The sequence below is a fragment of the Dreissena polymorpha genome, chromosome 4 (assembly GCF_020536995.1).
Source record: "Dreissena polymorpha isolate Duluth1 chromosome 4, UMN_Dpol_1.0, whole genome shotgun sequence".
Lineage (NCBI taxonomy): Eukaryota > Metazoa > Mollusca > Bivalvia > Myida > Dreissenidae > Dreissena > Dreissena polymorpha.
The window spans coordinates 81452547-81740904 of NC_068358.1; the positions used below are offsets into that span (position 1 = coordinate 81452547).

Consider the following 288358-nt stretch of genomic DNA (forward strand, 5'->3'; position numbering starts at 1 on the left):
CTGACTACGCTGCCGCTTTATATTTTCCAATTCCTCATGAATAAAGAATTTTAATTGACTGAATGCGATTGGATTTGTTGAACGAGTGAGGTCTTATATTGGATGTTTCCAATAATGACAAATGTCTATAAATCTGACAGTATAAATTGTTTTAAACAGCCAGACATGAGTTAACTAAGTATAACGAGATAATTGTTAGTGAGTCTCTTCTACGATCTAGATAGCGATATGGGATAACGGTTATGTTGTATTAACGATGCATGGAATATAAACATGTAATACAATTTAGTATGTGCTAAAGCCATTCTTAAGTTCTACGGCAAAATTAATTACTAGTATTGTCGAGATTTATTGTCTAACAACGTGTTACGTGCAATATTCGTTTGGAATTAACATATAATACAATAGGATTAAACGCCTGCTACAATCAAGAATGACGTACAGTTAGGATTACGGACTTCACAAAGTTGCATTTGTTCAACAGTGTTTCAACAAAAGACTAATGATAGTGACCTTAAGTATCATGTAGGACGGTACCCTGACCTCTAGAGACGCAATGTCGCAGGTGATGGTCGTGAAAGGTGAGCTTGACATTTTCTGGAACATTTGCTGCATTTTAGCAGTTTTAAGTTTGTTATTCCAATATTGTTACGTTAAGCTACTCAAACGTTCTAGATTTTACTTCAGTAATTATTGATGGATGTAAGTATCTGAGAAACTAGTGTGCAATGTAGACAAAAACAATAGTTTTGTGTTGCTGAGTTTAACTGGGTGTCTAAGATAGTATATCCGTAAAAAATTGTCCGCATCATTTCAGAGATTGATATGCCAAACATTATTAACTTTTATTATCAAATTCAACATATATTGGCATATCTTTATTTAATGGATCAATCTTTAATTTTGCAAGCTTTAAGTTCACACCCCAACTACCAAAATTAGAACAGTCACTCAATCTTTAATATTTAAAAAAAGGGTAGATGCTAACATTACATGTATAAAACTATATATTTTATTAAATTTGTAGTATTATGTATTTCATGATCTACAAAATGATTACTTTCATGGATACGATAGTTTGGCCTTTTTCCCACAATTCAAATCTGGGAGTCAAAACATTGAAGAGCAGTTAAAATAATGACTTATTTTGTGAATATGAACCGATGTAAAGAGTGTTACGCCTGTGTTTGTCCCAGCAATCTGCTACTAAATTTATACAACATCATGGTGGTTTGAAATATTTATATTTAATCTGTCCTCATTAATTTGTCACGCGTTTTCAAAAATTACATTGTTAATTATATAATATAGTTCGGAATTACTAATGCCTATACCCGTATTTCGTTTCTGTTGAACTAAGTATTGTAAAATTAATAATGATACATTTGAGACTTTTACAAAAAGACAATTTTGAGGAAAAATGACTACAGAAAGATCAAGATAAGGGTAATTCATTATCAAAAAGTTTGTTTTTTGTTACCTTTTTTTATATAGATCTAGTCATATCTAATTATTAAAACACACGCATTGGCGATCTTAGTTTTCGTAAAATAAGTTTTATAAAGGAACATTATACACCGTTGTGAAGCACGTTGTATATTGAATTTGCGCGCATTTTGACGTCGTACACAATCGCAGAATACATACCAAAATATGTATTTGACAACATTTGAAAAATTAAAATCTGTATATGTGCGCTTAATTCCTAATAAAGAAGAGGTTATGAAAAAAGTCATATGCATTACCACAGGTTTCGTACATTAATTTCGGTTTAAGGGTTAGCCAAAACTTACTCTTATCCCATTCTATACATAAATGGTGACGTCACTACGTTATTGTCACCTCTATACTTAGACGCATCACGCACCTCCATTTGGAGGCATTTATGACTACGACACAAAGAAGTCCGCGGATGAATGAAGAATTTGCTTTATAAGTAAACTTTCATGTTATGATTTAAAAGTTAAGTATAATTTTGTTCAGTCTTACGGTCTTATGTTAGAAGCAATTAAAATTTTCGTAAGTTTTCAACAATTTCGCTCTTTATTCATTTTTATAAACTGTACTTTCACTTTCGGTTGTATAACAACATGTGTCCTTTATTGACGAAAGTTTGCAATAAAATAGCGTTTTCAAAACCGCTTAAAAAGTTTCAGAAGGTGTATCTGATGCGTGTTATGAATAGACACAATGTCATAGCTATATTGCCGACTAGTATGGGAACAATTTGGTATTTCAAGTGGCTCCATTTGCATTGCAAGAGAAGTTCAAATTGACTTGTTCAGTTTGTAAAATCGAGGGTTTAACGGAAAACTGCAGTATCTCCTTCTTTATTTAATATGAGTTACAACAGTCTTCCGTTCACCCCTCGAAATTTTGACACCCTAATTATATATTTTTTTAAAAGTGCCTGAGATATTTTTTTCTTTAAATAAACGAGATCAATGAAAATTTTAGTAAAAGCACAGCATTGATGTTCTATGATGGTCATTTTTTAGTGGAATAGTATGTTACAATAAAACAATTATAACTATTGTATTAATGAATTTAGATTAGGTGTCATCTTTAAATGGGGTAGTTATTCATTATATGAGATTAGCACATTATATAGTTGAAAAATAAATAACACTTTAATGACTTACCATATTAAAATAAAGTAGCATAGAATATGTTGCAGGTCATAAAATGTAAAACTGAAATTGAAGAAGCTTTACAAATATTTTACACTGACAACACTGTTGGTTTTCCAAAAAAAATCCTTCCTATCTACCTGCCCTAGTTTTTTGGGGCAAATTTAAATATTATTAATATCATTGAATTAAATTATTAAAATATCAATATGTTTTGATTACATTAGCTTATTTTATTATTAATAATAAATACTTTGCAAGGAAAGTCCAATTCTGTTTTAATTAGTCTTAATTAGGAACTAGTAAAATTGAAAATATCAGTGACATCCAACACTTGGCTTATATGCGTATGAATGCATATTTTCTTTGACAGTTACATAGTACCCTATGTAATTGGATTAAAAACAACAAATAACTATAGTTCCACAACCCAGCCCATGTTGACTCAAGCTGAATTAATTCATCAATTGATCCTATTTTATTATATAAAAAACAACATGTGTAAGATTTTGAGAATATCCCATGTATTCCCCTAGTAATAGTATTCCTCTAGTACACCAACATGCAGGTCTTACTAATGATTTACATGCACTCCTTAAACAGTTTAACAAAAATAATGATTGATTAATCCAAAGAAAACAACAAACAAGCTGCTTCATATAAAAATATTACATAAGCAAAATAATCATTTTATAATAAATCAAGATTATACCTCAACCAAACCATTATAAATTTATTGTGGGGTGGGGGTGGGGGGTAATGTAAGCACTAAAACTAAAATAGGGGAAATGTCTGGGGAGGGAACATCTTAGGGGGGCGTCCGGAATTCCTGCTAAGGGCTACAGTGTTGTTAATGTGTCTTTAGAAGAAATAACTGAAGGAAAGTACTCATTGGTGTATGCCCATCCAGAAGCATTTCTGAGCATATCAATTGGAACAGCAATATTGAGTGCATTTGAAAGAGATATAACTGTTTCATGCATTGCTTTTGGTGAAGCCCACAAGTCATGGTCCTTTAATGGTAGCTTTCTTATTAGGGAATTTTATACTTATTTTTTACTCTACAATCTAGCTCTTTTGTCATAAAATGAGAAGTTTTATTATCCAACAGGTTTTGTGTTTGAACCTCACAAATTTTATAATACCAAAGTCCCATCATATAATCATCATCACAATCAGCAGCAGCATTATCATATCATCATCATCATCGTTAGCAGCAGCATCATTGTGTTGTATTATCAGAATTAAATACAAATACAAACACAGCCATTACAACTCTTACTACTACTGCTACTAATTAATTAATTATCTACTACTACAACAAGAACAGCAACTACTACTACTGATCTTACTTCTACTACCACTAGTCTACTACTACTACTACTACTACTACTACTACTACTACTACAACTGCTACTACTTCTACTGCTACTACTACTACCACCACCACCACCACAACCACCACCACTACTACTACTACTACTACTACTACTTGGTACACCAGAACGTGTTGTCCATGGAGACGATAATGAGAACTTCCAGAGTATTGATCGAACCCACGCCCAGCGGACATCATTCTCTACACCATAGCGACCATGAATTAATATTTGACGCCATGTACAACATAATTCACCTTATTACAAAAAACATGGAATTCACAAAATGACTTAAAATGCTTTAAAATAAATGCAAATTTGAAATTTGAAACAAAACAACCTAAGCAATACATAATAAGAAACACTACATTATTGAAACACTGATACCATGAACATTTTAGGGTGTAACACCTTATGTACATGTACCAGACCTTTTATGTACTACCGGTACTTTGAAACTTTATGTACCACCTACATAAAATATAGGTGTTATTGTTCATTTATTCATAGCAGTCCTAATGAATTAAGGTCATTCTCTACACATGATTAAAGTCTTAAGAAGGAAATAATTTGATTTTTTTACAGTTTGAACATTATGGTCATTCTCTCTACTCTTCAAAGTATCACATTTCAATTATACAATATAATACAAACATTTTAGACTTTATAATCCTTAGTCAGGATAAGATAAGAGACAAATGAATTTTTATAATTTACTTCAATTTCAGGTAAGACTAATAAATCATTTATTAAGTACTACATGTACTTGGGCTAATAAATTAAACTTAGACACTAAGTGACACTTAGACAATCTGACAAAATATAAAATCTATGGCCAATATATAAGTCTTAATTCATAAATACTATCACACAAAATACATTTCATCAATAACACACATTCATATTAAATTAGTTATCTCTTTATATTATAAATATGGTACATAAAGTGTCAGATAGTGGTACATAAAGTGTCGGTACATAAACGGACTGGTACGTAATGTGTGACATTCAACATTTTAAAAATCAGTTAACAATATATGGACTTCATTGTTTTGCATATACGCAATCAAAGCATATTTATTAAAAATTAAAACACACTGTTCATGGCTGTATCTTTTTATTTATACATGCATAAACTATTCTGGTTATTAATACATTTTTAAAATTATATATAAACAAGAGCACCATATTATGGGTGCCAAGCTAGGCTGCGGTGCAGTTTTGAATAAATGAAATTTATTAAAAGAATTTTTAGAGGTTAGTGACCTTGACCTTTGACCGAGTGACCCCAAAATGGGTGTGGTGTGTAGAAATCATCACGGTGCATATACATGTGAGGTTTCAATGTTATAGGTGGAAGCACTTTGATTTTAGAGCCGATGTAAAGATTTTAGCACGACGCGGACATCTGACGACGAGCAATGACAATACCTAGGGTTTTCCCCGAAAACAGCCGAGCTAAAATTGAGCGCCATTAGTCCAAATTTTTGACGCTCTTAAATATTAAGCTACTTTTTATATGGGTAATATTTGGAGCAAAGAATTTAGCCCATATAAAAAGTATCTCTAAATTCTTTGCGCGTCTTATAAATAAGACTAGAGCGCCATATAAATTAAATGGAAAACATACAACATTATGTCAAGAAGAATAAAGCTGTAAAAATCTCACCTGCTCGTCTTTGATGTTGCAATTAGCACATTCAGCATTTTCAGTATCTACTAAATAAATATATGAAAGTGCCAAATGTCCAAGATACTATGACGTCCTCCTCAAAATGTTAGATCCTTTGAACTCCATTTATTTTATCCCTGATTAATCCTCTCACACATGAGGCCTAGATCTACATGTACGATTCCTTGTAATGTTCACAGCGTTTATTTTAAATCGTTTACGTTCTCAAATTTCAGCAGGTATTTAATTATAAATATTTATTAATGATTTTGATTTATTTACTATTTCGAAGATACAGTCTTGCAACGTGTTTAGTTAGTCTAAGTTACGTGTTTAGTGATTCTTACAAACAATAGACTGACATGAAAAGTGGCTCCTTTTGAAGCATAAACTGCATCCATGTATATATTACAGCTGGCCCGGTTTGATGGGGCCTGTTTTTGATAATAATTAATTACCATTTTTCACTTCCGTGTTTATTATGTTTACCAACGCCATGATGGAAAAAAGTCCGTTTCCCACAATGCTTAGCGCGCATTCACACAGGTCAGTAAGACCGGTGTGACACAATGACTCTTATCCCATAAATGATTACAATCAAACGCGCCTAAAAGTTCTCAATCGATTGAACCTATGCAGACAGAAGATGAAACATGAAAGTAAAATCATGCCGCGTGACTCGAATAACACGCACATAATGTCAGTTTCCTAGTGTCGTAAGTATAGGAACATCTCACTAATTGTATTTATTCTGAACTTTGGGTCTTATTGTATGTATTGTGAACATATGGTCGTGTTCCACAAGAAGCCAGTTTCAAGCATGTATGATACAAAGCCAAGTAATTTATGTTAAGGGACAAACAGGGAAATTTTAGCAAAATATAAAATGCTTCTACATGTGCGTATTCGTGTTAGTTTAAATTAATAAATAGTCCGAAATTTCCCAAGCTATGGTGTTCATGTTAAAATTGTTAGACCATGTTTTAAATGGATTGACATTTCTCTTCCTGGAAATCTTGTTGATATTAACATGTTCAAACAGTGAGACAATTCTACGTAGTTATGTTGTTGATATTATTCTACGTAGTTATGTTGTTGATATTCACATGTTTAAACAGTGAGGCATTTTAACTAGCTATGCTGTTGATATGTACATGTGTAAACAGTGATACATTTCTACCAAGCTATGTTTTTGATTTTGAACAGAACAGAACAGAACATTTTATTTAAGACTTGTACATGTACATCGTCTTCGATACATAAACATGTATAATACATAAAACAACATGGCATAGCATTAAATGAAAGAGTTATACGAACTTACATGTATTTGCTAAACAATACATACTCGACAACTTATTCGGAGATGAACTGTGTTTTAGTTATTTACAAAATTAAGTGCATTTCTGTTGTTTAGAGCTTCCTTAACAAACTTACAAAGATTATTTTATCTGTCTTATTACATTAGGTCAAAAGTTGTGTAAATTTAAATACAGAAGATTTAGCATAGTAATATTGTTTAATATACTTCTTTCTAATTACAGTATAACAAATGCATATAATGACAAAATGGTACTCGTCCTCTATATCTCTAGAGTTGCAAAAGGTACAATATCTTTCTTTTATAGGAATGTGTTTATAACGGCCTATTTGTGTATTTAGAGGAAGTCCGTTTAATCTAAGTTTGCTCATAAAAAAAGAATACTTTTGGACAAAATATCTAGATAAGGTTCATAGTAATGTGATTGTTTACAATACTTATACAGATTTAACATAGAGTTATTTTCTATTTATCCCCACGCTTTTCGGAGAAAAAGTGGGGATATTGTGGTGATGTCCGTCTGTCCGTCCGTCCGTCCTGGCCACCTGCTCCTCCTACTCTATTAGCACTAGAACCTTGAAACTTACAAACGTGGTAGCTATGAGCATATGTGCGACGGTGACAGTGACGGAATTTTGATCTGACCCCTGGGTCAAAAGTTATGGGGGTTTGGGCGGGGCCGGGTCAGAGATTTTCCTGCGACCGCGATTCGAAAAAGGCTCATAACTACTGTGTCCCTCCAGATATTGCTTTCATATTTGGTATGCATGTGCATCTAGACAACATCTATCGATGCGCACAAAAAGTTTGACCCATGTGACCTTGACCTTGAACTTGGGGTCAGTTTTCAGGTTTCGAAATCTGCGACTGCGATTCGAAAAAGGCTCATAACTACTGTGTCCCTTCAGATATTGCTTTCATATTTGGTATGCATGTGTATCTAGACAACACCTATCCATGTGCATACAAATTTTGACCCCTGTGACCTTGACCTTGAACGTTGGGTCAGTTTTAGGTTTCGAAATCAGCGACCGCGATTTGAAAAAGGCTCATAACTACTGTGTCCCTTCAGATATTGCTTTCATATTTGGTATGCATGTGTATCTGGACAACACCTTTCCATGCGCATAATAGTTTTGACCCCTGTGACCTTCACCTTGAACTTGAGCTCAGCGTTCAGGTTTCAACATCTGCGACCGCGATTCAAAAAAGGCTCATAACTGCTGTGTCCCTTCAGATATTGCTTTCATATTTGGTATGCATGTGTATCTGGACAACACCTTTCCATGCGCATACAATTTTTTACCCCTGTGACATTGACCTTGAACTTGGGGTCAGTTTTCAGATTTCAAAATCTGCGACCGCGATTCGAAAAAAGGCTCATAACTACTGTGCCCCTTCAGATATTGCTTTCATATATGGTATGCATGTGTATCCATACAACACCTATCCATGCGCTCACAATTGTTTACCCTTATGACTTTGACCTTGAACTTGTGGTCAGTTTTCAGGTTTTAAAATCTGCGACCGCCATTTGAAAAAAGGCTAATATCTACTGTGTTCCTTCAGATATTGCTTTCATATTTGGTATGCATGTATATCTGGACAACACTCTATGGGCATAAAACTTTTTACCTCTGTGACCTTGAACCTGTGGCCAGATTTCAGGTTTTGAAATCTGCGACCGCGATTCGAAAAAGGCTCATAACTTCTGTGTCCTTTCAGATATTGCTTTCATATTTGGTATGCATGTGTATCTGGACAACTCCTTTCCATGCGCATAAAATGTTTGACCCCTGTGACATTGACCTTGAACTTAAGGTCAGCGTTCAGGTTTTGAAATTTGCGACTGCGATTCGAAAAAGCCTTATACCTGCTGTGTCCCTTCAGATATTGCTTTCAATTTGTATCCTTTTGCAAAAACAACTCCAAATCTTCAACAAAGATAGAAAACAAAAGAGGTGACAATACCTCACCTTGACGTAATCCAACTGCGTATTCAAAGTAATCGGAACAATTAGAACAAAATTTAACTCGAGATTTTTTTTTATATATATTCACACGCTTAAAAAGTGAGGCATTCTACATAGTACTTTTGTTGATACGACATGCTTAAACAGTGAGGCATTTCTACATAGTACTGTTGTTGATATGACATGCTTAAACAGGGAGGCATTTCAACATAGTACTTTTGTTGATATGACATGCTTACACATTTAGGCATTTCTACATAGTACTTTTGTTGATATGACATGCTTACACATTGAGGATTTTCTACCAAGGTATGATGTTGATATCAACATGCATAAAAGAGACAGTTTATGATGAATCAATAAAATATGTCATGTTTTACTGCAGCACTTATGTAATTATTGAACATGCAGTAGATTTGTCAAACATTTTAGCCGCTACTTTTCTAAAACTCTATTTAAAGCGGAGCAATAAAATGCTCTGTACATCTAAATTTATTACATTGGTCCGTTTCCGATTTCGTGATTAATAATAAACATTCATATAAAAATATGAATTATTTAAATTTCAGTCCCAAATGTACGTCGATTAATGCATTCACTGGTTTAAGTGTTCGAATAGTCAACCATGTATTTCAGTAAAAAAGAATTCGTTGAAACAAGTCAAAACATATCGTCTCATGTGAATTAACTTGAATGTAAACAAGTATTTTGAACAGCGCATAATGGTTTAATTAAAATTAGGATTTAAATAAAATACAACTGAAAATAAACATATATATATATATATATATATATATATATATATATATATATATATATATATATATATATATATATATATATATATATCAGCAGGTTCTGCTTCAGCGTAGCCATTCTCAACAGTAGAACACAATTCAATTGTTAATGACTTAAGTAACCAATGTTCACAAGCTGGCACATATATAACTTTCTACATGGTTTTACACAAGCGGGCATAACAAATGTTTGTAAGTACGACATTGCAGTAAACTGTTACTGTGACTGCTGTGCAAACTCCGTGATGAGGGTTTACTGGCTCCGATCATTCCGAGCTTTCTAGTTTCATTTTTTAGCTATACACGTGTATATATCATGAACCATGATGAAGACGAGTGTGATGATTTGCAGATTTGAATAAAACTAGGAAGAGGTTGAAAATGTATCATTCTTCCAGAGCAGGATTTTGCTTTATATTGCGATGGCGCACGGTCCGCATAAAAAATTAACCTTAAAAAAATAACTCAACATTCTCTTGTGCCAGTTTTCGCAATAACATTCTTAAAATAACGACAATAATAACCCGATGGAAAACACACTTTCTCGAATAACTCAGATATTAGATTAATAGATCACTAGTGAAATGTCAATGAAATCAACATTAGCAAATAATTATTTAGTCATCGCCTGTGAATACAATAAGAAATGAACGGTGTCCTGGGAAAACATCACTTTGGAAAAGAATATTCTGATATCTTTGAATAAGAAGGTCTAAGAGATAAAAAGGTTCTAAAAACGATGCAACGCACAAGATTGCGCTAACGACTTAAAGCACAAGATGGCATCAACGACTTAAAGCAATAGATGGCACCAACAAAGCACTGACATGCCACAAACCACTAAAAAACACAGGAATGTCGCAAACTATTTAAAAGCACTGAAATGAACAAAACGGCTTAAAAACAATTAAATGTTACGATCAACAAAATAAAGCGATAGAATGGCGAAAACTACAAAAAGGTATGTTTTGTTAGGCACAAACAACATAAAAGCACCAGAAAGGCCCAAACGACAAAAGGCAATAAGATAGTAAAAACAATTGAACGAAAGTGTTGTGTAACAAAAGACTTTAAGGCACTAGAATGGCACAAAAAAGAGAAAAAAGCAAAAGGCACAAACGGCTAAAAAGCGTTTCAATAAGACATTTAACAAAAAAGCACCCCAACAGCGAACATGACAAAAAAATATTTTTAATGGCATGAACGAATAAAATATACTAGAATGTAAACAAGACTATTAACCATTTGAATGTCAAAAATTCAAAAGCACACGAATGACACACACGAATTAAATACTCTGGAATGTCCCAGCAGACTATAAATCTGTACAATGGAGTGCAAACAACTAAAGGTAATAGAATAACACTAATGACTTATCAGAATTAGATTGGTTCTAACGTCTAAACAGTAATATAATGAAGCAAACGGCAAAATGCACTAGAATTGCGCTAACAACTAATATAACTGCAATTGACGCTAACAACTAACAGCACTGAAATGGCGCAAACAACTAAAATCAATGGAATGGCGCTAACAACTAAAAGCACTTTAATATTCACTCGAATATTGCAACAGACTTTACAACGCGAGAATGTTGCAAACGACTAAACACTTCTAATAACCTGCAAAAATGCACTAGAAAGACGTAAGCGACTGAAAGAAAAAGAACAGCGAAAAAGTTGAAACAGTTCTATAACGTAATAAACAACTAAACAGCACGACAATTGACGCCGCTAGCATGGCGAAAACGACGAAACAACATTAGACTGGCACAAACATCTTTAAAATCGCTTTCCAAATAATCACGAATCCTTTATCGTTGAAGTTAATGGGATCATAATCTGGTCCTTAATGGTTTGTAACTTCACGATTACCCATGAAAATTAAGTCTGACAAGTCCATAACATGCCATATAACGTTGCAACAGATAATGCCAGCAAAATGCCCTTCGGAGGTAGTGCAAACCAGCAGACTTGTTTGCAATAATGAATGAGCGAGTCTTATAATTTATATTTGCATCAAAGCAGTCAGATTCCAGATTCTAGACAATGATGCAAACACAGGCCTTGGAAAGTACCGTTATCATATGTAACTTTAAAACTTGAATTCCCAAAGCTTCATTCGGAATTTAAGAATAAGCTTCAGATTCAGCTCAAATGAGAAATTCATGCTGAGAAAAGCCATATAGTACAGTTGATATTCTTTTTTTACTTGATTCTAATTAAGGGGGTATTCTCACAGATTTAGGCATTTATTGAAGTTTGTTTTGTATTGATAAATGTAAACACTGGATCTAAAAAGCTGCAGTAAAAAAAATCAAGAATAAAATTTAAACAAAAAAGTAACCCTCAACAGGGCTCGAACCACTGACCCCTAGAGTCCTGGAGTAAAAAAATGTACAATTGAGACCACTCGGCCATCCGTGCTCATAGAATGGAGGATGTATTTTATACTTTGTAGTTTCACAAAATATAACGATAAAAACAGAACTCATAAAATTCACGTTGCAACGCTTTATAAATTCAGGTTTTTAGATCCTCAAAAGATGCATATAATGGATATTTTAGAGAATAGTAAATGTTCAGTATTACTGTTTCCTCACACATATCATAACTAAAAACGAAAATTTGCGAATCTAAAACAACATTTTTTTTCAATTTTGTCAATTTACCAATACGTGAAAAGGTCCCTTTAAGAGAAAAACGTTGTACATTACTTATTGGAACAAAAGTGATGTTATGGTCAAAAAATGGATTAACGTTAATAAATCGGTCACCATATATGGTGCATTCTTCCGGCGTCCAATGTCACCTATAACTTGTAATCCTCATAAAACATTTAACCATTGTGAACGCGTGACCAGATGTCCGTATAAGTGTGAATCTGTAGGGTCGTTGTACATATGTTGTAAATGCCGAAAGGTAGATGAGCAGCCAATGATCAACTGCCATGCTAATGAGATATTTATTACCTCTTATGTAAACAATTGCCTCTATTCGCTCATATAAACTAATTTGTGACTGGTCAGTCTTGTTGTAAATTATTAATTTTAACAACCGATAAACAAGGTGTGTAAGTGAAAATTGAAACCTGAAACAATTGAACAGTTGATAATTGTACATCAAGCAGAGCTAACGATAATCAAAAATGAATGTTTATTTCAGTGGAAAATAAATAAGTGGTTAAATAATCCCATCTATTTACTTTAAATCCTCGGACAAATAAGATTGATAAATCAGACAACGGGTTCGATCTTGTTCCTATTACAGTAATATAGTAAGTACAGCAATCAGATATCTGTTAACCAACATTGCGAATTGATAGATCTCTGCTGTAACTAGTCTTCTAGGACGTCCTCAATCAAATAAAACGCAACCGTAAAACCGACAGACTGCTATGAAACATAAGTATACTCTGGAAATACGACGTTCATAGTGTCTTTCCGCGCCTGAGGCAGCATGGTGTTGTGAAGTGGAGTGCGTTCCAGCGCTTCTATCCTATTAACTTACTAGATGCAGGGCCTGGACGCGCCAGCTCTCCGCATGCAATATTCGGACTTCTTAAACTTTTTCTCAACATGATAATAATCTACAGACAACGTACACAATTATTTTTGTAAAAAGACCAATAGGAAATAAATAAGTCTCGGTTGACAACTAATCATCGGAAAATAGCGAAAACGCTGTTTGTCTTATTCAAGTTAAAATAAATATGTAAGATGAAAAATATAAGCATTATCATTTAGTGTGTTGACCAATGAACAACTGTATATATTTCGAAGTAAGCTGAATCCTTTCCGAAGCATCAAACCTCCAACTTATCTTGGCAAAATCGATCAAGACTGGTTGATCTTTGTGTAAGCCAATAAACAGTGTTCATCGGGTACATACTGAATAATGTATATAGTATAAACTGCGAACAACCGTTATATCACAAGTACTCCTTGATCATCACAATACGAAATGCTAATTATATTATATCGTCAATCAACAGCCCCCCCCCCCCCTCAAAAATGTTTCGAAAGCTACTGCGTGAAAGGTCCGAAAGATAACTATCACTTTACGTGCAACCAAATGAATACCCATCAACGCCAGACATATGAGGAGGCTTTGATAGAGAGTGTCTGGTGTTTTTATGTTCATTTTCTCAGATAGATTTAGTACGGCAATATAGATTGAATACGGATTGACCGCTTATACGCATTTGGTTTCAACAAACATATAAACATGTCCATAAAACTTGAGTGTTTGCCAATCGCCATCACCTGTGAAGATTATAAATACATCTGTCAATAAGCAAACAGTAGCTAAGGTGTAACCAAGTTCAAATGAGCAATTATTGTGAAAGAGTAGTTAAATTAACAATTTGCAAACACAAAGAGCATGTGCAATAAATGGGCCGTGCACTGTGAAAGGGGTATTAATTAATGTGCGTAAAGTGTCGTCCCAGACTGCACAGGCTAGTCAGGAACGACACTACGCCTAAACAAGATTTTTGCTAAGAAGATACTTTCTTAAAACGAAAAATATCATAACAGCGAAAGTGTCGTCCATGATCAGCCTATGCGCACTTTACGCACATGTAGTATACCCCCTATACACGGATCACGTCCCAAATTAATAATGCTAATATGTATAGCTCCCATGCAACATGATTACTCTGATTTCAAAATCAGTATGATTTATTTTTGGTAGGTAATATATTATTTAACCATTGCACGTGTGTTCCGAACGAGCTGCATAATGTACTTTACTATACTTGCCTCATGCATAATTTGCATGTTTTAGGTTGCATTGATCATTAATTCCACAGTAGTACCGTAGTTAACATAACTTTCCATGTCATGCAAGAAAGTTTTTAGTTTGTGACCATGTTTTACTGTATGTGCAACTGTTATTTCACTTGCAATTACATGATGTGTTTTTTTCGATTTACATTACCATGTTCGTAGGTTAACAGTTTATGCGGTACATACTATAATATAATAACTGTCACAAAATTGCTATTTTTGGAGTGGCGACATGATTATTTTGATTTATACCCAACGAGATATCTCTTTTGATAAAAAAGTTCCTTTGCAAACGAATTTGCTGTACCTATAAATATTGTACAATACATAGATATTCTCTTAGTGGAATTTAATTTTAACACTTCATGCTCTTTTGTTTACTTGAAATCAGTTATGCCATAATCAATACGTTGACTACATAAGATTGAAGAAAAACGCCACAAAACCATAAACAAAAGTGTATGATACGGTTAAAAGCCCGCCGCTTTGGACCGTTTATAGGTATCATTTTTAGCCTTCCTTTAGTCATGCATTTGCAACTCGATTTTTTTGCCAATAGTCGTCTATTTTATTTTCGCGTCCATATTTCGTTCAATTTAAAGTGATATTAAAATAATAAAACAAATGATATCCCGAATATATTTGTAGTTGACTTTATTGTGTTGAAGTTAATTTGTTTTCCTTTATAAATGCATTGTCGTCAATTTGGAGCATTTCCGGTATATGTTTCCGGGTCTGAAACACGCTCTATTGTTTAAAAAAAGTATGGAATAAGGTACAACGATTAAAGTAAGAGACTGGTTTTAAACACACTGGCTAGTGGCTAACGCACGTCTTCTGAGTAAATGAATTCGTCTACATCTAAACATGGATGCGTAACGTCACGAAACTTAAAAACCAAATGGAGGTGATCAATTAAAACTTACTTTCTGTTCCATGTTACTATTGCTGAAAATGAATAATATAGATTTTCAATAAAGATGCATTAGCAAGTAAATATACAATTCAATTATTGCATTTGGTCACATAAAATATCAATATATTGATAAAGAATGGCTTTCAACAGAACAACTGTTTCCGTCACCAAGCAACTGTTCGTCGCTTTTAAATTTAATGTTTAATATGTTAAGTTCAAGTTAAAGGTTTGAGTTATTCCGTAAAACTAATTAAAGAGAAGCTAACCTGTTTTATTACTTACCTTTTTGTAATATTGCGATAGTTAATTCTACATTTGTACAAAACATGATAATTAGTATTGCGTATTTTCAGATAGGAACCAATTTGCAACGAATTGTGGTTTATTTACGTGCCAAATTGTCACAGAATGTTAAATCAAAAACTGGGCATAAATAAATATTGGATAGTGACTAAAACTGTATTATTTATATATTTTATGTTATTGCATGGTTTATAAAGCTCTTATATCAAGCGCTTTTCACCAAGCTGAGCAAAAGTTACTGAATTCTGCCAGCCATTAACACCAACTAACCGAGATATTAAGAGACTATCGAAGTTTGCAATGATTGAAATTATTTTAAAATAGTGATATTTTTCGAAAAAAAACAACAACACCATAAATATTATTAAGAATGAATATCTGTCTGCCTTTGAGCAAAACGCTGTTACTTCATGACAGATTAGATATGTGCAGACACTGTAAACGGATCTGTTCAAAGAGTAGTCAAATTAACCAATTGAACACAATAAACATATTTTGAAACTTATTTATATGAATACTTATGTTTCACAGTAATACACAATTGTTTGTATTTCAAGCTTTGGCTGCGAATAAATATCTTATTTATCTATACAAAGCATGCCACATGGAAGAAAGCGCATTCTGGCTGTCCGGCCTGCGCCGTGGTTGGAACACTCGCTCCTTATCTCACATAAGCGACCCGGGTTCAATTCCCGTTCCCGGCAGCATGTGAGTAAGGTTGGTTGTCACCATACCAGATAGGTGGGATTTCCTCCGAATACTCCGCATCTCTTTGCCCCCCCCCCCCCCCCCCTACACACACACAACACAAGACAAAATATTAATGGAAGTCTTTTATTAACAACGAAATTGCAGGAAATTGCAGTTATAATACAAAATTCGTCCCAACTTTCGTGAGTTGCTGGAGCATTCTCCGGTTCCACACATAATGTAGCTTTTGGCTCGGAAAGGACCTCATTAACTTCGAAATACACACAGATAGCGCTTTCTGTTTATGGATAACTGTGTGATGATAAATAGGAGTGAAAGATCCAAGATTTTCCTATATTTCTTATTTTGTTAAATGCCGTAGTGTTTTTCTCATATGAAAGAGATTGTTTTAATTCCATTAAAATATGTTTTAAAGGAAAATCAAACTTGACAGTGGCGTAGCCAGACCCAAATTTTAGCCGAGGCAGTAACTTAGGTCATTCTAGAGGCATCCGGGGGCATGCCCCCCCCCCCCCCCGTAAATTTATTTATACCTAGAACGTCTCTGGAGCGTTTTAAAGGCCATTTAAACTACGTTTTATACCTAAATTATCGGAGTCGTTGACGCTACATTTGACCGTTTAGTATCAATAAAGTTAACAAAAAAATCTGCTACAAGTTTATTGTAAATTTTAGATTCTGTTACCATAAACGGTGTGTGAAGTGACACTGATGTAACAACCTTAACTACAGAAAAATGGTCATAATTATAATTCATTTGAAGTCAGATAGAAAAAGAAAAACATGAGACGCAGCTCTCTCATACAAGCCATAATATGTATATGGATAATATAATGTGCTTTACATATTTATTATTGAAATACTAAAATAATATAGATCTACCTTATAATATGAAGAAAACAGATCTATCAAACATTTTAGCAAATAATGTTTCATGAATTGTAAAAAAACTTTTCACTGTCTTAAATGCTTTATTATTCTTTCAAGTTTTGAATATCAATCTTATTGAACGCTAGCTTAACTCTCCTGTCTCCAGTCGAATCCCATATTTGAATAATTTTTTTTCGATCAACTGGAATATGTTTATGCACAAACATTAAAACGATTCCATTAAGCTATTAAAATTTATTTTTGAGTTCACATCAAATCAACTTCCACAAACTGGCTGTTGTAGTTCAGACAAGTTCACCGTGAAAAAAAATCATGGACGATTGTTTTCCATTTAGAGCTTGAAAGCACCATAGGGCTCTTTAAAAAAATGTTTAAATGCATTAAATCAAAAGCGTTTTCCATCATAAGCACATATAAAAAGGATCATTGATGGAAATTATTTGGAAAAAAAAACGGACCTACTGGGGTTCGAACCAACGCAGTGACAATATAATAGTGGTCAATGGATCCAGAGTCTGACGCGGAAAGAATTGCGTCACGAGACATATTGATTATCATGAGGAGAACACATGTTTAACTTTAATCAGTTAAGTTTCTGGCCATTTTTTATCAATTTTCTTGTGCAAAATATTGTTTTCGCACTGCGTCATCATTTTTTGTCAGTTCTATCATCAACTACATTGACTATTAAAAAAGAAAAGACTTGAACTTCTTTATATTAAACGAGTTTAATAAGCGAAATATCATAATTTGAAAATTCTAATGTAAACAAAGATTCTTACCACCTGAAACGGTCCCGATTTAACTCGACGCCGTCCATAAAGAGGGGAATACAAATAATTCTAAAAACGCAAACCACCAGAAGTGTGTCTAGGTCCAAAATAGACCCAGACCTGGCCGTAAAACACCCGATTCTAGCTCGGTACGTTCCGATGTCCACCATGAGTTTAAGTGGACATTTCGATGCTTTGTTTAATCTACGGATTTCCCAAACCATTTTGCTGAGCCATTTTAGCAGCAATTGAAGTTATTTAATTGAAATAATAATCTGCCTCAACATGAACCACTTGTACTCAGTGATAATATAGGTTTGTGAATATCATAGTGCTTAAAATTTATTAAATTGCCTCAATTTCTTATATAGATTTTATTCTTTTACATAAATTTTCCTTTTTTCCTCGTAATCTCCATCTTGCCCGGCAAATTTTAGCCGAGGCAACTGCGTCGGTGTGCCTCAGCGTGGCTACGACGCTGCTTGATGTTGAATATTTTTCAAACGGGACTATGGATTGCCATTACTAATAGTTACCTCGTGTATCAACTTAATTGTTCTTGATAAATCAGGCCCGTACCCAGGCCATGGGCCCAGGGGCCCGGGCCCCCCCAGCTGGCTGTCGAACTATGATTTTTTTTTTATAATCGGCCCACTGCAATTTTTTCTCTCGTGCAAGGGCCCACAGTATACTTTCCCTCAAAACAAAAGAGCAGCTATGTTTTATTGTCATGATAAACAAGGGGATTAAAGCTCGCCAATCGAGATAAGCCTCTATGCAATGTTTTCTTATCACCTTGTACACACATCCCCGATCAGTCCCCCATTGTTATCATGAATGCTTCATCTATCGATGGTTGATGTAACATGTATTTTGATACGTGCAGCGAATGGAAGCAACTGCTACAGGAGTTCGTAGACTATGGTCTGATAATTGCCGTCGCATTTTTTCTTCTTTGAGAAGGCCCTAGATGTATTTTTCCCTTCTAAAAGTTTTTTTAAACCTTTTATTGGGAATTTTTAGGTCACAATATATACTTTTTGCATTGAGAATAGGGCCCAGAATTTGAACCGGAACAAAAACACTGACAAAGGTACTAAAACTGAGTATTTATAATTTTTGAATTTTGAAAGGAAATCACTGAAAAAGACTACGATGAGATAGTTAACACGTTTGTTTAAAAGAAAAACAGATTAATAAATTTGCCGAGCAACAGATAAGAATTTGGCAGAATTCAGTATTTAAAATAATTGAGTACCGAGAATTGAGTAATATCAACCTATTTATGGCTCATTGGTAAAAAAATGAAAATTGAATCAACAAATCGATCTCATTTTATAATTTAACGTGATCCAGTGTAGAAAAATATTGTATAATTAAATTATCTATTTCCTTGAATTTGTTTGAAAACAGTAAAATATGTTAAATTGATTATTTAAGACTTTCATTATTTCCCCCAAAAATTAGGCGTTTCGCGCATTTTTTTTCCTAAAAAATGACAAGGTCTTTCCCAAAAAATCAGATTTAAAAAAACCTGTGACGTTATTGATTTGTGAAAAAAATGGTGGAAGCAAGACGAGAGTTGATGTGGATAATCGTCAGTTTAAACCTGTAAGTTTAGGAAATCTAAAGCTTTTAATATTGTTGTGAATTCACACCAATGTTTAAAGTTTAAGACTTCCGAAATGTGCTGATTTACTTGTTATATTCCATTAATTCATATCACAAAATACGTTTTTTTTATAAGCATTAAAATTCACCTTGCAAAGTGCCAAATTAAAAAAAGTATATATATAGGGAGGGGAGACCCCTCCCAAACCCTCCACGGTTGGGCCCCCCCCCCCAGTAAAAAAATCCTGGGTACGGCCCTGTAAATGCATCTACAGATTAATTCCATTGTAGTGTTTCGCTCACTAACATATGTTCATTTAGAGCATGTACATGCTTTACAATATCTTGTGAGGACGTTTATAACCAAAGTTACCTTTTCAGCTATCTTATACGTGTTTGGGTGTTTTTCCGTAAACTAGGTTGATTCACGGACTCTAGATGACAATATACGCTCCTTGTTGATTATAGATCTAACATTTTGTAAGATGTAAAACCAAGAATCAAATACCAATTAATTGTTTTGCTTAATAATGTGTTTTAAGCAAAGCATACCATATATGGCTATCAAATGAGCTTCTTCCGATAAATACGGGAACACTTATTATTATTATACAATATACGTGTGGTCATTAATGTAACCCAATGCTGTCTCGTGCATTAGGTTACACTAGGCTAATGAATATCCAATTGATGTGACGTCACAAACATGGCCGCGCTCTGTGTCAACATTGATTGTTTCTCGAGATATTTTGGAGTTTTTAAATAAGTTTAATAACTATGAGTCGAAACAAAATGAAACACATTGTTCAAGAAAGGATATAGATTATGAATATGTCTTTGTTGTGTATTTGCGGTAAGTATTGTGTTAACCATTTCGGATAACATTTCAAACGGGAAAATCAATTTTCCCACTATCTCAGTATCTGTCAGAATCACGCGAACTGGATTTATGACAAAGCTTTATTTCTGCAGTTGCGTAAGTTTGATTGACTAATTAAACATACTTATTGATTTATTCTGAAACGAGCTGTAAACAGATGAAAGACTTGTCGATGAATAACTAACACGGTTTTAAAAGTCAACATTTTCATTTTATTTAGAACCATTTCAATGACATTTTGCACTAAGTTCGTGTTACAATGCAGACTTTCCCACAGGGCATAAATTTCCTAATCTGGGGTATACATGTGCTAAAGTTTCCAAGTATGGGGTTATCATGTGACTTAAATTTCAAAACATTATCATCATGTTCTTGCATTATCCTAAGGTCTAAAGTTTTGTAGAAATAATTATAGGACACTTAAAAAAGAATCAACACTTGAAAAAGTATTGTTTTTCCAACTGAAACTTGAAACTTCAAGCAATTGTTTTGGGGTCATTGTGTGAAATTTTTAATTTTGTAAAGATCAACCTGCAACGTCTTTATTTCACTGTTTCTCCTACAGTTATTCAATTGAAACTTGATATATCGTACATGTCCCTTATATCTAGCATAACCTAATTTTGATCACTTGTTTGCATTACGAACTCGGCTCTCATGGTGACATCACACGAAAGCGCTCTTTAGTATTTTGTTTCGCTAAAATTACTATGCTTGAAAATAAATACAGACAGGCTAAAAATGGGGAAAAATAAGTTTACTTGCATTTCAAAATCTTATTTCAACTGAAATAATCCAAATTTATCCCTATTCCATTCAATTGTTTCGGTCCTCTTAATTAGGCTTAGGAGAAACAAAAAGACAAAAGGCATAAGAATTAAGATATGGTTTAGTTGTAAGGATTTTTAATTTCGCCAATGGGACCTGGGTTGCTTTCAGCAGTAGGCAGGAGGTAGTTCACAGCAACATCAGGTGCACCCCAGTCTCCAGCAGACTCATTTCCATCAGAATTTAAGTGAGAACATTACCATAATCTAGGTCTATGCACCAAAAGTTGACAATGAAGCTGAGGAGATTGAACATTTCTATGAAGAATAAGAGGGCATCATAGGCAAGGTCCTAAAGAAAGCCATCCTCATTGTCCAATGTGAATAGAATGCCAAGGTTGGACCAGATGCCTACCAAGACTAGTCAGTGACAGTATAGGTTGATTTGGAAGAGGGTTGAGAGTTCTTGAGTTTGCCAGAAGCCACTAACTCTTCCTTGCCAACACACTGCACCCACACAAAAGGACCAGAACAAAAGCCTAGCATGCTTCAAACAGGTAAATTCAACCAGATCAATTTTATATTGGCACAGCAACGGTTCAAGTCCAGCATCAGCAAGGCTAACACAAGAACTTTTCCTGGCGCAGACATCAGCAGTGACCATATGACTTAGTGCTCACCAGCCTCACCACCATAAAGCTGAAGTAATAGAGCAAGGGTATCACCAGGAACCCTCACATCATATTTGACTTGGATAAGCTGAAAGATCCAGAGATAGCAGAGGCATTTCAATCACAGATAGATGGAAAGTTTGCAGCCTTGAACATCTTTGAAACTGATACTAACACAAGAACAGACTACATCAAGGAGGTCCTGTCATTGGCCGAAGAAGTGCTTGGGAGAGAGAGAAAGAAGAACAAGCCATGGTTGATAACCAAAAAAATGGACTCCTGTGACAAAAAAAGTGAGCTGAACCATGAGTAGTACACCAGCTTGGACTCAAGGGCAGAGTACCAGAAAGCAAAGAGGGAGTGAGAAAGGAGATGAAAGAGACCATGAAGGAGTTGAATGAGGAGCAATGTTTAAACATTGACAAAGAGATGACCAAAGGCAGCAGTAAGAAGGCCTAAAGCTCCCTCAAGACCCTCACAAAGACCAATCAGCCTAAGGCCAGTGTTATAGCAGATGTTGGGGGGAATCACCTGAGATTTCCACAGGCCGACTAAATACTGCAGCGACCTCTTCAACCAGAAATTGAGAACAATACCAGACCTGAATCGGACGACAAAGTCTGTCCATACTTAATGCAGAAGTGGAGGAGGCAGTGCATAGTCTTATAAAAACTATGTTAGCGTTTCCGATCGCCAAAATCGCCAAAGGCGATTGAATCTTTCAGCTGGCGATTAAAGTTTAAAATGTGAATGAAAATGGCGATTGCAAAAAACCCTGATATTTCTCTATAAGTATATAATATTCCCTACTTTTAAAGAGAACTCGGTACCGATTTCCACATGTAATCGCCATAAAAGCTCCAGTAGCCAATTGTATAAATTTGGATAAATCTTATCTAGCGGATAACTTGTGGTTATCTTCAATATTATGATATCTTTTTTGAAGATAACCAAAAGTTATCCGCCGTATAAGAGATATCCAGATTTATACAATGGGCTACAGAGGTGGTAATAGATAGTCCACTGATAAGAGATAACCGGATGCCCGTATCGTATATTCAAGCCACTTAATACAGTCATGTATGCCTACAGATCTATGCATCACGGGAAATTTTCGGGTAACTTTCCAGACGCCAAACTGTGATATTTAACGTCCAATCGGTTACGAGAATGCTTATGGAGGCGGGGTTATATAGCGATTATTATTTTTGATTGACGTCGGTCACAGAGTTTATTAACAATGAATCACAGTTGTAGCATTAATACGTGATATAAAACCGGTAAATAAAGCAGTACATTAAAGGCGGTTTCGGGCATCATCATCACACCTATTTACCATACTGTAAACAATCATTAATTATGAGAAGTTAATTGCAATTGGTGAGCAGTGTATAATTACTTACGGCGAGTAAGTTGTGAAAAACAAAACCTGTTAATAATTTGATACAGTAACAAATTAAATCAAGTGCATGTATATTTTATCATGTCTATTTGAAGAACTGATTTACACCGTTTTTCTACAGCCACCTGATAATAACTATTCTCTATGCATTAATACCGGTATGACATGTAAAACCCGTGTTATAAGAAAGAGTGCGAAATTATTGCTGTCGTCTGCAATGCCAAGTTCTACGCATGCAAAGCATGCTTTTTTTAAAACAGACGATGTGTAACTAAATTTTAAATATAGTCTAGCCGCTCAGTACATGCAGTATTTAAGACTTACAAATTTACCGGTACGTTTGAATAAATTATATATTGCAACTATGGAAAAATATGTCAATTCAAGAAAACATTGCAGTAAATGTATTTTTCAAGAATCAAGAAGCACCAGACTACGGCAAAAATTATTGGGAAAAGGGGGGGGGGTGGCGAATAGGAGTTACGCAAGACCCACCCAATCAAAGACCGGGGCATATCTGACAGTTCTAACATTGTATACCGTTTATGCCAGTGCATGAAAATAAATATAAATGAAAAATAAAAAAAGCATGAAATTATTTGATTTCAGGTAACAAATAATTTATTTAAATGTGACTTGATTGATAATTTAATACAGTCATTGTTGATACCTATAAATTCGTGATAATGATTATGTCGTTCATTGAGCAAATAAGGTTATAATGTGGGTCGTCATCGTAGTGCTGAAACTTGGCTACTAATATTTTTTCCTAAGCGCCAACCTAGTTAAAAGCAGAAAATCTCTCGGACTGGACAACTTCCCCTTAGAGCTTATTAAGTACAGAGGAGAGGCAATGACTGCAGCAATAATAGCACTATGCCAAAAGATCTGTGGCCAAAGTGGCCAAAAGAGTGGATCCAGTCTCTGGTCATCCCCCTACCAAAAAAGGGCAACCTTAAGCTTTGCCATAATTACCACATCTTCATGCCTCATCAGTCATGCTGGAAAAGTTATGCTACCTATCATCCTCAATCAGTTGAAAAGCAAGGCCAAGAAACTACTGGTTGAAAAGCAGGCTGGATTCTGAGCTTGCGTGAGCACAGTGGAACAGATCTTCAACTGCAAAGTCATAATTGAAAAACATTTAACAACAACTTGACTTCCACAACTTAATTGACTTTAAGAAAGCTTTCGACTGCATGTGACATGATGGGCTGTGGCATGTCATGAGAGGATTCAACATTGACGAAGGGTTGGTTCTAGTCATCCAAGAACTCTACGAAAGAGCCAGCAGGGCAGTACTTCTTAACGAACAGAAAAGGGCTTTGCGTCTGTCAGGAATGTCTGCTGATCATGTCCTGTTAAACCTTTTCCTTGAAAAGATATGGCAGGAGTTTCTTCAAGTCCAGAACACCTCTATCCCCATTTTCAACTTGAGATTGATAATGACATTGGCCTCATGGGTGGCACCAGCAGTGAACTTTAAGATCTCATCAACAGACTTGTAGTCTCCATCCTAAATTCCTAATGTACGTCTGTGAGACCTTGACGCTTTAGGCAGACACAGAATGCAGTATTCAGGCCTTTGAACATAAGTGTCTCCAAAGACTGCTATGCATCTCCTATATGGAGCACAAGACCAAAGAGTATATTTGGAATATGAATACAATACTTGTTTGCTCACGAGAGCCGCTACTGGAGAACGTCAAACGACAAAAGCTGGCTTGGTTTTGCACACGACACTACTCTGTGTGCAGGACTTTGCTTCAGGGTATGCTAGAGGGGGGGTCGCCATCAATGCCGTTAGAAGAAAAGCTGGATGGACTATGTGAAAGAGTGGATATCATAACTCTTACCTGCAATGTGACATATGTATGACCCTTTTTGTAAATTTGTATTAACAATATCTAAGCAATTTTCAAAACTGGGTCATGTTGGATCAACAAACTAGGTCGCTTAATAGATTACAGAAAAAGCTTGTGAACACAAAAGCCAAATTCATAGTAAAATCTTTTTGAAACTTGCCTAGAACATTTGTTGTTATGATTTATTAAATGAGTGAGAGATATGGTTTCTGCCCATTGACATGGCTACAATCAGATCGCAAAGTTTAGCTTAGAGCATATTGATTTTGGGAAAAAATAACTTACATGTAAACAGCTCATTTGGGAAATAAAGCTGGTGTAAGTTTTAATGGTAGGGGAAACTACACTTTTTTATAGGAAAACCCTTATTTGGACACTCTCACATCACAGCTCATGAAATGTTGGGGACATTTTCTATACTTTTTAGACACAAACTAATAAACTTAAAATTTGTGTTTTAAGTTTTGATGGTAAATAAAGATATATCCTTGGTTACTATAAATTTGCCATCCAAACAATTTTCTGCTGCAGACAAAATAAAGCCAATTCTCTTCAATATGGAGAAATATCTAAAAATGTAACACATTATTTTATCCATTTGCTACAATGTATGATGGAAACGCCATATTTGATTCAATCTATTAGAAAGCAGATCTGAAACAGAAGTTTGATTTGTACTCCATAACTAAGGGAAATACAATAATTGTCCCGATTTTTCCGAATTAATGCGATTTGTCTCAAGAATTATGTTTCCAACATAAATTGCGAAAAAAAAGCAATAAAAATGCAATTATGCAGGCAATGTAAGAATAATCTGTTAAAATTGAATGACACTCACATTTTTAATGTGATATTAATTAGAGAAAACAAAAAACAAATTATCTGAAAGTATTGTCCAAAGTATGTGCACTTATATTTTCAAAGAAAATTTAATTAGGTGTAATTAAGTGTGTTGCTTGTGTTCAAATTCAGTTAAATATTGAAGTATTTTATATTGTATAAGTTTTCATTTAGCATTTTAAGTTTTATTTCATCAATCTTTAAACATTTATCATCAGAATTAGAAAGCATGCAATTGCAAATTTATACGAAAGTTATATCAAATTGACATTAAAACAAAGCAGAATGAATGTACAAATTGGAGATGTGAAGGTCTCATCCACACATTGATACCCTCTAGGCATGCTTTAGATCACTTAAATTCATGTAGATGATGAAGGAATTAAGAAGATGTAGATCTATGTGTTTTTCCACTCAGAAGCAAAGTAAAAATGGCTTGTGCAACCAGCATAAAACCAGAACAGCCTGCTAGTAGCTCTCATTTTGTTCAGGTTGTATGCTATTTGCTGCTCATCAGTATCTAAGGGTTGGGAATGAAGCCATTAAAACTTGAATCTAGTAAGAAAGGTTTTTAATTAAACTACTTTCAAAGGGACTGCAAACATGGCAAAATACTTATCTAAGTGGTTAAGGGTTAAGACATGTAGGTCAATGTGTTAATGATTTATGGTATGATTTTTACTGGATAAGGTTTATAACTGGGGGTGGGGGGATTAATGTTGTTAATGAGTTTTATTCCTTTGGTTCTCAGATGGGCACAATTGGGCCTTTAGTCTTTTTGATTGGTATTTGCTTTAAATGTGGATGTGCAATTCAAAACACAATAAAACCATATTTTGTAACTTTTTGAAGCATTTATTCTCTTTGACATACGTAACTGACAAATGTATGCATACCTTTGGACAGGATATATTATTAGGGCATAGGATTAAAGATTGTCCATTGATTCATTTGTCTTTATAATTAATTTCTTCATGCTTCAGAGCTTTATTTCAATGCCAACCAGATGTTATCTGCACCCGATTGTATAAACAGTTAAACCGGCGGTTAACCACATACTGGCGGTTTAAAGTCGGTAACATGTTGGTTACTGGTCGGTAAGCGTTTGTATAAAATTTGGTTAGTTATACCGATCGGTTAAAACCCAGTTAAAACATACCCTGCTTCCCTAGGTGGGTAAGTACAAGTAACCATGTGGTAACTTACACAAAATGGCCACGGCGCGCAACATTATAAAAGCTAACCATCGACGATCTTCACAATTTCGACGAGTAAACAACAAATTGCAGCGACTGACACTTTATTTGACTTAATTTACAGGGCAATACGATTTCCGACTTTGGACGCCGAATTTAAGGACGCACAAACGTGTTTCTTATATTCTGTTATGGGTATGCCGTGTGTGATCCGATGCATCAATGGCGTCCATGTTAAAATCATTTCTCCGAGAACAGGGAACAACAAAAGTACAAACAAAAAACAAAACACGTTCGAACTAGTATCTTACCTTTAATAATCCTTTAAAATCCATAAATAATCAATTTAATTTCGCACAGGCTAATCAGGGACGACACTCTCCGCTTTTATGAATTTTTTGTTAAAATGAAGTTCCTTCTTAGCAAAATCAATTTTTGGCGGAAAGTGTCGTCCCTGATTAGCCTGTGCGAACTTAACAAGCTAATCTGGGACGACACTTTACGCACATGCATTATGCCCAGCAAATCCCGACATCATTATCAATTTGTCCCTGGTCATTTTGATAAACGCATAGTTAAAATTTACACTTTATTTTATTGTGAATTCATTTGTAAACGAATTTGATAAAAAAAATACATGTCGCTGTTTATAAGCGTGACACTTCGCGCAAAAATTACGTCATTAGAAAATGCATTGTGGGAATGTTTTGTTTAAAGTTACCGGAGGTTAAATTCCACTATGCACATTTAGGTTACTTTGCGGTATATCGTGTTTATACAATCGAGTTACCTTAAAGGTTACTATACCTGAATAACTGCAAACTTACCAAGGTTTGAATGTTACCGAGCGGTAACTTTAACCAGCTTTTATACAATCGGGTGCTGGAAGTTAATGCACATGGTTACCCATGTACTAGATCATGGCCCTGAGGCAAGGTTTGACATGTACATGAACTTACATGTTCGACTTCCAAACCTTGATACAAAAACATTTTTATTAAATATTAATGAAACACAAATAAAACAAAGCAGTTATTTATTTTTAAAATGATTTACAAATGCAAGTATTTTTAGTGAAAAAATGCACAAACATCTCTTTTTCATCTGGTGTCTTACATGTTAGTAGTCATCTCAAGTCAAACATTTGTTTACTATTGTACATGTACAGTACAGACACCGTGTACTTAAACAAACGCCACTCGTCGTGTTGTTCATCTCACTGTGTTCGCTTACCAATATGAACCCCGCGATGGGTGTTCAGATCAAATGACGCGGGGGACGTTTGCCATAAGGCGAACACAGCGAATCATAATATCTACCGCGGTGTTCATCGTGTTCTCTATAAATAAAATAATTGAACATTAACGTATTGTATTGATCCCTTATTTGTTTAAATACTGTGACTAATAAACAGAATGCACAGGCTTATCGGGGAGGACATTTTCCACTTTTATGACATTTTTCGTTTAAATGAAATCTCTTCTTAGCAAAAATCCAATTTAGGCGGAAAGTGTCGTCCCAGTTTAGCCTGTGCAAACTGCACTTTACGCACATGCATTATGCCCAGTTTTCTCAGAACACGACTCATATATAATGCATTCAGGATAAAGCTTTGATCTACAATGGTTTGATTTGAATGTTTTTCATATATTTCAGTCAAGAAAGCCAAATTGGTGGGGAACACAGGTGAGTGTACTTGTTGTCTTCATCTATCTGCATACCTTTAAAGTCTGTTGGTAATTGCAACTTACTCGATCAATTGTTGGCTTTTTTTCCATTCCTGCATTATTGGTGTTTTCTATTTCTAATGCTGTACTGAGGAGATATCTTGTTTCCTCATGTTAGTCATCATGTATTGTATGTGCAGTTTATTTGTCATACACTGTGTGATAGTGAGGTGCAGTCTTTAGGTATTGTATGGTGATTGGCGTATATTGGTACAGCTTTGTTCCTTATTGCTCACTAGTGCTGCTCCACTCAGTGTATACCCTTGTATAAATATATGACATTCACATGTACTTCAAGAACGAAAACAATATATGTAGTTTTCGTAAATTTTAACGACCTTTTGCAATCAGACATCAGCTTTACAATTTGTCTCTCTTTAAAGTGCTTGGTACTCCATGACCAACAGCATAATTGGATTTTTTTTTAATAGGGCAAGTAAATACAATTTTAATGTCAACATTTTATTCTCGCAATATTAAAACAATTACATGAATATGAATGAGGAATGTAAATAAAATAAATGAATTATCTTATAACAGTACCATTTATCAGGAGTATTTTATTTCTATGAAATTCAAAACCAGCAAGTTTACTCTAATACAGGCACATTTACTGTGTACATGTATGTCCTAGACCCAGCACTGTATCTGTGTCACATGTAACAAATCCGCTCAGAATAGAGAGGATTTTCCAATAATGTTGAGGATTTCTATAGCTTTTAAAAACCAGGAGTCAAATGACCTACTGCTTGACATTGTAAGGGTGTCTTATGAAACTTTCAGGGGTCAAAATACTGAAGTCTAGACAAAAACTAGGTCACTAGGTCAAATAATAAAAAAACCTTGTGTAGACAATAGAGGTCTCAGTTTTCATCAGATCTTTACGAAATTTGGTCAGAATATTTATCTTGATGAACTCTGGATTGGGATTGTATTTGGGTCATCTGGGGTCAAAAACTAGGTCACTATGTAAAATAATAGAAAAACCTTGTTTATACAAAAGAGGTCACAGTTTTCATCCTATCTTTATGAAATTTGGTCAGAATGTTTATCTTGATCGAATCTGGATTGAGATTGTATTTGGGTCATCTGGGGTCAGAAACTAGGTCACTAGGTCAAATCATAGAAAAACCTTGTGTAGACAATAGAGGTCACAGTTTTCATCAGATCTTAATGAAATGTGGTCAGAATGTTTGTCTTGTTAAAATCTGGTATGGGATCGAATTTGGGTCATCTAGGCCATCCTTAAAAATTCTTTAGTTTGGCATAACCCGACCGACCCACTAAAATCTTTCTAGAATAGCAATGAACAAAACGCGTACCGGTATTTATTTGAGTCGCCTATTTGTTTGACATATGCATATGCGATTAATAAGACTTTGAATACAATTAAACCGCTCCTGTTTTTCTCGTATCCCTTTAATTAAAATCCGCTGCTGTCGTTCGGGATGGTTTGGGAGTAAAAAAACAAATTAATTAATTATCACCGTTCAATTCAATTCGGCAATCGGCAGAGATGTGTAATAGTATAGTCATATAACTAATTATTTAATTATCACTCTTTAATTCAGATCGGTAAATATTCGGTAGAAAGATAAAAAGTGGTCAGCTTAGAAATATTTATTGACGGGTATTGTCACGTTTTTGTTTCATTTGCTTATCTCTTTATAAGACTTTCCGACCGGTCGCTATTTTGGAGGCAGACAGCGATATTAAATGTGTATTCAAATTAAACAACATCTGCGCATGATTGACCCAATATTATCCGATAGCTCCACCCGTCCTCACGTTTCATTGGACAACGTCATGTCATGTGTAAGCGAGCTCAATGCTGATTGGCCTGCTACCATTTGCACTTCATTAACAATAAGGTCAAGCAATGTCTAATCGGGTACAGACCAGGTTTCGTTAACTGTTCGAATTGCGAACACTTTCATTGAAACAAAGAGACAAATATAGAAAACCAGTCCGGATTTAAATGCCGGATGTTTTCAACGAAATTTAACTAGATTTTCGCAATTTAGATTTTTCTTGTGCCAAATTTTCAATATTTTCGCAAATGACTCAAATGGCGAACGACAGCGTGAGCATTGCGAACGTGTTATTATTGGAATAAATGCTCACTATGACAGGGCTCGCGCTGTCGTTCGCCATTTGCGAAAGTATAGCGAATTTGGCTCAAGAAAAATATAATTTGCGAATATGCTTAAATCTCGTTAAATTTTATTGAAAACATCCGCCATTTTAATCCGGAGTGTTTTTTAAAACTATTTTTCTGTTTGTTTCCATGAACAATTTGAAGCGCGTATGGTAGCTGGCCAATCAACATTGAGTTCGCTATCGGGTAATATTGGGTCATTTATGCGCATATAATTGAATACACAGTTGATATTGTCATCTGCCTACAATATAATGGCTGATGGCAAAAGTCGTATAAAAAATAAGCAAATGAAAAGAAGCGTAACACTCAATAAATTATTTTTAAGCTGATCACTTTACAACTTTCTACCGTCTATCAACCTGAATTAAAGGATGATAATTAAATAATTAGTTACATGTCGAAGATGTTGCACCTTTCTGTTCTTGATTGAAATTTAAATGTTATAATTACTTTGTTGTTTTTTTACTCACAAACTATGCTATTGTAAAGTAATATGTCAACCAAATAGTATATTAATTACGTATTTGCTAGGTTACTTGTTTTCATTTTCTGTAGTCAAACGATATGCACATTTTATTTCATGTGCAAAATGCGTACAATTTTTCGGACTGTCGTTTTCAGAAAAAGTATTTTTCGTCGATTATATTATATTTTGGAAGTTCTTTATAGAAAAAATAGACTTACAAATACAAGTGCGGTGATACGGACGGTGCAGAAAAATCTTTACCAGAGGCAGAAGACTTTATTTGATAATTATCTTTCAGTTACCTACCTACCCACCAAAATTTACCTGGGTCGGGTGATGCCAAACAAACAATTTTTTAAGGATGGCCCGATGGTCAAAAACAAGGTCACTAGGTCAAAGTTAAAAGAAAACTTGTGTAGACAGTAGAGGTTACAGTTTTCATCCAATCTTAATAAGTTGGCCAGAATGTTAATCTTGATGAAATCTGGGTTGGGATTGTATTTGGGTCATCTTGGGTCAAAAACTATGTCACTAGGTCAAATCATAGAAAAACCTTGTGTAGACAATAGAGGTCACAGTTTCCTTCAGATATTTATGAAATTTTGTCAGAATGTTTATCTTAATGAAATCTGGATTGGGATTGAATTTGGGTCATCTGGGGTCAGAAACTAGGTCACTAGGTCAAATCATAAAATAACCTTGTTTAGACAATAGAGGTCATAGTTTTCATCTGATTGTAATGAGTCAGGTGAGCGATTCAGGGCCATCATGGCCCTCTTGATTTATTTAGCAGCGTTTTTTTGTGTAAAGAAATCACTAAGATTGTATTTACTAGCTTAAAGAATAAGTAATCATTAAAAATATATTTTTGAAAAGAATGGTTGGTTTAAGGCAGTCATTATTCCAATGGTTTGAGTTGGAATTTCTTTATGATGTACTTGGACACGCCATTCAAAGTTAAAAGTGTTGATTGTTTGTATTTTTATATTTTATTTTTAGTGTTTAATTAAGACTGACACAAAGGCTCTCAACCTAGTTGTGTCTCGCCATCTCAGTACACCAAAAGTCATCTTCATTATCATAGAGTGCCCTTTAGATTGGCCCCTCACGGGGATACATTTATTCTAATGTTATAAATACTAGCAGAATGACGTTCAGACTGTCACAGTTGTGTTAAATTTTAAAAACATTTCCGATTGGAACAGACCAATATTTAAATTAAAAAATATGGCCTCTGATTAACTGTTACTGTGCCTTGCATTAGTTTAAGACAACGCTTGCTTCCAGTCATGGGATGTGCATAGGTCAGCACAATTTAATTAAATTTCTAAATATTGCTTTGGCTACACATCGTTCCCCCCTCCCCTCTCGGAGTTTATCATTAAACATTAAAGTTGTCTGTCTGTCTGTACTTCTGAAAGTTTTTGGTCTGGACTTCTCTTTAAGTACTGGGTGTTTCTTGGTCAAGCATTCACAGTTAAATGATGTTCATGTGTAGATCATTGGAATAAACAGATTTTATTGCTGCAATAATTTTTGGCCTGTTGTCTGTTTTTTCATTGTACAAAAATAAAATGTCAGAGGGGGTAATCGCATCCATGTCGACAGGTATTTTTCTCCATTTTATACCCTTATTACTTTACTCGCCATCTTGACTACAACTTGATAACCCCCTCTGAATGTGTAGTCTTAAATTTTGTGTTTTCAATCCTTTTTAACTTCTAAGTGGTTCTTGGTAAAACTTGCCTTGTTGAACGACCTTGATTTGCAGAGGATTGTACTGAAAAAAATTTGGCAGTGACAAGTTTTGGCAGAATTAGGCCAGAATTTTTTAATTAAATGATTTTCGGATTTTTTTTCTAAAAGTGTCGGGTAGGAGGACAGAAAAAAGAAAGAACAAAGATGGGTGACCAAATATGCACTCATTTTAAAAATGTTATGGTATGAAGTTCTTTTTAATAAGCAACAACACTGATTGTTTTCAAACATGTTGATGTGCAAAATGATCATAATCAGACTGTAAGTCTTGATGTGCAGTTTTTAAATAAGTTTGAATTTTAAAAATATCTTAACTTGTTCAAAAGGTATGCAATTTTTTCACTTGTCCATAATAAACTTTTTGGTGATTTTTTTTGCTGAGCATTTTGGTCATAGTACCCGTGCGTTTTGCGGATTTCGTGCGTGGAACTGGCCCCCAAAAAGTTGTCGCCACTTTATCGCAGTGTGAAAACCGCAGGTAATTCCAACTTTATTAATAAGAACAATCATTAAAGGAACCTTACGACATTAATGAATAATGGCATTGACTATATTTTTATTACTTTGAGAAGTTATAATGTTTATACATAAATAACAATAAGTACCTTCATAAGTCTTAATAAGCTTTATTTTTATATACATTATTTTTCACATCTATTTCTTGACAGAAAGGCCCAGGATAATTGCCACCATCCATTCTTGTTGTCTGAAATAACACAAAACATATTTTTACAAACTATATACAACAAATCAACACATAAATATCACTATCTTTATATGTCCGAATTTTAACATATCCGAAATATAGTACATAGAAGGAAAGGGTCTTTTGATTTCAGAAATAGTTGGTATCTTAACTAAAATACATCGTTCCCAGAACATTATAATAATGGAACTGTTAAACATAAATGCTCACAAATGCCTGTTGAAACAAGTTAACATGTGTTTTTGTCATGGTATTGATTAAAGAAATAGCGTCCCTAATAATCGTTATAATTATTGATCTTCATGAAAGTTTATCCCAGGATAACATAATTGATAGTTCAATGTCATAAAATTTAATGAGCCGTTAATCCAATAATAACCCCTTATAAACTTGACTATTTTATTTGGGCATTCATGGCTTGAAATCGTTTTAAAAACTGTTGATTTTGCGATTTTTGAACTTTTGGTATGAACCAGTTCGGAACAAAACCGAAGTTTCGTACCCATTTCGTACCCATTGAAAATAACAAAAAAACACATATTATATGCACAAATTCTTCACTACAACTGCATTAAACAACACATAAAATTGTATTCTCTAAAATATTACCGTATTTGTGCGTAAAATATGGAAGGTTTAAAGTTGATAGGCGTAAATGGGTTACGCACTTCGAGCACCTGTTAAATTAAAATCGTTCTTTTCTTATTGCTTTCATAATAATTTTTAGTCATTTGAATACTATCAATTTTATAAAATTGTAAAGAAATAATAAAATATTTACTAACAAATCGATTCCATTCAGGATTTCATTTGACGGTAGCATAATTATTGGGAAATTAGCAGACTTTGCTGATGAAAGCGTTGTACATAGCGTTCTTGAACAAACAATGATGGCGTAGCTTTTGGTAAATTCCAGCACATGCACATGATGAAGGATGTTCACGTATTAATGTGGGTATTTAAAACTGGGTTTATTATGATGATTTATAACTCATTTGAACTTTTTCTAAAACCCGGAAAGCGTTTCGTGTTTAAAAGCCACCTTTTGGCATCCGAAAAAAATCGAGATTAAAAAAAAAAAATTTAGGTTTCGTCAAAAATTGGAGTCGGCGGGTCTGAAAATCATTTCATTAAAAAATACTGGCCTTATTGCCCTTCGTGTTTTTCTACTATGAAATAAATAGTTCAGAAATTGTGTGTGTTCAAGTACTTTAACTGCTTGGCATGTTTTGCTCAAACTTGTACAGCTGAATGTGTAGATGATCATTTGAGAATGTATATTGACTGCAACCAGTTTTGGCCCTTTGTCTTTTTGTCCGCTGTAGAATGTATAATCAATTTGTCAGTGGCCAAACAAACAAATATCTATACATATCTTTTGTATAAAACCCTGAAGAATATTGCATGTTTTCTTTATAAAATGTTTCTTTTACATAAATAAAATTCAACAAAAGCTTTACAATGCCTGAACTACATGCTTGCAACTGAGACTGTCACGGCTTTAGCTCACTGCAGAATTAATTATAACAACCTGATTTCAGCTCAGTTCATCCAATATTCATTCATTTGCTGTGACTCTCTTTAAACTGGCAGCGTGGTTCTGTTTCATCCAGTTTGTTCTTGTTATACAATTCACAATCAGAGCAGAAGAATCTGAACATTAAGGTGTACAATGAATTATTGACTAAGATTGAGTTTTGAAAAACTAATTAAATTTCCATTGTGTTACTATTCAGAACTGTGAAATTCCCAATTGTTAAATTAAAATTAGGACAGAAAAATAAAGAATAAAGGGAAAACATCATTATTATGTAATGCATTTAGATTTTTCATGTATGGATTTTTGACTTGTAACTCAGTTTTTAAAGGTGCATTGGTTTATCTTAAAAGATTTACCTTTTCAATATATACAATTTTTTTGTAAGATGTGTCATAGGTCCCACTTGGTGTATATGTTGATCCGTGTAATGCACTTTCATACTGAGTGTACTGATCTAATGTGCAGATCCTTGGTACAGATTCAATGTCACTGTATATACATGTATGTATTTAATGGTACTCACTTACTGTACTGATCTCATTTCATGGTAATGATCTTCTGTACAGAGTCGGTGACAGTAAACCCTGCTACATCAGACGGATTTGATATTCACATAATAACCAGTGTCAAAAATACAGTATCAGAGTACTTCATTGTACAGATACATAGTTAGTATTTTTACCCTATATATGAGTCCAGTGTTATTGGACAGATCTGGTGAACAGATGGATTGTTCTGTTTTGTGTCTATGTACTGATCCAATGTCCAATGTCTTTTCCACTGTACCAAACTTGTGTACCAGTACCTGTTGTGCTACTGAATGCGTGTTTAATTCTCTCCCCAAGGCTCTGTCACAGGAAGTGAGACCGGTTCCCTACCACATTCCCAGTCAGTTGGGAACCAGCTTGCTTCCATCACAGGTAATATCCCTTTGAGACCAGTTTCTGGTTACCTCCCTTCGCCTTTTGCCTATCGTCACAAGTAACCTTCGTTGTCTGTTTCTGCACAAGGCGCAAAGTGGCATGTGCACAATTGCTGTATAAAGTTCACTTCTCTTGAGTTTCAGTATGTTGATGTACGTTTATTTGCTGTTAAATCGCATTCTTTGTTTCATGTCTTTAATAATTTTAATTTTATTTCAAAGAAATTGCTATGTGCTTATTAGCTCATCTATTTTTTGAAAAAAAATTATGAGCTATTGTCATCACCTTGGCGTCGGCGTTGGCGTTGGCGTTGGCGTTGGCGTTGGCGTTGGCGTCGGCGTCCGGTTAAGTTTTGCGTTTAGGTCCACTTTTCTCAGAAAGTATCAATGCTATTGCATTCAAACTTGGTACACTTACTTACTATCATGAGGGGACTAGGCAGGCAAAGTTAGATAACTCTGGCGTGCATTTTGACAGAATTATGTGCCCTTTTTGTACTTAAAAAATTGCAAATTTTGGTTAAGTTTTGCGTTTAGTTCCACTTTTCTCAGTAAGTATCAATGCTATTGCATTCAAACTTGGTACACTTACTTACTATCATGAGGGGACTGGGCAGGCAAAGTTAGATAACTCTGGCATGCATTTTGACAGAATTATGTGCCCTTTTTATACTTAGAAAATTGACAATTTTGGTTAAGTTTTGTGTTTAGGTCCATTTTATTCCTTAAGCATCAAAGCTATTGCTTTCATACTTGCAACACTTACTAACTATCATAAGGGGACTGTGCAGGCAAAGTAATGTAACTCTGACTGGCATTTTGACAGAATTATGTGCCCTTTTTATACTTAGAAAATTGAAAATTTGATTAAGTTTTGTGTTTAGGTCCACTTTATTCCTACAGTATCAAAGCTATTGCTTTCATACTTGCAAGATTTATGAACTATCATAAGGGGACGGTGCAGGCAAAGTTATGTAACTCTGACTGGCATTTGGACGGAATTATGGGCCCTTTATACTTAGAAAATTGAAAATTTGGTTAAGATTTATGTTTTGGTCACTTTACCCCTAAAGTATCATAGATATTGCTTTCATACTTGGAACACTCACAAACTATCATAAGGGTACAGTAAAAGGACAAGTTGCATAACTCTGGTTGTCATTGTTACGGAATTATGGCCCTTTTTTGACTTAGTAACTTTTAATATATGGTTAAATTTTGTGTTTCGATCCACTCGAAGTATCAAGGCTATTGCTTTCAAACTTCAAATACTTACATGCTATCATGAGGTTACTGTACCTGGCAACTTGAATTTTACTTTGACCTTTGAATGACCTTGACTCTCAAGGTCAAATTATTAAATTTTGCTAAAATTGCCATAACTTCTTTATTTATGATTAGATTTGATTGATACTTTGATGAAACTACTCTTACCTGACATACCACAATAGACTTCACCCAAACCATCCCCCGTGCCCTCCCCCCCCCTCCCCCCCCTCCCCCCCCCCCCTAATTTTTTTTTTTTTTTTTTTTTTTAGCTCATCTATTTTTTGAAAAAAAATTATGAGCTATTGTCATCACCTCGGCGTCGGCGTTGGCGTTGGCGTTGGCGTTGGCGTTGGCGTTGGCGTCGGCGTCCGGTTAAGTTTTGCGTTTAGGTCCACTTTTCTCAGAAAGTATCAATGCTATTGCATTCAAACTTGGTACACTTACTTACTATCATGAGGGGACTGGGCAGGCAAAGTTAGATAACTCTGGCGTGCATTTTGACAGAATTATGTGCCCTTTTTATACTTAAAAAATTGAAAATTTTGGTTAAGTTTTGCGTTTAGTTCCACTTTTCTCAGTAAGTATCAATGCTATTGCATTCAAACTTGGTACACTTACTTACTATCATGAGGGGACTGGGCAGGCAAATTTAGATAACTCTGGCATGCATTTTGACAGAATTATGTGCCCTTTTTATACTTAGAAAATTGACAATTTTGGTTAAGTTTTGTGTTTAGGTCCATTTTATTCCTTAAGCATTAAAGCTATTGCTTTCATACTTGCAACACTTACTAACTATCATAAGGGGACTGTGCAGGCAAAGTAATGTAACTCTGACTGGCATTTTGACAGAATTATGTGCCCTTTTTATACTTAGAAAATTGAAAATTTGATTAAGTTTTGTGTTTAGGTCCACTTTATTCCTACAGTATCAAAGCTATTGCTTTCATACTTGCAAGATTTATGAACTATCATAAGGGGACCGTGCAGGCAAAGTTATGTAACTCTGACTGGCATTTGAACGGAATTATGGGCCCTTTATACTTAGAAAATTGAAAATTTGGTTAAGATTTATGTTTTGGTCCACTTTACCCCTAAAGTATCATAGATATTGCTTTCATACTTGGAACACTCACAAACTATCATAAGGGTACAGTAAAAGGACAAGTTGCATAACTCTGGTTGTCATTGTTACGGAATTATGGCCCTTTTTTGACTTAGTAACTTTTAATATATGGTTAAATTTTGTGTTTCGATCCACTTTACTTCTTAAGTATCAAGGCTATTGCTTTCAAACTTCAAATACTTACATGCTATCATGAGGTTACTGTACCTGGCAACTTTAATTTTACTTTGACCTTTGAATGACCTTGACTCTCAAGGTCAAATTATTAAATTTTGCTAAAATTGCCATAACTTCTTTATTTATGATTAGATTTGATTGATACTTTGATGAAACTACTCTTACCTGACATACCACAATAGACTCCACCCAAACCATCCCCCGTGCCGTCCCCTCCCCCCTCCCCCCTCCCCCCCCTCCCCCCCCCCCTATTTTTTTTTTTTTTTTTTTTTTTTTTTAAGATCATCTCACAAATGACCACCACACCCTCACACTATACCCCCCCCCCCCCCACCCCACCCCCCCCCCCCTAATTTTTTTTTGTTTTTTTTTTTTTTTTTTTTTTTTAAGATCATCTCACAAATTACCACCACACCCTCACACTATACCCCCCCCCCATTTTTTTTTTAAAAATGGTTATGTTTGAAATACCGTCCAACCATCGCACCCAAACCCCCCCCCCCATCGCCCCCCCCCAACCCCACCCCCCCCCCCCCCCCCCCCGGATTTTTTTTTTTTTTTTTTTTTTTTTTTCGCTTTTTTGGAAGATAATGTAATAAATGTCCACAACCCCACACTATACCACCCCTCTTCACTCCACTCCTCCCTCCTTTGTGATTGAAAATGAGAGTCCCTTCACCTTTAAAAAGAAAATAGATGAGCGGTCTGCAACCGCAAGGCGGTGCTCTTGTTATAAGATCATCTCACAAATGACCACCACACCCTCACACTATACCCCACACCCCACCCCCCACCACCCCCCCCCCAAATTTTTTTTTTTGATTTTTTTTTTTTTTTTTTTTTTTTTTTTAAGATCATCTCACAAATTATCACCACACCCTCACACTATACCCCCCCCCCCCCCCGATTTTTTTTTTTTTTTTTTTTTTCGCTTTTTTGGAAGATAATGTAATAAATGTCCACAACCCCACACTATACACCCCTCTTCACTCCACTCCTCCCTCCTTTGTGATTGAAAATGAGAGTCCCTTCACCTTTAAAAAGAAAATAGATGAGCGGTCTGCACCCGCAAGGCGGTGCTCTTGTTATTATATTTGTATTATTTGTATTCATACTAAATATACTAAAATTATTTGAGTCCATTTTGTGTGATATTAACAAATGTTAGTTTGATAAGATAAATTGCTGGTGTTTCTGAATAATCTTGATTAAAAAGTTATTATTATTAAACCAAATTTCACACAGTAACACTGTTCTGTATAGTTTATTAATTATAATTATATTTTTATCTCATGTGAGCACATACATGTAGTGTTTATGTTGAACTTATAGGATACATTAATTATTGCCCACTAGTGTTTTGGTGCATCTGGAAATAATATTACTTCTCCTCCTGAAATACTCAGCGGATTTAACAGAAATTATCCCGTTTTAAATCGTTCTGGTCTGTTGCATAATTATGTAGGTCGAAGGAGCTTACATATATTTTAAAAATAACAAACTTCAAAATTCTTTTTCTCTGAAACCACAAGGGTCAAGGGTTTAATATTTGGTGGTTCACTTCAATCTAGTGGTCCTCTTCTTATTTTGTTCTGAACATTACCCTGGGATCAAAGCTGGAAATTGTCTAGGGGTCCCACAATTTATATAAACTCACATAGAAAATATCTTACAAATCTTCTTCTATGAGGGTCTTTAGCTCTCTAGCTACCTGAATCCAAAGATATTCATGACCATTTTGCGATGGGTGGGTTTTTGGCATCTTACAGGTTGTGGTGTCTGTTGTAAAAATTTGCATTAAACAATATCTTTTTTTATTTAATTGAAAATTTAGAAGATTGTTTATTGTTTTTTTTAAAGTTTTTTTCAAATTATGCTCTTGAGATTAAAACTTATATTTAATGTAGACTGTTATCATTTGTACTAGAAGATCTGAAATCCTATGATAAATAGTGATCTCATCTCCCAGACAATCAAATCTCACTCCAATACCAGACTCTCAACTAGTCATCTTTTTTCAGGATACTTCAAATACAAACAAATTACGAACCAAAAGTAATGTTCTTCAGTAAAAACTAAATAGCTGGAAATTGCAGCTATAAATAAATAAGTTCCAACTTGTGTGAGTCTAGTTAGTTAATGAAGTTTGCATTTCTGGGAGACTTACTTGGCCTTCATATAATGCAGCCGCAAGCATTTAGTAAGAAACACTAACAGAACAAATAACATTGGTTTATTGGCAGCTAATGGTTCCTACTTCAGGGTTCTTTTTAACTTTAACATTTAGTCATCCTTATTTTGCTGTCTTGAACTTTACTTTTAAACTGCATTATTCTGTGTTACACCATCATTTGTAATTGGTGATATACATGTATTATATAAATTTCACTTTGTTTAACAAAAACTATCATACATATAGTGCAATGCTACAAGCCAATGCATGCTTTATTGGCCTATTCATGTCAGTACTTTGTATTTTATTTTTCATTTTATGTGACTTGGTAGTTGTAAATAATCATTTTTGTTAGCTCACCTGTGCACAACATGCCCATGTTGAGCTTTTTTAGTCGCCCATATTCCGTTGTTGGTTGTGAGAGTTGCTGGTTCGGTCCATTGAAAAACATGCCAATTTTCTTTTTACGGCTATTCTGCCATGTTATCTCTCTAGGAGTCATATTTTATGTCAAATCTTCATGAAACTTCTGCAGAATTTTTTTTAATAATATCTTTGCCAAGATCAAAAATGGTTCCAGTGCATTGTGCATTGAAATACATGGATGCTAGGGTGCAGTTAGTTTTCCTTTTGTGGCTGTATTGAAGCCTTCTGAAGAATCTACAGGCCAAACTTATTGTCTAATCTTCATAAAACAAATTATCAGTAGATTTGACCAAATGATTTCTATAGTTACGACGGAGTCATGTGACTTAAAAAAAACTAGAGACCCAAGTCAACATTTTTAAAAAGCTTGTAAAAAGACAGCACATTTATCATGAAACTTAGTAACAACATTTCGTTCTAATGAAAGGTATCTTGGCAGAGTTTGAAGATGGTTCTGGCCCCGTGATCACAAAACGATTTTGCAATCGAAAATTGATTTTTTACTGACATCGATTTTCATTTGTGCCTATCAACTACAATGGAGATTTATTTTCAATGACAAGCAAAATTGATTTTTCAATTGCAAAAAAAGCTTTGTGAATACGGGGCCCATTCTCCTAGCAGAGTTGTAGTTCTAGCCTCAACATACATGTGAATGTAATGAACCGCGCATTGTAAGAGAGTGCAAGGGGCCTGGTCTGCTAATGAAATGTGGCCACCAGGGAGGAGGCAGTTAACCTTAAATAGCATTAGTGAAACCGTGTTAATACTTCAAGGTATTATAAGAGCTTTTACTAGTTTGAATTTGACGTCATACAATTTTCAATGTCAGTGTAACAAAAGCTTCTTCTTCGTCTAAAATCTGACGTCATAATATTTTTTAATGTCAGTGTATTAATAGCTTTGTCTTCTTTGAATTTTGACATCATAATATGTTCAATGTCAGTGTAATCAGCGCTTTCTCTTATTTTGAATTTTTGTTCAATGTCTGTGTAATAAGAGCCTTTTCTTATTGTGCATTTTGTCGTCATTATATGCTCAATGTCAGAATAATAAGATCATTTTCTTGTTTGAATTGTGACGTCATTATATGGTTAATGTCAGAGTAATAAAAGCTTCTTATTAGTCTAAAATCATAATATGCTTAATGTCAGTGTAAAAAGAGTTTTTTTCTTGTTAGAAATTGTACGTCATACAATGTCCAATGTCAGTGTAATCAGAGCTCTCTCTTGTTTAAATTTCGACGTCATAATATGTTCAATGTCAGTGTAATGAAAGCATTTTGCGTGTTTTCAATTTTAACGTCATAATATGTTCAATGTCTGTAATAAGAGTCATAATATGTTTAATGTCAGTGTAATAAGATCTTTTTTGTTTTAATTTTTACGTCATAATATGTTCAATGTCAGTGTAATTAGAGCTTTCTCTTGTTTTGAATTTTTGACGTCATAACTATTTTGTTAATGTCAGTGTAATTAGAGCTTTCCCTTGTTTTTATTTTTGACATCATAAAATGTTCAATGTCAGTGTAATTAGAGATTTTTTTTCTCCATAACAGGTAGAGTGGTTCGGTTTAAAAAGACACCACTATTATTTTTGCTTATGTAAAATCCTGGTACTTGCCTACCAAACCTTCTTTCTTATGTTAGATTTTTTTCTTTTTCGATCCATATTACTTCCGTTCTGTACTAAAGTATGTTATTGTTTTTATAGTAGTATTGCAAACAATAAATTTTTGTCTCCTTTTTTAGCTCATCTATTTTTTGAAAAAAATTATGAGCTATTGTCATCACCTTGGCGTCGGCGTCCAGTTAAGTTTTGCGTTTAGGTCCACTTTTCTCAGAAAGTATCAATGCTATTGCATTCAAACTTGGTACACTTACTTACTATCATGAGGGGACTGGGCAGGCAAAGTTAGATAACTCTGGCGTTCATTTTTACTGAATTATGTGCCCTTTTTATACTTAGAAAATTGAAAATTTTGGTTAAGTTTTGCGTTTAGGTCCACTTTTTTCAGAAAGTATCAATGCTATTGCATTCAAACTTGGTACACTTACTAACTATCATGAGGGGACTGGGCAGGCAAAGTAAGATAACTCTGGCCTACATTTTGACAGAATTATGTGCCCTTTTTATACTTAGAAAATTGAAAATTTTGGTTAAGTTTTGTGTTTAGGTCCATTTTATTTCTTAAGTATCAAAGCTATTGCTTTCATACTTGCAACACTTACTAACTATCATAAGGGGACTGTGCAGGCAAAGTAATGTAACTCTGACTGGCATTTTGACAGAATTATGTGCCCTTTTTATACTTAGAAAATTGAAAATTTGGTTAAGTTTTGTGTTTAGGTCCACTTTATTCCTACAGTATCAAAGCTATTGCTTTCATACTTGCAACACTTATAAACTATCATAAGAGGACTGTGCAGGCAAAGTTATGTAACTCTGACTGGCATTTGGACGGAATTATGGGCCATTTATACTTAGAAAATTGAAAATTTGGTTAAGTTTTGTGTTTTGGTCCACTTTACCCCTAAAGTATCATAGATATTGCTTTCATACTTGGAACACTCGCAAACTATCATAAGGGTACAGTAAAAGGACAAGTTGCATAACTCTGGATGTCATTTTTACGGAATTATGGCCCTTTTTTGAGTTAGTAACTTTGAATATATGGTTAAATTTTGTGTTTCGATCCACTTTACTTCTTAAGTATCAAGGCTATTGCTTTCAAACTTCAAATACTTTCATGCTATCATGAGGTTACTGTACCTGGCAAGTTGAATTTTACCTTGACCTTTGAATGACCTTGACTCTCAAGGTAAAATTATTAAATTTTGCTAAAATTGCCATAACTTCTTTATTTATGATTAGATTTGATTGATACTTTGACAAAACTACTCTTACCTGACATACCACAATAGACTCCACTCAAACCATCCCCCGCGCCCCCTACCCCCCCACCTCCGCCCAAATCCCCCCACCTATTTTTTTTTTTTTTTTTTTTTTTTTTTTAAGATCATCTCACAAATGACCACCACACCCTCACACTATACCCCCCCCAACCCAACCACCCCCCCCAAATTATTTTTTTAAACGGTTAAAAACACAACTATTTATTTTTATTATTTTATCTTTGAAATACCGTCCAACCATCGCACCCAAGAATCCCCCCCACCCCCCCCTCACCACACCCTCACACTATACCCCCCCCCCCCACCTCACCCACACAAATTTTTTTTGAAACGGTTAAAAACACAACTATTTATTTTTATTATTTTATCTTTGAAATACCGTCCAACCATCGCACCCAAGAATCCCCCCCACCCCCCCCTCACCACACCCTCACACTATACCCCCCCCCCCCCCACCTCACCCACACAAATTTTTTTTGAAACGGTTAAAAAACACAAATATTTATTTTTATTATTTTATGTTTGAAATACCGTCCAACCATCACACCCAAGAATCCCCCCACCCCACCCCCACCCCCCCCCACCCCCGAAATTATTTTTTTCGCATTTTTGGAAGATAATTTTTGGTGATAAATGTTCACACCCCCACACTATACACCCCTCTTCACTCCACCCCTCCCTCCTTTGTGATTGAAAATGAGACCTTCACCTTTAAAAAAAAATAGATGAGCGGTCTGCACCCGCAAGGCGGTGCTCTTGTTTTAAATTGCTTTGGAAGTGTTTTTGCATTTTTGGTTTTGAATCTTTATAGCTACAGGTATAAGACTTTGTTGTCAGTGTTGTAACTTGTATAACATTGAAAGTCATTTTACTCAACAATAAATAAAATAAGTGTGAACAATTTGAAGGGTTGTCTTTGTGTGAGACACATTGGATTTTTGGAAGGGCTGTATTTGTAAAAGTTCCATTGGAAGGGTTGTCTTTGTGAAAGTACCATTGGAAGGGTTGTCTTTGCGAAAGTCCCAACTCTACAACCTCCGATTAAGTCTGGATATAATTTATTTATAAGCCATACTTCTCCTGGTGAGCAAACTCAACACAATAATATAATATAAGTGAATATTTCCTATTCCAAGAGGAAAGTCCTGACTTTGTCAAAAGCCTGGCCCTGGCGAGCTTAAAGAAGACTGCCCACTCCCAAAGGCTACTTTACCAGTTCTTCCATTTATTAACAGACCCATGGCATAATTGTGTGGGTCAGTATTTGGCAGGAGTGGCGGGGGAGCTGTCTGAAATCAAGTCTATTCCCCTGGCCCTTGTTTCATGATGTTTGTTTCATCATGTATTGATTGCTTGCTAAAGAGATTTGATATACCTTATATGTACAGGCATTTCCCATTTTTCGGATGTCGTGCTGATAAAAACTATATATGCTTACAGGGGAATTGTTTATGTCATCAATGTTTTTCTCATTCTCCTATTAAACTATTAACAATACTTCATAATTTAATTTTTACACTCTGGTTAATGACCTGCATGTTAGAAGGTATCAATCCATCTTGCTTGTTTGACATGTTTCAGTACCATAGTGTTGATGAGAATTTCAGTTTTATGTTGCTTCATACATGTATCTTAATACATCTTTGCAAGAAATTAATTCCTAGGCTAGTGAGGCAAAGGAAAATATCACTCATTTAATTTTTCATTGGCATTAATTTTGGTCTTGGCAGTAAATTTACAGAAGTGATCTTTATTTGGAGCAAAATCAATTTGCTTCATGGAATGTGTCCATTATTTTAGAAATCTGTTTGTGCACTAATATCACACTTGACTGGATTTGGGAAGCACTCCTGAAATATCTCATTCGCTTTTATTGTCATTGATTAATGAGTAAATACTTAGTGGGATCTGAGATTATTCAATATGTCACTGTGTAAAGAATGAAGCAGGGGTTGTCTAAAGGCAGTGATTGTGTGGGAAGACTGGCCAGATTTTATATTGAAGTCCTCAGTGTAAGTTTAAATTTAGTTTAACCCTTTGCATGCTGGGAAATTTGTCGTCTGCTAAAATGTCGTCTGCTGAATTCCTAAAATTAGCATTTTCTTCGATTTTTTTTCAAAGAATACTATCAAAATAGCAAACTGTTTGGATCCTGATGAGACGCCACGTTCAGTGGCGTCTCATCTGGATCCAAACTGTTTGCAAAGGCCTTCAAAATTCGGTTCCAGCACTGAAAGAGTTAAAGCCATTGATTTTAGCTGGCGTGTGTGGAAAGCATGGGGCTTTTCAACCGATTCCTGCTTAGTTCCTGGGTAGAGCCCACAGAAAGCTTACCAAGTATGGTGTGAATTTGTGATCCCTGAGCAATTGCTTGTTATTAAATTCTTATTTCATTTTTTCTAATTAAACAACAAAAATTTGACTGTAGATAAAGTAATTTAAAACTGACAAATAAGTGGTAGCGATTATTGAAATTTTCTTTCAGCCAGACTTTTGAATCAGTTTAAAATTTAAAATTAATAGTTTGAAATAGTACTGTAAATTTTTTTAAACCTTCAATTCCTGGCTCTTCATGCTTATTCCAAATATTAGCTTCTGAAATGTTCATCTAATGTTCATAAAAAAATGAATAATTGACCAATTAGCTGGTGTATTATTGTCTGTGTTTGACATTTAAAGCGCACATTATGGGGAGTGGATAATTGAATGGGATTTGCCTCATTTATCGCCATATATCTTACACAGATGCTCTTGTCAGCTATGACAGTCAATGTGGGGAGACGGTAGATGTAGGAAAATAGAGTATAATAAAGAGAAATAAAGAAAACAGAATTGATGGTCTAGTACTTAAATATTTATGCAATTGTGATGTTTCCATTCTCACTTGAACTGGCACTTGTCAATTACCATTGAAATTACATAATGTTTCTATACTTTTGTATGTAGCTGTTTATTGGAGGTTTATACATGGTAAATTGGGATCTATGTCAAGAGCTTCATTAAAATATTGTGTGTTTCCCTTCTCCTACTCATGCTTATGAGCTATATATTAGAAGGTTGGACAATCATAACATTTTGTCACACTTTTAGAAAACCTTAATACATGTGCATAAAGTGTTGTCTGAGAGTAGCCTGTGTAGTCTGCATTGGCTTACCTGAGGCAGCACCTTCCTATTAAACTGGATTGTTATTTAGAAAAGACATCATTCATACGATTTTTCCGTAAAAGCGGAAAGTGTCGTCCCTGATTAGCCTGTGCAAACTTTGAAGGCTTATCTCGGACAACACTTTATTCACTTAAACACAGATTTTCCCAGAGACTGTCTCATGACTTTAGCTCACCTGAGCGTTATAAAATTCTCAATGGTGAGCTATAGTGGTCATTTCATGGCCCTTATCTTCCTGTCAGTAACAGTTTGCTTTAAAAAGAAATGGCCGCTGAAACCCCTTGCAAAAGTTAACACATATATATATATATATATATATATATATATATATATATATATATATATATATATATATATATATATATATATATATATATATATATATATATATATATATATATATATACATGTATATATATATATATATATTTATATTATTTTCTTGGTTAGTTAAAATGTTGAGTGGTGCCCATTTGGTTTGTAATGCTAATGGGAGGATAAAAAACTATTCTTTGTACATGTATCTTGTTCAATAGCAAACAAGAAACATGTTTGTAAGAAGAGAAATTGAAATGCAATCTTGTGGGATGTAATTTAGACATGTTTAATAATCTTCATTAAATGTATTTCTACAGTAACTTAGATTGACAAACCAAAAATTATTGTAAGAAATTGGTTGAAGGTCAGTGAGATGACTTAATTATTCCAGCCAAATATTGCAACTAGCCTTACATTTAAGGAGGGACCACCCGCACTAACATAATTATTTTCTTACAAAAGCAAGCTGATGAAAGTGCCATATATGACATTATCAGGGCGGTTTCTAGTCACTTATTGAATAAGAGCTGATGAAATGTAGAGAAAAGCGAGTTGACAGTCCACTCATTGGCACTATCTGTCTGATAAAAGAAAATTGGTTTGCGCTTGAAGCGGAAACTGCATGGGTACCAAATTGAGGATATAAAGCCATATTTTGGTTTTTAAGAATGTTTAAGTTATCTTTTAACAACTTTATTAGTCAACTAGCGGGTGAAACTTTAAGTTTACTCCTGGTGTGTCCATCTGTCTGTCTGTCTGTCTGTCTGTCTGTCCGAATCTGGATCCTTCCATGACACAAAAATATTTAAACATATTTGATGAAACTTGGTATGTTGACAGAGAGCCATTTAATTGGGAAATATGCAACTTATTTCAGATTTTGTGCATGACAAAAATGTGTTCACAAAAGTTAAGATGGATATAAAGACTGTCCACAAAGTCTGGATCCTGCTGAAAACTGAAAAATTGCTCATTCGTGGTAGATAAAACTCAGCATGTCGATAGAGGGTCATATTGGGAATATGTACATGATTTTGTGGTTGCTATGGTTACAGAAATAGTGAAAACTGTCAGAAAAATCTGGACAAAGCTCTTGGTAACCCATGATACATGTATTTGCAATACAGTTTTAATTGTATTGCCCTGAAGCTATTAAAAATAATATAATGAAAACAAATTTGATTCCTTCAATGTTACGTTCAAACATGAAGCAAAACCATTTGTCAATTAACAGCAATCAGGGGTGTCAATTATCCAGATTATTACAGAAATCCGGATTTGAGTCGTCCAGGATTTTGAGATGAATGTAAATGCGATGAAGTTATGTAAGGGTGGTTGGGGGTAGGGACAAATTCTTTGACTGCTCGATCTTTTGGGAACGAATATTGTTATAGCCTTGTCGGCATTCCGGACAATATATGCATATTTTATATCATGTGCGTATCTCCACATGTTTTCAGATAGTTGTTTTCGGGTATGGTATGGTTCGTCGTTTTTAATTCATTTTCGACGTTCTTTATAACATTTTTATAGAATGACGAATACACATGCGATGTTACGGATGGTCTGGTTGATAATATTACACACTGTACTCACCAGAAACTGCACCTAGAAAGACTACACAAAATAACAATAAGCTAGGGCTCGGGGGGCTCTGCCCTCTAATCCACTATCCTACGGCTCAGACTCTCCGCTTAATTTTCTGGATTTCAAATTTGGGACGATTGACACTCCAGAACAATATTAACTCTGTAATAATTAGATCGATCCATCCAAAGGTGAACATGAAAAGCTTCAAGACTTCCTTAGCTTACGCTTTGTCCAAGGCGTTGTCTGCCAACTTGAATGGGTTTAAGTTTTGATCAAAAGGTATTGTTTTCCCAGAACTGTAAGTAATATGTATTTATACTCTAAAGGTGTAATCAATCTTTATTTCTATTGATTGAAAAATAAATAGGATAACCTCATATATGTATACAGGTGTATTGCATGTGTTTGACTGAATTAAGACTAAAGATAAAAAAGTGTAAAACATATGTCAATTCCATTATTTACTGATTGTTGTTTACGCCTAATTTCATTATTTACATTTAGTTGTATATGTCACATGTCATTATTTACTGGTTGTTTGTTGCAACAGATGTTTGGAATAGCTGCAGTCTTTTTTGCTTTACATGCATACATATACACTAGCCTCAAGCCATTTTTGTTTAGTCCTTTGATTATCCAACTTCATATTCTTTTCACATTGTCTTTTAGTATAAAAAGATCTGTGGTTCATAGAAAGGTGAGTTTCAAAACAAAAGTATTTAATAGAAATATCAAATTGTTACAATCAATTGTACTGTATGCGCAAAAATCCATATTTTGTGTAAATTTTGTTCAAACATACAGTGTACCTGGATATATGAGACAGAAGTGGAATACTGGGTCATCATTATACTACAGATACATTTCTAGTTGAATCCTTTGATGTTTGGTTTTCAAATGGTGGGATATTGACTAGGATTCTACATCATTGGAGCCTGTGAGATATGATAACCCTGATCCATTTGAAATAGTGAAACAAACATTGGAGGATTGTTTAATAGCCATTCTATTCTATGTTTGGCACTTAAATTATGTAAAGGTTTCAATGACTCAGTTTCCCAGAAATCATCATTCTGTTTGTAATTTGGTCTCTAATCAATGCAATTGGGAAACTTTGGTAAATATTAGTGCCATAAATGTGTTAAATAGTAAAGCCATTATAAGTATAAATTGGTATCGATTCTGTGTAAACTCTTTCCTGGTTATACTGTGAAACCATTATTTTCGACAGCACAAAATTTCGTCATTTTTATAAAAATGACGATTTCGTCAGCACTTAAATTCGCCGATTTCTGATTTTGAATTTTAAAAAAATGCGTCAGTCAATATCCGATTTGTGTGTAATACATATTCGCGATCAATTGCAGTTGCGAAAAATCGTGGTAAGAATGCGGGAACACACTTGAGAATCACTGCAGGAGGTGGGGCCTGTTTGTCACATGCCAATTAACTAGTCTTTTGTTATCAAGGGACAGTAATGGACCCTCTTAATGTATGCCATTCACACGTTCATTTTTATGATCAGCGGACAAGTGGGATCGAATAACCGTTAACGAGTGTTTTTAACAACGAAGCCAATTGCCAATAAGTCTTATTTTATTATTATCATTGCCATACTGATATCAATCGTACCTTTATCGGCACCAATTAGGGAAGGTGCGAACAATATGGGTATTAACTAGTGTTAGGAAATTATTTTGTCACTTTTCAATAAAGTTTCAAGCGTACAATTTTGATAATTTTAAGAACAGTAATTGGTCTCAAATGTCACTTTTTATCCTGATATCAACATTAAAATTATAAACTCCATGTGTGTGTTTGTTCTTAAAAAGTAAACTACCGGTATATAAATCAATAATGTCAATAATTTAAAAATAAATAAATTGATACATATAAAATAGTAATAAGTGTGGTTAAACGCAAACAATCAAACAGCAATTAAAATATTCTTTATTAATTTGTGATAAATACGCATGTTGATCACACATCGTCATCTTTTCATTTGGTTTATTGTCTTTCATCGGCATTCGCTGTGTGATGGCTAATATGCAACACCCCTGAAAAACACAATGCACCTAATGGGTAATAAAGTTATAAACAATTAGCGCTAATTCATTACCATTCTACATAAACGAAGTCAACGCATTCGATACAGCTGTACTGCACACGCGTTTTAAAGCAGTGTAACGTGTCAGTTAAGTACCTTGTGTAATCTACATCCCTTTGTGTCAAAACCGGATTAATCTTGATTACGAAACAGCAGTGAATGTGTGCATGGATTATGTTGGAATTTAATGCCTCATGTCTACGGTAAATTTTTTAAATATTGTTCAACTTAGTGTTTTTTTTTGTTCAAACATAGAGCATGATTGTTCGTTAGGATCTTAAATTCGCCGATCGGTCGACTGACGAAATTTTTGAAAATTAATGCCTGACAATTAATAATGGTTTCACAGTAGTCAGTTATGGCAAATTATAGTAAATGTTTCTGTTTCTTGTAGGATACATATCGGATAATGTCAGAGATTACTGATTGTAATTTTATCAGTCTGGATTTAATTATGACCGTATTTCTTCTTATTGGTTATTATCCTCGGCCATAGGCGGAGGGATATTGTTATGGCGTTGTCCGTCCGTCCTTCCGTCCGTCTTTTGTCCGTCTGTCTGGCACTTTTGTGTCCGGAGCCATATCTTGGAAGTGCTTTAGCGGATTTCTATGAAACTTAGTATGAGTATATCTATGGATAAGAGAATGATGCACGCCTAATGGCATGGTACACATAACATAATTTCTTCATTTCTACACCGATTCACTTCAAATTGATACTGAACCTCTTTTATGACAATATGGTCAATCTCATCTATGCATGGCGCCATTACCAACCCTGGGGTGCCCCGCTCACCGAAAATTGCCTTTTACTATAATTTCTTCATTTCTACACCGATTTACTTCAAATTAATACTGAATATCTCGTATGACAATACAGTCAATCTCAACTATGCATGGCGCCATTACCAACCCTGGGGCGCCCCGTCCACAATAGGCCACACCCACCCAAAATTGTCTTTTACTATAATTTCTTAATTTCTACACCGATTTACTTCAAATTGATACTGAACATCTCTTATGACAATAAGGTCAATCTCAACTATGTATAGCCCCTTTACCAACCTTGGGGCGCCCCGCCCATAATAGGCCACACCCACCCAAGATTGTCTTTTACTATAATTTCTTCATTTTTACACCGATTCACTTCTAATTGATACTGAACTTCTCTTATGACAATACGGTCAATCTCAACTATGCATGGACCCATTACCAACCATGGGGCGCCCCTGGGTCAAACATGCGACATGGGGATACGCGTCAGCCTCTGCCGCACCATTTCTAGTTATGTTATTGTGGCACATCAATCACTTGTTTGTGTATGTTGTTTTTATGTTATTGGTGACACATATATACAATGTTTGTTAGGCCTTTTTGCATGATGTCACACTTTTTTCTTTGTTAATGTGCTTGCAGACACGCTTGTTGTTTGATATTGTAGTAACACATGAGCATGTTAAAATAGTTTTCAGCAGTTGAAAATATAATAAAATTCTGACTTTGCTATGTATGACATAATGTTAATTATACCCCCAAAAACGAAGTTTAGGGGGGTATATAGGAGTGAGCTTGTCTGTTTGTCTGTCGGTCTGTCCGTCGGTCCGTATTCAGTGTCCGCTCTCTATTTCAAGTAGTTTTCATCCGATCTTCACCAAACTTGGTCAGAAGTTGTATCTAGATGATCTTAAGGCCATGTTCCAACATGGGCCTTGCCGGGTCAAAAACTAGGTCACGGGTTCACTTAGTGCGTTTTAAACATTCAGCATGTTGTTGGCTCTCTAATTCAAGTAGTTTTCATCCGATCTTCACCAGACTTTGTCAGAAGTTTTATCTAGATGATCTTAAGGCCAAGTTCGAACATGGGCCTTGCCGGGTCAAAAACTAGGTCACGGGGTCACTTAGTACGTTTTACACATTGAGCATGGTGTCCGCTCACTATTTCAAGAAGTTTAAATCCGATCTTCACCTCACTTGGGCAGAAGTTGTAACTAGATGATGTGTAGGTCAAGTTCGAACATGGGCCATGCATTGTCAAAAACTAGGTCACGGAGTCACTTAGTGTGTTTTAAACCTCACCATGTTGTCCGCTCTCTAATTCAAGTAGTTTTTATCCAATCTTCAACAAAATTGGTCAGAAGTTGTATCTTGATAATGTCTAGACCAAGTTTGAATATGGGTCATGCTGGGTCAAAAACAAGGTCACGGGGTCACTAAGGGCGTTTTAAACATCACAATGTTGTCCGCTCTCTAATTCAAGTAGTTTTCATCCAATCTTCAGCAAACTGGGTCAGAAGTTGTATCTAGATGATGTCTAGGTCAAGTTTGAATATGGGTCATTCCGGGTAAAAAACTAGGTCACGGGGTATGTTAGTGCATTTTAAACCTCACCATGTTGTCCGCTCTCTAATTCAAGTAGTTTTCATCCAATCCTCACCAAACTTGGTCACAAGTTTTATCTAAATGATCTCTAGGACAAGTTTGAACATGGGCCATTCCGGGCCTAAAGCTAGGTCACGGGGTCACTTAGTGCGTTTTTTAACATTCAGCATGGTGTCCGCTCTCTGATTCAAGTAGTTTACATCCGATCTTCACCAAACTTGGTCAGAAGTTTTATGGAGATGATCTTAAGGCCAAGTTAGAACATGGGCCTTTCTGGGTCAAAAAATAGGTCACGGGGTCACTTAGTGCGTTTTAAAAATTGAGCATGGTGTCTGCTGATTTTTGTGAAGACCACGTGCAAATATTATGTGTCAATGCGGCATGTGGGGGTATTCATCACGTCTGTGACAAGGCTCTAGTTATGTTTTGTTATTGAACATGTTTGAAAAAAATAACTTAAGTATAAGTATTTATAGGAATGTATAATGGTTTAGGTAAGTTACATAAACAAAGGTCGATTTTGTTGCCTTAATTTGCAGAAAGTCTTTGTTACCCAAACAGATGGTTTCTGGTCTATAACTTAATTTTTTCCTGACCAATCTAATTATTAGATTGAGGAATGGCACACAGTTGTTCAGCGGGCAGGCTCTGTCTAAGAGATTGCTTGCAGTTAATTACATAAGTCTGCATGGAAACCTAGCTTGGGATTATAATTGGGGCTAGTCCCATTAAGGTCTGGTAACTCTAAATAAAAATTCTTCTGCTTATTAACTTGACTTTGGATGGTGTATTGCTTTGTGTAGGTACAAATATAGCTTGCATGAAGACCTAGCTTGGCATTGCATTTAACCCTTTGCATGCTGGGTAATTTTGTCTTCTGCTAAAATGTGGTCTGCTGAATTTCTGAAATTAGCATTTTCTTCGATTTTTTTCAAAGAATACTATCAGAATAGCAAACAGTTTGGATCCTGATGAGACGCCACGTTCTGTGGCATCTCATCAGGATCCAAACTGTTTGCAAAGGCCTTCACAATTCGGTTCCTGCACTGAAAGCGTTAAAGCTCTGTGGATCATAGTCATAGCAACAAAAATTGAAAAAAAACAACAGCAAACAAATGGTTTCTGGCCAATAACTTTTGTCTGCATGCACAGATCTTAATTTAACTGTGGATATTGCAAGCTTACTTTAACCCTTCCCACTCAGAGGCAAAGTGAAAATTGCTATGTGCAAACAGCATAAAACCAGAACAGCCTGCGAGTAACTCGCAGTATGTTCAGGTTGTATGCTGTTTGCTGCTCATCAGTATCTAAGGTTTGGAGATGAAGCCTTTAAATCTTGAATCTAGTAAGAAAGGTCTTCAATTAATTATAACTTTCTAAGGGACTACAAACCCATCAAAATAAATGTGTAAGTGGTAGAGGGTTGAAACCTAGCTTGTGATGGTATTTGGACTTTGGTCAATTCAAGGTCAAGGTTACTTAATAAAAAACAAACTAAGCTTTGGATTACCCAACTACATGTATTTAAATTGAATTCATAACTAAACTGTTGTGAAGTTGGTTTTGTAGGATTCTAAGCTTACTTGTCAACTCAACTTGGAATTATTATTAATAAATTAATAACCAAAATGTTGAGGATGTGGTTTAGTGGCCTTGTCAGGTTTCTTGTTTAACTTTAATGTTGTATTTTCATCAAACGTATGCATCAGTAAGACAATCTTGAACATGACTTAGGTTAACAAATGCAGAAATAAGATTTTATTTGTGAATTTAATGTGTACTTTAGAATGGGTGTACATTTATTGCTTGATATTACTTTTTGTGGATGGCAATTTCATTGGTGTAGTATTTCCTTTTGTTTTTTCTTTAAATAAGTTAGATTTTGTTTAATCTGTACATGTTTCCAATGCAACTTTAAGAACCTGATATACACCTTATAATGACAGCCTTCATTATTCTATCACATTCAGAATGAACAGAAAATAACTTGACCTTAACTTTATTAAAAGTCATGAAAAGGTTGTTAACAACTTTGTTTGTGGTTATTGAAGTATTCTTATTATCAATTTATATTGTCTATTGAATTGCAGAGCGTTTTAATACCTACGTAGTACTGAAACTCCAGAATGTCAAATCAACAACGATCCTTGTCAAGGGAAACAACCCATGTTGGGAACAGGACTTTATGTTGTAAGTATTTCTATTTACATACAGTTGTACACTCAGTTTGTCCAGCAAGATGCTAACCTGGATGACTTCATTGTTATCTTAGATTATATGTAAGTAATTATTGTATTATAATATATGTGTACTAGTTTGTAATCCCCTGCTGCAAAGCAGTAGGAGGGAGCTTTATATGCATGCCTGTCAGTTCATCTTGGGTCAGTCCATCAGTTTGTCTGTAATCGTCTTGTTTCCACTCCATATTTCCTATACACTTAAATGGAACTTTCCTTAAATGTTGAGGGCATTGACACCATTAAGAGAAGGCCTTAGGTCAAGATCTTCTTTAAGGTTAAAGCCTTGAGCCTTCTTTTGGTCTGCCCTATAAGTCTTCTTTTAAAACAGGATTTTTCGTGAAAGTTTGCTAAAATGTTTAGGTCATTGATACCATGTGACTTCCTTGTCTCAGTCCTTTTTCTGCCAAAACCTTAAAGTACAAGATGCTTCCACAAAATATCAATGATAGTTAAGTAAATCAGCAATATTATCCAGTTATCTCATTTGGAAATTATGTGTTTAGTGGTTAGTTTACGTTTTGAGACTAATGGTAAAAAATCAGTAATGTTAGCTGATGACAGGTGTAAAATCGACATGGAGAATTACCTGGACCTATCTATTGAAAAATTTGCCTCCTACATGTGTTACTGTATGAGAAATGTTTTTGGCAAAAAGGCCCTACCATTGTGTGCTATAAAGTTATGCTAGGTTTCACAGTCTCAGGTAGCTTCGTTTGCACAAAATTGCTTAAAAACATTTTTGCTGGGAATACTTTTTCACACAAATGTCTAGTTTCTTTTTAATGAACCATATATGTATGTGAAAGCCCCAGGGAATTGAAATGATAGTGTGATAAGTTTCCAACACGTCTCCATAAACATTCATATTCTATAAAAAGAACCAATGTGTGGTAGGTCCTGCAAAAGGTCAGATTTTCTGTTGCCTGGTATTGTACATGTAACTGAAGTCTGCCTTTAATATTCATAGTTCTTATAATCCAAAGTTAATGACTGGGTCATAAACTGGTCAGCTGCAAAAGACATATCAATACTGACTGCCATGCTTGTATAAGCAGTCTTAGGGGACATGTCGCCACCAGACTTGCTCTTTGTAACAACTGGCTGTAGTTTGCCTGGAAGCAATCTGGCATTTTATTGTGCCTTCATAGAGTCTAAACTTATCTTGAAGAAAATGGTCTTACATGATTCATTTCCATATTGATGTTTTAATGTGTCTACCCTGTGATGCATAATCATCCCATTTTGATCTTTCCATAGATATTGTAAACAGAGCCCTTCCTTAGTATGCATTTATATTAAGTCTGCGTCTTAGACTCTTTTATTTGTGAATTGATCTGACCGTTTATGAAGACAAACAATACGAAATCCATGGCGTGATAAGTCATGTTAACAAAAAATGTTATTATTGATGTATTTTGTTACTGGAAATAACTGTACATAACTGGAAATAACTTACGTCCCATTACATATATAAGGTGTACATGTATATGTGGCTCTTCGGCATTCAACAGAAATTTACTTTAAGGCAGGATTTTTCGGGCAATAAAATAATATTTATTATGATGTGTTACATTGGTCAAATGTGTTTATATGTTTTTTGTCTTTTTCAGTCATGTGATAAATAAAGTATTTTCTGTTTTACAGGACTGTTAATATGGTTAACAAGTTTATTGTCTTCAAAACATGTCAAATAGCCATTATGTAGACCAATTTAGGGGAATGAGACACATCATTATCTACAGATGTTTATCATTTATTTCAAAGGTTTTCATACTTACATGCTCAATTATGTATTTGATATGTATTTTTGTTAAGTGAACCAAATGTTCATGTTAGTTACGTTTTTCACTGGCCAATAAAAAATAAATAACACTGGTGCAGACCTTGTTTTTTTGTTTGGTTTTTAATTGAACATAAAATGGCTGTTCTAAAAAATTAGCTCCAGAAAACTACCAATGATCATAAAATTTTGAATGTAAACAAAAATCACTAAAAAAGTTAGGCATTTAAAGTTATTTTCATACAACTTTACAAAATGAGTTACATGTACTTATTCCATTTATAGTTTATTATACCCCCTACAAACGAAGTTTAGCCCCCTAAACTTCGTTTGTATATAGGAGTGAACTTGTCGGTCGGTCTTTCTGTCTGTCCGTCTGTATTAAGTTTCCGCTTTCTAATTTAAGTAGTTTTTATCCGATCTTCACCAAACTTGGTCAGAAGTTGTATCTAGATGATGTCTAGGCCAAGTTCGAACATGGGCCTTGCCGGGTCAAAAACTATGTCACGGGGTCACTTAGTGCGTTTTAAACATTCAGCATGTTGTCCGCTCTCTAATTCAAGTAGTTTTAATCCGATCTTCACCAAACTTGGTCAGAAGTTGTATCTAGATGATGTCTAGGCCAAGTTCGAACATGGGCCTTGCCGGGTCAAAAACTAGGTCACGGGGTCACTTAGTGCGTTTTAAACATTGAGCATGTTGTCCGCTCTCTAATTCAAGTAGTTCTCATCAGAGCTTCACCAAACTTGGTCAGAAGTTGTATCTAGATGATGTCTAGGCCAAGTTCGAACATGGGTCATGGCAGGTCAAAAACTAGGTCACGGGGTCACTTAGTGCGTTTTAAACATTGAGCATGCTGTTCACTCTCTAATTCAAGTAGTTTTCATCCGATCTTCACCAAACTTGGTCAGAAGTTATATCTAGATGATGTCTAGGTCAAGTTCGAATATGGGTCATGCCTGGTCAAAAACTAGGTCACTGGGTCACTTAGTACGTTTTACACATTCAGTATGGTGTCTGCTCTCTAATTCAAGTAATTTTCATCCGATATTCACCACACTTGATCAAAAGTTGTATCGAGATGATGTGTAGGTCAAGTTCGAACATGGTTCATGGCAGGTCAAAAACTAGGTCACTTAGTGCGTTTCAAACATTGAGCATGGTGTCCGTTGTTTTTTGTGAAGACAACATGCAAAATATTCTGTGTCAATGCGGCATGTGGGGGTATTCGTCACATCTGTGACAAAGCTCTAGTTATGATTGATCCTATCTTGAATGCTGTCATTTTAGTTAGAGTGTCAATCAATGTAATCAGTTGATGTCCTTATTTCTTATTGAAACATGACTTTGTGAAGTACCGTTTTTCCTCATGCACCCATTTAATTGCCACAGTATTTTATCTGCGTGGCACAATTTCGTTATAAATAATGTAATCTGCAACATGCAAATGAATTTACAGGGCTACAATAGCATCAATAGTTCTTTTAGTCTGGTATTAATCATTGTAATATGGAATAGCAGCAAGCCAGAATTATCAGGTTGTTGGATCTTTTGCATTGATTTGATTGAAAACTGAAACTTTAAAGGAGTGTTGTTTATACTTTGTAAAATAAAAGATTTTGCCAAATGTTTAGATTAATTATACTAATACCCAAGTTTTGCTCTTGCTAGAAGTGAGCCATTGCGGAGGTATTTGTCATTTTCAATGACTGTTCTAGTTTAATGTTCTAGTGTATTATTATATAGTATACCAATAATAACTCTACTAATATGCTTAAACCAGTGTCTGACAAATCCATTGCCCGGAGCCCGGGGGCTACCGAAATTTTTCATCGGGCTACTGAAATTTTCCAGCTGACGCCCGCCGGGCTACTATAAATCTATAAGAGCGGTAGCCCGGTTTATTGACAGACATACGTAGAATAAACACGCTGACCATGTGTTTGTACACTGTGTATTGCTTATAATCCGATAACAAAGTGCAATCAATTATCTAATCAGTCATCGATCACTTGCGGTAATGTCTTAAACAGTAACAGTGTATTTTAATCATCCAATCAGAATCAACATTTGTCGTCTTCTAATAATATAATGAGAGCCGGTTGGATAGTTGGCGCACATGATGCAACATCATTTCGCAGTTTGGAATTCTTTGTTTACCGCAACAATGAGTAATAGCGACAACGTTTTTGATGTCGTTAAATATCGAAGGACGCCAAACATGAAATAAATCAAAACAATAGCGGATTCTTCAAAACGGTAACGAAACCGAAAATGAATATTAATGACAACTTTGTGAACGCGGTTAACACCTGCTAATTAGTTTGCATTGTCAATTAATAATTGGATTAATCGACTGTTTATCAATAATCCCATATATACCCGATTTATATTTTTAAAACCAAATTATGGGTGGGTAATATAGACAATAAGAGTCATAAACACAAACGTTTGAAATTGTCTAAAGTGTCAAATGAATTTCGGCATATGGTTCTATTTAAAGATATGATGAAATAAGCTCCCAATCAGGACCGTTGTATTGCAACATGCATAAATAACCTGCCACGGTTTGCACGCGTTGTGTACAGCTATTTTAGGTTACAAAATTCTACATTTAAGAAATGAATTTCTTTGTCCTGGTAAAAAGCGTGCGAAAAATTGGCGTGGGTGTATATATTTGTAAATAAAAAATTTCGTAGCGGGTACAACATTGAGATCATTTAATTTCCGTTAAAAGTTTCGTTGTGAATTTTAACTAAAGTACCGGAATATATCGCGAATTATTTGGCATTGTCATTTTCTCTTAAAGGGGCCTTTTCACAGATTTTGGCATTTTTTAACTTATTCATTAAATGCTTTATATCGATAAATGTAAACATTGGATCGTAAAAGCTCCAGTAAAAAATCAAGAATAAAATTAAAAAAAAGGAAAAGAACATTGCCCGGACCAGGTTTCGAACCAGTGACCCCTGGAGTCCTGCCAGAGTCCTGAAGTAAAAACGCTCTAGCCTACTGAGCTATTCAGCCGAGTACATATACTTGAAGTATTTTATACATTATATAAGCAATCTTCGTAGTTTCACAAAATTTAACGACAAAAACAGAACTCTCCAAATTATTCAATCGTTTCGCGTTGCAACGCTTTATAATTTATAGGTTTTAAAATCGTCAAAAGATGCATATAATGGCTATATTAGACCATGGTAAATGTTCAGTATTACTGTTTCCTCACAAATATCATAACTAAAACGAAAATTTGCGAATCTGAAACAACTTTTTTCAATTTTGTCAATTTACCAAAGCGTGAAAAGATCCCTTTAATAAAATATCATGTTAACACGAGTTCCTTTATTATTGAAACAATTATTGTATTGTATACTGACTGCACACAAGTGTCGTAACATACGGATGCAATACGTAAATTCGGACAGTACTTAAAGTCGGCCACAAGTAAATAAATGCTTTAATACTCTTGATTTCTTGAAACTCGGTATTTGTTGTTAAAAAAGGCAATTGAATTGATTAACACCATACGAGTCAATCGTTTTGATCATCTAAACGCTTTATTTACGTTTACGACTTAACGTGCTGTCCGAATTTAAGTACACATACATGTGCACATACATGTAATATCTACATGTAGTATATGATTTTCTTTGGTACATTTACATGTAAGTACACGGTGCCTGTACTGTAACATTAATTTACGATATTGACTACATGTACATCAGACTACTTGCTGTTTTATGTATATGTATGTATACATATTATGTATATGTAAATGAAGAAATAAAATAAAGTTGAAAACCTGCCTCTTATCATTTTGTAGGAAAATTTTATGGGCTACCAAATATTTTTATTGGTAGCCCAGTGGGCTACCTGAAAAATAAGAAATTTGTCGGACACTGCTTAAACTGTGTATTTCCTGTGCAAAGTTGATGTATAAAGCCTGCGTGTACAATATGGTCAGAACTCAGAAGTTTATCTACCCCATATATTGACATAATTTTGTAGCCACAGAATTCTTGTTCCCTAATTGTTTTCAATAACGTAATGGACCCTTGATTGAGTTGATGAGGTAGTATATATATAAGAACCTTAAACTTCGAAGGGCATTGCTTCACTAATACATATTGTATGAGCCCTATGTGTAAATGTTATTACCCATACAGAAGCTTAAATCTTGAAGAAACTGGGAGAGTATCACAAATTGTATACCAAAAGTCTTGTAGTATGTAAATGTTATTATCCCAGTGCTGCTTCCATATTTCTGCTGTGGCTATCTCTCACTGTGGCAATCAATAAGCGAGACAATGATTACGAGACAATAGAGCTGTTTTAGTTGCCTAATGGGAAACGGGGAGCTTCCGTGTTTGTATTGAAATAGCCATTATCAGTAGTGCTGCTTTCCCAGTAGTGACACATTGCGGGTGACATTGCTGGCCGCAGATTTTTGCTTTTATCATGAATGCCTACTTAAGAAAATTTATGGACTTTGTGTAGTCGTCTAGACAGATATATATGAATATAAATCAGGCTTTTTACAGGGTTATTATTGTTCTTATTTATGTTTTACTGCTTTTAAGTGAACTTCTGTTTGGTTCAGATTTAATGATATTAAATGTGTGTATTATATCATAAAATCTCTCTAGTATAGGGCATGTCAAGTGATATGTCCATGTGGAAAAGTAGAATTTTGCAATCAGCTTTTCTGTGTGCAAGTGAATATTTAAATATTTTCACTTCCTCGATAAGACAAAAATTAGTTTAATAACTTAGTACCATACTGAAGTTATATTTCAAAAACTAAGTTTGATCACAAACTAAACATTTGAAGCTCTTTGCCAGAAAAGTGAAGTTCAACCAAAAATAATCTTAAACCTTGATACATGTTTGACCCAAAATCATAGTTTGCAATTGTTTAGTCAATATGGTGTCCAACAAAGGACCATATCAAGAGTTCCTAATGCATGCTTGTTGCTCTATGAGTTTCATTATGATATTTCTAGACACCTAGAGCTAGTTCTTCTAGGAAACAGACTGGACATTGTCTCCATCAGCCTATGGCATTTGATGCAATCAAACTTAAATAAATTGGTTTAGACTAAAATAACTCTTAAATCATGAACTACCCTTTTCAGCGCTATATTGGACTTGTTGCATTGTAGTGAGACAGACCGACTGGACACGGGCATGATAGTGGAGGTGTGGAACAAGGGGATGCTCTGGGACAAGCTGATAGGCCTGCACTGGCTTCCTCTGCGCACTGTCCACTTCTCAAACCAGGTAGGGTGTATATGGAGATCAGGCTTTTGTAGAAACAAAATCACAAACTTTATAATTAAGCAGTCAATATATATCATGATTTGTGAAAATACTAAATTTAATGGTAAATATAGTATAAACAAAACATACATCATACCTAATTTAATTTTTGTAAACTTACATTTTGCACACTATATGTGCCCTATGAAAATAACTTCAAGTAGAGGTAATCATTAATCTCAGTGCTTTAGTATGTTTTACAACTCATAGGCAAATAAAGTGTTGTATAGATATTGTAAATTTCTTTGTAATGCCCATTAAGGTAAACCTGCACTGCCTCCATATTACTGATTCTACTAACGGTATTGTATTGGAACTTCACAATTGTACTCAGGGTCATTGTTTGGGGTCATTGACAAATTTCCATAACTCTCTAAAATTATGTCCTGTTTTATGCCCCTCTTCAAAGAAGGCTGCATATTGCAGTTGCACTGTCCAACTGTACATCCTGGAGATGATTCCTGTCTTAGCCATAACTTTGCCATATATTTAAGGATTTTGAAATAACATGGCACAAATGTATGGCCATTATAGACAACATGTCGCATGTAATACCTGTCCCCCTATTTCAAAGATCAAGGTCACACTGAGGGGGAAAGGTCATATTTGGCCACAACACACCTTTTCTTGACTTGGTCATTTATCATGCTCTATCCACAAATGAGGAAACAGCATTTTGCACACAAAAAACTCAAAAAAAGTTAAGATCACAATTAGGGCTCAAAGGTCGAACTTGGCTATAAAACAGCTTGTACTGACTGTAACATTGACATTCATCATGCAATTTAATAATGTTATGACCACAAATGACTACTGTGAAATGACTGAGTTTTGCATACATGATACGAGAGAGGTGATATAATATATCACCGGTCTCAAATTACCTCAAAGATGAAGTTCACACTCAGAGCTCAACAGCTTGTTTTTATGCCCCCGGATCAAATGATCGGGGGTATATTGTTTTTGGCCTGTCTGTCTGTCTGTCTGTCATTCTGTCTGTCTGTCATTCTGTCCCAAAACTTTAACCTTGGTTAAAGTCAAGGTTAAAGTTTTGCAATAACTTTTGCAATATTGAAGATAGCAACTTGATATTTGGCATGCATGTGTATCTAACGGAGCTGCACATTTTGAGTGGTGAAAGGTCAAGGTCATCCTTCAAGGTCAAAGGTCAAATACATGGCTTCAAAGCTGCGTCTAAACTTTAACCTTGGTCATAACTTTTGCAATATTGAAGATAGCAACTTTATATTTGGCATGCATGTGTATCTCATGGAGCTGCACATTTTGAGTGGTGAAAGGTCACAAACATCTTTCAAGGTCAAAGGTCAAATTTATTGCTTCAAAGCGGCGCAAGAGGGGGCATTGTGTTTCTGACAAACTCATCTTGTTGACATTAGAGTTTTTAGGCAAAAGTTAAATGTGTTGGCAATCTTGCAGATTGGACATTTGTTCCACAGGATTTTTGTTGATGCCCCAGGGCCATAAGGGTTGGATGAGGGAGGTATGCCCACTCTTTACATTATTGTCTCCTACCGGTTTCACCGGAGAGGACTTATGGTTTGCGCTCTGTGTGTGTGTTGCTATGGCAACTAATATATATAAAAAATCTGACAATGGTGGAGCCGGTAGGGGACATATATTGCTTGGCAATAGTCTTGTTTTGTTTGTTTATATTTATCGTGGAAAATGAGGTTATTTTTGTGTTATGACTGTTAAAGAAAACAGTAATTAACTTTGTCTGTTGCTATCCATTACCTGATAATCCTGGATAATTACGACTTCGCTTTTTTTAAGCAAATACTGGTAAATATTGACGATAAAAGTGCTCAATTTCATAAACACAAACATGCTAAACATTAGGGCTGCAACGAATCCAAAAAAATTGTTCGGATCCGAATCCGAATCCAAATATGGTTTCTTGCAATTTTTCTGATCCGGATCCCTCAGATAAGAGAAAATTAGAATTTTCTGTCTAAATTAAAGTAATCAATGTTTTAGAAGTATAATTTGACTAGAAAACATTAAACATTTATTAACAAAAAACATACCACATTTCTCGTTTAACATTGTAGCGATGTCCAAATAAAACAAAACCTTAACACTTATTCACTTAATAGTTTGCTCGTTAAAATACACTTTTCACTGTTCATAAGTTTGATGTTTGTTTTCACAAAAATTAACATATCAACATTGCCCGGGTCCAGGCAAGCCCTATGAGCACTGACAGGGTCTCGGGCTGTGGAGAAGATTCTCTCACTGGGATCACCTTGCATCACAAGATAGCATTTAAACTTAGTATATGACGAAATATGCTTTCAAGGCAATACATTATGCAGGAACACAATTCGACAGGTCGCGAAATTATGCAAAATTTACCTGAATCACCTTCTAGCCGCACTGGATCCACTACCGTTGTTTTTAATACAACTCAGAAAGACAATAAGGATTGAAAACTTACTTATTGCCATCAGGAATTGCATTTGTAATTTGTAGATCCTCCATGATTTCGAATTAGTTTTGCTTTTGGGGCTCATTATGGAATGTCCAATGACAATAAAAGCCTAAGGATCTCGAATGATCTGCTATTTGACTGTCACTCATCAATAAATATTGACTATTACATGTATGATTTATCTTTTGAACAGAACCAGTCTGTATAAAAAACAATACTTGTGAAAACAGCGCTAGGTTACATACAACTATGAAAATAAATATCCGGAACCGAAATTTTCAGGGGTGGATCCGTACCCACGAATCTGAAGTTGGATCCGATATCATTGGATATTTCGGGTACCCGTTGCAGCCCTACTAAACATGTTTCTATTAAAAGGTTTGATGAAATAAACCTCCAAGGGGGACAGCTAAAGTTTGCTTGCAAAGTTATTTAAATGCACCTAAATGAATTGGTACACATTTGGAAATCTAATGCCTGAGCATCATGGTCACTTAATCTTGTTTAATTTAATTTAATCTTTTACTTGACAAATACTTTATAAATATTACAAGTATTGAATTTCAAATATGTCTTTGTGGTAATAATATCAGGTGAATTACTGGCAATGTACATTCTACTATCATAGCAAAAGAATAGTTGACGGTGCTTTCTTGGAATAGCTTTTAATAAATGGAAAATGAGTATGCATTTAAATTGGAAAAATGTTTAAGTTGGAGTCTATTCCATTGAAATTGTCCCCAATGTTAAAAAAAAATTAAAGTGGAAAAAAATAATTCAATTAGCAATAAAAAACATGTGGCGGAAACATATTTTCTGGCAAACAAATGATACAAGCAACCGGAAACAATTGCCTGTAGCACAATTTATTACTGGGCGCTATTTACATAAGTCACAAATCAACTCAAAAGAGATGCCAATTTATGGCAGTGATACCAACTGGAGCATACAAATGTATTGAGCTAGTGCAAACATGCTGCATTGTTTGTTAGAACGTCACTCTATAGCCCATTGTTGCAGATAAAAGGGGTTGATGTTCAATTGAAAGCATCAGTTTTATTCTCCGTTAGGCACAAGCTCGCTCAATTGAAAACTAAATTTCAAAGCATATGTTGATTTGGAATCTTCTAATTATTTTATTTATGTAATGATGTGAAAGCAACAGGTAAAGTTGCCCCCCTCCCTCCCTAAGTATAAAAGAGCACCATGGGATACGTGGCTTACTTTAATTTCAAAACTAGGCTTACCTTTGGACTGTTAGAAGATAATAATGGAAAGACAGTTGTAATATAAAATATACAGATCTTAATTTGTGGCAGGATTAGGAAATCTGCAAGGAAAGAGCTTTTTTTATATTATTGTCTGTCATTTTTGCGACACCTAAAGAATAATGATTTATGTTGACAACAATGCACATTATTTAATGTATTGAATTTAAGTACATGTAACATTATACATAGTATAGTTCGCACATTTAAGAACTTAAATGATAATTCAATTCATATAAATTATATATATGCTTTTGAATAGTTACATTTTCATTTACCCTAGTAAATTTACTATTCATTGTGTCCAATTAGAATCTGTAATTTTCAAGAAAAGGGAGACACCTTTTTTGAGCTTCAGTAAATATAATATGGAGGGATCTTTGCTATAATGTTTTGAATGCTTTTCATTTTCAGTTCATGGATTATCTTTGATTTATTATCTTCAACTCTACCTGTCCGTTTATTACTATTAAACCATTATTATGTGATAATAACAGAACTGTTTAGTCAGTAAGATTATTTGGACAGCTTTTTAAGCACCGCTACAATTGAATGTTATGAGTCTAGCTGTCGCCAACTTTCTAGGAATTGTTCTGTCAGATTAATAATAAAGCATTATTAATCTCATTTTGTGATAATCAATGCTGAAGACGGCAGAAAAACTCTTTAGGGAAAAAAATCTTTCTTGATATCTATCTTTGTTTGTCTTGTATTCCAGGTTATTTTGTATAAATTAATTAACATTTCAACTTATCTATCTCTGAGAGAATTTCTTTCTGCGTAGGGAAAATATCTACACTCTGTATTGAATTGGCCAAACGCTTAATATGGCGTCAATAAATATAAGATTCGAGATGACAACCACTCTTATAATGTACAATAAAGAACTAAATAAGATTTACCGAAAATGAGTTAGTTGTTTAATATTGCCATTTGCACAATTGCATGCGTTTCCCACTTGTATATAAACAAAATAATGTGTCCCCAGCATTTAAATTATATAAAGTGATTGTCTTGTCCACTTCTATTAACCAGAGAGAATCATTTTATCTAGTAATAAACCTCTAACTACTTGGGGATCCTTCTTGTTGCTAAGGACCATGCTACATTGAAATGAACCACACTCTTATAAAACCTGGTTTAGTGCATGTAAGTTTGGTCCCAAAGTAGGCTGTGCAGTCTACACACACTAATTAAGAGACAAACTTTCGTCTTCTGCTGTATTTTTTGTTTAAAGGAAGTCTCTTCTTAGCGAAAACCAATTAAAGCGGAAAATGTCGTCCCCTGTAAGCCTTTGCGAACTGTACACGCCTATGTGTGATGCCATGTTAGGCCTATGTTCGATGCCATGTTAGGCCTATGTGTGATGCCATGTTAGGCCTATGTGTGATGCCATGTTAGGCCTATGTGTGATGCCATGTTAGGCACATGCATTAAACCACATTGTCCCAGGGCAAGGCTCATCAAATATACCACCCAACATTATCTTGACCTTGTCCTTATTTACCCGACATAATTGTGTGTGCAGTGATTTACAAAGAGTCTCCAGGTGAAACCATACTTGTAAATTGGCTCTAGAAATCCAGTATGTGATATTAGCAGTCTTTGCACATATGTGTGTTTATGACACAGTCTTCTTTTACTGTGAAGACATTTTGACATTTTAGTTGCAACTTTGAATGTCATGTGGGTGGTTGAGTCCTTATTGGACAATAATTTAAAGTCATTTTTCCTTCTAATTCATGCCATGTCTGTCAGAAGTCAGCAAAATCAATATGGTGAGAACAGAAACCATAGTAATGTGCACAAGAAGTTATCCCATGCGTCCAGGCAATTAAAGAATTGTATATAATTATTCAGTATGGATGTCATTTAGCATTTGAAAGCAAAAATGTTTCAAAGAAACCGATATACATTGATTCTTCCTATTTAATATATAATTCTCTTCTGCCTTTAAATGAGTGATCCATGAAAAGACAATATTAAGTCTTGAGCTAGTGAACTAATGACAAGTAAAGCATTGCATGTGTTAAGTTATTGCATAACCATTGTCAGTCATTTCTACAACCAAAGTATGTCTGCTTTTCCCTGTGATCTTGTGAAAGCAGTATCCGGACAAAAGCTCACTCCCTACAGTACAGCCAAAGCGGAACAAACGTATTTCGCGATCCGCGGCGGCAAGGCGAAACGAGTCGATGCCGCGGCAGTCGTTGAAGCCGCGTCAGTATGCGGCGGCAAGTCGCATTTCGCCGCGAAACTTCGCATCTGTCCGCCGAGGCATGCCGCGGTCCGCGACATGATGCCGAGTCGATGCGATCATTTAATTATTAGTTACATGTTGTTAACAAATTTTGAAAGAACAATTATAATAATAATTAAAATCATAATAAATTTATTGTGCGCGGATTGTATTAGCATATACATGCAAGCATAGTTAATGTGTCTGGCCAATTATTAAGTTTGTTTCCCGCCCGTAGCGTATGTATTTCACACATAAACAAGGTCACGTAATTATGTTTTCGCACATACAAGTGGTCAAGGCTCCAGCATATGGTGGATTTATAAATTAATTGCATGTTGATTCCGCTATTATATTTTAGCTGAGAAAATTAGCAGTTTGAACCCACATCAATAATCAAGACGGTGACGACGTATTTGTAGTTTTGTTAATTATCAGCTTATTATAACTATTGTTTGAATATGCGTATATAAACACGTTTTATTTTGTTCATATTATACAGTTAATATCGCTACTAATTACCCGATAATCCCGTATATTCCAGTTTTAAAGCAAATGCTGGTAAATATTTACGATACACAAACATTCTCGATATTTCCTTATGTATCAAATACATTTTGGCATTTGTTACTATTTATAGAGATGATGAAATAACGTCTAATCGGGGCGTGTTTTTTTTCCACTGAACACGCGATTTACGCCTGACGTGATGTTCATGTATTTATACAACACAAAATACACCCAAACTTTCCAAACGACGTTCTACATGTCTGCATAATTTTCGCGCGCTTTTTATGAAACAAAGGATATTTTAGCACTGTTTATTTGACGCTAGAATTTGCCAAAGGACGCGTTAGCATTAAAATTCGGAAGTGTGTTTCGGATTACAAATTTAATAATGATAATCGAACGAATCATAAACAGTTGCGCGTAATTAATTCTACGCTACACATACATGTATGTACATGTAGGTGGATATCTTTTCACTCGATCCGCCGCGTACGTATGCGGCGGATTTACTCCGCGAAAGTACGCGTGGTTAATACAGACTCGGCGTCATTGCGCGGATCGATGCCGAGTGCCACGGCGATACGCCGCGTGAACACACGATTCGGCCGCCGCGGACTAATAATCTGGCCGTGGCGTAGCTGCGGATTATGTTTGTGCCGCTTTGGCTGTACTGTATTTTACTACCCTGAACAAAAGCTCACTCTTATTTTGCAAAAAACTCACCTGTCTGTTTTGAAGCCTGGGTTGTGTGAAACCAGTGTCATTTTGAAATTATAAATAAAATGTTCCCAACCCCAAAATGAAATGTTTGAATTGAAATCATTTTATTTGTGTATAGTGCAGTGACACTGTAATAGTGAAATGTATTTCAACTGTTTGTCTGTATATGAGTTCAACTCCATGGTAGCCAAGTGTTTGTGTTTTAGGAAGGTGACGGCAAATGGATGACACTGGACAGTGAGCTTATCATGCAGAATGGAGAGATCAAGGGAACACGCTTCCCGACCGGCCACAGTGTGCTCATAGACGCCCGCTTTGAGATTCCATATGGTGAGTGATGCTTTAAGATCCCATACAGGGAGTGTATAGAAATCCCATATAGTGAGTGGTGCTTGAGATGCAATATTGTGAGTGGTGCTTTGAGATTCCATATGATGAGTGGTGAGATCCCATATGGTGAGTGGTGCTTGAGATGCAATATGGTAAGTGGTGCTTTGAGATTCCATATGATGAGTGGTGAGATTCTATATGGTGAGTGGTGCTTGGATTTTTTATATAATGGTGAATGGTGCTTTGAGATTCCATAAAGTGAGTGATGCTTTGAGATTCATATGGTGAGTGGTGCTTTGAGATCCAATGTGGTCAGTGGCATTTTGAGATCCAATATAGTGAGTGGTTCTTTGAGATCAAATATGGGGAGTTATGCTTTGAGATCCAATATGGTGAGTGGTGCTTTGAGATCCATGTTTTGAGATCCCATATAGTGAGTGGTGCTTTGAGATCTAATATATTGAGTGGTGCTTTGGGATCCAATATGGTGAGTGGTGCTTTGAGATCCAATATGGTGAGTGGTGCTTTGGGATCCAATATGGTGAGTGGTGTTTTGAGATCCAATATAGTGAGTGGTGCTTTGAGATCCAAAATGGACAGTGGTGTTTTGAGATCCAATATGGTGAGTGGTGCTTTGAGATCCATTATGGACAGTGGTGTTTTGAGATCCAATATTGTGAGTGATGCTATGGGATCCAATATAGTGAGTGGTGTTTTGAGATCCAATATGGACAGTGAAGTTTTGAGATCCAATATGGTGAGTGGTGCTTTGAGATCCAGTGGTGTTTTGAGATCCAATATGGTGAGTGGTGCTTTGAGATCCCAGATAGGGAGTTATGAGTTGAGATCCCATATGGTGAGTGGTGCTTGATATCCCATATGGAGAGAGAGAGAGATGTTACAGTGCAACTTCTTGGTTTTTCTTTTTAGTAGCTATTAAATTGAACATACATGACATATTTTACATTTAAATTTACAGAATGTTAGGCTTAACCTTGCGGCCATTAAGTTATTGTTTTAATAGAGCATTCTCCTCTGTCTAGTATTTGTTAGTTTAACAATGGCAGACGTTTTCTTTTAACGTCAGTAGTTGCCACTGTGGGAATAGAGAGGCAGATTTACAGTTGCTAAAAGCACATTTATAAATCTTTGCTGGAAATTCAATCACATGTGAGCGATTGCATACGTTAATATGCCATTATTCGGACAGACTGGAGGGAGAAAAAGAAACAAGGAAAAAGCTCATATTAAATTTACAAGAATATTTTGTGTGCTTCAACTGCTTGGAAGGAAATGTGTAGTATACAAATGTTCACAATTTGATTATGATATTTTGTTGTATGTATGTGTAAAGTACATCGGCTGAAGGCTGCCTGCAAGCTTTGATTCAACATTGAGAGGCTTATAGAACGTGGTATGACAGAGTTCAGAGCTTTCAGCCACAAATTCAATTTCGGCTACTATATTGATGTACTTTGGCTCTTAATTTCTACTATAGCCTGTCTTTCGCAAACTTGATATAATTACAGTGTTTCCGAATAAGGATATTGAATTTTGTTTGCAGTGATTGCTTTGTTGTTTTTTGTGAGAACTCTTCTCACTTAGGATACAGAGATAGAATCTGTTACCTATCGTTTCTGGCTGCTCACAAGCTGTTGAATAATATGCTTCATGGTTGAAGTCTGGCTAAGAATTACCATGTCTACTTTGAAGTTAATTAAGACTTAGTGGTCTCTTTAGCAGGTGGGTTAGCCCCTGTTCAGTCTGATCAGAAGCAGTGCTGGCCGCAAATTGTGTTAGACCAATTTTCGCACAATGTTGCTCAAAAAAGAAAAGCCAAACTTGTGTGATTCAGTGTCAAATGCAAGTCTGCTGGAGTGTTACTAAAGCCAGTGCATCTTGCAAAACATTGCAAAGTAATATGTACACATTGCTAGAGCACAGCAGCTATTTGAAGGGTGACAGTGAAACTGTTGACTGGGATATTGAAACTTTAATGAGATACCACAGTGTTTCCTTCAATACTTGGTATTTCATTATAAACTTGCTCTGCAATTAAGCTACATTTTATTGTGTGCCATGAATCATCTAACATCGGAGGTTTATTTGTTCAACTTAAGAATGCTGGAAACAGATACGGCAATGACATGTTTGCTGCGTGGCTCACTACAATGGGAGCTTATATTTCACAACCCATTGACTGAAGTATAATTAATTTAGTAGATTAGCAAACTTATTGTGCGTTTGCAAGTAGAATCTCTATTATTAACAAGTTTGTGTATACAAGAAACTTGCAATTGTATGGTTAATTTCTAATTCAGATTGTTTTTATTAACAGTTTTTGATATAAAAATAATGGTTTCAAAAGTATTCTGTATTCCAACAGTATACAAATTAGAAGAAAAATGGTGGTAATGTTAACATTTATATGACTTGTTTGTGATCTCTTCCTCTCAGAGGTAGTTGCTGATGTAGTGCTGATGTAGTTGTTGATTATTGACCATAACATTACATGGAAATTAAATATTTGTTTTACAATGTCTTGTTAATCTTATGTTTGTTAACTTTGTTAAGTGGACAGAGGCGGTGATGACATGTGTTGTTAATCAAATGTCTGTTAAACTGGTTTGAGTATCAATTGTTTGTGATCATCCTGATAAAGAGTCAGTGATGAAATGACTTGTTCATCCTATATGGATTATGACTTGTCAATCAATTGTTACATGTCTTACCTTACAGAGGCGGTGGCTGATCTTCCAGAACACGAGGCAATCAAGTTGAAGGAAAAACTAGAGGAACTCAACAACATGGATGCAGAGGTACAACACTGACCATGGTGTCAGAGGGACTCTGAGTAGAGCCTGTTGTCATACAACTTCTGAGGGAAAACTTAAGTTCGTAAAAGTAGAAATGTCTCTTGCAAATATGAGATGTATAAAAGTTTGTTACAAGTAAATTATGCCTCTGTATTTCACCTTTGGTTATCAAAAATATTTGGATTTGACACAGGAAAAAATGTATATACTTTCTATAGCTAAAAAAGGGCAAAAAATAAAGGCTTGGTGGACTGGTTGTCTTAACAGGTCTTAATTTATTCAGACAATTTGTCAGACACATGTGCTTTCTGCAATTGAAATCATATAACTGTTGTCAGATATTGCTCTTTTTTTAACCAGGTTTTCCGAAGGAAAAAACTGGTTATTAGATTGGCGAATGCGGGCGGGCTGGCTGGCTGGCTGGCTGGCGGGCTGGCTGGCTGGCTGGCTGGCGGGCTGGCTGGCGGGCTGGCGGAATAAGCTTGTCCGGGCCATAACTATGTCGTTCATTGTCAGATTTTAAAATCATTTGGCACATTTGTTCACCATCATTGGACGGTGTGTCGCGCGAAATAATTACGTCGATATCTCCAAGGTCAAGGTCACACTTTGAGTTCAAAGGTCAAAAATGGCCATAAATGAGCTTGTCCGAGCCATAACTATGTCGTTCATCGTCAGATTTTAAAATCATTTGGCACATTTGTTCACCATCATTGGACGGTGTGTCGCGCGAAATAATTACGTCGATATCTCCAAGGTCAAGGTCACACTTTGAGTTCAAAGGTCAAAAATGGCCATAAATGAGCTTGTCCTGGCCATAACTATGTCATTCATTGTGAGATTTTAAAATCATTTGGCACATTTGTTCACCATCATGGGACGGTGTGTCCCACGAAAGAATCACGTCAATATCTCCAATGTCAAGGTCACACTTTGAGTTCAAAGGTCAAAAATGGCCATAAATGAGCTTGTCCTGGCCATAACTATGTCATTCATTGTGAGATTTTAAAATCATTTGGCACATTTGTTCACCATCATGGGACGGTGTGTCCCACGAAAGAATCACGTCAATATCTCCAATGTCAAGGTCGCCACGACTAAAAATAGATTTAAAAAAAAAAAAAAACTTACAAAGGGGGTTAATTTTTTTTGGTCATTTCAAAAGTTCAGTTTGAGTTTTCTCCCTTTATCAGATTTTTTTTTCACAATGAAAACCTGGTTTTGTGACAATTTTGTCCCTTGTTTTTCTATCAAATCACAAATAGTGCAATTATGACATTTATGTGATACCCTTCCAGGTTTGGTCATGTCTGCTATGTCAATGGATGTCTGGAGTAATTGAGTTTATAATACTATACTTTTTGAAAGAATTACACGAAATTGGCCTCAAACGTTAAGGAGATTAATAGATTGATGGTAGAGAAGGCATGAGTGAGTCACGCCAAGTCAAAGTCAATGGTATACTTCAAGGTCAAAGGTTTGAGCCTCCAGTTTTGTTTACCCTCAATATTGTCTTTGTCCTTTGAAGCATTCTATTGAAACTTTACTAAAAATTTTAAGGCCATATTTATGAAAAATGCTGAGGTCGTTAAGAAATTAAGTCATGCCTGAGTCATTCCTGCTCAAGGTCAAGGTTACTCATCAAGAACAAAAGTTTGAGCCTCTATTTTTGTGTCCAGTCTTCTACACCAAGAGGAGGATGTTCATGAAACTTTACTTAAATGTAAAGGTGATTGAAACGATATGCAGAAGATATGAGTAAGCATGCCTGCTCAAGGTAAAGGTTGTTAAAGGTTTAAGCCCCAATTTTCATGTCAACTTTATATCTCCTACACATACCCTTTAAAGGATTTCCATTATAATGTCCAAAATGTTAAGGTCATTCTGACTATGTGCCGAAGGCTCAAGTTGTCATACCTGCGAAGGGTCAAAATTTTTATTCAAGGTCATTGTTTGAGCCTTTATTTATGTGTGCGGTCCATATCTCTAATACTCATGGAAGGATTTTCATAAACTTTTTGACAATTTTAAGTTCATCGAGACGATTTGCAGGAGGCATTTGTCAGTCAATCCTGTTCAAGCTCAAGGTCAGATGCTTCAGGGTAAAAAATTTGAGCAGTTTTATGTGTTTGATCCATATCTCCTTAACCCATTAAAGGATTTTCACCAAACTTGACAATAATACTTAGGTCATTTGGATGTTGTGCTGAAGGATTGAGTAAGTCACACACAAAATCATGGTCACTTTTCAAGGTTAAACAAAACTGTGGGAGGGTTTTTGTTGTACTGACTTGTTATCGATATAAATGTTAATATTTTACATAGTATGAATGCAGATCAGCGTGACCAATATAATTAGCAACCAGATAAGTTGTATTTGAGCCGTCCTCTGTGAAAAAAGGGGTTTAACCCTTTGCATGCTGGGAAATTTGTCGTCTGCTAAAATGTTGTCTGCTGAATTTCTAAAATTAGCATTTTCTTCGATTTGTTTTCAACGAATACGATCAGAATAGCAAACAGTTTGGATCCTGATGAGACGCCACGTTCTGTGGCATCTCATCTGGATCCAAACTGTTTGCAAAGGCCTTTAAAATTCGGTTCCCGCACTGAAAGGGTTAATGCATGTGCGTACAGTGTTGTTCCATATTAGCCTGTGCAGTCCGTACAGGCTAATCAGGGACTACACATCACTTTTATGATATTTTTCGTTTGCAGAAAGTCTCTTCGTAGCAAAAATCCAGTTAAGGCAAAAAGTGTCGTCCCTGATAAGCCTGTGTGGACTGCAGATGCTTACCTGGGATGACACTTAATGCACATGTATTAAACCCCCTTTTCACAGAGCACGGCTCATTTTCATTCCAACCACTGGCGGCTGCATTAACTTGTCAGCTTTTATGATTGGTAATCATGGCCCTCAAATAATTTATTATGGTCAATGGATCAGGAACATAATTCTAGGCACCAGCTTGTTCCGTGGTCACTAAAGAAAACACTTCAAACCCTAGATTAATTAAAACTAATCTAACCCAGAATTGATTTTACATCATATCAGATTATTAGAATAAAGGACGGTTTATCACCCTATGCTTTTAATATAAGAAACCTAAATATTTGCTTTAACAAACTTGAAAATTTACATGTTTATTTTAAATAATATGATATACTTACAATACCAATCCATATACCGTATATTTGCTATGCAGATAAACAAAAGTTATTTATGTCATATTACAAGACTTCTTTTACAAAGTTTATTTGATGTTATGGAAAGATGTTAAACATTATAGATTGACAGCTAGATAAACTGGAGAAGTTGATTAAATGCACACTTATAAATAATGTGTCATTAAATGCAACCACAATTCAAATATGAATTAAATGGGACACTAAAATATATAATAATGTAATTTCAACAATTATGAGACACTATTAAAAGTAAGCTTGAACGCGAGCCCAAAGGCTTTATTGTGTTGAGTGAATTTGAGCTAAGTTATTGCTATTTATTGAGCGCTTTTGTAAGCTTAATAAAATAGTAACTCAATTATGCAAATGAAAATACTATTCTGTTCATGCCACGCAGTGAGCCAAAGTGTTCATTATGATTTTCAGTTCTTGTTATTTGTCAAAACTGTATTCATAACTTCCTTTTATAATCATATGTAAATTATCATGTAAATTTTAATCCCTAACAATGATTGGTGGATATTGAAACTTTGAATGATTTTGCATTCCCTAAAATAAAACAAATGTGTGCAATTTCATAGGGTATTGAAATCACCAGCTGCATAATCCTTGGTCAAAAGTTATCTTTATCAGCAACTCTGAAAAAAAAGATACTGCAAATATTTGCTCACTTCTTTGCCGTTGTTGTCATTCCATAGAAATTGTTTTTCTGTTTCTAATTATCTGTTTGTCTTGCAATTAAAACAAGATGTTAACCAGAAATCCCTCGGCTCTATTTTACTGCTGTTATGAAGAAACCTTTGCATAGAGCGAGGCTAAACTGCTTTGGTAAAAAAGAATTATGTATTGGGTATAACAAGAGTTCACTGGTCAGACAGGCTGTAGAATAAAACTCAGCAATTGAAAGATCAGCAAAAAACAGTCATGTGATATGAAAGCTTGTTTTCTGTTATAGATTATTTAGCTTACAGTAAATTGAGACACTGGTTTATTGGTGTGATTGTCTTTGGGATTATAAATCATCAGCTTCCGTAAGGGTCTCGTTGGTGATTACTTGTTTATGATCATGATTCGCTTCTTTTCATTTGGATGTAATTGTGATTTGCTTTGTTTCACTAGGATATGATTGTGATTTGCTTCATTTCCTTATGATATGATTTGCTTCGTTTCACAATGATACTACATGTATTGTGATTTTGCTTCATTTCACTAGGATATTATTGTGATTTGCTTTGTTTCACTTAGATTGTGATTTGCTTTGTTTTACTAGGATATTATTGTGATTTGCTTTGTTTTACTGGGATATGATTGTGATTTGCTTCATTTCACTATGATGCAATTGTGATTTGTTTTGTTTCACTAGAATATGATTGTGATTTGCTTGGTTTCACTAGTCTATAATTGTGATTTGCCTTGTTTTACTGAGATATGTTTGTGATTTGCTTTATTTCATTAGGATTTGATGTGATTCGCTTCTTTTCAGATTCTACAGAGCAAAGAATTGTCCAAGAGACAGAGCTACTCACAGTGTAAGTGCCAGTACCGACCGGGGTTGGTGGACAAGGGATGCCGACGGGGGAAATCCAACATCGGAGTTCTTGTTCTATTATGATATTGGAAATCACACTGCAGTGGTTCTGTGTGCATAGTTTCTTATATCGGCCTGTGTGTATCATCAATATAGTGAGGCGATTTGTACGCTATTTTGCAGCAGAAGATCAATTAAATAAGAGCAATTTCCTGCAGTTATTATGGAGATTAAATGGGGGAAGTTAAGGAATTCTTTCTTATCTGCATTCTTGGCATGATGATTATACTTAATTTTTTCACATTGATTTGAAAAATGGTAATAAAAAGATTTCTGATGTTATTATGAAAAAAATGGTTGCAATAATTAATATTTTGATATGCACTAAATTAAATTTTCAAGTGGCAACAATTTTGCCAACGTTTAATCGACCAGCTTGATTGTGTTTTGTTAGACCAATTGTGGGGTCCACAATCAACTTTTGTCATTTCAAACTGCAAAGTGGCTACTTGCTGGGGAAAATACATGGAGCTTATCAGCTTAGCAATAATATGAATATGTTAATGTGTGTAATAAAATAGTTGTTTGAAAGGAACAACATTGAATGATCTTAATACATAATCATAAACTATGGCAGAAAGCATAATTCTGCTTGGAGAAACGTTTTCTAATAAAGTCTTGGTTTTAGCCTCATGTTGCTTCATATCCTAGCTTGCTTTTTTTATAGAAACATTTCACAGTCTTTACAGTAATATTTTGATGGAATAAGTCCATCTTGGGGAGTGGTTTAGGGAAGAATTTGACTTCCACATGCCCAGAGGGTAAATAACTTTGAATGTCTACTTACCGCAGGTAAAAATGGGTTCCAAAAGAAATTTCAATGCTTCCATTACAAGATACAAGATGCAATCCCTTAATACAAGAACATGTATCAATTTAAATTGCTTTAAGAATTGTACAGATATAAAGCAGAAATTAACTATTTTGATGCCCCCCTTCGAAGAAGAGGGGGTATATTGTTTTGCTCATGTCGGTCCGTCCGTATGTCCATCCACCAGATGGTTTCCGGATGATAACTCATAAAGCTTATGCTTAGGATCATGAAACTTCATAGGTACATTGATCATGACTGGCAGATGACCCCTATTGATTTTGAGCTCACTAGGTGAAAGGTCAAGGTCATGGTGACCTGAAATAGTAAAATGGTTTCCGGATGATAACTCAAGAACGCTTATGCCTAGGATCATGAAACTTGATAGGTAGATTGATCATGACTCGCAGATGACCCCTATTGACTTTCAGGTCACTAGGTCAAAGGTCAAGGTCACGGTGACCCGAAATAGTATATTGGTTTCCGGATGATAACTCAAGAACGCTTATGCCTAGGATCATGAAACTTCATAGGTACATTGATCATGACTCGCAGATGACCCCTATTGATTTTCAGGTCACTAGGTCAAAGGTCATGGTCACGGTGACCCGAAATAGTATAATGGTTTCCGGATGATAACTCAAGAACGCTTATGCCTAGGATCATGAAACTTGATAGGTTGATTGATCATGACTCACAGATGACCCCTATTGATTTTCAGGTCACTAGGTAAAAGGTCAAGGTCACGATGACCTGAAATAGTAAAATGGTTTCCGGATGATAACTCAAGAACGCTTATGCCTAGGATCATGAAACTTCATAGGTAAATTGATCATGACTCGCAGACGACCCTATTGATTTTCAGGTCACTAGGTCAAAGGTCAAGGTGACCCAAAATAGTAAAATGGTTTCCGGATGATAACTCGAGAACGCTTATGCCTAGGATCATGAAACGTCATAGGTAAATTGATCATGGCTGGCAGTGGACCCCTATTGATTTTCAGGTCACTAGGTCAAAGGTCAAGGTGACCCAAAATAGTAAAATGGTTTCCGGATGATAACTGAAGAATGCTTATGCCTAGGATCATGAAACTAATAGGTAGATTGATCATGACTCGCAGATGACCCCTATTGATTTTCAGGTCACTAGGTCAAAGGTCAAGGTCAGGGTGACCTGAAATAGTAAAATGGTTTCTGGATGATAACTCAAGAACGCTTATGCCTAGGATCATGAAACTTCATAGGTACATTGATCATGACTGGCAGATGACCCCTATTGATTTTCAGGTCACTAGGTCAAAGATCAAGGTCACGGTGACCCGAAATAGTAAAATGGTTTTCCGATGATAACTCAAGAACGCTTATGCCTTAGCAGCATGAAACTTGATAGGAAGATTGATCATGACTCGTAGATGACCCCTAATGATTTTCAGGTCACTAGGTCAAAGGTCAAGGTCACGGTGACTCAAAATAGTAAAATGGTTTCCAGATGATAACTCAAGAATGCTTATGGCTAGGATCATAAAACTTAATAGGTACATTGATCATGACTGGCAGATGACCCCTATTGATTTTCAGGTCACTAGGTCAAAGGTCAAGGTCACAGTGACAAAAAACATATTCACACCATGGCTGTCACTACAACTGAGAGCCCATATGGGGGGCATGCATGTGTTACAAACAGCCCTTGTTTCAGATGATTAGTTCTAATTCTTGTAATTAATTACGTGATAAACTCCAAGGAAAAAAAGATACCATCTTTAGTGCACTGTAATGATGGACTTGCAGTAAGACATTTTTGAAAATCATTTGCCCCCAGGAATTATAACCTGAAACAGGCAATTGGCTTCCTCCGCAGTAAATCCCAGATCTGGGCAAATATCATACACATTGAACTTGGCCAAATGCATGCAAACTTGTTCAAAGTAGGAAAAGACAACCTTGGGACTACCTGAAGAGATCATGACATTGTGATGTTATTCCTGTAACATGTTGATATATTTCATGGATGGAAGATCATGTAGTGATGTTAATAAAACATCTAGAACATTGTGGTTTTTTAAATTATTTTTTTTTTTAAATATTTTGCTTGTTTTAAATTAATCAGGTACTGGCCCTTTCAAGCAGTCAGATCACACTTATAGCTAGTCAGAATAAACTTTTTCTTTCCTTCTGCTTTTGGCAGGTGGGTTGTTGCTAAGACTATGTTATTCAAGCATGTTATGTGTAATGTTATTGTTATAATTTAACATTAAAACCAATGTCTTTGGAATAATCTTGTTAATTGAACTTGGAATGTTGTTTGTATATTTGTGCAATTCATTTTGCATAATTACTTGAATGAATAATCAAGTTATAAACATTAGCCAAAAAATATTATTACCAAAGGAATATAATTTCATTCCACATGAAGAATTAAATCTTGATATCTCAACTCTGATTACATGCGTCTTATGAAAGATAATATTTACATGTTCCAGGTTCGTAAACAAGTATGTGCAAATTTAATGCAGCAGAGTTCATAAGTATAATAAGAAAATAAAATGTTGCATGACTGAAATTCATCATGTACAGATTTGTGAATTTTATTAAAAGTTGTATTCAATTGACAGCATCTTTAAGCTTTTATCTTATTTCATTGACAGCTGGCATGTCTGAGGACAGTGACTACACAAGTGACATCAACTACCCACTGCCCCACCAGCACAATAGCTCCGCCCACCAGTTCCGGGGAGAGCCTAACTTTCCCCTGAACCGCGACCGCATGTATGGTAGGGAGTCCCCTCCCTATAACTCTTACAATCGAGACCAGTATGAACGAGCAGGCTCGTTTGAGCGGATAGATCAGTATGAACAACGGGGGTCTTACGAACATGTGGATTCTTTTGACCAGCGGTCATTTGAAAGGGACTATATGGAGTCAGAGAGGGGGGATTCGTTTGAACGGACTGAGTCTTTTGAGCGGGACTATGACAGAGAGTCTGATCACTATGCTTATGAACCCTCGGACCCAGAGTACGAGCGATCGCTCCGTGATGACAGGTATGAGCCGAATGAGTTTGACCCGAGGGTCAGGGATTATGACCTGCGCTCACAACATAGCTCAAATAGGGATTACGATGGTGAATATGATCAGGAATCCATGTATTCCCAGGATGAGTATGAGAACACTTTAACAAACGAAAACAGTCTAAGAGGTGAACAAAATAAATATCGGCACCGCCACACTGACTCTAGTGAGCTTAGGCAAAGTGATACACGATTGGACCGGTCAGGGCGGTTTGATTCTCAGGACCGCCTTGGCGAAGTGAGCCAGTCTTCACGAGGGTCCCAGCTGGGCATGCATGAACCCAGCAGTCCGTTTCTCGCTCACGGTCGCAGTGACACGGACTCGGAGTTTGGACTGTCTTACAACAGCCGACCCAACCCTCGTCAGACCAAGGCTTCATTACCTGCCTCTCACAGGCCAGGCTTTGGGTAGGCAGTGTGTTGTGTGCATGTAGAAATAAATAGTGATATAATTTGTCCAATGAAAGCAAAAAGGTTAGATTAGGCCACAACAAATTGATCAGATGTTTGTTGGATATGCCGCCCCTAAAAATCTTCAATTGTAAGAAAGCACATGTCCATTTAACCCTTCATCAGTACTTGTAAAAAGAAAGTTGTACTTTTTTTATTCATTTTGGTTATGTCTGTATAGGATATGACAAAGACTGTAAGTTTATGTTTCTTACAAACAATTTTCAGTCACGGATTAACACTGGACAGAGTGTATCAAAAGGAAATTATTTGCAATGTATAAAGCCATTGGCTGAAATGTGGGATACATACATGTATAGCCAAAATATTTTTGTACTTTTTGCTTTGCACTCACCTATGATTATATTGAAATACAATAACATATTTTTAACATTAAAAAAAAAATTATGGCTTTTTTGATCCCTCCATTTTTAGGGAGCCAAAGTCTCTCAATAAACTGATATATTTGTTGTGGCAATAGGATGATTATAGGCAGAACATAATGCTAAACTCTTGTGGCTATCAATATTGCAATACATTGTAGAACAATCTTTATAGAATCTGAATTGAATATAACCTTTAAATGAATGAACATTTCCATAAATCTATTTACTGGTACCTCTCAAATCAAAATGAAGTTTTCATTTTAAGTCCTGGATTTTTGTTGGAGTGATTTCAAATCTGTCCAAAACTGTTTATCAAAAACAAAAAATTATTTTGGCTTTTTTTCCCCCTTTTTTTTATTATTTGAAGAAAAATTAAGTGTAACTTTCAAGTATTCGACAACAAAAGGCATAGAAATATAGAAATGGTTGGAATTCATTCCATCTGTGCATGTGCTTGTGTTCATCCATCACATAATCTTCTGGATGCCACTCCTACATTTTGCATGTAATTTTCATCAACCATTTACAAAATGATTATTTCCAAGTGCTACAACCCGTTTTGCCTAGGTTTCACAATTGCAAAATGTTTAAGTAGTAAGTTTCCTTTGTTTAAACTTACGTAATGCCAATTTCTTAACCATTTAAACAAACAGGTCATTATATCTTTGTATATCTCTATGTTATGGGTACCAGGTATGTCTTATTAAGAAAATCTCAAAGTCATTTTCAAACTGTAACTTTAAGGTAATACTATGCAGCTGTATTCTGATTGGTGTTCCAGGAGTCCCCACGGCAGCCAGGTGAGCCATGGCAGTCGTATATCATCAGTCACCCAGCACAGTACTCAAGATTTCAGGTATTATATATCAGTCATTACTAAGAGGAATATTTTATGTAGATTAAATAATGGTTGAAGAAGATATAACACTATAACTCCAATATAACGCAGATGACGGGATCCAAGTCACAAGACAGCATTATAAATGGATTCATGTTATTATATAATTATTCTGAGCACATTCATTCATTCATAAAATATTGCAAGGTTGTGTTGTCATTCGCAAATACATAAATATAAACCCTACTGTATCATGAACTGTATATGTCATGCTTTTCTTATGTGCATATACATTGTACATCTGCTTATCCTTTATAATTACTACAGCAATTAAAAAAAAGTCGACATTTATGCCAATAAATGTGTTAAAGAATTTCATAAACACAAACATACGCCATTTTTTAGAAGTGTACAATTAACAGTGTATTATGGGGCACTGTCATCAGCGTTATATTAGAGGTACAGTGTACGTTTATTCTATCAGTCAAGGTACACTTGTGCTTCAAGATACAAAATGCTTGTTTTTATTTTTATGTCCCCCACTATAGTAGTGGGGGACATATTGTTTTTGCCCTGTCTGTTGGTCTGTACGTTGGTCTGTTGGTCTGTACGTTGGTCTGTTTGCGCCAACTTTAACATTTTGCAATAACTTTTGCTATATTGAAGATAGCAACTTCATATTTGGCATGCATGTGTATCTCATGAAGCTGCACATTTTGAGTGGTGAAAGGTCAAGGTCAAGGTCATTCTTCAAGGTCAGAGGTCAAATATATGTGGCCAAAATCGCTCATTTTATGAATACTTTTGCAATATTGAAGATAGCAACTTGATATTTGGCATGCATGTGTATCTCATGGAGCTGCACATTTTGAGTGGTAAAAGGTCAAGGTCAAGGTCATCCTTCAAGGTCAGAGGTCAAATATATAGGTGGTCCAAATCGCTTATTTTATAAATACTTTTGCAATATTGAAGATATCAACTTGATATTTGGCATGCATGTGCATCTCATGGAGCTGCACATTTTGAGTGGTGAAAGGTCAAGGTCATCCTTCAAGGTCAGAGGTCAAATATATGTGGCCCAAACAGCTTATTTTATGAATACTTTTGCAGTATTGAAGATAGCAACTTGATATTTGGCATGCATGTGTATCTCATGGAGCTGCACATTTTGAGTGGTGAAAGGTCAAGGTCAAGGTCATCCTTCACAAGGTCAAGGTCATCCTACAAGGTCAAACATCATATAGGGGGACATTGTGTTTCACAAACACATCTTGTTGTGTGGACCACTTTATTCTATCTTAATTTCCCACAACGATATCTATTCATGCAACACACAAACACTAACTTGGTACATGAACATGTGTTGAATATATTGTTCCGCATAAAAACAAAAAAGAGCATTTTGTATCTTGTTTAATCAATGTTACCATACAATCTCTAGGTTTGAAATTTTTGCTATTGCTATAAAGAACATTGATTTTTGATGTGTTATTTTTATGTCCCCCAAGTCTATACTGGGGGGTATATTGTTTTTGCCCTGTCTGTTTGTTGGTTTGTTTGTTGGTTTGTTGTTTTGTTTGCATCAAACTTTAATATTGGCCATAGCTTTTGCATTATTAAAGATAGCAACTTGATATTTGGCATGCATGTGTATCTCATAGAGCTGCACATTTTGAGTGGTGAATGGTCATGGTCATCCTTCAAGGTCAAATATATGGGGGGACAAAGTGTTTCACACACACATCTTGTTATTTTTTCTAATTTTGTATGAAATATTAGTTGATCTTGAGGGTTAATGGGCCTTTAAGACAGTTAATAGTTAGAGCATTTCTGCTTGCAGCTTCCAAGCTTTTTGATTCTTGTCAAGCTGTGTTGTTTGTAAACAAAATGGGATATGTCGAGTATTACAGTATTACATCAATTAAAAAAATTGCTTGTATTATTAAGTTATCCAGACAGCTGTTGTTACTTGTTTTGATTGTCAAATTTCATAAAATGGTTGAGTGTTGCATTTCCATGGTTATCATGTGTCAAATTGCCTTTCATAAGCTTCAATTATATTACAACATTACTGATGTTGCAATATATATATCATAGGCTATAATTGATTAGTATTGTCATTATTATATTATTATTATATATACAGTGCTCTAGCTAGAATTTGAAAAGGGGAAGGGTGCTAATTATGAAAAGGACACTTAAATAGTACCTGAACACATTATTTCTGTGGCATATTTTAAAAGTAGCATGTTGGATTAATGTATATATTTCATATATGATGTATGTTTTTTTAACATTTAACAAATTAAACAAAATTTTAGTTTTTTTTAGTGAGTATTTTATTCCCTGAGCATTATAATTTATCTTTTGGCTATTTCATGGTCAGTGTACTTTTTCATTTGTTTTATTAAGGGAAGCAACCCCTACAAAACTCTGTCAGGAATGTGAAAAGTGTATATTGTGAATCATTTAGGAATATACACTAAGAGGTCAATTTCTGATGGCAATCAATTGTGACCAAAGCCTATAATTTTCCATCAAACTGAATTTATATTAATTTTATCAAATGTATGGTTTTATATTATTATCCCCCACTAAAGGACAGATATAGAATTGGTGTTGTCCGTCTGACTGTCTGTCTGTCTGTCTGTCTGTCACAATAATTCTTTTTGGAAGGGGGTTTCAATTCAACGAATTTAGTTGCTGTTTATATGTTAATGTATGTGTACATTCGAAGAAAATAAAATACTTTTCATGTCCCCCACTATAGAAGTGGGGGACATATTGTTTTTGCCCTGTCTGTTGGTCTGTTGGTTGGTTTGCGCCAACTTTAACATTTTGCAATAACTTTTGCTATATTGAATATAGCAACTTGACATTTGGCATGCATGTGTATCTCATGGAGCTGCACATTTTGAGTGGTGAAAGGTCAAGGTGAAAGTCATCCTTCAAGGTCAGAGGTCAAATATATGTGGCCAAAATTGCTCATTTTATGAATACTTTTGCAATATTGAAGATAGCAACTTGATATTTGGCATGCATGTGTATCTCACGGAGCTGCACATTTTGAGTGGTGAAAGGTCAAGGTCATCCTTCAAGGTCAGAGGTCAAATATATGTGGTCTAAATCGCTTATTTTATGAATACTTTTGCAATATTGAAGATAGCAACTTGATATTTGGCATGCATGTGTAACTTATGGAGCTGCACATTTTGAGTGGTGAAAGGTCAAGGTCATCCTTCAAGGTCAGAGGTCAAATATATGGGGCCCAAATCGCTTATTTTATGAATACTTTTGCAATATTGAAGATAGCAACTTGATATTTGGCATGCATGTGTATCTCATGGAGCTGCACATTTTGAGTGGTGAAAGGTCAAGGTCATCCTTCTAGGTCAAATATATGGGTCAAAATTTCTCAAAATTTCTCATGTAATGTAACTTCTGCAATATTGAAGCTAGCAATTTTATATTGGACATGCATGTGTATCTAATGGAGCTGCACATTTTGAGTGGTGAAGGGTCAAGGTCAAGGTCATCCTTCAAGGTCAAACGTCATAAAGGGGGACATTGTGTTTCACAAACACATCTTGTTAACTTGTGTTAATTAAATATTAATTTTGCTACAGTCCATTGAACAGTAGGTCTTCCACGAGTCGCCAGAGCAACAGTGACGGGGAGCTGTCGTTCTCTCATCATGTCAACCACCTGATGCCCTCCCCAGCACGTGCACGCTGGATAGATGCCTTCAACAAAGTCTGTGCTCAATTCAATGCTGTAAGTAGCAAAGCTGTGGCATCTTATTTGTAGATGTCAAACAGATACCACAGTGTTGCACTAAACCTTTGCTCTCTGAGACTTTTAAATGCAAAGGTGGTCTTCCTTGTTGTTCTTTTCTTGCTGTTCCAGTGTGTGTAACTTATGATGCTCAGAGCTGGTGATTCTGCTACATAGTTTGATTATATGTATAAATGCATATGGCTAAAAATTACCAAATTTGGCTAAAGAAAATTCTATGTTGCTACAACATGTTCATCATAAAAGACCTCCTAAAACAGCCACAGTGAGATCATTGACTATGTTTAAAAACTAATTTGCCTCAAGAAAGTTTATAGCCAAAGTAGCCCTCAAAGTTACTATTCCTTATTCTAATCAATTCAGACTCAAACAAGCTGGAAGTGTTTTATCATGAGTGAAAATTAAGATGTCTTGATATTATTTATGTCTTATTCAATTGAACTAGTGACCTTAAAGACTAAGAACAAGACAACGGAAATCGTTGCACTATTGAAATCTTTCTGCATCAAAATTGCAAAAGTTACCTGTTTAAGCATTGTTAAACTGACTTAGCTGATCAGCTCACTATGATTCATAGCAGATGTCAGTTTTGTGTGTTACATAGACTGCAAGCTGTGGGACATATGTCACCATGCAATCAATACCACTATCTGCCCAGTCAATCTCAAATCATCCCTTCTGTTTATGGTTATATATATGGCATTCATACTTACATTAACAGGGGATCAGGGCCATAATGTGAGGTGCTGTAGATAGTTTTGTACAAAGAAGAGCTGCTTGGAAGGCATCTAGTTTGAAAATTCTCTGGCAAATTATGTATTAAATGAAAAATAATGATGTAGAATAAAGTTTACTTAAATAGAACACATTGAAAAAATTTACCAAATGAAGGAAATAAGGAAGTTCTAAATACAGTCATGATCATTGGAGACTGGAGCATGGATTTTAATGTTGAAATGAAAATTCATGTAAACATGGTTTCTTAAATGAAATAAGAAAAGTTTTTTTTTATAAATTGTGTATTATGCATGAAAAACTATTAACCATGAGGTGAAGAGCTATAGAATCTGACATGCATGGTGATTACTGGACATCGTTTTAGTTAAACATGCATAAAAATGCATAAACAATTATAACTTCTTATGCAATACAGGTTTACATAGTGATTTCATGGGCTTCTTAGAACTAATCTTATGTTGTGTACATGAATCATTGAAAGGCCAACAATGACTGTGGTGACATTCACAACACAGCTCCACAACTTGTCATGTGACCAGTGATATTTGTTGTAGTCACTCTTACAAAAGGCTAATTTACTGCTTGCTGCATTAATTGTTGCTGTAACATGTTTTAGCAGCTTTGCATTGACTATTTAACAACATGGCTAACCGCTAAGTTTTGATGTAATTATCTTGGCATTTACAATACATACCAAGTATTGGTGTTCTTTTCCAGTTAAATATTCTTTTGTGGAAAACTTTCATGAACAGAATATGAAGTGTTTGGTATTTTTCTGTATAAATTAATGTGGTTCATTGAGAAATCGTGAGCAGTCAATTGCCTTCGTACAAAACAACATGCCAGAGTGGTAATAGATGCCAGAGTATGGTAATCAGACGTTACGGGAATTTAAGTGTTAATGTGTGACTGAAATCAAACAATCAGAAAATGGTCTGACAGAAAATTTGAATTTCTAATGATGTATTTATTCAAACAAGAAATGAAATGTCAACATTGAGATCTCTGGAAATTGAGTGAGTGATTAAATCATTGTTGCGCGTCTCTGTTGTGCTGTAACATGTGCATGGCTTACAGTTATCTTGTTACCCAAATGGATTACTCTCCGATAGGGATGCACTTGTGGATATTCCCACTGGCTCAGTAGGCTCTCTTTTCTCCAGGATTTTGGTGGAAGAGTGACAGTTGAAGAAAGTACAATTTCTTCTGTTTTATTTTTTTGCGTAAAACATTAGGAGATTGAAAATATATTTTTGCATTCATTTTAGAAAAAAAAACACTATTTTTTGTTTCAATTATTTAATTTAACAAAACTCAGACAAGCAATTATAATACCTATACACTATGTATTTATTTTTTTCAATGTTATATAGTATAGCATTTATTAGAAAAGACATGAGCTTTTTTCTTGATTATTCTTATCACATGTTTTACATACACAATAGTTTTGCAGTCTGTTTCTGCAACATTGTGTGATGTACCCCTGTATGCTCTTGCAATAGGATAATAGTGCCCTTTTTCATGCTGCTTTCTTTTCTGTTTTTTAATTTGCATTAATTTTAAATCTGTTAGTTATAAAGTTTGTGAGTTGGTCCACACTATTTGCCCAAGATCTTTGGAGCATCAATTCTTTAATTCTCACATGTTTGTATGTGTACAAAATGTATGAAATCTCTTTAGTAAAGTCACATTAATTTACAGTTTTATGTTGTTGTGATAAAATATCTTGATCTTTATGTAGTTCATACACCTTAATGTGATTAAAGATGAGTGAAACATTGAGACATAGATTTTTAATGAGTCAGAGGATATTGAAAGTAAAAGCCATTGTCTTTCCTAATTTAGATAGAGATACAACATGTGGTCAGTTTAAGTTATAAACTTTCTACTCTTATAGCTGATTAAAATATGTACTTTTCAAAATCTACAAACTGTTTTCTTGTTCATTTTTTTTTCTACTCTTATAGCTGATTAAAATATGTACTTTTCGAAGTCTACAAACTGTTTTCTTTTTCAATTTTTTTTTTTAATGTGTGCTAAATACAACCGTGAATAAGTAACCACAAGACTAGACAGAGATGGGTGGGGTACTGAGCATGTTTTGGGCAAGTGAGCCAGACAACTTCACGGGACTGAGCCAGGAAGAGGTACGGGAGGTCCAGGCAGGGATCCGCAAGGAATATGGGAAACCAGCCTGGAGCAAGGAGCTCCATAGGACCAACAAGAGGAAGAAGGCTGGTGAGATCTATGGGGATTATGATGGGGAAGGTGATCCAGATGATATGGGTTCAAGTGCCCTGAACAAGGAGATGGTGGTGGTAGGGGTGGATGGTGAAGTGGTTGATAGGGAGACACTTCAGAGGGTCATACAGGACTGGGAGTCATTGGACAGCGACACTGGGGACCTGGCAGCAAGTATTGAGGAGCAAGACAATGTGAGGAACACTCTAGATGAGCTGCAAGCAATGGAAATGCCACCAGAGATGGCCAAGGTAACAGAGGAAGAAGCCCCACAGGGGGCAGAGGGTGAGGATGAGAATACAGAGGAAGCTCACCAAAGTTCTGAGGCTACTGAGATGGAGGCTCAGACTGTGGAAGTACGCAGGGTGGCAGATAGGAGTGCAGAGAGCTCTGATTTGGTGGATACCGTCACTGAATGTGCTTTTATGTCTACTGGATGTGAAGGGGCTGTCTGCAGTGAGAACTACCTGCAGGAAGCTCAGGAACAAATTGAAATCCTTGCAGCAAACATGGAGATGGATGTAAGTCAGTCTTGTATAGCATGTACTAACTCCTGGACATTGGGGCACTTTTTTTCTTAAATTATTTATTTGCTGTGTTGTTTAAAGGGCCACAGGTGAGGCTCTTGCAAAACTTGCCTTGGCTATAAATTTTCTTAAGTGAAATCTGTTGGCTTTAGCAGTTTTTCTCAATTTTGTTTAAGAGGTTATTTTGAATGAAAATGTTGTATTGATGTGCAATTTATTTTAGCCATTTGGTAAGTTTATAGCCATTGGTTCTTTTGAAAATAGGTAGATTAAGCCCTGTCTTGTGATCTTAACTTGGCATTGTGGTGAGTACTATTTTATGTTGTATATGCAAGTTGAACAATCACTGTATTTGATTCACTAGGTGCCAATTGACCTTTGGAACAGGGTAAGGCTGCAATGTCCTCAAAGTCAGTATAAGTGACTGTTCATCATTCATCTGGTGGAGGAATACTTTGTGTCTGTTTTTTGTGCATTGTGAAATTAACACCTTTATAATATGCCAAAACCTTACAAAAAGCCATCAAAACATTTCGTTGGTTTTCTGCTAATTTTTAGGACAGTTTATGTGAGCCTTTGTAAGTTTAATTAATTATTAAAAATAAATAGTATTTTGGTATGTTGTATGTAAGTAAATTTATGACACATTAGTCATGTAATCATAGGAATAATGTATACATTAAATTGATAATACTGGTTTGTTGTTTAGTTATAAATGTATGCAATACTAGTCCTTGAATCATTTTTAATAATTAATACAATATAACACTTTTTCTTTTTCAAAGTTAATTAAACCATTAACTAGTTAAGTTTCCTTGGAATAGGTACTACTAATTGGCAGTGTATTATTTTGTTAATATTTTTGGGAAGAATCCGGATTTTGTTCCATCCTAATAGCTAGGCATATTCTGTTGGCATACATGGTTGGTATTTTTAGCTCGGCTGTTTTCGGAGAAAATCTCAGGTATTGTCATAGCCAGTTCGTCGTCCGGTGTCTTGCTAATACCTTTACATTTTGTTAATCTTTTCAACATTGCCTCTGAAATCAAAGTGCTTCCGTCTTCAACTTTGAAACTTCATATGTAGATGCACCTTGATGAGTCCTACAAGCTATACCCATTTTTGGGTCACTAGGTCAAAGGTCAAGGTCACTGTGAACTCTAAACAAAAAATCCAACAAGCTTTCATTTATTCAAAACTGCTACCGCAGCCGAGTTGGCACCCGTTGTGCGGTGCTCTTGTTTAGTTAAAGTTAGTTAGAAAATTTGAAATGACTTTACAAACCATTACTTTGACATTTGTATGCTCTGAATTTCATGAGGTTGTCGATTCTTCTTAAAAGGATCTTATAAGAGTCATGCAATTGGGAAATCTGGGCATTATGCATATGTGTGAAATGTTGTTCCTGGTAAGTTTGTTATGTTGAAATAGGCTCTCTCAACAACACTTTCCACTTTTATGACATTTCCTACTTCATGCAAGTCTCTTTTAACCATACTCTTCTGTGTAGGTAAAAATTGCTTTTCAATTGGATGGTAACTTTAAATATGATATCATTAGCAAAAAAGGAGAAACATTTAGAACTGATTTTGGGATGCCTGGATTGAAACTAGTTTGAAAAGATGTATTGATGTAATTACATATTATGTATTGTTTATGTACTCATCAATATCCAGTGTGTTGTAATCAAAAGTTAACATGTGTAGTACATTTTACTGCTGCTGCTGTGAGATCCCATATGTTAAAGTAAAATTTGTTTTGTAAATCATTTTTCCTTAAAAATAAAAAAAAGTATTTTGATTTTGCAGCATGGCAAATATAGAAAAAACAACATAAATTATGTTTTTAACCAAGCATGCACGTATAGAAAAAAAAACAAAATAAAATTAAGTTTTTAACCAAGCATGCACTTCTAAAAAGCTTTGTTTGCTTTTGAAGTTTTTATAAACATTTTTATACTTTATCTTTTTTTATTTCTCTATAAGGGACATTGGGTCATTCTGAAACTGATATAATGTTTGTGGGCATAATATCTTGGCCTAGTTGGATAACCAGTTGGATCATAGGAAGCACTTCTGAATTATTGCCCTTGATTTAAAACCAAATAGTCACATAAATCTTGCCAGCCCTCTTTAAGTCTTACGCAATCACATTAAACCAGATCATCACAAAACATGTTGATAATGATTATAGTTATGCTGATCTGAAACTGGTTCTTACAATATATGTGAATCTAGTTTTGTTCTTATGCTAAAGTTCCTACTGCCAGTATGGACTTCCAGTCTGTTCAGGTTTAATACTGTTTGCTGCTCATCAGTACCTTGTCAAAGTGCAGTAAAGGGTTTAAACATAAAAGACTTCACAAAAATATGGTATATACAGAACACAAAAGGCGTTAACATAAGAACAAAACTGACATCACAGTGGAGAGCCCAAGTGTGTACCTAGGTGCCAGTGGACTGTGCAGGCCTCTTCATGTTTCAGACTGGTACTCTGGTGGATGGCAACACTAGCGTAGTGCATGGACACATCAACGACTCAAGATCCTGGATGAACCACTCTGGAGTGTAAGTAGATGATATCTGCAGTGTAATCATATACTGTAAGTACATTTAATATCGTCTACATGAAAATATGTGGGTTTGTAAAATTAGAAACTATCGTTTGGGTCTTATATTTGTGGTTTGTTACATAATATCTGATGTAAGACTTTGGAGGTGAACATGAAAATGGATGAAAGTAAGTGTAACAAAAACATATTGGTTTCACATGACCAAATCAGGAGAAAACAAACGATAACCACACTTAGAGTGTAAGCAGATGAGATATCAAACCCCTATAATAATTTCTGTCCCAGATTAAACCCAGGATTTTTCAAATCTATGATTGGTCAAATCCAGAACAGATCAAATCTGTGATTGGTCAAATCTTTGATAGGTCAAATCCAGAACTGATTGAATCTGTGACTGGTCAATTCTATTATAGGTCAAATCCAGAACTGATCGAATCTATGATAGGTCAATTCTATAATAGGTCAAATCCAGAACTGATCAAATCTGTGATTGGTCAAATCCATAATTGGTCAAAACCATGGCTGGTCACAGCTATGATTGATAGACTGTATCTACAGGTCAGTCCATTGTCAGGGCACTGTGGTGTAAAGACTGTATCTACAGGTCAGTCCATTGTCAGGGCACTGTGGTGTAAAGACTGTATCTACAGGTCAGTCCATTGTCAGGGCACTGTGGTGTAAAGACTGTATCTACAGGTCAGTCCATTGTCAGGGCACTGTGGTGTAAAGACTGTATCTACAGGTCAGTCCATTGTCAGGGCACTGTGGTGTAAAGACTGTATCTACAGGTCAGTCCATTGTCAGGGCACTGTGGTGTAAAGACTGTATCTACAGGTCAGTCCATTGTCAGGGCACTGTGGTGTAAAGACTGTATCTACAGGTCAGTCCATTGTCAGGGCACTGTGGTGTAATGGAAATGTTGTCTGTTAGTGAAAAGGAGGTCCAGGATTTCATTCCCAATCTGGAATAGATCTACTATTAAGACACCAAATAGTTATACTAAGAAAATTGACTCAAGATTGTCTCTATATGTCAATGTATTTTTATGTCCCCCACCACTATAGTGGAGGACATATTGTTTTTGCCCTGTCTGTTGGTCTGTCTGTCTGTTGGTTTGGTCAAACTTTAACATTTGCCATAACTTTTGCAATATTGAAGATTGCAACTTCATATTTGGCATGCATGTGTATCTCATGGAGCTGCACATTTTGAGTGGTGGAAGGTCAAGGTCATCCTACAAGGTCAAAGGTCAAAAAAATAAAGTCAAAGCGGCGCAGAAGGTGACATAGTGTTTCTGACAAACACATTTCTTGTTTCAATAAAGCCTTCTATTCCAGAAAATGTATAATAGTTACCGGTATAACTCTCATTTGCTTGCTTTTCAGTTTTCCTGGTCATAACGACATCTACACTTCCATCGACAGCATGCCTGAGATCAAGCCTCCCTCACGTAAATCAGTGATCCTCGTCAGCGACTTGGTAAGCATTCACTAAATGTAAGGGTTACCTTACACTTAATCAGGGAAAATTTGTGCTAAACTTGTAACACTAATTCTCATTAAGCTGACAGATGTTATGATTTGAATAACAGTTTGTGTGTGTGTGTTTATGTTTATGCCACATGATATTTGTTTGGCGTACAAACAAAGCAGCCTCTGGAAAACCAATGCATTTGCCCCAGTATTGTCTCAGATTAACCTGTGTAGTCTCACAAGCTTATAAGGGACTACATGTTCTACTTTTATGGAATATTTTGTTTAAATGAAGCCTCTTCTTAACAAAAATCCAGTCTAAGCAGTCTAGTGTCATCCCTGATAAGCCTGTGTAGATGGTGTATGCTCATCTGGAGCATTCAGCCAAGTTTTAGCAGATATCCACTCAAATGTTTATGACTGCTCATTGTAGTTTTATAACTGTAACAATTATTCCCAAAGGTAAAAAAATTAAAAAAATTACATTATAAAATTTATTATACATATTCAATACATATAAATTTATTTTAATTAGTGGGTAATTAATTTAGGGTCAAGGCAAAATTACACCCAATGCTTTTAATTCAATAAATTGTAGATTCATGTAAATAAAACAACATACCTGACAAATACCATATATCAGCAAACAATAGACACTGTGACTACTTATTTCTGTACAGCTGTTGACTGACTGCAAAAACTTTTGACAAAATGAAATAAATTAAGATTTATATAATATCAATAAAGATTGTTAATTTAACTCATGGCCAGATTAAGGTAGATTCCATTAATATTAACTATAGAAATATATTTAGTATTTAGCCAGACATCTCTGAATGCCCTAGACATTGGTAAACCCCATTAATCTCTTGGTACAACATTTGTCCATTTTATATTAATTAGATCCAAATAACAAATGTTGATAGTTATACTACATTTATTTATAAAGGATAACAAATGTGTCAGTGCTGTTTGTATCAGTAAATTTATTATCCAATCAGTGTAACTTGTTTAAAAATGTTAAGGATTAACACAGTTAAGAGTACCAAACACAGGGAAACATTTATTTTAAAAGATTACTTCACACAATTGTTTACCAGAACTTTTGGTCAACAAAATAATAAATATGTATGTTAGTAACAGCCTATGTTGACTAAGTTTAGGCGTAATTGGTTGTTTATAGTTGAGCCTCCGGGTGGTAAATGCTTTAATATCTAGCAAACAACATACTCAAGCTTTTATGTTTAACCAGAATTTTGTATTTACGAATATATAGATTATGAGCCACAACATGCAAAAATGGGTCTTATGCCACATGCGGCCATCATGACTCCAGACAAACCTGCCTAGATGCATTGTTTAGGGAAAAGCTACATTGTCAGCTTATGAGACCAAGAAAACGTGTGTGTCTATATCGTACAGGGTAGCTCCTTAATAGACTGTTCTTTTCTGGAGCAAGGCTGGCAACATATTGCTTAAGACACATTATGGCATGACACTGCATATATTTAAGCATGGTTAACTCATTTAAACAAAAGGTTTAAAATCATGTCACTTCATTAAAACTGCTGTATGTTTAATGTCTTTGTAGCAAGTGGTAATAAATACAGGGTTTTATTGAAGCAAGTCTGCCATAAGTACAAGGCATATAAACAGGCAATTAATTTGCAATCTGTTGCAGAGGCTGAACCAGTCATTTCTTTCGAATATTGAATATATATTGTACATAGTTCTTTCATAATGACATCTTGACTTAGTGGATATGGTGTCTGACTAGCAACTGGGAGGTCACAGGTTCAAACCACACTATGGGGGCGTTCTTTAGATCTCCACCATAGACACCAAGTACTGGTTCTACCCAGGAAACTGACTTAAGAGCATTTCAATAAGCCTCAGGCTTTAAATGCAATAGAGCAAAAATAAATAGGTTTAAACTTATCCTAATTTAATATATCATATTGTAATGTTATCTGTAAAAAATGAATATATATAATGCTATTTGTCAAATATCGATTATATTGTATATAATGCTTTCAGTCAAATATTGAATAAATCATATACAATGCGACACTGCTCGTACTTATGACTCTTTGAAGGTTTAACAATGATGATCTTGCTTATGCTGAAAATTCTCCCTGGATAATGGTTTTATAAAACAAGAAAATCAAGATTTCTGGCCGTTATATTTTCTTCATAGTCTGGGAAGTCATGGTTTTAGAGACTAAACTTAATGTTATGCCATTGATACAAAACTTATTGTCATTTAAAGTCAGACATTTAAAACTTTATTAGCAGAAAACTGGGTCCAAATCTTCATGAATGAAATAGCTTTGATACTTTATTTCAAAGACAGTTTATAAAGAAAGGAACAAGCTACACACTCTGTTTTTGTGCCTGTTTATTGACCTCTGTGCCAATATTTTGTTTATTCATTGACAATTCTTATAACTGACCTTTAGTTAATGTACTTGATGGTTTATTCATGAAATGAGATTTCCTATATTGCTTTGTCACACTATCAACAATTAAATATACAGTATTGAATGCATTGAAATAGAAACAAAAATGTGGTAATGGTGTATAATTAATCGCTGTTCACCTCAAATCATATTATTTGTATTGACACTGTAGGTAAGCGTCCTAGCGGTAACTGCTTTTTGTGAGCCTCATCCCCATGTATTGTTGAATTTGCAGCTTTCCTTGTATGACTGTTATATGCTTGCTGAGCATTACGACCTGCTTACCGACAGAGTTGTGTTCCCTGCGTCATGATGAACATATTCTTGTACAGGTTCCATGTCCATGCCTGTGATTATGACCAATTTGAAACAATTATTATTATTTAACACATTTGCAAAAGCATAACTGTATTTGATATGGGTCTTTCCAGTCATGTAATCATTGAATTTTCAGGTTGCTTTTGGAATATTTATAAATAATATACAGCAAAATCGGTCTGATCTGCTGTTTAGCAGATTATGCCCCTCTGTTGCTTGTTAACTTTCTCTTCAATGCAATTATTAATTGAAAGTGTTATTTGAAGTCACTCGATAATGCCTTACTTTTTTTAGAAGCAGTTTGATGTCATTTTACAAAACTATTACATAGGCTGTACATTTTTCACATTTATGGGGTGACCTTCAAGTATGCCTGCCTTGCAATATAATTGCAGTTATGAATTAACATTAAGTGTATTTTGTGAAACTGCATGGTGTTATGAAACCAATAAAGCAGTTCTACTTCATTTTAATCCCAAGCAGTTTTCAACATCTTTACAAATGTCAATCATAAATGGATGATCATTGTCTGTATTTAAGCAAGCGATGCAAAGTTCAATGTCATATTATCATAATATATTCTTAACAAATAGTTTCTCTCAAATTCTTGTAATCTTGGACTAGTCCTTTATTTCATTGATTACTTGTTTTGTCTCTGATCTCAAGATCTTATTATAGTAAATGTTGGGCAAAGTTGACAAAAATCACTTATATGAAGATGTATAGCATAAAATCCCTCTTTAGGCTAAGAAAGTGTTCTATGGTTGTAATATGCTTTAGGATATTGCTACTATAAGTAAAAACTTACTGGTTGACAAAGGGGTTTGTCTTTTAGAAATATCACTTACATTTAATTAATTAAGCCATTGATACATATATACTAAACAGACACATTGTGAATGCATAATATTTATACCAGTGACATTTGCAATTGCAGAATTGTATTACTGGATGGTTATAGTGAAGGTTTGGTATTGTTTAACTTGTCAATCGTATTGTGCTGTTTTGCTTATTCATGTCATCTCAGCTAAAGCACACCACTGTTACATTAACCATCATTCTTTTTCTCTTCAGGTTATGAAGGTATACACTCCAACAGTTTAATATGTTTGAGTTCTAAATGTTGTAGCAATGGCTTGTCACCATCTTTGTAGGCACTACAGAAGTAAATATTATAGAATATTGCAAAATTTTAATGTCCTTACCATTGCCAGGCAGTAGAACACAATCATTCACTGTGTCCACTCTCTGTCAGTTGTTGTGGTTTCTTCCCCAAAAACTTGGAATTGTTTTAGGGAATAATAAATAGATCTTGTTCAGCCATGTCCTTCATAATTGTAAAGGTATATCCTGTGATTTATACGTTTCCCTTTTTGCTCACATGAGCACAAAGTGCTGATAAGGATCTTATAGGATACCATGATGTCAGTCATACGCGTGCATAAGTAGTAGCATGCAGAAACGTTTCCTTCTAATGACTTCTCCTTCTGAAACCTTTGACAGAATGAAATGAAATTTTATAGCAGTGATCCATGGGTGACCCTTTTTCAAAGTTGTTCAAATGGTTCTGGTCTGTTGCATATAAAGGAAAAACTTGGCCCTATCCGCAGGTTACTTGTTACACATATAATTCATACAATTTGAAAACTTTTTAAAAAGCTCTTGCTGGATCCAAACTAATTTTGTTCAAAATTTATGCATATGGTCACAATTGGCCATGCCGTAGGTTTACTTGATTTTCTTATTTGTATATATTGAAAACTTAACATTTTTCTCTGAAACTACATTGTCCGGAGGTTTGGTATTAGGCATGTTCCAGTCTTCTACTGACTACAAGTCCTTTTTAGAGATAATTGTTTGTCCAGGAAACATTATGCATTCGAATTGCCCTTTATCAAATTTCAAGTAACTGTCATGATTTTGGAAAGATGGTGCTGAAAGATGATTCATTAAAATACACATCATATTGGTTTGTCATTCCCCAGTTTAATACCTACATTTCTCAGGTGAAGAACCTAGGACATATAGGACCTTTTGTTTGTCAAAAACTTTGTATTTAAGGTAGGTTTTTACAACATCTGACTTTCATCAAATATGTCTTCTAATACCCTTTAGGGGCCATTTAAAGAGTTTACAAATGGCTCTTGTTTCCTTACTTTGAGTAGGTTCTAACTGTAGTTAAAACGCAAGCTTCTGTAGTGTGACTGCCTGTTTTTCCGCCTGTCTGCCTATTGGTTTGTTCAGTTGTTTTTCATTCAAATCAGTTATGCCACAAAAGATGATTGGCAAACTCTGATGTTTGTCATCAATTCTAAAACTAAATGTTATTATGTAAACAAGCAAAATAAGACACCTGACTTACATAATACTGGTATTGGAAATATCATTCCATTTATGGAGATTGCAATTAAATTGGATAAAATATAAAAGCTTTAAACAATTAGCAAAAAAGTATAAGGACTGGTTTGCTTAGTGGAAAGTGTTTTCTATTGCTTTCAAAGGACCAGAGTTCAAATAAAAAAGGCACTTGTTAATTTCAGCTATATTTATTCATTTTACATTATTTAAAATAAAGTAACTTTTGAATAAGATGCAATTGATGATGTTAAAAAACAACAAAAACAATTTGTGAACAAAGTTGTTTACACTGCCTGAGACCTACTTTTTTTCGTTAAGAAGTGACACTATATTACTTGAAGCACTTTTAATTGCATCACCTGAGCTTTTGTGATTGCCTTTTGTCCGTCAGAACATTTGTCTTATTGATATCTAGCTTAAAAATGGGTCGCATCAGGTCAATAACTAGTTCAAATTTGAAGAAAAAATTGCTAAAAACTCTTAAAGTTGCATTTTTGGTCTTATCTTCCTGAAAATTGATGAGAACATTTCTGCTAATGATATCTCAACTGCTGCAGAGTGTGAATATGGTTATGTCCTGTTGAAAAAAATTGTTGTGAGGGGATGCAGAAGTTTTCCTTGTATGGCCTTGTGAGGCCTTGTTTACAATCTGGAACTCACATTTTCAGTCCAATCTTCATGAAACTTGGTCTTAACATTTTATGCTATTGATATCTTGGCCGAGTTTGAAACTGAGTCATGTGAGGTAAAAACCGAGTTCATTTTGTCAAATTAAAGAAAAAGCTTGTTCATACACTTATAGTCACAAATTTAAGTTAAATCTTCCTGAAACTTGGTACACTTATAGTCACATTTTAAGTTAAATCTTCCTGAAACTTGGTACACTTATAGTCACATTTAAGTTAAATCTTCCTGAAACTTGGTCAAAGAATCGGTTCTTATGATATGTCAGCTGATTTTAAATGAAAAATGTGCCTTGAAATTAAATGTGCATGTTTCATCAAGTACTTTAACTATTCTAAACTCCTACCCATGTGCAAGTTTAATTCCTAGAGTCTCAGGTGAGCACTTTTGGGCCCATGGTCCTCTTGTACAGTTTAAAGGACATAAAGAAAGTAATAATGCTTTGCAATGCTATGCACTAACTTAATGCAATGCAAACACTTTTACATGCATTTTAATGAACAGCTTCATTTTCTTGTAATCAACTTGTTTCAAGGTTCTGCAAGTTCTTTGGTGGCAATTTTCACTGTATGGCCTCTTGTACTTTGAGTATCATGAAGTCATCTAGTAACCTTAGTCAATGTTTAGTTCATAGCAGGTTTTGTTAATTTATGATGTTATTATTACTATTATTCATGTCATAAGAAGTTCTGTTAAAGTTATTTAATAGTATATGACTAAATAGGTGTACATGCACTTAACTATATATCTGATTAGTATATAGTTTATCTTGCACACATGTGGGATTTTTGGAACTTAGCTTTTCTTCACTTGAAACTATGGGGGTTTACATTTTAATACCTTCAAACATCATTTCAATTGTGTTAACAAAGAATGAATGGTCATGATGAAGATGCCAAATTAATCATGTTCATTTAAAATCAGCGCAGAATAGGAAAAAATGTGCAATGTGAGTGGTGTAAAAATGGCTTGTATTAAGTCCGGTTACAATTTAATCAGGATGTTTCTTGCATTTAGTCTTGGTAATGATACATCAACAAAAGGAAAAATGGGAAAGGTATTATTAATTATAAGGAAAATGTGTCGGTGTTTGGTAGATTTTCTATTTTATTCACTCTTGATATGATCACTGAAAAGATATTTTGGGTTTCAAAGGCTTTAAAAGTAAGTTCTTTTTGAATTCACATGTTTTACAATTATGTGAACTTTGAATATTTTTATTTAATGTTTGGTAGTAATGTTTTGTTGAGGCATTTATTGTGATAGATTGCAGGTAATAATTATTCATAGCAATAGTAAAATATGAGCCAGTCGGTGGGAAATCAAGGCTTAATGCATGTCCACAAAAGACGTTCCAAGATGATATATTTTCCAACAAAACTGGATTTTCATTTAGTAGAGACTATCCCAACACGAAAAATTCTATAGAAGTCACTTATACATGACGATACTTATGCACATGCATTAAGTCTGGTTTTCCCTGAGCTGGGCTCATATTTTTTGATTTCATGTGAAGAACTTTGTTTTTTTCAGTCTTCATATTGATATTTAATTTGAGTGTCAATTAATTTATTGATGCCAGTTTACTGCACTTTGCATGGCAATTTTTTCTGCACCTGTTGAATGCATGACACATTTATTTTGCATATGAAATTTCATAAATGAATTCTTAAAAGTTTCAAATAACAACAATTGCAATAGATTTAGATACTTTTTAATGTAATTATTGTATAGTACAAGAATTCAGTAGATACAGGAAGTGTTTGTGGTTGAAAATTATGTGTTGTGAAAATTAACCTGTATGATATAACAATATAATTTTTGAAAATGCTGTCAAAATGTTAAAAATGTAAGGCACCATCTCATCATAGTAAATAATTATTGAAAACATGGTTTCCAAGCTTAGCTTAGTTTTACGTAATCTGATGAGTATGCAGTCTCTTTTTATATATTTTATACATACATGTATTTAGTTTTAATATCACATTATTACCTATTGAAATAAACTTGTGTAATGGTGCATTTATTTTAATGAAATAATCTCCCTCCCCCCATCCTTGAAAAATACACTTTATAAACCCCTCTATATATATATATATATATATATATATATATATATATATATATATATATATATATATATATATATATATATATATATATATATATATGCAAATGAATGTATGTTATTTACAATTACCCTTATTTTTTTGCTATTTGATACATTACTTTTTGGAAAACAGGGTATTGAGGTTTAATTATTAACAAGTTGTACAATATAAACCCTTAAAATGTATGTCCCTCAAGTTCTACTGTTGACATTACAAGTTTTTTCATTTTATGTTCTAGACGATGCAAGCCACCAAGAGGAATGCAGTCCCTTCAGCAATGGTTGCACGCCAATCATTGAATGATGAGGAGCTGGTGCGTATAGTTGTTTTCTTTCAGCGGATTATAGAATTTAATGGGTGATATATTGTGATATATATATTAAGTTAAAATATTAAATTAAATGTTTTTGAGTTAAGTGAAAATTTACACAAAACAAACAATATTTTTCCTGCAAAACATTGATGTACCATGCATGAATTTACTTTCTTTGACAAATGTAAAGGTGTGTACAATATTCACAAAATAGTTTTTTTTTAGTCATATCACTGCAGTCAGTTAGCAACACTTCATGGGTTTGCTGGCTTATAAAGCGCACGAGTGGCATGTATCCTTTACTGTTTTCACTAGCTTTAGCCTTTCCCACTCAAGTAAGCAGCCAACTTAAAACCAGAACAGTAAATCACATGCTGTTCAGGTCTTATGCTGTTTGCTTGAATCTATTTAAAAAGGTATTTAATTACCCCTGCCAAAGGGAAAGGGATATAGAATTGGTGTTGTCCGTCCATCCGTCACAAAATTTCTTTTTTTGCGGGGATATCAATTCAAGGAATTTGCTTGTTTGATTTTCAAAAGGACTACAAACGGGTTAAAATGCGTTTCTGATGGGTAAAAGATTAAATGTGTGTTTGTTTTCTATTGCTAGAAAATGCACGTGTACAAGAAGACACTCCAGGCACTGATCTACCCGATCTCCAGTACTACGCCCCACAACTTCTACGTATGGACGGCCACCTCTCCCACATACTGCTTCGAGTGCGAGGGCCTACTGTGGGGCATAGCGAGACAGGGTGTACGCTGCACCGAGTGTGGGGTCAAGTGCCATGAGAAATGCAAGGACCTTCTCAATGCTGACTGCTTGCAGAGTGAGTGGTTTGTAAAATTATCACTTAGTATTTTATCACACCCCGTGATAGAAGATTGACAGGGGCATATTAGACTCGTTCTGTTGATGGGTCGGCAATCCGCATGATTTTAAAATTTGTGAAGCATAATTTTATGTTTCAAGGGATTTAATTCAAATATGTCATCATCATGAAGTGTTTCATGTCCAATAATTCATGCATGCCTGAATTATTTGTCACGAAGCAGTTGTATTTATAAAGTCATATCTGTGACAAAACTCTGATTATGTAAGATGGTAATATTTTACTTACAGTAAAATAGTATATTCCAGACAGAACTCATATATATTTTTTTTTTCCATAAAATTGAATCCTTATTCCATTATATGCACATTCAAACCTTGTTCAGTTTCATACCATAATAATCATGCTGTTCCTAATTGCTATATGTAGTAACTGTATCTTAACATAGGATGCTTAACATTGTTCTTAAAAGAAACATTTTAGGCTTGATTGGTCGATTCATGATATAGTTGTTTTGCAAATGTATGTATAATTTCATCTTCAAGTAAAAGCATGCATAGTTTGATATTTGTTTTTCAACTGCTCAAAGAAAGCCTTTGTGCATGTATGCAGCTTATTGATGCTAATAAATTAATGTGGCCATCATTGCATGTATATGCTTGCTTTTGTACAACAGAAGCTAATAATCCACCAATCTAAGCATCAGAATGTGTATGACTTTAATTTCTGCTTTTGTTCCATAACTAATGTTAGAGCTTTCTTTATTATTTTTTTTTTTATCACACATGTTTATACTGTTGTGTTTGACCTTTGTTTGCTTTAAGTTCTTGGTCGTAAGCGGATAAAGTACAGTAAGTAGTTATCCCCCTGAGCAAAGCATAGTTGTTTTCATTTGTGCAGTTTGTGATGCCTATTTCCTTTCCAAACCTTGATTGAATGTTGGTACGGAATGAGCACTGAAACTCATGAAACATATAAATATTCTAATCTTATTTCTGTAGGTCAGTCAAGAAGCATAAAGTATTGGGAGAACGTGGCATCTAATTTAAACAGCTTTTAAATAAACTGTAAATCTCTCTATTATAGTAGCAGAATTGTCACCTCTTGTTCATCAGGTGAGGGCATTACAGTGAATGCATTCAAGGTATCATGCAGCTGCTTGTCTTATTCCATGAAAGAAAACAAATGCAATTCTGTTAGTTATATGAGATATGAGACATTCCCTGTCATTTATAAGAGCAGTCTGCTCTGTCTAATCAGGGACAACACTTTTTTACCTATACTGGATATTTGTTTAACCCTTACAGTGCTGGAACCGAATTTTGAAGGCCTTTGCAAACAGTTTAGATCCAGATGAGACGCCACAGCACGTGGCGTCTCATCTGGATCCAAACTGTTTGCTATTCTGATAGTATTCTTTAAAAAAAAATTGGAAGAAAATGCTAATTTTATAAATTCAGCAGACGACATTTTAGCAGACGACAAATTTCCCAGCATGCAAAGGGTTAAGACTAAGCATTTCTCCAGAGCATGGCTCATATGTATTTGGAAAGGTTGCAATAGCCATATACCAATGTGCATTGTGTACATAACCATATACCAATGTGCATTGTGTACATAACCATATACCAATGTGCATTGTGTACTGACACAAAGGTTGCAATAACCATATGCCAATGTGCATTGTGTACTGACACAAAGGTTGCAATAACCATATACCAATGTGCATTGTGTACTGACACAAAGGTTGCAATAACCATATACCAATGTGCATTGTGTACTGACACAAAGGTTGCAATAACCATATGCCAATGTGCATTGTGTACTGACACAAAGGTTGCAATAACCATATACCAATGTGCATTGTGTACTGACACAAAGGTTGCAATAACCATATACCAATGTGCATTGTGTACTGACACAAAGGTTGCAATAACCATAGAAATGTGCATTGTGTACTGACACAAAGGTTGCAATAACCATATACCAATGTGCATTGTGTACTGACACTTTGCAATAACCATATACCAATGTGCATTGTGTACTGACACTTAAGTGACCTAAATAATTTTTCATGGATTATTTCAAACAGAAAGTGACAATAATGAACTGCAATGATCCTATATCAAACCTAAATTCGTTACCTTATTTCAATAAAGAGATTTTCACTTTGTTTGAATGCTGTACATGTACCACTGATTAATTACTTGCAAGAAGCATGTATTTATCTAGTGGCTATACGCTTGCTTGTGATTACCTTTCAGTTTTGTTGGGAATAGGCTTGCATGATAAAATGTGTCCACCAATACCATAAAATATTGTGGGTTTTGGTAAAACGGACATACTGTAAAAACTCTTTCATAAGTCGACCCGCTCTTAAGTCGGCGTATAAAGAAGTCTGAACATTTTCCATTTTGTGCATGTTTACTATAAACGTCAGGTTAAAATTCAATAACACAGAAAAGAAAAATCCGAGTAGGTAACATTGCAACCACTTCAATTTGTTGTCTGATTCTTTGAAACATATTTTCAAATAATTATATTTGATTTAATAATCCAGATAGAACTTAAAAATATAATTACCTTGCAAGTTAAAACTAGTAAAAAAGCGACATAAAACTCTTGCAGATATTGACGATAAAAATGTTTAAGAATTGTGTAAACACATATGTACGTCATTTTCGGCAATGTATAGGAACTTAATCAACCGAAACTAATCAGCATTTCTCAAAATAGCAAAGGAAAACTAGCATGGCTTTTAAAAGACAGGTAGAGTAATAATGATAACCAATCAAAATGTATCATACTTGGATCACTTATTCTAATTATGTGTATAGGGTAACATGCTTAATAGTTTCAGTAAAATAAATAAATTGTCCGATTTTATGACAAAAATTATCGTAATCAACATTAAAATAATATTAAAAAATCCAGATCTAAGAGTTTTATATAATTACCTTGCAATGTTATAGCTTAAGTAATAATCTTACAGAACACAGTTGTTGCCATTTTTGGCAATAAATGTGTTTTAGAATTTCTTAAAGACAAACGTCACTATTGTTTGAAACTGTACAGGAAGTTGGTAAGTTGGAACGACTCGACCTTTCTAGAAAAAGCCGAGATAAATATATTCATGTTTTCAAAGCTTAGGCCAAGTAATTATTACTGTCAATTTGGACTTGCCTTGTGTATATCACATGTTCAATTAAATGTTGAAATCCACCTTCATTGTCTGTAAAAGATTCCTGAGGATGAGCTATGCATGTACTGTTATATAATTTGAGCATTGGTGATGAGTAACCAACACATTATTGGTTTTGTTTGTTTATCGCTAGACAAAGGAAGCCAATTTTATCGGCCAGAAAGGTGTTGTTTCATGGCTTCATTACAAGAAGCGGCTTTCTTTTGATAAACTGTCGAATCACAGTGAGTGCAAATTTGTATGAGACTTTTATTAATGCTATTGACTCTTTGTTAACATTTTTTAATTAAAAAAAACACTTGCTAATATAAAATTTGGGATTAAACTGTTAAAAAAAAAAAAAAAAATGAAGTTTCAAAAAGTGATAATTATAATTTTTGTCAGTTTAAAGATGAGGTTTTCAGTTGTAAATCAACAAGTTTTCTCTACAACAACAACTATTACCATGAGGCCACCTGAAATCTTCCTGAAAATTTATAAAAAGGTTTCATGAACATTACCTCATAAGTCAAGACTGTAATTATCCCCCGCCATAGGCGGAGGGATATTGTTTTGGCGTTGTCCGTCCGTCCGTCTGTCCGGCACTCAATGAAACTTGGTATGAGTATATATGTGGATAAGAGGATGATGCACGCCAAATGGCACTGTACACCATCTGTTAATAACTGAGTTATGGCCCTTTGTATCTTAAAAAAAATGCTTTTTAATATAAGCTCAGAGCTTTATCTCCATTAACACATGAGCCAGAGCCATGAAACTTGCCATAGTTGTCCTCAATCATCTGGGGATGCTTCACGTTCAACACCTATAATCCTAGAGGCTAAGGTCATGGCCCTTTGTATCTTGAAAAAACGCTTTTTAATATAAGCTTAGAGCTTTATCTCCATAAACACATTTAAATCATTATGTCAAATATAATGTGCAATAAATAATACAGATCAATAACAGGATGGCCTTTTTGAAAAATGTTCAAAGAAGGCTTTAAATTTGTCAATTCTTGCCAATTAGTGTCCATGATCATAGAATATTCTCTAAAGTTGTTAATAGAACTTTATACAGTGACCCCCAGATACTAAATAGCCATAAGCGGGGAAAAAAAACATTTACAAAATTCAATTAGCAACCTGTAAACTGAGAATCTTAATATAATATGCATAAAATGTTTGCGATTCAGACAGCAATTTGTCAGTAATTTTAGAAAAAATTGTAGAACATTTGAATGTTTGGGTTACCTTATTAAATACTACACAACAAAACATGTAATAAATTAGAAGAGTTTTACAACAGTTTGTTCAATCACATTGATTGCAAGGTTGGAAGAGCATAATATGTATAGAGTGCAGTGAATTGAGGTTCTATTGTTTAGTTACCATAGGTTTATACAAATATGAATAACACAACTGAACAAACTATGTTGTATGTTATTGTGACATAATTAAAATATAGTTACAATAATACTATCCTAGACACTAATATCTCATTCTTTATATAGACTGTTAAAGTTGTCAGTAGAGTTTTCTAATTGTCACTTCTCTTTACTGTGAGTATTTCTTTTTGCAAGTATTGGATCCCACTGTTAGTGATGTGCCAACTGTACCAAACACCACAAATGGCCATTTGTAAGGGATCATGATTTCAAAACTATACACATGCTTACTGTATATTAGCAAAAAATATGGAAGTATCAAATAATGTTTTAAGTCTCATGGGTTATATTTAATTCATTTTGGTATAAAAAAAAGTTTTTATAGTTTCAAGTTACCTGATATAATATAAAAAAAAGTCCCTGACCCAGTAGAACACTTTATGTTAGTTAATCAGACCATAGACCAAGTTCAAATAAGGCATATGTGTCCAAAACCTAGGTCTATAGGTCAAATCTTAGAAAACCCGTGTTATCACTCAAGAAGCCACAATTATGAGTCCATCTTGATGACAAAATATTTATTTTAACAATATCCAGGCAGAGTTTCAAACTTTGAAAATTGCATCTTAAATATGGTCACAATGTCAACTCTAAGAAAAACTCTTTTACCACTCTTAAGGCTGCATTATTACTCAAACTAGATGAACATTGTGATAATGTAAATATTTACAATATGTAGGCAAAGTTTAAATCATGGTCATGTGAGTTAAACAATTAAGTGACCAATCTTAACCTTCCACTCTAGATGCCACATTTATAAATCAATCTTTATCAAACTGGATCAGTTGGTACATTTTTACATCTTGTCCAAGTTTGAATCTGGATTATGTGAAACGAAAAACTAGGTCATCAGGACTTAAGTCTTAGACATCAAGTTTTAGAAAAACCTTCTTTCTACTGTAAAAGCTAAATATATACAATGGTTATCTTTAGAATATCTAGGCCATGTTTAAATCTGTGTTAGGTAGGGTAGAAAACAAGGTACTCAGGTGAAGTCTTTAACCTTTGGGTAAAGTGAAATCTTGTTAGCAATTCAGGCCATCAATGCTGCTTGTTAATTTTATCTTTAGAATATCTAGGCCATGTTTAAATCTGTGTAAGGTAGGGGCTAAAACTAGGTACCCAGGTGAAGTCTTTAATAATTGATGAAACTTGAAATCTATTTAGCAATTCAGGCCATCAATGCTCGCTTGTTAATTTTGTATTATGTCTGTGAACAGAATTTCTGTGCTTATACTGTTTATGGAGGATTCATTATTCCTATATCCTAAAATCAAAGTGTACATGCTCATTGTGTATGCCTTAGATGAGACCTTTGCTATGTGTTACACAGGCTTGTGTGACCTTGACTATGTGTTACACAGCCTGGTCTGCTACCTTTACTATGTGTTACACAGCCTAGTCTGCTACCTTTACTATGTGTAACACAGGTTTTTGTGACCTTGACTATGTGTTACACAGCCTAGTCTGCTACCTTTACTATGTGTTACACAGGCTTGTGTGACCTTGACTATGTGTTACACAGCCTAGTCTGCTACCTGTACTATGTGTTACACAGGCTTGTGTGACCTTTACTATGTGTTACACAGCCTAGTCTGCTACCTTTACTATGTGTTACACAGGCTTGTGTGACCTTGACTATGTGTTACACAGCCTAGTCTGCTACCTTTACTATGTGTTACACAGGCTTGTGTGACCTTGACTATGTGTTACACAGCCTGGTCTGCTACCTTTACTATGTGTTACACAGCCTGGTCTGCTATATTTACTATGTGTTACACAGGCTTGTGTGACCTTGACTATGTGTTACACACCCTGGTCTGCTACCTTTACTATGTGTTACACAGCCTGGTCTGCTACCCTTACTATGTGTTACACAGCCAGGTTTGCTTTGTGGGATCATCCTTCAAATGTCTGCTTGTAGGAGGATTTGGCTGTCATAATAACCTGCGCCTGCTGTTGTTTGCAACGTTGTTCCTTTACCCCGTGTCATTAGTATAGTTGTACACATCTATGTCCTTAATATAGTTTTACACACCAAAATCGCATCATTAAGTATATTAAAATAATCATAACCAGTAACATGTTTTAAATGGCTATTTTGCATCAGTCATTTATCTATTAAGAATCACTCATTATACCCTCACAAACAAAGTTTAGGGGGGTATATAGGAGTGAGCTTGTCTGTTGGTCGGTCGGTCTGTTAAACGGTCTGTCAGTCAGTATTTAGTGTCCGCTCTCTATTTTAAGTTATTTTCATCCGATCTTCACCAAACTTGGTCAGATGTTGTATCTAGATGATGTCTAGGTCAAGTTCGAATATGGGTCATGCCGGGTCAAAAACTAGGTCACAGGGTCACTTAGTGCGTTTTAAACATTGAGCATGGTGTCCGCTCTCTAATTCAAGTAGTTTTCATCCGAGCTTTACCAAACTTGGACAGAAGTTGTATCTAGATGATGTTTAGGCCAAGTTCAAACATGGGTCATGGCAGGTCAAAAACTAGGTCACAGGGTCACTTAGTGCATTTTAAACATTGAGCATTGTGTCCGCTCTCTACTTCAAGTAGTTTTCATCCGATCTTCACCACACTTGGTCAGAAGTTGTATGTAGATGATGTGTAGGTCAAGTTCGAACATGGGCCATGCCGGGTCAAAAACTAGGTCACGGGGTCACTATGTGCTTTTTAAAAATTGAGCATGGTGTCCGCTGTTTTTTGTGAAGACAACATGCAAAATATTCTGTGTCAATGCGGAATGTGGGGGTATTAGTCACGTCTGTGACAAAGCTCTAGTTTATTTACTGTGCCAGGTCAGAGAGAAGAAAATTGAACAAATACATCTTTCAGAGCATTATTCATTTTCCCATCATTGACCAAGCTACACACCTAAACAAACTAATTTGGAATATGGCAAACATTATTGGCTTAATGCCATCAATCTGCTGTCAAGTGATGTCTTTGTATCATTATTGTTAAATTAATTGAACAAATTTTCTTGAAAGAATGATTACAGACTGGATTTAGGTGTTAAGACATGAAATTCTATAAAACATGGCCATAACCTGATTTTACTGAAGTGCTATGCATCAGGTAATAACCACAAGGAGGTGGTCATTTTAAACATACCTCCAATTACATGATGTATGTCCATTCTCACGTGCACTCATGTGTCTCGCCTCTAGGAGCTGCGGAGAAGAGCTCCAAGCATGGCGCTGAGGACAAGACTAACAACATCATCAAGGCCATGAGGGACCGCATGAAGCTACGGGAGAGGAACAAGCCTGACATATTTGACCAAATCAGGTTAAATGCCTATAATGAAATTAGCGCTGGGACAACAGAGTTTTATGCATGTGCGTATAGAGTTGTTCCTAATTGGCTTGTGCCGTCTGCTCAGGCTAATCAAGGACAACACTTTTGGCTTTTATGTACTTTTCAAGGAAGTCTCTTGTTTGAAAAGATCTAGCTTAGGCGGAAAGTTTGTCCCTGATAAGCCTGTGGAGACTACACAAGCTATTCCCTGACAACTTTTTATGCGCATGCATTAACTCTATCAGTGCTGGAACCAAATTTTGAAAGCCTTTGCAAACAGTTTGGATCCAGATGAGACGCAACAAAACGTGGCGTCTCATCAGGATCCAAACTGTTTGCTATGCTGATAGTATTCTTTGAAAAAAATCGAAGAAAATGGTAATTTTTGAAATTAAGCAGACGACATTTTAGCAGAAGACAAATTTCCCAGCATGCAAAGGGTTACACCACGTTTTCCCAGAATAAGGCTGATATCTATTAATCACTAATGTATGAATTGAGGTTGGACATGGAGTTAATGAGGCTGATATCTATTAATCACTAATGTATGAATTGAGGTTGGACATGGAGTTAATGAGGCTGATATCTATTAATCACTAATGTATGAATTGAGGTTGGACATGGAGTTAATGAGGCTGATATCTATTAATCACTAATGTATGAATTGAGGTTGGACATGGAGTTAATGAGGCTGATATCTATTAATCACTAATGTATGAATTGAGGTTGGACATGGAGTTGATGAGGCTGACATCTATTAATCACTAATGTATGAATTGAGGTTGGACATGGAGTTGATGAGGCTGATATCTATTAATCACTAATGTATGAATTGAGGTTGGACATGGAGTTGATGAGGCTGATATCTATTAATCACAAATGTATGAATTAAGGTTGGACATGGAGTTGTTTCAGAGTAAATGTCGTGAACTTTGAATGGCTAAGAGACAAGTCAGTTGAATTTCCAAGGTAACATGAGATCATGAATAGTACACAGCTTTCATTTTTTGAGGTTTGTCAGATTTGCTGTTTACTTGTTTTCCTAATACTCTATGATATACATGTACTAATTCAAATTAAAACTTTTAGTGCTCTAAATTAATTTTGATTCTTTGAACTAATGATTTGAAAGTCACAAGTATTGTGAAAATTAGCCCCAAATGTAGACCTTTGTATATCAATTTCTTCAAATGTTTACTCAGATATGTGGTATTGTTGATATGTAATTGTATTTTATCATATTTTTCAAACATCTTGTCGAATATCTCAATGTGTATATTTATCTGTGTCGATTTTATCACCTCTACTTTCTGTTGCAGTCAAGTATTCAATGTAGACAAGAAATCACACTCAGGCCACATGAAGGCAGTCAAACAGAGTGTGCTTGATGGAACTTCCAAATGGTCAGCCAAAATTGCAATAACAGGTTAGAAACACACGTCTTTGTGTGGAGTTTGAAGAAATGCATTAAGGACCTAACTTATGCCTTAAGATCTTTGCAAACCCAAGCCTTTAACTCTTAAAACTTGGGGAAATATGTAAAACAAACCAACTGCAAAAATCTGCTTATTTGAAAGTTTTCGCTAAATATCAGTTTTATTGATAATTTTATATGACAATAATCCAGACAATATGATAATACATGTAGTGCAAAGCCATGCACTGTAATTTCTTGTATATATATATATAATCAAGTCCCTTATGAAGATCCAGGTCTAGTATTACTAACAAACATGCATTGTGTTGCTCATAGCATATCTATGGTGACAGCCATTTAAACAAATCTTTTGTGTGTGCTTTGCAGTGATTTGTGCGCAAGGTTTGATTGGTAAGGACAAGACGGGAACCAGTGACCCCTATGTTACAGTGCAAGTGGGGAAAGTTAAGAAACGCACCAAGACTGTGCCACAGGATCTCAACCCAGAGTGGCATGAAAAGTTCTACTTGTAAGTCTACTTGTTATTTTAGCACCAGAACAATTAAATAAATTATAAGTTTGGCTCTAGAACATGCATTGGGAATGTAGCACTACATCATATTATTGTAATTGAGCACTAGACGATGCAATCAATTGTAAATTAAGCACTAGATGTTCATGTGGTACATGTAAGTTTTGCACTAGAACATCCAAATGAAAGTTAACCACTATCACAGTAAATGATAAGTTAAGCACTAGAACGTCTCAATTTGTAAGTGTAGTACTAGAACAGCCAGTTTAATGGCCCTATTCCACTACGAAAACAAGCCCACGATTCACTACGATTTATCACATTTATTGAATTGGGAAGACTCGTGACTGTCTACGATTCAGTTACGACACTGGTAAGATTGAGATACGACAAATCGTGGGGTTTGGTTGAAGTCTTGCAAATAGGGTCGCGACTTCAATGCGATGTTTAAGAATCAACTGCGACTGTACTACAAACCATGCAGATCGGTCCCGACTAAGCTAGGACCTCACCGAACGCACCCATGAATGAGGCGCCAATATCTATTGATATTGATCATTCTTTACAATGTGACCATCATTCTTCTGTGTACATGTGTAAGAAGGCATCCGTTCCTTTTTTTGGCGCCAAATCAAAAATGGAAGTTCGACGAAGAGCAGCTGTAGTATTTGCACTAGAGCTTGAACATCAACACCACGTGTTGATGGCACGAGGAACAATGCTTTCTTCTTCGATTGTATTCTTACTTACCTCCCCCCTGCCCTTCACTTTTCTTGCCATTTTTGATTATAAACAAATTACCTGTTATTCATACAAAGCCCTAACAACTGAATGACTGAAAAAAATGAGAAGCTCTGTTTATATACCACACCCATTCTCCGAAAATCGTAACTGATTCATAACTAAAGCGCGAGAATCTTAGCAGGCTCGCAACTCACTCGGGGTGAACTCGTGAGAGTCTTGACAAAGTCGTAGCTGATTCCTAGACAGATCACATGATCACCGATTTCCCGATTGAGTCACGAATTACCTACGATTCCATTACGACGCCCAAGAACGCACTATGATGCTGTTACGAGTCAACTGCGATTAAATTCAGTCTTGGAGGTCCTGGACAAATTTTAAACACGTTTAAAATCTGGCCAGGATTTTTCGGGGCTCATGAGTTGCAGGAATCACCTACAACCGGCCCACGTCTAGCCACGAATGAGTTAGGACCTTCGCCAATGAGCTACCAATGTCCCCAACCTCAAAATATTGGAAATCGGGACAAATCGTGGGGAATCCGGTCCTAGTGGTATAAGTTGAGCACTGAAATAAACAAAGCACTAAACCACTGAATAAAATTTAAACCATAAAACATCCAGTTGTTCACTGGCACATCCAGTTGTAAGTTCAGCATTTGATTTTAAGGTTTAGAAAATGCATTTTTGGGCTTAAGAGGGTACAACATACTGTCAATGTTCCTTGAAAAGGGGATACACTGAATGTTGGGTAATTTTGTGTGTAAGGAGGCCTCATTAGTCATTTTCTAGAAATATACTTGATATGATAATAATAATATCAAAGCAGAAGGCATAATAATATTCTGTAAAAAATATCCTGGACAACCATTGGTGAAAGCAATGTAACCCCAAACCTGTGTATAGTTTAGTCTAACACAAGTTGAGGCAGGAACTTCATGTATATTTTACCCTGAACAGATAACAAAAGTATCAATTGCATTTTGTAAAACGAAAGGGATTTCTTTGATTTACCAATCTTTATGAACTTTGGTCAGAATATTTGGTCCAATGAAAATGCTTCCAAGTTAAAAACTAGTCATTTGGGGTAAACAAACTAGGTCACTAAGACACATTTAAGCAAAAGCTAGAAGTCAATTTTTTGCCAATGTTTCATCAAACTTGTTCAGCACTCATGATGTATTGACTGGTTTCAAAATGGTTAGGATCCAATAAATACCATCAGGGGGCTGCATGGCAGTTTTCCTTCTAATAATGACTTTAATAAAACCTTGCAAATGCAGTCATTTATTTGCCGATGACCATAAAAATGCTCAGACCTTTTTAAAAACATGTCAGTTAAGTTCACATAGTTCCAGTTTGCCAAGTGGCAGGCAGTGTTCTTTTGCTTTTGCTTTCGTTTGATATTAGTTAAACTTTTTGATCTCTCTAGATTTAACATTTATTGCCTCAACATGCTCCCAATATGTGCTCCAATGATATCCAAGTTTGCATATTTTTCTGGTTCGTAAAAAACATCACAGCTGGAGGAGGCTGTTTTAGTCAAAGCTTTAGTCAAGTCTTAACTACTAATCTGAACAGTTAAGTCCATGTATGTATGGGTTTTATGTTACCTTTTTGCACTCTTGTTTAGATTAAATAGTTGTTAACTTAGCAAGAAAACATCATGAATACTTTAATGAATATTTATACATTCAAATAAATTATTTCTTGTTCTCTTTCAGTGAATGCCATAACTCATCAGACAGAATCAAAGTCAGAGTTTGGTAAGTTCTTTATTTATGTTTCTAATAAATAATAACTAGGTCTAATATTTATAAGAAAAAGGCCTGATTCTGTTAAACGATTATAATGTTGATATTAAAACAAAATGTGTAATGTTAACACGGGTCTGACAGATAAACAAGAGATTTTCAAGACTCTAAATAAATAACTGAAAATGTGTAGGGCAGGAAACTTGGGAAAAGTACACTGAAGATTTAACTTCTGTCTAATTATGAAGGACAACATTTACTGTTCAAAGTTAACTTCTGTCTAATTATGAAGGACAACATTTACTGTTCAAAGTTTAAAAACTAATGTATTAAACTTAGACTTTTTTAGAAACTTCACAAAGAAGTTTGAATTGTAACTGTGAAATGTGTTTTCTGAGGTGTCTGCATTATTGTTTTAACCAGCTAGTAAAGTGGTCAAAATTAGCACACAGCTTATGGTTTAGTTCCTTTCATTCTGAATTATTTTCCCCAATCTTAGTGTCTAATTGATTCTTGAATAAAAATCCATTTTGCATTTGAAAATACTTCATTTTTACATGGACTTAATTAAAGATATTAGATTGTCATGTAATAAGGGTCACTACTGTAGCAATACCACTCTCTATATAATGCATCGTTTTAGCTTCTTCATTATTGATACAAAAATACTGAGTTATTTTCTTGACCTCATGCTGCATAACACAGGGATGAAGACAATGACCTTAAATCAAAGTTGCGACAAAAACTGACACGAGAGTCAGATGACTTTCTGGGTCAGACTATAATTGAAGTGCGCACGCTCAGTGGCGAAATGGACGTGTGGTACAATCTGGGTAAGACTGTGTGTCCGTTTGGTCGGTACGGTGGCTCTTTGTCAGGGTAATGCACCTATCAATATTTAAACTCGGGATGTGTGTGTTGGAGGGATGGAGAGATAGGCATTTACAGTCTCCAGCTGTCCAGAATTTTAAATTCTGAACAATTCTGAAACCCTGCAGGGAGATAGATGTTGTTAAATTTTGGCCTTGGTAAAAAAGACCTATTGGCAATATGATACACACTGAGAAAAATATAGCATTTTCTAATTAGGGGATTAAAACGAATATATTTCGGTCTTCTGTAGGGAATAAGATGCAAAATTGTAGCATTCATCTAATTTCCATGGGTTAGACTGCTCTTCCTCCTTTCCACACCTGAGAGGAGTATGTTGATAGGTACATACATGCTTCTGTGGGGTTTGGACCCACAGGACTGGGCCAGCCTGGTTCAATGCAGTGGTGATGTGTGTCTGGATGTTGTACTCTGATGTTAGTAATGCTGCTAGTGGCCTGAAACTTTACAATATGTTAACCAGCAAAGTCACTTGCGACCTCTGTGATATTTTGGTTCAAATTTCTCTGACATAAGTGAGTTTCAGACAATAGTAGAATGTGTGAGCATCCTTGCTATGAACACATTTCTAGTTTGCTTTCTATATTATTTTTATTTAGGGGATTCTCGTGCAATCAACACATTTCTAGTTTGCTTTCTATATTATTTTTTTATTTTCGCAATATTTGGTGCATGCACATGGTCCCTGATTTGGTTGTGTCTGATATAACATTCAGAAAGGAGGAAGTTTTGTTCACATTTCAGATCAGTGGAAAACAGTGTTAATAGTTCAATGGGATTAATTGTAATGATGTTTATCAAAACAATAACTTATGTTCTTTTAATTGAGTTTTCTACTAATCATGTGAAATTGTTCATAGGTGTAGTACATGTATAATAAATCAACACAGGTTTTTATTAGCACTCATTTGCACATGTCCAAACAATTGTTCTCAATCTTTTCTCTGTCTAGGTGAATGTACAATATAAGCTCTTTTGTTTCTATTTTTCAATACTTTAGGTAGACTATCAGTTTTGTGTATTTTGGACATATTTAGGGACCAGTTGCATTAAGGATTACAGATGTTTAAATATGTTGGAAAAATAATAATAAATTCTCAGTCAAAATTAATTTCACAATTTAATGGTTTTTCATATAAGATCTATCATGGCAAAATATAATGTTTGTTCTCGGATAAGATATATAAAAAAAAGAACTATTTATGTACAAACTAGCATGTCATTTACCCAGTTTTTAAAATAATTTGTTCAATCTTATATTGGTAAAAATTTCTTTTGCCTGTTTACATATAAAGAAGTATAAATGTGTTATGCAGATGTTGTGTAGCTGTTGTAAGTGAAGTGACATAGGTTTTGTAACCTGTTCTGATGGATATAGATTGTATGGCTTAATAAATTGAGCATCATCATGCAACAATAGGTCTTATGCCAGCTTCCATCTAAGCTCTAGACAAGCGTGTGTAACTGCTCAGTTTGGTATGGTGCTAGACTGTCTGCAGTAAAGTCATACAAGGATACCGGGTCTCAGTAGCTGACAGGGTAGCTAAGCAGCAGAGTGCTAAGATGTGCAGGCCAGACTGGAGCCAAGGTTGCCAGATAAAGTGTAAGACCCATGTCCACTTGATGCGGCTCAATTATAGATCTATGAAGAAACTGGGTTTCGTAAACCTTTCCCTTAGTATCTGTCCGTGTAAATCTGTATTTTACAGTCTGTGCACTGTGTTGCTTCCACAACCACGGCAATCCCTTGCGAGGGAAAGTAACCGTATCTCACACTCTGTGATATCATTTGAAGGGATGAATAGAATGACATTAAATCTGTGCACTGTGCTGCTATGGCCTAGCAGGCAGGTAACAGTATCTCTCACATTCTCTCAGTATGTGAGATATTTTTAAGGTATGACAGATCTGGCGCCATCTCTCAAATCTGTGATCCTCTTAAGAGATGAAGATCATGATAATAGGCCTGTGCCCTGTGTTACCATGCAGGCATATAACAGTATCTCACCTGTCTCAGAAATCTGTGTGATCAATTCAAGGGATGAAGACAATGATTTTAAGTCCCGCATTCGCAAGGCGTTCACCCCAGAGCCAGATGAGTTTCTAGGCCAGACCATAATTGAGGTTGCTCAACTCTGTGGCGAGATGACAGTGTGGTATAACCTAGGTAACACCAGGCATGGTTACAATAAACTAACAGAATGCAGAGTGCTAGTTTTTACAACTAATATGGAGCATCGATTTTAGTCTTTTATGACTTTTTATTGCTAGATGTTTCGGTGTTGGGGTTTACTCATATTGCTGTAGAAATTCTTGTTGTAGCTGTCTTTTTAGGTAATATACTACACAATTTGTATATTGATACGTTGTATCAACATTATTTCAAAAAACATTATTCCTCATTATTATATAAGCATTTTTTGCGGTTCACATTTTTCCCTTCTTTATTTAATTATACATTTAATTCGAAGTCTGCTTTTTTCCAATTAACAATATTTATAATCGTTTCCATTAGTCTACAGTACACTCCACGCGTTTTCCCCAATTTCCCTCCATACTCCGCGGGTTTCGACCTGGAGGGAGATTAAGAAAATCCCGCTATACGCGGCGTTTGCATGATTTTGGACGCGGCGGTTAACGATCGGCAAAACTGATAAGCCGACGCGGCGGCCCTCGGCGTTGGCAACGCGGGGGAAACTCCGCGTTTTACGAGATAACGATCAATTAAATTTTGTTTGACTTCCTGATTTTCAAATAAAATTACATTTATTACAAGTACATGCATGTACATGTAGTATAATATTTACCATTAAAAAAAACAACCAAGATAGATCGATCCCGACGTGGTTGTAGAAGTAGTTGTTGTATAGAAAACTCGTTGATTTACGACACACAAAACGTCGTCCTTTAACTAATACTTACCAATTAATATAAACACAGTTTGCAACATTGTTTTTATTTTGATAATTTAATCCAAAGTTTTTATGTTAGCAGGTGATTTTCTATACTGAACATGTATACAAAAGTCCAAGGACCCTAAAAATCTCGCAAATCTGTGTGAATTGACAGTTTGACGTAATCAAAGAAAAGCCGCTTCCTGTCTACAGGCATAACTTACTCAAGTAAACACGTTCAACGAATGCATAAGGAATGGTTTTAATTGTCGGAACAAAGTCAATTCTCTGCTCGCTAATGCATTGATTTTCTCTTTGTTTGTAGGTTATTCCATTGATTGCTAAAAGGTGGTAACTATTGAGTTGATAATTGCATTTAATATTCACAGTTGTATTTTTGTTGCGTCGACATTCTAAACAATGTTTACCAGTAATTATGGACCAAATCGGCAGAGTGACATTCACACATGTTAAATCCTTTTGTCAAAACACCGCAGACAGCAGTCTACACAATAGGTCAGTAGACAAGCTTTGCGTGTTTTCATAACGTCAAACACTTAAAATCCAGTTCCGCCCAGATGTCTTCTTTAATCAGTTTACTATACAATTAGTGTTTAGAGGAAATATCAACTTATTCGCGAAATAATTTCGTTAATAAATACCAAAGAAAATTTTTACCGAAATCAACAAAATTCAATGTTCTCTGCGTTACAAAGTTTGTATCAAAAAAATCAATACACCACGGAATACACGCACGCTTTGCAGGGGTATACATTGTACCTTGACCTGGTACATTGCAGCATAATTTTCGCGCGCTTTTGTCGGGAAATATACATGACTGTATATTGGAAGCATTTGTAAACGTCGTGTTAACAATTAAAAATCGTAGTGTGTTTCGGATTACTAATTATTATTCTCATTTGGAAATTTTACAGAACATTTATTCTTGTGTCATATGTGTTATGATTTAAATATTAATTTGTCAAATGTATTATATTAGACTAATTCATATTGTAGACGTACCTGTGAATTAAAAACATAATTTTTATACGTATTAATTTCTATACAATTATCTTTTTTTATACATGTACTACAGTATTTAAACAATTTATTATAACAATGTTTTTATTTTTTGGCATGCCCAGTAGCACACTGCTAACGCGGCGTTGCGCGGCGATCACTGATAAGAACGGAAAGTGTCTGCATTTACCGACTAGCCTAAAGTAATACACGCCGCGGGAATTAGCGAACGCGGCGTAACGCCGAGCGTTTTATCGAGTTCACCTCGCTCTTCCAACGCCGCGTGAACACTCGCTCGCAGAAAAAACCCGCGGAGGGAGCGCGTTTTTTGGGGAAAACGCGTGGAGTGTACTGTAGTTCCATCTCAAGTTTGTATTCTTAATTTCAATTGATATTTTAAAGTCGAGAGTCTTTCTTTAACTCAAATTATTGTATTTGAAAGTATTTTACTTGGTCGTGTTAACCTGAAAAAATATGACTTTCAACTGCATTTTTATTTCTCTGCATGCATTTTCTAGAACTTTACAGTAGAACTGACTAATAGCTTTACCGCTGGCCTTTCCACAAGACTTTGAGTACATCTGTACCCTGCGCCTGAAGTATCAAAACAAGGCTTGCTCTTTGCCATATTTTCAAAATATAACTTTTTGTGCAGGTTTTAGGTATTAAATGAAGTAGTCATTAACATGGGACACAGAGCATACAATTAATAAAAAAACGAACCCCTTTCCAATGGCATGTCTTTGTCACTGTGTCTGATCAAAATCCTGGGGAAAGGCCTGTGATCTGTGTTTTAGACATGGACATTGTATGAGCCAGTAATTTTTTGTTTTCATGTTCTTTTAAAAATACTTAATAAGATTACTAATTGGAATAGTGGATAATTTGAATTCTTAAAAAATGTAATTTCTTTATATCTTATTAATGAATGTAGATGTTCATGTCACAGTCATTTCTATTGCTTAAAAATAATTTTGCAAAAGTTTCAAGACGTCATGCTGCTTAAAAAAAATCTCTTAAATGTGAAATAGGCTTTATGTGTAGCAACGATTATTGGTTGGCATATACATGCTGTATAAAACTGAGCACATAGTGTGTGCTAAAAAACACTCCTTTTTTTCGTGTGAAATATAGGCATGTTATACGTGTCTTTCGGATGTATTTCTCGTTTAATTAGTAATTTCTACAGGCTTATTCGATAGCCGATCTTGGAATTATATTTCTATCATTATCATACAAACAGCGTATGTCAATTTATTGTATGCCCTTGTACTGATGCATGTTGTTTGGGGAAATGGTGATGGTACTTTGTGGTTGTTTTTGTCAGCGGTTGCACACTTACTTTTTTTATTGCACTCCAAATGAGAAGTTGTTATATAAATGAAGAATTGATTTGTTGTCAAAACAAAAAAATGTGGTAAAAAACATAAAAGAAAGGTTAAATTGACTGATGTAAAGCAGAGATAGTTAATGAAAAAAGTAGCATCACTTTTAGTCAGCTGTGCATTATAACTTTTATTTAATGTGTACATCGAGAGTCAAAGCAGGGGAGATTACCGTAAGTTACCGTGTAAAAGGAACAGTTTTTTACCAATCTCCACGCAGAGTTGTCGTTCCTTGCTCTCACAACTCTGCGAAATGCTCAGCTTGCCATTTTGCCTATAAAATAGGTAAAATCGAACAAACGCATTCAATGTATATTTGATTCGATATTTAAGATCGCATGCATTAAATTAAGAAATATGACTTTTAAATGTACGATAAATTGTGCAAAAACTTACGAGTTTTACTGCAACTCTTTTGAACTATTTTATTGCCCATTTACGCAGATGGAATCATTCCACGCACTTCACAAATGTAAACAATTGAACATAATTTTTATTAAGTGACGTAAGGAATTACTTCGACGTGTGTATGTATGTTGGTTTCTGAACATCAAAAAAACATATCAATTTTATAATAATGAATTAAGACTGATATAAGATATCATGGTATGATATGGTTTTCTTTAATGCAATGAATGCAATGTAACCTTCGTGCAAGTGATTGTTTAGTATACTGTAACCTCAATGATGAACGCTTTGAATTATCATGATATGAATGAGACGCTTTCATAACAATAGTCCGTTCTGAGCCCAACACAGGGGTGAATGTAATGTAACCGTCGTGCAAGAGATTGAGTTTTTTACCTTAAAATTTCAAATATATTTTTATAATGAAATGTACGATTCACATAAACCCAGGATCCTTGACCATTCATACATTTAAAGTTTGTTCACTTGTTTACTGGTTTACTTCATGAACATGTATATGTACTATCATTAACACATCTTCAAGTTAAAGGATTGCAGGCTCAATCCCTGGCCATTCCTTACATATTATGCGGGGATCAGTCTGGAAACTGCAACTGTACTTGTTGTGGCACCAGCTATTGGAAAATGTTATTAAAATAATCTATATTTGTATGCCCCTTCGAAGAAGAGGGGGTATATTGTTTGGCACATGTCGGTCCGTTCGTATGTCCGTCCGTCCGTATGTCCGTCCGTCCGTCCACCAGATGGTTTCCGGATGATAACTCAAGAACGCTTACGCCTAGGATCATGAAACTTCATAGGTACATTGATCATGACTCGCAGATGACCCCTATTGACTTTCAGGTCACTAGGTCAAAGGTCAAGGTCACAGTGACTTGACACAGTAAAATGGTTTCCGGATGATAACTCAAGAAAGCTTACGCCTAGGATCATGAAACTTCATAGGTACATTGATCATGACTCGCAGATGACCCCTATTGATTTTCAGGTCACTAGGTCAAAGGTCAAGGTCACGGTGACCTGAAATAGTAAAATTGTGTCCGGATGATAACTCAAGAACGCTTATGCCTAGGATCATGAAACTTCATAGGTACATTGATCATGACTCGCAGATGACCCCTATTGATTTTCAGGTCACTAGGTCAAAGGTCAAGGTCACGGTGACCCGAAATAGTAAAATGGTTTGCGGATGATAACTCAAGAACGCTTATGCCTAGGATCATGAAACTTCAAAGGTACATTGATCATGACTCGCAGGTGACCCCTATTGATTTTCAGGTCACAAGGTCAAAGGTCAAGGTCACGGTGACCCGAAATAGTAAAATGGTTTCCGGATGATTACTTAAGAACGCTTATGCCTAGGATCATGAAACTTCATAGGTACATTGATCATGACTCGCAGATGACCCCTAATGACTTTCAGGTCACTAGGTCAAAGGTCAAGGTCACGATGACTTGACACAGTTAAATGGTTTCCGGATGATAACTCAAGAAAGCTTATGCCTAGGATCATTAAACTTCATAGGTACATTGATCATGACTCGCAGATGACCCCTATTGATTTTCAGGTCACTAGGTCAAAGGTCAAGGTCACTGTGCCAAAAAACATATTCACACAATGGCTGCCACTACAATTGACAGCCCATATGGGGGGCATGCATGTTTTACAAACAGCCCTTGTTATGCTTGTGTTATTTGAGTTTTCTTTCAGATTTATTGTATAATTTGAATTAATTTCATATTATTACAGGATGGTAATGTCAAATTTAATTTAAAAAAAAGGTTAATTTATGTTTCCGTCATATGCGTATCATCTTGCATGGCTTTCTTATCTGACTGAGAGCAGTGTTCTCCGGAAGCACCGGCAGGCAGCGATTTAACCGGTTTAATCTAGATGCCGGTTACTTTTCCCCAAAATATCAATTGAAATGGTGCAAATACACCCGTTTTATTGCTTTATAGTCGCCGGCTACTTTGAAAATATATCTGACCACTCAATTTTTCCTGGAGAACACTGTGAAAGTTGTGCATTTTGATGTTTGGTTGTTTGTGTTTGAATGCCTTTACATTGTTACTACCTGGACTGTTTTGTGTAATGATATATTAATAAATTGCTTAAACCTATTTGAAAAAAACTTCATCTTTCAACATTTCTTTAATAGATTTAAAAAAACAGGTGTTAGTTATGCATTTACTTTTACTAAGATGGGACCAGTACTTTGGCAGAAATTAAAATAAATGGAGTTGCATTTATTAGGTATTTATATGAGAATGTCTAGCTTTGATTTAATGACAGTTGTGTTGTCTGCCTCAAATGCATAGTAGTCATTGTACGAGTCAAAAGTTATGCCCCTTTTTTAATTTCAACATTTTATAACATCATGCTACAAATTACAACATGTGGCGTGGGATGGGGGAGTATTATTTGTTACTTAAGTTATGAATTTAAGTTAGTCTTGCTCAGACTCTTAGATTATATAGGTGGGCTTGTAGCATTATTGTTAATTTAAAAGTGAGGACATGGTGGGCAAAGCTACTAACTTTGATTATGGGTCACGTCATGACATTGAAACTGCATTTCAGAGAAGCGCACAGACAAGTCTGCAGTGTCAGGCGCCATACGTCTGCACATTAGTGTGGAGATCAAAGGGGAGGAGAAAGTGGCCCCGTATCACGTACAGTACACTTGCCTGCACGAGGTAGGACATTTCATATGGACATATATGGTTGTTGTGTATAAAAAAATTCAGTGTTTGTCCCATTTGCAAAGTTAATGGGATAATTCTTGAACATTGTCATAGTAAACTGATAAAAGGAAATATAAGCAGCCTTCACCTCTGCTCCATTGTTATTTGTAGCTAATAACATTTTTAAACATCCCAAATAATGTTCAACGTAAGTAAGAAATTAGGATTTATTGTCACTGTAAAGTGCTCTGACTAGATTGGTTAAAATCTGGTTGAAATCCCATACTTGATTTGGGATTGTTCATGAAATTATTTTTATGGCTACACACCTCTTACCTCAGATTCATGGAGAGCAGTTGTCTATTACTGGCACAAGTAGGTGCACTAAGTTTTAGCCACTGCTTAGGCTTAAACAGTAAAAGTATTTGGTTAGCTTACAGAAGTTATAATAATGAAATAGCATTAAAAAAATCAACCAACAAAAACTAACAATTGTTTTATATCTGCATTTTAGAACCTATTCCATTTCCTGTGCGAGCTGACAGGCGGGACTGTGAAGCTTCCAGAGTCCTCGGGGGTAAAACAAAAATTAGTATGTATGCATGGCACCTTCCTTACATTGCTTTCTTTGTTTCCTTGTAGACATGTGTTGCAAGGAAAAATTTGTCAAATAAATGCTGGCTTTTTATTGGTTGTTAAAAAAGTATTTGAGCCACGCTCTGTGAAAAGGCGTTTTAATGTATGTACGTAAAGTGTCGTCCCAGATTGGTCTGTGAAGTCCACATAGGCTAATCAGGAACGACATTTTACGCTTAAACTGGAATTTTGCTAAGAAAAAACTTTCTTTCATAAAAAAAATATGAAAAAGGTTAAAAGTGTTGTCTGGCTAATCTGGTACGACGCTTTACGCACATGCATTTAACCCCCTTTCCACAGAACGCAGCTTTTTTTTTTTTACAGGTGGTTGAAGCCAGGCTTCATGCTTTACATTTGTTGGTAAAGTCAGATTTGATTTATGGATTGCTTTGTATGATTATTATTATTATGTCAACAACCCGTGGTGGCAAACAGTTGACGTCCAGGGAAATGATGTAACAGTAAAGTGTAAATTGGATCATCATGAAACTTGGTGCTAATGCCCTCTAAGATCTTAGGGAGATTATTACGATGAGAAACTATGTAATGGAAGTAACTTAAAGCGGAAACTGTAAACATTTACCTCTGAAATTAGTAAAATGATCATTTCATGTTTTATTTTTCTAACAGTCTTATTAGATTTTTTTCAACACATATTGGCAATTGATAAACAACTTTTCTATCAGCTGAGCTCAGATGTCATAGCATAGGGGATCTGGTAATGGGTTTATTTTGTAGACTAAATAACTTTTTCTTCCCAATTATTTAGGTATTGATAAAGATGTTTATTTTTATTAAATAAGATTGATATGTTAAACATTTAACACCTGGTTTCATGGCATTGTTATTATTCTTTTTGTATCTACTATTTTATGTGCCATGATTTGAACAACAAATTAATACATTCTTCACAGACCAATTTAACCTAGACCTTTAATCAGGCGCACTTTGCGACAAGTTGGTACTCTTGTTTGGATTGTTGTCCCCTACCGGTGAAACCGGAGGGAACTTATGGTTTGCACTCCGTCTTTCTGTCAGTCTGTCTGTTAGTCTGTCTGTCAGTAAGTCCGTCACACTTTTCTGGATCCTGCGATAACTTTAAAAGTTCGTCATATTTTTTCATGAAACTTGAAACATGATGGCCATATGGAGATTATGCACATCATTTCATTTTGTTTGTACGTCAAAAATTCTGGTTGCTATGGCAACAAATATATAAAAAATACAAAAAAATACTGACTGGTGGAGTTTCACCGGTAGGGGACCATATTGCTTGGCAATCTCTTGTTAATTTGAAGAACTTTGTCAAGATTTGTGTATGTTGTTTTATTGTTATTGAAGAAGTTGGTTATAGGTAGGTTATTGTTAAACAATTTATTTTTGGCAAATTTTTTAAGTTATGCTTATTTACAAATTAAGTTTTGACATTGCTTTTTGTGTTTTTTTGTTTATTAGTGCTTTTTATAAAATTAAAACAGATAGCTTTTCACATATTGGCAATTTGTCTTGAATTTAATAAATCAAAGAAACATTTTACCAAAAACACTTACAAACATTTAATCTTATTGGACTTTTTTATCTGAAGATAAAAGGTTTTAGTCTGTATGGACGCACAGTTGCTTTTGTTTATGTTGTAATTAAAAAAAATAATACTAAAGATGTTTTTGCTCACCTGAGCATTATGTGCTGATGGTTAGTTTTTGTGATTGGTTTTTGTCCATAGTTTATCATGTGTCACCCAGTGTGCATTGTGTTTCATTAACAGTTTCCCTATGAACACTCATGAGACCACATTTATTGCATAATTATACCCCCATAAATGAAGTTTAGGATGGTATATAGGAGTGAGCTTGTCTGTCTGTCGGTTGGTCTGTCGGTCGGTCTCTTGGTCGGTCCGTATTAAGTGTCCACTCTTTAATTCAAGTTGTTTTCATCCGATCTTTACCAAACTTGGTCAAATGTTGTATCTAGATGATGTCTAGGTCAAGTTCAAATATGGGTCATGCCTGATCAAAAACTAGGTCTTGGGGTCACTTAGTGCGTTTTAAACATTGAGCATTGTGTTGGCTCTCTTATTCAAGTAGTTTCCATCAGAGCTTCACCAAACTTGGTCAGAAGTTGTATCTAGATGAATCTAGGCCAAGTTGGAACATGGGTCATGGCAGGTAAAAAACTAGGTCACAGGGTCACTTAGTGCGTTTAAAACAATTAAGCATGGTGTCCGCTCTCTTATTCAAGTAGTTTTCATCCAATCTTCACCAAACTTGGTCAGAAGTTGTATCTCGATGATGTTTAAGGTCAAATTTGAATATGGGTCATGCCGGGTCAAGAACTAGGTCACGAGGTCACTTCGTGTGTTTAAAACATTCAGCGTGTTGTCTGCTCTCTTATTCAAGTAGTTTTCATCCGATCTTCACCAAACTTGGTCAGAAGTTTTATCTAGATGATCTTAAGGCCAAGTTTGAACATTGGCCATGCCAGATCAAAAACTAGGTCACTGGGTCACTTAGTACGTTTTACACATTCAGCATAGTGTCCGCTCTCAAATTCAAGTAGTTTTCATCTGATCTTCACCACACTTGGTCAGAAGTTGTATCTAGATGATGTGTAGGTCAGGTTTGAACATGGGCCATGCCGGGTCAAAAACTAGGTCACGGAGTCACTTAGTGCATTTTAAACATTCAGCATGGCGTCTGCTGTTTTTGGTGAAGAGAACATGCAAAATATTCTGTGTCAATGTGGCATGTGGGGGTATTCGTCACGTCTGTGACAAAGCTCTAGTTTTATTGACACTTGTTCAATATATTAGTCTCAATGATATCTGGACTATGTTCAAAACTTTGAATCAAAAACTAAGCCATAGCTCCAATTGAAGAAAAGGCTTGTGAACAATCTAGATTCCACATCTATTCATTATTTTAATGAAAATTTGTAAAAACATTTGGCGAAGTTCCAAACTGGTTCATGTGGATTAAAAAAACTATTTCAAGTTGGTTAAATTTGGTCAAGATAAAAATATTATGATCACTCTTAAGTCATATGTGTTTGCGCTGTGTACTTAAAACTTGCTCACAACATTTTTTTTCTCAGAGTGCAATATGGTTCCTGTCTATTAAAAGAACATGGCGGCCATGAGGCAAAGAAGTTTTCTTTGATATGGTCAACCCATTTGAACACTCCTGAAGTCACATTTTTTACCCACTGATCTTTAAACTTGCTCATAACAGTACAAAATTAAAAGTATGTATTGTAATATTTGGGCTGAGTTTGAAAATGATTGTGGTCTGTTCAAAATCATGGCTGCAAGGTGTTGGGGCAACTTGTCTTATAAGTGAATTGTGAAACAAGTTAAGTTCCTTTTCGTCTCAGGTGAGTGACAATAGGGCCTTTGGCTGTCTTTGACCACAAGTATATTGGCCAATCTTTAAACAAGTTCTTTTAAAAATTGGTAGGCAAAACACACCACATAATTGATCAAATGCATTTTCATAGGTTTTGTCTATATTTGTTTAAAAAAAAAGTTATTAACTTTTTACATAGAAAGAAGATGCAAAAGACGTAAGTTTGTGTGCAAAATGAAGCCCTGGTATCATGTCTGAATTCAAAACCTCAACATCCAATATCTATGTACTAGTGTCTCTTGAAATTTGAAATATAATGATTTTGTTGTCGACCATGCATGCATATTGTTTCTGACTTAAACCTTAGTTTATGTATTCAAAATTGTGTGTATATTTTGTTGCTTTTTCATGAATTTTAACAAAAATACAATTAATGTAAGAAAAAGGTCTTGTTGAACACATTAAAATATATAATTTATTGTATCTGTCTATTGCACTGTTTTTGTCAGATAGTAAATTATCGAGTTGCTGATCTGCTGCAAATGCTGGTGATGAACAGAACTGTAACTACCAGAATTGATGAGGTTGAAAATTATGCACCACACCCCATTAAGATAATAATCATATCCTTATACAATGTATGCTGCCTCATATATGAACTACACCCATGGCCTCTAACACTGAGACTAGCATATGGCATAATTGTTGGTTTTTGCTTAGTTTTTGTGCCCTCACAGTGTGTGAGGCATTTCGAATTGCGCTTCTTCCATCAGTACGTATGTCCCCAAGCTTGTTTTGTGTAACTTCTCTGTAACTACTGGGCAGATCTCCCTAAAACTATTTAAAGTTGAATTACCAAAGGTGTTAATTTTCCCTAAGGCTGAAACCAGTTTAAGCAGAATCATGGCCCTTGTCTATTTTTATGCCCCCGGATCGAAAGATCGGGGGCATATTGTTTTTTTGCCTGTCTGTCTGTCATTCATTAAATCATTGTGTGTGTCCCAAAACTTTAACCTTGGTTAAAGTTTTGCAATAACTTTTGCATTATTGAAGATAGCAACTTGATATTTGGTATGCATGTGTATCTCATGGACCTGCACATTTTGAGTGGTGAAAGGTCATGGTCAAGGTCATCCTTTAAGGTCAAAGGTCAAATATATGGCTTCAAAGTGGCGCAATAGGGGGCATTGTGTTTCTGACAAACACATCTCTTGTTCCTATATAGAATGTGTTTCCCAAAATGTTGTGTTTTCAACTGCTCTTTACATAACTTTCTTTCTCACCCCTTAACCATGTAACCTACTTTTTGGGGATGTAAATTATAGAATAATGCATGTTTGCCAATCATACATATGAAAAAACCTTTCTTTCTCACACATTGACCATGCTTCCTACTTTTTGGGGATGTGAATTATGTGATGCGTAAACTGTCTGTACTTTGGAATATAATTGGGTCAAAGGAGGGTTTTGCAATATTCTTTTTGCACCAGAGCTATATACCAAACACTTGACACCATTATAAAAAGTGTATGTAATACTATATGCATATCAGCTTTTATTAACCAGGTTTTCTGAAGGATAAAACTGGTTATTAGATTGGCGAATGTCGGCGGGCTGGCAGGCGGAACAAGCTTGTCCGGGCCATAACTTTGTCGTTCATTGTGAGATTTTAAAATCATTTTGCACATCTGTTAACCATCATTAGGCGGTGTGTCGCGCGAAAGAATTTTGTCGATATCTCCAAGGTCAAGGTCACAACGACTAAAAATAGAATATTTTGCAACAAGGGGGGTAACTTTGAACAATCAGTTTAGTTTGAGTTGTCTCCCTTTATCAGACTTTTTTTTTCAAATTGAAAACCTGGTTTTATGACAATTGTGTCCCTTGTTTGGAATGTATGGAAATTTTTTATACAAAAAAAATATATTGTTGGTATTTCTTCAGTGACTTTAAGATAAATTTAAAAATGAGATGTTCTGTAGATTCACTAAATTTGGTTAAAATGAAATTTTGTGAATGTGGAAAATCATGCCTATTAATTGGATCTTAATTGCCTTTGAATTTTGATGCGTAAACTGTCTGTACTTTGGAATATAATTGGGCCAAAGGAAGGCTTTTGCAATATTCTTTTTGCACCAGAGCTCTATACCGAAAACTTGTCACCATTATTAAAAGTGTATGTAATGCCATATGCATATCAGTTTTTTTTTGCTATTTGCTACGTAAGAAATCAATATTTGTCGATGCGTATAATCCTCCCCATTAATTGGATCCTAAATTCTTACTTTTTTTTAAATGTCTGATATAACAATTAGTTTATAAAGTTTAATTGCTCTTTTGATTTTGTGGCTAAGCTGCCCCTCACAAATCCTCAAATGTTAGTGTCTGACAATTAATATTGGTTCCTCATTACAATTTGCCATTGCTGTTATAATGCTATTTATTTGATGGGAATGATAATCTATGCAAAAGGTTGCATGTTGTCATGTTGAAATAATTTATTTGTCCAAAATGACTGACATGTCTCTATGTTGGTTAGTATTGTAAATATTGTATATTTTAAAAAGTATTGAACAACTTTCTTTAGTTTTATTTAGTGTTTCCCTTGCATGTGAAACATGTGTATGTTAATATGGTGTTATAAAAAAGATGTCAAGGGAACTAGGAATTATTTCTTCACAGTGTCTGCCTCAACAAATCTCTTTCATTCACTTAATCATTTCATTTAGTTAATAATTGTCTGCATGCGGATATGTGATCAAACGGCTGTCAGTTATGAATACCCCTGTTTCATACTGAGGACACTATATGCATTTTAACCCCAGGCTGTAAAACTAAGGAAGCTATAACTGGTATGTAACCAAAGGTTTGAAAGTAAACTTACTCAGTTTTATGGTAGGGACATGTTTGCTTACATCTAACCCACAATGTGAATTTTACCTCATGGTTTAACACTAGGAGCTCTTGCTTACAACTGACCCTATGTGAATTTTAACCCATGGTTTTAACTTGGTACACTTTTACTAATACTTGACCCACAGTGTACATTTCCCTCTATGATTAAGAGCAATTTTTGAACAACTGACCTATTGTGCATATTTCACTCTCAGCTTTTACACTAAGAATTTTACCCTACAGTTTTACACTGGGAGGCGATTGTCTGGCACCTTGTTCATTGGGAATTTAATTCCTTTCAGAACCACTTGCAGTATCCCTCGACATGAATTATCACACCATGATTATGCTCAGTATCTTGGAATCTTTTCTATTATCTGACCCAATATTTGAATGTTTACTCTAGGATGAGGCGTGGAAGACATATTTTGATGAACCTGCTCAAGAAATCGTGGATGAGTTTGCAATGCGCTATGGGATAGAGTCAATCTACCAGGCCATGACGTAAGTGTTGTAGTCTAGTTGCCATTTTAACATGAATTCGTAATTATTTTTGTAAAATAAAATTACTTTAAATTTAAATATATCAAAAGTGTTAACATTAATATTTTTCATTATTACATTTGAAGTGTGTATAAAATAAATTAAGCCAATTAATCATGTTGGTCTGACCAATGGTCTGTGAATGTTTCTCCTTCTTACTCATTTCTGAATTCTGAATACCAATCCAATAATACTAACTGCAAAATCTGATTAAAATTGATGAGTGTTGTATAACTTTAAAGTTGAGATCGGTATGTTATTTTACTCATCAGGTACAAGTTTTCTTCAAATGACACATCAGTATTTGTTAAAGGAAGTCCATTGATTCAAAAATATATCCAGAAATAGTTGAATAATATCAAGTGATTTCTAAAGTATATCAAGTGATAGTTGAATCTTATTGAGTGCTTGCTAAAGCATATCAAGTGATAGTCAAAGAATTGCGAGTGATTGCTAAAGAATATCAAGTGATAGTTGAAGCCCATTGAGGAATTTCTTAAGAATATCAAGTGATTGCTAAAGCAAATCAAGTAATTTGATTTACAATTAAAGCATAATATGCATTGATAGTTGAGGCATACCAAGTGATTGCTTAGGCATATCCAGCGATAGTTGAGGCATATCAAGTGTTTATTTAAGCTTGAACAAAAACATTTAGTTTACACATGAAACCTAAGTTATTCAAGTGCCCAGATATTTCTCATGCATGTTAAGCATGTTCATTTCAGTCACTTCTCGTGCCTGTCCACCAAGTACATGTGCCCAGGGGTCCCTGCTGTGATGAGCACTCTGCTTGCAAACATCAACGCCTTCTATGCACACACCACAGCCACCACTGCTGCTGTCTCAGCCAGCGACAGATTTGCTGCCTCAAACTTTGGGGTAAGGCGAGCTTCATGCATTGTTTCTGCTATAATAGTATACATTGCCTCGAGTATCTGTTTGTTGCTTACTCACATATGAAACATTATAACACTTATCAATCAGGGGGGCCGTTTCATAAACGATTGTACAACAATTTTAACTTACGTGGGAATTTTGTAATCGAAATAAGTAGACTAACTCGCCATGCTCATCAAAAGTATATGTCGTTAGAGATGCCAATGAAAATTAATAAAGTAATGAAAATTTATAAACATATTATATGGACTTAAGCAATTAGTCATCTTTGAAAAATGCAGTGTATCGTAAATGTGTACTATAATATTAATTGAAATGGTCCACTGTGTTTTATCAAAATTGCCATAACCACCTTGAGAGTTTAAGAAGGATAGTGTGGTATCATTAAATGCTTGTTAATTATTCCAGAAAGAGAAATTTGTCAAACTGCTGGATCAGCTTCACAATTCCCTAAGGATTGACCTCTCCGTTTACAGGGTAAGTGATAAGGATGGGAAAGGAAAGATTAAAGGGATTGATAGTGAACAAACTGGAAACGTAAGTTATAAGTCATGATAATGAATGACAAACAAGCCACGATAAGGACATTACTTAGATGGTTTCTCAAAAAAGAATGTTAAAATATCAATGCATTTTTGTTGTTACATGTATTTAGCTTTCAAGTTTTTGTAATGTTGGCACTGTTTGTAGGCCGTCAGACTGAAAGGCTATACAATAGATTTACACTTAATATCTACAATATTTATGATTGCAGAACAATTTCCCAGCCTCTGACCCCACCCGGCTCCAAGACCTGAAGTCCACAGTGGATCTGCTCACCAGTATAACATTCTTCAGAATGAAGGTACTTCCTTTATCTGTGTGTTCATGTTTTCCATATGAGCCTCGTTCTTGCAAAACCGGGTATAAACCATGTGTGTAAAATGTAGTCTCAAATTAGCCTGTGCAGTCAGCATTGGCTAATCATGGATGACTCTTTCCGCGTAGACAAGATTATTGTGTAGGAGAGACCTCCTTCAAATGTAAAATTCCTTTAAAGCGGATAGGGTCGTCCCTGATTAGCTGTGCTCACTTCACAGGCTAATCTGGGGCAACAGGTCGTAGAAGAAGGCCCATAAGCACTTCATGCCTGTTCTTCTTTATTAGTCCCCTACCAGTGTTAACGGTTGTGACTATATGTTAACTCTTGGTCAGTCCTTGTACCCATTTGTGTGTCCAAATATAGATTCAGTGATAACTAAGAAAGTAATAATGCTAAATTGATTCAATCAGGTCTGTGGATAGAGGACTCTTTGTGGAATATGCAGATAATTTCATTTTTTCGTCAGACAAAGATTGTGGTTGCTATGGTAACAGAAATACTTGAAAACTTTAATTGGGATTTTCAGATTACTAAAAATATATTTAACCCTTTCCCACTCAGAAGCAAAGTGAAAATGGCTATGTGCAAACAGCATAAAACCAGAACATCCTGCGAGTAATTTTCAGTCTGTTAAGGTTTTACACTGTTTGCTACTCATCCATATCTAAGGGTTGGAAATGAAGCCTTTAAAATTTTAATCTTGTAGGAAAGGTCTACATTTAAATTTAACTTTTTGAGGGACTACAAATGCATCAAAATATGTATCTAAGTAGTAAAGCTAGGTTGATAAAAATTGGTATGTGGATAGAGTGCCATTTTGGGAATATGGGTTTCATTTTAGTTATATCAATTGATCTGTCCAGCCTGAAAATCTGGATCCTGCAATAACACAAAAGTACTTCAGCTAGGTTAAAAGAAATCAGATTTTTTTTTAGAACTGCATATTTGGAATATTCACGTACTTCCAGAGTTTTTGTCAGACAAACAGCAGTTGCTATAGTTACACAGTTACAAATATCAAACAGTACTTAAACTAGGTTTATGAAACAAGGTATGTGGATAGAGAGACATATAGGCAATATGCATGTTATTTGTAAGTGTTTTCATCAAAATTGCGAGTACTGTGGTTACATAAATAATTTAAAACTAAATCTGGAACCTGCCATTACTAAAAAGTACTTAACCTAGGTTAATTTAACTTGTGAAGTTCCTGTCATTACTCAGACAACATTAACCTGGTAGGGGACTGTTGTTTTGTCTGTGACAAAGTTCTTAATACAATTTTAGTCTTTCTCTTTAACCCTTTCCCACTTAGAAGCAAAGTAAAAATGGCTATGTGCAAACAGCATAAAACCAAAACTCGCAGTCTGTTCAGGTTTTTATGCAGTTTGATGCTCATCAGTATCAAAGTTTGGAGATGAAGCCTTTAAAACTTGAATCTAGTAAGAAAGGTCTTTAATTAATTTTTATGCCCCCGGTAGGGTGGCATATAGCAGTTGAACTGTCTGTCCGTCAGTCATTATGTCAGTATGTCAGTCAGTCTGTCTGTCTGTCCAAAAAAAACTTTAACATTGGCCATAACTTTTTCACTATTGAAGATAGCAACGTAATATTTGGCATGCATGTGTATCTCATGGAGCTGAACATTTTGAGTGGTGAAAGGTCAAGGTCAAGGTCATCCTCTAAGGTCAAATGTCAAATATATGGCGTCTGTCCGTCCGAAAACTTTAACATTGGCCATAACTTTTTCAATATTGAAGATAGCAACTTGATATTTGGCGTGCATGTGCATCTCACGAAGCTGCACATTTTGAGTGGTGAAAGGTGAAGGTGAAGGTCATCCTTCAAGGTCAAATGTCAAATATATGGCGTCTGTCAATCCGTCCAAAAACTTTAACATTGGCCATAACTTTTTCACTATTGAAGATAGCAACTTGATATTTGGCATGCATGTGTATCTCATGGAGCTGAACATTTTGAGTGGTGAAAGGTCAAGGTCATCCTTCAAAGTCAAACATCAAATATATGGCGTCTGTCAATCCGTCCAAAAACTTTAACATTGGTCATAACTTTTTCAATATTGAAGATAGCAACTTGATATTTGGCATGCATGTGTATCTCATGAAGCTGCACATTTTGAGTGGTGGAAGTGCAAGGTCAAGGTCATCCTTCAAGGTCAAAGGTCAAGAAAAAAAATAATTCAAAGCGGCATTCTCATGAAGCTGCACATTTTGAGTGGTGGAAGTTCAAGGTCAAGGTCATCCTTCAAGGTCATAGGTCAAAAAAAAAAAAAATTCAAAGCGGCGCAATAGGGGGCATTGTGTTTCTGACGAACTTATCTCTTGTTACTTTCTAAGGGACTACAAATGGGTCAAAATACGTATCTAAGTGGGAAAGGGTTTATGTCCCTTCATTATATCACATGTCAGCCTGTTTACCTTGTTTATGAAAAAAACAGTAAAAATTTTCACACACCAAATATAACTTTACAAACAGAGAAAAAGCCTGTTGACAGTTTAATGGTACAGTGCTTCAGACCTAAAGATCAGCAAAATAAGAAATCGTATAAATAAACCTGGATCCTGAGATTTCTCTCAAGGTATTAATCTACATAAATGAAACTTGGTATGTGGACAGAGAGCCATGTGGTTTATGTATGTTCTATCTTTTTTTGCATCAATTGTTACAGAAATAATTGTAAACAAAAGCCTGCATCCTGCAATAACTTAAAAGTACTTAACCTAGGCTAATCAAACTTTTGGAGATCCTGTTTTGCTCCAACAAGATAAACCTGGTAAGGGACAGCTGTTTCATCTGCAAAAAAGCTCTTTTTTTAATTTCAATGACCTCCCAACTCTTTAATTTTGATTCATCATATAATGTCAGCCAGATCAACGTAAAAGTTTTCCTAACCAAATATACCTCTACGAAAAGAGAAAAAAAAGCCTGTTGACAGTTAAACTGTACAATGCTTCAGTCTTATAAGTCCTCATGAACACTAGACATCACATAAAATAGTAAACTGGTACACATCTTAGCGCACTTGAAAAGTCAGTTCCAACACTGACAAACACTCTCCACTATTTTTTCAGGTACAAGACTTGACCAGTCCACCCCGCGCCAGTGCCGTCGTGAAGGACTGTGTGATAGCCTGCATGAAATCTACCTATCAGTTCCTCTTTGACAACTGCTGTGACCTGTACCGACGGGAGTTCCAGGTGGAAAACAATACAGAGAACGAGAATCCAGAGCAAGAGGGCCCGAGCGCAAAGAACCTTGGGTTCTGGCACAAGCTGATAGCTCTGATAGTGTCGGTGATTGAGGAGGACCGTAACAGCTACACACCTGTGCTCAACCAGTTCCCACAGGACCTGAATGTGGGGCAGGTCAGCGCTGCTATCATGTGGGACCAGTTTTCTCAGGACCTCAACTATGCCTTGCAAGGTGCGCTCTTGTGGGGTGAATGTATAGGAGCTCAACCACTTTAAACCTATTTATCGTCCCCTACAGATGAAACTGGAGGGGACTTATGGTTTGCGCTCTGTGTGTCCGTCACTCCGTCAGTCTGTCACACTTTTCTGGATTCTGCGATAACTTTAAAAGTTCTTAATATTTTTTCATGAAACTTGAAACATGGATAGATGGCAATAAGGACATTATGCATGTCATTTCATTTTGTTCCTACATAAAAAATTCTGGTTGCTATGGCAACAAATAAAAAAAATATATTTCTGACAATGGTGGAGCCGGAAGGGGATATATTTTGCTTGGCAAAAGTCTTGTTTTATTTTGACTGCATCAAAAGCCAGATGCTTTTAGTCCATTTCCTAAGTAAAACAAGAACTTGATGTCTTTAAGCTCACTTAGCTCCTTGATTACAAAATTTTATGACATACATCAAAGTCATGTCGGGGGGGGGGGGGGGTCCTTCAAACCTGACCCCATTGTTACAAAATTTTAAGTGAAGATGCAAATTTAATGTCAACCATTCAGACAATGGAAATCAGAGCTGGTTGTTAACATGAATTATAATCGGAGATGATTAATAGACATCAGTTTGAGGTTTAAAATTGTCAGTCATTGAGCAAGATGAAGGAAATGATTTAAACAACGCAAAAATGCACACACAACAACTCAAAGACTGTCAATTATTTAATAAAATTAATACAGATATTTGTATGAGCATGACACACTCTTGATAAGCCATCTCTTTCCAACACTGACTTAATTGAAATATATTTATCGTGAACATTATGAAAGTATTGGGCTCATAAAAAATCTGTAAAAGCCATCATTTTTGAAATTCTAATTGTTTCCTAATGTCATTATTGTATCTTTTTTGCATCTAATAAACAAGGAAACATAATACTGCTACACTTGCATGTAATACACTGTTAATATCCCCTGCCAAAGGTGGGGGATATAGAATTGGCGTTGTTTGTCCATCCATCATTCTGTCTGCCCATTCGAATGTCAGTCACACAATTTTAAAATTGGCAGGGGATACCAATTCAACAGATTTGCTTGTTTAGTATAATCAATCCATATTCGTGTTTCCATTGAATGTGGGGTGTTATTTACAGAACATGAGAAGAGCAAGACCTGCAAGAGCACTGACTACATGAACCTGCACTTCAAGGTCAAGTGGCTGTACAGCAAGTACATTGCAGAGATTCCACAGTACAAGAACAATGTGCCAGAATACCCTGCGTGAGTACATGATTCTCTGGGGCTTCTTTTCAGTGTAAGAGGCCTATCTGGCTGTACTGTTGTCTTTTATTTACTAAAATAATTAAATTTGTATTTTTATATACTTGTAATAATGAAACAAAACGTAATGAATGCATGGCTGTATGCTACTGAGGATAATACTAGATCGAGCTTTATCATTATTATGATCACCATATTTGGCATTCCTGTTGGAGACAATTGACATAATAATACCAAAACGCCATATTTCAGTAATTTGCTATTTCACTATTACACCAACGCACTGCATTCTAGTCTATTTGAGTCATATGACATTACACTGATACACTGCTATACATTCCAGTCTGTTTTAACAATTTAACATTACATTGATAAACTGCTGTACATTCCAGTCTGTTTGAACCATTTAACATTTCACTGACACAATGCTATTCATTCTAGTCTGTTTGAACCATTTAACATTACACTGACACGCTGCTATATATTCCAGTCTGTTTGAACCATTTAACATTACATTGACACAATGCTGTACATTCCAGTCTGCATGAACCATTTTATATTACACTGACACACTGCTATACATTCCAGTCTCTTTGAACCATTTAACATTACACTGACACAATGCTATACATGCCAGTCTGTTTGAACCATTTAACATTACACTGACACGCTGCTATATATTCCAGTCTGTTTGAACCAATTATCATTACACTCACACACTGCTATACATGCCAGTATTTTTGAACCATTTAACATTACATTCACACAATGCTGTACATTCCAGTCTGTTTGAACCATTTAATATGACATTGACACACTGCTATACATTCCAGTCTGTTTGAACCATTTAACATTACATTGATACAATGCTGTACATTCCAGTCTGCATGAACCATTTAATATTACACTGACACACTGCTGTACTTTCCAGTCTGTTTGAACCATTTAACATTACACTGACACAATGCTATACATGCCAGTCTGTTTGAACCATTTAACATTACACTGACACGCTGCTATATATTCCAGTCTGTTTGAACCATTTAACATTACATTGACACAATGCTGTACATTCCAGTCTGCATGAACCATTTTATATTACACTGACACACTGCTATACATTCCAGTCTCTTTGAACCATTTAACATTACATTGACACAATGCTGTACATTCCAGTCTGCATGAACCATTTTATATTACACTGACACACTGCTATACATTCCAGTCTGTTTGAACCATTTAACATTACACCAACACACTGCTATACATGCCAGTCTGTTTGAACCATTTAACATTACACTGACACACTGCTATACATTCCAGTCTGTTTGAACCATTTAACATAACATTGACACAATGCTGTACATTCCAGTCTGTTTGAACCATTTAACATTACACTGACACACTGCTATGCATTCCAGTCTGTTTGAACCATTTAACATTACACCAACACACTGCTTTACATGCCAGTCTGTTTGAACCATTTAACATTACACTGACACACTGCTATACATTCCAGTCTGTTTGAACAATTTAACATTACATTGACACAATGCTGTACATTCCAGTCTGTTTGAACCATTTAACATTACACCAACACACTGCTATACATGCCAGTCTGTTTGAACCATTTAACATTACACTGACACACTGCTATACATTCCAGTCTGTTTGAACCATTTGTGATGCAATGGCTGAACGAGAATGACGACATCTCTCTGGAGTTCCAACATGGAGCCTACCAGAGAGACAAACGTGATGGGGTAAGTTGCTACTTGTTTGTAAGCAATGCAGAAGAGATGCAGACTGACTACATAGGAGCCACATTATGTTAATAGGCCTTAGTACATATCCAAACAGTGTAGCTCTGGGTATGCCCCTGCATCTGTATACGCTGCCTTAGTACATATCCAAACAGTGTAGCTCTGGGTATGCCCCTGCATCTGTATACGCTGCCTTAGTACATATCCAAACAGTGTAGCTCTGGGTATGCCCCTGCATCTGTATACGCTGCCTTAGTACATATCCAAACAGTGTAGCTCTGGGTATGCCCCTGCATCTGTATACGCTGCCTTAGTACATATCCAAACAGTGTAGCTCTGGGTATGCCCCTGCATCTGTATACGCTGCCTTAGTACATATCCAAACAGTGTAGCTCTGGGTATGCCCCTGCATCTGTATACGCTGCCTTAGTACATATCCAAACAGTGTAGCTCTGGGTATGCCCCTGCATCTGTATACGCTGATGAGGAGTCATATTGTCTGTTTATGCGACCCGAAACTCTTGCTTAACAATTAAACTGACAAGGTAGCTCCAGATCAAAGTGTGCATATGCGCAGGCTGGTCTAGATTTTTGTATCATTCAGCTCATATGATATTAAGTGTCATTTCTAATCTTAAAATGCTGCTCCAGGATGGCATTTTATGCCTGCAGTAGATAAATGGTTAAATGAGTATCCATTTAAACAGAAAATAACATAAAGTATTTCTACTTGTGGACCCATTTTGAAATTATATTTGTTACCAAACTAGGTTCTTGGTTTGGATATACTGTGGGGGGCCTTATAAGCAGATATAACTGGTTTGCTGCAAATGAAACAGTTTGCATAGTCTTCTAGTTCAGTCTGCGGTAAGAAAAGATGGCTGATTAAATAAAGAGATGTTACAGTGTACTTATACCCTGAGCGTTATATCTCATTGGATTGGCAAAAATTCCTTTTATAAGTTTTTGCAATATGTATGTAAGCTAGTGTGTTCAGCTGCTGTGTTTGGGTACAGTTTCAGAAAAGCTCTGAGCATGCCCTGTTCTCCACCAGCGTGGTGGACGTGTTCACGCAGCTCAACCAGTGCTTCGACGTCATACGCAAACTGGAGTGTCCTGATCCACAGATGCTGAAACGCTGCATGGAAAGATTTGCTAATGTGAGTTTGCAAATAGGAGCCTTTTTAGCTCATCTATTTTTTGAAGAAAAAAAAAAGAGCTATTGTCATCACCTTGGCGTCGGCCTTGGCGTCCAGTTAAGTTTTGCGTTGAGGTCCACTTTTCTCAGAAAGTATCAATGCTATTGCATTCAAACTCGGTACACTTACTTACTATCATGAGGGGACTGGGCAGGCAAAGTCAGATAACTCTGGCGTGCATTTTGACAGAATTATGTGCCCTTTTTATACTTAGAAAATTGAAAATTTTGGTTAAGTTTTGTGTTTAGGTCCATTTTATTCCTACAGTATCAAAGCTATTGTTTTCATACTTGCAACACTTACTAACTATCATAAGGGGACTGTGCAGGCAAAGTTATGTAACTCTGACTGGCATTTTGACAGAATTATGTGCCCTTTTTTTACTTAGAAAATTGAAAATTTGGTTAAGTTTTGTGTTTAGGTCCACTTTATTCCTACAGTATCAAAGCTATTGCTTTCATACTTGCAACACTTATTAACTATCATAAGGGGACTGTGCAGGCAAAGTTATGTAACTCTGACTGGCATTTGGACGGAATTATGGGCCCTTTATACTTAGAAAATTGAAAATTTGGTTAAGTTTTGTGTTTTGGTCCACTTTAACCCTAAAGTATCATAGATATTGCTTTCATACTTGGAACACTCGCAAACTATCATAATGGTACAGTAAAAGGACAAGTTGCATAACTCTGGTTGTCATTTTTACGGAATTATGGCCCTTTATTGACTTAGTAACTTTGAATATATGGTTAAATTTTGTGTTTCGATCCACTTTACTTCTAAAGTATCAAGGCTATTGCTTTCAAACTTCAAATACTTTCATGCTATCATGAGGTTACTGTACCTGGCAAGTTGAATTTACCTTGACCTTTGAATGACCTTGACTCTCAAGGTCAAATTATTAAATTTTGCTAAAATTGCCATAACTTCTTTATTTATGATAAGATTTGATTGATACTTTGACAAAACTACTCTTACCTGACATACCACAAAAGACTCCACCCAAACCATCCCCCGTGCCCTGCCCCCCCCCCCCCCCTAATTTTTTTTTTGTTTTGTTTTTTAAGATCATCTCACAAATGACCACCACACCCTCACACTATACCCCCCCTCCACCCCACCCACCCTAATTTTTTTTTTTGAAACGGTTAAAAAACACAAATATTTATTTTTAGCTCATCTATTTTTTGAAAAAAAATTATGAGCTATTGTCATCACCTTGGCGTCGGCGTTGGCGTTGGCGTTGGCGTCGGCGTCGGCGTCCGGTTAAGTTTTGCGTTTAGGTCCACTTTTCTCAGAAAGTATCAATGCTATTGCATTCAAACTTGGTACACTTACTTACTATCATGAGGGGACTGGGCAGGCAAAGTTAGATAACTCTGGCGTGCATTTTGACAGAATTATGTGCCCTTTTTATACTTAAAAAATTGATAATTTTGGTTAAGTTTTGCGTTTAGTTCCACTTTTCTCAGTAAGTATCAATGCTATTGCATTCAAACTTGGTACACTTACTGACTATCATGAGGGGACTGGGCAGGCAAAGTTAGATAACTCTGGCGTGCATTTTGACAGAATTATGTGCCCTTTTTATACTTAAAAAATTGAAAATTTTGGTTAAGTTTTGCGTTTAGGTCCACTTTTCTCAGTAAGTATCAATGCTATTGCATTCAAACTTGGTACACTTACTTACTATCATGAGGGGACTGGGCAGGCAAAGTTAGATAACTCTGGCATGCATTTTGACAGAATTATGTGCCCTTTTTATACTTAGAAAATTGACAATTTTGGTTAAGTTTTGTGTTTAGGTCCATTTTATTCCTTAAGCATCAAAGCTATTGCTTTCATACTTGCAACACTTACTAACTATCATAAGGGGACTGTGCAGGCAAAGTAATGTAACTCTGACTGGCATTTTGACAGAATTATGTGCCCTTTTTATACTTAGAAAATTGAAAATTTGATTAAGTTTTGTGTTTAGGTCCACTTTATTCCTACAGTATCAAAGCTATTGCTTTCATACTTGCAAGATTTATGAACTATCATAAGGGGACCGTGCAGGCAAAGTTATGTAACTCTGACTGGCATTTGGACGGAATTATGGGCCCTTTATACTTAGAAAATTGAAAATTTGGTTAAGATTTATGTTTTGGTCCACTTTACCCCTAAAGTATCATAGATATTGCTTTCATACTTGGAACACTCGCAAACTATCATAAGGGTACAGTAAAAGGTCAAGTTGCATAACTCTGGTTGTCATTGTTACGGAATTATGGCCCTTTTTTGACTTAGTAACTTTTAATATATGGTTAAATTTTGTGTTTCGATCCACTTTACTTCTTAAGTATCAAGGCTATTGCTTTCAAACTTCAAATACTTACATGCTATCATGAGGTTACTGTACCTGGCAACTTGAATTTTACTTTGACCTTTGAATGACCTTGACTTTCAAGGTCAAATTATTAAATTTTGCTAAAATTGCCATAACTTCTTTATTTATAATTAGATTTGATTGATACTTTGATGAAACTACTCTTACCTGACATACCACAATAGACTCCACCCAAACCATCTCCCGTGCCCTCCCCCCCCCCCCCCCCTCCCCCCCTCCCCCCCTCCCCCCCCTATTTTTTTTTTTTTTTTTTTTTTTTTTAAGATCATCTCACAAATGACCACCACACCCTCACACTATACCCCCCACCCCCCCACCCCACCCCCCCCCCCCCAATTTTTTTTTTTTTTTTTTTTTTTTTTTTAAGATCATCTCACAAATTACCACCACACCCTCACACTATACCCCCCCCATTTTTTTTTAAAACGGTTATGTTTGAAATACCGTCCAACCATCGCACCCAAAACCCCCCCCTCCCCCCCCATCGCCCCCCAACCCCCCCCCCCCCCTCTCCCCCCCCCGATTTTTTTTTTTTTTTTTTTTTTCGCTTTTTTGGAAGATAATGTAATAAATGTCCACAACCCCACACTATACACCCCTCTTCACTCCACTCCTCCCTCCTTTGTGATTGAAAATGAGAGTCCCTTCACCTTTAAAAAGAAAATAGATGAGCGGTCTGCACCCGCAAGGCGGTGCTCTTGTTATTATTTTATTTTGGAAATACCGTCCAACCATCGCACCCAAGAATTTGCATTTTTTTTGCATTTTTTTTCCGCATTTTTGGAAGATAATGTAATAAATGTCCACACCCCCACACTATACACCCCTCTTCACTCCACCTCTCTCTCCTTTGTGATTTAAATTGAGAGTCCCTTCACCTTTAAAAAGAAAATTGATGAGCGGTCTGCACCCGCAAGGCGGTGCTCTTGTTTCTAGGATAATTGGCTTGATGCATGTGGGTAAATGGTTGTCCTAGTGTAGCCTGTGCAGTCTGCACAGTCAAATCAATGACGGCGCTTTCTGCCTAAACTGGATTTGTTAAGAAGAGACTCCTTTTAACCAAAAATTTCCATTTAAGTAGAAAGAATTGTCACTATTTAGCCTGTTCTGTCTGCACTTTTAACACACATGCATTAAGCCCAGTTTCCCATAACAAGGCTGATAATAACATAGACAGTCACGATTGTACTGGAACTTGATGATACTAAGAAAGGAACACTGCTTTTTATGTGTGAGCAAAGTTGACCAAGTTATTTAAATATTGCTTGATTATTGGCCCTGTTACAAAAAACATTCTTAAGCCCATTCTGACAATGAAGCCAATTGAAACGGTCTTGAGATAGTTTAAATGAGCCTTAGTTTTTCAAGCTTAAATACATAGTTTTAAACTATAAAAAAAGTTACAGAGATGGAGAGGCAGTTGTATATATGATGGCAAAGTTTGAGGCTTGCATTCAAGTAATTGTAAAAACCATCTTTACTACCGTTGCATAAGAAAATAATTACTGAAAAAGACTCAAAAATAAAAAGACTCAAAAATACAAGATCTGCCCATGAAACAGACCTAGTGATTTCTCCATTAACCAATTGTTAAGAGTGAAGAAAATTCTTTTTAACCAGGTTTTCCGAAGGAAAGAATTACATCGATATCTCCAAGGTCACAATTTGAGTTCAAAGGTCAAAAATGGCCATAAATGAGCTTGTCCGGGCCATAACTATGTCAATCATTGTGAGATTTTAAAATCATTTGGCACATTTGTTCACCATCATTGGACGGTGTGTTGCGCGAAAGAATTATGTCAATATCTCCAAGGTCAAGGTCTCCACAACTATAAATAGATTGATTTTGAAACAAGGGGGGTAACTATGAACAATCAGTAACAATACACATTTTGATTTTGAGTTGTCTCTTTAGCAGACTTTAAAAAAAAATTGAAATCAAGGTTGCCATGAGTAAAAATAGATTGAATTTTACACAAGACTTATCAGACTTTTTTCAAATTGAAAACCTGGTTTTGTGACAATTTTGTGCCTTGTTTAACATGTTATCTCAGAATTTAAGACTGTTGTCCACATCTTACATGTGTCTGTTTCAGACGGTGAACAAGGTGCTGCTGGCCTATGCAGACATAGTACGCAAGGATTTCAAGGAGTACACCAGTCACCAGAAAGTGGTATGGACCAGCACTGAACAAAAACACATCCATAATTTTATTGTCATAGCATTCAATTAATCATGATTGTTATGGATATCAATAATCTTCGCTCATCATGGAAGCATCATTTTGTTTCATCTTTTAATAAATCACTTCAATAACTTTCCACAAAAACTTGGGCAACTACATAAACTAACAGCACAGTGAGTGTTGCAAGTTTATTTCTCACAGGTGTTTTTCTAGATTTCACTTCTTAATGCTTATTCGTGTTGTATCCTTAAAGTTCTGCACAGTTATTACCTTTGTTTGTGACAATGCTCAACTTTTCTATATATTACTCATCAGAGTAAAAAGTGTGTTAACCCTTTACCACTTGGATATGTATTTTGATGCATTTGTAGTCCCTTAGAAAGTTACATTTAATTAAATACATTTCTTACTATATTCAATTCTTAAAGGCTTTATTTCCAACCCTTGCTTACTGATGAGCAGCAAACAGCATAAAACCTGAACAGACTGCGAGTTACTCACAGGCTGTTCTTGTTTTATGCTGGTTGCATAAGCCATTTTCCCTTTGCTTCTGAGAGGGAAAGGGTTAATCATTGTTTTTGCACAGGCCTGTATCCTGATGAACAACATTCAGCAACTCAGAGTGCAGTTAGAGAAGGTCTTTGAGTCGATGGGAGGCGAGAAACTGGACCCTGACGCTGCCAACATTCTCAAGGAGCTACAGCAGAAACTTAACGGTGTACTCGATGAACTCAGCAACATCTTCGCCAAGTCACTCGAGCCACAGATACAGCAGAGCATGCAGGTAGGTCAAGTTGTACTGTGTGTGTCATGATGAACAGTGTGTGTGTGTCATGATGAACAGTGTGTGTGTGTCATGCAATTCAGTGTATGTGTCATGTAAAACAGTGTGTGTGTCATTCTGGACAGTGTGTCTGTCATGCTGGACAGTGTGTCTGTCATGTTTTACAGTGTGTGTGTCTTGCTTGACAGTGTGTGTGTGTGTCATGCTGGACAGTGTGTCTGTCATTCTGGACAGTGTGTGTGTCATGCTGGACAGTGTGTGTCATGCTGGACAGTATGTCTGTCATGTTTTACAATGTGTGTGTCTTGCTTGACAGTGTCTGTCATGCCTGCTGGACAGTGTGTCTGTCATGCTGGACAGTGTGTCTGTCATGTTGGACAGTGTGTCTGTCATGTTTTGCAATGTGTGTCTCATGCTGGACATTGTCTGTGTCATGTTTAATAGTGTGTTTGTCACATTGGACAGTGTATGTGTCTTGTTTTACAGTGTGTGTTTCATGCTGGACAGTGTGTCTGTCATGTTTTACAGTGTTTGTGTCACATTGGACAGTGTGTGTGTCACCCACGACAGTGTGCGGTTCACCCTGAACAGTGTGTGTTGGTCACAGTGTGTGGCGTATGTAAACCAGTCTGACTGCATTTTTAGGAGCCTTGCTTCCTAATATTCCTGAAATGCTAAAGGCTTGAACACATTCCCTATAACATTCATATCTATATCCTTAGTAAATAACCCACCATGATTTCACAATGTGGTACATAGTTAAATATTAAAGCTGTTACATAAGCCTCCCTGCTGTTCCAGGAGCTAGGCTCACTACTGTGCAAGGTGAAGGGCACAGGTCAGGTGTCACTCAACCAGCCGTCCCAGCGTACCACCATACAGCAAGAGAGTGACATCGTGCTCAGACCCCTGATGGACCTCCTGGATGGAAGGTGGGTGCATCTGATATACTGGCATTATCAAAGCTACTAAATGAAATATTAACTTGATCTGATCAATAACTTTTGTGCAGAAGTGACATTCTCACAGAAATGTGTGTTTGCATAATCCTAGTTTCGCTTTCGACAAAATGTTTAAAAAAAACTTTAATGTTTGAGAATTATTTACACGTGTTAAGTATTTTATTTAACCCCTCCCATGTTAAGTTTCAAAAGGCATATTATGTTGAACGTATGCATTTATGTTTTTGTTATTGACAGGGGTGTAGTAATTTTATAGACAGTCTCATAACAAAGATGTCTTATAAAAGAAATTAAGTACAAATGATCATAATATTATAACAATGTGTAGCATGCAAAACTCAAAACGTCAAGGGCACAGTGGAAACTTCTGATCCACTTGTTTATTGCATATGATTGTATTCCATAATTAATTGGCACAACTTTCATCATATCAAGACTATGTGTCACATTCATAGATTATATTGACATGGTACCCAAATGAGAAATAACTTTGCATATGTGTGGCCAGATGAAATATATCTTCATTCAAGAGGTTTGAATAATCACACTTTAACATAAATTGGTCGTATCAAGTAAAAATAAAATACCAACATTTTTGGGGGGAACTGGCAAGTGTGGTTACAACTGACATGCTGTAAATCTGCTTGTATTGTGATGTTTTGATGATGGTTTGCTTGTTGGTGATAAGAGGTATTGCTGCATGGTTGTGTTAACTAACTTCCAGATGAAGCCGCATTCTATGTGTTCATACTAACTCTACTTACAGCCTGTCCATGTTTGCTCAAGTGTGTGAGAAAACTGTGCTGAAGCGCTTGCTCAAGGTAGGCCTGCGTCTCCAGTGCTAAGCTATAGTTTTTTTATTCTTGTATGTAATGGGCCATGGCTATGATAATTTACATGTATAATATGTGTATGGTTTTGTATTAATTTGTCTTTCATGGTAAATGATGGATATCAGAGGGGGTAATCAAGTGACAAACAAGATGGCAACGTCCATGCCGAGACAGATATTTTTCTCTGTTTTATGCTCTTTTTTACTTTTATTAATTGTATTAATGCCACTCACTTTCCAGCCAGTTGAGATATAGAATGAATATTAAAATGAAATAAGCGCTAAACACTTTAGTGCATATGGCTGGACAGTGAGCAGCATTTAAAATATTAATAAAAGTAATAAAGGTCATACAACGGCGAAAAATATCTGTCTCGGACAGACATCGCCATCTTGTTTGTCAGGTGATAACCCCCACTGGTTTTACTTTATAATAATGGTTAAATTGTGAGGAAGACCTCTATTAGAATTCTTATAATGATGATAAAATGAATTTGTATTTGTGTGATGCTAATGAAATGGTCCCTAAATATTGTTTTATATAAATACTGCTGACATATAATGAGTATAACAATGATGGCATAGCCATTGAATAAGTATAACACTGACGGCATGGCCATTGAATAAGTATTACACGGACATTGAATATGAATATGTATGACACTGATGATGTGGTCGTTTAATACGTATGGCACTAGTGATGTGGACGCTGAATAAGTATGGCACTGATGATGTGGTCCTTGTTTCAGCATAACACAGCTGACATGGCCCTTTTATGAGTGTAACAGTGCTGATATGTGCAATAAATAAGAATTACACTGATGTCATGCCCCAGAATTAGTATAAAAGTGCTTATGTATCCCTTTAAATAACAGAACATAGCTGAAAGTAGCTGATGTATCCCTTTAAATAACATAACATAGCTGAAAGTTGCTGATGTATCCCTTTAAATAACATAACATAGCTGAAAATTGCTGATGTATCCCTTTAAATAACAGAACATAGCTGAAAGTTGCTGATGTATCCCTTTAAATAACAGAACATAGCTGAAAATTGCTGATGTATCCCTTTAAATAACAGAACATAGCTGAAAATTGCTGATGTATCCCTTTAAATAACATACATAGCCTACATGGCTTCTATACAGGTATAACAATCCTAACATAGCCCATGCATTAGTATGAACCCTGAATAATTATAATTCTGCTGACATGGCCCTTCTATGAGTATCATAATGGGGGTGTGGTCCTTGAATTTGTATATATAATGCTGACATCTAGGGTTGAGTGTGCAACTGGTGTATCTAAACCCTTCTATGTCACATGAAATAGTGTCAAACTCAAGGTTGACATGCACTCTGAATGAGTATACTTCTGCTGACATGGACCCTGTATCTGTGAAACTATGGTGACATGCCCCTGGATGGAGTGTTTCACTGGTGATGAGGCCCCTGTATGAGTATAATTCAGCTCACGTGGACCCAGTATTTGTAAAATACTTGTACAATTATGATTGTATGTTTCAGGAATTGTGGAGAATAGTTATGTACACAATGGAAAAGACAGTGGTGTTACCTCCCTTGTCAGACCCCAGGCAGGTATGTGGTGTCAACAATATGTAATTTTTATTTAACATTTTATTGTAATAAAACTATTATTTTAATTTATCAACTTAGTTTGTTGTTGTTTTTTTGTAAAGAAAAACTATTTTAAGGTTGCAAAGATGAAGTGTTTATTTATGTATACACAAACATGAGATCTTTTAAAATCACATGAACTGGTTCTTTCCTAATGGAAGCAAAATTATAATAATAAGATTTAATATATATAATATGTTTAAACTGATAAAAGTCAAATTTATTTTGTTTGCTTTGTTGTTTAACATACTATTGACAGTCTTCTTACTTTTGAAATATCTTTTAATGCCTTTCTTTAGATGATTGTTTTGTGTTATTTCTTGGTAAACAACTGTGTCGTAATATTACAGAAAGAGGATGAGGTAAAATCTTCATGAGTTCAGCTGAAAGTTACTAACCTTTACAACTTTTCATTGAGCACATCTTAAAGAGAGTTTGTGTTTGGGTTTTATAAAAGCATATGACTATAGTTTCTGTTTTTGTAATCTTATAAAAATTAGTTTAACAGGTAGACTCAAAGATTCACTCAATGAATAGTCATCAATAGATTTGCTATTTCACTAACAGGAATTGCTTGCCTTGCAGGGAATGGAGCATATTTAACTGCTAGAAATGGTGCTGGTTTTCTAATTGCTTTATTAATCAACATGCTAAAATTTACCTTCATATTATGCAATTTATGACTGGAACTAATGGATGTTTTGATTATTGCAGTTCCTTACTTTAGCTGCTAAAAGAGTTCATGATGACATGTTCTTGCCTAAGGTCCTCTTGTTTGCAGCAGTAAGTCACATGACTTGCTTGGTCACATGACCAGGGCGAGGTCACATGACTGTTGTTATGGTTACCGCTGCTTTCAGTCTCGTGCTTCCAGTTAAACATTGTAATTGACAACATTGATTACCCAAGAGTTACAGAAAATTTAACAGGTTTTATTCAAAAAGATATCTGAGCTCAAAGTGTGAATGAGAATTTCTGGTATGCAGTTGCAAAAATTAGCAAAAAAAATTTTAAAAATATTCCAGTTGCAATGTCTCAGTCATAAGTTTGCATGCATAATTTTTAAGTCTTTATACTCAAATTTATGGGAAATAGTGGATCATACGCCTTACAAACTGCCTTTTTGTTTGATACTTTAAATCTGGTGATGCCTATTGCTCTAATTTTGTAATAATGATTTAGAATGCATGTAAGTCTAAGGAAACCAGTCATAAAAGAGTTGATTTTCCTAACCTTCTGATTTATCGGTTTTTTTAAGGTAAAGTTATGAAACCTGTCTAACATTCTGGAACTCTCTTGTTCAGTTTGGCTGTATTAACCCTGAAATGCCTATTATTTCTTAACCAATTTTGTCCACCCATATTTTAAATGTTTCTTGTATCTTTATTAATTGCCTCCAGTCATGTGGCAGTTACATCAGATTTGAACATTGGTAAAAGTGTTATGCAGGTTGGCAGAGACCATTGAAGTCTCGTTCGAAAGCATGAATGTACAAGAAAAAATAGCCTTTTGATTACATCTTCTGGTTATCATTGGCTGGTCTATCCAATGTTGAGCTTACATGTTGGTCACATGACCCTGCTCTGGAGGCTTTGTTGCTGCCCGTGCTGACTGCATTCTTGACTGGCTGTGTGTTTCAGCTGCTAGTGTTGCCCAGTGGTGCGCAGGCTAAGATAGAGGATGTGTCTCGACTCTTCCTCAATCATGTTAGCCAAATGCCAATGACTGTCCCCAATGTGATCCAGGTTGTAGCCCTTACCTAATGTGGCGTAACGGTTGATGTTGTCACACTTCTTATGTTGTGTCACTATTGATATTGTCCCCACACTCTGTGGATTGTAACCCTTGATGGAGTATCCTCAAACATGTGTGTTGTAACCCTAGATCTTGTCCCACATTATTTGTAGTGTAACATTTGATGTTTTAATTTTTGTCAGTCCATAATGTTTGCTAAAAAAATGGCGGTAATCCACAACTTGTGTGATTAACAAATTGCTTCATAGCACATTGTATGGCCTAACATGCATTGTTCTTGTCATAGTTTTTTTTTCTAAAAATATTTTCCTAACTGTGGAAGTAGATAGTGTACAGTATAATTTATTATGTTCATTTCCTCTTAATTATAGGGTATTTAAATATTTTTAGAAATCCTGAAACCACTATCCTTGCGTGATTTTGTAGGGGGCAGCATAGCCATTGGTGTTAATTTGTGATTTATTCAAAAATGTAGTGATTTACAAGGTGATAGACCTTCATTAGTTAGTGTGCACATTTCTGTTGTTGAAATGATACAACTCTCAAGCATTGGCATGTTTGCTTGAGTAGATTGCATCATTATTCTTGTACCATGTAACCATTTAATGTCCCCTACCGGTGAAACCGGAAGGAACTTATGGTTTGCGCTCTGTCCGTCACACTTTTCTGGATCCTGCCATAACTTAAAAAATTCTTAATATTTTTTCATGAAACTTGAAACATGGATAGATGGCAATATAAGGATTATGCATGTCATTTCATTTTGTTCCTACATCAAGAATTCTTGTTGCTATGGCAACAAATAAAAAAAATCAAAAAAAATCTGACAATGGTGGAGTTTTACCGGTAGGGGAACATATTGCTTGGCAATCTCTTGTTTGATGATATCACAATTTGTATTCAAATTTTAAAATTCTATGTACCAGTCAGATCATACTGTTATAATGGCATTGTGTGGAGTTTAATGTACCCTGTGATCAAACTAAGTACAGAAACTTGTCAATGCAGATCATACTGTAGGTATGGCAATATTACTTTTGAATATACATAATTTGATTGGCTCAGCGACTGCTACTTTGGATAATGTTAAGTATATATTTGATTTAAACATGATAAAGTAAATACCACAGTCATGTTGAGGCAAATAGTAAATATTGCCCCTAAGTAATAAAGATATTAGCCATTATCCTCAGTATTCAATATCACCTACCATATAATTATTTTATTTAATATATACCCTTCTTTCATATGGTTTTATCCATTTCTATAGATTCTGCCACTTCATATTTTAGAAAATATGACAAAATTCTATTAAAACTGTTTTTATTTATTTATTAAATAAATTCTATCACATTTATGTTGTTGTTTGATTCAAAACACATGATTTGTATATTTAGTTGCGAAAAAAATGACTTTTGGTAAAAAGCTATTTAAATTGTATGCATTTGTTCTATAAATATTCAATTTTAAACTGTGTGCTTGTGTTGAATAGTCTAATAGAAGAGTTATTTAATGATTGATATCAAATTTAAAAAAATGAAGTGTTTTCCTATAAAAATGATGACTAAACTTATTGATAGGAATGATACGAACACATCCAGGTTAAAAGGTTGCTTTCTAGAATTGGCTTGTAACTATTGAAATATCCCATATCTAAAATAATGTTATTTTATTTGTTTGTTACAGCATGAACAATAAATAAATATCTCACTTCTGTTGAATTACTTCTGTTGAAATTATTTTCATTAAGTATAAAAGTCCCTTTAACTCTTAAATGGCATAAGAATCAGAAAAAGAGGCTTCTAAAATGTTCTTCAGATTTATCATTCATTCATTTATAACAAATTATATTTAAAAGAAATAATGAATTTTTATGCCCCCGAAGAAGGGCATATAGTGATCGGACCGTCAGTCTGTCTTTCCGTCACACTTTGCATTTAGGTTTTGTATTTAGGTTTCGAAAAATGCTCATAACTTCTATGTCGCTTCTGCTAGCAACTTGATGTTTGGCATGCATGTGTATCTCATGGAGCTGCACATTTTGAGTGATGAATGGTCAAGGTCATCCTTCAAGGTCAAAGGTCAAATATATGGCCTCAAAGCGACGCAGAAGGGGCATTGTGTTTCTGACAAACACATCTCTTGTTTTTACATATGATGAGAATTTATCAGCAATTAATTCATAGCAATACTAGTACATGTTATTTAAATCTACTGTGCCTGTTTTAATATTCATTCAGAAAGAAAAATTATTAGATTTTAAGCTTTACAAAGAACAAAGAATCGTAATTAATAATAACAATATTGACATCTATATTTTTTTAATTTAAATAAAAGTTTGGCTACTTTGTATCAATTGTGCATAGTGATTTTATTTATCCTAAGCCAAATAAGGGACTGTGATCTGTCATTTCCATTCCCTCATGTCTGATCTCACCCACCCTACAGGACATGTCCAAAGAAGCGGAGAAGAACCTGACACCAAAGCAGTGTGCAGTGTTGGACGCGGCGCTCGAGGCAATCAAGATCTACTTCCACGCTGGAGGTCAGGGGCTCAAGAAGAACTTCCTGGAGAAGAGCTCCGAGCTACAGTCCCTCCGCTATGCCCTTTCCCTGTACACACAGACGACAGACACGCTCATCAAGACGTTTGTTGGCTCCCAGACAAACCAGGATGCGCCGAGTCAACGGGAAGTGGTGGGGGAGGTCTCCATTCAGGTTGACCTGTTCACTCATCCCGGAACTGGTGAACACAAGGTCACCGTTAAAGGTGAGTTGATGTCCTAGATTTATGTCAAACAGCCATATATTGATTTTGATGGTTTAACTATCATTATGGATAACTTTCTTTCTGTCTTGGCCTGATTTTCCCCCTTTCTTTTCCAGACATTATCAGTTAGCTGTTTTAAGTCTTCTAGATCTGTTATTAAATACCTTTCTATGAACCTTTGCAGTGGAAGAGGAATTGTTACTCTACTGTCAGGTTTTAAAAATTGCACTTCTGGACGAGATGATAAAATTGTGGAATGAGTGGGAAACTGCTGTATTTCATGTAGAAATGTTCAGAAAATACAACAGTTTCACCCTTCACCCTTCATATAGTTTGATTTTCTATTAATCATACGGTTATTATTCACCATCTAAAATATTAAACAAGGACGAAGATAATATGTACAAAATGTGCTCTCCTATGATGTTCTCTCTTAATATATGAGCTGTGCTGTGTGAAAAGGGGTTAAGTGCATGTGCGTAAAGTGTCGTCCCAGATAAGCCTGTGCAGTTAGCACAGAGGAATCAGGGATGACACTTTCCGCCAAAACTGGTTATTTGCTAAGAAGAGACTTTCCTTAAACAGAAAATATCATATAAGCGGAGAGTGTTGTCCCTGATTAGCGTGTGTGGACTGCACAGGCTAATCTGGGACAAAACTGTATGCACATGCATTAAACCCCCTTTTTTCACAGAGCAGGGCTCATATGGAATGATGTCCCAAGATCAGTTGTAATACATTTCTCTCTGGTATGAATCTCAGTGGTTGCTGCCAACGACCTGAAGTGGCAGACGACAGGAATGTTCAGGCCTTTTGTGGAGGTGAACATGATTGGGCCACACCTGAGTGACAAGAAACGCAAACACACCACAAAATCCAAGAGCAACAACTGGTCACCAAAATTTAATGAAACTTTTCATTTGTAAGTTTTGAAATTTATTTCCTGTGAATGTTTCATTGTTCAATCTTATGAAGACCGATACATTCATTTTATCATCGAGCCAAGTATGATTCGGGTATACAGGAGTTAAAACCATCTTGGTTGGAAGGAAGATTGATATTTCCGCACTTCTTCTCCTTCAAACTTTTCCAATTTTAGATAAATTACATGAAACTTATTGCAATTAATTTGAGCTTCTACAAATACTGGACTTAATGCTTGCGGGTAAAATATTGCCCCTGATTAGCCTGTGCAGTGTGCACAGTTTAATCTTGGATGACACTTTAAAAAGACACTTCCATTAAAGCAGAAAGTGTTGACCCAGATAAGTTTGTTAGGACAGCACAGGTTAATCTTGCACGATGCTTTACTCACATGCTTTCAACCCAATTTTCCTAGAGACTGGCTCATATCTGTTGGAAATAGTAGTATGCTTCTATTTTGCCCATTCAAGTAAAATGTGTAATTTGTTTTCTTCTTTACCAAATAGTTAATTAAGTTAACATTTAATTGGGATATGCTAAAGTGTAGTCATTGAGTGAAGAACTTTTTTGCTTACGACATTAACTAGTACATGAATCCCTGTTCATAGCTTATAGCCTCAGTTGATTAAACTTGTATCACTTTGTGCTGCAGCATTCTGGGTAATGAAGATGAGCCCAGCTCATACGAGCTGCACATCTGCGTGAAGGACTACTGCTTTGCTCGAGAGGATCGCCTTATTGGCATGTCCGTGATGCAGCTCCGTGATATCTCTGAGCAGGGAAGCTGTGCATGCTGGTGCGCTCTGGGAAAGCGTCTGCAACTAGATGAGACCGGCTGGACCATTTTGCGCATCCTGTCGCAGCGAACCAACGATGAAGTGGCCAAGGAGTTTGTTAAGTTGAAGTCTGAGGTGCGCCATCTAGAGGAACATATGCTTGAGAAAAAGTAGTCCCCATGCTAGAAAATAGGTTTTGGACCAGGTGGCCACTGTAGAAATACATATGTCAACAAAAGTAGCCCTTATGTTGGAGAAGTAATCCATGACCAGGTGGCCACCTTTAAACAAACATAAGTCAGAAAAAAAATTCCCATCTGATTAGTTGTCTGATGGTGAAATCCGCTACAAAGTGTTGTGTTCATTGAAATAATTTGTTGAAACAACTATACATGCATTTTAGGCTTAAACATATAATGTAACGATATGCAGTTGAGCTGTGTTTTATGATGCAAATTTGTATATAGAATGTAGAAAGATAGCTTACTGGTATGTTTAATTGTTATTCTTTATCTACACATTAATTCTATAATATTAATAACCATATTGTTTGTATTTATCTTACTGAAGGGTTTATTTTTTACCTTCTTGCAGATATTTATTACAGTATAATCTCTTTTTTAAAGAATATTAATCACACAAAAACATTCACAAAATAAAATTCCATTGGCTGAAAAAAAACTGCCAAATTATATGCAGTTAACATACCAAATGTTTTTGCCATTCCTTTAAGTTAAAAGCTCAAAATGTGGTTGTGCAGGAGTGTACCAGAAAAAAACTGGATGCTCAATTATGCCAAGACTAGAAATTGTACATGTAGTGGCATTTAAATTTATAGTGTTTTTTACATATTCAATCTGTACTTTATTCTATTAGTCTATTGTTGAACTGAGTTTTGGTCTTTCATTTCTTACAAAGGCTTTGTAGACAATTTTAATGTATCTTTTCCATGTTGACTTGGATTAGCAGATCATCAAACGAAACTAAAACATGATACTACAATGTTGGTAAGACTTTTTATGTCCCCCACCACTATAGTGGGGGGGACATATTGTTTTTGCCCTGTCCATTGGTTTGTTTGTTCGTTTGCCCCAACTTTTACATTTTGCCATAACTTTTGCAATATTGAATATAGCAACTTCATATTTGGCACGCATGTGTATCTCGTGGAGCTGCACATTTTGAGTGGTAAAAAGTCAAGGTCATCCTTCAAGGTCAAAAAAAATAAATCCAAAAGAAGTAATAAGCTTTAAAGGGAGATAATTATCTGAATCTGCCTAATGATAAGAAAAAATCAAAGTGGCTCAGTAGGGGACATAGTGTTTCTGACAAACACATTTCTTGTTTTAATTGAAAGTCATGTGCATTTATTGAGTAAGCAATTCCGTGTATGGTTTTGAAATCCATGTTTCATAACAGAGAAATCCATGTTGAGTATATTTGTTGGGTCTCAAATTTGAAATGTCTGATATAGACTTTGACGTAAGTGTTTGTTGAACATTTTATTTTGTTGTAAGTGGACAAAAATCCACTGACATTAGCGTCCAACAAGTAAAATAGGTTTCCCTGTTATTGCGAAATGTCTTATTTTTACCTTTTTTAAACAGAAAACTCTGGATTCTATATTGCAGATGTGATGGGAAGTGGGCACTTAAGTGCAAATTAAGTTAAGATTACCTGTTGGAACTTTTTGAATACCGGTACCATGCCTGACTCAGCTAATTTTGTTGATGCTTGGTCGACTTAACTCTTTCAGTGCTGAAACCGAATTTTGAAGGCCTTTGCAAACAGTTTGGATCCAGATGAGACGCCACAGAAAGTGGCGTCTCATCAGGATCCAAACTGTTTGCTATTCTGATAGTATTCTTTATAAAAAAATCGAAGAAAATGCTAATTTTAGGAATTCAGCAGACAGCATTTTAGCAGACGACAAATTTCCCAGCATGCAAAGGGTTAACAGGGTTTTATTGAAGTGTTGTGAAGGCAATATTACTGAGCAATTCCTTGTTACGTGCAATGCCTACGTTGTTTTATTTTATTTTATATTTATACATATTCTTCTTTTGTTATAATGCATGTTTGTTCTTGTATTAATACATATTTTATCCAGTTCTACAAATATTATATAATTATGTTATTATCTTATACATTTACTTAGTGATAAGACTTATTCCTACATGCCTGTTTGTTCCAAAGAGAAAGATTTCTTACAAAGCTGCTGTTTTCAGCCTAACTGTACTCGATTCATAAATAGCCTACTCAATACTTGATAAATTCCATCTCTTAGTTAAGGTGAAAGCATTCCAATGTACAGTGTGATATATAAATGTATATGATAAATTTCAGTACCATTTGTCTGAAAATACTACATAATAGTCACAGATCCATCTGGTAATTCTTGTGTACATGTGTATGGCAATGTATTTCATCATACCAATAAACTTGTTAGCTCTGTCATGTTATTTTATTAACTGTTCCTGATGTGTTTCATCGTGGTTCCCCATATAAGTAGTCATAAGAACATTTCATGCTAATTTCATAAGTTGCATACATGCAATCTTTGTATTACCTGTTAAATAATACTTATTTGTTTAGTTTGTACAGACGGGAGGACAGATAAACCAGACAAAACAAATCACAGACAGACAGGCCAGCTTAAATAAACTGCACAAGATGCGAACATTCAAAGTCATATGCTGGTTATATAAGAGAAAGCAAGCTGCTTTTCCATCTTGATGTCAATCATGCTGACGGTCAAGATCATGGGGATTCGAACACAAAATGTTCTTAGACAATATCTAGAGATATCAAACTTATGGCCTTATAAATAAGTATGTTTATTAGTTTGCAATGAAAAACTACAAATATCAATAATGAGGTAAAAAAATAAAAGGTCATGTAAAATTGACTGCTATATTTCCACTTATATCAACAGGTTATACAGCATGTATGTATCAGATCTTTGTAACTATTGCTGCACATAAAGCCAATTTTACATAGGATACAATTACTTTTAAGCAAGGCACCATGGTGCACAAAAATGTTTTTTTAAAATTATGAAACATTTTGCAAATGTACTATTAAGAAATAGAGCTGATAATCACATGAACATCTTTAATAGCCCAGTGTTACCTATACGTGGAAGTGGTTTTAAGACGCTACATACTGTCCAGATATAATAGTTTGTGCCAATTTATATAGAAAAATCATGTGACAAAGTTATTTGCAACTTAAGGGATGTGCAAGAACTCCAAGGGCCCTCGGTGACCTTAACCTTTAAGTAGCCGACATGGTTGCTGCACACAACATGTTCCTTCATGTTCAACAAAGCTATGGGCCGGACTCAAACACTTACTTTCACTTATATACATTTAAAGAGTTTAATTTGTACACTATATACATATAAAGAATATAATTTGATGCTGACTGTTCAACTCGCGTGGTTTCGGGTTATTTGGCAAATAATGGGTAACCATTCGAACCGTTACAGATACCTTTGATATCAATTCAATATATCTGTAAAGCTACCAAGATTCTTGACGTAATAACCCGAACAGATCTTGCATAATGATAGCAGGAGGCTCCACGAAGATGTAGAATATCTGTCGAAGAAATATATTGTACATAACATGTAGTTTCTATTGAGTAGTGACTAGGCATCTTTGGAAGGCCCTTTGCCACAGTTATTAGTGTTTTATCAACCCTGGACCAAATATATATCAATGTTTATTGATAGATCTTTGCCGTGGCACATCATTCAGACTTATACGGTCTGCTTGGGGTGGTGAATCCCCGTTTAAAACTTCTTGAAGAAGGCTTTCCGAAGTTGCCGATACATTAGCAGCATGTGCCAGAACATTCCGAAATGTTGTCGATTTTTCCGAATATCCACAACCCGTTCGGAATTCGTCTTCCAAATAAAAAAATTCAAAATCTTGATGCCGAGTTTTATTAGCTCACCTGAGCACAACGTGCTCATGGTGAGCTTTTGTGATCGCCTTTTGTCCGTTGTGCGTCGTCAGTCGTCCGTCGTTAACATTTTGCCTTGTGAACACTCCAGAGGCCACATTTATTGTCTGATCTTCATGAAACTTGGTCAGAACACTTGTCCCATTGATACCTCGACTGAGAAACTGGGTCATGCTGGGTCAAAAACTAGGTCACTAGGTCAAAAAAAAGAAAAACCTTGTGAACACTGTAGAAGTGACATTTGATGCCCAATCTTCATGTTACTTTGTCAAAATGTATGTCTAAATGATATGTTGGTTGAGTTCAAAAATGGTTCCGGTCAGGGGGCGGGGCAGTATTCCTTATATGGCTATAGAGAAACCTTGTGAACACTCTGGAAGTCACAATTTTTGCCCAATCATCATGAAACTTGGTCAAAACATTGATTTCATTGATATCTCAGAGGGCTACGAAAATGGTCCAGATCGGTGAAAAAACACGGCCGCAAGGGGGCAGGGCATTTTTCTCTATATGTATATAGTGAAAACATGTGAACACTCTAGAAGTCACATTTTTGGTCCAATCTACATGAAATTTGGTCAGAACATGTGTTTTCTGAATATGACAATTAAGTTCGAAAATGGTTCGGATCTGTAAAAAAGCATGGCCGCCAGGGGGGGGGGGCATTTTCCTTATATTTATATAGTAAAAAAAGCTTGTGAACACTGTAGAAGTCACATTTTGTGCCTAATCATCATAATTTTTTTTCTAAACATCAATTTTATAGATACATGTATCTCGGACGAGTTCGAAAATGGTCATGATGGGTGGAAAAACATGGCCACCAGGGGTGGGGCAGTTTTCTCTATATGTATATAGTGAAAACGTGTGAACAGTCTAGTTCTGATAAGCAATAATGTTAAAAAAAGATAACCTGTACATACTTTCTAATAGTTAACTTCCTTGCATAAACCTGGGACTTCCTTCATAAAATGTGGTGTACATAAAGACAGTAGTTTGCATGCACTTAATAAACCTATTGTTTCTATGTCATTAAATAACTGTACATGTACTAATGCACTGTAGAGCCTTATCTTTGATCTTTACTGATAAGCCAAGTTAACCAACTGTGTTTTGGTGTATTGATCGAACATCTTCTTAGCTCAATTGGATTGGGAAAATCAATAATCTCAGCAGACTATTGTGCTATGAAACCGTTTCCACGGCAACCTTTACTCCAGTTAAATGCACTGGCTTACCTTTACATAATTAGTGCAGTAGATAATGACCACTCTTTATTCATCAACATACTAGTATGTTCAAGATACTCTCCCTTGAAGGGTCCACACTTCTGCTAAAATAAACTTGGTTTTATTGTTTAATACAATAACCCACATTATAAAAGATTTCTGTTTTAAAACGGATTTATTGATTTTTTGATTCAAAATATAATTTCGGCCCCGGTTTTTTCAGGCTCTTTCGACCCCAATTTTAGGCTCTTTCGGCCCGGGTACCAGGCTTTTTCGGCCCCATTTTTTATTTGAATTAATCGTTGCAAATATGTTGGTCGAAACTCTTTAAAACTATGGAATATTGTTTATTTCAGTAATATATTATCTTTATTGAGGATTAATGCATTTGAAAAAAGATTCTCTTTGTCTTTTGCTTCAGGTATATCGTCGTCGAAATGAGAAGAATAGATACAAGAATATGAGACGGCTTTGAAAATAAAACAAACTATAAAATAATTTATATTACATTTTTGGATAATTTTAAAGTTATAACAATAAGGAATACATACGTCTTAACAACACAATACATTAATTTCACCTAATTACATAATTTACTGCGCACAAGTTGTTTATTTTATTAATAATGCAATTACATCATCATAATAATCATCATATAAATATTAATCATCATCATTCATCAAAATGATTAATAATACCAATGAAAACTTTCTTTGAACTTGTTTATGCTTGTGAAACTGTAAAAACCTGAATATACTTCATATTTATAACAATAATATCGGAGAAGTAACTAGTACCTCAAGCATAGTCGACTGCGCGACATTTTCTAAGTTTAGGCTGATGTCAGGCCTTGTAGGGCGGTTGCGGCAGTCATTGCAGATGGAGGTAAGAACAATATTCCCCCTCTTTGCACTAAAATATTCTGTCGCGGATATGCCTACAAAGTGTTTGCAAAATTCGTCATAAATTTACAACATAACCTAATTGATTTAACTAACTTGACGATGTTCACACATCGTTAATGCATTAAACAAATGTTGTTTTCTTTAATTACTCCGACCCCGTCAATCATTTTCGAATGAAGCCATTGTCTAGCACACTGTGTGTGTGTTGTTGTAGGTTATTTACAGGTCGTTCCCGCGTCTTCATGACTACATTTGGTATCGACCTGCCCCTGTGATGTTTCAGGGGAGACAATCTCAAGATAAATTCTTGTCTGGACGCAGCTCCGCCGAGGGAGTGCAGCAAGCAGCTCTGCCTTTATGGCCACTCTCGTCACCGGCCGTCGTCTTCAACCCCGAGACGGTTTCCCCAGTGCGTTGAGCGCACTGAGTACCGCCGCCCCGGGTCCACTCTCTAGGGCCACACCCTCGATGTTCTGATGCCAACACCAGGTCCACCCCGTACGTCCTCCACACTGGTAAGCTCCCTGTCCCGCTCTCTCCAGTCCCTCTCTTGGAAAGTATAGTGTGAAAGCCACACTACCTCCTAGGCCCTTGCATACAGAGTGGCTCGGGCCCCCGGTCTTCAAGATCCTGGAGATAGCGAACCCCCGTCGATGTACCAGTCCCTCTCTTGGAAAGTATAGTGTGAAAGCCACACTACCTCCTTGACCCTTGCATACAGAGTGGCTCGGGCCCCCGGTCTTCAAGGTCCTGTATCAGCGGTTGACGAGACCGCTGTATCTTCGGGGAGACAGCGAACATAGCAGTGTAGAACACGTCCGGCTCGAGGGTGGCGGACTCAGCTGGATTAGCAGAGCCGCCCGCAGAAGTTCCCTCTATAAGGAAATATGTACAGGTGAGAAGATCTTCTGCGGGTGACTCTCGCCTTGGTCGCGACGCGCACGCTCCAGCTGCTGACCGAGCGTATGGAATGGAATGGAGTGTTTTATGATCTTTATCAGGTTGTTAAATACATGTGTGGTGTGTATTCGGGTTAACAGGTAACAAAAAATATAGATTTAAGTTGATAATTCAGCAAACTTTGAACTGACAATGAATTGACAATAAAATAAATTTAAAAAATTGCAAATTATAACCATGGCAATAAAATAAATTTAAAATTTTGCAAATTAGACCCATGTTCAGTCTCAGGCATTGACACTTACCTGAATTGCATCATCATCTTAATGTTTTATATTATATCAAAATTATGAAAAATATAAATATGGAATGGAACATACCAAACAAATACTTATCATTAACACCTTTAATCAAACGCAATATTTAACAAACAAACCGACAATCGATGCAATTAAAAGCCGGCACAATTTGACAATTAAAACAATTACATACATTGGTAACAGTTTGTAAAACAATAATGGTTTTCAATTAATTTCATTTTATCATCAATAATCAAAAGCAATACAAAGGAACAAACCTTCAACACAATATATATCATTTTGAACACCTTTATTCAGTCATACACCCTAGTTAATAGGTGTAATAAAATATGGGGCCGAATGAGCCTGGTCGATTTGGGGCCGAATAAGCTTGGGGCCGAAAAAGCCTGAAATTTCGGACTGGGCCGAAAGAGCTTGGGGCCGAAAGAGCCTGCTACCCAAAAAACAGGTCATTTCTTTAACTCAGATGAGCGACTTTGGGCCTTTCAGGCCCTCTTGTTTAAATTCGGATAAGGAACCGAAGGCTCCGAAACGTTGCAGAATGGTTAAAATCAGACGGAAATGTCTCAGATCATCGCGAAGAGGCAGCGAAACACCAAAACTTTGCCAAATCTATCAGTTATCAAAAACATTTGGAAGCACACTGAAAGACAAAAATTAAAGGCATAATTCGGTAAAGACAATTTGTTTCTTTGTATTTAAATAAATGTAGCAACGCGTTTTTGGGCTGCTATGTGTAGAACTAAAGCATTTTATAGTACGTATTTATACACGTGAATAAGAAGAGGGCATATTCGTTAATGTATAGCAGGCAACACAAACGGTCCGCTTCCCCCACCGGGGCAATCAGAAATTAAGAAAATCAACAGAAATAATTCTGTGTTTATTATAAGCACATTTATGTATGGTCCCGAAGTTTTGCTTTTTTGGTTTTGAGTAAGGGGGCGGGGGCGCCGGGCAAAATACAGCTTGTCACGACTAGTTACTTCATCATTCATCGTGTTTTACTTAACTTGTTACAACTGTTCACCATGAGGATTCGGCCTTTCGCGAAAATAGCATATGTCCCGAACTCAAGGTAAATTTTATGCTTAATTGCTAAAATTATTACCAAGATACAGCGTTCGCAGATTAATTTCATCAATCACGCGGTCGTTTAATAACATCATACCTTGCATGGTAACCTTGTTGGGACAACATGTAGCGCGTAATGCCTGTGTCCCGAACTCAACGGTCAATGTCATACTTACCTTTAAATAAATACAACATGAATATCATTGTTTTTAACGGGTTAGACACGTTCTCGACTGACATCTAGTTGTTTATTGGTATGTTGCCTTATGCATTGTCGTGGATGTTTAGGCAATCGGTCACTTGAGTCTCATTTATTTTAACATACAATATCCCGCAGGTAACTGTGGGGGTTGCCTATCGACACTGGGCCATCTAACAAAAGATAGTTGAATTCTAGATAATGTCAAGGGCAGATATGTATTCTACATTTCCAATTAAAGGAACAATCACTAACGATTTTTAAAAAGGAAAATAACGTATTAATAGAAATTTAGTTCCTCATAGTGAAATGGGCAATCGTACTAGCCTTACCAATGCAGAGAGATATTATTTATATAGTTCTCTTTCTCTGGTAGACACAAGGGAATGCAACTGAACGGTAAACATTTGCGTTTTAATAAATCAAATTCTATAATCCACAAACCTTAAATAAATCAAGATTGATAGATCTTTGTATATTCGTGCTGAGCTTTGAATTTCGTAATGTCTGTGTCCGGTTCTTTTTGTCGTGGTTTTATTTAATCGAGCTCATGACGTGACGTATTTACTACTTCTAAGAAGCCTAATGGTAAACATGTTCGCTTTTAAATGTTTTATCCGGTATGTGTTTGCGTCAGGTATGTGTATTAACGCATACCTGGTTTGCGTACAAGATGACGTAGAAAAATATAAACTACTATAGTCTAATTGATGTTTTTGAATTGCGAAACTGTCAGTTTTGACGTAAACAACGCAATATAAGATTTAAATCTAATTAAGCCTTAGAATACATCGTAGCTATATGTGAACAACATAAATCACACATAGAAGAACAACTAAGGAGAGCGCAAATAAGCAATCGTGCATAAAGAGCCCACATATACGCCTGATCTACGTGAGTTATGGTACGATGTGTTGTCTTTAAGAGCATTTATAACGGTCATGTTGAGGATCGTTTGGTATGTTGCGTACGGCTAAATGGGGGAAGGTCAGTTATTCGAAACCAAGAGCTTCATGATGCGCGTTACAAGCGTATTAAAGTTTTGTTTTCAACATTTTGAGAACATGAAGAAACGCATAAAACTTAATACTAAATTCAAATTATTATATCGAAAGCCTTATGTCAGCACCTTACGTCGTAATTATATGAGCACTTGATAAAAGAACCGAATCCGCACACCTATACATTTGCACAATAGTGTGTTTTTTTTTTGCCGAAAGTACATATATATCATACCGCACTTCGCATCCATAAGCACTGCAACAAATGAAAAAAAAAACAATTCTTAGGCGACCTGTGTCCAATCCTCGCTCCCGGTTAATTTTCTATTGTTTAGTTAAAGAAGAATGAGGTCCTGTAAAATATGATGAGGTCCGGTAAATGTTATACGTTATCGGACCTCAAGTCCGGTAAGATTTTTTTTTGTTTTCTCGCATTGTTTGAGTTTACACAATATTGGTGATTTAGGTGCAGTTTATAAAAATCGTTGACAGAACAAATGATCCTATAGATGCAACACGCTTATTTTTAGCTACTAAGAATATAGTGACATAAATCTTGCCTTATTCAATTGTTCGTTTTGTGTGATTTATGCGGCTATGTTTTAAAGAACCAAAGTGTTCAATATAAGTGTTTATAATAAGTAACGTTTAATACAACTAGAAACAGTGCAGTCTGCAGCGGAATTAAATCACGTGCATGTTTTCTTGCGAGTGAGTTTTGTGTATGCGGACGGCGGACACAATGAACAGATCAAAATGACTTTTTCCGGATTCAAATTAGCGTTATGTAGATGGAAGTATGAAAAAGGCCATGAAAGAAGCATATAATTTATTGGAACACAAATCCGAATGTCGCTATAGCTGTATACACTTATTTTAAGTATAATAACCCCAAAAAACATGTAAGCGGGCTTTTTCTTAAGGCCTTGTGTCCATATTCGCACTGCGCTAATTCGTGTCCGCAAAAAAACGCATAAATAAAAAGAAACTGAAACGTTTCCGTATAAACCCATAGTTGTGCAAGCGTGTTATCGCAAATTCTGTCCAGAGAATAAATTGCTCCCTGAACGATTTTATGCGCACGGAAACGATAATACCTATATGTAAACTAGCATACTGTTTCGAACATAGTTTTTAATTATAAAATATTAGATATGTACATAGCAGAAATACTTAATGAACAACCGAATCACGCGATATACGAGAGAAGTATATCAGTCGGCGTACACATACGCAAAAAATTGTGTACTACAAAACTATTAAACGATTATTGGAAAAAAAACTACCGTACGTATTTAATGCGGATTCGGCTACTGATTCGGATACGAACGGGGCCAGATGGAAGAGCACTTCGGCGTGAATATAAAAATACGGATATACATTGTATGGTATAGCCATACGATAATATATAATGAATACGACTGTAAACGAACATTAAACGTTTTCCTTACTTCCTACTTACATACTCTTTATCTAATGATTTTGATAATTATTTTATTTTGTGCTTTTTCCGACACATTTTCAACATAAGTTAAAAACGATTACGAACAATGCAGCGTTACTTTGTTTAAAAAAACAAACATGTTAAATGAGCAATGACGCCCTTTATTTTTGAAAAGAAATCAAATAATTTCTTTTTACAAAATGTTATTAAAATATCAAGACAATATAAAGAATCAACTAGTTTCATATGATCAAAAATCAACATGAGTACCTAAAAGTAAAACTGCCGGGGACATAGGAAAGTTTCAGGCTTTAAAACATTCGCACATTAATATTTGTCTAAGACGATCTTCACGAGGATTTCAGTCGGTTGCAATCATCAGTCTCTTGTAATTTTAAATAAATAATAATACAATAATATTGGCCGCAATGCCAAAAGTCTGAACAGAATAGTTCAGTGTTTTGTAATCGAGTAAATATGGTTGTATGTAACCCGCACTATATACACTTTTCGGTGAATCATAAGGTGATACGATCTTTGTTTATCATTGCGGAAATTAAGCAATTTGCCACAATTAGGCAATTTATCAGAATATCCGTTTACAATTAAGTGATACAACTTGTAACCGACTACTGAATGATGGTAACTTATTACTTATACAATTAGTTCTGTTACAGTGTAGTTTTGTACAATCATTATCGAAGCTTGTTTGTATTGTTTAATTTGTCTGTTTACGTTGTGTCATTCATATGAATTGTGATTGTATATTATTGCATATGCTTAAACTATTTAAAGCGAGATTATACGATTTTGTAAAATATTTAGTAATTTATATAAAATGTGTAAAAAAAACTTATTAAACATATATATTTCAATATAAGTTAAGGGACGATTGAACTTTACCGGTACGCAACACTTAACATCAAACAGCGTACCCTAACCCTTAACACCTAACACATAACAACTAACGCAACACCTTATAATCCTTTTTATCCAATATATTTCCTTAGTATCGGGGGCTACCGCCCCCAAACCCCCGCTTTGTCGATAGTGGTAAACACCTGCGTACCAGTAAAGTTCAATCTAGCCTAAATTAAAATAAGAGTTAAGAAGAACAAGTGTCGAAAAATGCAAAATAAGCCAGATATTTAATTCTGAAATCGAAAATGGCTGTACAGTCAAATTCGCCAGCATGTAAATAATGCATGTACGATGTGAATCTAAATTTAGTTTAACGTTCATTTTAAATTACTGCAACGATATCTATTTAAACAAATAAAACCAGTGCTTTCCACAGGATTTTTTCAGGGGCCCCGGGGCTGATAGGGGTGTTTCGGGAGGGGTGTCCCCTCCCGACTTGGATTTTTTTATAAATTTAACGTGTCAATTCACATTCTGTGGTGCCTTACAACTCAAAGAAAAACAGCGTCAAAAGACGTCATTTGGTGCGCTATGACTCTTCAAGAAAATCCCCCAGTCATTAAAAAATATATATAATTTTTTATATTGTTACATTGTTTTAAAACTTTCCCGTACAGATAGTAAAATCCCGACTCGAACGATTCCCCAATACATCCATTTCAACCCGACTATTACTGTATGCTTACCAATATTCAATGTTCTATTAATTACCCGATAATCCCATTTATTCTGTTTTTACAAATCACTTTCTGGTAAATATTTACAATAAAAGCTCTCATTATTTCTTTAACGTTTAACACAAACCTTGCCATTTTTCTATAGTATCAAATAAATTTTAAGTGACTATTTATAGATTTGATGAAATATTGCCTCTGAACATGCGTCAATACCCTGAAGTGTTTGTTGCTTTCTATGCAAATGACGCGTCGTTGTACATGCTGCATAATTTTCGCGCTCTTTTTAATTGAGAAAAAGATTCAACACTAAATAAATTTGCACTGCTAATACCTCAGTCACAAATAGACACTGATCACCGTCCGATCAGCGGCCGACGTATTTTTCTGCTCATCGGGCTGGCGACCGGCCGATGATCGCACGGAAACCGGGCCAATTTGTAGCATTGGGCGGTGTCCAGATTAATTTTAAGTCTCACTTAAAATTTTACCCGACGTCGGGCCCGGGAATGAATGAAGTTGAGATCGAAACAAGATTGGACGATTAACGCATGGGTATCGCCCGTCGATCGCCCGACACCGGATTCATTGAACGTGTATCGGTAAAAGTAAATGTATTTCCCAGAGGCATAAACATCGGCTGGCAACCGTCTGATTGCCGAAGGGCCTCCGCACGATGCCCTACGGAAGCCGGACGATGCTCATTATTATTAACGTACAATGAATCCGATGTCGGGCGCACACCGGGCGATAACTGTACGTTGGTTGTCCGATCTTTTTTCAATGGCAACTCAATTCCTTACCGGGCCCGATGTCAGTTAAAACAAACTGTGATATTAAAAATTAAACCGGACGCCACCTGATGCTACAAAATGACCCGATATGAGTGTGATCATCGGCCGGCGCCAGCCCGATGAGCGGAAAAAAACGTCCGCAGCTGATCGGATGTTGATTTGTGTCTATTTGTGACTGAGGTTTTATACTTTGTCACTCATCGGACGGCTCGGACGTGTCCAGTCTTTCCGATGCCTGGAGATCGGACACATCGGCCAGGGACCGGATTATTAGTGACTGTGGCATAATTTGAAGCAAGAATATTTTAACGTTGGGGTAACATTTACATTCGGAAGTGTGTTTCGGATTAAAAACGAGTTAACATCGACTTACGGGAATAGGTTTCGGATTACAAATTTAATTATTCCCATTTAAACACTTTACGAGTCGAATAAATGTGTTGACGGAATTATGCATGAAATTCACGTTGTCCACGAGGATTACAGCTGGTTGCCATCATCAGACTTCTAAGTATCGATTATCGGACGAAACATTTACAAGTGTGCGTAATTAATTCAACGAAAATTTGTTAAAGCGCATTATGTGTCGAATAAATGTCAGAAAAACGAGGTGAATCAGTTCTATAAATGGACATGATGAAATATACGTGTACTGGAATTAAATTGTTATTGCATAATTGTAAACGGTTGTTATTTGCACAACTTACTCGCTATAAGTAATTAATTGTTTACCACTTGCAATTAATTTCTCATATTAATTATGAGTCATAGGTAACACTTGTTTACAGTAAAAAGGTGTGATGATGATGCCGGAAACCGTCTTTAATGTACTGTTCTAGTTACAGGTTTTATATTACGTAAATGGTACAACTTCTTGCTAATCAAGCTGCAATAAACTCTTACTTCGTGTCCGACTTCAATCAAAACTAATGGTCGATAGTTAACCCCGCCCTCATAAGCATTCGCGTAACCGATTGGACGATGAACATCACAGTTTGACGACTGGAAAGTTACCTGATACATCCTTGTCAGCATTTAAATGACTGTGTAATGTGGCTAGAATAATCGATAGGCGTGTCATGCTATTCTGAGTATTCTCTTATCAGTGGATTATCCATTACCCCATGTGGCGATTACTTGTGAAAGTAGGTACAGAGTGCTCTTTTAAAACAGGGAATATTGATACACTGATAGAGAAACCTTGATTTTTTTGACAACCTCCACTTTCTTTTACTGAAAAATACACTGATCTAAAAATTTCAAGTGCCCCGGGCACTCTGATTTCGAAATTCAAGCACCCCGACAAGGGATCGTTAAATGACCTGTGGAAAGCACTGATTAAAACGACATGCAAACACTAACTAAAAATACAAATGCTTCGGTTACTGTAGGAAAATATGTACAAAATATCTTCTCCACAATCGGCTCAGGGCGCTAATTTGTCTTTGCTGCATTTTATGAAATTCGCTTTAATGTATAATTTTTCTTGCCTATATTGTGTTATTGTAACATATTTCATCAATATATTACAATTAAACACATATAAAAAAATCATATTATCTCACTTAAACAAATCTCCATGTGTATTTCAGTATATATATGGCATTAGATTTGCGATTTCGTTAAATAATAATATTTATAATTACAAAGTTAGGCAATCAGTTAATGAAGAACTGTCAATCACTGCAATGTATTTGATTTTTTTTGTTGAAGAAATATCCAAGTGACCCAAGCCTTATAAACCAGTTTATCTTATTGTTTACATTCAGGATTTTCCGTGCAAGCTCACTGACTGGTTGGCAAATGCACTGGTAAAAGTAACATACCACATATACATTCAGGCATGTGTTTAGTCAATGAATTTATAAGAAATTCCTTAACAGACATTTATACATCTAAATAATAATTTAAAATCATCATATTAAGTAAAAATAATATATATTTATAATTGTATGTTTTCTATTCTATTTTTATATAAAATAAAGATAATCAGTACCATCAGAGCTAAGGTGTGGTCTGAAGACCTTACTCCGAAAAGGTTGAACAAAAAAATAAATTAGCCCTATAAGGACTTCAATAAAATAATTAAAAAACAACAACACAGAATACATGTAATTTAATTGTAAACGATTAAGAGAATATATATGTTTACTCCAGACTGTTACTGTGTGCAAAAACATGACCATTCAGTAATTTATTCAGGGTGCAAAATTAGCATGAATGAATTAGCGAAGTGACACTAGGATTTTAAAACAGCAGCCCTAGATCTCCTATCTTGGAAAAAGAACAAAAGGAAAAAATAGGATTCAGACTGTCCCATTGAATATTGCTCACATCTTAAAATTTTCAGCAATTTTTTTTTATAAATATTTTAAAATAATACGCAATATGATTGTTTATTAATTGTTTCATTAATAAAAAAATAAATAAAAAATTTGCATAATGAATCCATCTCATTATATTCTCTTTATGAATTTGTTACTTAAATCAAAAATCATGAAGAAAAACAAAATAAACAACTCTTTTAATGAAAGTGCTTAATATATTTACATCATTCACATTACATTGCTTTTATTAAATTAAACTGTCTGAAAAAGATAATTGTGTTTTAATAATAAATTACACAAAAATCTAGTAGCAGAAGTTAAATTTGAGCCCTGTTGTTAAAAACATACAGTCATTCTTACCAAAATGCAAGGAAGATAATATAATTTACTACCTATATATTTCTGACCTAAGAATGCAGCACCTGACATTGGCTGATGACATCATTCTGTGCAAAATGTGTTCAAACTTAAGTATATTATCTCTTAACTGACATTAGTATTTTCATTGTTTTTAATATACAAAATACGAATAGATTTCTATGCTATTTTAGTTAGTTTTTTAATAAGTGATAAAGTGACCTTTCAAAGTAAGTCTGTTTCTTCTCTAAATAAACTGTGATGAAGTTATTGCCTTAACAAAAAAGTGCGATACAGCATTTTCCGTATCCTATCTCTATGTCTGAATAATTTTGAACTGAATGTGAAGCAAAATGTATGTTTGGCTTTGGATCTTGAACATTTGGGCATTTTAGATTATATTTACATATATCTCGAAAATAGTCTCAAGTAATGATTTGCTTTATGCATTAAATGAAGTTTCTGGGATGAGATGTTTCATTTTTATAATCATTCACATGGTGAAGAATTACATCATTGCTTGGCGACTGCCTCTATGCCACAGCTTTTGATTATGAGATTTCTCTGATGTGAGTCAAGGCTTGTGTCATTACTTTAAGTCACTGAATTTTAATTTTAAGTATTTGCCTTGTAGCAATGAATAGTCATGTAGTGTCACATGTCTGCAGGCTATTTTGTTGTGAATGAAATACTGTGAAATCAATTTGTACGATATTGAAGTTAATTAGTTCATTGGCTTTGTAGTGTTGAGGTGTCAAATGATAACAGTCCTGTGGTTGATTCTGCAATTTTTCAAGTAAGATTGCAGTTTATATTTTGGTTGATAATGTGAAACTGGCAATGTGTTGTTTTATATCATAATTAAATAATAATTAAATAATGTGACTTGTAAACAATAGACAGAAATGGTCAGCCTTTTTGCCATTTGTTGAAGAGTTTTCAGTTTATTGATTCGATTATTCAACCATGTGCTTTTGTTTACCAGTCCACGACAAAATATAAACCCATGATAGGTCAACACAATCCATGATTGACTAGTGTCTGTGTCCAGTGTCTGTTGGTCAGTTGGGGTTTACATAAACATCATACATTCTTTATTGTGTGTACCAGTACTAAATGTACTGTTGATATAAATTATAATATAAATATTATTTACCAAAAAATACAGGCAATATGCTAAAAGTTATAAGTCACTTTCTTGGAACATGAGTAGCGCCGTCTTGTCTCTGAAAAGAAACGCATTTCTTACTCAATTATCCATAATTACGAGTTTTAATTCACTATTAGTCCCCTACCGGTTTCCCCAGAGGGGACTTACGGTTTTGTAATCGTCCGTCAGTCCGTCACACTTTTCTGGATCCTGTGATAACTCTAAAAGTTCTTAATATTTTTTCATGAAACTTGGAATATGGATAGATGGCAATATGGACATTATGCACTTCATTTCATTTTGTTCCTACGTCAAAAATTGTGGTTGCTATGGCAACAAATAGACTAGAAATACTGCTGAAATGGTGTTTTTTTTCTGGATCCTGCGATAACTCTGAAAGTTATTAATATTTTTTCATGAAACTTGGAATATGGATAGATTGCAATATGGACATTATGCACGTCATTTTATTTTGTTCCTACGTCAAAAATTGTGGTTGCTATGGCAACAAATAGACTAGAAATACTGCTGAAATGGTGTTTTTTTCTGGATTCTGTGATAACTCTAAAAGTTCTAAATATTTTTTCATGAAACTTGGAATATGCACAGATGGCAATATGGAAATTATGCACGTCATTTCATTTTGTTCCTACGTCAAAAATTGTGGTTGCTATGGCAACAAATAGACTAGAAATACTGCTGAAATGGTGTTTTTTTTCTGGATCCTGCGATAACTCTGAAAGTTATTAATATTTTTTCATGAAACTTGGAATATGGATAGATTGCAATATGGACATTATGCACGTCATTTCATTTTGTTCCTACGTCAAAAATTGTGGTTGCTATGGCAACAAATAGACTAGAAATACTGCTGAAATGGTGTTTTTTTCTGGATTCTGTGATAACTCTAAAAGTTCTAAATATTTTTTCATGAAACTTGGAATATGCACAGATGGCAATATGGAAATTATGCACGTCATTTCATTTTGTTCCTACGTCAAAAATTGTGGTTGCTATGGCAACAAATAGACTAGAAATACTGCTTAAATGGTGTTTTTTTCTGGATCCTGCGATAACTTTAAAAGTTCTTAATATTTCTTCATGAAACTTGAAACATGGATAGATGGCAATATGGACATTATGCACGTCATTTAATTTTGTTCCTACGTCAAAAATACTTGTTGCTATGGCAACAAATAGACTACAAATAATGCTGAAAATGGTGGTTTTCTGGATCCTGCGATAACTTTAAAAGTTCTTAATATTTTTTCATGAAACTTGGAACATGGATAGATGGCAATATGGACATTTTGCACGTCATTTCATTTTGTTCCTACGTCAAAAATGCTGGTTGCTATGGCAACAAATAGACTACAAATAATGCTGAATATGGTGGTTTTCTGGATCCTGCGATAACTTAAAAAGTTCTGAATATTTTTTCATGAAACTTGGAACATGGATAGATGGCAATATGGACATTATGCACGTCATTTCATTTTGTTCCTACGTCAAAAATTTTGGTGTTATGGCAACAAATAAAAAAAATAATCTGACAATGGTGGAATTTCTGACAATGGTGGAGCCGGTAGGGGACTTTTATTGCTTGGCAATAGTCTTGTTATTTATGTTATTGTGTTTCCTTCAATGTATACAATGCTGTATTAGATGCTGTATACTTTTAGGTTTATTTGCATTATACTTTTACCTGTCCTCTTTTTAACCTTTTTTGTTCCATATTTTTGTAATCTTATTCAATTGTCTATCTGTACATGTGCATTTAGTTAGTACGTTTGTGATAATCAATGTTGAAAATAATGTGTTACGTGAGATATGTCACTTAACATATACATGTAAAATATAACACGTCTTTTTGAATGGGGTTTGAATGATTTGACTTATGTATTATGTGTTTAATTGCATATGTGGAAATCAATTGACATTGAGAAAAAGAAAAGAAAAAAAGACATCTGACAATGCTTTTGTGATTTAGGCATATAGTTTTTCCTGTAAACATTATAAAATATCATGAAATAATGATGAAATCATTTCCTAAAAGGTATTACACCGCTTTTAATCTGGCTTTAGACATGTTTAATGAGAGAGGTCAGTTAAATTGATGTACCTGCTTATTTCATATAAACATGAGGCTCTCTGGGAAAATGGGCTTAATGCATGTGCCTTATGGATTATCCCAGATTAGCCACTGCAGTCCACATAGGCTAACCAAGGATGACACTTTCCATCTAGTCTGGATTTACATTTAGAAGCGACCTTCTTTTCATGATGAAAGCTTAAAGTGTCGTTCCTGACTGCTAGGGCTAATCTGGGCCAACAATTAACCCACATGCATGAAGTCAATACCCACATGCATGAAGTCAATTTTTCCCATAAAATGGCTCAAATAGATAGAGAATATTATGTGAGTTTTGGATCAAGATTAAGTTTATCATGCGAGGCTTAGAACCAATGTAGCGCGAGGCTTGCCGAGGGCTAACATGGTTCGTGCCGAGCATGATAAACTTGATCTTTATCCAAAACGCACATAATATTCTATTGATCCTATTATTTCCTCACAATTTTCCATTAATAACTGTCAAATATGGCATTTTTAGCTCATCTATTTTTTGAAAAAAAAAAGAGCTATTGTCATCACCTTGGCGTCGGCGTCGGCGTTGGCGTCCGGTTAAGTTTTGCGTTTAGGTCCACTTTTCTCAGAAAGTATCAATGCTATTGCATTCAAACTTGGTACACTTACTAACTATCATGAGGGGACTGGGCAGGCAAAGTAAGATAACTCTGGCGTGCATTTTGACAGAATTATGTGCCCTTTTTATACTTAGAAAATTGAAAATTTTGGTTAAGTTTTGTGTTTAGGTCCATTTTATTCCTTAAGTATCAAAGCTATTGCTTTCATACTTGCAACACTTACTAACTATCATAAGGGGACTGTGCAGGCAAAGTTATGTAACTCTGACTGGCATTTTGACAGAATTATGTGCCCTTTTTATACTTAGAAAATTGAAAATTTGGTTAAGTTTTGTGTTTAGGTCCACTTTATTCCTACAGTATCAAAGCTATTGCTTTCATACTTGCAACACTTATTAACTAACATAAGGGGACTGTGCAGGCAAAGTTATGTAACTCTGACTGGTATTTGGACGGAATTATGGGCCCTTTATACTTAGAAAATTGAAAATTTGGTTAAGTTTTGTGTTTTGGTCCACTTTACCCCTAAAGTATCATAGATATTGCTTTCATACTTGGAACACTCGCAAACTATCATAAAGGTACAGTAAAAGGACAAGTTGCATAACTCTGGTTGTCATTTTTACGGAATTATGGCCCTTTTTGACTTAGTAACTTTGAATATATGGTTAAATTTTGTGTTTCGATTCACTTTACTTCTAAAGTATCAATGCTATTGCTTTCAAACTTTAAATACTTTCATGCTATCATGAGGTTACTGTACCTGGCAAGTTGAATTTTACCTTGACCTTTGAATGACCTTGACTCTCAAGGTCAAATTATTAAATTTTGCTAAAATTGCCATAACTTCTTTATTTATGATTAGATTTGATGGATACTTTGACAAAACTACTCTTACCTGACATACCACAATAGACTCCACCCAAACCATCCCTCCTGCCTTCCCCCCCCCCCTCCCCGAATCCCCCCCCCCTTTTTTTTTTTTTTTTTTTTTTTTTTTTTTTAAGATCATCTCACAAATGACCACCACACCCTCACACTATACCCCCCCCAACCCCCCCACCCCCAAATTATTTTTTTTTAAACTGCCAAAAAACACAAATATTTATTTTTATTATTTTATTTTTGAAATATCGTCCAACCATCGCAACCAAGAATCCCCTCCCCCCCCCCCCCCCCCCCCCTCCCCCCCCCCCCGAATTTTGTTATTTTTTTTGCATTTTTTTTCCGCATTTTTAACCAGGTTTTCCAAATGAAAAAACTGGTTATTAGATTGGCGAATGCGGGCGGGCTGGCTGGCTGGCGGGCGGGCGGAACAAGCTTGTCCGGGCCATAACTATGTCGTTCATTGTCAGATTTTAAAATCATTTGGCCCATTTGTTCACCATCATTGGACGGTGTGTCGCGCGAAATAATTACGTCGATATCTCCAAGGTCAAGGTCACACTTTGAGTTCAAAGGTCAAAAATGGCCATAAATGAGCTTGTCCTGGCCATAACTATGTCATTCATTGTGAGATTTTAAAATCATTTGGCACATTTGTTCACCATCATGGGACGGTGTGTCGCACGAAAGAATCACGTCAATATCTCCAATGTCAAGGTCGCCACGACTAAAAATATATTTTTGTAAAAAACAAACTTACAAAGGGGGTTAATTTTGTTTGTTCCTTTCAAAAGTTCAGTTTGAGTTTTCTCCCTTTATCAGATTTTTTTTTCACAATGAAAACCTGGTTTTGTGACAATTTTGTCCCTTGTTGGAAGATAATGTAATAAATGTCCGCAGCCCCACACTATACACCCCTCTTCACTCCACCCCTCCCTCCTTTGTGATTGAAATTGAGAGTCCCTTCACCTTTTAAAAGAAAATAGATGAGCGGTCTGCACCCGCAAGGCGGTGCTCTTGTTTGAAGATTTAGTTTTTCCGTGGTTGACAAAAACAGATTCTCCAATTTTTGGAAAAACCCAAATCTGATCTTAAACTAGCGATAGTATAAAGCTCATGTTATACGCTCGTTGTTATACTATCAGTTTTCATCTGGTAATAGGATAAAGTGGATTTTAACCATACCCTTGACTAAAGGTCTCATGCATTGAGGAAGAAGGAAGCTACAGGTGACAGGAAAGAGGTAATTTCTAACGCAATTTGCAGTTAGTGGCTAATCCAATTTTGAACACAGGTTATGGCTTTAAGATTGCACACGAAATACAGTAGTATATATGTTACAGGCAATACTCTGTGCTTGCTCTATACTTTTCATTTCCAATGTCAACAGTCAAATTTCCTACAAGGAAGAACTTATCACAAATGTTGTAAATGCACATTCTATAAATACCATAACTTAATGACTTAAATCATTGGTACATTTACACATATACGCCTATAACAAAGGATAAGGAAGAATTTAGGTACATAGGTACACACAAACACATAGGTACATACATATATAATGCAGAGACTTGTCACTACCTTATTTACATAGATACCACACTAAACAGTTGACCTAGCTTAATTGTTCACTTTTATGAGGGATACGTTACTTACACTATTTATGGACATAGTGTGAGCTGCCTGTGTCTCCTATTGCTTAATGTATCAAGTTGCCTCAGGTTTATGGCGAGAAGACATCCATTTATACTGTTTGAAACTTTTATAGTGGTTTACTTTCGTTTGTAATTTTTATTGGTGTGCGTATAGAGGATTTTGTTGTAAACATCAAGACAATGAACATTTAATGTGTTTATGATTACGATCTTGGGCCATACTTTGCCTGTAAAGGACATAAAGAGTATTAAGAAAGGTAATATACCGGGTATGTGTACTTAAAATTACGTTAATGTATGTTAATTTTGTATAAAAAATTCATGAACAATTCATTGTATATGAAACTCACTGTTCATAATTAAACTTTTACTTGAAATTTAATGGTACATGTAGGTGTATTTTTGGAAGCTATGCACATAAAGATGTTTTTGGCGATACCAGACATAATGGAATTTATAATTACTGAGTGTATGTTTGTGCTGCTAGGAGTAGTTAAACAATCTTTAAATTTTTACTTTAAAATGTTTGCTTGTACGTGTTTCATTTTATCAATAGTGTTTGAACTTTTGAACAAATTTGTAGTGTTTTTAAAAAAAAGTTCAAATTGTTTGCAATATGAACACATTGTTTGTATATGAACAGTGTACTGAAAGAGAAACATCAGAATACTGATAAATAAATACAGTTCAAGTTTTAAAGGAAGATATTTATGAACATATATTAGCTGATGCTGCTTACTTACTGGAACAATGAAATAACCTTAAATAGGAAATATACAAGTATTTAAGCCAGAATAAATATTTATTGAAGCAATCTTACAAAAAAAATCAAGAAGAATATGAAGTATGAATGTTAATAAAATTTATAAACTTTTTTTATAATGGTACCATAAACAAATCTTGTTAACTTTAATGAAATTAATTATGAAGAAGCTTACACCGATTGCCACATGTTAATTTGTATTTGTTGGTGAATCACAAATTGTGTCTGTGTCGTATAAATTAATTTTCATAGATTAATGGTTTGATGTTCAGGTAGTAGTTCTTATTGATTCTACTGTTTTATTCATGACAGTTTTATCAGTTTAGAAAATGTGTTATGGGATTGTTTATACTGGCTTTAATAAAGGCTAGAGCTGCAACGATTCACCAACAGCTCGATTCGATTCGATTTCGATTTCAGACACTCCGATACCGATTATTTCGATTCGATTCATCCTCAAACCTAGTTTTATCATAAATTCACTCTTATGCCTCAAAATTAACATTTCTGTTCAAATGTGATTTCAATAAAACACATAAAAAAGAATAGCAAATTAGGACTCAATTTTAATATAAAAACTTCTGACTAGAAGATTGTGTTGATTACATAATAATATAAAAAATAAATGAATAATCATAAGAACGTATCTGGAATCAGTTGAATGGTAGTACTATCACTATTATACTTTTACCCAAAACCGCTATAAGCATGTCTACCATTGTGCCATGACAGAATCACCTGTTACCTGTAGGACAAATCACATTCTCTAATAAACTTAACAAAACTCCAACAGAAATTGAACTACTTTTCTGGCTGGCGACTTGAGTAGTTGCACTGGTGCGACCTCTTAGTGTTGCTAAATCAACGTTATGTTTGCGTTTGACATATTGCATTAGATTAGTGGTTGAGCCGGACTTAGCGTATGCCACATCTGTGAAGCACAGTTTACACTTTGCTTTACCGGTAGGGCTACCATCCCGAAACCCAAAATACTGCCACACTTTTGATTTTAGCTTCTTAGCTTGTTGAGCCATTTTGACGCTTTTTCCGAAAGTAGACCGTAACGGGCTTATTGATTGGATGACTAAAGTAGTAAGCAACTAATCGCGCGCGTCGCAATTACAGGTAAAGATAAAACCTACACCTTCCTGTATCAATAGGTAGAATACAGCGCGCTTTACGTATCTATGTATATATATGTATATATGTTAAAGAATCGAATCGAATTTGGTATGGTTGGTTTCGTAATCGAATCGAAGCATTTCGAATCGATTTTCGATGAATCGGATCGAATCGTTGCAGCTCTAATAAAGGCAGAATTTTTTTTATTGTTCCAGAATTTAATTTAAACCATAACACGATATTGTTACAATTGTGAAAACAAAAGACTGATATAACAGTGTTTTGAGTATAATGGCAGAGAGGGACACCTAAGGTAGATAAGGGGTGCACCTATCCCTTAACTGATACAGCCCCCTTGTGCACCTGCCTGTGTTGATATGGGGAGAGTGACATGTTGACAGCCAGAATGACCCCCTATAATGTAATCATCATGCCTCTGATATCTGCCCCTGTGTGTATTGCAGTCATTGTCAGTCTGTTGTATACTATTACAGACCATACATATTGGTAGACTTGGGCTAGAGTATTGTGGTGTTTTTCACTGTTGCTGGATTACTAGTGCTAATTTGATTGTCAATATGGACATTGTCTTCAATGTGACTGCTAGTGATATTATTGATCCTGTTTTGTGGTTTACATTTGACATTTGGTGTTTTTGATAAGTGTGGATAATAAAATTCTCCCTGGAGGTTTGTTTTGTGGTCTTAAATCAAACATAATAATAACAACATATATTAATGAATCAAACAAAAAACAATACAAATACTGATGTATAATGTTGATTGAGTGAGGACATGTAAAAGTTAATTGATATCGTTGAAAACCATTAGAAGTATATCAGAGCACAGACCTTTTTGTTCAGTAGTTATTGTATATAAGGATATCAATCTTCATTATTAATTATAGGATAACCATAGCAGGGAACTAAGGAACTATATTCACTGATGTCTGATGTTCACGTGTTGTATTATAAGTGATACATGATCATGGATATCATCTGATCACCAAACCATGAATATGATTGAGGTCAGGGAATCAATACTGTATATTCAGTTGTTGTGGTTGTACAGCTTCATTTTTATATAGGATCACTATACCAGGGATACATGTGTAGGGAACCAATACACCGATATATTTAGTTGTTGCATAATTTTATAGTTTACAGTGTCAAAGAAATAGTACTGTATGATAACCTGATCAGGTATTTAAAGGCGGGGAACCAATACACTTACGTTCATTTAATGTTATTGTTGCATTTCAGGTTATACATCCTTATTGACATCATTGACCTAGGGATATAAGGGCAGGGAACTAATACACTTATACACTGGCAGCTGCAGCAATGTCAGACCCTGAAGAAATCACCATCATAGGTAAGATCTTGTTGCAATTCTTTATCATTTTTAACCCCAATGGCCAAAGGCCAGCGGGGCTTATGTCATGGTCCTGTGTCCGTCGTGTGTGCGTGCGTGCATCCGTGCGTGCGTTAACTTTTTCTTTAAACATCTTCTCCTAAACTACTGGTCCAAATCTGATGAAATTTCTCAGGAATGTTCCTGTGGTGAACCTCTTTCAAATTTGTTCAAATTATGCCCCTGGGGTCAAATTTGACCCTGCCCCGGGGGGTAAAAAAATTGAACATTTGCTTATATAAGGCCTATTTTGTGCAAACTTTATAAATCTTCTTGTCCATAACCATTAGGCCTAGGGCTACCAAATTTGGTATGTATTGACATTTAATACATGTAGTCCTCTACCAAGTTTGTTCAAATTATGCCCCTGGGGTCAAATTTGACCCTGCCCCGGGGGGTCAAAAAATTGAAAATTTGCTTATATAAGGCCTATTTTGTGCAAACTTTAAAAAATTTCTTGTCCGTAACCATTGGGCCTAGGGCTACCAAATTTCCAAATTTGCTATGTAGTGACATCTTATAGTCCTCTACCAAGTTTGTTCAAATTATGCCCCTGGGGTTAAATTTTACCCTGCCCGGGGGGGGGGGGTCAAAACATTGAAAATTTGCTTATTTAAGGCCTATTTGTGCAAACTTTAAAAATCTTCTTGTCCATAACCGTATGGCATAGGGCTACCAAATTTGGTATCAAGTGACATCTTATTGTCCTCTACCAAGTTTGTTCAAATTATGCCCCTGGGGTCAAATTTGACCCTGCCCCGGGGGGTTAAAAAATTGAAAATTTGCTTATATAAGGCTTATTTTGTGCAAACTTTAAAAATCTTCTTGTCCATAACCATTGGGCCTAGGGCTACCAAATTTGCCATGTAGTGACATCTTATAGTCCTCTACCAAGTTTGTTCAAATTATGCCCCTGGGGTCAAATTTGACCCTGCCCTGGGGTGTTAAAAAATTGAAAATTTGCTTATATAAGGCCTATTTTGTCCAAACTTTAAAAATCTTCTTGTCCATAACCATTGGGTCTAGGGCTACCAAATTTGCTATGTAGTGACATCTTATAGTCCTCTACCAAGTTTGTTCAAATTATGCCACTGGGGTCAAATTTGACCCTGCCCCGGGGGGTTAAAAAATTGAAAATTTGCTTATATAAGGCCCATTTTGTGCAAACTTTAAAAATCTTCATGTCCATAACAATTGGGCCTAGGGCTACCAAATTTGCTATGTAGTGACATCTTATAGTCCTCTACCAAGTTTGTTCAAATTATGCCCCTGGGGTCAAATTTGACCCTGCCCCGGGGGGTTAAAAAATTGAAAATTTGCTTAAATAAGGCCTATTTTGTGTAAACTTTAAAAATCTTCTTGTCCATAACCATTGGGCCTAGGGCTACCAAATTTTGTATGTAGTGACATCTTATAGTCCTCTATCAAGTTTGTTCAAATTATGCCCCTGGGGTCAAATTTGACCCTGCCCCGGGGGGTCAAAAAATTGAACATTTGCTTATATAAGGCCTATTTTGTGAAAACTTTAAAACTCTTCTTGTCCATAACCATTGGGCCAAGGGCTACCAAATTTGGTATGTAGTGACATCTTATAGTCCTCTACCAAGTTTGTTCAAATTATGCCCCTGGGGTCAAATTTGACCCTGCCCCGGGGGGTCAAAAAATTGAAAATTTGCTAATATAAGGCCTATTTTGTGAAAACTTTAAAAATCTTCTTGTCCATAACCATTGGGCCTAGGGCTACCAAATTTGGTATGTAGTGACATCTAATAGTCCTCTTCCAAGTTTGTTCAAATTATGCCCCTGGGGTCAAATTTGACCCTGCCCTGGGGGGTCAAAAAATCGAAAATTTGCTTATATAAGGCCTACTTTGTGCAAATTTTAAAAATCTTCTTGTCCATAACCGTATGGCATAGGGCTACCAAATTTGGTATGTAATGACATCTTATAGTCCTGTACCAAGTTTGTTCAAATTAAGCCCCTGGGATCAAATTTGACCGTTCCCCAGGGGTCACAAAATTGAACATATGCTTATTTGGGCCCATATTGTGCAAACTATAAAAATCTTCTTGTCCATAACCGTTGGGCCTATTTCTACCAAATTCAGTAGGTAGTGACATCTAATAGTTCTCTACTTAGTTTGTTCAAATTATGCCCCTAGGAACAAATTTGACCTTGCCCCAGGGGTCACAAAAATGAACATATACTTAAATAAGGCCTATTTTGTGCAAACTTTAAAAATCTTCTTGTCCTTAATTATAGAGCCTAGGGCTACTAAATTTGGTATGTAGTGATATCTAAAAGTCCTCTACCAAATTTGTTCAAATTATTCCCCTGGGCTCAAATTTGACCCAGCCCCGGGGGTCACAAAACTGAACATATGACGTTTACCAGTGGAGATTACTGCGGCCGTTTGGCTGTGACCAACAACAACATCAACATCTTGTAAACATGAGATAAAACCCTGTCATTTAGTGCCATTTTAGGTCAGATGGTGACTGCTTACAAAGGCATTGAAGTACGAACATGTGTTATGAATGTTTTTCTTATTAACTGAAAAAAGTCGGGTTTTATTTGAATATGTCGAAAGTGACCATATATCTGGATGAAAATATTTTGGATGACATGTTAATTTCATGTCTTTTTTGTAGTGTTAAAACCAGTTAAATAATATATTATTGATTTTAAAAACACAACTTCCATGAACATAATCAGAGCTCCAGATAAGGGTCGTATTTTCGTAATTACGAATTATTTTCAAGTCCGTTACGTATTTATTTTAAAATCTTGTCGTACCATAAAGAATTACAAAATCAAGTTACGAATATTATTTTTACATTGGTTCCGCCCGTTCGTATCAATTTTTATTGAGTTCTTTTCCCGTATTAAAGATCTTTGCGGTGCTTATTTAGAATGGTTATCGGGTTTGTTTAACAAAGCGCATTTTTTCCAATAAAAGCGGCGTATACAGTCTATCTGTCAAAAAACAATGGCGGCGCCCAGAGAGCGTACTAAAAAACTGCAAAGCGTCAAAAAACACGCTTTTAACATATTGTACGCAAAGTGAGCCGACGTTTAATGTTTAGAAAGACATTATAGAAAATATATTATACGATGCTGTATGTTCAGTTTCCGACACAGACGGAAAAGCTAAACAAAAACGCGACACGACGGGTCCAAACTTAAACACACAAAAAACATTGAACGAGCGGAAGGGACAAGTCCCGTGGCAAATTGTTGAAAAGATTGAAGGAGAGACCCTTTTTAATTGTGAAATATGTAAACGTTCATCTAAGGCATGCAATCTAAGCACAGTTTGGGCATATGAAGGTATTTGAAAAATAAAATTGTATAATACTGAAAAGACACTGTTGAACTCGTATAAATAAAGTTGCTAGTATGTTTATTTTGATTTTTTTCATGAAAATAACCATTATTATTTATTTTTAGGTCATTTATAAAAAATAAGAATTATTTTCCAAAACTTAGTAGTAACGTTAAGAATAAAATTTCAGAGTTAAGAATTCTTTTCGAAAATCTGGTAGTAATTTAAGAATTTCACAAAACCTTATCTGGAGCTCTGATAATTATTTCAAGGAAAGTCAATATATGATACTGCATGGTAAACTCAAACTTTGTATCCAAGAGAAGGCGTTGAAATTAATGAAGTGCAATGTTCTTAACTATCGTATATGCTGCTTTTTAATAACTAATGATTCATTGTTCCATTTGTGAATCGTGACTGATCATGAATTGTTGAAATGATTGTCAATTGCTCAACAATCCATATATATTTCTGACCATTTTATAATTTTTTTAATATAAGTTATGAATTGATCTTAGAAGTCAAATGTATTACTTTATTAAATACATTTATAAATATAAAGAAATAATCTTTAGATTATCATAATATTCTCAGGCCTGTTGGTCTTAGAGATGTGTGGGTTGATGAGCAATTTCTCCTTTTATCACAATTATTTCTACCCTACCTGATAATTTCCATCATATTCCATTTTAATTATGCCCCCCTTGTCGGTCGGTCGGTAGGTCGGTCGGTCGGTATGTCGGTCCGTCCACCAGGTGGTTTCCGGATGATAACTCAAGAACGCTTGGGGCTAGGATCATGAAACTTCATAGGAACATTGATCATGACTTGCAGATGACCCCTATTGATTTTGAGGTCACTAGTTCAAAGGTCAAGGTCACTGGTGAAGGTCACAAAAACTGGAAATAGGCATTATAAGGATTTAGCATGGTTCAAACAAGGGAATCAACTACGGTTTATGCATGTTCTTTTAATTACAGATTTGCCTCCCTTTAATTCATTCACAATCTCATTTTACAGCAGAGATTCCAAATCTGACCTGTAAATGAGCCCCATATTTACTGCCAGTGCTAGGTTACCTTTTCCCATTTGATCATTCTTAAGTATTGGTATTGTAATGCTGCTACTGCTGCTGCTACTGCTACTGCTACTGCTACTGCTACTACTACTACTACTACTACTACTACGACGACGACGACGACGGGGACGACGACGACGACGACGACGGCGACGACGACTCCGACGACGACGCCTACTACGACTACTACGACGACGACTACGACTACTACTACGACTACTACTACTACTACTACAACTCCTCCTCCTCCTCCTCCTCCTCCTCCTCCTCCTCCTCCTCCTCCTCCTCCTCCACCGCCACCGCCGCCGCCGCCACCGCCGCCACCACCACCACCACCACCACCACCGTTCACAGTGACAAAAAACGTATTCACACAATGGCTGCTACTACAACTTATAGCCCATATAGGGGGGCATGCATGTTTTACAAACAGCCCTTGTTCAATTGACGTCTGCAACCTCTTTCAAATTGGGAAAGTCCAAAATGTGTTGTTTGGTAAAGGGTTAAGGCATTTTGATTCCTATGGGTCTTGTGAATCTGTTTCAAATCAAATGCGTAGATTTGATCTTCAGCATCTAAAAATATGTGAAATAGAAAGAACAACAATATCTTTTGGAGAGATAAATGTACCTACGTTATAAGCAAAGGACCTGTGCAACAATTCTCAGGCTTTTTTGTCTGTTTAGTTAACACGGTAGTAACTTTTTCCATATATAAAAATGCTCACCCTTCCAACTTTAAGCGCCCAGTGGGACGAGGGATAGAAAGAGAAAGTCACATGCTTGAGAACATTTCAACCCATGCGCATTACACGTTTTTTTCGCAAAGAAAAAACAGTGGAGCGCTACAGGGCCATCATGGCCCTCTTGATACATATTGTACTCACCATTAATGGTTTGTCTGGTAGGCTAGGTCAGTGTTGGACAAAAATCAGAGGGTTGCATGTTCAATCCACGGCCCTTCCACGTAACTTGTGTGGAGGTCTGTAATGAAATCGTTTTGTATGCATTCTCCCCTTTAATTACTGAATAATTAAAATGCTGTTAACTGCCTCAAAGTGCTTTATATAGCAAGACACATTTTTGTTAAATTTTGTTTAAATTGGAATAAGTACGGTTAATTAATATTAATTCAATATAACTTAAAACAAACAAGCACAGGTGAGTTTCTGTTAAACTTATACCTTAAAAAAATCATTTTAAGGGATATATATCGGTCTCGGAAAAACGGCACCCGGACAATCGGCACCCAGTGTTTTTTTTGCATACGCGGACAGTCGGAACCCAGTAAATTTGTTGATGCGGACAGTCGGCACCCTGTACATTTGTCGACCCAGACAAACAGCACCCGATTTATTTGTATACCCGGACGAACGGCACCATATTTAAAGTTCCCGGTCATAGTTATATGTATGGACAGAATCGTTGTTTTTATTGAGGATATAACTGAAAATCCGGTTGAAATCGGTTTTAATTTTAAATCGATTCCGGCATGTAATTGATTAAAACGAGTGTATTTGTAAATTGTAACGACACATAGCGGTAATTACGGGGATAATTAGTTGATAGCGATTAAATAAATATTTTCATCAAGCAATGTTCAACATAATCTAATTGCAGAAAACAAACAGCGTGCAAAACAAAATCAGCCGACAATATTCGCGGCGATTTTCAATAATGACGATTAAATAATAATTTGCGAAAAAATATGAAGAATTAACAGTTACCGTTACTTGGGAGAAAAACGCTCTAGGCCACGATGTCGCACAAGTTAATTGACGCGTGTATGGCAATACACAGGGTCGAGTGTGTACACAGTTATCTCGATACCGATCAAATAACCACCATTGTCGTTAATGTCTGGCGTCAGCATGAGCACTGGTTGTTTATTATTGATGTTTTCACTTCAAATACACTTGTATTTGTTAAAGACCAAACAACGGATTTGACGAATTAGACGCAAGACAAATGCAAGCCAGTTGTAATTTCCATCCTATACTTTTATTTGTTGTCAAATAGTATAATCAATTGCAAATAAAGCAAATTGCCTAAAGTTATCAGCAGCAGATTGAATCAGCTTGTCTGCTAAAATCTGTCCTGGCTGAGCACGGTTGTCATTGGCTGATGCAATGATTTCCTCCCTGAGTATCATCCCGGCTGTTTTCGATGCTTCTGACTCATGACAGTGGCTTATCAACGAACGCACCTCGGTACACTGAAAAAGGGATGGATGTAAGGTTAAAAAATAAACAAATTACGAGATTTTATGGCAAATTTACAGCGACATTATGCGCATCTAACAGACAACGGATCATTTTTATTTCCTGCAACGATATCTATTCATACGACACATGAACACTAAATCCGATCCTAATAAAAAGACAGTTTAGCTCGGCTAAGAGGACTGGCATTGTCATGTAAAATATCAAATATAATGTATATTTTTTATAAACAAATGGTAGCAAGATGTGTTGCAGATAATTGGTCAGTTACCACATTTTAACTAACTCTTTTGACTCTTCTAACAACAATTGCGCGGTAATAATCATGTCAAAAGGAGAATATGCGTGCCTAATGCAACCGAAATTGTTGAGTTTACTCACGTTTAGGTCCAAAGTCAGAGCACCCTTGCATAAAAACGCTCGTCTCTGGGTGCATGTCCATCGTATGCTACATGTATCTTTCAGTGTTTTCTGTTGTGTGTACAAGTAGTTTGCGAAACACAACCTTCGCACACCTTTACGTGTCGTGACAATTTGCATTTAAGTTATGAAATGTTTTCATTTTCATTCCTCTATATAAGCTTATGTTCATTCGCAGTTTGTTGTTTTCGGGACAAATCATAGGTTTAGGAATTCTTTAATAGTCTTTGATGTATGTATATTGTTTAGAGGTGTTATTAAACCAATTACAGGATTTATTTATCATCTCTTTTACCAAACCAATTAGCGGATTAGACTTATTAGTTCAACAAGGTGCTGACGGGCTTTACTGATCGCCTTTAATCGGGTGCCGTTTGTCCGGGTATACAAATAAATTGGGTGCCGTTTGTCCGGGTATACAAATAAATAGGGTGCCCATTGTCCGCGTCGACAAATTTACTGGGTGCCAACTTGCCGCGTATGAAAAAAAACACTGGGTGCCGATTGACCGGGTGCCGTTTGTCCTACAATCATATATGTCATGTAGTTTTTAGTATTAATCCCTTTCTTAATATCTGTTTCTCATAAAATTAACATAATGAGCAGCAAAATCATTATGTTTGCTTATATAACAACTGTCAAGCATTTTGTAATTTTGTAATTTAACAAGGAAGTTAATATTATGTCAAAAACAATAAATACATTTAAATGAAAAAAGGAACATAATAAATAAAAACAATGCTATAGAAACATTATTGTCAGGTAAGGTTTTTTTCATTTTCGAAGTGCCATGAAATTATGATGAAAACCTAAACCTATACAATCAAAATTGATTTTATTTTGTAGATTACTGTGCAAACATTGATTTACTTTAGATCTTATATTTAATTAAAATAAGTACAATTGAAATCTCATTTAGTCAAGTATATTTCTTGTGATTTGATATCTCAAATGACAACAATGATAAATATTAACCTGTCTATTCAATTCATTACTTAACAGGATGTAATTGAAATGTACGTAGTAATATTTTTGTTGCAAATGCTGGTTCAAAAAAAAGTAAACACATTTTAAAATATTATATTACACTCAAGAGTTAAATCTATATACCTTATAAAAAATATAAACTCTAATCATAGGATGTTAAAATATGATTTCTGGTTGCAAGTTTAAGGGGTGCAATTATCATTAGCAGATGTGAACTTGTCACATAGCAGTTGTTGAGAGGCATGTAATGATGGATAGCTACAGTACAGTTGTCATGTTAACAGGCCTGTTACACTGTAGTACAAGGAGTGCAGTGTCAATGTCAGCATGTTTAACAACGTCTGTACACAGTCCAGGTGTGAGGTTTGTCTGGTGACACCAAAAACTATGTTTCCATTCACTTTCTGTTGTTTTAAGCTTCCTAAGCACAATGACCACCAACATTTACCTTTTGAAAAGTCTCGAGGTAGCATTTATTGCCCAATTAAATATGGTCTGAGTTAAAACTGGGTCATGTGCGGTAAACAGCTGGGTCACCAGGTACAATTTATAAAAAGCTTGTGAAACTTTGTCAGAATAATTGTTCCAATTATATATCTGCCAAGTTCAAAGTGGGTCATGTTGGGTCAACAACTTGGTGACAAGGTCAAATTAAAGAAAAAGCTTGTGCACCCTAGAGGCCACATTTGCTCTTATTACCCAATCTTCATGGTCAAAACATTTGTACCAAGTATTCAATTGGTTTATGTGGAGTAAAAAACTAGGTAACAAGGTCAAATTAAAACTGCCCAGAAAGCACATGTATTCAAATTATGCCCCCCTTCGAAGAAGAGGGGGTATATTGCTTTGCTCATGTCGGTCGGTCGGTCGGTAGGTCGGTCGGTCGGTCCGTCCACCAGGTGGTTGTCAGACGATAACTCAAGAACGCTTGGGCCTAGGATCATGAAACTTCATAGGTACATTGATCATGACTTGCAGATGTCCCCTATTGATTTTGAGGTCACTAGGTCAAAGGTCAAGGTCACTGTGACCTGAAATAGTAAAATGGTTTCCGGATGATAACTCAAGAACGCATTCGCCTAGGATCATGAAACTTCATTTGTAGATTGATCATGACTCGCAGATGACCCCTATTGATTTTGAGGTCAATAGGTCAAAGGGCAAGGTCACGGTGACCCGAAATAGTAAAATGGTTTCCGGATGATAACTCAAGAACACATACGCCTAGGATCATGAAACTTCATGGGTAGATTGATCATAACTCGCAGATGACCCCTATTGATTTTGAGGTCACTAGGTCAAAGGTCAAGGACACGGTGTCCCGAAATAGTAATATGATTTTCGGATGATAATTCAAGAACGCATATGCCTAGGATCATGAAACTTTATAGGTAGATTGATCATGACTCGCAGATGACCCCTATTGATTTTTAGGTCACTAGGTCAAAGGTCAAGGTCATGGTGACCCGAAATAGTAAAATGATTTTCGGATGATAACTCAAGAACGCATATGCCTAGGATCATGAAACTTCATAGGTAGATTGATCATGACTTGCAGATGACCCCAATTGATTTTGAGGTCACAAGGTCAAAGGTCAAGGTCACGGTGACCCGAAATTGTAAAATGATTTTCGGATGATAACTCAAGAACGCTTTTGCCTAGGATCATGACACTTCATAGGTACATTGATCGTGACTTGCAGATGACCCCTATTGATTTTCAGGTCACTAGGTTAAAGGTCAAGGTCACAGTGACAAAAGTCGTATTCACACAATGGCTGCCAGTACAACGGACAGCCCATATGGGGGGGCATGCATGTTTTACAAACAGCCCTTGTTATTACTCTGATGATTGAGGTGTGGTTTTCTTCAATTGAAAAATATGGCTTCCATTAGGCAGGGTAGTTTCCCTTGTAACATAGTTAAACCATTCTAACACTGTAGAAGTTACATTTTTAATGCACACATTGTGAACATTGCTCTGAGCCTTTTCATATTTTTTTTACATCTGGGGCTCTTTAAAAAAAGGTTTGTTCAAGAACATGGCTCCTCTGTGTTAGGGCAGTTTTCCTTTGAGTCAATTGAAACCTTCTGAACACAACTTGCTGAGAACAGTTTAGTTCATAGAGGTCACTGGTGAAAGCCCTAGGGCTTTAGACCATCGTAATTTTGAGTTAAAAACTGTTCTGATTTCGAAACATTTAAGAAAGAAACTATTGCAGTATATTTTGTTTTTGTACCACTATTTAGAATTTCCATGCATTTTGATAAGGTGGCAGGCTGGCAGCCCCTATCTAAAAGGAAATCTATGAAATCTATTTTATTGTACACATATACAATGTAAGCAATCTATGAGGCTTTTTTGAAGTAAAATTAATATAAAAAAATGTGGGGAATATGGCCTTTTGTAGGCCTTTTAGACACACACTTTGTACAGATATCATTGGTATGTAAAATGTCATAATGCTTGACTCAATGTTACTGTTGCCATTTTTATCACTCACATATTTACCGCATGTTTATGTTTGCAGAGATACTCCTTTTAACAATTACAGTTATGAACTTTTATGAACAATGTTTTATCTATTCCAGTGCACAGCGCAAAAGATCTGAAGGGAAAAAAACCAGGTATGCGACTTGCATTTTTTGAGCAGTTATGCATTCTGTACCAATCACTAATGTTATGGCCTGCAGGCGTTTTGTTGTTTAATGAGATCATTTATATTCATTCTTGTCAGATCAGCGTGTGGCTAGGTAGATCTGTCATAATGAGTGTACGTATAATGATGTTTGCCTGCTTTTGTCACCACTCACACAACAATAAAGGATGTAAAGGGGGCACAGTCCAAAACCAGTGTAATCATGACGATTCATTGCTGCCATTTTCTAATGAACACAGCTTTTTTATGTCCCCCACTATAGTAGTGGGGGACATATTGTTTTTGCCCTGTCTGTTGGTCTGTTGGTCTGTACATTGGTCTGTTGGTCTGTACGTTGGTCTGTTTGCGCCAACTTTAACATTTTGCAATAACTTTTGCTATATTGAAGATAGCAACTTCATAGTTGGCATGCATGTGTATCTCATGAAGCTGCACATTTTGAGTGGTGAAAGGTCAAGGTCAAGGTCATCCTTCAAGGTCAGAGGTCAAATATATGTGGCCAAAATCGCTCATTTTATGAATACTTTTGCAATATTGAAGATAGCAACTTGATATTTGGCATGCATGTGTATCTCATGGAGCTGCACATTTTGAGTGGTGAAAGGTCAAGGTCAAGGTCATCCTTCAAGGTCAGAGGTCAAATATATGTGGCCCAAATCGCTTATTTTATAAATACTTTTGCAATATTGAAGATAGCAACTTGATATTTGGTGTGCATGTGCATCTTATGGAGCTGCACATTTTGAGTGGTGAAAGGTCAAGGTCAAGGTCATCCTTCAAGGTCAGAGGTCAAATATATGTGGCCCAAATTGCTTATTTTATGAATACTTTTGCAATATTGAAGATAGCAACTTGATATTTGGCATGCATGTGTATATCATGGAGCTGCACATTTTGAGTGGTGAAAGGTCAAGGTCAAGGTCATCCTTCACAAGGTCAAGGTCATCCTTCAAGGTCAAACATCATATAGGGGGACATTGTGTTTCACAAACACATCTTGTTTAAATTTAAAAAACAACAACACTATTTGTCCAGCAATCAATTGGTTTGTATAGAAAGTCCTTATTTTTTCGTGATGTTTAAGGAAGAATAGAATTTATTATGATAAGCAAACAAATAATAAACGACCATTTTGCTAATTTATTATTATTAGCAATCAATTATAAATGACCCGTTTGCTTTTGTTCTAAGTGCTTAAAATGAAATAATGGGGACTTGGGTAACTTGGTCCCAGAATAAATGATATCTTACCATAATAATTTTTATTTCAAATATAAAAGATTCTTCCACATTTTAAGTGGTGAACACCATATTGTTTGTTTCAGGCCGCAGCAAATTTTCTGTGATATTTGGCCTGGGTGGGACAAAGTTCAGGACACAGACAGTGAAAGAGCCATCAGGAAACCCAGACTGGAACGAAGAAACTGTTGTGTAAGTAGGAGTACATGGTACATACAATGTACATATCAGGGTATTGAAAACAACTTAATTTTGTTTTAATTCTAAAGGAGTACACTGTACAGAGATGATTGCTTAAATTGCATAAATATTTGTTGTATGAAATGCATTTTAAAATATTAAGAACAATAGACCTAGAAGAATGTTCTCTTGAAGTGCCAATGCTTCTAGCACGAATGCAAAAAGAAAATTTGTGTCAAAAGATGTAACAATGTTATGTTTTAATGCCTGTGTCATTTACAGAAAATAGAGTAAAATATAATTGACGATATATCTAACAGGTATTTCAGTTTATGTGTGTATGAGTTTTGCAGGAAAATTATTTTACACCCATGTCTTTGGCAGAAATGAGATTGAAATATACATGGCAATCAATCTAACAGGATGTTCTGTGGTTGTGTCAATGTGTATTGCTGGAATATTTATAACTATTTTTGTCAGTAAATAGAAAAACATATTTCCAATTCTTCATCTGTGTCTGTTGCAGAAATGTCAGTAACATCCTTGACCAGGTGTTCTTCATCGCCACGGAGAAGGACGACATTCTGGGTCAGATTCTCATCCCGGTCACCTCGCTGCGCGCAATCAAGGGCCAGGCTAAGCGCGCACCCCTCCAGCCCCACAAGAAGTGCCCTCAGCCTCGGGGAGAGCTCGTCTACCAGTGTTACGTGTCCAAGTACCGTTCCCATGACGACCATGTCCCTGTCATCATGGGCACTGGCTCTACAGTGCCTGATGACATTCGTCCCAGGTCAGCCTTTCAACGTCTTAAAAAGCGAATGGCTTCGCCTGTTGCGCAAAGGAAGAGTAAACGAGAGGATAGTATAAAAAGTCAGGATATAAAAAGTCAGAAATCGGGATTGGCTGGTTTGAATAAACGCTTCTCGAAATCAATCCAAGATCTGTTTTCATTTAATAAATTTAGTGCCAGTGAAAGTACAAATGTCGATGACAATATTTCAGTGTCAAGTTCTCATAAAAGCGGCACAATCAAAAGCAAGCAGAAGAAAAAATTTAGTTTGAGTTTTCTCAGTGTAAGCCATGATCTGGACAAAATGGGTGACGAGCCAGTAATAACCAGTTGTACCCCTAACTCTGGACCTGTTGATAGGCCCACTAGACTCACAATCGAAGGGCGAAATCTGGCTACAGGCAAATCTGATATTTTGTCCCTGAAAATAGCTGGATGTGACTGTACAGATACAATTGAGTTTGAGTCTTCAAGTCGAATTTACTGTACAACACATTTCTGGAAAGTTGGTACTGGCCCAGTTGTCATTGATACCATATCAGGGGACATCACACAAATGAAAGATGGATTCTCTTTTTACGAAGAACTTGATGCAAATCAAAATTCCAATACTAGTACAAACCCATTTGAAAACACTGAAAGCACAGAAAATGAATTGGAAATTTCTTTAGGAGGAAGAGAAATAAAGGTAATATTTCACTCTTTTGATAACCATTTTGTACACTATGTTATGTTGAATTTAGAGGTTTATCAATATCACCGTTGTAAATATTCTAATGCACTTGTATCCATCAATGTATGAATTTGTGATTCCTCATGACACCTGCTTAATGACACTAATAGTAATCACTTGAAGTTTTGGAAACACTTTTTTAAGGCCCTTTTCGAAGGAAAGGGGGTATATAGTTTTCGCACTGTTCGTCCGTCTGTCAGTCTGTCATTCTGTCAGTCTGTCACACTTTTCGTGTCCACTCTCTGATTCAAATAGTTTTCATCCGATCTTTACCAAACTTGGTCAGAAGTTGTATCTAGACAATATCTAGGTCAAGTTTGAATATGGGTCATGCCGGGTCAAAAACTAGATCATGGGGTCACTTAGTGCATTTCAAGGATTTAGTATTTAGGTTTCGAAAAATGCTCATAACTTCTATCAAATCGTTTATAGGGGGCATATGTCATCCTATTGTGACAGCTCTTGTTTAAATGGTCGATTATTGGAAAGCCCTTCGGCTAATAAGGCGTAAGCTTCCAGGTTTATCAGACTTTGTTTGAAGAAAAAGTGCATATAGTGTGAAGGGAAAGTCAAACAACTTGGCAGAAGTGGTAAACAAGTGTCGAGTCTGTGCATTCACCAGAGCTCTAGATAAGGTTTATGCATAAAGGATATTCTTAAGATTAAAAAAAATCCAAGGGCCTGAGGCAAGTGCTTTTTACAGGTTTTTAAAATATATATACAATTCGAAAAACTCCGGCCTTACCAATAGAAAGTACTTATTGAAAAAGTTGTTGTACTAAAAAAATACTTGACACAAAGAAACTGCACTTTTGTTTTAACAATTTTTTTTCCCAAAAAGTGGTCTGTGCTAAATGTTCTAAATACATGTATGTGGATAAGGTTGCTTTAATTGAAGTTTATTATTATAGTATGTACACTGTAACTCCAATATAGTGCGGTCCGTTATAACGCTGTGTCCAATTTTTCTCCAACCTTCCATTTCAGATTCAAATCCATGTAAAAAAAAATCAAAAAAAGTGGCGATTACAGCTTGATTGCTTTATCCTTCCGTTTAACTGATTTTAATCGATTAGAGGTTAAACGACACTCGACAGCTAGTTGGTGTTAATCTGTTGTGTAAAGTCAATAAAGGTGTGAAAACTCGCGAGTCGGTGTTTGTTACATGTATTCCCTATCAGAGTGGTTCGGTGCGCTAATTTCAATAAGATAAGTGCAAGCGGAATTATTATCAAATAAAAGTTATTCAAAACGATTACCTGTTTATGTTTTGTATTTATTGTGTATTGGATTTCATTGTATAAACTATGACTGTGTAAGTGTGTTATCGTTAATATGCTAGACATAACTGATAAATAAAAAGATCTTTGTGTATGTTTAATGTTTCAGTACGTATACGAAAAATAAATTAAATAATCCTGACGATTAATTTACATGCTAACGCAGTGTAATTGAATAGAGATTCAATTAAAATTTTGCCTGTAATCAGAAAGTCCACGGGAATCACATTTTTACATGCTGCGTATGACGCAATAAAACATTTCTTTGTACATGTATCGTATTGCATTCAATTTAAATTTAAATTCACTCGCACAATGAAAGCTGTGTCCCATAATACACTGTGTTATTTTTCTGAAAAATTGCGTATGCATACGGATTTGTTTATGAAATTAGTAAACATATTTCACGTCATAAATGTTAAATGTTTAAGATTATTTTTTCATAAGTGATGTTGTAATTATATTGGATTATCGGATAAATGTGCACATTAGAAAAGCGGTATGTACTGTCTACTGTTATCGTTTGATTTGGTTTATATGCATGTATTTGCAGATGACAACAAAGCATGGCAATACACAGGACCTATATTATTGGCTATACTATACCTGTTTTTATAGCCCCTTTAAATAAATAAGCTCAATACTTATAACGCTGTCTGTTTATAACGCTATTGCGTGGCTTGGACCCCTCATCCGCGTTATATTGGAGTTACAGTGTATACAGTTAAAAAGACTGTAAGATCCTGATGAATCTATATCGGAAGAATTGAATTTTAATTTGGGAATTTTTAGTCAATCAATGGAATGTTTGCATAGTAGGTTTCATTATGAATATAAAGCCTGTTGTCCAAAGTTTACCACATAATTTGTCAATCAAGCTTGTCTTTCAATAGAAAGGCACTGGTTGCTTTTTTATCAGGAATATTTGTTTTCTGTATAAAAAATGCAGGGCATGAGGTTCAATTGAAGAGCAAGTGCATTATCTCACACAATTTTGCGGTACATGTACATGAACATTCTTTCTGTTTATATGTATTACATGTATTCATAGGTTCTGTTGTCAATCCTGGTTAAGTATGTTAAGTATATGCCAATGGTAATTTGCTTTCCATTATTTCAATGTTTTTTTGGACAAAGTTTCAATTGCAGGACATTTCGATTTCTTGTTTGATTTATTTATGGTAGGAGCAATAAGTAGCTATAAAGTGGTCAAGAATAACTTTTACCACTCTAGATGTGTCATAAGAATCATTTCGATTGGCATTTTTATTTTACTTGAGCATAATATATTCATGGTGAGCTTTTGTGATCACCTTTTGTCCTTGCCAGTCGTCTGTCCTCAACATTTATTTTGGGAACATTCTAGAGGCCATATTTATTGCGAAATCTTCTTTACATTTTGCTAGGACATTTTTCTAAGATGAGTTTGAAACGGGATCATGTGGGGTCAGACATGAGGTCACTAGGTCAACTCAAAGAAAAAGCTAATTGACTTAATAGAATTCACATTGTTTTGCATCTTTCACTTGCCCCAAACATTTGTTTGAATGATATCCTGGCCGACTACGACTTTGGTTCTAGTGAGTAAAAAAAACATGGCCTCCAGGGGCAGTTATCCTTTTGTCTGTCTGTCTGTCTGTCCGTCCTTCCGTCCAAACACTTTAACATTGGCCATAACTTTTGCAATATTGAATATAGAAACTTAATATTTGGCATGCATATGCATCTCATGGAGCTGTACATTTTGAGTGGTGAAATGTCCATGTCATCCTTCAAGGTCAAAGGTCAAAAACAAAATCAAAGGGAAATAACAAGCTTTAAAGGGGGATAATTTCTATTTTATATCATTTGGCAGGTACAGATAATTTTCACAAGGGAAGTAATATTTTTTTTAAAGGATATAATCTAAAACAAATTTAAAGGTCAAAGTCATTCTTCAAGGTCAAAAATAAAAAATACAATCCAAGGGAAGTAAACCTGCCAAATGATATATTGAAATTTTATTTCAAAGTGGCGCAATAGGGGGCATTGTGTTTCTGACAAACACATCTCTTGTTTAACTCTGTTACTATCCCATGATAAACTCTATTTAACATATCATGGTATAGCTTGCCAACCATAGCTCAATAACTTTATATCTACATGTATAAGCATAAATTACAGGCTTTTCGGTTTTTCTATATGACTGCGGAAGAGGGCCTTGTGGTAAAATATGGGGAAAAGCATCTGGTTAAAACCAAATTTGAGGATAATTTTTCAAGTAAGGTAGCTTAAAGGGGAAATATAAATATCTAGGGGTAATTTTCATTTCTGCAGGAACTTTCACAAGTGTTATGACACCAAAACAATGCATCTATTGTGATGCTGTTGATCGACCTTCATTCCAGTATGGGAACTAATGTATTCATCAAAAAAATTAATAAAATATTCATACATAAAGGTAAGTGGTAGGTTACTGTTTGAGAGTCCTACTCTTGATGCTGTTCTTTTGTTTCAGTCTGGCTCCAGCACATTGCCACGTATCCGGACTCACTCCAGCACTGCCACCACCCCCCAGATCCCCCTGACCACATCCACCCCTGCCCAGGGCAGATACGTGAAGAAACATGGCCGCCACGCCAGTGAAACAGTGTCTATGGTGACCAATAGGACCCCTGTGGAACGTATGTATCTGCACTGGATAATGAATTTTTTTTTTTTTTAAGTCAAAATTTGATTTTCATGCATCTTACAATTTTAAAGACCCTTTATGTTATATACTTGGTTAAGTTTTTGTTTTAAACTGATATGTATGGTATTAACAGCAATTTAGTTTGTGTTTTTGAATTAAATTACATGCCTGGATGGATGTTTTACGTTTTTGGTCTATCAAACATAAAAACAACTTAGGAACTTTGCAAGTTTATCCATTACTCCCAACAATAAATTATGGGTTGTCTATTTTTATGCCCTTGGTAGGACGGCATTTAGCAGTCAGTCCATCAGGCATTCTGTTTTCTGGAGTTTTTTTACGCAACGCTTTCAGATATAGAGCAAATGTTTGGTATGTGAGTCTACCTACATGACCTACAGATGAAGTGTGAGTTATGTACTGGTCTATTGAGTGTTGGCTAAGTTATGGGCCTTGGACTTAGAAACTTTCTCTATAATAACTGTTTTTCAGAGGTGTTTTATGCAAAGCTTTCAGATATTTAGCTAATTTTTTGTATGTGAGTCTACCTACATGACTTACAGATAAAGTGTGAGTATCGATCCGGTCCATTGATTTTTGGCAAAGTTATGGGCCTTGGACTTAACAATTTTCTTAAAAATTGGTACAGCTTCAAAGCGTATTAGGGACACTGTGTTTCACAAATGCAGGTCTTGTTTGGTATGCAAAGAGTGTTTTCTCTCATGACTTTTGTGGAACACACAGCATGGTTGCAGTATATACATGTAACTCCACTCATTGTATATTTCAGATATTTCCAAAGAGGAGTTGCAGGCTAAGATCTCCGCACTGGAAGAGGAGAATGCAGGTAGGAGAAGATACAAACCTTTCAAGTTTGCTGTGGTGTAGTGGATCTAATGTCTGCATAGCCATCAATAGCTTCTGGGTTTGCTCCCTGGTATTGGAGCATTCTAAAGAACTCTAGATACATCATGCACTTCTTCTACTCAAGCAACTTACTCAAGAGTTTGTCAATAAGTCGTAAAGCTTTTGATGACATCAGGCTAAAATAAATAGGTTTAAACCTGGTTCCCTTCCATATGTTTGAATGATGACTTAGTTCAATGATCAATATGTACCAGCTGCAGACATAGTCTGACATGATCCAGCAGTGATCCTATTGTGAGTGTAGGATGTAAACATGTGGATTGGGTGATTTCAATTACATGCGAGAGATTTCATAAAATGTTAAGAATATTTGTAGAAAACACGGAGTCTGACATGGTTCAAATTGAATAAGGGTACAACTGATTATATTATCCCTATGCATGTAGATTTTGAGCAACAAATACTTGTATTCATTGCCAGTCTGAGGTTAAATCCGGGCTTGATGCATATTCAGTCCACACAGGCTGATCAGGAACAACTCTTTCTGCTTACTAGTATACAGGAATTTTAAACAAATAAATCCATGAAAGTTGAAAATTGAGCTAATCTGGGATGATACTTTAGGTACATGCATTGGGCCCAGTTGTCTGGGAGTGCAGCTCAAATGTATTGTTATTGATTTCTTCAGCCTTGAAGAAGGACAACGTGGAGATGAAGTCATACATCGACAAGCTGGTGGCCAAGTGTATGCTGCACTGCCCTGAGGCCCTAGCCCAGGAGGACAATGAGAAAACCAAGCTATTCTTGCTCTAGGGGTCACTGTAGTGGTTGAGACAGCGGCCATTGTAGTGGGTATCATAGTGGCTGCCATTGAGGGTGCAACAGTGGAAGTCTACATCTGCAGTATTCACCATTGTAGTCATTAAGAAAGCTTTACCAGGGCTGAATATAATGTTTATGGGACATTTTTGCTAATTTATTAATTAGTAATTAGCTATTAATCATAATCAAAAGATGTTAAAACTCATGAAAATTCTTTATCTAAAGGTAAACCACCTTCATTAAATAACATTTATTTGTTTGTTTGTCATATAATCAATAAATGAAAACACAACAGGCAAATAAATCAATAAATAAAAAAGAACAGAATAAATAAATTTGCACAAATCTCAAAACTTATACTAAATGTAATGTTTGTGAAATGTCCAGGACATCAACTATCAAATAAGTCATTGCTATTGTGTGCCTCATTCACTGCCTTATTTGATGCCATAATGGGTGATGTGTTCACTGTCAATGGCAGCCACCGTTCTGACAGCATTCTCTGGTGAAGACGTATTCTCAGATAACGTGTTAGTGTCTGCAGTATTAACTCTTAGGTCTTCCATTCTCAGGATGAATGTACTTTGCCATACTGTTGAAAAAGAGAACACATGCACAGCCGCTTTTCAGAATGTGAACATTTGAGAACAGATGAAGAACGGCTTTCACTAAGTGAACATATGAGAAAGAATTTTAGGGCTGATATTCACAAAGTGCCAACATTCAGGGCCGATATTCACACAGTGAACACTTGATAAAGCATTCAGGGACAATATTCACACAGTGAACACTTGATAACACATTCACTTGATAACGATATTCACATAGCAAATACTTGAGAACACATTCAGGTCGGATTTTCACAAAGTGAACACTTAAGAACACATTCAGGGGGCTATATATAATGATTAACCAGTGACTTAAGGAATATATGATTTTGAGGACAACCATTAAATTTCCCTGTATAAATCTGGGCCATGTTTTTTATGCAGAACAAGCATTATATTAATGCCTTTATGTAATTACGTAGTTAACTTGACCAGAAGTTACTGTGAAAGCTATATTATTGGTAGTTCACACTTTTTCGTAGATTTTTGGTCGGCCGCTCAATCAGGAAAACACATGTTTACTGAACCTTTCATTCCAAAGTAGTTCATCAGATGCATTCAAAATCTAACGAATTTGCCTGATTTTACAGATCCAAGAAACGTCATGTAAACTAAATTAAATTCATCCACAGAGCAGATAATGTATACTTGCGCTGTACATCCTGTGAATGTGTTATTTTTTCAGTTAGATCTATAATTTATTTCATGTTTAGTATTATGTTGACATACGTTACTTTTTATGTGCTGTGTTGTTAAGTTTGTTTGGTATTGTGATTATGTGCACTTTGTTGTTCTTTTTTAGAAACTTTGTTTCCGAAATTTTATTTGTCACACAGGTCCAAAAATATTTTGAGGATTGTTTAAACTGTTCTATAGAAGCTCGATTTGATCTGATGAAATTATTTTACATTTCATACTTATTCTGCATCTACAGATCTGAAAAATCCCATTGTGTTTGTACATGAAATTATCAAATAATGATACTGATATTCAAGAGATGACCAGTCTGATGCATAACTGGTTCTTGTGCCACATGCAGCCAGCGTGTATCCTGAACAGCCTGTGCAATCGCGCAGTCTGGTCAGGAGCTACACTGTCCATTATATAGTCACGCAAGAATGTGTGGATATGCAGTCCGGGTTAGAGCTACACTCGTCGCATTTGGCATAAGACCATTTTTGCATGATGCGGGTCAGATTATGTGAATGTCAAGAAGACGTCTTTTTGTATGTATAAAACAGAAACCCATATCATACTGAATTATCTGATATACCTGCGCAGGCATTTAACAAATGTGTTAGTGTAGATCTGACCAATATGTGATGCAGATTAAATACTAATTAGTTTAGTGTTCATAGAATTTCAAACATAGATCTGATGAAAGATTTTACTTGTTTACATTACAAAGCATTTCATCAAATGCAGATCTGACTGAAACAAAATTTTAAACTGATATTTTTATATAGCTCTGATAGAGTGCTAGTGTTTCACTCTTCTTTTGAAGAAATCAGCCTTGTCATGTGAAAATTGGTCTTATGCCATATGAGGCTAGTGTTGATCCAGACCAGTCTAGGTCATGGAACTGTCTGGTCAGAGCTTCCCTGTCCTATATAAAGTCATGCAAGTATTCATGGCCACATTAGAGGACTAATTTATTATTACTGGACTATTAATACGTTATATGACCATATCTGTGGAATAATTTCTTGTACTTGTTTTTGTTTTGAATGGGAGTATTATATCATGTTTGTTTTGCTTATTCACTGCCTGAAACAAACCAATGAACATTGGTCAGTTGTCATTGTTGTTTTGTATTTCCTCATGCCAGTATTTAACCCTTTACCACTTAGATACGTATTTCAACGGATTTGTAGTTCAAAGAAAGTTAAATTTCATTAAAAACCTTTCTGATATTCAAGTTTTAAAGGTTTGAGTTCTTAGATACTGATGAGCAGCAAACAGCATAAAACCTGAACAGATTTCGAGTTACTCGCAGGCTGTTCTGGTTTTATGCTGGTTGCAAAAGCCATTTTCACTTTGCTTCTTATGGAGGAAAGGGTTATATAATACATTTAACAGAGTACATAGTTTTCAAACAAGATGAAAAGTGCCATAAATATGGTGGCATATGTTAGTAACAGATGTTTCAGTTCGCATTTTTGTTGCCATATTTTTGTTGGGTTTCAAATGAAGGAATGACCAGTATGTTCAAGGTCAACAATAATAGAACATTCAATTGAACCAAGATGAAAATGATATTTTGACCTTGAGTTTGTGTGTGGTTGTTTTACTTTTTTAATGAATATACTTTGAATGATTAAGCTTCTATATATATGTTTCTTTCAATAACCAGGGTTATGTATCCATGTACATTTCAAAGCGTCATCATCTTTTTCTGCATCAAGGCATATCACTAAGAACAGTTATAAATGTACATAACCTCAATTCATGTCTTTTACTTTGGCGTTTCTGTGTTAAAAGTAGTCCATACATATGTACAGATGGACAAAGATGTTTAATCTTTTAATCTTGATCAATAATATTTAACCAATGAGAATCAAAGCTCAAAGGTAACAAGCATTTTCAATGTTAAAGATTAAATGTTACAATAAATTTCATTGGTCAATTTTTATGATTGATATTTAGTTCAGGATTGAGATCCTAAATAGTTGTTGGGACCGACTATATAGATTTTTGAACAGATACATCTTGTATCTTATTAGTATAATAACATTTTACTCTGTCTTCTAAACTGGGTATAGAACATGTATCAAACATTCCTATTTATATGTTCAAAGACTCAGTGGTGAAATAGAAATTGTGTCGAACTTGCAACTGAAATGTCTTGATTTTTACTCGTTGCGTGCGAATGAACCCTCTGAAAACAAACTGATGTTGGTTGTGCCCATCAAATGAAAATAAAAAGGGGTTGATATGCCTCATTCTTTTGATTCAATAAGTTGTTTAAATTGGTTGAATCTTATCATTCTGACTTGTGCTTTTCATCACTTTTGAGCTGCAACATGCAAAAATGGGTCTTACTGAAACATGGCCAGTACAGTCTGGGCCTGAGCTGTTTTCTATACAGGTCAGCAAGGTTTTATAGTCTCCATAGCATTCAGAGTAGCGACTGATCGACCAGCGTGAATGAAGACTGTTCTAGAGCTACTCCGGCTGCTTTAAGACCCATTTTTGCATGACGCAACTCCCATTATTTGAGAATCAGTTAGGGGAGTCATGCTATTCCACACATAAATCCTGGTGATGTTATGGTTGTTATCATCATGTACTATATCCCATGTGTATTATGTTGGTATTAAAAATACAAAAGTACATGTATCAGTTTAGTATGTGTATTTTTATAGTCCACAATTGTCCATTACATAATTATGTAACATATCATATACTTTTTACAACTATATTTTGCTTTTTTGAATTTCCATAATATGCATGTAAAATAAATCCTTAAAAACAAAGATTTTTTTTGATATTCCTAGAGCTGTGTTATGATCCAGTATAACTTAATGTACAGACAGCTGTAATAAAAATGAGTTAGCTATGTCATAATGGATATCATGCCCACCATGCTGTCAGGAGACACTTGGTTGGATCCCCATGTTGGGAGCCATTTAAGGGCCTTTTCAAAGATGTTAAGTACTGGTTCTTCCCAGGACACAGCCATGGGACCATTTAAAGTTTCCCAAGGCCATTGATGTAACAGTTCAAATACATGTAGGCTTAAACTAAAATATGAATAAACAAACAATAATTGACCAACAGATACTTTCCTGGTGATGATTGAAATGACAAACTGTGTTGCTGTTTAAGTGGTAAATACCCATTGAGGCATAATCCAAATCCATTGACTCCAAATCTTGAGAAGAACAAGCTTGGACTAACAGAAAGACATATTGAACTGTATATCTACCTGTGATGGTGATACACATGTAAATCTAGAGCTACCACACAAATTGTTGACAGTTAGGCCCCCACATAGCGTTTATTGAAACAATCTCAAGCTTTGAAAATGCTATAATTTAATCTTTGAACCCGGAAGTAACCCCTTGAAAATGACTCGGGCATGTGAACAACTGTCTCTTACAGGTTAGCATTTGTGCTTTAATGCAGGTAGAAGACAAGATACTGGACATGCTGACAAAGTGATTCTTATATAGCCACGCCTACCATCAGGTGAAGGGTATAATTGGGCCACATCATGCTAAAACAGGTCATATACCAAAGGCACTCGATCTGGTCAGGAGATACGCTGTCTACCGTCTACTATAAAACCAATGTTTACATGACTCTGCCAAAACAATATCCATCTCTGTATATATCAAAGGCCAAATTACAAAACAAAACACCTGTCAGAAAAAACCTGCATGTAACTACCGAATCACAACAACGCCAAGTTTGCTTTTCAAAGCTGTCCTTTAATATCAGTTCAGTCCTGAATATATGTACATGTACTACAAAGAACTATGAAGACACCGTCTATAGACAATATATTAGTTTATACTTTTAACTAATGTGTAGAACACAAAATACATGCCAACACATCAACCATTAGAAGTCAGATTAGAATATCAGTCTTCTAAGCACATAATAAGCACCATTGGTGCATGTGCCATTTAATTCCAATGTCACATGGTAACTTTTTGCACCAAGGTGATATGCTGTTGGCTTTGAAGGGAAAAATACAAAGTTGTTTGGTAAGTTTGTGAGATTATTAAATACATGGTGTAGTTAAGTAAGCCAAACTTAATATAATTTTTTAAGTGACATCTCTTTTTTATAATAGATACAGAACATGGAGAAATAATGTATAATTGTTGAATCATTTATTGTAAGATGATATACTTGTGAACAAGATTGGTGGAAAATTACACAACTTGCAGAACAACAGAACTTTGTACTATGATCCCTTAATACAATTTTTATGGTAAACAAGTATTATCCTTTTTTACTGAATTTGAACCTATCACACTTGCAAAATCTTAATATTGCACTTTGTAGATTATTATTGAGTAGTACAACTGAGTTGTATAGTTCGGGAACAACAAAAATAGTATGTGAGCCATTGTCCGAGGAAACCCGGCTTAAAACATGGGTGTTAAGTGTTGTCCCAGATTAGCATTTGTCTCTCCACAACATGGGTGTTAAGTGTTGTCCCAGATTAGCATTTGTCTCTCCACAACATGGGTGTTAAGTGTTGTACCAGATTAGCATTTGTCTCTCCACAACATGGGTGTTAAGTGTTGTACCAGATTAGCATTTGTCTCTCCACAACATGGGTGTTAAGTGTTGTCCCAGATTAGCATTTGTCTCTCCACAACATGGGTGTTAAGTGTTGTACCAGATTAGCATTTGTCTCTCCACAACATGGGTGTTAAGTGTTGTACCAGATTAGCATTTGTCTCTCCACAACATGGGTGTTAAGTGTTGTACCAGATTAGCATTTGTCTCTCCACAACATGGGTGTTAAGTGTTGTCCCAGATTAGCATTTGTCTGTCCACAGCCTAATCATGGACATTACTTTCCCCCCAAAAGAGAATTTTTGTTAACAAGAGACTTCCTTTAAATGGAAATTTCCATATTCAAAAAGTGTCGTCACTGTCTGCACAGGCTAATCTGGGATGACACTTAAGGAACATACATAACGCCTGGTGATCCAATGTGGTCATGGAAAACTGAACACAAAAATAATAAGGATGACTTTTTTAACAGACCAATTCAATGGTTGGCAAGTGAACACTTTCCTTACATTTAATCACATATTTTAATATTGTGATGTTAATGATTTAACTTTAATGAACTGGCAACACAGTTTTAAAATGTGTGTAATGCTTTCTGTTGTATTTTTCAATTTTATTATGCAAATGTTGGAAATAGGTCCCTTTCAATGTATGAAATGACAGAATCTGATATTCATTTAATTAACAAACTAAATATATGCAAATGCTAAATAAGGACATAAGAACAAACATAGTAGTATAATAATAAAAGGTATGATCAAATTCCCAAACCAAAATAAGGAAAATCTGATAACAATTTTAATAAAATATATATAAAGAAACAAATATGACAACATAAAATAAGTATAAAGCTATATATTAAGTGAAAGACTTCATATGTGTAAGAAAACAGTTGAAACAGACAGCTGATAAATGAGAAAAAAAGAAATGCAATAAAATTACAAGAAGGCCATGATCAGGCTTTCTACCATGCGGTACGTCCGAGGACATCTCCGAATGTAATTTGGAAAATCCGTAAATGGTAATTTTTTTTTAGAATCTTGTGTGCAGTAATAAACTAAGAACTAATTTCCATTAGCTAATTAAAACAGGAAAATAGAGAGCCGGATTTTACTGAATTATTACAGTGTTGAAGTTTCCTTATGACGTAAGTATATCATATCCTAAGCCGTATAGAAGGGTGATAATCGCAATTAATTTGTAGGATAAACCATGAATGTATACATTTAGTATGACAGTTTGACTTCAATAGCAAACAAGTATCCTTTAGTTGTATAACTTGACAAACTTTTAAAATTATTATTGATCTACCATGTCAATCTTTGGGACCTACTGGAAAGCTTTATTCAGCAAGAAAATAGTGGTGACAGTTAGGGCATTATGATCTATAAATAAGAAAGCAACATATAAATATCGGGATTTTGTGTTTATATCTATTCGCACTTCAATACGTTTTAATTTAAGTCCGTGTACAGGTAAAACAGATCAGGGTTTAAAAAAAGATATCAAAACAAGATAAAAAGATCAAAACAAAAAGCGTTGGTCAAAGTATGAGCAAAAAAGAAAGACATGCCTTAAAGATATTTGCCCTGGAAATGATCTGTCAGAGTTTGCAATGTCTGCAAGAATCATAACACCTTTTGCCTGACAATAAATATCACTTTTGGGTAGGACTTAATAATGGCCCTGAGTGCTTACTAGAGTGCAAGGTACAACAATTGTTGAAGACTTGATTTGGTGACTCATGTTTTCTTCCCAATTGCCCCAAATTCAAACATGACCTTGATATTGTCAAGATAAACATTCTGACCATTTTTCATCAAGTCTGAGTAATAAATTTGGCTTTTAGAGAGGAGACAATTTTCTAAGATTTCAAGTGATGACCTGGTTTAAGGACACACATGGCCTATATACAAACTTGGCCAAGATATTGTCAAGATATAGATGCTGACCAAGTTTCATCAAGATTGAGTCATAATGGTTGCTTTTAGGGTCGTTACAAGGTTTTTCAATAATTTGAACTGGAGACCTACATTTGGGTGCACATGACACAGATTCAAAAATTGACTTAATCTTTTCCATACATTGATAAACAAGCTGATCAAGTTTCATCCAGATTGGATGTAAAATGTGGCCTCTAGAGCGGTAACTAGCTAAAACAACTGACACTAGCAAGGTCTTTCTAAGATTACCTGGTGACCACGTTTTCGGGCACTCATGACTAGATTTGAATTTTGCCTAAATGTGAAGACTGAAGAAAAAATGTGGAATCACGAGTGGAAACAAGGTTAAAAATGGACATAGGGTGATCACAATAACTCACTTTGGGTACTCAGGAGAGCTAACAAACAAACTAGTGTTGTTTATGATCGAAGTCAAGATCTAATTACTACTGAGCACAAAAAGACAAGCATATTGGAATTCTAACAGCACAGGAATGTAACAATTTAAAAACAAAATTATGGAATTCATATAACAATAACGTTAAACATTTTCAAAATGATTCATTACACTTAACCTTTTATCAGTTATGCACAATAACATGTTAACTCTAGAATTATTAAACAACTAGAGTGGTAACAAGATTTGACCCATAACAAGAAATCACAAAAAATGCAAACTTAACTTTTCTGGCAAAAGAATGTTATAACAAACCTGATAGGACACATTTTCCTCTTTGTTCAATACAAATGATGACAATATTCAAAGTTTTTTTAGCATTTGTCGAAACTACCTTTGTTGCCTTCTTTGATCATGCGGATAGAATTTTGAAAATCTTAATAAGATTGGCTAATTTGTCTATGGAGTTGGGGTAGTGCTTTGCCCTGCCAAATGAATTAATGTTTAATAACAAACAATTTTGTGCAAGAAATATACAAACAAGGGGGCATAAAAGGCCCTGTTCTCTTTGCAGCCCAAGATATCATTAGAGCAAATGTTCTGACCAAGATTCTTAAAGATTGAACTACAAATATGACTTTTAGAGGGACAAACAGCGATCACAAAAGCTCACCATGAACACATCAGGTCACCTGATAACCTAGTTTTTGGTTGCATTTGACCCAGTTACAAACTCTGCCTAGATATTGTCAAGAGTAACATTCTCCCTCCAAGTTTTATCATGTGGCATAACTAATTTGATTTTATGTCATGGGATGATCACATAACGCCAGACATCTGACCGCAAACACTTGCCATGACCACTTTTGGTCAGGCGAGCTTCTACATGCATGCTTTCCGAACAGAAAAATACCAAGTGACATTTGCAAATCTGACAAGGGGCAAGTAGCTGTTATATTTTCCGCTACAAATACGTGTACATTATATTCTCAAAAGAAACTCAAATCCATGATTTGTCAAAACATTAAATATAATGTTGGCCAGAATCTTTGAAAGATCGAAGTGTCAAATCAACAAAGTTTTGGAATGTTCAAACTAAGATACTAACAAATGAAATGCTTTATGATTCCCACTTTGTGGGTGCACAATGTATTAACATGGTAAAATGACATTTTAAGCAAAATAAAAACTGCAAAAGAATACAAATTTTACAAAGCAGTAATTTCCTAAAAAATATTGCGAAAGAAAGCCACTTGACTTTTGGAATGTATTTTTGGCTTGTCAAACAGCGGTAAAAAATATTATATCAGAACACAAATAAAAAATGAGCAAGAACAAAAATATGGCAATGCCAGTGGATTCTCATAACACCTCTGAATTAAGATTGCAACATGTAACTACTCTACAATTTTTTTAACAATATACTGAATAACCCATGTTTGCTTTAACTTGAATATTGCATTTTCCATAAATCAACATAAAGCGTGAACATATTTTTGTTAGCACAGATGAGGAAACAAACACTGTTTCAATCATTTCAACAAAAGTTTAAATGTTTATATGCAAAATGATATTACGGCAAACATTTCACTGTTATCCTTACTAAACGCATTTTAACATACATAATAATCATGGAAAGCAGTTATACACTAAAAAAAAAAAGAATAATTATGTACCAGTATTTCCAATAATGCAAGTAAAGGCAGTATAACTGTTAGTAATTGGTAAAATCAATCAATGTAACCAGGATCATAAAAAGAACAATAACATAAATATTTCAGGTAAGTTAAACTGGTCAAAGCATTTTGAATATCATGTGCATTTTTATGAGAATGACAATAAGAAACAAAGAGCTCATGTACTTTGGTGCATATCTACTTTACAAATAGTAAATCTTAAAGCTAAAGGTACCTACAGGGAGAATGGCTACCATTACACTTCAGTGGTTTTCCAATTTTCAGTTTCATTTAGGCAGGCTTGGCCTTGGTATTATGTAATGAAATAAAAATTCAGGCCTGCGTAATAAAAACCCTTATTTCAATCACTTGCACATGAGCACACATTGTAAGATAGACGCTAAGATAGATAAGGAGGAAGTTATGAGGAGGAATCTTGACCCAATCTACTAAGAACACATTGCAAAATAAAAATAGGAGCAAGTAATGTGGAAAAATGGTGACTATATCACATGAGCGCACATTGCGGTTTTGTCCAGGTGGCGCCAGGGCAGCATGCCCAGCGCTCATGGAGGGGGCGGGGAGGTATCAGGTCCAAGTCTTCATCGTCCGGCTCAAGGTCAAGGTTGTAGCCATCCTTAATCAGCTGTTGAGTGATCTCCCTTTGAGCCTCACGGGACATTGGGGCACCCACCGCAAACTCATCTTCCTCGCTGAAACATGGAGCCGTACAACTTATATACGCATTTTGATGCGTTTGCAGTCCATTAGAAAATCTTATTAAGAGTTTTCCAGATAGATTCAAGTTTTAAAGGCTTCATTTTCAACCCAGAGATACTGATGAGCAGTAAACAGCATAAAACCTGAACAGAATGTGAGTAACTTCCAGCTGTTCTGGTTTTATGCTGGTTGCATATAGCCATTTTCACTCTACATCTGAGTGGGAAAGAGTTAAGCAAACAAAAGATGTTTGTAAAACATGTATGTCCTGTCACCAATATTTAAGAATTTAAATAATTAGTCGATAATCAAAGTCAAAATATGGGTGATTTAACTGGTTGGAACAGTTTTCTTGTAGACATCATGTATAATAACATTTCAAGCTTGAATGCATACCCTGCTGACAGTACCCTCATTAGTTCCATAATTATAGAATAATGTGACATGTTCAAATGATGTTTGGAAGTTATCTGAAAGGACTGGCATTATCACTATAACAAGATTTCTTTGAGAAATACATGCCCCCCCAGTAAGCAAAATATGAAGTTGCTATGTAGTTTATCAGGGTTGCCACCCACCTGATGATATAAAATTCTCTGACTTTTCACTGACTTGTCCCTGACCAAATCTTGGTTTTCACTGACTAATTTCAGGACATATTCAGCCTCCTCCTCCCGATACAGCTGACCAAATCCACCCATTTAATGTTTCTTTTATTCTTTAACATATAATATTTAACAACGTACAAAGCAGTACTACTTGTACACTAATCTATGCATGATGCAAGGCTATATAGTAAATAATAATAGTAGTAGTAGTAGTAGTAGTAGTAGTAGTAGTAGTAGTAGTAGTAGTAGTAGTAGTAGTAGTAGTAGTAGTAGTATTAGTAGTAGCAGTAGTAGCAGTAGTAGTAGTAGTAGCAGTAGAAGTAGTAATAGCAGTAGTAGTAGTAGCAGTAGCAGTAGTAGAGTAGTAGTAGTAGTAGTAGTAGTAGTAGTAGTAGTAGTAGTAGTAGTAGTAGTAGTAGTAGTAGTAGTAGAAGTAGTAGTAGTAGTAATAGTAGTAATAGTAGAAGTAGTAGAAGTAGTAGTAGTAGTAGTAGTAGTAGTAGTAGCAGCAGCAGCTGCAGTAGCAGCAGCAGCAGCAGTAGTAGTAGTAGTAGTAGTAGTATGCATTACAAAAATGCAGTTAGCCTTACATTTGGTAAAATTTAAATATATTACAAGGGAGGCAAATGCAGTAACAATAAATTTAAACTTATTGCATTTGTTTCCCCTGTATATAACAAAGATATAATAGTGTATTACCTCCCCTGTCCTGCTTATATTTATATTAATCAACAAAATTAAACATTAACACAATATTTAATATACAAAATATACAAAAAATCTCATATACTGATACTATTTTTACTGATCCACTGTATTTTACTAAAAGGATGATGTTTAATTGGACTGATAATTATAGATTTAGGATTACAGACCAGTTGCTTCAGTAATATTGTTCAGAGTGTGCCCTGTTGGCCGCGTATGCATTCTTGAGTTATCATTCAAAAACCATTTTACTATTTCGAGTCACCGTGACCTTGACCTTTGACCTAGTGACCTCAAAATCAATAGGGGTCATCTGCGAGTCATGATCAATGTACCTATGAAGTTTCATGATCCAAGGCCCAAGCGTTCTTGAGTTATCGTATGACAACCACGTGGTGGACGGACGGACCGACCGACATGAGCAAAGCAATATACCCCCTCTTCTTCGAAGGGGGGCATAAAAATACTCAAGCTGAGTTATTTACCTATTAATTTCATGTAACAAGCCCCTTTGAAATTTACCTTCGACCTAATCAAAATCGATAGGACTCTTTTAAATTATATTCTAAATAGCCAGCTAATACATTGGAATGATGATAATAGGTCTGAGTATTCACATGGTATAGGGCAGAAAACAAATGGTCTAGGAACATGCTGACTGACGAACAGCAAGGCAATAAATAATAAAGGGGGTCTAAATAGCAAAGCTTGTAGAATCTGATATTGTGTTTAAAACAGATGTTTGACAAAATCTTAATCCGATCTAAATCTGACAAAGATGTCTTGACAAGACGCTGTTTCTCCAAACAACAATTCTGAGGTATAAAATATGTTACAAAAGGATTTTCTAATTGCTACTATATGTGCATAAATGAAAATGATTTTAAAGATGCATGTAATCACAAGAAATATTATTTTTGTAACATAAGTATAAGATGCATGTATTCACAAGAAATATTATTTGTGTTACATTAGTATATGTTTTTTTTTTAAATAATAATTTTCATTGATGCCAACCTATGAACTCAAAGAGGATGTGTGAACCTATCCTACCTGTCATCAGACAATAGAACTAAGGGAAGCTCTTGCTCAGATCTGGCACTGGCACTTGAGGATTTCACTGGAATATTCAGCCTGAAATATACACAGAATTGTTACTGAAAGCCAAACGGTCCTATCATCATGATTATGTACAATAATCCAAAGCAAATTGCTAACATAATAAATACAAATATGACAAAAACAGGCATTTCCTTGGGGACTTAAACACTGTGATGGCAATTTGTCTGTATAAATTCTTGTTACCAACAAAATAAACAAAATGAGAGGGTTAGCTCAGTTTGTCATGAGCTGGACTAAAATGATCCAAGTATTGGTGATTTGATTCCTGGCAAGACCACATAACTTGTGTGGTTATTGGTCATGAAATGCTTACTACAGCTATTCTCTTTCTATTGCCGATTCAAGCAGGGCAGTTGTCACTTACTGGCTTATCCCTTTCCCACTCAGAAGCAAAGTAAAAATGGCTTTTGCAACCAGCATAAAACCAGAACAGCCTACGAGAATCTCGCAGTCTGTTCAGGTTTTATGCTGTTTGCTGCTGATCTGTAGCTGAACGTTGGAAATGAAGCCTTTGAAACCAGATTCTAGTAAGGAAGACTTAAAATTTAATTAGATGTTTTAAAGACTACAAGCGCCTCAAAGTGCGGTTATAAGGGGTTAAGGGTAAATAAGTTGTACTTAGTTTTGGTCAACCAGATATCTCAGGAAAAGTGTGAGTTGGTAAAGTGACTGCCATGACATGACTGCAACACTGCTGAAGACTGTGAATAACAATCTTTTCAAACAAACAAAACCAAAAATAAGTGTAGCACAGCCTAATAAATACAATAAGTCTCTAGCAAGAGACTTGAGCCAGGAACCCTCCTACTTAGTGTACTTATTTTTGTTCATGTCTGAACTAGTATACTTATCTAGACCTTAGTAGGTTCTAAATTGTTTGTTTTTAAATTTCAGGTCTTGATCAATGAACTCATTTAATACAGAAGAGATTCAAAGTCTGTCATAGCAACTGAGGTGAACACAAAACATTCAAACACCAATTATTGGGCATGCAGTTTCTAGCATTTAACTATTCAGAAAAAAGTTATAGAAAAACTTTAATATGACTCGAGACATGCCAAAAACCTATATGTGCGATTGTCTCATTACTGGTCAGGAGCTACCCTGTCCGTTAATGAGACCACGATATACTCAGGTTGTTCTGGAGCTACCCCGGCCCCATATGGTTTAAGACCCATTTTCGAAAGACACAGTTGACATAAAGGTGTAAAATTTCAGACAAACCTGTCCCTTGGAAGAAGAAATGATTTCTTTGGTTGTTCATCTATAAAGTCTTTTCTTCTATTTTTGTCTCGCTGTTTTTCTAAGAGAAAATTATTGAGGTCATTTAATTCTCTCGAACATCACTTTTCTTTGCTAAAACACAACTTAAACACAACATATCATTATAGAAGTGAATCATATAATATCATTGATGGTCAAACATGGCCTTGTAGACTGAGTTAACTGATTATACAAAGGTCCTAAGTAAAATGTTAAAGAAATGAAGAGCACCTGTGTGAATTTCATCAGAGTATGAATTGTCCCAAAAATTATGCACAAATTTAGCATTTTCCCCCCAAAATTTTCAGACACCTATGAACTGCAGAACAATACTATTTATTTCTTGAAATTGCAATGTAATGTGAACAGCATACAAAACCTTATATCTAAAGACTTAGGGTTTTTATTTGAAGACATAATAAACTTGTTAAACTTTTGTTTAAATCTTCCTTGAACAGCAAAATGTAAACAAAAAAACGCAAAACAATGATGTCATTACACTATTGACAAATTAAAGGCAATATTCTACAAATTCATGCAAAAATAAAATTTATTTCACAATTGTTGATGAAATAGAAGTGTGGTCATTAATATTGATAAATAAATGGGCATTTTTGCACAAATTGTAGGTTCATTGTGATACATGTATTACAACATGTCATGAGAGAAAATTATCCAAATTATCCAGCCATAATGTAGTGTTAGTATAACATTTAAAATGTTGCAATTCTATTGCGGGTACATGTGTGTTGATTTTTGAGAATGTAGGAGTGAATTGACACTCACTTCTGAATGACTGAGGATGAGGTTGTAAACACGCAGGAATATAGAGTTAAAATCAAATCAAATACTTCCTTTACAACACCATTGGGAAACACTAATATTTAACGATTTAACACATTTTCAATCCTATACAGTGGACAAAGACAAAAAAGTAAGCTGATGTTCTTAAAAGACAAATTTATGTTATAACAAGATTGTTTTTTTAAAAAGGGGTGTTAAAAACAGATACTTGCCTTTTAGAACTAGTGATGCAAATAATAAGGGAAATAACTCTGCATTGCCTATTGCAGATATGCTGATTCACAAGCTACACAAGCCTGGCCTCTAGTTTGTTTCAGCAAAGATTTTCACAAAGTTTGGTTAAGATTTTACGAAACCTGTACTACTTAGAGAGCAGAAAGCTGCCCACCTAGACCCCCACACAAGGTATAACTATAACAAGTTATGTCAAAAACAGGAATATAAAAACCAGTTTATCTTTTCATCATGTCCCTTTAAAGCAAAACCTTGTAATGTTTGTGATCCTAGATCTTTCTTTAATATGTGCTGAGTCAGCAGAAACACAGATTTGTTTAACCCTTTGCATGCTGGGAAATTTGTCGTTTGCTAAAATGTTGTCTGCTGAATTTCTAAAATTAGCATTTTCTTCGATTTTTTTTCAAAGAATACTATCAGAATAGCAAACAGTTTGGATTCTGATGAGACGCCACGTTTTGTGGCGTCTCATCTGGATCCAAACTGTTTGCAAACACCTGTAAAATTCGGTTCCAGAGCTGAAAGGGTTAAGATTTTACCAACTTCTAAATAGACAATGAAAATGAATTATACAGTCTACTCTCATTATCTCGACATCGGATATTTCAATTTTCTCAATATGTCGAAGTAAGCTCAATGTCCCAACTTTTTTCCTTTATCTTTATTAATAAATATCGTATATCTCGATTTTCGTTATGTCGAATAATTCGATATCTCGATATAAAAATTTGTCCCGAGTCCCGATTTTACATGTATTTACTGTGGTTTATCTCGAAGTGCGAATAACTGTCCCAGTGTCGGCAAAGTGATAAAATTTGTCTTTGATACTTCACCGTCCCGCTTCGCCCGGCTGCTCCCGATACTGTGCCTTAGATAATTGATACGTTAATTGCATCAATGACCACACGTGTGTAATGTCGTTAGCCATTAACACTTGAGTTAGGCCTGTCTCTTTAACTGTCACTTTAACTGCAATTAATACACAGCCTGCAGAAAGGCCGAAAGACTAATTGTTTTTACAAACAACATTCCAAAATGCATTGAGTTATATTTTTGCGTATATAATCCGTCGCAAATTTGCAGAATGTTGTTCTATCCTTGAACTCCAACAGACATAATCATGGCTAACTTGAGAATCAAATCGATTGAAATTTGCATTTCAAACTACAAAATGTACATGTACAGTTCAGTATTCCGGAACGTGACTTACGCATGTTCCGATGGAAAACCCTTGTCTTGATTGGATGTCAATTGCATCATAACTTTAAATAGCAACATTACCGGGTGTTTACTCAACAGTTTTGAAAAATGATAACCACATGTGTTCATGCAACTCTGTAACAACATCATTTTAAGCATTTAAATAGCAAATTTAATAGTGCCTCGTAAAAACGCGTATATATCAGGTAATAGATAGGGTAGTAGAGAGTATTATGCCACATGGTGACGGCTTTAGTTAGACCACTTAGCAGGTATTTAGATGTTAAATACAAGGTAAATTTTCGTCTCATTTTTTCTTTGAAAACGCCTTATCGGATATCTCGAACTCTCGTTATCTCGATATTTTTTCTTGTTCCCGCCGACTTCAAGATAACGAGAGTAGACTGTAGTTTGATAACTTACAGCATTTACAATTTTTTTTTTTATCTGAATAAACAAATACAATTTATACAATACCTATCTTCTTTTGAAGTTCACTGGTACCTATCACAGGTTTCTTTTTTAAAGACCCAGATTCTTTGTTAATGATAGGGCTATTGTCAGGAGACATCTGATTCTGAAGGAAAAACAAACACATGTGTACATTTCTGTCAAGCACATGAGTAGTGGTTCATTTTACATTTAGTGTGTTTAATGTTTGTATACATGTGTATGTGCAACATCAATTATTTTTAACATAACATTATATTTCAAGTTTTGGAAGAATAACAAAGTTTCCAGATTTAAGCTGCTTGATTTATACTTTATGATGCGAAAGACAAGTGAATATTTCAGTGTGGAGGGGAACAAGAGACCCCTGGAGTCAGTGACCCTTGACTTTCCCAGTGTATGACCCCTCAACCAAGCAACTGCTTACCCATATGTCAGGGTGCAGCGTCACATTACTGTGTAGAGTTCACAATTAAACATAAATTGATCTAAAAACACCAGTATGTGGGGATTTTCTTCAAATAACATTTTAAAACACTTGTTCTTACGAATTTCAACATGTGAATAAAAGTCATTTTTTATGCTGCTTATAGAAATGTGAAATACATCAGAACTACTTTATTTCAGGCCCATAGCCAGGTTTTTGAAAAGGGGGTACACATTTTCCCATCAACAATTGTTATTGAGCAATGAAGTGGCGAAGGGGGTAGGTGCGGGAGGGAATGTCCCCCTCCTGCAATTGGGGGGGGGGGGGGGGGGGTTTGGAGGTCCTCCCCCTAGAAAAGTTTGAAAATGAAACGTAAAATCCTGCATTCTGGTGACTTTTTATCTGTATCTGTAACAAACTAGTTATCTTTTTCTATTAAAACAAATTTCAGAAACATAAAACAAATAAGGCTTCATAAAGACCCTTTAACCACAAACTACTGGCCCTATGGTCTCAAAGTCCTTAACAATGTATACCAGGACGTTGAAGAAAAAAAAAGGACTTATTGCCCATTATGCTCAAGATCCATCACAGTTTATGAACATTTAACATTTAAGTCCACTTATCAAAGAGCTCCAGATAACATTTTGGTCAAATTCTTATTTTACTCCCTATTTTAAAAATTAATTCTTATTTTACCCCCTATTTATAAAATTAATTATTATATTACTCCTTATTTGTCAAATGTATTCTTATATTACTCCTGATTTGTAAAATTAATTCTTAACAATATATTACCAAATAATTTTTTATTCATTATTTTTGACAATTCAACATTTTGGTTGCTAGTCTTGAAAAAGCCTTCGTTTCTTGCTTTCCCATATTCAGACAGCCTTTTCTGGCTTAAATGACCCCAAATCTATTTTGCTTATCTGAATGTTGATCAGCACACTGAGGCTTTCAGCTTTTAGAGAACATCGGTATTTGCTCTTAATTTTATTTTGCACGCTGAATGATCATTCACACTCTACACTTGTTACAACAGCTAATCTATGCAAAGTCCTATTTTGCAAAGTTTTGTGAACTAAGGATCGGATAGGAAGTGCAACATTGTGTAAGTTGATTGATTAAGTTGTTTTTAACCGCTTTAGATGCACAGTCATTTATGCATGAGCTTATAAGTTCATCAATTATTGACGAAACCATGCTTTGGTTATATGGTTTTTGAGAATCTGATTGAAAGAATGCATGCAGTGTGGATTTTTTACACTGAAATGGCTTTTTTGCCTTTCACGCTTCCATACACCACTTCAGTCAGCCAATTTGATTTTTTTATGTAAAACGGTCACTGACACTTCGGCTGAGGTCATAATGGCCAGTTGGTCGCTGTTAAAGTCATATTTAATCTATATTTATCATTAAATTTTACGACGAGTGCAATTAAAAAGATACAATGAACGGTAATGGAATAACAGGAGAACAGAATCGAGACTGTTTGGCCTTTTGACCGTTCATAGGTGTAGATCTATTCCTCACAGCACTTGAGGTTTATACGTTGACTTAAAGTTGTAGGTTTTTTTTAGTGACAAGACAACTCAGAACCAGAATGAAATGTTTACTGCATATACTGGTAATTTACTTCTGGAAAATTTATGCACATTCAAACATTTTATTTTTTCAGTGCGTAACTTGACGCAAAGATATTAAATCTAAATCGTTATTTATGAAATTTAATTCGTTTGTACGCCTTTACGCATGTTATCTGGAGCTCTGTTTTAGTCTGTTATCATATGTTAACGGTTTAAATTCATTAAAACAACTGTTTAAGAGTAGGACATATTTCCTCGTGTCAAGTTTGACATAAATAAAACATTGTGAAATGTTCCGTATGTGGAGCAGAAAAGATTCAACATTATTGTTATGCTTAAATACAATGACTCACTGGCTTTCAGGAAAATATAAATAACTGTTTTTGCGTCAAATAAAGTTGGGTGCAACTTATAGTACGTACTTTTTTTTCTTCAAAAAATATTGGGTGCGAACATTGGGTGTGTCGTCTGCCTCACTTTGCAATTTATGTTTCATGAAGAGGACCAAACAGATTGAATCAATGGAATAGGATAAATTTGTATTATTTATGTTAAAGTACAATTTTGAAATGCAATTATACTAGTGTTTTCATATTTTGGTCATGCTGCATTTTTTTTTTAAGCAAAGTAATTTTAGTGAAACAAAATACTTAGAGCGCATGTGTGTGATATCACAAGAGAAGTGTTTTCATTGTGAGCAAAGCAATCGAAATTAGGACAAGCTGGATACAAGGGAATGGTACGATATATTTATAAATTAATCTTATACTCAACATCACTTGACTCGCGGTATCACTTATCTCGCGGTATTTCGTTGTGCGCCACTTAGCCGATGTTTACATTGTCAACAAGCAGACTTACTTTCGTTTTTTATTGAAATACTATATTCTGGGTGAAAATCAGTGGAATACTGGTAAGTTTGCTCATTTTTTTCGTTATGTTTATGTTTTTAGTTAAAATCTAGTAGAAAAAAAAAGAAAAAGATCGGTATTTGTCAACCTTTTCATCAATGTTTACAAGTTCCTCTGCCTATCAATTAGGTCAGACAACACACTTTATAAAACGGTTAACAAAAAGTAATTCTATCAGTTTTGTTAATAGGTCAAGCTCAACACTTTCATTTAAACTTGTGAATACAAAAGTATTGACAATGTTAACAATGACAATCAATGAAAGATAATTAACCAGATCTTTTTGATTATTTTCAGAAAATGAAACAATTCAGAGACAAGAAGCTATATGACAGAAATAATCTGCAAAGGGCAGACACTGGGTCCACTTGACATACTGCTGTGATGTGAGGGTCCTGAGAAGAGACAGCACATTTTAGTGCATTCACTGCTGTTCTGCTGAAGAATGAACGACAAACACTGTTTAATAAAAAAAACAATAAAATGTATGAATATACTTTAAAAACTATATCATTTAAACATTGATATCCCGTTGCAATGAATATGGTAATGAATTTGAAAGTTTAGTGTAAAATAACCATAATTATGTTACGGTAAACATGTTTGACCTAATTATTGCGACTCAAGTGATGTTATAAACTAGGACTAAAATGGCCGATAGCCATTCGTATTTTTCAGCGTTGTTTCGTTTTCTTTGTTAATTTTATACTAATTTTATCATTTCTGATACACATTATGATGGGGTCAAATGAAAACTATTTCATTTGATTGGTAAGTTGTGTTTTGATGTTTTATTTCCGAGAATAAGATTAAGTACCGCGACTCAACACATGAACAGTATATTTTGTTTATTAATGGCACAAAAAAGTGTATGTGGCTAATATAACTGATTTTAGTACCACCTTGATTACAGGCTGCGACATTCCATGAAAAAAAGCTATTATCAGTTGCAACTTCCAATGACCAGGTGGATATGTAGGAGTTGGATTATTGCAACTAGGACCGCCATATGATGAGCATATATTTGAAATGGTCAAAGGTCCCTTTTCGGGCTTCTGAGTTCATTTATATGGTCATTTATTATTGAAATCATTTAAGATTTTGTTAATTGTTTTACATGTTATGCCAAACTAAAATTAATCTTTAAAGCATGTTTTGCTAAAATTTTGTAAAAAAAATGACTTGGTGGCAAAGTGATAAACTCTGAATAAGGCAGCCTAGGCTAGTAGCTGAAATAATTCGCGTTCAGAATAAATCTGAACGCTGAAACTCCGGTCTGCAAAAAAACATAACGAAAATTAAATACAATACTATTATATCAATATGCTTAAAATTGCAAAAGAACATAACCAACTCATAAAGTTTTAGTTAATTAGTCCATTTTTACCTCAAATAGCGTCGAATTGAAGTTAAAAGGCATAATTTGTTTCAGTTAAACTTCTGCTTAAATCACTGACCTCTCGCCATGTTATGAAATATTTAAATATCAACCAATAAGAAGAAGGCATACGGTGTAATAGGCTGCGTTATCGATTAAAATCTACCTGCCGTATACAGCGGGCACAGCGATTGGAATTGAAAATGTGAGTAGTGTGTTGATTTAAATTGGTCAGGCGTGCAATATTGAAAGAGTCATTACATAGGCTAGAAGCATGCTGAGTGATTGCTGGGGCTAACCTTACCGTAGGACAAGACTCATTTGAACATGGTTTATTGTCACTGTCGATTCCACTATCATCTTTGTCCATTTTGTTCAAATCATTCTTAATAAAGGTTACTGTTAGCAAATGTGTTGTTTTTGTTGTGACAGTTTTACAACGTAAAACAAGTGAAGTAAAATCCGCAAAGAGGTTACATTCTACGTGTAAATAGAGTTGAGTAAATCTGGTTCTCGGCGCAGGATAAATCGGGTCTTTGTCTTCACCTTAATCGGTCATTATCACAAAGCAGATCCCACTTTGGAGAATATACCTTAACTGTGTAGGTATTAAGTTGATCTTTTGAGTTTATAATGATCATTGACAGCCAAACGTTACCCCCCCCCCCCCAAAAAAAAGCTACCAATAAAGAAGTTTATTAATAGATCTTTGCATTATCGTAACCCTAAAAAGTAGTTGAGGTTACTGCTTTTAGGAGTTTGTAAGAATATTAGGTTTTACCAATAAAATCAAATGAAATAACATTCTATGGCTCCCTAGCTATAAACACGCTTGGTCACACGTGTTTTTCCTATCCCTTTTAAAATGTCATTAATTCGCAAAAAGTATATTTTATTAGTATAATGTTATTAAACTAAACGATCAGTTTATGAATTTCATTTGTTAAACCCCTTGACTTTTGAAAGACGTCGATATTGTGGTGACTCTCGCATTGTGTCCGAGTCCCTTAGTATTAATACTTTAGGTATTGTTGGCGGCTCAATAAAGTTCCTAGTTTCACACTCATCCGCATATAGCAACAATTGAAAATCGAGAAACTCTATCAATAGATAAATCATAGTTCTTATCTTTTACTTTAATAAAAGAGACGCCAAATATAAAATTATTCATCAAGGGATCACCGCCTCAGAACGGTCACTGCAAATCATTTTGTGGTTTAAACCGACATAAGGGCTAACCGGAAAGTTAATCACATACAAAACGATCTCAATCAAATGGTCCTATGCGGACAGAAAAAAACATGACTGTCAAAACTTGACGCGTGTATCGAATACTGCACAATCCATAATATGAGTATCGTAAATATCGGAAAGCTATTACAAATATAGGCTTTAAAGTTACAAGTATAACAAGTAATATGGTACATCTGTATATGATATAATACCATGAAGTATCACGACAATGATATGCTGCAAACATGTTCTCATTCAATTCAAAGTTCCGCCAGTTATTTAGAAATGTTGTATCTCATGTTTTAACAAGCGCGAGACTTTTCGTGGCAAAATTTACACGCACCACTCTTATGTCAATCCCGATATTCATATATTTGGGATAATACTACCATAGCAAAATGTAAATTTTTTGTGTGCATTAAAATAAATAACGATTGGTGTTAACAAAGACGTAGACATGGCACATTAGAACCTTTGAAAAGTAAGTGTATATAAGCTTTTGGCTTTAGATGGGCTAAAATTTGAAGTATGAAGCCTAGAAAAGTCATGTATTTGTTTCATCATCACCTAAAATATGCTAGGTCTGATAGGTTAACTTTGTTTTTGTTAGCTCTTTACTATTCACAACTTTAATAGGAATAAACAATGACAATCCCAATCTCTATTCAATATTACTTAAACATATTATATAATGTCGCAAATATTATCACAACACGAGCATACATTTTGTTTATATGAATGGTATTAAAAGGAAAATGATAAAAAACTCAACAAAAAAGTTTAGGGTCGGTTGAGTTAGTAGAATATATTAAATATTACTTCACAAAAATTAAGAGAATGAAGCAAAACTATAAAAAAATGAACACAAATTTAGTAAATATGAATGAACGTAAACAAAAATGATAAAGAAACTAAACCAAAAAAGTTTCGGGTCAGTCGGGTTAATAGAAATAAACTTGCGCCTTATTTCGGTTCAATCGATGGTCCTACGAACCATTAGAACCAAAAATACTTATCAAAAGAACAACGCAAATCAACAACACTGCATTTTGAAGGACAAACCCGTATGTGATAAAAGTCATATGTACACTGGACCATTTAACCTTTCATATAAAGGCACGTGTCAATAAAATATTTTCTCCAACGAAATCAATCAATTAGTTGCGACTTCCTCTGTCATTTAACAATAGGTATGCTCAAAAGGGTTTTCAATTTATATAATTTATTCGAGTGGCAATATATCAATGCCACATGACTATAACCCCCTGGATCGTTTTAGCGCGTTCTTTCTCACTAATCTTTTGTCAGACATAAATGGTTAATCTTCGTAAATGCCTTTATAGTTAAGAGTCTTTGCATTTGTATCTTGGATTTTAGTGAGTATTGAGATACCAAATTCAGGATTTATATACTTTTTATTGAAATGAAAAATGTAACAGTAGATCGTTTAAGCCTTTGTATTTACTAAATGGTAGAACATTATACATTACCCATTAACCGACTGAAGATAATGATGGTACAAGTAACATGTAATACAAAATTGTTAGAAGTATATACATTATGAAACTGTTTAAAGCAAATTCAATTTATTTAAAAGAAAAATCAGTGTGTTAAAAATATCTGTCCGAATAACAACTGTCAAAAAATACGTGTTTGTAAAAGTATTACACTATGACTAGTTTGATGTAGATTCCTTTTCCGTTTTTATCAATTGCGACTATTATACTATTCTAGGCCAGCCTTGTTTGCCTTCTTTACAAACATTTAGCTTTTATGTTTTTACAATGTTTACCCGAATACTGTATTTTCAACTAGTATATATATTTTTTTGTATTATACCACCAGATATTTTATATCTTGACAGAAAGTATAATATCTACATCTATATTGATTATTACGTGCGCGGACGAATACTACGGTACGTATAAATTGTATACAAACTATGCCTCGATGAATGAGCCAGCAAGCTAGCATCTATTGATAACCGAGAGTAGGTGTTCCTAATTGATTTTAGGTCTCGGATCAATTGTAAGTCATCTTCAAAGAGATTCACACAAGAGAGAATCTGGTAACAATGTCAAGTTGTAGACATTATATTAGAAACATCGCCCTTGTTTTCAATGTGATCAATGTAGCTATAAAGACTCAAAGAATCTGAACAAAGATGATTAAAGTGCTCAAGAGAAAACGAGATTAAAATGTGCAACGATTTTAATAATGAAATGGTCGATAAATCCGAGAATTCTTTGCACTGAAGCCACATTAAGCATATAGGCCTCGAATTGTGTGATATTATTATTCGTCGTACATTAAGTCGCATGGATATAAGAGAACCACGTCATGCGAAAATGGGTATTATACAATGTGTGGCCAGCGAATCTCCAGACCAGGCTGCGCAGTCAGGTAAGATTCTAACATGTCCGTTCTTGAGACCACAAAAGCTTGTGTGACTAAATGGCGGACAATGTAGCTCCTTGCCATGCTGCACTGTTGCGCAGGCAGGTCCGGAGCTACGCTGGCCGCATATGGCATGGCACCAATTTTTACCTAGTCTTCACATACTTAAACTAGAGCTTTTGTCCCAGACGTGCCGTATATCCCCACATGCTACACAGAATATTTTGCATGCTGTCTTCACAAAACAAGATAAGCTGATTTATGGCGATTTTTAAGAATTATTATGCAATTATCATTTATGACCATTTCGAGCTTGAATTCTTGAATTCTTTCGCATGACACGCCGTCCAATGGCTGTGAACAAAATTTATGTACAGAGTCATTTTAAAATCTCACAATGAATGAAACAGTTATGGCCCGGACAAGCTCATTCATGGCCATTTTTGACTTTTGAACTCCAAGTGTGACCTTGACATAGGAGATATCGACGTAATTCTTTCGCATGACACACCGTCCAATGATTGTGAACAAATGTACCGAGTGATTTTAAAATCTCACAATGAATGACATATTTATGGCCCGGACAAGATCATTTATGGCCATTTTTGACCTTTGAACTCAAAGTCTGACCTTGACCTTGGAGATATCGACGTAATTTTTTTCGCATGACACACCGTCCAATGATTGTGAACAAATGTACCGAGTAATTTTAAAATCTCATTATGAATGGAATAGTTATGGCCCGGACAAGATCATTTATGGCCATTTTTGACCTTTGAACTCAAAGTGTGACAATGACGTTGCAGATATCGACGTAATTCTTTCGAATAAGTGCATACCAAAACACCTGAGATGCCTGAGAGCCTACCCTAAACTAAACGATACCTGAGTGGACAAAGGACGTAGACAAAACCAAAACCTCCCGAAATCAAACGTTAGCCCAAACGTTGCCTGAGCGGCCCAATGACATACCTTTAACCAAGCACTACCTGAGTCTCCAATTTACGTACCCTAAATCAAAGGTAAATGAGTCGCCAAAAGATGCACCCTAATGAAATGGTACCTGATAGGCCAAATAAAGTACCATACAAACGGCATCTGATAGGGCTAAGGAAGTGCCCTTAAAAAGGTACATAAGTTGCTAAAGGACGTACCGTTCGCAATCGGTACACGAGAGGCCAAAGTCCAACGTGTTCTTCCTTGCCAAAGGACGTATCTTAAACCAAAGATACCGGAGTGTCCAAAGGACGTACCTTAAGCCGAACAGAACATGATATGCTACAGGACGCACTATTAACCAAATGGTACATGGGTGGCCAGTGGATTGTATCCTAAACAAAACGATACTTGAGTGACCAAAGGACGTACCCTAAACCAACGATACCTAAGAGGCCAAAGGATGTACCCTAATGAAATGGTACCTGATTGGCCAAATAAAGTACCATACAAACGGCATCTGATAGGGCAAAGGAAGTATCCTTAAAAAGGTACATAAGTTGCTAAAGGACGTACCGTTCGCAATCGGTACACGAGAGGCCAAAGTCCAACGTGTCCTTCCTTGCCAAAGGAAGAACCTTAAACCAAAGATACCGGAGTGTCCAAAGGACGTACCTTAAGCCGAACAGAACATGATACGCTACAGGACGCGCTATTAACCAAACGGTACATGGGTGGCCAATGGATTGTATCCTAAACAAAACGATACTCGAGTGACCAAAGGACGTACCCTAAACCAACGATACCTAAGAGGCCAAAGGATGTATCCTAAACCAAACGGTACTTGAGTGGTCAAATGATGTACCCTAAACCAAACTATACCTGAGTGGCCAAAGGACGTACTCTTAAATAAAGGGTACCTAATTGGTAAAAAGGACGTGCCCTAAACAAACGCCACCCTAGAGGTAAAAGGGCGTACCATAAACCATCAGTGCATGAATGACAAAATGACGTAGCCTTAACCAAACGGTACCTGTGTGGCCAAATGGCGAAGCCTTAACCTAACGGTACCTGAGTTGCTAAATGACGTACCCTTAACCAACGATACCTGAGTGGCCATAGGACGTACCATAAAACAACGGTACCATAGTAGCCAAATGACGTATTCTGAACCAACGATACCAGAATGAGTAAAGGACAAACCATAAAAACGGTACCGCAGAGGCCAAATAATGTACCTGAGTGACCAAAGGAAAGTTCTTTAAATTAATTGACATTGAGCTATTAACATCCACGGGGCGACATCAACGAGATATAACGATCCTAGTGTATGTAAGAGTTGTTTTACAGAAATTTGAAAAAAAAGTTATTAGCATTCCAGCTCATTATTTAAACATTTTTTTTAAAGATAATACGAATAATTATTATCAGAATTCAAGAGAGACGGAAACGGGGCGAAAAGGGCGACGACGGCGGGGCGGCACCAATATTTAGACAAGTGTGTTTCCTGTTATTTTTTCGCTGCCCTTAAATATGGATGATAGCAACTTAAAGATTGTCGCCCTTTTGCTGGTCAATGAATTCACCAGTCGCCATACTTACCGCTTATCTGTACGTCATTATTGCAGGATTTAAAATTAACCTTTTGGTTATAATTAAAACATGACTATAGCCTGTAGTTGCATTACTCGATCAAATAGAATGTCCAAAGATGTATTTAGATATTAAGAAACGTTAAATCTCACATCTAGCAAACGTGGCCTATGAACTACCGGTATAAACTGTTCGTTTGCGATGTTTTGCTATTGTTGACGCTATATAACAAGCAAGCTGAAAATATAGCTTTGGAAACAAAAACACAAACAAACTAACAACAATAATCCACAAAGTTCAATAAACATCACATTTGTGTTTAAGCTTAGACCTCCTGAGTGATAGAATACGTAATTCAGTTTCTATTTGTTCATTAATCGTATGAATGTACAAACTAAGCCCGCTTTCACTGACAAACCTTTTTAAACTTGACAATGTGTACCTGACTACTGTTTTGGCTGTTTTCGTATAATGACACCAGATATTTAATACTTCGATAGAATGATAAATATTAAAAATTGATTTAAATATCCCAAGAAGAATGCCATGGTATGTATTCATCCTAGATGAGTGAGCGAGTATTAATAAATACTATGAATAGGCATTTGTTATTGATTCTATGTTTTGGACCCGTTGTATGTCATCTTCAAAGGAAATAATCTGGTAACAATATAGGTATTAAATATGGTAAAACGTCCATATAAATCGCTTTCAACGTGATCATTGGAGATTTAACGCATAAAGGTATTTGAACAAAGATGTTCGAAGCGCTAAAGAGGAAAAGAGATTGAAATGCGCAATGGTTTTCACACGGAAAAAAATGTCGATATGTTTGCCCATGCATCGTGCAGGACCTATATAAGGCACATTGGATTACAATAGGGCATACATTTGTCGTATGGATGCTATGTATTAGTGCACTATGTTTTACTAGGTCTATTGAAATGATTTATTCGAAGTGAAACACGTAAATTGCAGGATTTCACATGGAACAATTTTCAGAATTTACCGTTAAGAAAAAGAACGCTGGTTCAAGTGAAAACAATCTCGATTATTTAATGAAGGCGGAAACAAACTTTGGAAATTATATTGCCAGCGATACAAGTTCAAAGTGGAATACATTATCACAACGTGAAAAACAACTGTTCCATTATTAAAAATCATAAAGCCTATTTAGAATCAAATGGGTTTAATGTAAAAGAAATATATTCATTGAAAAGACACCGCGGCTTTCAAGGCAACATAAATCCCACCGTATCAAATGCCTCTTCGAATTACAAACAGCTTTTACCGTTGTTGAAAATGGAAGCTAGCAAAAGTATGTTCAAACGAAATACGCCAAATATGACTAGGACTACAGAACCAGTTTGGCGACCACATGATTCGATCAAGCACAGGACGCAGATATTACAATCTTTCTAATCAAACATTCAAACGTTTTAGAGACGAGTCTAATGTGCAACAGACATCGTACTACGATAAAACCCTTGGAAGAGTGCTTACCCGGGAGACCTTACACAGATTCATCGGAAACAATGAGCCGATAGTTTTCCCAAGCCGTTTGTATTGACAGTAGTATTCTAAAATACGAAACATAAGATATATAGACGAAATTGTGTGCCGAAATTCATCGAAAGACGTTGACGTCGAAAAACATTAAGATCTTCGTCGCTGAATTTCGTTCTATTACAAAATGTCAGACACAGATTTTTTATTTTGTTGATGGAACAAATGAAATCGATGTTATATGTAGTATGGTATTTATATTTTGTGTTTTTGTTAACTCTTATTTTATATGTTGGATTTACAGCCATTTGTGACATTTCCAATGCGGTGAACACAGATTGGGTATTTTATTTAACCGGTTTAGAGATATCTAAATATCAGCACTTAACTCAGCAATACTCATTTTAAAGAAAGCGTTCACAAATGACAACATACAGATTACACAACTTTAACAGATTCGTCGAAAAGGAAAAAGTCTGATGTCATCGCATCGGAACGGTCAATTGTTATTAAACCATTTATGACTAGCGTCTAGAAAAAAGGCCTTGGCAAACATCCTAGACCCAGATGAGACGCCGCATGATGCGGCGTCTCATCAGGGTCTGAGCTGTTTGCTTAAAGGAATTTCTGTAAGAAATATTCTAAATATAGAAATAAATATACTAGACATTCATAATTATGGAAATACATTAATCCAATATAGAAGGATGGGAGAGTCTACTAGGCATAAATGGGTTAAAAAGACTTTCTTATTGTTACGTGCACCTGTTTCGTTTGTGTTCTTAATTTTCGCGACGCAAAATGACTGACGCGTGACCATTGTTTTCAGTTCAAACATGACTTTCGGAGTGAAATATACTGGCCGTTGGCCGTTATGGACAATCGTTCGTTATTAAGTGATATAAAGAGTGATTTCCGTTGGGGAGGGGGGGGGGAAATCCAGACTGACCGTTGTCTGCAGTTGACTGTTATTCTTAATTGACCGTTAGGTCAGTTTTGACTGTATTTACCGTACCCGGGGTACATGTAGTAGTACCTGAGCAGACAATGACCAATCGAGCATTAGTATGTTCTATGGATATAAATAATACCCAATCCGACAAGTTACCATGATCTGCGGTCAAAAGGCTGTCAAGCTATGTTGCGGCACCTTATTGATCCAAAGATCGACCATCGATCATCAGACTATCTGGCCGAATGACCGACGGACAAACAGATGCTTATCAATATTCACCTGTTTCTTTGGAATGGGCATAATTAGGAAATGCGATGAAACATGTACACAATCTTCGGAACACGTTCCTTGTTAAATCTCATATTACAGACATTTGTTTCAATATAGCAAAGGCATGTGATTTTAAGTGAAATCAGCCAATAAGCCCTAAGAGTTGAATTTTTGGAAAATCGAGATTTAAGTTTACACTTTTATAAATACGAAGGAAGAAATGACACGTTATCAATTAAGAATAACAAAATGTATCAAATGCTTTATAACGTATTTGTAAAACGTTATTAATATGATTCTACTTAAAACACAATGTGTTTTGATAATGATTTAATTGTAAAATTAAATGTATTACTTTGTTCTATTAAATACGCTTTCTATCAATATCTGTACGTTGCAGAATCAACCATAGCTCAAATGTGCTATCGTCTATTCTAAATGTTACATTACAGATAGGCGTGAGTAATTCTCAATAAAAAAAACGATTTGTCTCTAATGAAGGTAAATAACGAAACTCACTGGATTATTAATTAGCTGCTGTGCTAACCAAAGTGCAATACAAAGTGCATATTCAATTAAAAATACACACACCACATTCAACAAAATAGACACTTAAATTAAGCTTAATTAATTGTCATTGAAGTGCTTTATACGTATCCATAGTATTAATGCGCCAAGTGGACAAGAAGCGTTTATTGATAAATGTTTCCAAGCCGGTGACAAGAAAAAGACAATAATAAATGTAGATTAAAATTGATGTTTGAACTGTAGTGAAGCATTATTATATCTGTTTAAAACTTAGATTTTGTATGATAAACTAAGTACCTGATTTGTATTTTTATGTGCACGATACTACGCACATGTGTACTGTTGTAAACTATAGTGCAATATTGGTGAGTCTGCATTGACCTTTATATGCAGACTCCTGCTGGAACCGTGTATTGAACAACATTCGAGTCGCTTTGTGTGAAAATGTACCCTAGCACATATCCGAACATTATAGCTCCTAATATGCACCTGAATCCGTATAGTCGTGTTCTGAGAAAACTGGGCATAATGCATGTGCGTAAAGTGTCGCCCCAGATTAGCCTGTGCAGTTCGCATAAATTGTATTTTTGCTAAGAAGATACTTCATTTAAACGAAAAATGTCATAAAAGCGGAAAGTGTCGAACCTGATTAGCCTGTGCGACACTTAACGCACATGCATTATGTACAGTTTTCTCAAAATGCGACTCATATACTCTGATGAGGAGTCTTAACGTCCGCTAATGAGATAAATAACAACAACAGAGACTTTAAAGTGAACAGGGTAGCTCCGAACCATACTACGAAATAGCGCGGGCTGTTTCGGAGCTACGACGAACCGTATGACAAACGATCCATTTTCGAAGACGCTGATTGTATGGTCGCCAATTAAGTTCAATTTTTATAATGGCAGTGTTGTTAGACACATGCATCCGTTGTAATTTTTCCTTTTTACATATATTTTATATGTATTGGAAATATCGTCGACATGTCCTCTATTACGTTCTGTAACACTTAAATTTAAAAAGCTCACCTTTTTAATAGCGGTTAAACGATAGACGAAAACATTTTTATCGTGTCTTAATGAGCGCATTTCTGAAAAGTGTAACATTTGATCGCATTGGTTTGTGTTAACAAAGACAAACATCACAAGAAATATGTTTACTTTTAAAATAAATTTAAAATGAAAATATTAAATGAATAATTTTTTATTTCACGCACATTCGACATTTCCCAAGTACAAAAGCAAAACCAAAATAAACGATACAGATTTCCAAATGAAAACAAATTAAAACTTATTTGTGTGGCTTTGTTCCTGTGTTCTTTTTTCAATTATCAATACGCGTAATTACTATAGATAGCATAATTGGTGAATTAACTTCGTTTGCATTATGTGGTCTGTATGTCATGAGGAAAAAAAAACCAGACATAACCAGATTGCGCTTGAACTTTGACAATTCAACTCATCCTTCGGTACAGACATTAGATTTCTGGCCAAAATTATCAACTGATGATAGCTTGACTCAAATAAAATCATTTAATACTGTAAGAGGTTTTTAAAAGGATTATAAGTGGGTCAGCTTTGTTCAAGAAAATTAGCGGGTTTTCCAAAAGTTTGCTCATTTCGGAATACGTCCATTGAGAGGAGTTTCGCACGGTACACACAGAATAGGCATTACGAATACAATAAACAACTCTTTGTGAAATGAATCAGTATATCGAAGTTATCTTTGAGAAAATAGCCTGCATGATCTATTGAATGATGTCTAGATACGGGGGATTTACAATCTTTGTATTGAAGTGCGTCGCAATAAATAAACTGCGCTGATTTCTTCGCGCATTTAAAGATTTTTACGGCATGGGGGAAAAAAATTGTATCTTTTAATACTTGGGTGGCATTTGCCTGTATGCTCCATCAACACATATATCATGAAGATATATGTGTGTGAAATATAAAAATGCGCTTATTAAAATTATTCTTTTTTTCAAACTTAGACCTGTTTAAAATATTCAATGTCTGTATACAATATCTCTTGACCAATCCGCACACAGGGTATGCGGTGGACTTGATTGCGATTCTCTACGAACTGAGCTAGACGGCCCGGTAAACGAATGACATTCATGCTTCATTAAAGTGATTTTATGGGCATCTAACAGTTTATAGGTTTCTATCGCAACCGTTGTTTATTTGTGGTGTTTTCACTTCATATACACTTATATTTGTTAATGCAGCATCAACATACTAAAACAATATCCCGGAAAGAGAAAAATAATGCTTTTGAATATCAACCGTACTATCGTTTGACAACTGATCATGCATGTACGATGTGATACTAAATTTAGTTTTAGTGCAGATTCGTTCATACGACACAAAGACACAATTTTGTTTTACGGATCATTTCGGCTTACAGGACTCACCAGTCATGTAAAATATCGAATATAAAATATATTTTTTATAAACAACTGGTAGCAAGATGAGTTGCAGATAATTGGTCAGTAACCACATTTTAACTAACTCTTTTGCCCTGTCAATTCTTTTCAGCTCAATCCAACAGTGAAAAATGTCCATAATATCACTTTAAAATGTTTGTTCGAAATTAAAAAGTTAAATCTTATTTTATTTTAGGGTATTCTGCCCAAAGCTTTCGATATAATAATAACGAAGTATTTATGTGTGCCAAATGGAAAGCATTAAAAAAAAAAAAAAAAACGAAATCAACTGAACACATCGATTAAACAAGAAAAATGTTCCAACAATTGTGAACAAAGCTACCAAAGATTGCGGTAAGAACAAATATAGTCAAAGTGATTGTTTCAATATCAGAAAATAGGAAGCTTACTTAGAATCGGGAGGCTTTCATATGAAAGAAATGTACTCATTTACAAGATGTCATGACAACCAAGGTAGCATATGCACTACCTAGTAAGTTTGTCCGTGTTAATTTTCCCAAACAAAATAATCTAAATTATTCATAACATTATCATATCTTGACAATAGAATTGTGATATATAATATTTAAAATTATAAAATTTAAAATGTAAATTTAAGTCAAGCGAGGCAAACACTTCTTTTGAATAGACTAATGTGGTACTAGAAATTGGCAAACTTCAAACTGAAATGAAGCCTGCCACGTCACTGGCATATTTATTAATTATCTGTTTGACTCTTGATTGGACACCTGCATGTGCTTCATCTGCATGCAACTAGATCAGTCAATGTTCATTCAACAATGATGATGTGATAATGTAACTGGCGACGTTATTGTCACCTTGGTAATTCAAAGAATGATTATTGACGGCGGAGGTGCTATTGCTGTGTTCATCGATTTTATTCGACATCAATAGCTTCCGAAATCCGGATGCATGCATAATTGTTCTTGACGATTTTCCAATTAAAATTTAATAAAATCATCCATGCAAAGGTAACTTCCCACACGGTATAACAATAGGTTCACACATTAAAAATGATTGTCTAACAAGAGATTAGACACAATATTAAAAGAAGAGGTAAAATATATACAATCTCTCAGCATGTAAGCAGGATGTTTTAGATAATACCATTTTACATAGACAGACTAGTTTACAACACGAATTATAACTTTAACAAAAAGAATTTGTAAGACTATATAATTCATGTAATAAATTAATAATAACTATTAAACTGTAATGAGTATTTATTAGCTATGTTGTACACACATTCTAGCTGCATTATATTTAGCTACAATATTTACACTGACAATTATTCAATTTGGTGAAATCAAGTGCTGTTGCCTTTCTGTCGTGGTCAAATGTTACGTGCCAAAGGTTCTGTTGATGTTAAATATCGCGTTTTGATTTAAAACAAATAGTGTGAGGAAAAAGGTATTGCGAAAATAGGCAGCTGAAAAGAGGTACCCGAGCACTGTATATATAATTTAGAAAATCAACTGAATACATTTTGTGAGGGACACAGGATCAGATAACTAAGGTTGTGTTAGTTTTCATAACGTTTAGCGATATCATCGTGATTTCAAGTTTCTCAACCGAGTGTCTGTAAGTTATACATAAGATTTATATTCTGTATGTATATGTTTTATTTTTTATACTCATACGTTATTGATTTTATAAATAGCTGATCGAATATTTGTTAAATACCAGTTAAAAACGCCTTTTTGTTTTTAAAGCATTCATCCTTTCTGATTATTAATAAGTCATTTTTTCTGTTGAAAAATGACAATTTTTACAGGCGTTTAAATATAAACCGTTTTTTATAACTGTTTTAATAATAATAATTCGTTACTTGATGTATTTCCGGGGTTCTTTTATCATACCTAATTTGATTTCAAAACTCAAAGCACAACCCAATACATTATTTAAATCAACAATAATATGGCGATAGTCAACATTTATTTGGTTGATCCCCTGCGCAATAATACATTTGATTTGACAACATCAGATAATTTGCCAGTTGGCAAAGTAATTTAAAAATAAGATTTCTTTTGCTTTGCTAGTACGATTCGATATTGGATCGAAATAAAACAATTTCACTTAAACATTATTTTGTTTATCTCTGTGATACGCCAAATCAATTATCATAGATACTGTATTTGCGGACGTAATTAAGTTTCCATTTGTATTTAATTGCCTGTGATCCTATGCATAGTCAAGCAGTTAAATTTAAAGTGGACCCCACATTTTACGTCGCTTAATATGTCTCGGGCAGGAATACTGCAAAGATATGTGTTAGGTACACCTGTCTCTTCAAGTTATCTTTGTATAAGAATCCTTTAACAGCAAGTCGATGCATTGCAGAGAGGATTTATAACCATTTTATTGACACGCGAGACAATGTATGAGCTCTATAAAACTATAACATTCACCAAGAGCGCAATCTACCAGAAAACGGAATAGTACGTGCAATTAACACCGCGTGTTGGTTAGAAGAACATGAAAGGGATTTTATTGTGCAAATAGATAATTTAACGTTATTATTACATTGGTATGTCGTCAGAGATCATAACTTTGCTTATTGATGAAAGAAAATGCAGAGGCAAACGCCGAAATTGACTGCTTCGCAAGGAAAGTTTGCTATGCAGAGGAGAAACAATTGTTCTTACATCCAGAAACAGAAAGCATACTTGGGCGCGAAGGGATTCGATATGAAAAATATCTATTCGCTGAATCGACACAACTCTCTTACACAAAAACAAAATAATAAAAAATCAATTGTAAACGAAAATCGTCATTTTCTACCCGCGATAAACAAACACATTGCGTCAAAACTTGAGTCGGATTTTACAACAGGACAAAAACAACCATATCGACATAAATCGAACGTCTATAAAAATTCTGAAAAAGTTTGGAGACAAAAAGAATCCTGGGGTATCACAGCTGACAAACCACACGATGAACATTCAGGAGGGCACCGCAGTTCAATGTATGTTGAAGTATCGAAATATAACGATCGTCGACTGGGTAGAAGTTTTGCTGCTGAACATTTGAGAAAGTTCATGCATGATTTCGAAAAAACATGAAACATGACTAAGCAGTTGAGTGATGTTATTAGTTTCATAGTAAAGTAAAAGGTGACTGATAAAATGGACTATCATTTTTGAATTTTATCTGCAGAGTTAAAGTTGTACTCTTCCTATAACGTTCGGTCAGTTTAGTGAATACGATCGAACGTTTATTTAAATCGATATATCATGAAGTGGGACGCAAGATGTGATTGTAGCATGTGCTGATGGCCTCTGAGTCTGAATAAGTGTTTATGTTCTTGTTAACTGGTTTCTGAATCGGCTTCATAATATTGACTGTGTTGTTTGTTAATGTTGTCTGATTTATCGGCATTTAAACGTTTGTTTACCATGTTTTAAAGGACATTATTGGCGGTGCTGGCAACGTCTGTGATGTCGCGTGTCGAGTTATTGTAAAGTATTATGTTATTCTTGATTGACATGATTAGTACACGCGTCTGGGTCGCCCAACTACCCATGCGAACGGAAACGATATAATGAAATAAAATGTATTAGCACTGTTTTTATCTTCATTGTTTTTATCATCATTAAACTCACACTGAATCAAAATCATAATTACATTACGGAGGTTACTTAAATGTATTTTACATTGTAAGTAAGCAGCACCTGTTGACGCCTTTTCAGTAAAAAACCCAGTAATAAGAGGAAGCCTACGTATGCATTGGGCATATTTAACCAGTTAAAGTCACAGCATGAAGAAACATAAGCATGAATGTTATGATTGACTTTCATGATCAAAATGGTAATGTTGGTATTGTTGAACAACTTCTTTGTTGTAGTCTACTTAAAAATCGTATATTACTTAACAATACCATGGAATGATATTAAATTTAAGGCTAAATTTTCGGCCTAATATTATGTGCAAACATCAGCTTCCAATTTCTTTATCAAGTGTGAATGTGAGTGTCAGCACAATCAAAGTCCGCTTTAGTTAATAAATCAATTAAACGTGTAACACTTGACTGCACACTACCCAAAAGACAATAGGTTACTGATGACAGACGTACTACATCGTTATATATCACAAATAAATTTGACATTTTTCGTCGGTATGTAACCAATGTGACTCGCACAAATGTAAGTGTAGTTTAATTATTGCTAATGATGATACGAATCAACATAAACCACATTGCTTAAGATTGAATAATGTTAGATGTAGCACAATAAATAATTTAGACACTGATATATCATCCCTGGATAGTAACGTTCTTATGGAATCTCACATACTTTAAAATGTAGCATAAATAATGATTATTATATTCCATTTACAAATAAAGGTTTGCATATTATGCATTTGAATATCCAACATTTATTGCCTAAATTGGATGATCTTCGTGTTTACTTACACGAAAATAGTTCTTTAGATATAGTAGGCTTTTGTGAAACATTTTTAAATGATAAAACGGAGATTAATACAATATCCTTTTCCGGTTACAGCATTGTAAGACGTGATAGGGCTATTTCTGCTGGAGGCGGTATAATAGTTTATATAAAAAATAGCATCTCTTTTGTACATATACATGATTTAGAAAGTGACGATATTGAATCTATTTGGCTACAAATCAACATTGTAAAGTACAAACCATATCTAATTAACTGTGTTTATAGCCCACCAAATAGCTCTCAATCTTGGATTGACTCATTTGAATTACAGATAAATAAGGCAGACATGCGAGATTGTAATGTGTATTCAACCGGGGATTTTAATTTTCACTGTTTAAGCCAAAACATATTTAACAATAAGAAATGGGAAAAAACTTATCACTGATTTTAATTTAAAACAACACGTGTCTTTTTCAACAAGGGTTACTGAACGTCCATCATCAATATTAGACCATTTGTATTCAAAATATGACAACATTTCTGAGGTAATCATACCAAAAATAGGCATAAGTGACCATTACCCAGTAGTTTTTACATTAAGCGTCAAAGGTAAAATTGTTAAAACAGATGATCATAAAATTATTAAGTACAGATGTTTTAACAAATTTAATGAAATCAATTTTCAAAATGACTTAGCAAATGCTAATGTTGATATAGTTGAAACAAAAGAGGGTACTAATGAGGCATTTAAAGTATTTTATAACATATTAAATTCAGTCCTTAATAAGAATGCCCCTATCAAGTATAAAAAAGTGAAGAGATTACAACAACCTGGTTGTTACAACGAAAACGCAAAATAAGCCAGGTCTTTAAGGGATAAATATAAACGTGAATCTAATTGGCCACAATATAAGTTGTGGTGTAATAAATGTAACAGTGCAATCAAAATAACTAAAAAGAATATTTTTCGAATGCGGTACAAAACAAAACAAGTGCGAAATCGCTCTGAAAAACTATTAAATTAGCATCAAATGAACACACAGAATCCTCTATTTTGCCAAATGTAATAAGGAAGGATAATCAGATAATATCTGGTAAAACAAATGTAGCTAATGCACTTAATGACCACTTTGTTGACATCTCGAAACTTATTAAAAAAACGGAATTTGCTGAACACGATTTCCACTCACTGAAAACATATCTAGATGCTAAGCTAGAATCTAAGCATTTTTCTGTTCAGTTTATCACTACATTAGAAGTTAGTACTTTAATTAATCAACTTCATTCAAACAAATCTGCTGGGGCTGATGGTATAGGGCCCAGCATTATTAAACTTTGCAAAGAATTCATCATACAACCAATCACTGCTCTTATAAATAACTGTATATCACATGGAACCTTTTCGACATGCTTAAAATTGCAAACGTAATACCTGTATACAAGGGTGGATCGGTAGAAGATCCCAATAATTATAGACCAATATCACTTTTAACTTCTATATCTAAAATATTTGAAAAGCATATAGCTAAACAATTGCATATATATATCTAGAATCTACAGGTCTATTAAACAAAACTCAGTCGGGTGTTCGCAAATATCATTCTTGTCAAACAGCATTGATAAATACAGTTGATTCATGCCTTAAACACATTGATAATGGAAATCTGGTAGGTACAATTTTCTTGGATTTAAAAAAAGCATTTGATCTTGTGGACCATAGGGTTCTTTTATACAAATTAAAACTCTATCATTTTAATGATAGGTCATGCGACCTATTTTCTTCATATCTCCGCAATCGATTTCAGTATATCAAAGCAGAAAACACTACCTCTACTTGTAAAAGCATCATTGCTGGTGTTCCCCTAGGATCTATTTTAGGACCTCTTCTATTTCTTATTTACGTTAATGATCTTTCGCTAGATCTTACATGTGATTCTGCAATGTATGCTAATGATACAACATTGCACACTGTGGGAACAAATATTCAAACACTTCAAAATAAGCTACAAACAAATCTTTCAATTGTAAATGATTGGTGCCAAACTAATAACATGATTATTAATCCACTAAAAACTACTTGTATGGTATTAGGGTCTAAACGGAAAGCTCAAAACTTAACAAATCTAAAACTTAAAATTTCAGATACGGTGATCAAAACAGTAAATTGTCAAAAACTTCTTGGCCTTTATATTGACAATACTCTATCTTGGAAACTACACATTAACAGCGTTTGTTCAAAAATGTCATCACGAATGTTTCTTTTGCAAAAACTAAAACCATATTTAACCCTTGAAATGCGTAAGCTCTTCTATAATGGTTATATCTCACCTATATCCGACTACGCATGCGTTACCTGGAGTTCAGCGGCCAAAACGGAAATTAATAGAATAGTCAAAATACAAAAGCGTTGTGGTGCACATATTTTAAATAAAAAGTACAACACTAATTAAAAACACTATTTAAAGATCTAAAATGGTTGACTTTTGAACAGCGTAATCACTATTTCACGTCATTTATTGTATTTAAAGCATTTCACAATCAAACCCCAACATACATACGTGACCTTTTGACACCTTCACAAAATAATCACTATAACTTGCGATCTTGCGAAAAGATTTAAAGCTAGTGCGAATACCCAAAACAAACTATTTCAAACAATCGTTTGAATTTTCTAGCATAAAAATTTGGAATTCGTTACCCCAATCTATACGTCAAACAAACAATTTAATTACATTTAAGAAAAAAATAAAAGCTTATCTTTCTTCCACACTTTATGGAATAAACTGAACATGCTTCATGTTGTTTTAGTAAATAACATAAGTTTAATGTTTGAATACTGTTCTTGCATAAATGGTTATTGTAGTTTTATGTCTGTCATTTGTTTTTAATTATATATCATTATAAGTGTGCATGCATATATGATTCTTTATGTTTTGTTCTTATTGCTCAAGATGAAATATGATGTATTTGTTGTAAATTGTTTATTGTTAGAAGACCTTGTTGAAAATAAGAAATGTATTATATAAATTGCATATTATGTAATTTCATCTGATGTATTTCTTAACAAGTCTATCTTCTTTAAATAAAGACTTTATTATTATTATTATTATAAACCTCGACAATTGCTGGTTGAATATTGTATTTGCGCTCACTTAGTGTACCACTTAGTATTATATCATAGATGATTTAAACTCTTAGAAAGGTTAAATAATGATAATTGATTAAGATGTGTTAAGAAGAATGCTATTGCATGTATTCATTGAATGTCAACATGATACAGTGGTTACTTATCGATGGTATTCGCATATTGATTAATTGTTGTCGACCAATTTAGTAAAATGTATACATATATGACCGTTATATCGTTGAAATCGTATATCAGAACAGTTTCCTCCTATAAATGAAATGGATTTTCATAGCCATTTAAAGACATTCGGCTTAGTGGATCACCTGAGCTCGGTATAGTGAGGTTGACACTAATTTTAGAATTGAAAAATCAACAATAACAAACGACCACATGCGAATACCATTATAATAACGACCCCCATTGAAGTGTTTCAAAACTATAATTTATTGATAGAGATAGTACGGATTCAGTTGAAAAAGTATATTAAAGCATAACAGGTTTCCAAACACTTTGCATATCTAGCTCTATCTAACTAATACAGATACCATACAGGAACTGTCTAGACGAACAACAGGGAAATTACTGTGTTTATATAAGACAAGAGACAAATACCTAAGAATGGAAAGGTATCCAACACTCTACGCAAACTACTAAATGAATGTGTTGTCAGATTTTCTATCTGACAAAATACAAAAATGAATTTGAACAGTTTACATCAGAAACTCACGCAACACATATGACATTCGAAGTCGGTTGTTTTATGATGCAGGCATTGTTTCGCGGCGTTGGTTTTAATGCTGGCGTTTAAAGATTATTTTATTAGAATCAAGTACGAGTTACCAAACCATATTGTACAAAATACTTCCGCTTAAATGCCCACCCTCTATTACAATTCCGGAGATCTTTCAAATAAAATACTAGTATGTAATGTGATTTCAATTCGTATTTGATGATGTACTCGTATATGTGTGCGTCATATGTCAGTTAAAATATGTTATATAAAATAGTGTCAAAGTATTACGCATTCGTTTGGTAATAAATAAAAAAATGGGCGTGTTTGTGTTACAAACATAAAATAATAAGAACAAAAACAAATTAAATTGTATTATACCATTAGAAAAAAAAGCGAATTTTAAATTCATTACCACTGGAAAGCTATCGACATACCACATGAAGACAAATGGAATTACAAACTTGAACACCATGTCTACAAAGTACATGTTGTGTAGTAAGTAGACAAAACACAAACTTTTCTGAGTCGCCGTAGGAACTCAGTGGGAACACAATTCGATTTGACGGCGGTATTACGGATGTTAATTTACTGTCCTTTCAAAATCAGCCACTCATGATCTTGGTTACTTCAGTAAAAGATGCATGCGGGTCAAATGAACAATCCCCACAGAAGTGATTTCGATCGGTTGGTAATCGAACCCGAAATTTTGTTGTCCAGCGCTCATTAAACTGCGTATATATTTACAACATTTTAGACTGTCGTCCCATCATTTAGAAAGGGAATCGAAAATTTTTCATTATAAGGGACGAGAGATCTCGTATCCCTTCTTACGCTGTTGTGCAAATAATAGACATTTGCAACGAATATTTAACGGTCAACTGTTTACATATAACAAACATTTATATAACACAAATGTCCAAAATCTGTTTATTATTTATCAAGGCTTTTTGGAAAAAAATTTGTTTGAGTTGTTTTAAGCTTTTACATTTACATAATTTTATTCTTTGGTTCTGGAATATATTGCGTCACTAAAAATGTTTGTAGATATGCATATGTATGATTTTTTTTTTACTTGAACGGGTCTGTGCGTGATTGGGTTCGTGTTTATATTTCTATAAGCGACTGATATTTTAATAACAGATTGATCAACGTCGGTAATTGATTTACTAAATTCAGTAGCCCGGTGTAGCTGTGCCATATAATATTTTGGCAGGAAGATTGCAAAGGCAAACTAGCGATTGCATAAATTCAACTGATAAACGATTATATGTCGGATGCAACAGTTTTTTGTTCAAATAAATATTATTTAGTTTACTGCACATCGTCCTGAAGCGGAAGTAAATTATGTGGAGTCTGCTTGAGTCGTGGTTGAAGTGAGCAGCAGCTGCAGGTCTGTTTGGCCTAATTGTATTGCTGAAAATCTCTTTTCGCTGTAGATTGTCTCTTGACAAATTATAACAAAGAGATGTATTGTGTGGCGTTATGGAATTGCGGAAAAAGAACGTGTGCAAAAGAGGTACCCGAATTGATTCTTTGTTGCGTTGTAATTGATTAGTTTTGCACATGTGAAGGTTTTGTATCATACACTTGGTAATACTAGATTCATTAAAAAATAAAATAAATTAAGATACATTTGTTTTTGCACATAAATACGTTTTAAAATGTTGTACTTATTCTTTCCGAAATTTGTATCTATAGACCATGGGTATGTTATTAAACTGTTGAACACTTAACAATTAAGATAATTTTAATTGTATGCTGGCATGAAAAAATAAATAATCATATCTTGATATCGATGCATCAAGTATTTTATCCTTTATGATTTGATTTGCAGCTGGGTGTCAATTTGTTCCAGTGAGTAAAATTCAACTCGGTTTTACATTATTATGCGAAATCTTAAATTGACTTCATGCAGCATTGCAAATTTCAATTTAGTTAATTTTCAAAGTAATTAAATAAATAAATCTTCATGGTTGTGTTACGGTCGATGTTGCATTAAAACGACCGCTTAGTCCACTTGACATAGAAATAATTGTAATTGCACTCGCCAATCATTCGCCAAATCAATTATTATAGATACTTTAAGTGCTTACTTAATTAAATTTCCCTTAGTGTATAATAACATATGCAGAGTCACGCAGTAAAGTTAATGTGACAAAACAGTTAATAACGTTATCTAGGACTCGCGAAGGAATACCGCGATATATTTGTGTTATGCACATCTGTCTCTGGGAGTTATACATGTGAGGGTATTCTTCTTCCTTTTGGAGTACAGAAAGGCTATTAAATATTAACATATTTTATTTATATGCATGTAATTGAATAGTTGTTTCGTTTTGTTTGGGCTATCGACGTTTTTTTTCAGTAGCTCTGTCATATAATTGCGGAGGTCAGTTAACCAGTTAACCAACTCACACTTTTCAAGGGTCAATTGGTTTTCTGCGTGCTACATGCACATACGTGTGCCAGTAACGGACAAGTGCCCTTCTTGATTTTGAGGTGGTAGGAGGAAATGTCGTAAAAAAGGAATCCTCACACAAGTTATGGGGGTATCGAACTCGCGATATAGGGATTTGTAGTCAAGCGCTTTAGAACTGTTAATGAAAGACTGGTATTAAAACTCTCTTTCATTTACCAACTATAAAACAATCTGAAAATGGCTTTTTATGTTCAAATGTAACTTACATGACGGTATCTCGAGAATCAGTAACCAAAATTGTCAGTGTTGAAAGAGAGGGTTTCAAATCAACAGAGAAATGTTCATACACCAGAAATAGGGAGCATACTTAAAATATAAAATAAACTTTTTTTGTGAATAGACACCGTTTTGTTATAAAAACAAATGAAAATGTTTCAGTTTTGATAAAAAAACACATATCATTTTCATTTTTATTAACTTACACATTGCTTTAACTGCTTTTTTTGGATTTGGACCAGCCAAACCTATCCGATCTATTGAATGCCTCAAGTCGTTCAAAAATTTTGTGGAAAAGAAAAACGAATCCTGGTTGATATCAATAGGATATCCAATATCGATAAACAAGTGAGACTTTTCAACTGATTTTCTCAGTCATATATAAAACTTATATCTAATAAACGTATAGTAACAGTTGTATGTCAGATATCTTAGTATTAACCATTAGTTGCGTCAAGCCATGTAATGGATATGTTTTACACTTAGAATTTAAACTAATGTGGCATTTTGCTTGATGGTCGGCATGTAATGTTTTCGTATGTAGCGAATTTACGTAACGAAAGTCTAAAACTTAAAACGCATTTATTTCAGTTAACGTTTAAATGACAAAAAGAATACTAATTGCTTGTGTTGATACTATCTCACAAATCATCATATCATAAATGTGATTATTGGCGATGTTTTGGTTGTTAACGACCATGTACATACGTAGTCAAATACATGTGTAAATCTTATATTAATAGGCAAAGAAATAACAAATAGTTATCGCTTTGATACTTTTAACCGAATGGTTTGAGTATACGTGATAGCTATTGACGCCTCTGTGATAAATGTAATGTGTACTCTTTAATATGACGAGCAATGCTTGGAAACATTCGATTCGTTAATTCCGTTTGTACCATGCGTCTTCTGTGTTCAAACAATTGTGAATTGTCCTGGGAAAACTGGACTTAATACATGTGCGTAAAGTGTAATCCCAAAATAGCATGTTTTTTTTCCTTACAGGGAAATCAGGGACGACACTTTCTGTTTTTATGGAATTTTGTTTAAAAGTAAGTTTTTTTTCTAAAGAAAAAATATGTTAATATGTCCCTGAATAGCATACACAGACTGTACAGGCTTATATAGGACGACACTTTACGAAAATGCATTAAGCCCGTTTTTCAAAGAACGAAACTCACTTAATCTAGTCAACTAGAAGTTTGCACTGTGTGAAAATATACAGGATTATTTTCACGAGGAATGCTCTTCATAGACTTTCAAAATCTCAATGCTTGCTTTCCGAGAGAGCATTGTGACTCGCTTAGATATTACTATTCAAGTCAAGCGAATGATATTTTCAAAAAGAACAAAATAAAACAATCAGCAATAAAAACAAAAGAACAATGACGTTAACTGGTCCACTTCAATAACAATCTACTTCAACATTTAAGTAACAAACACAAATACTTAAATATTCATTTATTACTACATGCATCAAACAATCTATTAATATGTTCTCAGTGCCATTTTTAATAACGTTTTATTGCGCGTTCGAAGCTCGGTTTTAAAAGATAAGAATCGTAACAAATGTTTGTGAACTATAATTGAAGAAACTTTTGTGTATTTGTTTGAAGCTTAAGACATTCAATGACACGCTTCGAATAGCGTATCTGTGCACGAATTCGTTTTCGAACAGTATTAAATTATGAATGTCATTTTAAGAGACACTAATACACTTCAATAGCGATTATGCAAACAAAGATACAAATGTCAATGCTCGTTTTATAGGGTCTTTACGGACCTAACTTCAGCAGAACAAACAAGCACTTGCGACGTAAAGCACTAGTCTTACTGAATAAAGGCGAATACAATTTATTTCTTAACGTTTGTATTAAACGGGTTTTATATTGAAATGAGCCGATTACAATATTAACTATTTACGTTGTTGAACGGATGCAGTGTGATGTAATCAAAAGGCTGACAAGAAAAGTAAAGTAATACACAAATCATTAAGTGTTTTCGCAAAAGCAGTAACATGGTATAAATTAATATAACACAATACATGATATGGAGGGAGCAAGCATAAATTTTATTATAAGATTCCTGAAATCAATAATAAAAATAAAAATAATTCATTCGACTTCTTACAAAAATCAATCACCAAAAGAGAAAATCATTGTCTGACGAATATTGCAAGCGCATACGCTCCTCCTCTTCAATAAGTTGCTTTAAATGTGACCTTTTCGCAACTTTGCCAAGTCGTTGACTACGCCTGTCGCTGGCAGACACGTGGCTTGGGCCCGTGTTCACCAACCGATTATTAGACTTAAGAATAAAGAATAGACTTGGAACCAAGAAAAATGTGTTCAGTGTTTGAATATATACAGGCCTCCACTGGTGATTATGTCATTAACAAAATGTTCTATATGAAGAATAATATAGATAGAGATGTTTACTGCAGAGTTTGACTCAAAATTAAAGAAATTCTTGAATATTCTAATTTAAAGAATTTTCTTTATTCTTAGACTTAAGTCTAATGATTGTTTGGTTAATACGGGCCCCGGTATTCTTTGACGTTCTACAATATTTAAATTTAAAAAGCTCACGTTTTATAGCGGTTAAACTTTAGACGAAAACATCGTTTCTTAATGAGCGCATTTATGAAAAGAGTAACATTTGATCGTATTGGTTTGTATTTACAAAGGCAAACATTACAAGAAATATGTTAAATTTTAAAATGAAAAAAAAAAAAAAAAATGTTAAATGAATTATTTGTTATTTCATGCACATTCGACATTTACCAAGTACAAAAGCAAAACCCAAATAAACGTTACAGATGTTCAAATGAAAACAAATTAACACTTATGTGTGTGGCTTTGTTCCTATGTTCTTTTTTCAATTATCAATACGCGTAATTACTATAGATAGCGTAATTGGTGAATTAACTTCGTTTGCATTATGTGGTCTGTATGTCATGAGGAAAAGAAAACAACAGACATATCCAGAACGCGCTTGTATTTTGACAAACAAACTCATCCCTCGGTACAAACATTATGTCTACTGTCCAAAATTATCAACTGATGATAGTTTGACTCAAATAAAAACATTTGATACTGTGAAACAATTTGAAAAGGATTATACATGGGTCAGCTTTGTTCAAGAAGATTAGCGGGTTTTCCAAAAGTTCGCTAATTTCGGAATACGTCCATTGAAAGGAGTTTCGCACGGTACACACAGAATAGGCATTACGAATAAAATAAACAACTCTTTGTGAAGTGAATCAGTTTATCGAAGTTATCTTTAAGAAAATAGCCTGCATGATCTATTGAATGTTGTCTAGAAACGGGAGATTTACAACCTTTGTATTGAAGTGCGTCGCAATAAATAAACTGCGCTGATTTCTTCGCAGACCTTTAAAAAATCCATTAGAAATTTTTGTATTTTATAAACAAAGCTGTAAAAATGGATGCATACGTCGTTTTTACATCGTATGTAATTCAATGTGCTTCTGTTATATCTATTTTGTCTTACCACTTTTTAAGAAACAGACTTGCAATAGATTTAATTGAATAGCTTTAACAAAATTGAAAGTATAACTAGTAACTTTCAGGATTTAAATTAACATATATAAATTTGAATCCTATGCAGAGGGACGTTTCAAGTAGGCATTTTCCGCATGTAAGTATGCGAAGATAAAATGATACTTAACTAAATCCGAATTTTCTGAGAGAGATCTTTTGACGTTTACGACAGTGAAAGGGACTGTGCGTAAAATTCAGAACTTTCCTCGTTTTCATCACAATGTTATCGTATTTAGACCTCATGTAAATCAAAATAATAACACCATAAGACTCACGTTTCTTAATCATTTGTGATAATTGCACCAATCGAAGTCCGCTTTTATTGAAATCTTTAAAAAACAAACTCGACCATTGCTGAAAAACTCGAAATGGTAACTGCAATTGATACGCTTACTTTTCTATGATATATCTGGGTGAAATAATTTAAGTCTCAAATAAGGATAAACATTTATAACTGATTTTGATGTTTGAAGAAGAAACGAAGATTGTCATAGAACGAATTCACCGAAATCTAGACGAGCAAGTGGACATTTCAAGACACTAGAAATGGGGTAAATTATTTATTTCATCTTGTCGTTCGTTTGTATTCCTTTCTGAAAGGGTTTTTACCAATATGAGTTGACATAAGATAAGATATAGATAATTCACGGTTAAAAATGCTTTAAAATACGCATATCCGAATTTAAAAAGTTAAAGAACTTCTCAAATATTGTCCATGAACTGGAAGGAATAAGAGAGATAGGGGGTCAATGGCAGCACACAATATATACCAACCCGTACACAGGGTGTGCGGTGGATTTGATTGCGATTTTCTACGAACTGGGTTAGACGGCCTGTTAAACTATAACGAATGACATTCATGCTTTATTAAAATGTTTGTTAGAAATTAAAAAAATTAAATCTTATTTTATTTTAGGGTATTGCGCCCAAAGATTTCGATATAATAATAACGAAGTGCTTATGTGTGCCAAATGGAAACCAAAAAAAAAAATGAAATCAACTCAACGCATCGATTAAACAAGAAAATGTTGCCAACGATTGTGAACAAAGCTACCAAAGATTGCGGTAAGAACAAATATATTCAAAGATTGTTTTAATATCAGAAAATAGGAAGCTTACAAAGAATCGGGAGGCTTTCATATGAAAGAAATTTAATCATTTACAAGATGTCATGACAATCAAGGCAGCCTATACACTACAGAGTTTGTGTCCGTGTTTATTTTCCCTGACGAAAAAATCTAAATTATTCACAACATTATTATATCTTGACGATAGGATTGTGGCATATTATATTTAAAATTATAAAATGTTACATGCAAATTTAAGTCAAGCGAGGCCAACACTTTTTTTGAATAGACTAATGTGATACTAGAAATTGGCAAGCCTCAACCTGAAATTGAGCCTGCCACGTCACTGGCATGTTTATTGATTATCTGTTTGACTCTTGATTCGACACCTGCATGTGCTTCTTCTGCATGTATCTAGAGCAGTCAACGTTCATTCAACAATGATAATGTGATAATGTAACTAGCGACGTTATTGTCACCTTGGTGATTCAAAGAATGTATATTGACGGCGGAGCCGCAATTGTTGTGTTCATCGATTTTATTCGCCATCAATAGCTTCCGAAATCCGGATGCATGCATAGTTGTTCTTGACGATTTTCAAATTAAAATTTAATAAAATCATCCGTGCAAAGGTAACTTTCCACACGGCATAATAATATGTTCACACATTAAACATGAGTGTCTAACAAGAGATTATACATAATATTAAAAGAAGAGGTAAAATATATACAATCTCTTAGCATGTTAGCAGGGTGTTTTATATCATACCATTTTACATAGACATAGACTGGTTTACAACATAAATTATAACTTAAACAAAGTGAATTTGTATTACTATATAATTTATGTAATAAATTAATAACAACTATTACACTTAAATGAGCATTTATTAGCTGTGTTGTACAAACATTCTAACTGAATTATATTTAGCTACAACGTTTATGATTGACAATTATTGAATATAGTGAAAGCAAGTGTTGTTGCCTTTCTGTCGTGGTCAAATGTAACGTTCCAAAGGTTCTGTTGATGTTAAATATCGCGTTTTGATTTAAAACAACTATTGTGAGAAAAATGGTATTGCGAAAATAGGCATCTGAAAAGAGGTACCCGAGCACAATATGTGTAATTTAGAAAATCAACTGAATACATTTTGTGAGGGAAACACGATTATATAACTAAGGTTGTGGTAGTTTTCATAACTTTAAGCGATATCATCGTGATCCCAAGGGTTTTCAACCGAGTGTCTGTAAGGAATATATGAAATTAATATTCTATTTGTACATGTTTGATTTTATATACTTATTGATTTTATAAATAGCTGATCAAAAATATGTGTTTGCCTATTTTTAAAACACCAGTTTAAAACACTTTTTTGCGCGTTAACGCGTTCATCCTTTAATTCTGATTATTAATACGTCATTTTTTCTTTTGAAAAATGACACATGTTACAGGCCTTTTAATATATAGCTTTTTTATTATAGTATCAAAACAACAATTCGTTACTTGACGTATTTTCGGGGTTCTTTTATACTACCTTATTTGATTTCCATGCTCAAAGCACAATCCGATAAATTATTCAAATTAACAATTATATAGCGGTGGTCAGCAGTTGTTTGGTTGATCCCCTGCGCAACAATACATTCGATTTGACAATTTGCTGATAATTTGCCAGTCTGCAAAGTAATTTAAAAATAAGATTTCCTTGGCTTTTCTGGATTGAAATAATTTCACGTCCATTTTACTTATAAATTATTGTGTTTATCTCTGTGATACGCCAAATCAATTATGATATATACTCTATTTGCGGACGTAATTACGTTTCCATTTGCATTTAATTGCTTGTGATCCATATGCATAGTCAAGCAGTTAAATGTAAAATGGACCTCACATTTTACGTCGCTAAATATGTCTCGGGAAGGAATACTGCAAAGCTATGCGATATGTACACCTGTCTCTTCAATTTATCTTTGTATAAGTATGCTTCAACAGCAAGTCGATGCATTGCAGACAGGATTTATAACCATTTTATTGACACGCGAGACAATCAATGAGCTGTATTAAAACTATATAACATTCACCAAGAGCGTAATCAACCGGGAAACGGAATGGTACGTGCAATTTACAATAAGTGTTGTTTAGAAGAACATGAAAGGGATTTAATTGTGCAAATAGATAATTTAACGTTATTGTGATGTCGTCAACGATCATAACTTTTCTTGTTGATGAAAGAAAATGCATAGGCAAACGCCGAAATTGACTGCTTCGCAAGGAAAGTTTTCTATGCAGAGAAGAAACAATTGTTCTTACATCCAGAAACAGAAAGCATACTTGGCAGCAAAGGGATTCGATATGAAAGATATCTATTTGCTGAATCGACACCACTCTCGTATACAAACAAAAAATAAAACAACTTTAGTTGTAAACGAAAGTCGTAATTTTTTTTACCCGCGATAAACAAACACATTGCTTCAACACTTGAGTCGGATTTTTCAACAGGACAAAAACAACCCTATCGACATAAATCGAACGTCTATAAAAATTCAGAAAAAGTTAGGAGACAAAACGAATCCTGGGGCAGCACAGCTGACAAACCATACGATGAACATTCAGGAAGGCACCGCAATTCAATGTATGTTGAAGTATCGAAATATAACAGAACAGAACAGAACAGAATAGTTTATTTCGACTTAAGCATATACAGCTCATCGTCATAAACATACATAAGCAATAACAGCATGCGTTAAATTAAATACAAAACATACATCATTTCGAAGAAATATCAATTTAAAGGAATGAAATACAACTTGTGAGGATGTCTCATGGATAAGGTTACTACATAGTAATTACATAATTTAAATATGTAGTTTAGTACTTGCAACACGTATAATATAATTATAAGAATATTGTCTTTGTGAAAAATATATAATTTATTCTACATATATAGGACATTTTCTCGCATTTTAAAGCATTTTAAACAAAACATGGCAAGTTTTCTTAGCACTATTTTATTTGAACTATTAAGTAGTTCGATAAACTTGAACATATTTGGGCGAGATCTATAATACTTTGGAATTAATGAATTCCTAACATCAGCATAGTAAGGACATTTAATAACAAAGTGATATTCATCTTCGATATCATTTAGGTTGCATAAAACACATTTTCGTTGATCTCTGACAATGTTCTGGTGTTTACCCGTTTCAATAAATAATTTGTGAGACGACAAACGTAATTTAGCAATGATATTCCTATGTTTTTTATTTTCAACAATATCCAATTACGCAGATCTTTCGAATATTGGTTTTAATTACTTATATAAAATCATTGAACTAGATGATGTTACACTTACATTCCAGTTAGTAATATACTGATCTCGTAATCTGTTTTAAAGTAACGGAATTAATTGATTTGTGTTCACGGATTCGGGAAATAGCCATACATCGTTAAAACCGGTTTGGTTGAGAATGTCCCGTACTCTCGATGACCAATTGTTTGTATTATTTTTCCGTTCAATTTCTAGTCTCTGTGATAGTTAAACGTGTTTAAGAATACAATTACTCTGTTTTACTGTATATAATTTCAAAAAGTATTTCACGATCCTGACATACCTGTCTAAATACAAGGGGAATCGACCAACTTCGGCATATAGCGATAATGAGTTTGTTGACATCTTTACATTTAATATTCTTTTACAAAATTTACGATGAACGCGCTCAATGTTTTCCGCTTTCATAAATCCCCAAACCTCACAGTTATAGTTTAAAATTGATGATACATATGCATTGAATAAATGAACATATGATATTTATAGGTACGTTCGTGTCTTTTGTTAGAGAGAACAGAAAATGCATTGCTTTTAAAGCTTTGCCATACAGTGTATTTGTTGCGGCCACAAATGATCCACCGCTTGACATGACAATTCCAAGGTAATGATAATTGTTAACAATTTCTATTTCTTGACCGTTATGAGTCCATTTTAACGTTTTACTAATTGTGCCTCCTTTCCGGAATACCATGACCATAGTTTTTTCAATGTTGACTGTTAAATTCCACTTATCGCAGTAGATTGCTAAATTATTTAATAACTCTTGGAGACCCTCCGGTGTTTCAGAAAATAAAGCCGAATAATAATAAATATATCGATATTTGATCTAGTGTTATTCCGGCGTTTATTCCATTTTGCAAATCGAATTCGACGTCGTTAATAAAGAGAGAAAACAATATGGGCGAGGTTATCTCCCCCTGAAATAGGCCGACGTTACTACTAAATAAGTCTGATAAGCTACCCATGTGTTTAACATGTAATTTAACTTCATCGTACATGGATCGAATAAGTGTTTAGAGTTTACCGTCGATGCCCACATTAATCATCTTACTCCATAATTGACCGCGATTGATGACGTCATATGCCTTCCGGTAATCAATATAGCAACAATATAGTTTATCTTTATTCTGAAACTGTTTTTGTATAAGGCCATTAAGAATAAATATTGCATCGACCGTGCTACAGTTTGGTTTAAAGCCGAATTGTGCATCCGTTAGAATATCATTTGTTTCTGCCCATTGTTTAAGACGTTCATATAATATGCTTGTAAACAATTTCGCTAAACAACTTATTAAAGTAATTCCTCGATAGTTATTTGGGTCTGATATGTCTCCACGTTTATAAATTTGTATTATAATTCCGGATGCCCAGCTGCGGGGAAAACGCTTTTTATCAAGTATGTAGTTAAACAATAACTCTAACGGCCTGACGATGACATGGATTGTTTCAGTAAAATATTCATAGATAAAAACTTCACTCGAGTGAGCTTTATTGTTTTTCAACCGTTTTGTTGCACTTGTAATTTCTTCTTTCGATATAGGATTGTCGAGTCCGGGGTATGAGGGTTCTGTATTTAGTCTATTATCAAATTCATGTAAGAAAGTATCGGCGTCAAACGAATTGATATTTACGTCACCTTCGTCCGCTAATTTACTAAAATAATCGTGAAATTCGATTAACGGTATCGTATCTGAGTTTTGTGATGTAGTTTTACGTTTAAATAATTTCCAAAACTCACGAGGTGGTTTCCTTCTAATAGCGTTCATATGCGTGCTTTGATCAGTGTTGTATTTTAATTTTGTTTTCCTACATGTATACTTATAATATTTTTTCGATGCAATCATTTGTTCTCATGTACGCTCGTTTTTATTTAGATTATACTCGTATATAGCTCTTGTACATAGAGATTGTTTGGTTTTACATTCTTCGTTAAACCACGTTTGTTTATTTTTATCAAAATCTATAAACCCTTTACTTTCAAGTTGTAGTATGCGCTTAAAATACTGTTCTCCTTTAAGATTTAAGAAGTTCGAAAATTCTCCCACTAGCATATCCGGATCAGAATTTGAACCAATCTGTGATAGTTACATTTGTTCTAGATTATGTACATCGCACGAGACATCACGAAGGAAGTCGCATTTTTTCTCGGGTCTCCATTTAAAATAAACAATCGGATTAGTATTACTAGTTGAAATAGCGTAATTCGTGCGGAGAGCAAATGTCAGAGGCGCGTGATTCGAGAATTCCGTGAAATTGTTAACTTGTAAAATCTGTAATATCCTTAAAAATGGTGCGCGCAGTTAATACATAATCAACTAAGCTTTCACCATTATGTGTATAGCACGTTATTTTACCTATATTTTGATCGTTATGTAAACGTTCGTTCACGATGCGAATATTAGTCGCTTTACATATATCAAACAGGTAGTCTCCAAATCGATTCGTAATTAGGTCACAGGTTGAGCGTGGGATTTGGGTTTCAGTATCTATGATAGTATCAAAATCGGTATCGCTTATAAACCTATCATTTTCGATGTAATCGGCCTTATTTCCCGTTCGCGAGTTTGTGTCTCCAGTTAAAAATACCTTTCCTTTGGTTTGATAAAAATTTATATCAAATTCAATAGTTTGAAAAATATCATTAGTAAACAAAGAATGAGCAGGGGAATTTTCAGGTGCAATATATAAAACACATAAATATACATCTGATTCAATACTAAAAAACAATTTATCTAATTTAAGCCAACAATGCAACTAAAGTCATTTTTTTACTAATGTAACACCTTTACGAATGGAGTCTTTAATGTAAATCACAATGCAACCACTCGAGCGCTTCGCTCTACGGTGTTGCAGTCGTCTGTATGAGTGAATAGGTTTGCTTTAGCCTTTCAGATCTATGGTAGAGTCTTTATTTGTCCAAGTTTCAGTAAGACATATAATATCGTGGTTGTAAAGAAAAGATGAAAAATTACTATCAGAGCATTTAAACGTAGTTAGTCCTTCCACATTCCATGTGACACATTTAATGACATCCTCACTAACGTCCTATTCCTTATGCACTTGCTTGTCAATATACAGTTTGTCAATTTTAAGATACGCCTCCTTTCCCTCGGATCTTGCCTTTTTCATGATGGGTATCAGCCTCCGTCGGACCTCCATAACTTCCCGTGGGTACTGCTCGGATATTCCAAATGGGGTGCCTTTTAGTTATTTTGACTCCTTGCGGAACCTCTCCTTGTCAGGGTAATATGCGAATTTTGCAACAATGGGGTGTACTTTATTCGGCTGGTATCGGCCTATTCTATGTGCCCTGTGCAACTTTATCTCAGTTTGGGCGTTTTGTACGTGAAGGTTATTCTCAATAAATTCCAGGATTTTTGTATCACATTGTTCTTCTTTTTCCTCAGGTATCTGGAAAAATAACAGATTTTCCCGCATACTCCGGCACTTGAGGTCAGTTATTTCAGCCTGCAATTTATGTTCTTGCAGGATCACTGAATCCTCGCGGCTTTGCAAGTTGCTCGTGGATTTGAGTGTTGACACAAATTCACTCTGTTTGTTGTTGTCTATCATGTTCCCACTGAAATCACACGATTGTTCCAACTCCTTTATTCGGGTTTCAAAATTATTCATCCTTTGTTCTATTTTGTCTATTCTTGAAACTATTCCCGATACTGTTTGATGAATTTGGACTAGTTGTGATAGTTTTTTGTCAACAGAGTTTAGCTTTTCCAAAATTGATGATAAGATGTCCGAGCTTGGCGGCGGCGATGGCGGTGCCGGAGGTATAAACCCCTGTCCATAAAAATGTGGCGTGTTCATCATGTATGAGTATGGTATCTGCGTTAGTTGTGGGCTGCCATAGAACTGACCTGCCTGGCTCGCCTGTGTTTGTCCGCTTAGATTAGTCACGGGTGATGCTTGAGTATTTTGCGCCATTTTTTTTCCTTTTGTTTCGTTTGCTCGTATTTTGTTTTGAACTTGCTTGACCGTTATCCGGCGAATCTTTGGAGGGTTTGCGTTTTCTGGTCATAGGTAATTATCCAAATGTTCACTTAAAACACATTTCATTCATCATCACACGTTTTATTCCATTTTTTTAAAAACTTTTTCGATGTAATTTTACTCCTTTAAAATTTTAACCCGCCATGTTCACGCATGCGCAACCTCAATTATATAACGATCGTCGACTGGGTAGAAGTTTTGCTGCTGAACATTTGAGAGCGTTAATGCATGGTTTCGGCAAATTTAAACATGACTAAACAGTTGAGTGATGTTATAAGTTTCTTAATAAAAAAGGTGACTGATGTAATGGCTATCATTTTTTAATTTTATCTTCAGAGTTAAAGTTGTACTCTTCTTATAGCGTTCGGTCAGTTTAGTGAATACGATCGAACTGTTATTTCAATCGATATATCATGAAGTGGGACGCAATATGTGATTGTAATATGTGCCGATGGCCTCTAAGTACCGAATGAATGTTTATGTTCTTGTTAATTGGTTTCTGAATCGGCTTAATACTATCGACTGTGTTGTTTGTTGATGTCGTCTGATGTATCGGCATTTAAACTATTGTTTACCATGTTTTCATGGACTTATTGGCGGTGCGGCCAGCGTCTGTTATCGCGTGTCGACGTTTTGTAAGTTAGTGTTGTGTTATTCTTGATTAGTACACATGTCTTGGTCACCCAACTATCCATGCGAACGGAAACGACATAATGAAATGAAATGTTTTAGCACTGTTTTTATCTTCATTGTTTTTATCATCATTAAACTTACACTGAAAAAAAACAACATAATTACATTTACGGAGGTTACTAAAATTTATTTTACATTGTAAGTAGTCCGCACCTGTTGACGTCTTTTCAGTTAAAAAACAGTTATACAAGGACGCTTACGTATGCTTTAGGCATATTTAACCAGTTATAGCCACAGCATAAAGAAACATAAGTATCTTTGTTATGATTGCCTTTTATGAACAATGAAAGGTTGAATAATCATAATTGATAACGATATGTTACGAAGAATGCTATTTACAGTATTCATTGAATGTCGGCATGATACAGTGGTCACTTATCGATACTGGAAGTGGTTTTCGCATATTGATTATTTATTGTCGACCAATTTAGCTCACATATATACATATTTATCCCACTTTTACAGCGAAATCGGTTGATTAAAGCCCCGTTGATTAAATTTCATCTATAATCAACGGCAAGGCTATAATCAATGGCACGAAATGACGTCATCAACTGCCGAACCGGGACTACTTTTTCCCACGCACCTCGTCACCTGTATTTGCCAAGTGCATCAATAATAAAAACAATCTCAAATGTTTGTCAATCTTAATGACCTTAAAACAAAGGAAAGTAGCAAAAAACGAGTTTTTTGTCATTTATTGTCATTAAAACCTAGTATTAGGTAAATTTAACACTATGCAAATAGGTTCTGTTGTTGTTGCTCCCCTTTGAAGAAGTCAGTTCGAGTTGCTCCCCTTTGACCGTAGAAAACAATCGTCTGGACCAAGAAATCCTGTGTTCATTTACAAGATGTACTTGGATATGCGTCCATCTGATTTTTCTTTAAAGCATCTTTTCTACCTGGCAATACGCACAAATGACACTGCATCCCGGTGATTCTTGCGTCAACAATTGGGTGTCAACAAGTTAGGTCAGATGCTGAAGGCCATGGCAAAAGACGCCGGCTTTCTCAAGCACAAGAGAATAACGAACCACTCAGTTCACAAATTCCTGGTCCAAAAACTTCGAAATGCAAACATTCCACCCACTGAAACCATGGCCATAACAGGGCACAAAAATGTCCAGTCCATAACCAATTATTCCAACATATCTGTTGAACAGCAGCAAAAGTGTTCATTCTTGCTCAGTCCAGTAAATGTAACAATCCAACAGATTCCTCTTGTTCACCTTCACGCACTGAAACTATGGCCGAAATGCAGCCTAGACAACCGATGTCTACCGTCGAACAAGTTGATCTTGATGTTCGCCCCACCCAGTCACTTCACTTGCAAATGTCTTTCTCTAGTTCGAACAACTTTGCCTCACAATTCTTTGGTGCCACTTTCAACATTCAAAATGTTAATGTATAAAATTAGCTTAAATCCAAGTAATCTTTGTTATTTTGTCACGAAATAACCACATATTATAACAAAGAAGGAAATATTGTGCACCTCGTGATCGACTCGATAGTTTGATATCGAAAGTGAATTGTGTGTGGTGTTAGGCTACGTTGTAAACAAATGTAGTTCCTTGTATATAACAACTTAATGCCATATTGATATCATAAAACTTAAAGATTTGCAATTCAATATGATTAAAATTGTAATAAATAACGCTCGACACTTTGTTACAGAACGATTTTCTGATTAAAAAAAAAGATTTTTTGATCAGCGGTTATTTTTGGAACGCGGAGTAATACACTGACCTTGGTTACACTACAGTCATTATCAAAGTACGACAAACACTCATGAAAACTTATTTTGTTTAAATAAAAATAGTTTACTGAATAAAAAGTGGGATAAATAGAATAATAGGTTAGTGTTGATTATAGATCAGGTTTATCATGCTCGGCACGAAAACGAAAAAGCACTCGCCAAGGCTCGTGCTTTTTGTTTTCTAAGCCTCGCATGATAAACCTGATCTATAATCAACACTAACCTATTATTCTCTATATAACCGTTATATAATTTAAGTCGTATCTGAGGAACAGTTTCATTCGATTAATGGAATAAGCGAATGGGTATTCCAAATTACGAGTTCAGTTGAAAAGAAAATTAAAGCATGAAAAGCTTTCAAACACTGCATATCTAGCTCTCTCAAACTGTTCCATTGAGTAAAATTCAGCTCGGTTTTACATTATTATGCGAAATCGTAAATTGACTTCATGCAGAATTGCAAATTTCAATTTAGTTTATTTTCGAAGTAAATACATAAATAAATCTGCATGGTTCTGGTACGGTCGATGTTGCATTAAAACGACCGCTTAGTCCACTTGACATAGAAAAGTTTTAATTGCACTATCATTCGCTAAATCGACTATTATAGATACTTTAATTGCTGGCTTAATTAAATTTCCCTTAGTGTTTAATTGCATATGCCGAGTCAAGCAGTAAAGTTAATGTGACAAAACAGTTAACCACATTATCTAGGACTCGCGAAGGAATACCGCGATATGATTGTGTTATGTACATGTGTTTCTGTGAGTTATACATGTGCGGGTATTATTTATTCTTTTGCAATACGGAGAGAAAATTAAAATATTAAAATATTTAATTGACATGCATGTAAATGAATAGTTTCGATTTGTGTGGGCTATCGACGTTATTTTCAGTATTTCTGTCATATAATTGTGGTAAGTTAACCAGCTCACACTTTTCAAGGGTCAAATGGTTTTCTACGTGATACATGCACAAACGTGTGCCAGTAACGGACAAATGCCCTTCTTGATTTAGAGGGTGACAGGTGTGTGTGTGTAGGGGGGGGGGGGTCGACAAAAAGGATTCCTCACACAAGTTAGAGGGACGGACAAGGCATCGAACCCACGATACATGGATTTGTATTCCAGCGCTCTTTTTTATTTACCAACTATAAAATAATCTGAAAACGGATTTGTATGTGCAGATTTTACTTACATTTAAGATTATCACTGCATGCATCTATTTATTGATGAAAAAGATGTCTCTAGCAAAACAACTTAACTGTTGGTAAAAGAAAATGCAGAAGCAGTAACCGAAATTGTCAGTGTTGAAAGAGAGGGTTTCAACTCAACAGAGAAATTTTCATACACCAGAAATAGGGAGCATACTTGCAATATTAAATAAATTTAGTTTGTGAATCGACACCGTTCTGTTATAAAAAACCCCCAAATGAAACTGTTTCAGTTTTGATAAATAAACATATCACTTTCATCTTTGATTTTCTTTAAAATTGCTTTAATGGCTTATTTTGATTTTGGACCAGCCAAACCAATCCGATCAGTCGAAAGCCTCAAGTCGTTCAATTTTTCTGGGGGAAAGAAAAACGAATCTTGGTCGATATCAATCGGATATCCAATATCAATATACAAGTGGGACTTTTCATCTTATTTTCTCAGTCATTTACAATAACTTTATCTAATGTACGTATAGTAACCAAGAAACTTCTTGTCATGTCTTTGATCCAATGTCATTTTGATTATGCTTGCTCTATTTGGTACCATAGTCTCACCAAAGTGTTACAAAATAAGCTCCAAACCACCCAGAATAAGTTATTGCGGTTTGTCCTTGGTCTCGATGCAAGGGCACATATTGGGCCATAACACTTTTGATCGCTCAACTGGCTACCAGTCAATAAACGTGTAGACCAGATTGTTCTTGGCTATGTGTTTAAGATTAAAAATGGTTTGGCCGCTGCCTATATGGGAGAACATTTTATTCCGCAGGCATCTAATCATGGTCAACTCAAAAAGGTGCATTTGCTGTCCCCAAAGTCAAAGGTTTCGGGTCAAAGTCCTTTTGTTACACGGGATGCTCATTATGGAACAATTGACCATCCAGTATAACACAGATTGATAAATTGTTTGTTTTTAAGTCGTCTTTAAAAACTAATTTATTAGAAAATCTTTAACTTTGTATGTGTATTGCTTTTTTTTTTTTTTTTTTTTTTTTGGGGGGGGGGGGGGATTAAGGAATCATTTCTAGTTTTCAATTTTTATCAACTTTGATCCTATCTCCCATAAATGTTATGCATTCTCCATTTTTATAAGTGCCACTCTATGTCCTGCCAACAGCACAAAGAACCACAATGGAAATATGGGTGACTCATTTTTGTGTTATCCTTGGTGTTGGTGTGTATATCATGATATATTTATCTTCATGTATGTGATATTTTTATATTTTGTACATGTTGTTAATGCCCATGTATGCATTCCTTGCCGAAATAAATCTATATATCTAGTAACAGTTGTATGTAAGATATCTTAGTCTTGAACATTAGTTGCGACCAGCCATGTTATGGATATGTTTTACACTTAGAATTTAAACTAATGTGGCATTTTGCTTGAGGGTCGGCATGCAATGTTTTAGTATGTAGCGAATTTACGTAACGAAAGTCTAAAAATTAAATTTATTTCAGTTAACTATTAAATGACAAAAAAGAACACTTATCGCTAGTGTTGATACTATCTAACAAATCATCATATCATTAATGTGAGTATTGGTGATGTTGTGGTTGTAAACGACCCTGTACTTTCATTGTCAAATACATTTGCAAATCTTGTATTAATGGAATAAAAAGACCAAATAGTTATCGCTTTGATACTTTTAATCGAATGGTTTCAGTATACGCGATTGCTGTTGACGCCTCATGGATAAATGTAGTAAGTATTGTTCGGTACCATACTATGACGAGCTATGCTTGGAAACATTCGATTCGTTGATTCAGTTTGCATCATGCGTCTCCTGTATTCAACAAATTGTAAATTGTCATGGGAAAACTGGGCTTATAAATGTGCGTAAAGTGTAATCCCCCAAAAAAGCATGTGTAGTCCCCACAGGCTTATCAGGTACGACACTTTCACCTTTTATGGAATTTTTGTTAAAAGAAAGTGTGGTTATTTTCTAAAGAAAAAAAATGTTAAGGCGGAATGTCTTGTCCATGAATAGCATATTGGTAATGGATAGCATATAGGCTAATATGGGACGACACTCAACACACATGCATTAAGCCCGATTTTCCCAGAACGAGACTCACTTTGTCGAGTAAACTAGAAGTTTGCATTCTGTGAAAATATACAGGATTAAGTTTATGAGGAATGCTCTTTATAGACCTTCAACAACTTAAGGCTTGCTTTCCAAGAAAGCAGTGTGGGTCGCTTAGATAATACTATTCAAGCCCATCAAATGATATTTGCCAAAAGAACAAAATCAAACAATCGGCAATAACAACAAAAGAACAATGACGTAAACTAGTCCACTTTAATAGCAATCTACATTAATGCAACTTTTAAGTAACAAACATAGTATGATAAATCCAGCAAAAACACATATTTTTCTTTCCTTTTTTATCAACGTTTCGGCTTACGCCTTCATCAGGATAATACAAATAAAAACAGAAAGCGGATGTTACGTCATTGACTTAACGTACATTAAAATGCGGGAAAATGTACGTCTATAAAATGAACGTTAATTAAATTAAGCTTAACTTTCGGATTCAAGAATACACAATTTCCAATAAAATTATATATAAAAATACCAATAGGAAAAAACATAAGTAAGCTTAATTAAATTGAAGAGCTAGTCTTTTATTTTAAAAAGAACTTTGTTATTCATACCATTTTTTTAAGTAACAAACATCAATATTTAAATATTCATATATTATAACATGCATGAAACAATCGATTAATATGTTCACAACTAAATTTTTAATAAAGTTTTATTGCGCGTTCGAATCTCGGTTTAAAATGATAAGAATCTTTATTAATGTTTTCAACCTTTATTTGAAGAAACCTTTGTGTATTTGTTTGAAGCTTCAGACATTCAATGACATGCTTCAAAAACGCATCTGTACACGATTTTCTTTTCGAAGAGTAACAAACTGTGAATGTCTTTTTAACAGACACTAATACACTTCACTAGCGATTATGCAAACAAAGATACATATGTCAATGCTCATTTTACAGGATCTTTATTGACCAAACTACAGCAGAACAAACAAGCACCTGAGACGTAAAGCACTAGTCTTACTGAGTATAAGCAAATACACTATATTTCTTAACGTTTGTATTAAACGGGTTTTAGATTGAAACGAAAAGATTACAATATTAACTATTTACGTTGTTGAACGGATGAAATTTGATGTAATCAAAAGGCTGACACGAAAAGTAAAGAAATGAAAAATCATTAAATGTGTTCGTAATAGAAGTGACAGTTTTTTAATTAATACAACACAATACATGTTTTGAAGGGAGCAAACATTTTTTTTCTATTTGTGCGATAAGATTCTTAATAACAATAATAAAAATAAAAAACAAATCATTCGAATTCTTACACAAATCATTTTACCAAAAAAGAAAATCATTGTCTGACGAATATTGCAAGCGCATACGCTCCTCCTCTTCAATAAGTTGCTTCAAATGTGACCTCTTCGCAACTTTGCCAAGTCGTTGACTGCGCCTGTCGCTGGCAGACACGTGGCCTGGTATCCTGGTCTCGCGATCAAGGTGTTGATAACGGATTTTGTACGCAGTATCATCCGTAAGGTGTCTGGATTCATCAGGTCTCCATGTTTTCTTACCGTCTGTTTTAGATGATATCGCGTGTCGTTCAGGCCATTGCGTATAATACGAATTTAAAGATGGAGAACACAAACTGATATGTTTATCGAACACATCAGTAACATTATTTGCACAATAAGACGTAGTGTTCCTCTTTATTGCCACGCCTTGAGACAAAGTTCTTCTTTTCAATGAATAAACGTCATTGACTTGTATGCCAATAAGTCTCATGCTCGCTTTCTGCTTTCTCACATATGAAAACATGGCTCTGTCCAACGGCTTTTGATTGTGTGCTTTTATATCCAGCTTCGGTACAATTACATGTAAAGAGGCTAAAGTGTTACTTGAATACGCCATCTTATAACGAATGTTTGAGAGACACTTTCCTCACTTTTAAGTTTCCATATTTGGTGTATTTATCCATTATATAATTAATATGACGACATGAATGTGAATCTCAATGTTTCTAAACTGTCGTTATGATTGTTTTCTTTAGAATAGTTCCTTTAAATGCTCACGATTCAAGTCGGCTTCACTTGCAAAAGTATTAAATATAATTCAAATCACGCCATAAATACGATATTAAAATGATTCCGCGAAGGTAGGTTATAAACTGCTCTTCCTTTATAGACAGACAGGAAAACACTTAATAGCTGATAACAGTTAAACGTGTGTCTCACTTTGAGTCATGAATTTACAGCCAGATTGTAAACTGTCTTTATCAAGGGTATTTAATGTTGTTTGGCAAATAAGGAAATGCTAACTTGCTAAATATAAATAAGTGTACTGGTTATCATATCATTGTATGAAAGTAACGTTTAACCAACGATTTACCTACACATTGAATTTTGTCCAACATATTACACAAAACATTTTTTGTAATGTTTGAAGAAAAACTTGCATTCGATGCTATATAATTAAAAGGCATGGCAATCATAATCCTTTACGAGCTTTCAAAAACACTGGATTTCAAATTTCAAAATACGTGAACATAGGCTATCGACGTGAACATAGTCTATCCACGTAAACATAGGCTTTTAACATGAACATAGGCTTTTAACATGAACATAGGCTATCAACGTGAACATAGGCTATCGACGTGAACATAGACTTTCAACGTGAACATATGCTTTCAACGTAAACATAGGCTATCAGCGTGAACATGTCTTTCAGCGTGAACATGGGCTATCACCATGAACATAGGCTTTCAACGTGAACATAGGCTTTCAATGTGAACATAGGCTATCAACGTGGACATAGGCTTTCAACGTGAACATAGGCTATCAACGTGAACATATGCTTTCAACGTGAACATAGACTTTCGACGTGAACATATGCTATCAACGTGAACATATGCTTTCAACGTGAGCATAGTCTTTTAACGTGAACATGTATATAAACGTGAACATAGGCTATCAACATGAACATATGCTTTCAACGTAAACATAGGCTTTCAACGTGAACATGGCTTTCAACGTGAACATGGCTACCAACGTGAACATGGGCTATCGACATGAACGTAGGCTGTCAACATGAACATACTAGGCTATCGACGTGAACATAGGTTTTCAACATGAACATAGGCTTTCAACATAAACGTAGGCTATCAACATGAACAAAGGCTATGAACATGAACAAAGGCTATCAACGTGAACATGGGCTGCAACGTGAACAAAGGCTATCAACATGAACAAAGACTATCGACATGAACAAAGGCTATCAACATGAACAAAGGCTATCAACGTGAAAAAAGACTTTCACCATGAACAAAGGCTATCAAAATGAACACAGGCTATCAACATGCACAAAGGTTATCAACGTAAACAAAGGCTATCAATGTGAAAATATACTTTCAACATGAACAAAGGCTAACAACGTGAACATAGGTTATCAACATGAACATATACTATTAACATTAACATATGTTTTCAACGTGAACATGGCTATCAAGGTGAACAAAAGCTATCAGCATGAACGTAAGCTATCAACATGAACGCACAAGGTTATCAACGTGAACATAGGCTATCAACGTGAACAAAGGCTATCAACGTGAACATGGGCTACAACGTGAACATAGGCTATCAATGTGAACAAAGGCTATCAACATGAACAAAGGCTATCAACGTGAACAAAGGCTATCAACGTGAAAAAAGACTTTCAACATGAACAAAGGCTATCAAAATGAACACAGGCTATCAACATAAACAAAGGCTATCAAATAGAACAAAGGCTATCAACGTGAAAATATACTTTCAACATGAACAAAGGCTATCAACGTGAACATAGTTAATCAACGTTAACATATACTATTAACATTAACATATGTTGTCAACGTGAACATGGCTATCAACGTGAAAAAAGGTTATCAACGTGAACAAAGGCTATCAACGTGAACATAGTCTATCGACGTAGACAAATGCTATCAACGTGAACATATGTTATCAACGTGAACATAGGCTATGCACGTGTACATGGGCTATCTACGGCTCCGCTACAGTGTCTATACGTATATTTGTATATGTATTAGAAATATCGTCGACATGTCCTCTTTGACGTTCTACAATATTTACATTTAACAAGCTCACGTTTTTATAGCGGTTAAACTATAGACGAAAACATTTTTATCGTGTCTAAATGAGCGCATTTCCGAAAAATTTACCTTTTGATCGCATTGGTTTGTGTTAACAAAGACAAACATCACAATAAATATGTTTACTTTTAAAATGAAATGTAAAATGAAAATATTAAATAAATGATTTTGTATTTCAAGCACATTCGACATTTTCCAAGTAAACAAGCGAAACCCAAATAAACGATACAGATGTTCAAATGAAAACAAATTAATGCGTATTAAGGAATTAACTTTGTTTGCATTATGTGGCCTGTATGTCATGAGGGAAAAAACAATATACATATCCAAAATGCGCTTGTATTTTGACAAACAAACTCATCCCTCGGTACAAACATTAGATCTCCTGTCCAAACTTATCAACTGATGATAGTTTGACTCAAATATAAACATTTGATACTTTAAGAGTATTTTTAAAGGATTATAAATGGGTCGGCTTGGTACAAGCAGATTAGCGGGTTTTCCAAAAGTTCGCTCATTTCGGAATACGTCCTTTGAAAGGAGTTTCACACGGTACACAAAGAATAGGCATTACGAATAAAATAAACAACTCCTTGTGAAGTGAATCAGTGTATCGAAGTTATCTTTGAGAAAATAGCCTGCATGATCTATTGAATGATGTCTAGATACGGGAGATTTACAATCTTTGTATTGAAGTGCGTCGCAATAAATAAGCTGCGCTGATTTCTTCAAGCATTTTTTGTTGTTTACGGCATGGGGAAAATAATTGTATCTTTAATATTTGGGTGACATTTGCCTGTATGCTCTATCAACACATATATTTAGATGTATCATGAAGATATACATGTATGCGTGTGAAATGAAATAGTAAGTTTATAAAAATTATTCTATTTTTTTCAAACTTAGCAATTTTGTATTTTATAAATAACGCTGTAAAAATGGATGCATGCGTCGTTTTTACATCGTGTTGGTTATCAAAAACACTTAGTATTCAATTAAATGTGATTCTGTAATATCCATTTTGTCTAACCTTTTTAAGAAACAGATTTGCTAAGATTTAATTGAATAGCTTTAACAAAATTGAAAGTATAACTAGTAACCATAAGGATTTAAAATAACATATATATTTGATTCCTATGCAGAGAGACGTTTCAAGTAGGCATTTTCCGCATGTAAGTGTGCGAAGATATAATGATACTTAACTCAATCCGAAATTCTGTGAGACAGTAAAACGGACTGTGTGTATATTTATGAACTTGCATCTTTTTCATCACAATGTTATGGTTTTTAGACCTTATGTTAAGCAAAATAATAACACCATATTATGATAAGACTCAAGTTTCTTTATCATTTGTAATAATTGCACCAATCAAAGTCCGCTTTAATTGAAATCTTTAGAAAACAAACTTGACCGATGCTGAAAAACTCGAAACTGGTAACTGCAATTGATACGCTTACTTCCTATGATATATCTGAGTGAAATAATTAAACTCTCAAAGAAGGATATACATTTATAACTGATTTTGATGTGTGAAGAAGACACGAAGAATGTAATGGAACATATTCACCGAAATCTAGACGAGCAAGTGGACATTGAAAGACACTGAAAATGGGGTAAGTTATTGACTTCATTTTGTCGTTCGTTTGTATTCCTTTCTGAAAGGTGTTATACCAATATGAGATGTCATTAGTTAACATTTAGATAATGCGCGGTTAAAAATGCTTTAAAGATACGCATATCCGATTAAAAAATGTGAACGAACTTCTCAAATATTGTCAATGAACTGGAAGGAATAAGAGAGGTAGGGGGTCAATGGCTGTAATACAATATCTCTTGACCAATCCGCACACATGGTATGCGGTGGATTCTTATATGCGATTCTCTACGAACTGAGCTAGACGACGCGTTAAACTATACAGAATTGCGTACATTCTTCATTAAAATGTTCGAAATTAACAAGTTAAATAATATTTTATTTAAGGATATGCTTCCCAAAGATTTCGATATTATGATATTGAAGTAATAATGTTTTACCGAATGGAAAGCTTTACACAAAATAATGAAATCAACTGAACAAAACATCGATTATACAATACTTTTTGCCAACCACTGTGAACAAAGCTATCAAAGATAAGATGTGCGGTAAGAACACATATATTCAAAATGATTGTTTGAATATCAGAAAAATGGAAGCTTACATTGCATCGAGAGGCTTTCATATAAAAGAAATGTAATTATTTACAAAATATTATCACCTTAGTGTTTAAACGAATGTATAATGACGGCGGAGCTGCAATTGTTGTGTTCATTGATTTTATACTACACCAATTGCTTCCGAAATCCGGATGCATGCATAGTTGTTCTTGACGATTTTCCAATGAAACTTTATTAAATCATCCATGCAAAAGTAACTTCCTACGCGGTATAACAATAGGTTCACACATTACACATGATTTTCTAACACGAGATTAGACACAATATTAAAAATGAGGTAAAATATCTGCAATCTCTCAGCATGTAAGCAGGATATTTTAGATCATACCATTTAACATGGACATAGACTGGTTCAAAACTTAAATTACAATTGTAATAATTTGAATTTGTATGATTATATAATTAATGTAATACATGAGTAATACCTATTATACTTAAATGAGTATTTATAAGCTATGTTGTACAAACGTTCTAGCTGCATTATATTTGAGTACTATGTTTACAATTGACAATTATTCAATATAGTGAAATCAAGTGTTGTTGCCTTTCTGTCGTGGTCAAATGTTACTTTCCAAAGTTTCCATTGATGTTTAATATCGCGTTTTGATTAACAAAAATAGTGTGAGAGAAATGGTACTGCGGAAATAGGCATCTGAACAGAGGTATCCAGGCACAATATGTGTAATTTAGAAAATCAACTGAATGCATTTTGTGAGGGACACACGATCAGATAACTAAGGTTGTGTTAGTTTTCATTACATGCAGCGATATCATCGTGATTCCAAGGTGTGTCTGTAAGAAATATATGACATTAATATTCTGTATGTATATGTTAGATTGTTTATACTCATACGTTATCGCTTTTATAAATAGCTGATCGAATATTTGTTGAACACCAGTTAGAAACGCCTTTTTGTGTTTAAACGCTTTCATCCTTTCTGATAATTAATAAGTCATTTTTCTGTTGAAAATGAAAAAAAAAATTAACGTCATTTAAATATAAAACGTTTTTATAATAGTATTAAAAACAATAATTCGTTACTTGACGTATTTCCGAGGTTCTTTTATCCTACCTAATTGATTTCCATGCTCAAAGCACAACCCGATACATTATTCAAATTCACAATAATAAAGCGATAGTCAACATTTATTTGGTTGATCCCCTGCGCAATAATACATTTGATTTGACAACATCCTGATAATTTGCCAGTTGGCAAAGTAATTTAAAAATAAGATTCCTTTGGATTTGCTAGTACGTTTCGATATTGGATCGATATAAAACCATTTCACTTAAACATTATTTTATTTGTTTGTGATACGCCAAATCAATTATGATAGATACTGTATTTGCGGACGTAATTGAGTTTCCATTTGTATTTAATTGCCTGTGATCCATATGCATAGTCAAGCAGTTAAATTTAAAGTGGACCCACATTTTACGTCGCTAAATATGTCTCGGGCAGGAATACTGCAAAGCTATGTGATATGTACACCTGTCTCTTTAAGTTATCTTTGTATAATTATCCTTCAACAGCAAGTCGATGCATTGCAGACAGGATTTATAACCATTTTATTGACACGCGAGACAATGTATGAGCTCTATAGAACTATAGCATTCACCAAGAGCGCAATCTACCGGAACACGGAATAGTACGTGCAATCAACACCGCGTGTTGGCTAGAAGAACATAAAAGGGATTTAATTGTGCAAATAGATAATTTAACGTTATTATTATGTCGTCAACGATTATAACTTTTCTTGTTGATGAAAGAAAATGCAGAGGCAATCGCCGAAATTGACTGTTTCACAAGGAAAGTTTTATATGCAAAGGAGAAACAATTGTTCTTACATCCAGAAACAGAAAGCAAACCTGGAAGCAAAGGGATTCGATGTGAAAGATATCTATTCGCTGAATCGACACCACTCTCGTATACAAACAAAAAATCAAACAACTTCAGTTGTAAACGAAAGTCGTCATTTTCTACCCGCGATAAACAAACACATTGCCTCAACACTTGAGTCGGATTTTTCAACAGGACAAAAACAATCATATATACATAAATCAAACGTCTATAAAAAATCAGAAAAAGTTTGGAGACAAAAAGAATCATGGGGTATCACAGCTGACAAACGATACGATGAACATTCAGGTGGGCACCGCAATTCAATGTATGTTGAAGTATCGAAATATAACGATCGTCGACTAGGTAGAAGTTTTGCTGCTGAACATTTGAAAGAATTCATGCCTGATTTCGAAAAAAACATGAAACATGACTAAACCGTTGAGTGATGCTATTAGTTTCACAGTAAAGCAAAAGGTGACTGATAAAATGGACTTCAATTTTTGCGTTTGATCTTCAGAGTTAACGTTGTACTCCTTTTATAACGTTCTGTCAGTTTAGTGAATACGATCGAACGGTTATTTTAATCGATATATCATGAAGTGGGACGCAAGATGTGATTGAAACATGTGCCCATTGGCCTCTGAGTACCGAATATATGTTTATGTTCTTGTTAATTGGTTTCTGAATCGGCTTCATAACATTGACTGTGTTGTTTGTTAATGTCGTCTGATTTATAGGCATTTAAATTATTGTTTACCCTGTTTTCATGGACGTATTGGCGTTGCTGCCAACGTCTGTTATCGCGTGTTGACGTTTAGTAAGTTATTGTTGTGTTATTCTTGATTGGTACACACGTCTTAGTCACCCAACTACCCATGCGAACGTAAACGATATTATGGAATAAAATGTTTTAGCACTATTTTTTATCTTTATTGTTTTTATCCTGATTAAACTTACGCTGAAACAAAAATATAATTAGATTAACGGAGGTTATTAAAATTAATTTTACATTGAAAGTAATTAGATTAACGGAGGTTACTAAAATTTATTTTACATTGTAATTAGATTAACAGAGGTTACTAAAATTTATTTTACATTGTAAGTAGTCCTCCCCTTTTCACGCATTTTCATTAAAAAACAAAAAAACTCAGTCATTAGAGGGAGCGTGGATATGCTTTGGGCAGATTTAACCAGTTAAAGTCACAGCATAACGTTTCACACAGTATTTTTTCTGTTGCGAACCCGTATCAGTTAGTCGTCATTGTGCTCGTTAGGCCCATGCTTGTCGACATTGAGACGTTGGATCCGTTTATATTTAGAGTTTGATACATACTATGTGAGTTTGCGGCACAGATTTTCTAATAGTGTATACTGCTACATATGCTGTTGCATGGTAGCAGGGTTAGAATGCTTTACGGTATTTTGATGCAGTGTATTTAATGGATTCTTGAAACTGTTGTAAATGTCCCGTATAATTTACTTGAAAATATGCAATAGAGTACGATTGGTTTTTAACATGAACGCGTGTCAATATAACGGACAGTGATGTATCGAATTCATATAGAATATGATGCAATTTCCATCAGTTTACCAGGATTTACAATGATTGAGCCACGTACCACGTTGTAGGTAAGAACTAATACCCGACGCCAAATTGGATTCCGATCAATTAAACACCTTTGAAAAACAACCGATGACAAGCAGAAGTATATCGTCAATTATTTCGCCATATGATTTGCGTTTTTTTTCTTTCTCTGGAATACGTTTGCTCTTTAAAAGGCATTGTAATGTGAATATATACCACTTAAAACATACTTAAATAAACAAGCTGATATGGTGGCTTTTACGTGATAAGAGCAAGTTCTCAGATGCACGCGTCCTTAAAGGAAATTTAGTGTCTTTCCTAAGCTTATTTTGTTGGTTTCAGATGATCTTTCTACAAGAAACATAAGTATGAATGTTATGATTGACTTCTATGAACAAAATGGTATTGCTTGTATTATTAAACACATTCTTTGTCGTATATTACTTAACAAACGTATATTACTTAACAATACCATGAAATGATATTAAAATTAAGGCTTTTAAAATGTTCGGCCTTATATTATGTGCAAACATCAACTTCCTATTTCTCTTTCAAGTGTGACTGTCAGCACAATCAAAGTCCGCTTTATTGACTAAATCATTTAAAACTCGACAATTGCTGCTTGAATATTGTATTTGCGCCCACTTAGTGAACCACTTAGTATTATATCATAGGTGGTTTAAACTCTTAAAAAGGTGAAATAATCATAATTGATTACGATGTGTTAAGAGGAGTGCTATTTAACGTATTCATTGAATGTCGGCACAATACAGTGGTCACTTATCGATACTGGAAGTGGTTTTCGCATATTGATTAATTGTTGTAGACCAATTTAGCTCACATATATACATATATGACCGTTATATCGTTTAAGTCGTATGTCCGGAACAGTTTTATTCTATAAATGGAATAAGCGAATGGGTATTCCAAAGATTTTACCAGCACGTCTCCATTTAAAGCAATTCCGCCTAGTTGATCACCTCAGCTCGGTAAGTGAGGTTGACACTAATTTTAGAATTAAAAATAATAATTACAAACGACAAACATGAGAATGTCGTTACAATAACGACCCCCGTTGAAGTGTTTCAAAACTATAACTTATTGATAGAGATACTACGGATTCAGTTGAAAAGAATATTAAAGCATGAAAAGTTTCCAAGCACTGCATATCTAGCTCTATCAAACTAATACAGATAACATACAAGAAATGTCTAGACGAACAACAGGAAAATTTCTGTGTTAATATAACAAAAGAGAAAACTAACTAAGAATGGAAAGGTATCCAACACTCTACGCAATCTAAATGAATATGTTATCAGATTTTCTATCTGGCAAAATACAAAAATGAATTTGAACATTTTACATCAGAAACTCACACAACACATATTACATTCGAAGTCGGTTGTTTTATGATGCAGGCATTGTTTCGCGGCGTTGGCTTTAATTCTGTCGTTTAAAGATTATTTTATTAGAATCAAGTACGAGTTACCAAACCATAATATACAAAACACTTCCGCTTAAATGCCCCACGCCCTCTTTTACAATTCCGCAGATCGTTAAAATACAATACTAGTATGTAATGTAATTTCAATGCGTATTTGATAATGTACTCGTATTTGTGTGCGTTTAATGTAAGTTAAAATATATGATATAAAATTGTGTCAAAGTATTAAGCATAATTTGTTTATGGGTATGTTTGGTAATATATTAAAAAAACGGGCGTGTTTGTGTAACAATCATAATATAATAAGAACAAAAATAATAAAATTGTAATATACCATTAGTAAAAATAAGCGAATTTTAAATTCATTACCAATGTAAAGCAACGACATACAACATGAAGACACATGGAATTACAAACTTGAAAATCATGTCTACAAAGTACATGTTGTGTCGTAAGTAGACAAAACGAAAACATTCCTTAGTCGCCGTAGGAACTCAGTGAGAACCCAGTTCGATATGACGGCGGTATTACGGATGTTAATGTACGGTCCTTTAATAAATCAACCACCCACGATCTTTGTTACTTTATTTAAAAAAAGCATGCGGGTGAAGTGAACAATCCCCGAGCAAGTTATTTGGACCGGTCGGTAATTGAACCCGAAATTTGTAGTCCAGCCCTTATTCAACTGCGTATATATTTACAACATTTTAGACTGTCGTCCCATCATTTAGAAATTGAATCGAGAAGATTTAATTATTAGGGAAGAAAGATCTCGTATCTCTTCTTACGTTGTTGTGAAAATAACAGACATTGGCTACGAATATTTAACGGTCAACTGTTAACATATTACAAACATAATTATAACCCAAATGTCCAAAATCTGTTTATCATTTATCAACATTTTTAAAAACAAATCCGTTTTAGTTGTGTTAAGCTTTTACATTTATATATTCTTTGGATCTTGAATATATTGCGTCACTAAAATCGCTTGTAGGTATGCATATGTATGACTTTTTACTTGAACGGGTCTGTTCGTGATTGGGTTCGTGTTTATATTTCCATAAGCGACTGATATTTTAATAACAGATTGATCAACGTCGGTAATTGATTTTCTAAATTCAGTAGCCCGGTGTAGCTGTGCCATATACTATTTTGACAGGAAGATGGCAAAGGCGGACCAGCGATTGCATAAATTCAACTGATACACATGTATATGCCTGATGCAACTGTCTTTTGTTCAAATAAATATAATTTAGTTTACTGCACATAGTCCTGAAGCGGAAGTAAATTATCTGGAGCTACTTGGGTCGTGGTTGAAGTGAGCAGCTGCTGCATGTCTGTTTGGCCTAAATGTATTGCTGAACGTTTCTTTTCGAAGTGGATTTTCACCACATCGATTATTATACATACTTTAATTACTGACTTAATTGAATTTCCCTTAGTGTCTACATGACTGTGTAGATTCACGCAGTAAAGTTAATGTGACAAAACAGTTAACAACCTTATTTAGGACTCGCGAAGGAATACCGCGATATATTAATTTGTGTTATGTACATCTGTCTCTGGGAATTATACATGCGAGGGTATTCTTCATCATTTTGCATTACAGAAAGTATATTCAAATGTTTTATTGACATGCATGTAAATGAATATTTGTTTCTTTTTTTTTGGCGGGGGGGATATCGATGTTCTTGTCAGTATTTCTGTCATAACATTGCGGTCAGTTAACCAACTCACACTTTTCAAGGGTCAACTGGTTTTCTACGTGCTACATGCACATACGTGTGCCAGTAACGGACAAGTGCCCTTCTTGATTCTAAGGGAGTAGGGAGAAGGTCGTAAAAAAGGAATCCTTACACAATTTATGGGGACGGCCGAGGTTTCAAACTCGCGAACAGGGATTTGTAGTCCAGCGCTCTAGAATTGTTAATGAAAGACCTGTATTACAAATCTGTTTTATTTACCAGCTATCAAACAATCTTAAAATGAATTTTAATGTGCATATATTTCTTACATTTAAGCTTAACACTGCATGCCCTATATTGATAGATGAAGGTATCTCTAGCAAAGCAACTTAACTGTTTCTAAAAGAAAATGCAGAATCAGTAACCGAAATTGTCAGTGTTGAAAGAGAGGGAGTGAACTCAACTGAGAAATATTCATACACCAGAAAGAGTGAGCATACTTAAATATAAAATAAATTTATTTTGTGAATCGACACCGTTCTGTTATAAAAAACCCAAATGAAACTGTTTCAGTTTTGATAAAAAAACCATATCATTTTCATATTTAATTAACTACACATTGCTTTAACTGCTCTTTTGGGTTTTGGGCCAGCCAAACCTATCCGATCTGTCGAAAGCCTTAAGTCGTTCAAAAATGTTGTGGGGAAAGAAAAACGAATCCTGGTCGATATCAATCGGATATCCAATATCGATATACAAGCGGGACTTTTCAACTTTTTTCTCAGTCATCTAAAAAACGTATATCTAATATACGTATAGTAACAGTTGTATGTCAGATATCTTTATCTTAACATTTGTTGCGTCCAGCCATGCAATGAACATGTTTTACACTTAGAATATAAACTCATGGGCTATTTTGCTTGAGGGTTAGCCATACAATGCTTCAGTATGTAGCCGATTTACGTAACTAAAGTCTAAAACTAAAAACGCATTTATTTCAGTTAATTATTAAAGGACATAAAGAACAATAATCGCTTGTTATGAAAGGTCTAACCATTCATAATATCATAAACGTGGTTATTGGTGATGTTTTGGTTGTAAATGGCTCTGTACATAGATTGTCAAAAATACATTTGCACATCTTGTATTAATGGACATAAAAAGACCAAATAGTTATCGCTTTGATACTTTTAATAGAGTGGTTTTAGTATACGCGATAGCTATAAACGCCTCTTGGATAAATTTAATGTGTGTTCTTCGGTACTCTAAAATATGACAAGATATGCTTGGAAACATTCAATTCGTTGATTCTGTTTGAACCATGCGTCTTCTGTGTTTGACCAATTGTGCATTGTCCTGGAAAAACTGGGCTTAATACATGTGCGTAAAGTGTAATCCCAAAATAGCATCGTAGTCCTCACTGGCTTATCAGGAACGACACTTTCGCCTTTAACGAATTTTGGTTAAATGTAAGTTTTTGTAATAAAGAGAAAAATATGTTAATGCGTTATGTTTTGTCCCTGATTAGCATATGCGGACTGTACAGGCTAATATGGGACGACGCTTAACACACATGCATTAAGGCCGATTTTCCCAGAACGAGACTCACTTTGTCTATTCAACTAGAAGTTTGCATTCTGTGAAAATATGCAGGATTGCTTTCACGAGGAATGCTCTTCATAGACTTTTATCACCTAAAGACTTGCTTTCCAAGAGAGCATTGTGACTCGCTTAGATAATACTATTCAAGTCCATTGAATGCTATTTTCAAAAAGAACAAAACCAAACAATCGGCAATAAAAACAAAAGAACAATGACGTTAACTGATCCACTCTCATAACAATCTACTTCAATGCAACTTTTAAGTTACAAACACAAATATTAAAATATTCATGTCTTATTACACGCATGAAACAATCGATTAATATGTTCTCAACTCAATTTTTAATAACGTTTTATTGCGCGTTCGAAGCTCAGTTTAAAAAGATAAGACTCGTTGTTTATGTTTTCGAATTATATTTGAAGAAACCTTTGTGTATTTGTTTGAAGCTTCAGACATTCAATGACATGCTTCAAATAGCGGATCTGTACACGGTTTTCTATTCGAACAGTATTAAACTGTGAATGTCATTTTTAGAGACACTAATACACTTCACTAGCGATTATGCAAACACAGATTCAAATGTCAATGCTCATTTTATATGGTCTTTATTGACCAAACTACAGCAGAACAAACTAGCACCTGAGACGTAAAGCACTAGTCTTACTGAGTATAAGCAAATACACAATATTTCTTAACGTTTGTATTAAACGGGTTTTAGATTGAAATGAAAAGATTACAATATTAACTATTTACGTTGTTGAACGGATGCAATTTGATGTAATCAAAAGGCGGCTGACACGAAAAGTAAAGTAATACAAAAATCATTAAGTGTTTTCGCAAGAGCAGTAAAATGGTATTAATAAATGTAACACAATACATGATTTGGAGGGGGCAAACATTATTTTTCTAGTTGTAGTGATAACAGTAATAAAAATAAAAATAATTCATTCGAATTCTGACACAAATCATTTTACCAAAAGAGGAAATCATTGTCTGACAAATATTGCAAGCGCATACGCTCCTCCTCTTGAATAAGTTGCTTCAAATGTGACCTGTTAGCAACTTTGCCAAGTCGTTGACTGCGCCTGTCGCTGGCAGACACGTGGCCTGGTATCCTGGTCTCGCGATCAAGGTGTTGATAACGGGTTTTGTAGGCAGTATCATCCGTAAGGTATCTGGATTCATCAGGTCTCCATGTTTTCTTACCGTCTGTTTTAGATGATATCGCGTGTCGTTCAGGCCATTGCGTATAATACGAATTTAAAGATGGAGAACACAAACTGATATGTTTATCGAACACATCAGTAACATTATTTGCACAATAAGACGTAGTGTTCCTCTTTATTGCCACGCTTTGAGACAAAGTCCTTCTTTTCAATGAATAAACATCATTGACTTGTATGCCAATAAGTCTCACGCTTGCTTTCTGCTTTCTCACATATGAAAACATGGCTCTGTCCAACGGCTTTTGATTGTGTGCTTTTATATCCAGCTTCGATACAATTACATGTAATGAGGCTAAAGTGTTATTTGAATACGCCATCTAGATTCAATATAATTGGGCCTGTTTGTTTATAACGAATGTATGAGAGACACTTTCCTCACGTTCAAGTTTCCATATTTGGTGTTGTTATCCATGATATAATACATATGACGACATGAATGTTAATCTCAATATTTCTAAACTGTCGTTATGATTGTTTTCTTAAAAATAGTTCCTTAAATGCCCAAGATTCTAGTCGGTTTCGCTTGTAAAAGTATTAAATACAATTCAAATCACGCCACAAATACGATATTAAAATGATTCCACGAAGGTTATAAACTGCTCTTCCTTTATAGACAGACAGGAAAACACTTAATACCTGATAACAGTGTAACGTGTTTCCTACTTTAAAGGGGCCTTTTCACAGATTTTGGCATGTTTTGAAGTTTGTCATTAAATGCTTTATATTGATTAATGTAAACATTGGATCTAAAAAGCTCCAGTAAAAAAATCATGAATAAAATTAAAAAAAGGAATAAGAAGTAGCTCGCAGCAGGGCTCGAACCAGTGACCCCCGGAGTCCTGGAGTAAAAACCAATTAGACCGCTCGGCCATTCTGCCAAGTTTATTTGAAATACGTATTTTATACTATATATAAGCAATCTTCGTAGTTTTACAAAAATTGAACGACAATAACAGAACTCTCCAAATTTTTCAATCGTTTCGCGTTGCAACGCTTTATAATTTTCAGGTTTATAAATCGTCAAAAGATGCATATAATGGCTATATAAGACCATGGTTAATGTTCAATATTACTGTTTCCTCACAAATATCATAACTAAAACGAAAATTTGCGAATCTGAAACAACTTTTTTCAATTTTGTCAATTTACCAAAACGTGAAAAGATCCCTTTAAGTCATGAGTTTACAGCCAGTTTGTAAACTGCCTTTATCACGGGTATTTAATGTTTTAAGCAAATAAGCAAAAACTTACTGACCAAACATAAATAAGTTTACTGGTTATACTAACATTGTATTAATTTAACGTTTAACCAACGATTTACCTAAACATTGATTTTGTTTGTTTAAAACGTTTAACACAAAACAATTTCTATGGCGCTGAAAACAAAAACAAACTTCCAATCAATGCTATATAAATAAGAGGCATGGCAATCATAATCCTTTACGAGCTTTCATATACGTACATTGCATTTAAGATTGCAAAATACGTGAACATACGCTATCAACGGCTCCGCTACAGTGTCTACGTCAGGTTTGAAATGAAGTCGGATACACAGTATTTAATCAGATATCTATCAATGTTATAAATCGTTATCTATAGAACTTTGATTAAATACACATTTGTCTGAGAATGGTTTTGTTGCTACAACATAACAAAACATAAATGCGTGATAATAACATGGAATGGGACGATAAGTGACAACTGGCTGTTATTAAGGAAACTACACATTTTTTTCTGCCAATGAACACAATGATGTTGACAATATGTATTAAAAAAATTCTGATGTCAAGTCGCTACCAAATATAAAGGGCATTTGAAACCCAACAGACAACAACAAGATGAGAATTTTTCGTCACATTGTAATCCATTTTTTATGCCATGTGACAATTTTCCACTACACTACTGGACAGAACTAAGACAGTAGAAGCTCCTGCGTGTTCGAGCGTGTATGTTGGGTCTGTGCGTGCATGAGCATCCGTTTGCGTGTAAGATTCCAAAGTCAAGTCAATATATGCTTAAAATACATAAAATTCATTTTAATTGCAGAAAAACATACTTATCAGATAAACGTTAGCTTTTCACGACTTCTCCTGGCTCAAAATTCCCTATGCATAAATGATTTTAAAATACAAATATTAACCTATTCCAAAGCAAATTGTAATGCAAAACAAATAAGTTGAAATGTTGAACGAAAACAACAACAACAACACATTTCAATAACACTTGCTATATAAATTATTAGATTACAGTCCGCACAGGCTAATCAGGGAAGACACTTTCCGCTTTTATGACATTTTTCGTTTAAATGAAGTCTCTTCCTATCAAAAATCTAATTTCAGCGGAAAGTGTCGTCCCTGATTAGCCTGTGCGGACTGCAATTTAAAAAAGAGGAATGAATGTCACCTCTATGCCACCATAGAAATGCGAAAAGGTATTCACGAGGTATTGAGCAACACAGAATCAAAGCGCAGAAGGCGCTGAAGTTCTTCGCTATTGCATTATCTTAGACGCAACTTAGTTTTTAAAATTTTGTTATAGCTTTTTATGTCGCCAGTTTGAAATGAACACAACCCATTCAAATTTATAAAGAGTGTGTCTAAAAGCACAGGTCGAGATGTGTGTGCACTGTTTATCCTCATATTTATGTTATAGAGATAACTTAAACAAAAACACAAAAATATGTCTCTTTTTTCGCAATTGGTTACTGCACTGGCAACCATTATTAGAATTTTGGTTGCCTTGCTAAAGATTGACAAGCCTAGAATCATGCGCATGCTGTGCTATGTGAATCTAATACTTTATTTATTTTCTTTAATTATTGAGCAGCAATTTTGACAAACTTTTAATGCAGCATGTCTTGTTGTGAGCCGGAATTTAATCATTTCTTATGTCTTATTGATCCACATTCGCAAATTTGTATTCTATGTTTAATTGGATTGAGTTGTTCAAGCTTTGAACAGTTGCCTAGATTTTAAGCCCAACTGTATGTTACAAACTTTTGAAATTTAGTTTCCTGGGCTTAAATCTATTGGCCCCAGGCTAACAGGCAACCACTAAACCACTAAACCTGTAAGTTATTCCTGATGTAACTTCTGACCGTGTATTGAAATTATTCAATTTGCAAGTCTAAAGACATTAAAGGGACCTTTTCACGTTTTGGTATATTGACACAATTAAACGATTTAATAATTTGGAGTGTTCTGTTGTTGTCGTTGTATTTTTTCATACTATGAGGATTGCTTATATAAAGTATAAAATACAATGATGAGCACGGATGGCCGAGTGGTCTAAAGATAGACTTTTATTCTAGGAGTCAGTGGTTCGAGCCCAGTTGAGGGTAACTTTTTTGTTTCTTTATTATTATTTTTTTTAATGGAGCTTGTAAGATCCAATGTTTACATTTATTTATTTTGGAAAAAAAAACACGGCTTAATGCATATGCATTAATTGTCATCCGAGTACCAGAGACTCTCTTTAAACAAAAAACACCATAAAATTAGAAAGTGTCCGTCTTGATTAGCATGTGTGCATTGTACAGGCTAATCCTTGTGCACAGGCTAAGCATGGACACCACTTATTTGACATGCATTTAGCCCCTTTTTCCCAGAAAAAAGCCTATATGTACATGTACAGATTTCAATGACAAACTGCCAATGTCGTCTCACAAGCTGTTAAACACATATTAATTACATAAACACACTGCTGTCTGCAGTGTACCAGTGATTGAGTATAAACATGCATATTATCGTTCCTAGCTTAGCTAAGGTGGTTATCGTTCCTAGCGTAGCTTAATTAGACTGACTTGAAATGCGCAATCATAACCTTAGTCCTTCGCAAGCGAAGAACTATAAAACCGGTTTATTAGGAATACAAAGTACATACGAACACTTTGAAAGGTCATTCGTTTTATCAAGTAAACACTCAGTTGATTGAAACGACTGAAACAAAATCAGTGTTGCAAAACGGGACTAGATTATTAATCTTGTCAAAATAGGGAAAAATCGTTTTATTGCTACGTTGTATCATGTGCGGTCTCCGTGAACTAGCGTGTCTTAAATGTGGGATAAGCAACGGTTTAATCATCGCGATACATTACTGAGTTAAGCGTGTTCATGCTTACGCATTTTAACCTGAAATGTCCTTACTTTCTTACTTACCTACTTACGAAACGTGGATAAGGACTTAAATTAGTAGTTGTTAAAATGGATTTTTATGTTTGAATGTGAACTTTTACATACGTATTTATAAAATGGCCCCAACTATCAAAAAATCGACATCATTTCATTTTTATCTGGTAATTTATTTTGTGAATAAATGTATTAATTTCAAATGGATTATACGTATTATACTCTAAAATAATCTATTCATTTTAGAAAAAATGATGCATACAAAATGTAACCCTCCCCTGCATTCGACCTCGGTAGCACATTTTAACTGGTCATTCAGACTTGAAAGGACTTAATACGTCCATTTAATAATGCATTATCATCCATAACCTAATTAGCATTGTTAGTGAATATTTATCATAGAGATTGTTACACGATGTCTAAACTAATCTTAAACAGATGAGGCATTTTGAGTGATTCAATAAAATCTATTTTAAGAAGCTGCTGGGTAGGCATCTCAGAACATACCCCTAATGACGCACGAACATTCGACATCCCGATTTCGTTACTGTGGGTTAATATTTTTTTATCGCCCCAGACTTCACTGGACGTTACAACAAATTAAGTACTAATATCTCGTTCACACAACTTATTTAGTCGTACTCTTTCGAATGACTTTGTTTGATTGTATTATGCATTATCTTAATGCATAATGGATGTAAAATAAACGACAATTTCGAAGGTAAAATCGAAGAATCTCTCCAAAGACACTTTGGCGTGTGTTGTTCCAATGAATTATTATTTTAGATTTAAATATGTTAACATGTGTAAGCGATTTTAGGAATACGCAAGAAATTTTTAATTATATACATGTATACTGTTTGAATATGTATATACACACATAGAAACACTTAAAGCAATTTAAAATGGTATCATTTGTATATAGGTGGCATGTTAAAACTAATAGTCGACGTAGATTTGTACTCTAATGGCGTCATACTATGATGTAGTTTGTAAGCGACTGTTTAACATAAGCTGTATATAAAAACGTGATGCTCGCGTAGATCAATTAAATTCAATAAAGATGATTGTAAAACAATATTATACAACCCCCCTATCCATATTAAGATATGTGTTTAACATATTAAAGCTAAGAACATCCGTTAATTTAACGATTCATGCTGATACAATTGACGTGTCTATTTCATACGAAAGGGAAAAATGCGCCCAAAAAATCATTCATTTCATAAGTTAACTGTCAAAAAAGTAACTTCACTCGTAATTCGTTTGCCGCTGTATCAAAGCATACATGGTAAACAGGATAGGACATTTCATTTAAATGTTCAAATATTGATTTGCATAATCTTAAATAACTTAATTTGCTTTGAAATAAGTTCAACGAATAATGCTAAAAAGAAATATGTTTGGTTTGCGAAACGTAACTACTATTCATATTAGAAAGAACAAGTGTTTGAAAAATAAATAAATCATATTGACTGCATGCTAATAGAAAATGGAAAAAGTAATGTTTTAATAATAGAAGAGCAAATCAATGTAACATGAAACTATTGTATTAAGACTGATAGGTAGCAAACTATGATATTGAGCTGGATACACTTTCGTTTTCAACTATATAACTTGTAACATGTGTTAAAAACGTTTGAAATTGTGATATTGTTTAAGCGCATTAATTTAACATTAACTACAATTTGCATCGATGTTTCCCTTAACCATTTTGATTAAATTTCTTTACGTCATTCGGTATGGTAAAACACCCACATGCGTCTTTTCTTTTCTTCAGATGTATACATTAAGCACTTCATAAAAATGCAAAAAATAAATATCTTTACTTTAAACGCGTGCATTAAAAAGTCATATCAATGCAAACCATTTACGGGCGAGCAAATATTTAGTTCAATTGGAATATAGAACCAATTATAACGCGTTACAGAAGTGAGTGCAACGATACGATACAAATTTAATTATTTTATTGATATGTATGAAGTTTCGAAATGAAGTACTTCTTCTAATTACCATCAGCCATATAAGCCAAATAAAATTTTATCATTTAAACAAGATCAAAACACGATATAAATTAAATGCATTTGTAACCTCTAAGCGAATTGCGAAATTTTATTTATACGATAGACCAAAAATATTAATCGCTCATTCATCCTTTGATTAATTTTCTCAAGATGTACCTTAATTAATACAGTTTTCATACAGCATTTTTTAGTTTAAAATATATATTTTATACTCCAATTTTTCGGACCAACTTATTTGCCATAATAATTAATTCCTTTTACTGTTCGGTCAGTTGCATTTTTATCAGAAATCAACTTTTTTTCTGTTAATCCGGTGACTCGTCACACACGGATTTTGCAACCTGATAACAGTAATAAATGCTGGCTGATGAATGTGAGAATTACATGGACTGTTCAATCTGCTTTATTTGGGTACATAGACATGTATATCGGTTATAGGAAATCTTTTCACTCTAAAACTAATGCGAGATCACAGTTCGGAATCAACAACGTATGTAAGTGTTTTGTCCAATACAGTACATTCACAGTTGAAGTATCTATAGCTATATGTTCTTGCTCAAGTATGACATATATTTTACTCCGCCAAGATTTCAAGTTTAAACGACAACAAAATTAAAATGTATACAGTTTGTATGTGTGCAAATTAAAATTTATTACTACAGTCTAGCAAAACTGATCATCTTACTATGTTGTTAAAGTTGCACTTTGGAATATCTATGTTAAACAAAGTAAAACACAATGATTTTTTTCAATTCATTGCAAACATGTTCTTAACTATTTAATACTTAACGGTGTGGTACAAATTCACTCTTTTTTTAAAGATGCGTTATGCATAGGAATATAGGCACATCAAGTGCATTAAGTATGTTGTTAGTTTGTATCTCAATTTTCGGACCAGAATTTAATTTAATTTTTAAATGTCCAAAAACTAAGATCGTTTATTTAAGCACTTTAACAATAATCATTTGGCATGAAGAATATTAGGTAAACGTAAAGTATTGATTTATCGTTTGAATGAATTACTTCAAGAAAAGCCATGTTATTGCAATTATCCTTATAGACATGTGAAGAAAGACAATCAATACATGAATAGTCTATAAAATGCCAGCTTGTGCATGATGGTCCTTTGATAATGTTCATCGTTTTCACCCAAATTAAGTATTAATAGGGTTATAGTTTTAATAGTGTGAAGTTAAATATCCATACTATTAATGCTTATAAAAGTAAACAAGGGAATGTGTGTGACATTTATGAAATCGCTATAAAAATGTGATAATATTGTCCGACAATTTTATTTATTTTTATGGAAATTTC

The 288358-nt window shown here is 35.0% G+C and overlaps 3 protein-coding genes and 2 long non-coding RNA genes across 22 annotated transcripts; 3 read left to right on the forward strand and 2 right to left on the reverse strand.

The window, feature by feature from the left end:
* Nucleotides 1-20465: 20465 nt before the first annotated feature.
* Nucleotides 20466-160746, forward strand: LOC127879287 (protein unc-13 homolog B-like). Of its 14 annotated transcripts, none has more exons than XM_052426051.1 (43): nucleotides 20466-20616; nucleotides 29041-29070; nucleotides 36588-36662; nucleotides 56402-56501; nucleotides 63500-63617; nucleotides 71052-71175; nucleotides 73915-73994; nucleotides 78658-78703; nucleotides 82219-83050; nucleotides 84260-84334; nucleotides 87943-88090; nucleotides 91982-92005; nucleotides 94102-94184; nucleotides 95575-95668; nucleotides 96845-96859; nucleotides 103830-103904; nucleotides 104515-104734; nucleotides 105562-105588; nucleotides 112547-112667; nucleotides 113996-114102; nucleotides 114481-114622; nucleotides 117093-117134; nucleotides 117828-117955; nucleotides 126325-126440; nucleotides 126943-127020; nucleotides 130915-130989; nucleotides 133707-133804; nucleotides 134572-134725; nucleotides 135152-135220; nucleotides 135498-135587; nucleotides 138698-139049; nucleotides 140189-140315; nucleotides 141982-142078; nucleotides 143095-143238; nucleotides 147763-147840; nucleotides 148439-148636; nucleotides 149438-149568; nucleotides 150365-150419; nucleotides 151956-152027; nucleotides 153707-153811; nucleotides 156270-156591; nucleotides 157354-157513; nucleotides 158168-160746. In XM_052426051.1, the coding sequence occupies exons 1-43, from the start codon at nucleotides 20589-20591 to the stop codon at nucleotides 158463-158465; spliced, it is 5553 nt and encodes a 1850-aa protein (XP_052282011.1). In that variant the 5' UTR covers nucleotides 20466-20588; the 3' UTR covers nucleotides 158466-160746. The 14 variants fall into 14 exon arrangements, with proteins under 14 accessions (XP_052282011.1, XP_052282021.1, XP_052282010.1 ...); XM_052426061.1 differs by lacking the exons at nucleotides 117828-117955; nucleotides 153707-153811 and adding exons at nucleotides 120053-120180; nucleotides 152417-152428; XM_052426050.1 differs by lacking the exon at nucleotides 117828-117955 and adding an exon at nucleotides 120053-120180.
* Nucleotides 106179-106784, forward strand: LOC127879311 (uncharacterized). Of its 2 annotated transcripts, XR_008049010.1 has the most exons (4): nucleotides 106179-106290; nucleotides 106439-106528; nucleotides 106574-106663; nucleotides 106707-106784. It is a non-coding gene; the product is annotated as an uncharacterized LOC127879311 (long non-coding RNA). The 2 variants fall into 2 exon arrangements; XR_008049009.1 differs by lacking the exon at nucleotides 106179-106290 and having other exon boundaries at nucleotides 106420-106528.
* Nucleotides 160747-169845: 9099 nt separating the features above from the next.
* LOC127879290 (uncharacterized) lies at nucleotides 169846-207458 on the forward strand. 4 transcript variants are annotated; one of them, XM_052426067.1, is made up of 9 exons: nucleotides 169879-169974; nucleotides 180344-180389; nucleotides 183951-184062; nucleotides 194725-194760; nucleotides 196118-196223; nucleotides 196738-197689; nucleotides 201512-201677; nucleotides 202476-202532; nucleotides 203241-207458. In XM_052426067.1, the coding sequence occupies exons 3-9, from the start codon at nucleotides 184032-184034 to the stop codon at nucleotides 203363-203365; spliced, it is 1473 nt and encodes a 490-aa protein (XP_052282027.1). In that variant the 5' UTR covers nucleotides 169879-169974; nucleotides 180344-180389; nucleotides 183951-184031; the 3' UTR covers nucleotides 203366-207458. The 4 variants fall into 4 exon arrangements, with proteins under 4 accessions (XP_052282026.1, XP_052282027.1, XP_052282029.1 ...); XM_052426066.1 differs by lacking the exon at nucleotides 180344-180389 and having other exon boundaries at nucleotides 169846-169974; XM_052426069.1 differs by lacking the exons at nucleotides 169879-169974; nucleotides 180344-180389 and adding an exon at nucleotides 175181-175201.
* Nucleotides 207459-208394: 936 nt separating this feature from the next.
* Nucleotides 208395-225112, reverse strand: LOC127879300 (protein FAM219A-like). The gene is made up of 5 exons (XM_052426078.1): nucleotides 224970-225112; nucleotides 220388-220487; nucleotides 217634-217712; nucleotides 216341-216421; nucleotides 208395-213967 (listed from the first exon to the last, which is right to left on the reverse strand). The coding sequence occupies exons 1-5, from the start codon at nucleotides 225033-225035 to the stop codon at nucleotides 213763-213765; spliced, it is 531 nt and encodes a 176-aa protein (XP_052282038.1). The 5' UTR covers nucleotides 225036-225112; the 3' UTR covers nucleotides 208395-213762.
* Nucleotides 225113-265384: 40272 nt separating this feature from the next.
* LOC127879309 (uncharacterized) lies at nucleotides 265385-281507 on the reverse strand. The gene is made up of 2 exons (XR_008049007.1): nucleotides 280307-281507; nucleotides 265385-266146 (listed from the first exon to the last, which is right to left on the reverse strand). It is a non-coding gene; the product is annotated as an uncharacterized LOC127879309 (long non-coding RNA).
* Between the last annotated feature and the right edge of the window lie 6851 nt (nucleotides 281508-288358).

What these genes read in the sequence shown, in the direction of transcription:
- LOC127879287 (XM_052426051.1), top strand. Translation starts at nt 20,589, where the DNA reads ATGAATATGTCTTTGTTGTGTATTTGCG. An exon ending in TGGATGAACCACTCTGGAGT is followed by an intron (nt 94,185 to 95,574) that starts GTAAGTAGATGA and finishes CTTGCTTTTCAG; the next exon opens with TTTTCCTGGTCATAACGACA. An exon ending in CATTGAATGATGAGGAGCTG is followed by an intron (nt 103,905 to 104,514) that starts GTGCGTATAGTT and finishes TTCTATTGCTAG; the next exon opens with AAAATGCACGTGTACAAGAA.
- LOC127879290 (XM_052426066.1), top strand. Translation starts at nt 184,032, where the DNA reads ATGTCAGACCCTGAAGAAATCACCATCATAG. An exon ending in TGGAACGAAGAAACTGTTGT is followed by an intron (nt 196,224 to 196,737) that starts GTAAGTAGGAGT and finishes TGTCTGTTGCAG; the next exon opens with AAATGTCAGTAACATCCTTG. An exon ending in CAATAGGACCCCTGTGGAAC is followed by an intron (nt 201,678 to 202,475) that starts GTATGTATCTGC and finishes TGTATATTTCAG; the next exon opens with ATATTTCCAAAGAGGAGTTG.
- LOC127879300 (XM_052426078.1), bottom strand. Translation starts at nt 225,035, where the DNA reads ATGGACAAAGATGATAGTGGAATCGACAGTGACAATAAACCATGTTCA. An exon ending in CAAATGAGTCTTGTCCTACG is followed by an intron (nt 220,488 to 224,969) that starts GTAAGGTTAGCC and finishes TTTTTCCTTCAG; the next exon opens with AATCAGATGTCTCCTGACAA. An exon ending in TGAACTTCAAAAGAAGATAG is followed by an intron (nt 217,713 to 220,387) that starts GTATTGTATAAA and finishes ATTTTCTCTTAG; the next exon opens with AAAAACAGCGAGACAAAAAT.